The following is a 222,268-nucleotide window of genomic DNA, read 5'->3' as shown; positions in this document are numbered from 1 at the left end:
GAGGCTCAAACAATCTCATTCTCTCCACCTTTGCACAGCAGAATCCACTTCTGACTTTGAATTACGTATGTACAATGTTAGAGTTAATTGTTTTTTGTTTCATTCCACCCTGTGTACTGAGTAGAAAACTTGCCAAAATGGTTTGAGGCATATGTACATCCGTGTGTACATACTCGGATCTCATGTCATTGTGTGGAGATTCTCACATAATGTGTGATGCAGTCGACTGCTACATGCAAGAATCTTCCGTTTTAAGATGATTAAATATTAAAAGGTATTGACATGAAGGGCAGACATTAAATACCGGTAGTTGATTTCTTTACATAGTTGTTGCTGGCCACAAAGAATATCCCCAGTGCCTTTTTATGTTCTCAGAGCAGTGAATCATTTCTCCCCTATGTTTCAGGGTTCCTGGCCCATAATTTGAACCCCTGGGCATTAATCTTCTTTTCAAGCAATCATGCAATCTAGTTGTGCTTTGTAGCAATCACAGTAACTTCACAGTTTGTAATGTGACCCTGGAGAGGTCATTTCAGTACTGCTAACACACGGTTTGAGTTCATCCCTGGAGGTGCATTCCATTGTCTCTCAAGACAGACGGATGCCAACAGCATTCGTTGTCAGTTAGTAGTAGAATCATAGAACTGCAGAGATGGAAGGGACCACGAGGGTCATCTAAGTCCATCCCCTTGCAATGCAGGAATCTTTTGCCCAACAAGAGGGTCTAACCCACAACCCTGAGTTTACCTCTCCTAGTATTGTATGGGTTTAGCTTGGCAGTTAATTTTATTATTTACTTTTTATTATTTACTTATTTAAATCATTTATACCCTGGTCTTCAGTTAGAAAAGTTCCCACAGCAACTCACAAACCAATAAAAATAACATAGTCCCTATCTTCAGGTTTACAATCAAAAGAACATGCAAGAAAATAAGAATGGTGAAGGAAAAGGAAAACAAGAAAACTTAGGCACAACATTCTAATTTATAAAGAATTTATAAGGACCACCTTGGATGGAAATGGGCTGATCACATTTCTTTAAAAAACACATCCACAAATAGGCCTTAGCAGCCTCTGAGAAAAAAATCATGGTGTCATAGCTCCTGGAACTGCTGTAATACAGCCAGTTATTGTTGCACTTACAGGGCATGTCTGAGACCTAGGCAGAATCTGCCACTTTGTTGTGGCAGGTAGGCTAATGTGGCCCAAATTGATACCATCAAACCCAAAGCAAATGGGGTTCTTCCTCACAAGGCAGTTGGTAATAATTGTCTCCAGAAGAGGGGCCTATCCCAAATGTTGAAAGTAGCCGTGAGGGGAGATAGCAGTTCCTCACTGCCTGCTTCCTTAATACGTCTTTCTTGTTACACAGATAGTTACGCAAGGAAGATTTTGTAAGCAATAGTTACTGTTTCTGGATGTAAATTGTAAGCAGTTACTGACTGGCATACTGCATTATTAGTTGAATGCCAGGGAATAGGATGAAATCATGTATTATATATGTATATAAACTTGAAAAGATCTGGATTGAAGCCCACTTTTGGAACGATACAGTCTCAGTTTAGCTGGCTTGGTTCAGGGATAAATACAATGACTGCCCTGGGCCTTGGAAGTACACAAGGGCAGGATGCAAAAACAGTAGCTAACAAGTTTTGCATTAACTCGGATAGTTTGGGGAGCCTGGCAAATACACAGTAACGTGTTTGCTTTGTGAATGGAGTCTGGTCTAGCACAATTACAGATTAATTAATTTGCCACTTTTCTAATGAGTCAAACTGCAGAACTGAGAAGCAGATGGAAATTTAATTAGTAGGCCTCACAATGGTTCTGATCAAAAGATTCATGCAATTGTCCCTAATTTACATGTTCTTTGCAGGGAATCAGTTACCACCTGATTTGCTCAAGGTCACACAGGACAGCCAGTAGACTATAATTCCATTCCAGATAAACATTTAAAAAAACAAACCTTGGCAGTAAAGCTAGAAAAAGCAATCAAACTAGTACCCAAGCCAAATAATTTGCCTTGAAAGCTGCCAACATTAAGCTGCGTCCATCACACTTGCAGGGACAAAAATATCCCCAGGCCAGAGTGTTAAGAATGCTTTCCTGCTATCCCTGAAGGGTTATTTTCCTAAGTTTTTGGGTGTATCTGCACACCAACTTCTCCATGCCTCTGGTGCTAAAGCATATCTAAAAGAAGAGTTGCCCCAAGCAGGTGCAGAACTTAAGAACCTTGCATCCATTTCTGCAAGCACTACACCATCAGGGCATTCTTAGCAGCAGAGCCCATTGCACCTTACTTCCTAAACAACTGAGTTACTGGCCTAATCTCTGCTATGCTGTAGTGCAACCCACATAATGACCCGAAGGTACAGCTGTGCTGCAGCCCAGCTGCACCAGAAGACCTGAGTAGCTGCTTGGCAGACCCTATATAAATGTTACTTCAGGCTTGCTTGGTGTATAAGTCTGAGCAACTTAATGCTAAGGCTCCTTGTGACTTGCTTCATATTGTTGTTTTCTCTGGAACTCAACCTTCAGCCTAGCTCTTTACTGTGGCTCCTGGAACCCTGATCCCCTTGCTCAGTCCGAGCCACCAAAAGCCAAGAGGAGAACTCTGCGGGAGCATACGAACATCAAACGCATTGTTGCTGTTTAGTCGTTTAGTCGTGTCTGACTCTTCGTGACCCCATGGACCAGAGCACGCCAGGCACTCCTGTCTTCCACTGCCTCCCGCAGTTTGGTCAGACTCATGCTGGTAGCCTTGAGAACACCATCCAACCATCTCATCCTCTGCCGTCCCCTTCTCCTTGTGCCCTCCATCTTTCCCAACACCAGAGTCTTTTCCAGGGAGTCTTCTCTTCTCATGAGGTGGCCAAAGTATTGGAGCCTCAGCTTCAGGATCTGTCCTTCCAGTGAGCACTCAGGGCTGATTTCCTTAAGAATGGATAGGTTTTATCTTCTTGCAGTCCATGGGACTCTCAAGAGTCTCCTCCAGCACCGTAATTCAAAAGCATAAATTCTTCATCAAACACATAGTTGTGTCTATTCCATGTTTCCTCAGAAATACATACAAGCTGCAGGCATGCTACTGACTTTCAGTGAAAAAGAACAGTACAGCAGAGCACTTGCAGTTGCAGATATATTTTGGGAAATATGTGGGCACATGCTGAAAGTTCAGAAGCAGTCAGTTGTCGGCATCCGTTTGTCTCGAGAGACAATGGAGTGCGCCTCCAAGGGTGAAATCAAACCAGTATGTTAGCAGCACCAAAGTGACCTCCCCAGGCCTGGGCAGTGTGCATGGAGGTCCTGGGCTGCCCAGACAACAGCCATCCTCCCAGCCTTGTTGATGTGGTCCAAAAGAAAGCATAGCAATATGCGCGGCTGCAGGAGTTGCTGGAAGGAGGCATAAAAGGCACCATCCAACTGTCTTAGGCACTCCACTTGAGATTTGTGTAGGGTTTGCTCCCGAGCCTTTTCTTCTCCTGCAGATATCCTGCAAGGCAGCAGAGGTTTAGCATCAGTTTCCCTTCTCTAGATGGGCTACCTTCCCAGGTTGATGAGCCCCAGCTGCCCCTCACATCCCTCTACAGCTCATGCACAAACCACCTTCTTGACTCTTGGACCCACTATTGGTCTCGTCCACTCATTGTGGCTACCCTCACCTGGTTGATCTGGCCAGTTGAAGAGGGGTGGCTAACACCCCAGAGGACAGGATCACACTTCAAAACGACCTTGACAGATTAGAGAACTGGGCCAAAACAAACAAGATGAATTTTAACAGGGAGAAATGTAAAGTATTGCACTTGGGCAAAAAAAATGAGAGGCACAAATACAAGATGGGTGACACCTGGCTTGAGAGCAGTACATGTGAAAAGGATCTAGGAGTCTTGGTTGACCACAAACTTGACATGAGCCAACAGTGTGACGCGGCAGCTAAAAAAGCCAATGCAATTCTGGGCTGCATCAATAGGAGTATAGCATCTAGATCAAGGGAAGTTATAGTGCCACTGTATTCTGCTCTGGTCAGACCTCACCTGGAGTACTGTGTCCAGTTCTGGGCACCACAGTTCAAGAAGGACACTGACAAACTGGAACGTGTCCAGAGGAGGGCAACCAAAATGGTCAAAGGCCTGGAAACGATGCCTTATGAGGAACGGCTAAGGGAGCTGGGCATGTTTAGCCTGGAGAAGAGGAGGTTAAGGGGGGATATGATAGCCATGTTCAAATATATAAAAGGATGTCACATAGAGGAGGGAGAAAGGTTGTTTTCTGCTGCTCCAGAGAAGCGGACACGGAGCAATGGATCCAAACTACAAGAAAGAAGATTCCACCTAAACATTAGGAAGAACTTCCTGACAGTAAGAGCTGTTTGACAGTGGAATTTGCTGCCAAGGAGTGTGGTGGAGTCTCCTTCTTTGGAGGTCTTTAAGCAGAGGCTTGACAACCATATGTCAGGAGTGCTCTGATGGTGTTTCCTGCTTGTCAGGGGGTTGGACTCGATGACCCTTGTGGTCTCTTCCAACTCTATGATTCTATGATTCTATGATTCCCAGGGTGTGGCCGCTGCCTCATGCTGACAGATTCTAGGAGCCAAAGATGAGAGCCAAGTGCTGGGTAGGGACCAAAGGTGGACAAACTACCCCAAAGAAGAACAATGTTAAACTATATATACAGAAAGTATACAGTGGTACCTCGGGTTACAAATGATTTGGGTTACAAACTCTGCTAACCCGGAAGTAGTACCTTGCGTTACAAGGTTTGTTTTTCAAATGTTTATCTGGAATGGAATTATAGTCTACTGGCTGTCCTGTGTGACCTTGAGCAAATCAGGTGGTAACTTATTCCCTGCAAAGAACATGTAAATTAGGGACAATTGCATGGATCTTTTGATCAGAACCATTGTTTGCCCCAGGATGAGAACAGAAATTGTGTGCTGCCAACATGGTGGCAGCGAGAGGCCCCATGAACGAAAGCACGCTTCAGGTTAAGAACGGTTTTGGGTTAAGAATGGACCTCCAGAACGAATTAAGTTCATAACCTGAACAATGAGGTATGGGGCTGCAGTAGGAGGGAGATCACAAAACGTAAGAACACCCCTGCAGAATCAGACTTATACAGTCCAGCGTTGTGTTTCGCACCAGGGCAGGAAGCCTGCAAGCAGAACCTGAACACAATAACCTTCTCTTGTTTCCCAGGGGCATACTGTGTCAGATTCTGGAAGTAGTATGCAGTCTTCATGGCCAGTAGACATTAAGAGCCTTATCCTCCATGATCTTGATACCCCTTTTTAAAACCACCCAAGTTGGTGGACATCACTACATTCGGTGGTTGCAAATTCCATACTTTTTTTAAAATAAGATTTTTATTAAAGCTTTTTCATAAGGCAATAAGATAAAGTAATCTAAGTAGAAACACAGAAGAGAAAAGAAAGTGCGGCAAGCTCTCTCAAAAGGCGCTGTTAACCCTTGTCTCACCCAGAAAGTGATGGATCCCCCCATCTCTCACATGGGAACTTTTCTTTCTTCTCCCAGTCTCTCACCCTGGGAGGCCTTCCCTGCCTCTCAAGGTGAAATAAATACTTTAGTGTCTCCTGAAACGCCCCCCCCCCGCCTCCATCAACAGAATGACTGCAGGTCCTAGGGTTATGAGAGAGAGCCTTCTTTCTTCACAACATTGATGACTTTAGACACCTCTTTCACGCACACCCTCTTACCTGCCTGTTTTGTAAAGTAAAAAGTGCCATATATTCCATAACCTTTCCTCATAGCACTGCTTTTTAGCCCCTGGTCATTTGGGTGGCATCTTTTCCAGCTCTAGAATATCCCTTTTGAGGTGCAGCAAACAGAACAAGAGATACAGTCTTCCAAGCACCAAAGATTTGTGTAAAGGGATTATTACAATGTCGGCATTTTTATTTTAAATCCCTTTCCTGGTTATCGCTGGCATGAAATTTGCCTTATACACAGCCACACACTGCGTTGTTGATGTTTTCATGGAGCTATCCACCACGACGCCAAGATTTATTTATTTACAGCATTTTTACCCAGTTCTTTAGCCAAAAAACTTGCATAGCAGCTTGCAAAAGGTCACTAATAGGACAGTTGCTGTCCTCAGCCTTTTTCCTGAATAATTACTGCCAGCGCAGATCCCATCAGCATATCTATATGTGGTAGGATTTATTGCCCCCCTCTCATTTTACACTTAATAGCATTAGGCATGTTCATACCCATTGACTTGGTTTGGAGAAATACTTTAGGGGCGCCTCACAATCCCATTTTGTTTTTCATACCCCTGCATAATGTAGGCTTATCTGTAGCTTTGGCTTACCCATCTCTCCAGGCCATTTGTGAACAAGTTAAAAAGCACAGGCCCGGTACCTTCCCCCAGAATAGATACCTGCTGCTTACATCCCTCCATTGTGAGAGCTGTCTCTGTATTCCACCCTTCAGCTTCCTGTTTTTTAACCAGTTGCCAATCCATACGAATACCTCTTCTCTTATCACATGATTGCTAAATTTACATGGGAGCCTTGGGTGAGGAATTTTGTCAAAAGCTTTTTGAAAGGCCAAGTACACAATGTGCTGGATCACCCTTATCCACTTGCTTGTCGATTATATATATATATATATATATATATATATATATATATACACACAGTGGTACCTCAGGTTACATACGCTTCAGGTTACACACTCCTCTAACCCAGAAATAGTGCTTCAGGTTAAGAACTTTGCTTCAGGATAAGAACAGAAATCGTGTGGCGGCGGTGCGGCGGTAGCAGGAGGCCTCATTAGCTAAAGTGGTGCTTCAGGTTAAGAACAGTTTCAGGTTAAGAACAGTTTCAGGTTAAGAACGGACCTCCAGAACAAATTAAGTACTTAACCTGAGGTACCACTGTGTGTGTGTGTGTGTGTGTGTGTGTGTGTATATATGGATTCTACTATGCTCTCTCTCTTTGTGTGTGTGTGTGTGTGTGTGTGCTTGGCTGAAAACTGCACTGTTAATTTTTCAGATGAATACAAAAATCCCATCTTAGCTCACATCACTCCAGCTTGATTTATACTTTTGAGAGAATCAACTACTCATTTCTGCTGTAGAGACAGCAGAGGGAACAAAACAAAAAGCAAAACACATACTTTCAGCCGAGCTATAGGCAAGCAGTTTCTGTTGTCATTTGTTGATTTTCCAAGCAACTACATTTCCAGAAAGTTTGATATATTTAGAATTTAGAGAACATTTGGACATCTCTGTGTTGCCTTCCAGCTGCATTCTTACAATCTGAGACACCATAGCTGAAATCTTAAACCAAAACTGTGTTGTAAAAATGTAACCTACAAACAGGAGGTTGAATTTTAGGCACTTAAATCTTTCATTCACACCAAATGACCCTTTTGAAGGCTTAAACTTTTTATTGTCTCCTTCACTGCCCCCAGCTATTACAAACAGAGGAAATGGTAGTTATATAGCTGCCCAGTCTCAGTAGCATTTTCTTGAACATGCACTTGAATTGCAGTCCACACATCATCAGCCTGCCAAATGTTCAGAGGACTGCTGCTAAAATTTATTCACTGTGGTTGTCCTTAGCTAAAACAAAATCTCTTTCCTTGGAGAGGATATTCACATATAATATACAGTGCAACGAAAACTTTAGCATAAATATTATACAACCTAAGAATTGCAGTACAAAATTGTTGTTGTTTAGTCGTTTAGTCGTGTCCGACTCTTCGTGACCCCATGGACCAGAGCACGCCAGGCACTTCTGTCTTCCACTGCCTCCCGCAGTTTGGTCAGTACAAAATACAGAGGCCCAAAATACAGTACAGTATCTTGCTTGCATTATAGATTTGTGTGAAATTAATTTTTAAAGTGTGGCTTAGATATAGAACTAAGCAGTTTCATTGAGCAAATGAAGAGAGAAAGGAAGGGAGAAAGTTATATGCATCTTAATTTAGTCCTAGTCCAAGCACACAGCTCATTGCATCATAAACTTATTATTGGAATGTACCAATTCAGACTACAGACTACAGATACAGGACAAGGGAACTTCTCTACAGTGAGAAAGTAGCCTGTTAGGGAGACGATTTCCAGCCTATCATTCGCCTTACTGATTGTCTAGTTTTCTATGCACAACAAGTTTTTAAATGGTCAGGGCAGCCATTCATGAGATTCCCCCACCTGCTGTCTGAATTGGTATTGCCCAGACACAGTTTATGACAAACTATCTAAGCATGACATTGGTCATCGTGACTGACAAATCCCTCACATTTCAGTGGGACTTAGGCACATCCCATCTTTGTGCCCAGGGTATTTAGCAATTATTGTTCTGCGGATCCGAGTACTTGTGACAAAAAACTCACAGAAAACATGTGACAGAGATGCTCAATATGCAAAGAAATTCATAATATCTCAATTCTCATGATAAAGGACAATCTAGAAAAATACACACCAACACTGGTTTGGTTGCAGTTTGCTCTGTAAATAAAGATTAAAGATGCTTCCATTCACCTTTTTTTGGGACGGGGCGTTGCTGCTGTTGTCTAGTTCTTTTACCCCAAATGTTAGGTCGAGGTGGTTCTACCCAGTTATTTTAGATGACTGTGACTTCAAATATAAACAATGTCTGATCTGCATGAGTAATGGAGTCCCAGAGCTCTTTGGAACTAAAGCCGTAGCAAATGCTTGTTGATATATTTCTCCTTGTCATTCAAGTCAGCTGATGTTGTGGAAGGGCTGAATCAGTGCCTGGGTTTGGTAATAGACCTGAAGGGGGTCAACAAACTGAGGCTTTATCCTGATAGATCAGAGGCCCAGTGTCATGTATGGAGCGGCAAGTGGAGCATGGAGTGTCTTTCACCGGTTTTGAGTGGTACATTAGCAGCATCCATTGTCCAGCCATGGTTATCCATGCTCTTTTGGACTACTGCAACACATTATGCATGGGGTTGTCTTTCAGAATTGTTCAGAAGCTTCAGCTTGTGTGAAGTGTGGCAGGTAGACTTTGGGTTAGTGCTCCCGTTTCAAATTATCTCACTTGTTTAGAGAGACTTTATGGGCTGACTATTTGTTTCTGGGCTCAGTTCAAAGTTCTGGCGTTTACCTTTAAATCCCTAAATGGCTTGGCACTGCGGTGAAGGAAGAAGGGTATTCCTATTTAAAAAAAAAACCCCAAAACTTCCCCTCCAGTGGTTCTTCAAACCATACTGCTGCCACCATTTAAAATCACTTATACCCATTGCACCCTTATCTTACAATTAACCCTAGAGTAACTGTGGAATATAGGCATGGTACAAAGCTCGTAAGATATAATTACTATAGTCAACAAATATATCAGTGCTTATTTATTACAAGATTAGGTAGGGCACAAGCTTATGTGGTTACTTTAATATAGCACTGTCTCTTTAAATGGGTCAACTTGCTACTGTCACTTTAAACACCAAAGCTTTATTTTACACCACTACTAAAACAAGACCGTTTTGAGGAACCTTATTAAAGCACCTTTCCAATTTGCACTTGCATTTCCTCCACCCCACTTTAGCCTCACCAACACTATATAATTACTAGGATATTTTGTCGAAGCCTCTGTTTCAACCACTACCATCAACCTACTGAAGCGCAGATCTGTTTTTGCTGTCCCATCATGGAATCTACAGTACCTCTAGCTTTCCTACCAGAGCCTAGATTTGCAGACTGACTCGCTCACTACTTCTCCCCTCTCAGCTCTGTAAACAAAATGGACCCCTCTGTAAATATGTTTTGCCCTCTTCAGCTAGCCTTTGGCCACCAGCAAGCCTTGGGGCACCAAACTCCTCAGCCTTCCTTTCAAGTCTCTTCTCCCTTGATCCTCTTATTATTCTTCTAGGTGTCACCAAACACTAGTCAAGCCTGACTGATCATGGCTGACTAGCACCCAGCCATATTCACTTCTTCTGGCTCCCCTAGTTTAGCGCCAGTCGATTGCTTAAAATTCTAAACCTGCAGCAGTCAACAAGAATGTGCGTATTCTTCTGTTCTTCTGCATACTTCAGCCTCTGCTTAGCTGTTAATTAAGGTCCCCCAGTGACAGTTAAACCAACGTTCACATCCCTAGGGCTGCATATGGGAAGATGGTTGAGATCACCAATACCAGGGGCACGGAATGAGCTTCACCCTTATGCAAAGCACAGCTTTTTTACTGTCTCCGGTAGAAGTTGTACCCGTTTTGCCTTTTAAAATAGGAAGTAATAACCACTTGACTACACAGATTTATCAGTGTGTCATCAAAATAATCCGTTCCGGCTGAAAACAAACATTTGGCTATCTCGACACCACAGAAGCACTGCCGGAATCATCATAATGCATAGAAAGGGAGAGTCTGATTTCTCTCAAAAGCACAAGACTGCCACCTGGAGTAAGAAAGCAGTTTGTTACATGACAACTGTGATTTTGTACAATGATTTATATAGCAGAGTCAGTCAATGAGCCACATTGGCTGCCAAGGCAAGTTTTGCACTCTTCAGAAAGACATGGCCACAACAGCCTCGAGTTTCTCACAGGGCGACATTCCAGGATTTGGGAGTAACTGCAGTAAAGGCCCTTTCAACTTTGAAGTTCTACAGTTCTACAATTCTACCGCTGTGAAGTAACAGGGCCTGGGCTGCTGACTGAAACTGCTGTAAGGACTAAACTAGAAAGCTGTGTCTCTTAAAGTGTGTGAGTATCAGACCAGGAATGGATTTAAAAGGTAAGTACCAGTACAGTGGTACCTCAGGTTACAGGCGCTTCAGGTTACAGACTCCGCTAACCCAGAAATAGTACCTCGGGTTAAGAACTTTGCTTCAGGATGAGAACAGAAATTGCGTGGCGGCATGGGAGGCCCCATTAGCTAAAGTGGTACCTCAGGTTAAGAACAGTTTCAGGTTAAGAACGGACCTCCAGAACGAATTAAGTTCTTAACCCGAGGTACGACTGTACCTTGAATTCAACCCAATATAATATGCAATTATGAAAGGTGAAGTCTCCAGAACAACAGCAGTAGATGAGAGACTAATATTTATGTCCAAACTTCCTCAGGAAATACAGTAAGAAATCCTCACTTTAAACACACAAGATATTACAGCACCATATTTTCCATACATTTCCTAGGTGGAAGCCCTTCTAGCTTCTGATGAAATTCCGACCAAATACATGCATATATGTCTTATGTTGTATGTCTCTAGTGAGCTTCTCCTTAGGCTGTTTTACTCGAGTCGCTCCACAAACATGATATAAAACACAATGTTGTGGGATCTAGAGAGTCTTATAATCTCAACGATATGCAGAAGTTTGGCTTCTGTTCCTCCATCGTTTTTCATTTCGAAGGCTTATCACTCATAACAATTGGTAATGTACAATTAAAATGTTTTATGTTGTACTGTGAAGGTTTATTGTATACTTTAAATTGGCTGACTGAATTCAGCCAGGAAGCAAACTAGCAACTAATACATTTCTTCAAAAACAGACTGCAATATATAACTGAGCACCCAAAATTGGCCAGGAGGTGAGAGCAGCCCCACGTACAGCACATTCCAGCAGCAAATTGGGTACAAGGTATGGATAAGCATGACAAGGTTTCTGTTCTGGAGCCTCCACAAGAACTGCTTTTGGCAAGGACCCCTGGCTACTGCCACCACCTGCTTAGGCTTGCATAGATTCGGTTTCTGGTTGTTTAACTGGCATCACATATGGTGGATCAACGAAACACCTAACACAGTTTCTCTTCTTCAGCCACAATTTAACTTCAAGCCGTATGAACTGTAATAGGAACAGGGTGGAGGGATGGAACGGAGAAATTTAAGCTACCAAAACCTCTATTGCAAGCAGAACCAAGGCCCTGTGGGATGTCATGATAGCGAAATCTGGGAACGACTAGAGGAGGTGCCAAGGTAATTTCTCTTAGATCTTCTTGTCCCTTGTTCTCAAATGAACTCCTGAGTGCTAAGTCCAGGATTCTCCCAAACGGAAACACAGGCTGCGGAAGTCCTGTTCTGCATACAACCAACCTATGAAAATGCAGCCCCAGGAAACTTGATTGCTCCAGTTTGTCTGCATAGGAGAGCTGAGTAAGGAGGGAGAATTTGAACCATTACTTCTGAAGAAGAAGAAGGAGGAGGAGGAGGAGGAGTTTGGATTTGATATCCTGCTTTATCACTACCCAAAGGAGTCTCAAAGCGGCTAACATTCTTCTTTCCCTTCCTCCCCCACAACAAACACTCTATCATGGCATAGTCCATAATCTGTACTTCTATTAACCTTATTTATGGAAGGAATTACTGGGCTACAACCCAGAGAATTTTTATTACTAGTAATGAAACTATAAGGTAGTGCAGTCCATGTGTTCTTTGGCCCTGCTTGTTGTCTTTTCTTGGAACTAGAACGATCAGGACCAATGCCACCAGCAGTGACAATGGAGCCACCTCAGAATCTAACAGAGCCGAAGCTAGCTCAGCCTTGCCTCCCATTTTCGCACGTCTGCTGATGGCAGGCACTTCCACTCGCCCACACATTTGACGGACTGATGGGAGAGCGCCACGTCAGTGAATGGATATGCCTCCACGCAACCCAAACCCTCTTTTCCAGCCCAGGGCAAACTGGGATTAGTCTGCTCAGTTACCCAATTTGTAGTACTCCTACATTTCTGAAATTTGAGACAAGATAAAATATGTTAATTATGCACCAAGTTAGAAAAACAAAACACTGTTGTAAAGCAATTATATTTTGATACTGCATGCAAAAGGAGAAACCGCAATCCCATGTACACTTAACTCCCTTGAATGCAGTGAATCTTGCTTCCAAGTAGCTAGACCAGTGACTGGGAATGGCCACCAGGACCATAGAACATCGGTCCTAAAGTATCTTCACTGGCTCCCAGTGCTGACCTTTAAAGTCCTAAACGGCTCCAGCCCAATATACCTGAAGAAGGGTCTCCACCCCCATCGCTCAGCCTGGACACTGAGGTCCACCTCCAAGGGTCTTCTGGTGGTTCCCTCACTGCGAGAAGTGAAGTTACAGGGAATCAGGCAGAGGGCCTTCTTGGCAGTGGTGCCCTCCCTGTGGAACGCCCTCCCTTCAGATGTCAAGGAGATAAAGAATGCCACAACATTCAGAAGACATCAGAACGCAGCCCTGTGTTGGGAGGTTTTTAATGCTTGATGTTTTTATTATGTTTTTAGATATGCTGTAAGCCACCCAGAGTTGCTAGGGAAACCCAGCCAGAAAGGCGGGGTACAAATAACATTATTATTATTATTATTATTAGTAGTAGTAGTAGTAGTAAACATGTATAAGACTTTGCTTCATTTATGAAAAGAAACATCCCTGTTGTAATGTATGTTTTAGTTTAGGAGAGGGCAGATTTCAAGTGTATAGGATCCATGTTATTTTTCCTAGAAACTCAAGATCCATGAGCTGCTGCCAAGTGCAGAATAGTGGTGGATGCTTTGAATTTGGGAATGAAGATGGTGCTTTCAAGTAAAACCATTCCAGGTCTCTCCTTTTCCCCTCCCCATTTCCTTCATTTCTGCAGCCTAATTAGGCAGGGCTGGGGGAAGAGTCACCCAAAACTCATCTGATAGACCTCAATCTACCTTCTGACTGCTCCTGCAATTTATAGTTCACAAGCTATAAATTCATACATGAAAGGTTTGAAACAACTGTAAATCAATGGAGCTTCAAAGTCAAACAAAAACGACAAATACTTTGTATGTGTAGTATTTATCAGTTAGTGTTTATTTGAATTTTACTGTACAGAGGCAGCCCAAATTTCCACTGATAACCATTTAAACATGATATACATATATACACATGGACCAAGCAATTTCAGCTTCTTGAGGACTTCAAGCCAGTTTCATACAGAGTTCAAGGCATATCACATGAACAACATCCATGAAATGAAAATAAAAATCACCTTGTTTTCTGTAGTCTTGTTCTTGTGTGAAACATTTCCTTTCCCAAATCTTTACAGTGGAATAATGGTTTAACAATTCCACTGGGCAATAGTGCAGCTTCAGAACTAAAGTGCATTTCTTCAAAAATGGTCCCTTACTGAGCATGTTTTGTTCCAGGGTCAGTCAGTTCTGAAGAGCTAATATTTTTTTTATTAAGCAGTTAATTACAACTTCGTGTTCATTGCCACTTCCATGTATGAAGATGAAAAAGAGGCCCTTTAATGACACATTAAATAGTTTAGGGTGGCTATAATATGCGGCACACAAGACCTGTATAAAAGGACAACCCTAATCCACGTTTTCAGATTTTTAATTTAAGGCTTTTTTTTTAGCATGACAGCACAGTATAACTTCGTCATTTAGTTGTGAACACATTATTCCAGAGCAAAACCAGCATGAAAAGGGGAAGGCAAGATGTGACTTTACCCTCAACTTCTGTGCCAAAGGAAAGGTTAGGGGGGAAATATTAGCTCAAGGTAGAGAGTCCGCAAATCCAGTGCCTGCTCTTGTTCTCTTAACTGTAGTTGGGACAGAAATTTGTGGTGCCTGCACTGTCCCTCCATGAAGCACATCCAGGGAAGTCCATGAAGTGGAAGTTCAGTAATCAAAGGCCTCAGTAGTCTAGCAGTTCTTCGTATCTCTGATATTGCTCACTGTAGAGGTGGACACAAAAGGCAAGCCATTTGAAGAAAAGGAATATACTGGAATAGCAAACCACATTCAGGTAATCTGCCGAACATATTTAGGTATGGGGATAAAATCCCAAAACAACTTGTGCTTTAAATCACATTGAAACCACTGTCTGCCCACTGAGGTTTTTACCTAGTCCATACTGAGCTTCTATTTTATTCCCAGATGTTGAACTGCCACCTACTCTAAACTCTTTAATCAGTTTATTAATTATATTGAAATAATTAAAATAAAAATTAAGATACCTTATCACACATCTGAGATTAAGTGTATCTGTAGATTAGCAGACAACATGCATTTATGCCGATACAGGTTTTAACCACGTTTCCAAGGAGCAGGAAACTTGTAATTGCATGTCATTTTTATAAGCATCCATACCATTACCATCTTTACCTCCATAATCATCCACTGCCTGTCTACTTTCACACGAAATGTTAACCATATTTTTCAAAACATCAGCATTTGGATCGTCCAATGGCACTTCACATAAATAAACATCAATGGGTCCCTTTGTGCTTTTGATGCGTACTTCTATGCAGTCCTGCAAGACAACAACATTGGCTGAGAGCAGGGTTGGACCCATGCTGTAGTAAACATTCCCATAAAAGGTAAAGGTAAAGGAACCCCTGACCACTAGGTCTAGTCGTAGCTGACTCTGGGGTTGCGGCGCTCATCTCGGTTTATTGGCCGAGGCAGCTGGCGTACAGCTTCCGGGTCATGTGGCCAGCATGACTAAGCCGCTTCTGGCAAACCAGAGCAGCGCATGGAAATGCCGTTTACCTTCCAGCCGGAGCGGTACCTATTTGTCTACTTGCACTTTGATGTGCTTTCAAACTGCTAGGTTGACAGGAGCAGGGACCGAGCAACGGGAGCTCACCCCGTCGCGGGGATTCGAACCGCCGACCTTGATTGGCAAGTCCTAGGCTCTGTGGTTTAACCCACAGCACCACCCGCGCCCCTCCCATAAAAGGTAGAGGTAGAGATGTTGTAAAACTCAAGGCCTTGACATATTTGGGGGGGGGGGGGAAGAATTAAGGTCCTGGGCAGTAAATTGTTTTTTCACACAGAAAGTTTGAGAAGGGTCCCCAATCCTATTTGATATAGATGCTGCTCATCTATAACCTTACTTTACTTCTGAGGCTGACAGGTTGGTGGGCAGCTGGGTGGGGTGGGAGAGGAACATGATACCACTCAGGGAGGAGATCTGGTTCAAGTGCCTGCCCCCTACCTTAAGTTTGACCTTAAAACATGTGTAGCTAGGTCTGTTAAACTGCCATCCAACCCCACCCAGGTGATTTAAAACATGCCAGGATGCACTTACTTGTTTAGGAGCTGGTACCTCCATTTTGGTTTCTTCTGGAGCCTTGATTGCAATAACAATCTGTTCTTGAAAAGTCTGAATGCTACGGATATCTTGGTAAGTTACATAAGCTAGTGTATGTGATTGTCAAGGAATTTCAATAGCAGTAGAATGTATGTTTTCATATGAAGCACTAGCACTATTTTAATCGCAGTTACTCAACGCCAGCAAGTCAAAATTCTTACAAATGCTTCAGAAAAAGGATATCTTGCCTTTTCTTTGTCATCTATTAAATCATACAATTGATGAGCACTGTCCTTGATTAATTCATCTAATGCTTCTTCCATTTCTGTTAAGTCATAAAGTTCATCTCTTAACTTTTGATGTTCTGGTGTCCTGATAGTAATATGCTTAATATCTGATCCACTAAAATAGAATATGAAATTTTTTATACTTTCACACACCCTCTAAAGAAAGAAGCAGCATTGCATTACATACCAATATCTAGAGGAGCTTTTGGTAAGAACATGGTCAACTCCTGGAAGCCCTAGAGAATACTTACTAATAGCCTAGTTCTCTGCGGAGTTTGCCACACCTAAGCTCATGAACATCTGCAAAGGATCAGGCTATGTATTTGTGTGTTATATGTTATATTTGTGTATTATATACTGAAGCTACCTTTGTTTAATAATATGAGTTGCATAACTTAGTGCAATTATGGCTACAATCAAATACCCATGTACAAACAAGTGTCATTTTCCTCAGTTAAGATTATTTATATAATTTCTGAATTGCTTCTCATAAAACCCTCCCCGAAGTGATTCAACTATAAAAACAGAAACAATGAAACATGTATAAAAACAAACAATTTGAAGTCCAGTACATAATCAGACTGGGATAAAAATCTTTACTTGGGCTTATTGGGAAAGGAAGGTCTTTGATAGGCACCAAAAAGATAATAGTGATGCCACTTGTCTGATATGCAACAGGAGGGAGTTCAGAAGGGTAGGCACTGCTCTAGTATGTGTCCAATCCATAAAAAGTACAGACAGAGTAATGCTGCGCTTAATTAACACAAGATCTCAGTTCTTGTTTTAAAGCCATAAAGGAAAATCAACTTACACCCACTGGATAAGGTTCTTGGACCTTTTCTGAATAAGATGTATTCCATCCAGCACATTTGTGATATCATACACTCTTCGTTTCCGCACTCCTAGTGTCCGAGAAACCTCATTTAAATCAAGAACACCTTCTGGTGAGACTTTGACAAGGTCCATGAATCTCCTGGTCAAATGAACCAATGATCCATCATAGCGGGGCTTTCTGCTGTTTATAGACTCTGTACAGGGTTAAAGAGTGGTTTGTTAGCCTATGGCGAAAGAATTCTCACATGTATCATCAAGTGCTGATCAACATGGTGATGAATCAAACCATCCTGCCTGAGATCAGTCACTTCAACAATGAAGCAAGTTGGAATTTGGTTGCCTTCAGATTGCCAGATCTTTACAGGAGGGGCCTAATTGTTATAAAAAAGAAAATTAAATGGATACTGTATTTCATTTCATTCATTCATTCAATAAAATTTCTATACCACTTGTTTGTAAAAAAAAACCCTCAATGCAGTTATAAACGTTCACAATTATCAGCCAATATACATTTGGCTTTTATGCACAGCCATAAATTTGCTCAGGCCCTTTTCGCTGTGCCAATTCATATATAATGGGGAACCATTCTTCCCTGTCACATGAATGAGCCTGCATGAGCCCTGGGTTAAATTGCTCCCCATATCCTGCGTGGTTACAAAGATAACACGTCTACTGTTAAACGAACAACATTTCCCTGTGGTGCCAAACCTGAGGAATGGTGGATTGTTAAACAAAACCCAGTAATAACCTGGTTTGTATGCAATTATAATCAATGGATTGCTTTTGCCCGGCATGGCCCATGATTGGTGGGCACTGGTGGTGGTGTTCCATTCTGTGTTCTTCAGAGTAGTGGGTTTTCCTTTTCCCATTCAGTGATGACAGAGTATGGTCATCACGGGGTATGGTGGTTGCCTTTACGCCAGTCCCTTACCCCACAGTATAGCTCATTCAGTTAAAAATGAATAGGCAAATTTTTACAACAATACCTAACTGTGCCATTTGTATAAACTTATCATTACTTTCACATGGACTAAACTTTAGAATAGAAAGTTGCAGGGCAGCAGCTTCCTATTCAAGATTCTCCGAATTTTAATCATGAACATACTTTGATGTAGATTGAAGTATATCAAATGAGTTTCTGTTGTAAGAAATTCCATCAGGTGTTAATAGGAAAAACAAAATAACTTACTTTTAACTTTCACAAAGGGTGCTTCTTTGCGATTAAAAGACACGAAGTGTACATCATCTTCATTTTCAACTGTAATGTGTGCCTATAAGAAACATGTAGGTAATTAAATATTATTTCTTCTTAGGGAAACACATGACCAGTTCACATAATAAACGAACTTTCATCATAGGTATTTGGTGTCAGCTATACAACCAAGTTATATGCTGCTGACAATACAGTCTCCAAAGTGTACTGAAAGAAGCTTCAAGGTTTCTCAGTATCTTACTAGTAATGATGGTCCATAGGTCCTTAAACGCACTTACTTGTTCAACCATTACCCATCTTCTTTGTAATTCACAGGTGAAGGTGAATGTTGCTGTATTGTTTTTATTTGTCACTATGTTATGCATTTATGAGTTTTTATATTGTAAGCTCTTTTTTGGTTTTTTTTAATTGGGTTGTTGGTTTTTTTTTGATTTTATGTATTTGATATTTCATATGAACCACACTGAGACCTTCTGGTATAGGGCGGTATAGAAAGAAAGAAAGATAGATCGCCCTGTTATCCTTGGATGAACAGCAGAACAGAAATTCAATAAATATTATTATTATTATTAATTTATTCATTAAATATAAAAAAACACAATTTGCATAGGGCCATGACTTAGTGGGATATGAGAAATGGAGCAATGGGCAAATGCTTCATTCAGCGCTATCTCACGAAATACTATTTTTATATATTTTACATATTTATTAAATTTGCGTACCACTCTTCATCCGAGGACCACAGGGAGGTTCGAAATACAAAAACGCGTAGACACGAATGACCTGCAAAACAAGCAACCGAACCAAAAAACGTGCACGCCTCACTTCCGGGTTGGCACTTCTGGCAATGGCGGATTTCCTCTGATCGGGAGGAATCTGCTCCTTGGAAACTAGGGTCTGACCGCCACGGCGAGGCGGAGACCCGTTAGAAACCACGGGCGGAAGAAGCCCATGGACTTGGGATTCGGCTGGTACCTTTTGCGCCTCCCCTACTCGCGGGGAGACCCGGTTTTGGGGCTCCGGAGCGACGTGGGGTGAGCGGCGCGGTACATCGAATCAACCGCTACTTTCAAGGAGTGAAGCCGCATTGCTGTTGCCAGAAAGCGCCGACTTTTCCTGTGGACATTTGGACTCTAAGTAATTACTTGTAAGTAAAATGGAAAATTGGATTTTTTAAACATCGTAATTTGGCATTAAAACGGGAAGGTCTAAACAGGAAGTCCACCTTCCGTTTTGTAAATAGATCAAAGCAAAGACGTCACAAGCTAAAGCCTGGGAAAAGTATTTTGTAAAACATTAAACTTTCATCATTTAAGACACCGAACCCCCTCGGAAGCAGGAGAAGAGGGGGAAATTCTTTGTGGACTGTTTAAACCTGCAGGAGAGTGAGTGAGATGAGATAATTTACCACTGTTTCTTCGAGCCTGGGATCGGGCTGTCAAAAAGTTTGACGATCTGAGAAAATTAATAACCGGGAATGAACGCCTCAACACAGAAGACTGCGTGAGACACCCAACATTCTCTTGAAAAATCACAAAAGAAGAAAAAAAAGAGGACCAAACCCTTTAAAGGTTCGGCTTAGTAATGGTACGGCTGGGGTTCAGGATGCAGCCACAGACCAAGTAGTAAACGCGGCAGAATGGTTTTAACTTGAGCGAAGAAGACACGTGCGTGCGTGTGTTTGTGTGAATGTGAGCGAGGGAGACACGTCCACCATTCTACTAATGGTCCTAAACCTATTCCTTTTTTCTTTCTTTCTCTCGAACTTGTTCTTTCACACAATCCCATCCCGTCCCCACCCCACAAAAACAGCGACCCCAGGCCCCATCGCAGCACAGGCCAACCCGCCCGCCCCCCGACCTGGAGTCCCAACGTCTGCTCGCGCTCGCTGCCCCGAGCTGAGGTGAGGGGAAGACGACGAGGATTACCCGCCGGGGCTCCTCAGGACCCCCATCTCTCGCCTTCCCGCCTTCCGCAGCCCGAGAGAGAGCCCCGTTTCGCGAGCTGGCAAGCAGCCGCCGGAGCCGGGCCTGGAGAAAGCGGCGCACGAAGCCGCCCCCTTCGCCTTCACTTACTTGCAGCAGGTCCATGGAGAGCTGCGGGAGTAGAACCGACGGCTGCTCGGGGCTGTGCCCCACAGCGGGAGCGGCCATCTTGGGCGCCCTCTCTCCCCAGAGGCGGAGTCTCCGGCGGGGCGGAGTGAGAAACCGCCGGGCGGCCTTGCGGTGAGGAAAGCGGAAGGGCCGGCCTTATCCCGGCGCCTCTGCCGAACAGGCCCGCCCTCACAGCCGCCGCGCCTCCCGACCGCTTCACGGGGGCCGCTCCCTGGGAAAGGCGACCCCCCCAACCCCCCCCCCAAAAGAGCCGCCCTTGTGGGGTTGCGCCGCCGCATTAAAGCCCACAATGGCCTTTTCCTTTCACTGGTGCCTCACGCACTGTTATCCTTATATCCACCCCCCACCCCCGGTCGTAAGAGATTGAAAGGGATGGCAAGAATTGGCCCACTTAATAGGACAAGGTGAGTACCAAAGAAGAGGTTCGCCGCCAAAATGCAGGGAGCGGCGCTTTTTTGTCCGCCCCCCCCCCCGGAGGTGCAGGACTCGAACCCATGGCTTCAAGTGACGAGAAAGGAGGTTTCCGAATAAACGTTCAGGGGGAAGTTTCTGAGGTGGAATCTACACACACACACACACAGAGTCCTTTTTAAAAAAGCATTTTAAAAATAATAATAATACTGTACATTGAATTTCCCATAAGGCTCACCATCCCCATCTAGTGTCACATGGTATATTGCACTTAAAACACACACTTAAAACGGCTGTATAGCTGACAGTTAAGAGCTGTTCAACATCGGAACTGGGTGGTGGACTCTCCTTCCTTGGAAGTTTTAAAAAGCAGAGGTTGGATGGTCATCTTTCAGGGATGTTTCAGCCGCCGAGATTCCTGCATTACAAGGGGGTTGGCCTAGATGACCCTTGGGGGTCCCTTCCAACTCTACAGTTTCTACGATTTGATATACCACTTGATTGTGAAAACAAACAAACAAACAAACCCTCCAAGCACTTCCCCCCCCCCACATATCATCATGTACCACATATACCTCATGGCATATTTTAGAAACACCGCTTATAACCACCAATGGCACAGGAATGTTGATTTTCCAACTGTGGATTATTTTCCATGTCGTTCGCCCTCTTCACCCAAGTGCTACTTTTGACATTAAAGCAGTATAACAGCCTCTGTATGGTATTGGTGCCAGCAGAGGGGGATGGGGCCACCTCCCCAACAAATTCTGTTTCTATAAATTAGAATTCTCTGATACCCACCTGCCCATCTAGACAGCAGTATGAAGCCTTTGTCACTTCAGGCAAATAAAGTAGTTCTTTACACAGCACACAATTGCTAAGGAATATGTACCCACAAGATGTAATGGCAGCTAGCTAGAGTGGCTTGAAAAAAGGATCAGGAAAATTCATGACAGGACTTCCAATGACTACTAGTGTCAGAAGTATTCTTCTGAATAGCCGGTTCTGGAAATCAAAAGCGGGAAGTGAACCTGAGAGCAGGATGCTGAGATAGCTGTTCCTTTAGTCTGATTCAGTATGACTCATCTTAAAAGACAGGAGACTATTCCTAGCAATGGGCCTGGAACCAGCAAATAGCATGCTTGGGTATTAATAAATTATTAAAGTTATTAAATTTGTATACTGACCTATATCCCTAGATTGCAGAGCGGTCCACAGCACAAAACTACAATATAAAAAATACAAAATACATAATGGAGCAGGTCATCCTGCATCGAAGGATGGGTCACGTCACTTTAGTTCAAATAATTTGCTTCCTTTTCCACCAGAGGGCGGTAATTTCACTCCTGAAAAATACTGTGCATTTTATTCTTTGGCTACCCCAGTCGTGAACCCCATTCCCAGTACAATCTTTGTGTGTTTACGCAGATGTAACTCTGAACTTGATGGTTCTTGCTCTAAGTAAGCCTGTATACAACTGCAGCTTTAGTACACTTCCAAACACAAATGTATCCCTATGCTATGTATATTTATTCAGAAGTATATCTCATTTAGTTCAGTGGGACTGTGTGCACAGGAGGTTTTCAACCTTTTTGGGTCCACGGCTCCCTTGACCAGCTACATTATTTCTGTGGTACCCCCGTGGGGCTCAGGAGCCCAGTTATGTCACCCCTTGCCTGCAGAACTGGCAACCCCTCACCCCTTTTCGAACACACTCACTTGTGAAGTGTTCCCTCAGCCCCCTCTCTTCTCCCCTCTCCTTTGGAGGCCTTTGGGCAGCTGCAGCTACTGTCCCTGGTCTGAGCTGCCCCTCCCCCGCCTCAAAGAGAGGTGCCTCCTCACACTGCCCCATAGGGGCCTGGGAAGCACCCTCGGGCCAGCCCCAGAGGCACCATTCGCCTGGGGAGCTTGTAGCCGGAGCTGTTGCAACAAACAGCTGTGTAAGCCTTTGGGAGGCAGAGACACAAGAGAGCATCATAGGAGGGAGTGAAGGAAAGAGGGGCAGAGGCCAGGGTTGCCCTCCACACCCCTGACTATTATTCAAGGCACCCCAGGGTGCCACGGCACACTGGTTGAAAACCATTGGCATAGGGTCTTGCTGGAACGTGTGCTTTCGCATCCTATGTTTAGGAAAAACACATGTTATTTAGAAGGTGTGTGTGGGTGTGTGTGTGAGAGGTGTTAACTCAAGGCAGTTAACAAAGAGTTTAAGAAAAAGAAATAATTAAAATACCATACTCCCTGTAAAAATAATAATTTGCCATTAGTGAATTTATTAAAAACTCAATTTGCTAAAATAAAAATCCTAATATGTAATAGCTACTATTTCTGTTTCAAGAATTTTTCTTCACATTGCATGAGTTTATTTCACCTTTAAAGCTGAACTCTTCCCGATGCTAGTTTTCTATGTGTAGTCATATTTTTGGTTTGGGACGCATTCATAGATGCATTTCCAGGAAGAAGCATATGCCCCCCCACCCCTTTATTTTGAAGTGGGATCATCCATTAGAAGCTTTGCCCCCTCCTCAATTTTGCTCAACCAAAACTTACAACCAGTGCTATTTTTCTAGAAAAAGAGGTGCCAGAATGAACACCTCCCTTGTTTTCTTAGAATGGCAGTGATGCACACTGAGCAATGGTCCTTGTGATTTCCCCCTGAAAAAAGGCCTGCTTATGATGTTCCTTTTATCCCTTGACAGGATTACATAAGAAAAGGGCTTATAGCATACTGACATGCATTCGTTTTCAAGACTGGGTGCATAGCTGGCAACTTGATCCTTCCCAGTTGCTTAAAGGTTACTTTTCCTAAGCACTTAACTATAATCACTCTCTATTACTTGTTATACAGCTTTCTGCAATGCTTCATTGCATCTGAGCAACCATTTGTGATTTTTTAAATGTTTCACTCTAACCCTGTGTGTTTCTGGCATTGGATGGGAAAGTGGAATATAAAGATGATAAACAAACAAGCCATACATTCTGCAGAAACACATGATTGCATTTCTTCTGCCATGTTAAAACGACACACAATTTGCTTTCTGAATTATTGCAAACTGTTAGATATTTGTGGCAATTATCTATGAATTGGAAAGCACACAAAAGGCTTCAGGGCCGACTGCTTACCATCAATAATGCAAAATAAATATTGATTTAGGAATGGTTAAAGAATACAGTATTTCTTATTGCACCATGTCAGATAATAAAGGAACTGAGCAAAATACTCACCCCATCCCCGAAATAGAAAACCATAGCAGTTTGAAAGCAGATGTTACATAGACTGAACTGTGATTCAGAAAGTTCCTGATGATTAAAATGTTGCGCTTGCTACAGATTTGCTGAGAGACCATCAGCAAGCTGCTGGCACTCAGCCCTGCCTGCCTGTAAGATGGAGAAATAGTCCTGGCTGACCTTACACGGTTCTTGGAAGTAATTTCTGAGAGACTGTATGTAAAGCCCAGGGAGCCCAGGCGAATACTAGAGAATCCATGGCAATTTCTAAGTTTCAGGATTTGCCGATTAAAAGCCATACAAATACACACACAAGTTCCTTTTTTAATCACTCTAGATCGGGGTAGGCAACCTAAGGCCCGGGGGCTGGATGCGGCCCAATCGCCTTCTTAATCTGGCCTGCGGACGGTCTGTGAATCAGCGTGATTTTACATGAGTAGAATGTGTCCTTTTATTTAAAACACATCTCTGGGTTACTTGTGGGGCCTGCCTGGTATTTTTACATGAGTTGAATGTATGCTTTTATTTAAAACACATCTCTGGGTTATTTGTGGGGCATAGGAATTCGTTTATTTATTTTCAAAATATAGACCGGCCCACCACATGGTCTGAGGGACGGTGGACCAGCCCACAGCTGAAAAAGGTTGCTGACGCCTGCTTTAGATGTACATTCATGTACACACGCACTGATTGGAATGAGAGCCGCCTTAAGGACAGTTGCACTCCAGTGATAAAAAAGAAAAGCTCATTAACAGATGTGTGCATCTGATTTCACTATCTTAATTTCCAAACTCTTGTCATGCTTGTGGAGAAATTCATATAATTCATCTCCCTGCACAATGTTTCTGAGGAGAGTAACCACGTGCTGCAACCTGGTGGGGGGCTGGTGGAATCCTTTTAAACAGAGTTGTCAGGATGTAAAACAGCTCTTCATTTAGAAAGGCATCTGGCATGGAAGCTTGGTAGGTGAAAAATAACTTCTCACACGAGCAATTTCTTTCTTTCTTTAAGTCTATCTGTTATCCTTCCTTTTGATGCCATTTACAACAAGACGTATTGATCCTCAGAATTCTCTTCCCCTTAAGATTCATCCAATCCTGAGTTTGTGTATCTTGAGTAGTTTGTTAAAGGTGCTGAGAATTATAACCCTGCAAGGGTTAAACCACACTTCCCAGGATTCTTTGGCTTTGGAGGTGCTTTAAATATGTGTTGTAGACATGACCACAGAGGCATGTCTGGCATCTGCATCAGACAGCTTTCAGTGAATGCAGAAGAAGATACACCTCTTTACCCTGGTTTTTGACACCTGAGATGTATAATTTTTAGGCCCCACCTAATTTGTTTGAGGCGGGAGGCGGGTGGCGCTGTGGGTAAAAGCCTCAGCGCCTAGGGCTTGCCGATCGAAAGGTCGACAGTTCGAATCCCCGCGGCGGGGTGCGTTCCTATTGTTCGGTCCCAGCGCCTGCCAACCTAGCAGTTCAAAAGCACTCCCGGGTGCAAGTAGATAAATAGGGACAGCTTACTAGCAGGAAGGTAAGCGGCGTTTCCGTGTGCGGCTCTGGCTCGCCAGAGCAGCGATGTCACGCTGGCCACGTGACCCGGAAGTGTCTTCGGACAGCGCTGGCCCCCGGCCTCTTTGAGTGAGATGGGCGCACAACCCTAGAGTCTGTCAAGACTGGCCCGTACGGGCAGGGGTGCCTTTACATTTACCTTTAATTTGTTTGAAGGGACGCGGGTGGCGCTGTGGGTTAAACCACAGAGCCTAGGACTTGTGGATCAGAAGGTTGGCGGTTTGAATCCCCGTGATGGGGTGAGCTCCTGTTGCTCGGTCCCTGCTCCTGCCCACCTAGCAGTTCAAAAGCACGTCAAAGTGCAAGTAGATAAATAGGTACCGCTCCGGCAGGAAGGTAAACGGTGTTTCCGTGCACTGCTCTCATTCGCCAGAAGCGGCTTAGTCATGCTGGCCACATGACCCGGAAGCTGTATGCCGGCTCCCTCGGCCAGTAAAGTGAGATGAGTGCCGCAACCCCAGAGTCGGCCACGACTGGACCTAATGGTCAGGGGTCCCTTTACCTTCACTAATTTGTTTGAAACTCTTCAGAACAATGTGTTTTAGTGGTTGTAACTTGCCCTGGGACCTTAGGGCAGGAAATTACTACTACTACTAGCTTTAAATATATGATGCGACCCCTATTGCAAGGATAGCAAATGGGGTGCACTCTATATATTGCTGGACTGCAACTCCCATCCAGTAGCAGATGGAGTGGTGGCACTCAACTGACCTTCTGCCTGGTGCTTACTAGGAGATAGAGGAGGCACGGCAGCAGTCACTGCATAGCAAATGTCCTTTCAAATAGCCATTCCAGAGCTCCCACTGGTAAACTTTCACTACCCCAACCTCACCACCACCTCACCCTTCCCCCTCTAAGTTAGTAGCAGTGATGCAACTGACTGGAGGTCAGGTGAGACCACTACCCCACCCTAACCATCCACTGTGGCTCCCATCACCCCTCACTACTAGCCATGTTGGCTAGGGGTAGTAGGAGTGGTGTATTTTCCTCCTAGGGAACTAAAGGTTGACCCCCATCTTTGCCTAGTTTTGGACAGGCTGCAAAAGCTGTTTTGTTCGGCTTTGTGAAATTGTGAATTCCACTCTCTTGCTCCGCTGTAATGATCTTTTCCCTTTGTGTATTTGTGTGTTGTTTTTAATTATTGCATATTACTATACATAACATTGCAGGCAAAGGCAAATCATTAGTATTTTAAATAAACAGTAAATTATAATAACTGCGCCACCCATTGACATTGAAAGGGTCTTAGCAGGAAGTCCCTGGTCCAATCCCTTGCATCTCCATTTAGGACTGAGAATGTCTCCAGTCTCAAACCCTGAAGGGCTGTTGGAAGTCAGTTTGTACGATATTGACCCTGATGGTCTGACTCTGTATAAGGCAGCCTTCTATACTCCTAAGGCCAAGAAATATCTCTTCTTCAACTGTTGGGAGCACTGCTGCCATTTGGTATAGACAGCATTTATGCTAGGTTGACCAATCTGCAATGTAAGGCAGGTTCATATGTTCATATACTCCATAAGGTGCAGATAGTTCCAAGTTACAACACAGTATTGAAGCAGGCTAAATTCATTAACATAATACTGAAGCGGTGTTGCGCAACAAATTTGTGGATGAACTATTTATGAACTAAAATGTTCATTTGGATGAATGTGAACTGGACTACTTTATTTTGTAAGATGACAAACTGGAACTGGAGCTAGATCCTTTTTGGAGAGGGTGTCTTGAACTAGAATTAGTTCAGTTTTAAAATGAACTTCCCAAGCACTGCACGGGGATTGTGAAATAAAAATCCAAGAAACTGAACTAGCTAACAGCAATACTGCAGCAGATAGAATAACATATTTAAAAATATAGTGTTAAAACAACACTGCAGTATGTAAGAGTCCAGCACATTAAAACCAACTACGATTTCAGCTGAAGGCAAATGTCAAGATCAGCAGCAGTCCAACTCATAACCTGGATTAAATTGCCTGGGTAAACAAGCAAGTGTCTTTACTTAGTGCCAGAAATTCAGCAATGTAGTTACTGGATGTGCTGAAGCCAGGAGGGCATTCCAGGGACAAGAAAGCCACTGCAGAACAGATCCATTCCTCCCATGTCAGCAGGTGGGGGCCCCATAAACAGAGCTTGAAGCCCATGCAGGTTTCTATTGAGTTAGGTGTTCCTTGAGGTATACTGGTCCCCAACTATATAGGATTTTTGTAGCTCAAGGGCACCTGAAATGGTACTTGGAAACAGATGGGAAGCCAGTGGAACTATTTCAACATCAGTGAGATATCATCCATATAACCCAAGTTTTCCAAAAGCCACTTGATATTTCTAAGACGTCTTCCAGGGTAGTGCCTCTGTTATGTTACTAGGGCATTCATTTCTATTCAGGAGGGGTTGCAGTTGGTGTACCAGCCTAAGCTAATGAGAAGTGGTTTATACCACCGATACTATTTGCATGGCCCAAAGTGAGTACCATACTACAAACCTGATCCTTAAGGAAGTCTGGGGGCAGGGAATGCAACCCCATCCAGAACAGAACTCTTATCTTCTCAGCCCAATCCCCTGTTGGTCCACAAATAGGAACCCCATTTTGTCTGGATGAAATCTCAGTTGATTCAGCCACACAAACTAGTTTGTGCCATGCTGCTGTCAGGCAAGGAATGTCCAGTCAAAAGTGCAATTGCAAGTTAGGGAAAGGCACGTCCATCAGTCCTGCGTCTCTCAGCTACTGCTAGGTGCGCATCCGATGAGACAGGTGCCTCGACAGAGAAGGTTTATCCCCACCCTTAGCTTATGTATCTCCCCCACCTGAGCAGGCAAAGACTGCATCTGTGTGTAGCTTGCTTCAGCTCCTCCCCTTCAATCCTCCTTTGGTCCTGGGAGAGAGTGGAGCAGGAGAGGTAGGAGCAGGAGGAGGTGTTGAAGCCCTTGACTCTACGCCAGTCTGACTTACCTCTCCGTCCTCCTGTACCTGTTCTTCATTCTCCAATCCTTTGGCTCCTCCTGCCTCTGGCACTCATCTCCTACCTCTTACAGGCTCCCCCAGACCACAGATCCCTTCAAGTCCGTCTCCATCCCTCTCCTCTTTTCCCAGTGCCCACTCATCAGAATCTAACCCCCACTCCCCAGTGTCCAGCCAGTTAAGTCGGAGCTATAGCCAGAAAACAAGACGTGAACTTACTGGGGAATGGAATAGATTCACAGAACCAAGCTGTTCATCTGTTTCAAGCCAAGCTGACTTTATCCATATGGATTGTATAGGCAAATGGAGTGAGATCCAGCTGGTGTCCGCTGAATGAACGGAATGAGTTTCATCTCATGGCGCATGTATCTGGTGGTGAATGCCCATGGCTGCATTGGAACAGGAGCAGTCAGTTTGCACAAGGTGAGTGGTGGGTTAGAAAAGAATCCATCAGTCAATAAAGGATTGCACACACTGGTGTAAGATCTAAAAGTGGTTATGTGAATAAATAACCCAGGACAGGCATGCTTAGATTGTGGTGTGCGTTGCCCTTCCAGTGGTGGTGCCCAAGAGGCGTGGGCAGGCTTTAGGCTTGTTGGATCTACTTTGTTATTTTTTATTAAAACTACTTCGTTATTTTACTAGGTTCGCCAACCAGAGCCAGGTGCAAGATAGCAGCGCGGCTGGGGAGATAATACGCTAAGAATGAAAGAACAGGGTGCCTCCAAGCGCATGCTGCACCTAGGAATTTCTGATCGGTATCGGAAACAGGTATCACAAGGGCTTCCGCACACAAAATCCACTTCTGTCCCCCTCCTCTTGCTCTATTTCCCAGTAGCCTAATTATTGAAAGTAAGAAACTGTGCCTGTCTACTGCGTCTCTCCCAGAAATCTCCCAGTAGCTGCAGATCTGCCTCTTGTCCTGTGCTGTATAATATCGGGAGACAGAAAGTGAGCGAGCTAGGAGCTGCAACTTCAACAGGCAAGAGAGGAGACTTTGATGCAGGAGGTCAATGGTGAAAAGTGACTTGAAGCGGGAGGTCAACGAGAGCTGTCTTTCAGGCTATGGATGGGAGGGAGCATGAGAGGAGGAGGAGGAGGAGGAGGAGGGTGGGACAGGGAGAAGAGGGAGGAGACACAGAGCAGCATCCCTATCCTTTTCTTTAGAGCACGCTGCTAGCAGTAAAAGGAGGTGAATGCTTCCCTAATTGTCATTCCTGCCTGCTTCCAAGCAACAAAGGGAGCCTCAGAGGTAAGATTTCTTTTTCTCCCCTCCCACCTTCTCCCCTTTCAGAATTCTTTTCCACTTTGCAAATCGTAAGGAAGGAAAGGAAAAGCAAGAGTCACTAAGTGGAAGGTAGGAACCACTCAGAATACCCAGGAAGGAGAGAAGGTTGAATTCCAGTCCCTTGAACAGAACTGGGGGGTGGGTGGGCAGGGGGGAGGGAGATAGAGACATGAGCAGAAGCCATGTAAGAAGGGAGGGGGGGGGGCGTCCAGGTCAGAAACCAGCATCAAAAGAGGGTAGGGTTAGTATCTGAAGCACTGCTCCGGAGAGAGAAAGAAAAGGCTATTGCTATCCAGTGCTTTCGGACCCACAGAAGGAAAATGAGTATCTTAGCTGTATGGTAGAACCTTGACTTTTACAATGGGTTTTGTTTGCTCATGTTGTGTTGCTATATATTTAGTGTAAGCTCTTTGGGGCAGAGAGCCAGTGTTTCTGGATGCCTGTGCACATTCTTTGTGTGTGTGTGTGTGTAGATCTTATACTTTGCAACCTAGAAAGAATAAGGGGTGAGGGGAGAGATTGTAAAATGAACTAGACGAACCTTTCTTGTCTTACAAAGTGGTCCTTGCAGTTTTATTGATGGAATTGAAGTGCGTAACCTGGGGCATAGGGAACCTGGAACGTAAATCTATGTTCCCTTTTGTAATGTTTTTCTTTTTCTTTGAATGAACTGAGTTCTCCTCTCTCAGCCCAGATTCCAACCTGCCCCCATCCCCCTCCTGAAACAAAACTTGAAGGAAATGGTGGGGAAATCAAACCTTCCAAGGTAATTGAGCGCAGTAAAGTGGTAAACGGCTGCTGAGTTTTAGGGAGCAGATTGCTGGAGACCCTGCGCTGAGTAGCTTTGGGTGTAGATAAAGGGGCTGATTCTTTCCACTCCACCCCCCACTTTTGTGTTTTTTTTGTTATAAAGGAGAAGGAAATCCACAGCAACTGCTGTTAATGCGTGTGTGTAATTAGTGTCAGATTGGATGTTGGTCTATTTCACTGTCACTCCTTTCCATTCATCTGTGAACATTCCTAGAATAGGGAAACCACTTAATTTGTGACAAGTCCACGCTCACACACCCAGACTTTTACATTTCTTGATTGCATTAATATTAACTGCAGTGTATAACTGCACTACCCATTTGGACTTTTGCGCCCCCCCCCTCATTTCGATGAAACCAATGGGAGTTTTGAATGCATGTGGGGCAAGAGCAAATCCTCTATCTTACAACTAAGGCAAGGCACTCTTACTCTTTGTTTACTCAGAGTTAATAGAGGTGTGTGTGTGTGTGTGTGGGAGTTTCTCTGACACCCTCCCCTGGCTTGAGCTCTGTAATCAGTGCAAGAAATTCAAGGGCATTCTCAGAATCCTGATTTATTTTCCTGACTCCCATTCTAACTTGCTTTACTTAGAATCATGCATATTGTTTTAATAATAAAACAGAGTGAGAAACAGAGAATGGAATAATTTAAGATATCCTTCAACAGTTAACAATGCGGTTTTCTGTTACTTTTCTGCTTTCATACAGAGTGTTCCATGAACACAGACACAGAAAAAGCTCACATTGAGAGTAACCTGGTTTGTACAGTCGTTCAGTTGTAGTACTGCCTTGCAGTCAGGTCAGGATAAAGGGAGCTCCATTAATGAAGGCTGAATCCTCAGTCTTATTGCCATTGTCCTATTGTTTCAAGGTGCCTGCTTGTAATTATTTATTACACGTGATGGTATAAGCCTTATTTTATAAGGAAAGTTGGGCTAAGAGATGCTGACAGATTGAAGCTGAGTATTATGACTAAACAGAGATTTAGATTTAGATATGTCCGGCCCAAAACTGATAGTAAACTACTTTGGCTCACATTGGAAGTGCATTTAGATTGGACATTTTATCATTATTGTTTAAATCCAAACACTCCAACTTAAGGCAGTATTCACATTTGAGTCTAGCACTGTACTGAGTCTGTACTGTTTTATTGTTGTTAGCCGCCCTGAGCCCGGCTTCGGCTGGGGAGGGCAGGATATAAATAAATTTTTATTATTATTTTTATTATTATTATTATTATAGCCTTCTTGCATCAGATGGGCACAATTCACTGTTGTTGGTTTCCTACAAGCTCTTATTTTTGTTTTATTATGTGATTCTGTATTTAGACCTACAGGCTTAAAAATAAAGTATCTGCAGTCCACTTGATACTTTAAAATACTTTTTATCATTTTATTTTTTACAATAAGGACCATTTCTACTTTATTAGTGTTTGTGATACTACATGTTCTTTGCCTTTATTCAATTATGCACTAAGTGGCATTCAAACAGCAGTACCTTGTTCTAAAATGAAGACAGATGCACTTTAAGAAAAAATACCATCTAAAATTATAAAAGCAAACAGAAGAATAGAACCTGACTGAGCCACTTTTTAGTAATTAAAAACTCTCTGAAGGGAAAATCTATTCTTCTGATGGAAATAAGAGCTAACAGAGAAACATTTCCCTAGTCATGGTTTCTGTAATGTAGGTGTAGCAGCAGAAAATGTCCTACTTAGTATCTAGGGATGGGGTGAAATTTGATTCATTTCACAATTAAAGGTGAGTCTACCTAATTTGCACTTTCTGAAGTAATACTTGTGGAACATAGCCATCCTTTGAAATTTGCAAATCTCTGAATTTTGCAATGCAGTTCTCTAGCTAAGTAAGGTGTACAAAAAAGTGCATGCCAGGGTAAAATGTGCATAAATTGGCAAAAACTAGTGAAAATAGCGTACAAAGATGTGTTATATTGGAGGGAAATGCTTTGCAAAAATGTGTATATTAGTCAAACATGCAGATATTAGGAGAAATTCACAGCAAAATACTGATGAATTTTCATGAGGACCTTAAAAGAAGTTGCAAATTGATGTAGAAATGTGGAGAACTGAATCTAAGATTAGAAAATGAGAAACTGAGAAAAACAAAATGGACAGGTCCACCCATCCGTATCTGTGCTGCCCCCCACTAATCTAATTTACATAAATAAAAAGGGGTGCATAGAGCAAGGTTGTATTCACAGATCTTAAGACCTTTCTATGTTATGTAGGGGCTTAGGGCCGGCTCACTTATGAGGCAAGGTGAGGCTACTGCCTCAGGCGGCAGGATGCACGGGGCAGCAGATCCTGATGTAGATCTTTATTCCTCTCTTGTTCCTGGTGTAGGTCTTCACTCACACCTACCTCCCTGGCTGGAGAGGGGACGCCATTTTGTGGTTCATCTCAGGTGCCAAAATGTTATGGGCCAGCCTTGCAGGGACTATACTGCAATTCTGTGCACGCTTATCTGCAGGTGTGTCCTTTTAAGTCAGTGGAACTTAGTAGCAGATGACTACAGCATAAAAGATATTAACCGGCACCTTGAATTAGGCTCACAGGCTAATAGCTAGAAAGTACAGAAGGCTCAGATGTGGAATGATATGGCCCATGTCGCCCATTTTAAACTGATTTCTCAAACCACTTGACATATTGAGAGAACTTGGAAATTCTGATGGTTTTCATTAGTCCTCAACTAAGAAACCACTTGCTGCCATGCTATTATCCAGTCAATGGCTTCAAGAGGCAAGTAAAATTAATGTTCAGTATTGTTACATTTCAAAAGTTGTGCTTCTAAAACAGACAAAATACCTTTGAATCCGGGAGCCCAATTCACCAGGACATTTCTCTGTGCAATCCCCATAGTGTGAATGAGACTTACACAAGGTGTTATTCTTCAGTTCATTTCAGTAGGGCTTACATAAGAGAAACTCTGAGTGGATCTTTCCTTTCATTTTTGATCAGCTGTTCAGTTTTCTCCTTAGCATATGATTGGCTATACCAGCTTTTCATTAAGGAACATTATTCTGAAAACATGCTTTTTGAATGGTAGTGTAGAATTAATCGTATGCCCTTTCCCACTAGTGTGTTCCCAGTTTCTTCCTTGAGATTACAGGCCGCTTCAGACATCCTTTCTATTGGGCATTCATGATTATTTGTGCTCATGGTTTTATGATCTCCTTTGTGCCTCCAAAATTTTTGGAGTGGACTTATAGTATTTTTAAAATTTTCTAAGTTTGGTTCCTCTGTTTCATTTTTTGTTGGATTGGTTTTGGTTAAATGTTCATTTGGGGTTGGAGGTTACTTTAATTTGGGCACAACTGTAAACTATTATTATTATTGTTGTTGTTATTGTTATTGGTTTTTATTGATTTATTGGTTTATTTGTTGCTTGTATAAGATACCTTGTTTCTTAATGTTTGATGTTTGTTGTGTTTTATATGTTGTAAGCCACCCAGAGTGGATGGGAAAACTCAGCCAGATGGGCAGGATATAAATGTAAAAAAAAAAAAATATTATTTAGTACATGCCCTGTAACTTCCTACTGAAATCCTATAACCTTTTATACCACAAATGTTCTGGGTTTGTTTTTTGGTCCTTCTTTTACTGCACTGTGGTGCAGGAGTGCCCCTCTAGATGGCAATAATGAGGTAACTTTGTGGAAGCTTTGCCGAACAACTAATAAAGCGAAATGACTTGTAATTTCACCAGTGCTCCTCCACCACTGGAGTGAGCCTGCTATAGTCTGTTAGTTGATACTCAGCTTCCACTATCAGTGCGGTGTAAAAGAAAGCAAAATACTCAAACACAACACGATAAACAGTCAAAGTGCAATCAGAGCAAAATGAAAGCTTTTTAACAGTGTGTTGCTATGATGTAAAGCAGGGGTCAGCAGCCTTTTTAAGCCGTGGGCCGGTACACCGTCCCTCAGACCATGTGGTGAGCTGGACTATATTTGGGGGTGGGGGAATGAGCGAAGTCCTGTGCCCTACAAATAACCCAGAGATGCATTTTAAATAAAAGCACACATTCTACTCATGTAAAAACATGCTGATTCACGGACCGTCTGTGGGCCGGATTGAGAAGGCGATTGGGCTGCATCTGGCCCATGGGCCTTAGGTTGCCTACCCCTGACGTAAAGCCTACTGGTTTCAGTGGGGCTTCCTTCCAGGTCATTGTGTTTAGAATTTCATCCCCTGGTCCTTATCTTACACAAGGTTCCTTTTTTAAAAAAATGTGGTGGTGTTACAACCCAACAAATCAGGAGACTTGTGACACTTTAAAGACTAGCATATTTATTGTAGCAAGCCTTTTTTTTAGCGAAAGGGCCTGTTGCATTGGTTGAACTGGGCTATGAGGTCATAAAAGCTTATGCCACAGTAATTTTTTTTGTTCTGAAGGTGCCACAAGATTCTTTGCTTCTTTCGTTCTGCAACAGTGGAACCCCTCTGGTGACTTGTTTCTTCATATGCACGTTTGTCTTCAAGATGCCACAAGCCTTTATTTGTTGGGTTTGCTGGAGCGGATTAAAGTGGTTGCTCTTCAAGAATTTAGTGTGCCCAAAGTATAGAAATACTTCCAGACCAGCGGTGTTGGTGAGATGAGCAAAAACAGTGATTGGGGCTACAACGAAGGGGTTAAAAGAGCTGTCTTCATAGCCTGGGAAGGAAACAGGCAGGAACCCAGGGCTCAGTAATATGTGCTTAATCCTTGGGGCTTAAGTGTGCATAACTTTGCAATGGATTGAAGCCATTGTCTTCAAGAAACTCTAAATCTTTGTCAACCCAAAGATGTGAAGTGATTTAGTCCAAAGGCTTCTAAACCACAGAGAAGCTCTAAAATATGCCCCTTTTCCTTTTGACCTGGAAGAACATTCTTTCAAACACAAGACTGTGGTTGGCCAGTATTATTTGTACAGGCTGGCATTCAGTAAATAGTCAGCTTAAAGTAATGCCAGATCATTGGAGAAATACACAGGAATGAAGTAACCGTCTGCACAGAGTGGCTATCTATTCTCAATGCCAGCATATGGCTGAATGGCGGCAGTACCTTATGACCATTGCTGATTGCGTATTCTAACTTTATGTATGTGTACGCAAACTCAAAATTGCCCACTTGCTAAGACAAAAGGTGATTTAAGTTAAACTCATGGGAAGCAATGCAGCCAATTTAAAACTGACTAGGGGGAAATATAGTCTGCATGGGTCCAAGATCTGGGAATCTGGAGAAAAGTTCACAGATTGTAGCACTGCTTTGAACGAAAATGAAGTCCTGGATTTGCAGACGTAGTGTAATGGCTTGTCCACACAGCCCTACAAAGAGCTCCCCCAACTGCAGTTTTGTTTTGTTTGCACAATCCTCTATAAGCTCTGGAGTGTTATAACCACTGCCTGCAGGGCAGGAGATCAGGATGGGATTGCTACTTCGCACTGTCATTTTCACTTCCACATTTCACAGGCATATAAATAAACAACGGGAGAGGGAGTTTAGATGGTGAGAGACCAGAAGCTTCTTGGAACTGGATATAGGGAGGCAGTTCCTTGTGGGTAAAATACTTAACGTTTTAAAAACAGTTTTGATAAACATAACTTAGCTGGTATTAAAGACCTCAGGGATTAAGTCATATACAGTATATCCAAAAGTAGAAGACACATGCTGGGAGTGCAGAGGTGCAAGAGCAGATATTTGAGAGGGTTTGTGTGAATATTGAAGCCTATTAGGATGGCAGGATATAGCTGGACAGTAGGATTTAGTTGGATATAGTTTGACAGTAGGGATGTGGGTGGTGCTGTGGTCTAAAACCACTGAGTCTCTTGGGCTTGCCGATCAGTAGGTTGGCGGTTCAAATCCACGCAACGGTGGTGAGCTCATGTTGCTCTGTCCCAGCTCCTATCAACCTAACAGTTCAAAAGCATACCAGCGCAAGTAGATCAATAGGTACCATTGCGGCGGGAAGGTAAATGGCGTTTCCATGTGCTCTGGCACTCGTCACAGTGTCCCGTTGCACCAGATTTAGTCATGCTGACCACATGACCTGGAAAGCTGTCTGTGGACAAACACTGGCTCCCTTGGCCTGAAAAGCAAGATGAGCACCGCATCCCATAGTCACCTTTGACTGGATCTTTACCTTACTTTTACCTTAGTTGGACAGTATAGTTATTTTATTTGGCAATATCTAGACCAGAGTGTTTGAAGAGAGAGTGGGGAATAATTTTCCACCTGCTAAAAGTGGCCAGAATGGTGGTTAACCCAAAATGGAAATAAAAGGGTCCTATATCATTGAGGGATTTGATGATAAAGATTTGAGATGCAGCTGTAGCATACATGCTAAAACTCACAAATATTATTAGAATCAGAGAAGGAGAACAAAAGCTTTATTGAAAAGTGTTCAGTCATCATTTTGTATTGGAACAACAAGATACTGGATGAAATCAGCAATATAAATTGTTGGGAGTTCAGTATTATTGAAATGTAAACTGAAATAAGAACCCAATATCAAAATAGCATATACTTTTTTTGTTTTGTCTGTTTAACAAAGTTTCTGTGTTTCTGTTGATTTTGGGCTGTATTCAACGAACTCATTGTACTAGGGGGAGGCAGCACAAAAATTTCCACTAGCGCCCACCTCAGATCTGTGCCAGTGGGTCAGGATAACCCCCAGAACAGCACACAGGCAGAGAGAGGAGATCGTTTTGTTGGGCAAACACAAATGCTTGTGCTGATGGAACAATCTCATAAGCACATTGTTGAATGCAACCCTTTGTATTTTAGGGGTCTTGGTGGTGGTAATAATAATAATAATAATAATAATATCTAAAGGACACAACTTGGGTGTTCCCCAGGGCTGCCAGAAAGGCATCCGGTGGAGCACCAAGTTGTGGGGAGGTGGTTAGAGAGGGTCTGATCCATGCGCTGCAGATTGCAGATTCTGCAGCAGAGGTCCAATTTTTAATATTTTATAAAAATCGGATACTTGGGTGAGAAAAAAGCCCAGAGTGAGAGGTATTGCTGAGCCCAGCAGACTTCAGGTGGCCCAGTGAGAAATTATAGGAATGACTCAATGGTAGGTTATATGCTTTCCATGCATCCAAGAAGAGTTTGGATTTGATATCCCGCTTTATCACTACCTGAAGGAGTCTCGAAGCAGCTAGCATTCTCCTTTCCCTTCCTCCCCCACAACAAACACTCTGTGAGGTGAGTGGGGCTGAGAGACTTCAGAGAAGTGTGACTAGCCCAAGGTCACCCAGCAGCTGCATGTGGAGGAGCGGAGACCCGAACCCGGTTCACTAGATTACGAGTCTACTGCTCTTAACCACACTGGCCAACCCACTCTCTCCAGTTAAATAATTTCAAGTAGTAGAGCTTAGAGAGACTTCTGCTTGAACCACTGGAGAGCTGCTATAAACTCATGACCTTGACTTGTTTTCCGGGCTCTTTAATCTCTATGGAAAATGTTTCAGAATTGCTATATTACCCACAACTCCTTTAATCCAGTTCTAGGAATGGAAATGGACCAGCCTGTTGTAATTTAGCAAAACCATTCTGCTTCTTACAGTTACCTCATGTCCTTTGCTAAAATAAGCAGAACATCTCCCAGTATTTTCGAACTCCAAACTTGTTTTTGTTTGTTATTATGTCATATATTTTTCTGCACTGTTTATATTGTAAGCCACCCGTAGACCTTCAGATGAAGGGCGGTATAGAAGTTTAATTAATAATAATAATAATAATAAATCTCAGATGTTACCACATGGGGGTGCATTTGATTAAATTATCACTGAACCAGGAGAAGAGATTCAATTGTGATGACTTTACGCTGAAATCTAAAGAGTGTGTGTGTGTGTGTGTGTGATTTATTTATTTATTAAAAATGCTACAGTATAATACAAAAATCTCCACACAGTTTACATAAAAAACCCCCCAAATATAACAAATTAACAGCCAAACAATTGTGTATCACAAACAAAACTCACCAGTATACAAAACCAAAAGAAATGTAAAATTAAGAATCCAAGAAAACTTGGGCAAATATATGTATTTCTAAGAGGCTTTTAGAGGTCATTACTGTCTCTGCCTTACACATTACCCTAGGAAGGGAGGGCATTCCAGGAGGTGGGTGTTATCACTGAAAAAGGCCTCTTCCCTTTTGTAACTAAGCTACAAGTCACTGGTTGATAAACTACCAGCAGGGCTTCCTTGGAATTTATTGAAACTCATCTTAGTCTGCACGGGAGAAGGCAGTTTGCTACAAGTTGCTGGTAATTAACACTTAAAAAAAATGAAGAACTTTGGAGATGCAAACTTTATGAACTGCAGAGTTAAAGCATAAAGCCATAAAATGGAATAAATGAGGAACTGAGTAACTCTTGTCCTTATTGTCCCCCAAAACCATATTAGACCAATGAACAGGATCTCTCATGTTTTTGTTTTTTGAAAAAAATATGTATACCAACTACGAGATCGGGATTCAGATCAGGACTATTTTATTGGCTAATCATTTCCATATGTGCTATTTTCCTTCCTGAGCATCTCTCCCTAAACCGCAGCTGCTGTTTTCTTGAATCTCAGTCTCTCCAGATTCTGGTAACTTGGGTGGAAGGGATGGCAGACTCTTTTTTGGTTTTTTTTATAGCAGGGCCAGGGAATCTGCAGCCTTCTGGATGTTGCTGGACTCCAACTCCCATCATCCCCAGCCAGCATTGTCAGGAATGATGAGAGCTGTAGTCTAGCAACATCCCTGATTTCGACAAGGAGCTCAAAGCAGCTTGCATGAGCTGATACCTTTTTAACTATGCAACAACCATGTGAAATAGCTCAGGCTGCATTTTAGGGCCTAGTCCAAGGTCAGCAGAGGAGCCAAGGGGAGATTTGAACTCAGGTCTCTCTGCTCCAAGTTCAAACACACGCCCCAGCATACCACACTGCCTCTCAGAGTCAAGTTTAATTGGATCTTCCTCTCCTTTTGTCTCCCCAAGACATCCTTCAGGGAGAGTCCTGAAGAGCCATAGTCCAGTTCCTCGTCACCTAAGTCTCTTCTCAAGACTAGCTGTGGCCCCCGCCCCAACCTCAGATTTATAAGTAGGAGTGGTCCGTTGTCACAGATGGGAAACCGCAACAATGTTTTCGGGGCAAAATGACTGGAACTCCTTTCAGCCCCCACCTCATGGGTCAGCATGCCTTCCTCCCCAAGGCTATCGCTCTGGTAATTTATCCTCTGAGGATTACACGACAGCTGCAGATATTATTCTCATCTTTGAGGACCGCCCCCCCCCCCCCACGGATGAATTAAAGCAGCTGTATGAAGCAATTGAGAAATGCATCCCAGGAAGTTAGAATGCATAATGTGAGTATGGCGATGGTGGTCTCTCGCAGAGAAGAAAGACATAATGAATGCATGTGTCAGTGAGAAAGAAATCCTGCATAAATTAGAAACTCTTAAACCAAGCATCCATCAATGGTTTACTATGTGTCCAAAACAGGTTCTCTCCCTTGTAGGAAGGAAGGTGCATTTTGAGTCTTGAGGAGTACATTAAAAGAGAATGGCATGATGGGAAAAGTAAAGAAACCATTTGCTGAATAGCTGAATTTGGAAAGAATTTTTGACACGGCTGACAACTCTTCCAATGAGATCTTTGTGAGGGAGAGCAAAGGTCAGGCTATGGGTCCCTTTGGGATATCAAAAGGTGCTGAGAAGAATAGCTGGGAGTTGCAGCAGCCCAGAGAGTCCTCTTTTGTTTTCATTGGTCAGTCGCTGAGGATGATGCCTGTGGACATCAAAGCAACAGCGAAACACTGTTATCTAACTCCATCCTTTGCCCGCCCCCCCTGCCATGTAATTGGCCAGGGTGGGGGTGGGGGGAGAAGAAACAATGGTGGGGGAAGCTGTGAAAGTATTGTGTGCTCGATAAAGAACAGATAAAGAACATTTGTATCAGCCAGCAAAACTACCTCTGCATTTGTGAAAATAGAAGCTGGGGGAACAGTGTATAGCTTTTGTGGCATTCAGTGACCAGAGTTTTCAGAAAAAGCAAAGGTTCTCCATTTGTAAATGGTTTAGCAGAGGTCTGCACCACTCCAGTGAAGGTGGCATGCTGCGAAGGCACCGCACAGCTATATCCCACACCACCCCACACTTTGCATTTCAACTATGTATTTATTTTAAACTAGTCAGGAATTTTGGGACTGATCTGAAGGTAGTTTGGCTCTCGCTCAAGAGCTAACAGCTATTGCAAGCTGCATTTCCTCATACTCTACTCCCTTCCCTGAGGCCAAAAATGCCTCTTTCAGGTCACAGATAGAGATGGTGCTGCTCTGACCCAGTGATATTAAAGTTGGGTTTGGCCTGGGAATCCTTTGATAGATCTTTCAAATTGTTGCCTCAAGCACAGTTACTTTTGGCAATGTGATTATCATGAGTTCCACTGTTTGCTGGCAGCATGGCACTGCAAAAATGCAATGTTATGCTAGTGTTGTCAGTAGTGTAAAAATGATGGGGGGGGGGTTCACCATCTTCTGTCCAAGAGATGGCTCATCTCTCAGCTTTGTGAGGTATTGCCCCACGGGTTGCCAAACTTTGGGGGGCCCGTGGGCACATTCAGGAACTTGAAAGAAAGCCATGAGCACCACCCCAGCTTCCCTCGCCTGGGACACCCTGACCTCATCCACACTCTGCAAGGCAGATAGAAAGATTCACAGCATGTGCACACATGCCAGCACACACACAAACACCTGCATGCTCTTCTTTTCTGTGGGAAGTGAGTAAAAGTCAGATCCAGCAAAATTAATTCATCCTATTGATTTTGCTATTGGGTCTCCCCAAAGCACCATCTAAGTCAAGCTTACATTGGTAGACTGCACAGTGGATCTGGTACTTGCCAGCACCATGAAAGCATTAACCCAAGGTACAGATCCTCATAGATCCTCATGGTTTTTGGTTTTTTTTTTACATAGGATAACAACAAAAGCCTTAACAAATTGTGGAACATATCTGTGGATAGATGATTTTGTGGTGGATTTGATGGAGTCCCTTGTAAAAATAAGGAGGATCTATAAGGAACTGTGCCTCAATTCCATGTTCAGGTATGAAAAGTTGCTAACTTTGGTATTCTGATGATGATTTCATCTTTGTTGCCTTTCATTATATGTGATGGATTTGAAATATTGTACTTGGCACAAAAAACCTGCAGTGTAAAACTGCAGTTCATTCACCATGAATGAATAAGTTAATCATTAAAGATAAACGTAAGGCACTTAATCTTTAACGCGGCCTCAAACCAGGCTCAAACTATAGCAGGTCGGCACTCATTCATGGAATGATTTTCTTTTGGCGCCTGCTCTGTAATCACCCCCTTCAGACTGTATTTTCTTGCTGTGTTCGGTACTAGAACTCTCTGGCCAGTTCTGCTGCTAATGGACAACACAAGGTGCTGAGCTGTGGTCTGTGAGGCAACAAGTTGTGCTGTACATGCCGTCTCTCCAGAATGCTGTTTCGTTCTTTCCTCTGTTTATGTAATTTTTGTCCTCTCTATTTCATTCTCTCTCTCCCCCCTCCCCCCCGTTTAAAGCTCCTTTCTTATACCCATGAGGCTGTTCTTCCCTAACATGTCTCTCGGTTGCTAAAAAGGCTTCCCTAGAAAGCAGCAGTGAATTTGGAGGACTTATTGTGGATTTTTTGCTTAATTAATGAAGAGAGGCTCTGGCCTTGGGGCCTCTGGTTATTTTCAGAACCCAAGAACTAAGGTTACATTTAACACCATGCATTTTAATCACTATGGCACCACTTTCAAAAGTCACAGCTTCCCCAGAACATTCTGGAAACCCCTATCCCCTCCTAGAACTACAATTCTCAGAGTGATTTAGCAATCCCTTATCACAGGGAACTTTGGGAATGGCAGCTCTATGAGGGGAATGGAGGGGGGACTCGTAACAACTCTCAACACCCATAGTGGCCGCCCTGGATCAAGAAATTTTTAAGGTCAGATGTTTTACAATTTTTTATATATGCTGTAAGCCACCCAGAGTAGCTGCGGAAACCCAGCCAGATGGGTAGGGCATAAATAATAAAAGTATTATTATTATTATTATTATCATCACTATTATTACTACTGCTACTACTACTACAGCTCCCATAATTCTTTGGGGAGAAAGTCATGACCCTTTAAAGTAGTATCAGTGCTTTAAATGCATGGTGTGGATGTTATCTCCTGCTCTCGAGAATAAGACTTGAACCATTGGCTTCACGTTACGAGAAAGGAGATTCTGACTAAATATCAGGAAAAACTTTCTGACAGTAAGAGCTGTTTGACAGTGGAACAGTCTGCCTCAGGAGGTTGTGGACTCTCCTTCCTTGCAGGTTTTAAAGCAGAGGTTGGATGGCCATCTGTCATGGATGCTTTAGCTGAGATTCCTGCATTGCAGGGGGTTGGACTAGATGTTCCTTGGGGTCCCTTCCAACTCTACAGTTCTATGACTATATGTGGCCTAAGACAATAGGCACTTTTGGTAGGCAGAACATAAAGAAAAAGCAACCTCCAGCATGTTGCTTAGGGCTCAGGGAACACAATGGCTGCTTACCGTCCTTCCTGGTGAGTGGCAGTCTGGCAGTCTGTTCCCCATCCCCCTCGGTCACTGTGGAGGCTCGCAAGTACCCGCCAAACCCATCCATTCAAATTGGTCAATCCGTGGCGGCCGGGGGGAGTGGGAGGCATGACGAGCAGACCTGAGGGAGGCAGGCCGCCCCTACATCTTTTTAGCCTGGCCGGCTCCTGAGCCCAGCATCCAGTCGGCTGGGAGCGTACAATTCAAGTAGTTAGTCCCAGTCCCTTGCCAGACTGCACGTAATTCATTCAACACGCTGTGCTGTTTACACATTTTCACCCATGGCTGTCACACTATACAAAAGCTGGCTAACCTCTTAGTGGTACATGTGAAACGTTAAGCCATCACAATCACCTTAAACCTTTAAAGCAGGGCTGTCACCCAGCTGAAGTACTTCTGGTTCACTGGTGGCTGGCGAGAGAACTATGCACTCCAACTCCCATCAGCCTCATCCAGCAAGGATGGTTGTCAGGGACAATGGAAATTACAGTCCTGCAACATCTGCAGTGGTTTCCCACCACTGTCTCAATTCATTAACCATATGGATCTAATTAAATTAGCCAATTGTGTTTGTGAGTGAAAACAATAGCTCAGAAGAAAACAGCATGCTTTCTTTTGCTTTCACAACACGAGCAAGCCATCCTTTCTTTTTAAAAAGATAAATGCTAAGGCTACAATCCTCTATGCAAACCTAGGAGTAAGATCCACTGAATGCAGTGGGGCTTACTTCTGAGTAAGCACACATACAATTGTGCTGTAAAATTTCCATCTCTGTTTTGTGTAGAAGAGATGCCTCACATAAATTAAAATGGACATGTTGGCGCTTCGATTAATTAAAATTAGCATGTTGCTGCCTGCTGCTGCAGCTTCAAAACCTTAATATGTAATGTTATTGAATGTAATTGCTAGGAGTGCCTGTTGGAGTGGGGGGTGGTTTTGTCCAGTGGAGAGATATAGGAGACTTGGATGCAGGAGAATTGGTATCAAATCTCAGTCTTGGGCTCCTTTCTGGCTTTGGGCAAATCGCAGATTCTCTTTCAGCCTTAGTTAAGAAACTGCATATCCTATTACAGGGGTTCCCAAACAGTTGTCCATTGACCACCAGTAGTTTGTAAGCTTCATTCAGGTGATCCACAACATGTCTGTGGATTTGACGCTGAAGGTGAGAGATGGGACACTGGTCACATTAAATATTGTACCTATTATTAATTCTATTCTTGTTGCTTCTTTTATTTCTTATGTTGTGTTCTGCCATTTGGATTCTGTGGAATTATAATTGCTGCAACAGGCAGGAAAGTCATTAAGGGGGTCCATCAAGACCCTCTGTCAATTAGCTTCCGGACCCAATTCAAAGTGCTGGTTTTGACATATAAAGCCTTAAACAGCTCAGGACCACAATACTTGCCTTCGCCGGTGTAAACCATCCCATACTCTGCATTCATCATAGAAGCATAGAGTTGCAAGGGACCCTGAGGATCATCGACACTCTGCAATGCAGGAATATGCAGCTGTCCCATATGGGGATTGAACTTGCAACCTTGGTGTTCTCAGCAACATGATCTAACCAACTGAGCTGTTCAGTGCTCTAATCATCTGAGGCCCTTCTTCGTATGTCCCCTCCTTGTGAAGTCCAGAGGCTGCCAACACGTGCGCGAGCCTTTTCTGTGGTGGCCCCCCGTTTGTGCAATGCCCCAGGGAAGTTCTCCTGGTGCCTTCATTATATATTTTTAGGCACCAGGCAAAAACATTCCTTTTCAACCAGGCCTCTGGCTTATTAATATTCCACAGCCTTTTAAATGTGTCTGTGGGAAGGGGGTGGGTCTTGTTTTGCTATTTTGTTTTACTTAAAAATTAATCTATTGGTTTAAAATCAAAAATTACACAACAAAAGCTTGAAAAAAGAAAAAAAACAAAAGAAAAAAACAAAAGAAGCACAATACATCTCTTACAAACAAAAAAACCCAATAGAACAATACATCACAAATTTACAAAAATGTTCCATCAACTTCCGACTTCCTTGACATGGGTTCTTTGTTTTCTTAATTACTTGCCTCTATTTTTCAATAAACTTTATCCTTATTAAATCTTGTTTGACTTCATTATACCTTAATCAGTTCCGAGAGTTATTCGAAGCATTCTAAAGTTTTTATATGGGGACACTGTTCTTTTAAATATTTTCTATAGATTTCCCATTCCCTTTTGAACTTTTGGGTTGAAGGATCTCTGATCTTTTCCTTGCCATTCCTCTTTTGATGGAGTTTTATCTCCTTTCCATCCCTTGGCAATCAGCATCCTCGCTGCCGTTGCATACAAAAAGATCCTTCTTTTCTGCCTTGGGATGTTTGATGCCATTATGCCTATTAGGAAGGCTTCAAGTTTTTTTTATTAAACTTTATTTTGAACAGTTTTTTTTTTAAATTCATTGTGTATAAGTTCCCAAAAGCTCTTCATTCTTTTGCAACCCCACCCACCTGTATTTTAGTCTGTGAACTGCCCAGAGATCTCACAATGAAGGTTGGCATATAAATCTAATAAATAAAATAAATTATTTTCAAGTGGTCCTTGTGGAGGTGGGGGGAGTTTGGGAACTTTGGTTCCAAGTACAGGGGTAGAATAATATGCAGTACGGTCTGCCATGATCATGCATAAAATAAGGGCTGTGGTCTTACTTTTAGATTTTTTGGCACATGCTGGTGAGAGAGTCCAGCCCTTCCTAAACTACCCTCTTAACCTCTCCCCTCAAGTTATTCTCTGCAGCCAATCTTACTTCTGAGGAGAAAAGGGACTCACTGAGAGCAGACTGCAAGTAGGGTAGCCACAGGCAGGGGAAGATTTAGTGAACCCCATCTGTGTGCCCTTTTGGCTCTAAAATTAAGTTATACCCAGTGCTATTTTTCTATAAAAAGAGATGTTTGGCTCTCACCATGAACACCTCCCTTGTTCTCTTATAATGGCAATGGTGCCCACCTAAGAGGTGCCAGAACATTCTGGTGAGTTCCGGCTGGAAAAAACCCACCCTGCTTTATATGTGATTTGGGCAGATCAGCTGCTGTCATGTCTAAATTTGCCCTTAGCTCAGTCTCACACTTGGTGGGTGGCCTTAGGCTAGCCAGTAACCTGCAGCTTCCCGCTCAGCCTAACTATCACACAATTTACCCTTGCGGTGAGAGTCAAGCTAATTTTCCAGGGTCATTATAAAGATTGCTATCTAGGTGAAACACAGCATTGATATAGAGCTTTTTTGTCCCACCCCAGAGTATTATTTAGGGATGAGGCATTTTGTGGGTTAAGGTTTTTTTTTTTGCCTTGGATGATTTTTGTGTGTGCATTCATCAGAAGTTTTAATAAATAGGTTGGCAACCTCAGGCATACCTCAAAACCCACAGCCAGTTTTCTAAGCCATTACAGGTCAAGAAGTCCTTTCCACAAACAGAACGGTATGTCCTTTACCATTTTTACAAAAATATATTTATCCTGTGGGGTTGTTGGTTGGTGTTTTCTCCCCTCCCCACCCCAGTTTAAATCTTATTTCTTTCTGTTCTTTTTTTGCGGGGGAGGGGGATGATTCAGGGTGGAGAATGAATCACGAGGCCTCTCAACCACTGGGGCTTTATGTAGTATCCTGGGGCACTAGGCTCTACAGCTCTAGCTGTTTATGCCCTACCTCCCTAGAAGATGGTCTCTCCCCCTGTATCCTGTTGTGGCATGACCAAGAATGCCACGCAAGTGCTAACTTTCTACCACAAAGCCACACACACACGCATCCCAACACAGAGAGGGAGAGAATCTCAGTGACCTCTCATGACTACGGAAGGGTGTTGTTCTGGAGAAATGAGGAGGAGGAGGAGTTTGGATTTGATATCCCGCTTTATCACTACCCAAAGGAGTCTCAAAGCGGCTAACAATCTCCTTTCCCTTCCTCCCCCACAACAAACACTCTGTGAGGTGAGTGAGGCTGAGAGACTTCAGAGAAGTGTGAGTAGCCCAAGGTCACCCAGCAGCTGCATGTGGAAGAGCGGAGACGCGAACCCGGTTCACCAGATTACGAGTCCACCGCTCTTAACCACTACACCACGCTGGCTCTCGAACTTCTAGTCCCATCTTGTTCCACAGTTGGGGTCCAGGGCCACTAGCTACAACAGATACCAAACTTGCTTGTACGTTATGTGCATCAGAGAAGCCGGCATTTAAGCTGATGCACTATGTGTCTCGCTTGGAAAGCAAAATGACTGAGCGTTGGGCCTGCTTGCTTGGTGGTTCTTCTTATAAGAAAATTAATCAGATTCACGAAGGATATGGACAGCGGTTGTGTTCTTCCTACACAGTTGGGAATTGTCGGTGCTATTGGACTCATGTCCCGCATGTGGGCTTCCCATGGCCAACTGGCTAAAGTTGTGAGATAAAATTCAACTTCCTCACTGCCCACTGTGAGAATGCCGGATTGACCCAGCAGACTTTTACCTTCTTATGGTATTATGTTGATTTGAAATTATGACACTAAAGGCTTAACTTTTAGTGATTTTTTTTTTTAAAGCAATGGGGAAAATGCATTTTAAAGTGTGGGGTAATTCTTGCTTCAGTGCAGTGTCATCTAACCTCCCCTCATACATTGACAAAGAAAAAGAAATGTGTGTGTTGCAGGGGGTGGGGAAGCAGGGAAAAACTAGGGAAGGAACATAAGTAACTAAGGCCCAGACTGGATCAGTCACCAATGGGGGTTTCCCTTGAAATGCAAACAGCAGCTTCACAGGTTTGGAAGGGGAATACAGTGGTACCTCGGATTACATACGCTTCAGGTTACATATGATTCAGGTTACAGACTCCGCTAACCCAGAAATAGTACCTCGGGTTAAGAACTTTGCTTCAGGATGAGAACAGAAATCGTGCTTCGGTGGCGCAGCGGCAGCAGGAGGCCCCATTAGCTAAAGTGGTGCTTCAGGTTAAGAACGGACCTCTGGAATGAATTAAGTACTTAACCCGAGGTACCACTGTATGGTAAGGAGAGCACAAATTCCCCAGCCAGTCCTCTAGATGCTCAGGCTTCCCTGAGGGTAAACCACACACAGACATTAATTACAGTCATGCAATTAACGTCATGTTTCCTTTGGCCCCGAGGGCAATTTTTTAGTCATTGTAAACAGGGAAGGGCATAGCTCTGTGGTAGAGAAAAATTGCATTTTATTTTTTTTGCACCCTTTTGCGCAGGTGTTGGATATGGAAAAAAGGAATGTGTCAGATAATTGGAATGTATGTCCACTGAAATATGTTAGACTATTGATTGATGGGTAATGTGAGCTACATCCCACCTTTTTGCAAATTTACAGGCTTATTCAGATGTATATTGGGATCCATTGTCAGATATTAATTCATCACAAATGCTATGCCTTGACAGTACTATCTTTGGGTGGGTTATTATAGCTCCGGATGAGGTGTTTTTCAATTCTGTTACTTCAAATTGACTTTAAGTTCGTTACGTTTTCCTTCCAGTTCAAATAAATCTGTAACCAGTTGCTGCCAGGCTCTGCTGGGTACCTCCCTAGTTATCATGTGTTCTTTTTTGTGTTTTTGATGATTTGCACAAGTGTTACAGGTTCCGACCATCTCCTCTCTTTGTACATTAGGTCAGTAGAAGGTGTGCCTTGGCCTTCATTTTCACAATATCATCTCAAGGTCTTCTTCATGTTCCAGTATCTCTGGACACATTGCCTTTGAGGTCACAATCCTTTCCCCTTTCAGAATCAGACCATTTTCTACTGTTAGCTCTATTTTATCATTCCAGACCACCCCACACTTATGGTTTCTTTAAGGCAGACAATATCCTGCCTCTCTCTGTTTTGTGCCTAGTTTCTTCCGGTTTGTTTGTGATTGCGTTGAGGTCTTTCAATAGCATGTACACCTGCTGTTCTAAGTCTTTTTTATCTTTGGCATTTCTGTGGGTGGCATTTCTCTTAAAGGGGCCACATGCCAGATATTTAATTGATAATGCATATGTTAAACGTAAAGGGACCCCTGACCATTAGGTCCAGTCGTGACTGACTCTGGGGTTGCGGCGCTCATCTCGCTTTATTGGCCGAGGGAGAAGGCGTACAGCTTCCAGGTCATGTGGCCAGCATGACTAAGCCGCTTCTGGCGAACCAGAGCAGCACATGGAAACGCCGTTTACCTTCCCACCGGAACAGTACCTATTTATCTACTTGCACTTTGACGTGCTTTCGAACTGCTAGGTTGGCAGGAGCAGGGACCGAGAAACGGGAGCTCACCCTGTCACGGGGATTCGAACCGCCGACCTTCTAATCAGCAAGTCCTAGGCTCTGTGGTTTAACCCGCAGTACAAATAGTATATTTCTGGAACATTTGTGCTCCTCTGACATGGAACCCTCAGGACTGCAAACTCATACATTTAAAGCACCCTGCTCCCAAGAATCCTGGGAACTGTGCTTTACCCCCCATGGAGCTACAATTTCCCATACTCTTAGAAAACTACAGTTCCCAGGATTCTATGGGAGCAGGGAATATGCTTTAAATGTAAGGCGTTTATGCAGTATTTCCAGAGTTGAACCTGACAAAAAGTCAGCAGGGCACTGCATCATATGTTTCCTTCTTTGTTGCCTGAAAATTGTCCAAGGGAAATTGGAGTTCTTGTACAAGTGTTCCAGAGTTGTTTTTGTCGCTGTTTCTGATTGCATCCCACCCAGCCCCATAAAACAGTGCACTTGGCACATTCGAACAATAAACAAACATTCAATTGCCCGGAAGACCTTTGGTTTGAAACAACAGACCGGAGAAAAATAAAGTGGCTTGTTATATTTGATATTTGATAACATGCTGATAACATGCTGTAGCTTAACATTATGTGCCTGATCAAAATTTATTATGACCTGACCCTAGACATTCATTTGGAACTAATTTCTGTTGGCTTCCCATAAATGCAGCCTTAATATATTAATACAGCAGATCACAGTGCCAGCAACCATGGAAAAGCTTGTCAGTACAAGGTCCACAGCTTCATGACTACATAGTTATGATTCAGTGTTTGCTTGAATTGCAAATAAAAGTAGTTTTGAATATACTTCTTTTCCCACTGGAACCTTTGGGGTTAGGGTTGTGATTTCGCACAGAATTCTGTGCTGTATGTATGAACCAATCAGCCAAATTTTGTTGAATTATCCAAGCTATATAATTTATTCATTATCACTTATTTGAATGTGGGGAGGGGCAAGCATACATTCAAGGGACCTTGAAGCTGCCTATCTATTGTTAAGTACATGGGCAGCAAACTGAGCAGGAAGACATGGCCCCTGATCACAATCTTCCCCCATTAGAGTGCATTGTATTTCTATTTAAATTATGGCACTGTTTTGTCCACATATGTAGAAATCAGCAGATGCATTTTTATGCAAATCTACGTCACATTGGGTCTTCATATTTTCTGGAGAAGCATAAAGAACCATCTTAACCAAAAGCTGCTTTGAGGATATTTTTCTTTCTTTCTTCCTCTCCCACCCTAGCTATTAAATCTTTTTATCTTGTGATATCAGAGGCAAGTCCTGGGACCTGAAGCAGGTCCTCTAATACTGATGCTGATTATTCTTCTCCTAACTGTGGGGCTAGAAAAGGTAGAAGCTTCAAAACCTGCACTGATCCCAAAACAGCATTAAGGCAGTTCGCCATCCCAGGAGAAAACCAAAAGCTAGAAAAATCCTGGCCGTCCTGAAGTTGCCAGAACCCACCTGTCAGCTCCATGTCCACCTCCAGAAGTGATGCTGGACTCAGGTTCTAGGCAGCTTCCAGCAGTTGCTAGCACATGCTCCTATGTTCTCCCAAGGAGAGGGTTTGGAACTGGGTAGAAAGGGTGAAATGAATCTGAAATCTTTCTCAGCAGAGCTAATCCAGGCTGTAATCATATTATGGCCTGTGCTAATTAATTGGGCAATTTTTCATTGCTCAGAAAGGCTTTGTGGTACAGGCGACTTGGTGAAAGGTGGTCATCCTAATGCTAGTGATGATTTGAAATTACTTGTGTATTAGACAGCGTTATTGATGCTCTTTGGAAAGTTTCCAGTCCCAAATCAGTTGATGTGGTTTGTACAATGAATGCATGGGGCAACCCAGCCAAATGGGTGGGGTATTATTATTATTATTATTATTATTATTATTATTACTATCCTGCCCACTAGCCTCACTCCCAACTTCCTGTGGTCATTAGAACTTCTGAGCAGAGCATGCAAATGGTATGGGTATAGGCTTTTCCTGCTATACTCTAGTTCACCAGATGCCAATCATATGTCTCAATATGAAAACAAGCTCTACTTTCTTGGCAAAGGCTGCATCATTTGTAAAATAATCTGTCTGTTTAATAATGCATTCTATTGAAAAGGAATGGGAGGATTTGCTTAGGCATGATTCATCACCGTCTGTTACAATAATTATAAGGGTTTTTTTTCTTGCTTCCCCGGTCAAAACGACCTTATTTTTATAGGTTTTTTTCAGTGCTTGTATGCTTTGCTTTAGGGTTTTGAAAATAAGTTTAGCAACAGAGACACACCTAATTCATTTGCAAGAGGCACTAATAGCCTGTCTTGTTTTCTTCCACATTTCTGTTTGCCATGGTGCCAGAACAGAAACTTTTGTACAACTAAGTTTGATAGGTGACGCAATTGCAAGTCCAACTCACATTTTGATTGCTCAGTGAAATTTCCCATCATTTATGAGTGGGGTGCAAAGTGGGGGCTGTGATTCATGGTAATAATTATTAGCATTTATGCCACTCTTACATGGGACATGGGTGGTGCTGTGGGTTAAACCACAGAGCCTAGGGCTTGCCGATCAGAAAGTCGGCGGTTCAAATCCTTGCGATGGGGTGAGCTCCCGTTGCTCAGTCCCTGCTCCTGCCAACCTAGCAGTTCGAAAGCATGTCAAAGTGCAAGTAGATAAATAGGTACCGCTCCAGCGGGAAGGTAAATGCCGTTTCCATGCGCTGCTCTGGCTCACGAGAAGGGGCTTAGTCATGCTGGTCACATGACCTGGAAGCTGTACTCCTTCTCCCTCGGCCAATAAAGCGAGATGAGCGCCGCAACCCCAGAGTCGTCCGTGACTGGACCTAATGGTCAGGGGTCCCTTTACTTTTACCTGTGTCACTCTTAGAGCAGGAGGCAGGAACCTGTGGCCCCGCAGATGTTCCTGGATTCCAACTCCCACCAACTCCAGTGAAATCCTCTACATGTTCTATTAAGAAACAAACACCTGGGACTTACTCCCAGGTAAATGTGTACAGTATGGCAACCTTAAGTAACCCATTATTTCTCATTCCCGTCCCACTCCCCAGTCCTCTATCTTCAATAGTGGGATGATATAGGTCTACCTCCTTGGCTCCCAACTGCAACATTTTCAAAAGTATGTGTTCCATGGTTTGGCTATTGAAAAACGGGGTTCGCAGTAGCTAATTGGGAACTACTGGCTTACTTTACAGGGTTGTTGTAAAATTTGCCTAGTTAATGTATGCATTTTAATCCCTAACCATTGGACAAGCTTATGACTTGCAATGAATGGATGCCAATTGCATATACAATATTAGGGAAACCTGACAGTCTCAAAGTTGAAATTTGTTTTTTATCTTTTGATTTTTGTGTTGTGAACTGCCCTGAGATCTACGGATGGAGGGATGGAGGGTGGTATACAAATTTAAATAACAACAACAGCAGCAACAACAATAACAACATCATATTTAATTTTCTACAAGTAGCCCAGTAAAAATGTCTAAATAACACAACATTTCATTCCTGTTAAGGCTGCAAAGTACTGTAATTTGCATAAGAATATTTATGGAAAACCTACATAACTAGAAACAGCACGAAGAAACTGGCATATATATATTTTAGACAATAGACTACCCCAAGCCAAATTCCAATGTATGTCAGAGTAGTAAAATATCCCAAAGCAAATTCATGCATGTGATGTCAGAAGGACTCTAAAACTGTCTCTTTGGATTAGTTTTGTTTGAAAAACTCCATCAGAATTTTTTTCTACCTCAATACTTTCCACTGGTTGTGACAAAAAGGCATTTCAGTAGCAAAAATATTGGGATATTTTGTGTCTAAGCAGTTTCACTTATATGATAGAAAGAAAACGATAAATAAAAAGTGACTGAAATTGGAGGACATTGTTTATTATTGCACAGGTGGCAATGTCCCAGAAGGACTATGTTAATAGGTCAACTTGTGTGTAAATTCTGCAATGAAAGGCGCAGCTGGAGTTGAATTCTGTCCCAAATTACCAGCCACCTCCATTACAGGGGGTTACACTATTTTTTAAAAACAATTTCTTACTACTACTACCATTATGAAAACTGCCTATAATTACCAATCAAAATTCCATATCAGTAACTAAGATTATTTTATTTATTTAAGCAACATATTGATATACAGCCTTCATAACTGCTTATCCCAGGTGGCTTACAAAAGCAACAAAGAATGCAAATAATAATTAAAACAATAAAATTGGTATCAAAAATAAAATTTATTGGAACAGCAGAGCGACAAAGTCCCTTCGTAGTGTTTAAAATATGCTTTTCCTTACATTGCTTAATATCCAGTTCATTAAAATCCCTGTAATTACGAACAGAAGGTGTAGCCGCCTCTAGGAACATTCTCGTGTGTGGGTTGGCCGCTTCACTCAGACTATGAGCTCAGCTTAGTTCAGGAAGAGAGCAGTTACAGAAAGCATTTGTGGTATGAAAAGTTATGACATTTTCTGTAGGAAGTAACGGTTTCCTTGGTAACCTCTAGGTTAGATTACTGCAAAATGTTATATGTGGGGCTGCCTCTGAAGACGCTTTGAAAACTTTAGCTGGTGCAGAATTCAGCAGCCTGCTTGTTCAATGGGACAAGATGTTTTGAGCATATAGCACCAAACCTGGCCCAGCTGCACTGGCTGCTAATTAATTTCCGGGCCCAATTCAAAGTCCTGGTTTTGATCTATAAAGCCATAAACGGCTCAAGAACCGCAATCCCTCAAGGAGCACCTCTCCCCATAAGAACTGACCTGGAGCCTGCTATCATCATGTGAGGCCCTTCTTTGTGTTTGCCCTTCCACAAGAGGCCGGGAGGGTGGCAACACAAGAACGAGCCTTTTCTGTGGTGGCTCCCTGTGTGTGGAATGCTCTCCCCAGGGAGGCTCGGCTGGTGCCTTCATTGCATACCTTTGGGTGCCAGGTAAAAACACCCCTCTTCTCCCAGGCCTTTGGCAAATCAAACTGGCCTTTAAAACTGGGGTGTGTCTCTGTTTGTGTTTTACTATTTTGTTTGCTTTGCACGCTGTGCATTTTTGTGCTTTTTATACTGGAAACTGCCCTATGATCCTCGGATGAAGGGTGGTACATAAATTTAATAAAGCAAATTAGGTTTTTCTTTTAGGTGAGTGTCAGGTCTGGTTCTTCCATGTGCACATCCCCAGGTAAGGCTGAGAAAACATAGAGGTCTGATTTGGTGTAAGATAGCTGCCTAGGTTCTCTCACACCAGATACTCACTATATATCAGATCCACACGTCAGCTGGCTCGAGAGCCCTTTCCTTCCATGTTATAAGAAGAGAGCACTTTAAACAAACACTCGCATCAATGAAGTTTGAGTTTTTTGAAACTGTACAGTGCAAAGTCCAGCCCTCTGCCTTCCAAAAGGGAATAGCGGCTGTGTTGGGGAGGGGGGTGGGGGGGGGAGAACTGTTGACGTTAATAGTACCTCAGACTGACAGACTGGTAAGTACTTGACTGGGAGCAACATGACCTAGCAAAACACTTCAGTGTTAATAAGACATTAGGGGGGGTGGATGCTTCCATTTATCATCCAGCCCATCGGACCCACAAGATTCTGGAACAGCTTGCTGGGTTATGGTGTAGCCCTTATTTTGTTTCCGTCGTGGCCACAGAACATAACAGAGATAGCTTTGAATCCTTCCTCTGTTCTGCTGTCACAGAAGAATGTTCGTGTCATGATGACCTGACCAAGTGTTCAGTTGCACACACACTGCACTGTTTCCAGAGGGTTACTCAGTCAGGCTGACAGGCTCTCTCTTCTGAATCAAAGGGAGGCAAACTCCAGCAGAGCTGGAGTTGGCAGCTATCAGCCACCTTTGCAAGTGCTCTGGCAGTGCTCAGTTCACGATGATTCAAATCACGAGGCTGACTTAGGGACATAGTTTTGGGAGCCTGAACACCTCAGCTGTGTAAGGTATAGTGTATGTTTTTTTTTTTTTTGTTATGTTGGGAACATTTGCTTATTTCTTCCTCTTGTGTCACTGAGATTCCCCCCCCCCCCAAGTGAGATTTATTGTGAAGAGCTACGTTATCTAGCCCTGGTGTGGGCTGACTCCCAATTTTCTGTGGCCTCTCTTTTTTCCTTTACTCGGATCCCTGTGGTCCAACAGTGTGTTCTAAAATCACAGAGTAAGAGAGTGCCTAATTGGTATTTCTCAGTGGTTGTACATAACTGCTTTATTTTAAGTGGTCCTGAATGGGCACTCTTGACTTGAGAATATAAGTGCTTGTCACTTAAACCAAGGACTATGTAGTTCTACATTATTTTCAGGAATCCCAGCTACCAGCAAGCTTTAGATAGTCTACTGAGGAAATGTCCTATAGTCTACCTGCGGATACCTCTGCCCATCCTTAACTGAATTACATGGGCTATTGAAGTTCATAATTCCATCATCTTTTTTTTTTTTCAGAATTACGATTATACTCACGCTTCTGCCTTGTTATAATGGCACATTGTTTCAAATATTCTTTCCTATAACATCTCTTTAACTGTTGCTCGCAGAAGAATTACTTGCTTTCTAGCTCTGCTTCATGTCATAGGAAAGAAACACAGGCTTTTCAAAGGACAGAATGCTTGAGGGGAATTTTCATTTCATGATACACATGTTCAGAAAGTAATTACTGGATTTTATTTACTTTTTTAAAGCTCCCTCCTTTTGCACCAACCATTTTCTGGAGTTAGATTTGTATGAAACGAGATGAAAGCTGACATAGAGGAAATTGTTTCTAAGCCCCAACGTTGTACTTGTACAATTTTGGTTTCAGGTTTCCAAGAGCAATTGGCTCTATAAAAGGAATGTTTTCCCAGTTTCGAAAACCTGGGTATTTTTTGCTACTTTAAAAACTTTATTTTTAGGGAAGGTGTGACCATCTACTTCTTGGTCCTGATGCTTTGAGAAGATGGCCCTGGTGGTCCCTCCCAATTCTACAATTCTGTGATTCTGTAATTCTATGATTCTATGTCTAAAGTGCAGAAGCAAACTACTTTAGTTGCTGTTTCCCATCCCTGCCAATGGGAGTCTTGTCAGGGGGTTGGGGACCTCTTAGCCTAGAAATCTCTACACCCTCTCAGTGAAACAGTTCCCAGGATTATTGGAGGTGTGTGTAGGGGTGGAGTTTGAAATGGCTAAATCAGTTTCAAATAGGAATCCTTACCTTGTGGATGCGGAAGGCACTTGTCGGAGGAACTAATACCTCAAGGTCACCTTTGCTTTGCTTAGGAGTAGGATTACTTGGATTTCAGTACACCGGCTGCCACTAAAATCATACGCAGTCATAAGGTAAGTGCTAGAAATTATGGGAGTGATGTGTTTAAATCGAGCTAGTATCAGCATGGTCCTCAGCTTGAATTTGTATGCAAGTTATTAATAGAAAACTAAGAACAGAAGGAAGTGAGAAAGGCAGACAATTCAGTGCTCCTTAAGGAAGATGTATTTGTTTTTAACAGGTGTAGATTATGCTCTGTGTCCCCCCCCCAATAAAGACCTGCCTGCCACAATGTTAATTTTCAGAGTCTCCCTCTCCTCCTGCCTCCAGACCTTTATTAAAAGTCTAGTCTACACTGCTAGAGGAAAGGTCTAAAGTTATTATTATGTGCCTATTAGCTTATAAACTAAAACACATGTTTAATATTTCAGGTCCCCCCAAAAAAACTCATGCATTCCCAGTTGCTACCTTGTAGTTGACTGAGAATGCAACCCTGTATAGCTTTCTACTCAGAAGTAAGCCCTGCTGAGTTCAATGGGACTTCCCAGCTCACTTTCCCACTGCCTCTTGAGCCTGTGTTTTATCTCAGTGTGGATCACATCTCTGTGGGGCTTCGTGCTCTGAGGCAGGTCATCGTTATTCCCTTGTCCTTTTTTAAAGGCGTCTAGACTGAGGGCGACTTTCCAGAAGCCACTGTTAAAGCCTAGATGAAATTTGACCTTATGTTTTAAGCCTGCATAAGCAAACACTCTGCACTGAAGTTGCTATACCAACTGCCCAGTGAAGAAGCGTAACACCCAGGAACCTGGGATGCTGTTTCCAGAGGCAGAGGAACTGTGCCTTTGTGTGGCTTGGAAAAATAACAGGCTCCTTGGATTGGTAACACTGGAGTTACAGATCCTCAGCATCACAATATCAAGATGTAGCGGGATCCAAAGTACATTTAATTAGTAGTAAGTCGTACCGTATTGAGTCCAGGCTTACTAGTCCATTTTAGCATTATATAGTCTTAAGGTCATGAAGAGGCACCGTGACATTGAAAGTTTAAAATAAAGAGCTAGTGGGCACCATTCGCCCAAAGCTAAGCACACTTAAATCCAGTTGGGTTCAATGCACGGTTAAAACCCGTGGGATGTGAAAATGTCACCCTGTCCACGGAGTGTGACCCATGTTTTCCAGTGCCAATGGGGCATTTTTGCAAGTGGTATAATAAAACCCACACCTTGCAGTCAAGCTTGATAGTGTGCAACTGGAGGTTATAAATAGGGGGGGGGGAGATATTAACCTGAGCACACATTCTCCAGCTAATGCTCATTTTACATTCACCTCGCAGATGCGGGGAATGCCAAAACCAATTTAGGAAAACTGCCTCGGATCCAAGCTCTGGGAAATTGGAGTCCCAAAGCTAGTATACACAGGAGATTACTGAGGAAGTGAGTCCTCCTCTCCTCCTCCTCGGGACTATAACTGCAGTGATTCCCTCCTTATTTTTATTTGCTAACACCGCCTCCTTCGCTTTCCCCTCCTGCGTAACAAACTCCACTTATTTAAAGTTTGCCATTCTCTCAAACGCAACTTGATTGTGGTCTGTTAACTCAGAGGCACTAAGTTCTTCCAAAATATGCAGACGAAGCAAGGGGCTGGGGGGTGGGGTGGCAGATACAAGCTCCAGGATGGCAGCCAAACTCTGGGATCTGAGCTAGGCATTAAAACTCTGGGATCTGAGCTAGGCATTAAAAGACACTGCCTGGAGAACTGCAAGCTAGAGACACTTAACAGAGTTATTTTATTTCCAAAGTAACACCTGCAGCGTTTATGAGATCCTGTTAAGAAGCAGAAGAAATCTGCATTAGAATACAGTGTTTCCTGTAGGAGAGGAAGAAAAAGACACTTACAGGATGCAGCTCGGTTGCCTAATGTATTTATTGCCATATCATATATTAGGCGTTAGCCTGCAGTGTTGTTTCTGTTCCAGACTTGCAGCCAATTGATTAGGGAGCTGTTCTCCACGACTCAAGGGACAAAATAAAGAGTAAACACAATGGCTGGGTGTCTGGGAACTGACAGTCCTCACTTCAAGGCAAAAGATGGCTCACTCGGCATTAGTAACGCTTCCACTTTGAAAATTCACAGTGTCTGATGCTGGGTGCTGTTGAAGCATTGCTGCTATTTTGGTGTGTGTTTGTGTGCATAAGAGGAGGTATTTTCTGTTATTTAGGCTTCCTGGTATAATTTGACAAAACATACTTTGTATTTCAAGAGACATTTATCAGACGTGTCCCCTAATTAAGGACATTACATCTGACCAGAATGTTCCTTCAGTCTGAGATTCTAATCTGTGAACTCTGGTTTTTAGCATTACGTATGTTACAACTGCACTGTAAGGCTGCAAATATGCCATACACTGAAAGGATGTGATTTCCACCAAAGAATCCAGGGAACTGTAGTTAATCCACCACAGACCTACAATTCACAGTGCCCTTAATAAACTACAGTTCCCAGAGTTATTCGGGGAAAGTCATTGCTTGAGGAGGCGGCCCAAAACAGCAATCCAATTTGCCTTTAAAAATGTGGATGAGGGGGTGACCAAACTTGATGATGAATGAACTTGAATTTGGCTTCCATGCCTGCTAGGAACAGCATAGAGACTTCCGTTCAAAATCTGATTTGAACTTCAGTTCAAAACCCCTTTCTTCGCCTTGCAAAATCTCGTTCTTCACTTATTCTGGCAGTTACTTTCATGCCTGCAAAATAATATTGTGTGATCTCTGGTGTATTATCCTAAACTGCTTTTTTGAAGGGTAGATTTATTCTTTCAGTTGCTGATGAGCTCCAGTGCAGTTTTCGTTTCCTATCCCCTTCACTAAGTCATAGAATTGTAGAACTGGAAGGGAACCCAAGGGTCATCTAGCCCAACCTCATGCAATGCAGGAATCAAATTAAATTGCTCTTCAAGCTCTCTCTTACTTCCCTTTGTAGAATTCTGTTTTAAAAAATGCAGCAAATAGCATCATGATAGGGTTCTGTCATCAGACGTTCGGTTGCAGAGCTGACCACCCTCCCTTCTCACTTCCTGTTAACATGGAGCCTCTTGAACAGAGCGTGCCAGTATTTATTATTATTATTTTATTTTTTATAAAGAATTTTTATTCAATTTTTCCAAATATAAAATTTATACAATTCATCCATCTTTTTTTATATCCATTCTCTTTTTTGACTTCCCTCAACTTGACTGATACTCCTTCCCTTCTTAATTTCTTACACATTTCTAAAACCTTACTTCTATTATTTTTATAAATTAAATCTTATTTTACTCATATTCTAACGTTTCTTGTTACAGAGCTTCATTAAAGCTTACAAGCGTTATTTGATTTTCACTTAGTTTATGCATATACTCTGTAAACTTTTCCCAATCTTCTATAAATCTCTGGTCTCGTCAATTTCGGATCCTTCCCGTCAGTCTATCAAGTTCTGCATAGTCCATCATCTTCATTCTCCATTCTTCTAATGTAGGTAGCTCCTCTTGCTTCCATTTCTGAGCCATCAGTATTCTTGCTGCAGTCACTGCATATAAAAATAGCTTCCTTTCTTTCTTGTTTATCTCATTCCCTGTAATACCAAGTAAAAACGCTTCTGGTTTCTTAACAAAGGTGTACTTAAACATTTTCTTCAATTCATTATATATCATTTCCCAAAAGCTTTTTACTTTCTTACACTCCCACCACATATGATAGAATGTACCCTCTTTTTCTTTACATTTCCAGCATTTGTTACATCCTTTATACATCCTTGCTAACTTCACTGGTGTTACATACCATCGATACATCATTTTCATCACATTTTCTTTTATTGTTGTACATGCAGTGAATCTTAAACCTTCTTTCCATAATTTCTCCCATTCCTCCATTTGTATATTATGTCCAAAATCTTTGGCCCAGTCAATCATAACCGATTTTACCTCTTCATCCTTTGTATGGCATTCTAATAATATCTTATACATTTTAGCCAAAACTTTAAAGTCACTATTTATTATTTCTTTCTGGAATTTCGACTCTTTATCCTCAAAACCTCTTAGTTTTAGATCTTTTTTTAAACATTTCATTGATTTGAAAATAATGCAGCCAATCATTAACATACTCCTTAACTACTTCAAACGACTTCAACCTCCATTTACCTTCTGTTTTTATTATTAAATTCTGATATGTTGCCCACCCCCCTTTCATATTGATTTTTTTTCACACACAGCGCCTCTAATGGTGACAACCAATACGGAGTTTTTACTTCCAACAAGTTTTTATACTTTTCCCAAACCTCTATCAAAGACCTTCTTATGGTGTGGTTTTCAAATCCTTTATGTACTCGCTTTTTGTCATACCATAGTGCCAGTATTTTTTCTGATCATTGTTTGGAATTTCACAGACATTTGAAACCTGTGCCACCCCCTTGTGTTTGTGAGCGACTGAAAGGCACCAGTCTGCGCAGCAGCAGATCTAGAAGAGTTCAATAGCACAAGAAAACGAGGCCCAGCACGTCAAGCTTCCTATTGCCCATTTTATTACTCACTTAGCACATTCAGGGTCACCAGCTTGTAGCTGTCACCCAGTACTGGTGACAAGAGATTTGCAAGGGCTTTCGAGACCTTAGCTTCCACAGTATAAATGCAAGCAACCATCTCGTATGGTTAGAAATAGGGATTTTTTTGTTTTTCATTTGCTCCGCTGTGCCAGTGCCCTGCTCATTTTTCCAAACAGCAAAATAATATGTCAGATAATCAGATGCTTGGGTGTACTATATTTTGTCGTTATTGTTAGGAACCCCCTAAGCCTGAAGAAAGTGCAACAGGAAATTAAAGCCAGCAGGCACTAATCTGTCTCAGGGTGCTCTGCACAAACATATGTGCACGCCAGCCAATTGCTCACCGCTCAATCATTCATCACCTGTGAACTCTGTGTATGAATGGGTGGGCCAGTTTCATTGGCAAGCCTTATGTTTTGAGCTGATGTGAGGCAGCATGACAAGTCTTGCCTGTGGGGTTCAATATTGGAATGGCTCCTTCAGAGATGTGAGTCATCCCTTGATATATGGCTGTCATCAGACGATGCCTTGAGAGAGGTGGGATATATAGCCCACAAAGAAACTGGACACAATTAAATGATGCCTCTGCACATGGGAACTCCGCTGAAGTCTGACTTTAAGCCAGTGTTTCCCCAACTTGGATCTCCAGCTGTTTCCAAACTGCAGCTCCCATCATCCCTGACCACTGGTCCTGCTAGCTAGGGATGATGTCGTCCAAAAGCAGCTGGAGACCCAAGTTTGGGAAACACAGCTTTAAGCAACGGGAGGTTAAATCTGGCATCTGGATTCACCCAGAATTAAATACCCGCTGAATTCAGTGGAACTGACTCCGACATCAGTCTGCATTTTTTTCTGAGATACTTCTACAGGTACACTCACCCTCTGAGATAAGGCAGGAGGTGATCAGAGAGAGGGCATTATTTGTGGTAGCCTCCTTTCTTTGGCATTGCTTTCCTAGGGAAGTTTACCTGGTCCGGTGCATGCGTTGATATTTTTTTGGCACCAGACAAAAGTCCTTTTACAAATATGTTTCAGTTTAAATGTTTTGATTGCTGCTGTTATGCCCTTTTGAGCCTGCCAGAGTAATTACATTTGCATCTTCCATTAGTATTTTTTTTAATGATGTTGTGCTTCTTATTTTTATGTAAGCTATAAGTTATGTAACTTCCTGTCATTTACCTGCAGGATCTGCTCAGTGAGTGCTGCCAACTGCCCATCATCTTTGCCCTATCAAGAACAATGTCAAACTCATGGAGAGATTCCTCTTTGGCATTCTAAATGGTTTCCTTAGTTTGTGAGGACAAAACTTGATTTTCCTCTCTTCTCTTTCTTGTTTCATGTGGAATAGTAAATAAATAAAACAAGCCCTCCTCAAACTGCAAAGAAGATGGGGAATTCTTATGCTGGGCAGGTCAAGACCACACGCTTTGAAGAAGTGCTGCATAATTCTATCGAGGCTTCTCTCCGGTCCAATAATATAGTTCCTAGGCCGGTTTTTTCACAGCTGTATTTAGAAGCCGAACAACACCTTTCCTCTCTAGAAGGTAAGAAACGTTGATTTGACATTTTTATTCAAGTAGAAATTGAGCCTGTTTTGTTTTTAATGATCGAGAGATCATCCTGAATATTCAGTCCACAATCAACACAAAGTTGGCAGAGCCGCCACTGGGTGCTGCCTGGTTGGTGTTGACCTGCAACAGAGCCTCGTTGGTGGTGGTTTCCCATTTATGGAATATCCTCCTTGGTTAGGGGCATCTTTCTCCCTCGTTATTAACACTGGAATTTTAAATAAAAAACATCCCTGTTCACCTAGGCATTTGATGGCTGGAAAATATCTGTTTCTGGCAACCTTGAAATGATATTTGATTGCTTTTAATTTTTTTAATTATTATTTGTTGCGGTGGTTGCTGTTTTATTGTTTGCTGTCCTTGGCTGCTTTGGGAGGAAGGGTGGAACAGAAAGTTGATTAAATGACGAATAAATAAGCGTTCAAGCATGATATTCCGATCCCCCAAGCAAAGTCACTGGAATCACTTCACCACCCACCAAGCCAACTTGTTTTACTGCTAAACTTCAGGAACCTCTGTGGATCTGACAGTATGCAGGCATCATTATTCTTCTGGTGCAACTATTTCCTCCTGTTAATTGCTGGTCTCTCTTTATTGGCTTGAAGGGCATTTCCTTTGTATCTTCTTTTCATGAGCACACTTCCTTTCAAAGCAGTCTAATTACGGCGTGGAAAGAATAATTATCAATGCAATATGGCGGGGTCTTTAGGCAATTGCATTGAAACATAATTGAAATATTATTCAAATAGTTTTGAACGATATAGCTACTCACCACCTATGGAAAAACCCTATTTAGGAACAAATCTGTGGCCATTGCACACATATTTCCCTCTCTCCTTCCTTTCTTCCATGCTGAACAAGGACTTTTTAATTTGCATGAAAAAAACCATCACCATTGTTTAAGTGTCCATCTGCTCCCCCTGCTTGCGCCCCACGTGGAAAACCTTAGATTTCATGAACCTTAGATTTCAACAAAGTCTGATGTCACAAAAGTGGGTTATGACATCAACTGGGAGAAGATGCCGCCAGAACATGGTCTTTGTTTTAAAACAAAAGAACTCTTTTCACACTTGTTAATGGATTTAACAAATCACTGGGTCCTAATCCTGGTGTTCTTTGTGTGTGTGTGTGTGTGTGTGTGTTTATATATATATATATGTAATTAGCAAGAACTAAGTGTGTTTATCCAGATTATTATTATTATTATTATTATTATTATTATTATTATTACTACTACTACTATTTTATTATTTTAAAAAGCATGCACGCCGGCAGGGCAGAAAAAATATTTAATTATTTCATTTAAAATGTGTATAAATTGCCCATTAGCTTTAATCCTGCCTAATTGCTATTGTGTGGCCTATTGAGGTGCAATGTGGGAATAGCCTTGCTTCCAAGGGGTAGGCTGTTTGCCATATCTTTTACAAAAATAACAAGGGGGTTGCAAAATGTGCCCTTCCATGAGAGGGGGGAAGGAAGTGTTCATATTTCACAGATAGTTTTTAAAATTATAAAATAAAATGTCCACAAAATGCCAGGGTACCGCTATGCGGAATAGCGTAGTGGACTTCCTAGTCCCACCTTATCATCTTCTCATTATTAAAGGGCCAGAAGACAGTTAACGCTTGTAGCTAGGAGTGCTCAACGTTGAGCAAAAATAATAATGAGAACAACCCAGCCATAAAAGTAATTTAGAAAACCATTGATTTCATTGGAAAAGATTTAAGCACATGTTTAATTCTTATTGAAATCAGTTGGACTTAAAATACTGCCAATTCTTGAAATGAAAACTTCTGGTAGATGGGCAGAGTCTAGGGACAATCACAGAAGAGTTTCAGGAACGGAGTTTGGGCGTATCCAACATTTTTAAAATGCAGATACCTGGGTGAGATAGCTCAGTTGGTTAGAGCATGGTGCCGATAACACCAAGGTTGCAGGTTCAGTCCCCATATGGAACAGCTCCATAGCCCAGGGGGTTGGTCTAGATGATCCTCAAGGTCCCTTCCAACTCTACTGTTGGATTCTAGTGCTTTTGAGAGGTCCACGGTGTAGCCAGGTGATTTTTGGTGTGCCTGTATACGCAGCCTAACACAAAAATCAATATCTGGACCGATTCTATTCTCATTAGCTAACCATTTATTTCATTGGCCAAGAGGAGATGTGTTCTTGCCCTCTTGAAAACAGACACAATAAATTAAAAATTTCATAGTTAACGGAGAGGCAGTATTTGTTTATATTCTCCCAACAATTTCCTCTGTAGTCTGCCTCTTTTATTTATATGATTGCAGGCTGAAAGTACAATAATAAAACAGACTAGTGCTTGTCATCGTTGTTTGCCATGAAGTCTGCTTCTGAGCCTTTTCAGACAAAACCGTCGGAACAAAAGGGCACTCCTAGACTTCAGACCGCAGGCAATGTCTTTCTTTTGCATTACGCTGCTCAGCAAAGCAACTGATGTTCAGAGTGGTTGTGATCTTTGCTTGGATGCTTTTGCTGGACAGCTGTGTTATTTTCATAGATTTCCCTGCCATTTTCCTTTCGGCATGTAGTCAAAATTTATGTGACTGCTTCGTACCAAGTTAACTAAATTCTCTGTGGCTTATATCGAACCTGTGCTTTATTCATGCTTAATGTATGCCTTATGTTTAATTCAAACACTTAACACATCAATAGCTGTAACCTAACTGAATATATTAAGCAAGGTTTTATTTGTCATCTGAATCTGGCCCAGTTTGCTCAGTGCTTCAAAGCATGTAGAACTTAATGCAGCTCCGGACAAAAATAATCATGCTTTTATAATGACTGCCCTTTAAAGGGTTGTGTACGTATATTTAAGTTTTGAAGAGCTGATCTACAAATATTGGTTTATGCTGGTACTATGAATACACCAAAGGCATCTCAAAATCATAGTTTGCATACATCTTGAGTATTTGGGGATATGAGGGCCTTGATCCAGTGCTGTGCAATTGTCCTCATCCCTCATATCCCCCAATGTGAGTGTAAGCAGTGCAAGCGTTCATTATAGTGAATGGGAACTTCACAATCGTTTAATGTTGCAGCACCTAGACTTTTGTAACTCCCTGCCTCTTGATATCAAGCAGGCACCTTCACGGCACTCTTTTCAGTGCCTGCTAAAAACATTTACATTTAGACAAGCCTAACTAGAATGCTTAAAGGGACGCAGGTGGTGCTGTGGGTTAAACCACAGGGCCTAGGACTTGCCGATCAGAAGGTCGGCGGTTCGAATCCCTGTGACGGGGTGAGCTCCCATTGCTCGGTCCCTTCTCCTGCCAACCTAGCAGTTCAAAAGCATATCAAGGTGCAAGTATATAAATAGGTACCGCTCCGGCGGGAAGGTAAATGGCATTTCCGTGTGCTGCTCTGGTTCACCAGAAGCGGCTTAGTCATGCTGGCCACATGACCCGGAAGCTGTACGCCAGCTCCCTCGGCCAATAAAGCAAGATGAGCGCCGCAACCCCAGAGTCGGTCACGACTGGACCTAATGGTCAGGGGTCCCTTTACCTTTACTTTAACTAGCATGCTTGGGAAGTTGAGATGTTTTTTAATCTGATTTAGCATTTCAACTTTTGCATGTTTTAAAGGACTGTTGTAAATTTTTCTTGAGTTTCTGGTTTTAGCTTTCCCCCTAAACCGCTAGAAGGTTTTCTTGTTTTCTTCCTTTAAAAAGAGAACAACAATCACACGGTGTGTCACTTTTATGAAATAAATAATAAAACAATACCCCCAGACAGTCCTCCTCTCTCAGTGCCATGGAATTATTGCACAAGCAACTTGCGTGGCGAATTGAGGACAGGGCTGGAAGCGGATATGAGAAACACACCAAAGATCTCCCATTCCTTTCGGCATCCCCTCATTCTGCCCGCGCATGTACCTATGATCTTGCACTGGTGTGGGGATGAGGGAAGCAGGGTTCTATTGGACTCTGTGTTCTTAGTCATGCTCCACTGGATCAGGTAAACCGTACAGGACAAGATATAGTGGACCAGTTCACAAGAACCTTAGGTGGGAAGTTGGTGGATTCGCACCCGCCCCCTTGGGATGCTTGTGAGTTCACACAGGCACGTTTGTCACTCCACAACTGCAGCTTGACTTGATTCCTTGCATCTGTGAGACAGTCACCATGGTTCAAAAGTCACAGGACACTTTCATGTCACCTGAACACGCTGTGTCTCTTGATGGAGGCAGTTCACATGTTATTTATTGTGAGTTGAGTGACTTATTATTCTGGAAAGTGCTTTCCTTCTCTTACACCAAACTCACACCTCTTCCCTTTATTTACCTGCTTTTCTGTAAAGTCGGAAGCTGCCCTAAGATTTGTTTCAAGCCACTGTTTAGCTCATTAACTCAGCGCAGTCCTCACTGCCGTATTTGAAGCTTGGTACCTGCGGCTGAAGTTGCGAAACAGCTCTCCCTGATAAAGGGGGAGAAACGTTATTTCCTCTCATCTGAATGCACCATTTTCCTGACCTCTGGTGACTGTGCTCACGATACCTTTTAGCAGGCAACAGAGTGGATAATGAGGAAGATGAGGAGGAAGAAGAGGAAGAGGAGGAAAGTTCAGAATCAAGCAGCCCCCCTATCACTTATCAGATGAAGCCGCCTCCTGAAGGTGGTTGCACTACTGACGGTAAGAAATTCATACAGCTGGATGGCACTTTTAGAGGTGCCCGCAGATGAAGCGGCTTCTTCACACCGATGACTGAGAGCACATGCGCCGAGTTGCACCCAGCATCGCGTGTGCACATGACGACTGTTGCATCAGGAGAGGCGGCCAGGTTGCACCAGGCTGCGCTGGTCGACCCGGTTCGACATCCCGCCAGGCCACACCGCATCTGGGTGACATTCCCTCAGGCCTTCTCTGCTCCCTCAAGATTGGGGATGCTGAGCCTTCTCCCAGTGGACATGGCGGAGGGCTGTAGAGGCTTCAGCCCCACAGAGTTGGCACGCCTGACTAAGAGTTGTTCCTTTCACACAGAATGAAACCCGAGAGTTCAATCCAGCAAGCCTTAGGCATGGCTACATTCAGTCGTGGACTTAAACTAATCAGGACTGCGTCATTTCTGCTGCTTTCACTGGGATCCGTGCTTAATTCTGAGGCCTAGTTGATGTTTAGGCTGTGCTATTTGGGACTGCAAGTGGAAGCCCCCATGATTGAATGTCTTGCTGTGCATTTATTTCTCCACATAGCAAAGTCAGAGAGAGTGGTTCTAGTCTAATCTTCTCCCCGAGATTATCACATTTGTCTTCTATTTACACCCTGATTTTCACTTAACAGAGTAGCACTTAAGAGTTTTATTTACGAAGGAACATTCAGTTATGTGAGCCCCCACCTGAAGTCTGAAATGGTACTGCTCAGAATTCCTCAGTGAAAAATAGGATGTCACAATGAACTTTTTGCAGATTGAATTTTGCATGAAAAATTACCTTTAGGATAATAAGATTTTGGGGGAAATGATAATAATTGTGGATTGCTTTTAATCTGTTTGGGTCAGCTTGTTTTAAAATGTTTGGTATTATTACGACTTCTAAAGAAAGTATTAATCCGAACAGAGATTTTTACAGTCTGAGAATGGAGATACTATTGTATAATTGTTAGCAAAACATGACTCAGAATGGCACATTCCAGAACATCTATGGAAGATGTACAGAGAAAGTTAGGGTATTTTGAATGGTAAGCTCAGATATTCGTTTTTAATGAGCATTTGCATACCAGAGTTGTTTTCTATAAAGTGAAAGAGTAGTCTTTATTTTCAATTAATTCAGTGTCCACCTTTTTGACTTGAAAATTACTTCGCTCCTTTTGGACGGGATGCCACATGTACACTGCAAAAAGTAGAAGCCCTGAGTTGCATATAAAATTGCACATGTTAATTTATACACACAGATGCAAATTTAGAAATAATTACTTTAAACAATTTAAATAGAAATACAATACATCTCACCACAGTGAAGAAGACTGAGCAGGTAACCTATGCGCCTGATTGGTTTGCTGCCCAGGGGCTCCCTTTTGATGGGCAATTCCTGGTTCTCTCTTCTTATGGTTCTTCATCTTTAAACTGGAATTAGACCTGACAGCTCTTCAGCTAAGAGGACTGTAAAATAGGATACATTGCCACCTTAGACTGAGTCCTGAGACTGGCTAGCCTACTGAAGTCCCGTGTTTATGTTGTCACTTGCACTTTGCTATTTATTGAGAAATCTAGTATCCATGTGTACTAATTTCTTTTCTTTCTTTTTTTTAAAAAAGGATGTGCTTCAGGGCATGTCTGTAGCAGCTCCTTTTTTGTGCAATCTGGCGCCGAAAAGAGCACATGCCGTTGGTTTGGCCTCTGCCTCATTCCAATGTCTCGCCAATTATTGTCTCTCGGTTGTTGCTCCATTTCCTGGTTTCTCTGTGTGAAATTTAGGACCTCATTAACTGGGTACTAACTTTCCTGTGATGGCCCTTGCATATGTTTGGACAAATGCCGCTCAGTGTGTCCCTCATCCTTGCCATTGTCCTTCCCATGTGCTTTCACCATTGCAACTTTTTACCCGCTTTGGAATGCTGAATTTGCTTATATTAACCTTATTACCACTTCCTGCTTACTGTTTTGCAAAAGGTGATGCACAAATCTTCAGACAATATGATCCAGAATTTCCCTTGTAGCGACTGTCCACCCGTCTCTCTGGGTGACCAGAGTCAATAATAATAATAATAATAATAATAATAATAATAATACCCCACCAATCTGGCTGGGTTTCTATTCCCACATCACACACACTTCATTATTGGAGCCATTTTCCTTTAAAAATGCATATGCAAATATTCCCCTCTCGTTTGTTAATTTATTCCGCTGTGTTACATTGTAAGGAAAGAATGGGATTGTTTCTGAACTTGTACAGCTTAGGCAGTTTTGCTGTCCGTACTTCTGCATCAATCCCTCTACCCCTTTACACATTTGAATCAAAATACAGTGGTACCTCTGGATGCGAACGGGATCCATTCCGGAGCCCCGTTCGCATCCTGAAGTGAATGTAAGATGCGACTGCGCGTGCGCGGGTCGTGTTTCGCTGCTTCCGCGCATGCGTGTGACGTCATTTTGAGCGTCTGCGCATGCGTGAGCGGCAAAACCCAGAAGTAATGCTCTCTGTTACTTCCGGGTTGCCACGGAGCGCAACCTGAAAATATTCATCCCGAAGCTACTTCAACCCGAGGTATGACTGTAATGGGAGATATGTATATGCAACCATGCATATTCAGTGGGGATGTATTAATTTTATCCTGGACCCACAGTTCCGAGAGGAATTTATTTCTTTAAAACACCTTGGCTATTGTCTTTTCTTTTCTTTTCTTTTCTTTTCTCTTTTCTTTTCAAAAGAGTATAATTTATTCCACCAGTTCATACATAACCTACGGTATATGATTTGATTAAAATAGTGCTGTTGTTTTTCCTCCTCCAGGTTTCTGCCAGGCTGGTAAAGATTTGAGATTAGCATCGGTTTCAAACGACCCAATTGAAGTGCCTTCAGGGTTTCTACTGGTTGGCGCCAAGTCACCAAGCTTACCGGATCACCTTTTAGTGTGTGCCGTAGATAAGAGATTTCTGCCTGATGAGCAGGGGCGCAATGCCTTGCTAGGTAAGTGGCAGCTGTGATCACAGCATCGCTGTAAGTCAAGGACCCTGTGGCCCTCTAAGATTTTGTGGGATTATTGACTGCCATCGTCCTTGACTACTGCCATGTTGACTGGAACTGATGGGAGTTGGAGATAAACCATTTCTGGAGGGCCAAGGTTTCCAGTTTCTGTTGTCAGGGAGAAATGACAAGATTAGCCCCATCTCATTTTGATTCCTGGTATTCGTCCTTGTTTTGGAACGATTTAACCTTCTGTGCAGGTGGCTGAGCTTAAGGAAAGGTACGGAGTGAACCTTTATTTTGCAGATGCTGCGTTACCTTTAATCCAGTCCAAGGTTACACTAATTGTCGGATCAGTTTGCATTTACAGTTGCTCAGGCGACACCTTGAATTACTAGGCCATTTATGGACATTTCCAATGCCAGCTGTCTTTGATCTCATCTTGTGTTGATATACAACCTGTTCCTCTTCTCTTTTGAGATGTGGTTTGTGATAGCAACCCATTAGTGAAGCTGGCTGCACAGAAACAGAGGCTCCCTAGGGTTGTCATATTTCTAAAAGTGAAAATCTGGACACAAATGGGTTTTTTTCTGACATGGGTTTCCATATGCCTAGGTTTCCCTGAACATTTTAACCAATCCTCGGAAATTCTGTCCGGACACTGTTTTTGATGGACAAATCCAGGATATGCCTGGGAAATTCTGGACATATAGCAACACTACTCCCTGCTGCTTTCTCAGTCTCATCACCTTCTTTATGAGATATATATATATAGGTAAAGGGGACCCCTGACCATTAGGTCCAGTCGTGGCCGACTCTGGGGTTGCGGCGCTCATCTCGCTTTATTGGCCAAGGGAGCCAGGGTACAGCTTCCGGGTCATGTGGCCAGCTTCTGGCGAACCAGAGCAGTGCACGGAAACGCCGTTTACCTTCCCGCCAGAGCAGTACCTATTTATCTACTTGCACTTTGACATGCTTTCGAACTGCTAGGTTGGCAGGAGGAGGGACTGAGCAACGGGAGCTCACCCCGTTCCGGGGATTCGAACCGCCAACCTTCTGATCGGCAAGTCCTAGGCTCTGTGGTTTATCTAAAACCCCTATCCGGTGGGTGGTAGTGGTTAGAGTATGGGTTAGGACCAGGGAAACTCAGGTTCAAATTCCCACTCACCCTCTCCCTGAGTAGTTCTACTGGGAGAGAGCCTTGAGCTGTGGCTCCCTGAGGTCCAGTCCTAGCTGCACCAACTATTCAACACTCATGCCCCATAACTGCAATTCTAATTATAGTACCTTGGAAATATGGCAGACCTGTTTAGGGCCTTTGTGGCGTAGATTGAATCTAGGGCTGTGTGCATGCCCTAAATTTAAAGCACATCCCCTCACAAGAGAAAGAGTTATGGGAACTGGTTTATTAAGTGTGCTGGAAATCGTAGCTCTCTGAGGCATAAGCTACAGTTTCCAGCCTTCTTTGGGGGCAGAATATATGCCTTAAAATGTGTGGTGTGTATGCAGCCTTGCTCTTGGACTTGAACTAGTTGTGAAGGGTGACTTTGGGTCAGCCCCTCACTCTCTTTTACCCAACGTACTTTACTGATCTGTGAGGAGAAGAGACAGTGTTAATCTTACATAGGCTGCTCTAAGCAACTGGAAGGAAAAGTGAGATACACATGTGATGGATGGAAAGATGATTGTCTACTGTGCTAGAATTAGTGTGAGTGGGTTAGGATCTTGGTACAAAACAAACTCTAGGGAGGAAAAAAAGTGTGATGAGCTATAAACAAGGCAATTAAATAACATTTTCCCAAGCTACTAGTTAGGCCTGGTGTTTAACTTTGAAGAAACTCTAATTACTTGGTGCTCTGTCACACACAGTTCTTGAGAGCTTCACATATGGTGTTCCGCACCATATTGAATTCTTATGTATTTGAGAGTAAATGCATTTGCTGTTAGGGTTGCTCCTAACAATATTGCCAGGCAACAAGGAGCTACAAAGCGATGCCAATAAAAATCAAAAGGATGCAATGTGAGCCCGGTATAAATAAATTTGGGATCTGAGTTTACAACCAGCTTTGTGAGGAGCGGTGGAGTATATAACTTCATCTGGCAATAATGTGTCTTGCCATGAGATCTTGCTGACTTTGATGGGTCACAGTACAATTGGCCTGCGACCGTAAAGGAATTAAAAGGGCTGTAAATTTGTGGTGCGTTGTCATTTTAAAGATACAAGCAGTAATGTTGAACCACTCAGCCCATTCATGGCTAGCGCTATTAACAGCCTAAGGTTCCTAAGGCTGTTAACACAGAGGAAGTAGTATATGTGTTAATTGCACGCTAAACCAGAAGAGGGGGGGAAAGTAGTAAGAAACATTTGGTAATAATAACGCTAAGCCTACAATCCTGTGCACACTCACTTGGGAGTAAGCTCCGTTGAACGCAGTGGTGTGTCTTCTAAGTCAACACACAAAAGGATCAGGTTTAGTAGTTATTTGCAATGCTTTTGTGTGCAGCTGACACGTTGGCTTATTGCCCTTCGAGTTATTTCTGTGTTCATTTCTAAACATTTAAAATTATGTTTCAGCACCAACTGAAGCAGAGGTTCCCTTGTGCTGGCAGAATTTTTGGTGGCAAGTTTGTTGTGCTTTGCTTTCTGCTTTTAAAATGCATGACTGTCTAGTAGCAAATCTTCAAAGTCAGCTCTGTATAAAACATCTGAAGCTGCATCTTTACATGTTTCCTTGATAATGCCTACCTTCTTCATCAAGGTGCATATATAATATTTGTGGCTAGGATATTTCAGTTGTCCTTAGGGGACCAAGCAATGATGTTATGATGATACGAGCATTTCCTTGTGGCAGTCTGACCGCACACAAGAGAACAATACCATATCAGATGCATAGCAGCAGGGATGGAACAGTCAGTCTATTTCCATCTGTGACATTTTCACATGTGCTCATCCATAACTCTGTTCCATCTTATTTCTGCATTAACATGCAATTAAAAGTAATCACAATGAAATTCGCATTTACACCTCCAATTCCTGTATGTCCCCCAGAAATATTTGATTTCTGGAAGAATTTTCATGTATTTGATCTAATAACCATATTGAAAAATTTAGGGAGAGCAAAAGCTGGCGGATGATGAAGTTTCAGCCCACATATCTTTCTGGGGAGTTTAGATCTCAGCAACTTGTGACTGAATTTTCAAAGCTCAACAACTTCAAGGATTCCTAATTTCTCTTGCTTCCTCTTGTTGCTGCAGACCACAGTGACATGCACTACACAAGGATGGTCACATGGGATATAATAATGCCTGCCTCGAGGGATGTATGCTTGTGTGTGTGAACTGACCCACATCTCAAATTGCTTGCACAACAAGAAATGTCCGTATTATTGAAACTGGTGATTCATAGCATGGTGTGCTTTGGTCTCTGTCACTCTCTGATTGTGTTGCTCTGGAATCTGGACAGTGGCGGACCTTGGCGTCTCAGATTTCAGTGGCGCCCTGTGTGATGCCATAATCCAGTGGTGAATTTTGCCTTCCGTTGGATGTCATGGTTTTGGCACCTTCTGCAGCGCCCCAGAAGCCCCACACCCAGTGCAACTGAATTGGTTGCACTCCCCTAGATCCGCCTTTGATCTGGATGGTAGGAATTCATTTCACGGTCCATCTAGCCTGCTAAAGCAGTGTGGAATAAGTGAAAGTGGATTAATAAACTGGGCCATGCTGCTTTAGAGTAGAGTAGAGTAGAGGAACAGAATCTGGTTGTTGAGTGGGATCCTTGTTTCCCTACTCTCATTCGGCCATTTTGACTGGTGGTCTGCCCACCTCTCAATCGCCTGACAACACTACGATGGCAGATGACCCGTTTCCCCTTTGTAGCACTGCAAGCTGCACTAAAAAGAAGAATCCAATCCCAGCCAAGTGGGGTTGGGATTGCGTGTGCTGTGGAGTACCCCAGGCGAAACTCCATAGCATAGCCAATCCCAGCTGGCTTGCCTCACTACCAGTTAGCTGATTGGCAGTGACAGCGAGCCTCCCTTGTCAATACATAGTCGAGAGTGCACTTCAAGGCTCCCTATTGTGCATTGGTAGCTGTGTCTTTACCTGTCTGCCACCTGATGTTACAGGTGGGGGGATCTGGCCTCGCGGGTCATATTGGGACTTATCCCAGGCCTGATTACGCCCTCAGACCAGAATTTTCCCAAACCTGGCCTATAGATTAGGGCAGACTATAATATGCTTCCAGATGGGTGCTTCATATTGAAAATAGTTTTTTTAGCTACTGCAAACAGATAGAGTTATTAACTTATTGATTTTTCCTTAGGGAGGTTAAATCTTGATTAAATCGGGGTGGGGATAGTGACATTTTAATGCCGAGGACATTGTGCAGACTCTGCAAAGAAACTTGCATGCAAGAGCAGCACTGATCCCACAATAAGCATCTATCTGGAAACACCCAGAGTACTGATAACAATAAAAAATGCTGCTGAATTTTGCATAGATGCACCTGTATTTGAGGCACTTGAAGGAAGATGGTAGGTGGCAAACTGTTGCATACATCCTTTGTTCTCACAGCCATGCCTTTGAGGAAGACCGCCATTATTTCCCCATTTTACATAATTGAGACCGAGAGACAATGAATTCTGCCCAATCCATGAATGATTTGGAATTGGAATGGAGATTTCAAAAATTCAAATTCTAAATGAAAAGCATTTTCTTGTGGAAGCCAAAACACCTGAAATTTCCCAGCCGTCGTTTTTGAAAGAAGGAAACAACAAGTATCAGACCTGATTTGAATGTCCAGTCATTCCACCCCTTCACTTTGGTGATAGTCATAGATAATAGAACCGAAGAGCTGGAAGGGACCCAAAAGGTCATCTAGTTGTGACCCCCTGGAATTCAGTGAAGTGGGAGATAAATGTAATCAAATCAATAAATGGGCGAGGAAATAAGTACTGTAGATATTCAGAGACGCTCTTAAAAAGCACACACAACCCTTTATACATCTCAGGGCAGAGTTCTTGCAGTGGAACAACTGAGCTCATTGACTCCTATATAGACCCTAACAGGTACTGCTGAGCCAACTCAGAAGTTATCTGGATTCTCTTTAAGACACCCTCCAGCTGGAATAGGCTTGGTAAGCTTGGCTTCAGATCAGGCCCTGCCTGCAAATAAGCTCAATATTTTTAAAGTGATGGAATCAAATTTTATTTATCTACTTTGGTATGGCTCTCTTGCTCTTTCTCTCTCTCTCTCTCTTCCCCTCTTTCCATCCATTTGTTTTCATAAAGCAGGGGACCCTGTTTCTTCCTTAATCTCATTTGATAACCTTGAAGGAATCTGTTCACAAAAGGGAAATGCACCCCATCCAAAAGTGTCTTAAATGGTTTCCTGAGCATTTCTGAGCTGGCTCCACCACTGTCTGTGGAGATGCCCACAGGGCATATATAGGCTCGGAAGGAAACATATCTGTGCATTTAGTAATTTCCTGAGTAGCCTCTTTGACTTCTGTTTCATATTCATGACAAGCTAGTGAAATGCCTGTGGGGCATAAATCAAGTCCGTTTATTGATTTTGTTTAGAAGGTTGCTTTGGTGGTTCCAGCTTGCTTGCCTCCATGACTTACTTGCGTTGGTCATATTGGAGGTTTCTTCTTCTTCTTTTAAAAAACGCCATTCTGTCTAGCCTTATGCAAAATATTGGCACCCTCTCCCTGCAAGGTGCAAGTATTCTAGCTATTAAGTGGTCTTTGTTCATCAGTGTGAGAGAACTTCCTCTCAGAAGCTTTTCACGGTACTTTTAGGAAACACACGTCCTATGTATCTCAAAATCGGTGCCATACATTAAGGCAGAAAATATTGCAGCTCTCTGCATGGGGCGCTGAGACCCCTTTCCTGTTTGTTTCGTTGCCTTTCACTCCTCCACCTAACAGCCTCCCAAGCTTTTTGCAACAATAACATTCATAAACTCCTAAATCTTGCAAACCTGTTAAATACAGTTCTTTAGAATGAAAGAAAGGCGAGGGCCAACCCGGGATAATATTTTTCAGTAATGGCCGACCAAAATTAGGAATTAAAACAGGGATGGGTAACCTGTGGCCCTCCATATGTTGTTGGATTCCACCTTCCACCATGCCCAACAAGCATGACCAATGGTCAGGGATGGTGGGGGTTGTAGTCCAACAACATCCCGGAGGGTCACGGGTTCACCACTCACTGTTAGAATAATGAAAAGTCTTGATGAAAACAGTGGTTTTTTAACCTAGTGGGTATATCCCTATCTTGCTGGATATTCTGTGGAGTCGGTTGCAGCGTCCTGTGGCACTTTAAAGATCATAGCTGCCACCTGAGGATTACATTTTATGTATCTGATGAAGAGAGCACCCATTTACAAAGGTTTATACTGCAGTAAACTTCTTAGTCTTTAAGGTGCCATAAGACTGCTTGTTGTTGTTTCTCCAGGGACGGCGCTCTATAAACCGGGCACTCTCCTCCTGCCATTGTTTCCCTGCCCTTCTCCCCCAGAAGGCCTCCTTATTTTTCCTTTTTTTTTTTTACTTCTACTCTCTTGAGGAAAGTCCTGACGTATAAGCAGCGCAGCTCTTGTCTCTTATCATCTTCCTCCCTTTTGCCAGAGAGCTGCGTTTGCACAGTTTATCTCCATGCTCACTTGTAGGAAGGCTTGGTAAAATTCTCCGGGGGGAAATGAAGAACCAGGGTGGGAAAATATCAAGGACTCATTCTCTTTTCCTGCTAGAAGAGCATTAGAGGCTTTTTGCCTGCCATGCAGAACCAAGCACTATCCTATTATTCCAAGGGCGCGCCAATATGCCATCTGAGGAGAAACAGGAATGTGCCTCCCCCCCTTCTGCCCTCTGCCACCTCACCACTTCTGCAGCTGCCAGAAGGACCCCCCTCTTGCTGAAACTTGGCGGCGCATGGTGTTGCTCTTCATCTTCCCCATCCCTAGGGAATATGGGATAGTATTTGGTTCTGCCCGGCAGGCTGAAAACTTATAACACTCTTTTGGCGGGGGAAAAAAGAGAATCCTCAATTTTCCTCATCCTGTTTCTTCATTGAAGTCAAGAGAGTGGGGGTGGCATTCTGCAAGGCTGTTCTGTTTGTCTTCTTTGCCCCAGGGGCTACAGATCAAATCCCCGTTAAAGGTACAGCAACTGGAATGACCATCCTATACCCTCCCAACATTTCTCCCATGAAAATAGGGACATCCTGGTCAATAATATCCTGCCAACCTAGCAGTTCGAAAGCATGTTAAAGTGCAAGTAGATAAATAGGTACCGCTCCGGCGGGAAGGTAAATGGCATTTCCGTGCGCTGCTCTGGTTCGTCAGAAGTGGCTTAGTCATGCTGGCCTCATGACCCGGAAGCTGTCTGCGGACAAACGCCGGCTCCCTTGGCCTATAGAGTGAGATGAGCGCACAACCCCAGAGTCGGTCACGACTGGATCTAATGGTCAGGGGTTCCTTTACCTTTACCTTTATTCAATAATAATAATTAATAATAATAATACCCTGTCCATCTGACTAGGTTGCCGCAGCTATTCTGAGCAGTTTCCAATATATATAAAAGCATAATAAAACATTAAACATTTTAAAACTTCCCTATACTGTACAAGGCTGCCTTCAAATGTCTTCTAAAAGTTGTAATTTACTTATCTCCTTGGCTTGGGGGTCCCATAACTCCATACTCACCCCCAGCACTTCTCTGATGAAAATAGGCACGTCATAAGGAAAAGCAGGGCATTCTAGGATCAAATCAGAAACCGGGAAGGCTTCTGTAAATCCGGGACTGCCCCTGGAAAATAGGGACACTTGGAGGGTCTGCCATGTTAAGATTCAATATCTAGAAAATGGCTAAAATCACACACATCTTTGTAATGTCCAGAAGTCAGGGTCAACTATGAAATGTGGTCCTTCCATTTTGAATGTGTATGGCCATTAAGAATATAAGAGGAACCCTGCTAGATCAAACCAAAGGCCTATAGAGTCCAGCGCCATTTTCCCCACAGTGACTGAAAATAGATGCTCCTAAAAATCCTATAAGTAGGAGATGAGGGCAACTGCCCTCTCCTGCTGTTATTTCCCAGCAACTAGTACATGCTCTGTCTGATCCTGGAGCCAACATATAGCCATTGTGACCGGTAGGCATTGATAGTCTTATCCGCCATGAATTTGTCTTGTTGTTGTGTAGGTTGGTGGCCATTCCCACATCCTGGCATTATATCTTCAGACGTTTGTAAAGCCTGAACAGGGAAATGGAACATTGGAAGCTGACACAGAGGGACTAGATGTAAAATAGAGGGCTCAGTTGTTCTCCCTCCCCGTAGTTCTCCCCGCCCCCCACCTGCCCTTGGCCTCCCTCCTCCAAATGTCACAGCACCCAAGAGGGATGCTAGTCTCTCAGATGAGGTCTGGTGGAGTCAGCCAAATGTAATTAACATAGACCACTGACCACTCATCAGATTGTAACAGCCTTCGGTCACTCTTGATGCTGGCTGGTTTTGAACTGATGACCTAGAGGTGAAAGGGCTTTATCTGTCAGACTACAAATATTGATCTCTAGCCATCTTGCAGGCTCAGCCCTGTGACATAGATAAATTGGAACGCATACTGGATAGCTCAGCTCTCCTGACCTTTGCCATATCTACAATGTATATGGAAAATCTGCTTTATTTAGCTTGCTTACAGAATGAGCAGCCGTCTCCTATTATGTGCTAGGTCCAGATGTTTGTGTATAACCGAGGCATTACGTAGAATGAGCATCCCATTTATTGAGTTGCTGGTAAGATTAGTGTTGTGTTTTGACCCCTGTGCTTGCTGTAATATCATAGTATAGCAAGGCTGCCCCAAACTCACCCATGAAAATATTTCAAGGTGAAAGGGTGTGTTCCACAACCCTCTGCTTTCACATACTGTTCACTGCTTGTTACCCCCTGATATACAGATTCAGTGCAAGTTTATTCGAAAACCAAAGGTTTCTACGTCAGACAATCCTATTATTATTATTATTATTATTATTATTAAACGTATACCACTCTTCATCCATAGATCTCAGGCTCACAACATAAAATTCGCAACATTAAATTGCTATCATGACTGATAGTCATTGATAGTCAGCAACACAATGACATAATGTAACACATTATGCCAAATCCGAGTGAGGAGAGAAAGCATGATGCTCACTCCAAATAGGTTTCCTGACTATACTATGTAGTCAATCAGATTTGGCTCTAGGGTGATGTCACAAAACCCAATCAAATTCTATGTTGTGTTTCCTGCTCTTACTTTGAATGCAGGCCTCCCCAAACTATTGCCAAACTAAGGAGGGTATGTGTGTTTCATTAGGGCGATGTTTTTCATGAAATGTGCTTTCCTACCTGACTTTGACTCAGTCCTGAATAAGATGCCTACAAAATAGAGGCAATGTTTGGAATTTGAAATATGGCTGCAGATGCCTGAAAAGCAATATTTACTGGTGTGTCCAAAGCCTAATCCTAGTGGAAGCACAGGACAAGCACCCTGAAAGTTGAAGCGGCTAGAAATCAACGTGAGAACAAATTTTCTCCGAGTTACTCACATGCTAAAAGGGTCCTGTGAATAGGTATTTAATTGGTCTGGTCACTACTGTTAAAAACTAAAATGTGTAACCAGGTTTTGTAGCCATCCCATGGCATCAATTTGTCATTCTTTCCCATTTCCACCACTCTATTGATTGGTCTGTCTGGCATTCTTAACAAAGAGAAATGGGATTTCCATCCCTCTCCAAGATGTCATTAAAACTACAAATTAAAGAGATGGGGGAGTTATTAAATGCAGGCATTTATTTAGAAACAGTTGACACCCTTGCAACATTTATGTGTCGTTTTGTGTGTGCGCGCCCGCGAGGAAAAAATAAATAAATTCCCAACAGCCACGCCAAACAACTTGGAAGTGCATTATCTGTACTATGTTGCTTATCTGTCTCCCATCTTTGTGTATGTTTATTTCATCAGGTTTCTCTGGCAATTGTATCGGCTGTGGCAAGAAAGGCTTCTGCTACTTTACTGAGTTTTCCATTCACATCAATCTTAAGCTGACCACTCAGCCCAAGAAACAGAAACACTTAAAGTATTATCTGGTGAGGAATGCACAGGGAACTCTTACCAAAGGATCTCCAATCTGCTGGAAGGGGTCAGGTGAGATAATGAACCTGTCTTGCTGGAGCTCTGGAATTCCTCCAGAGGTTTAGATATGTGACTCCTTAGAAATAAATCTGAAATCGAGGGAATCAGTGAAAATTCTTTAAAAGCCCAATAAAAATACTTAAAAGAAATGTACGCATTTACTCTGAACCAACTAGCCTGATAAACCTAACCAGCCCCTTGGTAGATGGGGCAGGGAGTAGAAGCAATTGTGCTTCCATATGCCTGCAGTGGAATGTGTCCATATGCACGGGTGACTTTTTCAATCTTCCTCCCTTTTATTTTTGAGAAGGAAGGATTGGGCAAATCAGACTGGCAAGTCCACTTACTTAGGCACTTAGGTAAATGCCTAAATCAGGCTACTGTGGTGCAATGGCTGCATGTTGGATTTTGATGTTGGCAGTGCAGGTTCCAGTGTTTGTGCTGCTGCAAATCTCATGTCCAATTTACACTTTTTTGGGGGAGCAAATCTGCTGTTTGTATATTTACTAGCTGCCTTGTGCTTGGCATTGCTCAGGAATTCTAAGAAACTGAAAATTCAGTCTAGTTTCAAAAGGTGCAGTCTCCTATCTTGATTCAAAATGGTGTTCAATTTTAGCCATGCATAAACGAAAAAGCCTGCTCCCTGACCTTAAGAACTATTGTGCAGCATTTGGTTAGAATATTAACAGATGTCCAAAGGCAGAGTGAACAAACATCTTCTCAAAATATGCTGTAGATTCATGCTTACAGTGGCAAACATTGCAGGGAATGAGACAGAGATGCATGTGTGGCAACCCATAGGGACATGTTGTACAAGCACATCAAGGGGCAGCTATTGCACTGTGGTACACACCTGCTGTCGATTTCCAGATGCGCATACTTATTTTATGCTTCATAGAGTTTACAACTGCAAGCAGTATCCAACAATTGTTCTACTCGGCGTTAGCCTATTAAAATTAACGGGCATGACAAAATTAGATCCATTTATTTTAGTGGGTTCATTCTGAGTAAAACCTTGTTAGATACAACCCAGACTTTTATAGGTAAGAAATATGAATTGATCTTTGTTGGCTAGTCTTAGGCAAAGCCTATCTTTCCTTCATCTAACCTACCTCACTGATTTGTCATGGAGCTAAAATTTTGCTTTGAACTCTTTGGGCAAAATCTGCCTTGCGCTAAAACAACAGAAGTTCAACTTTTGTAGAAGGTTTGAAGATTTAAAGTGAGCAGTTCTCCTTGAATAAGCAGCATCTTGTTTGTTTTTTGCTTTGATAGAGTTCAGAATCCGGCAGCCCTCATCCAGCACTTTTTCCAACCTGTTGTTCCAACCTCCAGAGAATACAGGCTCCTCAGCACCTGTCATGAATGAGCCACTTATAGCCGCACATCCCATAGTTCAAGCAGGGATGCAACAGATGGGTAACTGAAACTTCTCTAGCATGTCGCAGTCTCCCATTTTCTTTCCGTGCATGCAAGAACCATTTGGATTGGTCTGTCATACCTTGGTGCCCTCCAGATATTTTAGAAGGCTGAAGGGAGTTGTAGCCCAGAACATCTGGGGGGCACCAGTTTGGGGAAGACTGGCTTGGATAGCTGCTGCTGGAGATACAACAAGATGTCTTTGTGGATTGCAATCAGTTGCCATTCTATGTGTGAGCATGAGCAGCATGGTGGAGTTATCTGTGGCACATATGCAGCCCTTGAGAAAGCCTCTTTCTGTGTGGGCAAACCCGAAAATATACTCACTGTGAGATGATGCAGGATGGGCTGGTGGCAGCATGACTAAGCCGCTTCTGGCGAACCAGAGCAGCAAACGGAAACGCCGTTTACCTTCCCGCCAGAGCGGTACCTATTTATCTACTTGCATTTTGACGTGGTTTCGAACTGCTAGGTTGGCAGGAGCAGGGACCGAGCAATGGGAGCTCACCCCATCACGGGGATTTGAACTGCCGACCTTCTGATCGGCGAGTTCTAGGCTCTGTGGTTTAACCCACAGCGCCACCCGCGTCCCCTATGCATGATTACTTGGGAGCAAATCACTTGAATCCAACTGGATTTACTTCTGAGTAGACAAATGCAAGATTGCAGGATGTTTGTCAGTGTTCAGTCCTCGGCATTCTTTTCCAGCACAGAACTGTTAAGGCAAGTAAGGGCTTGCTCTGTTGGATTATTGAAAGCCATGCATTTTTACCCGGATGAAGAAAGCCCCTCTAAAATTACTCTTTCTCATTGACCTAGCGCCTGACCACCTGCCAACAACAGCAAGTCTCCCAGTTTACAATGGCAAAGACTCTCCCCAGCAACACTCGATGAAAAGCAATGTCTCTTCTATGACGAGACCATCAGTATTAGGTACCTTTGCTTATGCATTTAATATATTCCCATCCCACCCTTTAGGGCAAGCCCTCACAAGGCAGTTTAACAATAAACACGTTAAAAACAAAGTGGTTGAATAAATATAATAAAATGTGATATTTAAAACACATACAGGGCCCAACAATAAGATCAATTTAAAAACTTGGTGGTGTAAAACAAATCTGTGGGAACTACTTAAAGGCAAGGTGGTGTTTGTTCTCAAGGGAGAAACATGGCAACACTGCAACGGCCCTGTCCCTGGTACTGATTTGTCCATAGAATTGCTTCGTACCTTAACAGCAGGTAAAACACCTGCATGGCTTATGCCTATGGCGCTATGGGTGGCCTTTTATACGGCACATAAGAGCCTCAGCTGAGCTTGGTCTTGAGCCTCTTTGTAATATATGCAGGGATATAGTTTGTGGTTGGGCAGTGTTTACTTGGAGAACTGATTCCAGAAGGTGCTTCTTGAAGACTACTGCTCAGCCCCATGACATTTGTGGTGTGGCACATTCCTAAGGGCCAAATTTCTTTCTGGGCAATCTTCAGGGGCCATATTCTCTGGGAGGAACCAGAGACCAAAGCAATGGATATTCCCCTCTGTTGGAAAGCTGGCCTTTGAGAGGCTTGCTTAGTCCCTATTTTGATGCCTTTTCAACACCTTTCATTTGCAGCTATCATTTTATTGTTTGATGTATTTTGTACTTTTATTGCATATTTCCCTCTTTTATTGTTTGTTTTGTTGTAAAAGTCTTAGAAAGTGCACAAAGATAGACATTCTCGCACTATCAGTTGACTGGAGGACTAAATGTATACGAAACTTATTTTAAAAATAATGTACAATTTCTTCTACGCATCAGGAAAAGCAACTATGCCACTTGGCCACCAGATATTCCTAATTTCTTTATTACATAGCTGGTTAATAAACTTCATTTACCTTCTTCATATTGTTCTCTATTCTTTAACATTGCTGTTACATTCAGTTTTTCCTAAGTATTTCTAGCTTATTTGGTTGGTGGGTGTTCATTGAACCTCTAGCACAGGGTTTCCCAAACTCGGGTCTCCAGCTGTTTTTGGACTACAATTCCCATCATCCTTGATCACTTTTCGTGCTAGCTAGGGATTATGGGAGTTGTAGTCAAACAACAACAACAACAAAAAACCAGCTGGAGACCCAAGTTTGGGAAACCCCACCCTAGCAATATGAAAGTTTTGCTCTTTTATTGTGACATGCTCTGGTAATACTTCTACTGAAGGGCGGTGTATGAGTCCTTAAAAATAAAATGCAGTTCTTTGATTTCATGTTGTGAATTAATTCAGTGAGAAATATTACAGTGGGGATTTCAGTCACTGTCCCACTATTACATTTATATAATGCCACCTGAAATAATAGGTACATTTTGCAACCATTATTTGTACGGCAGCCCCATTGAAACCGATGTGACTTAATTTCTAAATAGATGGCTTTAAGGTCAGCTGAATCTTTCTGAAATGGATTGCCCTCCCTGCTCTGAGAATTATTTTAAATCAGTACATGTGCCAGTTCTGAACAAACCTAACAAGGACACAATTTAATGTTCTGGGCTGCCGGAATTAAATCTAGCACTTTCGGTGAAGAGCAACACTTCTTGTGCTGTAACTGTTCCACGAACATAGTACACAGTGCCAGGAATCAAAGTCTCCTATTCATAGAACAAGTACAGGACAATAAACATTAGTGCAATCTTTGCTAGACAGCTCTGGCAAGCTGCTTCATTTCTTCATCTGCTTAGCCAGGGGTTAACTTTGCTTTGTGGACAGAACCAATCGCTTGCTCATTTGGGTAATTGATTTCAGTCCTTTTAAAAAAGAAGATAGCTATCAAATTTGCTTACATACATCAACTAGAGACCCTGACAGGGGATTTACTGTACTCGTGTTTGATTGACCCTGGGGTTTTTCCCTGTGGGTTTGCTAGAGAAAGATAAATGAATGGCTGAAAGTGTTCGTGCTGCCATCATGTGGTAGAATTTTAATATAAATAAAAGAGCCCCCCCCCCCAATGTTTAGCATAAGGTTCTAAACCTGCATTCGTTAAAGGCCAAACTAGTCATGGAAGATTTTTTGGTTTTGCTGGAGTTTTAACAGCTGCATGTGACTTCTTTGAAGATTGGAGAACAGGAGTTTCACCACTTCTGCAATCTAAATACAGCGGTACCTCAGGTTACAGACGCTTCAGATTACAAACTCCATTAACCTAGAAATAGTACCTCGGGTTAAGAACTTTGCTTCAGGATGAGAACAGAAATCATGTGGCGGTGGCCTGGCAGCAGCAGGAGACCCCCATTAGCTAAAGTGGTACCTCAGGTTAAGAACAGTTTCAGGTTAAGAACGGACCTCCAGAACGAATTAAGTTCTTAATCCGAGGCACCACTGTAGTCCCCTGCCTTGAGGATAGTCCAGGGAGGACATAACAGTTACCTGCAATGCAATGGGAACAGGGAAACTCAATACCCAGTGATAGCACATTATGCTTTATTTGCAAAAAAGTGGCATCATGCTGTTGTGGCGGCTGAAGGAGGAGTTATTTCAGAAAGTATTCTGGTATATCGTAATTATTATGATATATTTATTTACATTTCACCTTTTTCTCTGAGGGGACTCAAGGCATCTTACAGATAAAAACAAGAACTGCTAAAACTTAGTAAGTCAATCATTAAAATGCAATTAAACATTTATACATATATATGCTTAATATATTCCAATAGAAATAGCGTAGAAACAGCACAGCGCCAGCCCTTTAATTAGAAGCAGCCAGTTCCCAAAGGCCTGTTGAAACAGGAAAGTCTTTGCCTGTCAGCGGAAGGACGACAAGGAGAGAGCCAGTTTAGCTTCTCCAGGGAGGGAGTTCCAGAGTCTGGGAGCAGCCACCGAGAAGGCCCTCTTCCATGTCCCCATCAAACGTGTGTGTGAGGATGGTGAGACAGAGAAAGGGGCCTCCTTCAAAGATCTCAAAACCCAGGCGGATTTGTATGAGGGAATATGGTCTTTCAGACAGCTTGGACCTAAGCCATGCTTTACTCAAATAGCCATCAAATAAGGTTGAATATTCACAATGTAAGCCATTCCCTTGCCCAAGAGGTCACATGAGTGTGCAGCAGACACCTGATCTTAAAATAATGGTGTTGCTATTTGGTGCAGCATTTGGTGTATTGTGTTTCTTTTTCAAATGCTACTGTCCTCAGTTTGAAGGCAGAAATGGACAGTAATTATAAATACTGGTCTGCCAGTAACCTCCAGGTAATGGTAGATCCAGGTCTTGTTCTCCTTCATATTGTCTACGATACTGTTTAATATCGTTGTGCATTCTTTGTAACCAGTAGCAGGCAGTGTGGAGGGGGGGGGGGAGAAAAGTGTTTACCTGACCTCCTGGCAGGGGAGTTGCTGCTGTTTTCCTGGGAAGAAGAGGAGTGAGGTGGCAGGGAGGGTGGTGTGGTGAAAATGCACTGGCAGGAGCAACAGATTGTCTTGGCTGATGAGTTTGCACCAAACGAACCACCCTGCCGCCGCCTTCCTCTCCTCCTCCCTCCCAATAAACAGCAGGGACTCACCTGTTGGGAGGTCAGGTAAGCATCTCCATCCTCTATTGTTTGTATCTTCTAGTACTTCTCCAGAAGTTGCTGTGGATCTATCCTCTTCTCTGCTGTTATTTGCTGGTGATGCAATGTGCCATTTCTTACTTTTGAAAATCTCCTTCATGGTTTGTTGAATGAACATAGACTGAGTACTATTGATATTGGCTGGGGTTTTATTTTTTGTATGTGTTTAGTTTTTGCATACTGCCTTGGGCCTGTGCAGAGCGATTTTAAAAATATATATAAAGAAACTATTTCTATGTTCAGGCATGTGCTTTTCCTGAAAGATGTGGGTCCTTTTAAAATAGTAGTTTCTGGATTGTTTATGTTATCTAGGCACTTTAGCAAACCCAGGGCCTCCTAAAAAACGCCACAAAGGATGGTCACCTGAGTCTCCATCATCTAATGAAGCCTGGAATTTGCAGCCCAATCCACCACTCACAAGTAGAAGCAAAAATGGTAAGTGAGGATGATGATGATTTAAATGCCTCCGGGCACATGCCTGTTTGTAAATTAGCAGACCTAAGAACTCTGACAGCTGATATAATAAGTTGTTGGGTTGGGAAGGACAGCATTGACAGGAGCAATCGGTGCTTAAGTTTTATTTTTGGCTGTGACCGGGTTTGAAAGTGGAAGTGGATTGTTGTCCTTCCCCCTTCACCCAGCACATTTTAACAAGTATCTATGCTGCAGTCGTTTCTTTCTGGTTAAACTCTCTAAATTGATTCATAGATGGAGGCGGAGGAGGCGGAGGGCTGTCCTGCTTACCCCACACTGCCGTGGCAGGACCAGTGTCTTCTCCAATGGTGGCCTCCGGAGAGCCAGTTTCAGTTCCTGATAATTTGCTTAAAATATTTAAAGCAAAGCCCGTCATATTTAAAGGTAACATAGTGTATACAATAAGCACTTCAAAACAAGTGTGGCCTACTTTTTCGTTTTAAAAAAACCCTAAACTATTAAGACATTCAGTTATCTTGCCTTGGATACCTGGCATCTAATAAGTTGTACTTTGTTTCACAGGGCATGGAAATTTTCCTTACCTTTGCGGGAACCTTAGTGATGTCGTAGTGAGTCCTCTCTTGTATACGTGTTACAAGAACGCGCAGTCTCTCTCTAGGGCTTATGAACAATATGGTGCCTCCACAATGCAGCCAATTTCAGAGGAGATGCAGCTCTTACTCACAGTCTATTACCTCGTTCAACTTGGTGAGTTTTCCTCCATCAAACGAGAGCAAATATTTTGATATGAATAGGCAGATCTACAAACGGTAATTGAAAAAGATATTGAGGGGGGCATTCAAAGTAGAGTCCTTTCAGCTTGCCAAATGGCACAATCCCCCTTTCCTCCCAAACATGTGCTTTTCTGGGGGTTCTCCTGAACCCCCCCCCCGAGCCAATTCCCAGGAGAGGGGATCACCCTGTTGCACAGGCAGAAGTCCTTGCACAAGGCTTCTGCCAACAGTGAATCCTGCCCACTACTTGAAATTCAATGTTGCACTAAGTTAAAGTCCCTTAGCGGATAGGCACTTGCATGCCAAGACCCCGCGATCACAGTTCCCTAGAGGGATGAATAACCACACATAGGACAACAGCATTTTTGGTTTTTGGCTTGAATACGGCCACAGCTTTATTGGTTACAGTAGAGATTGGTTTGGCGTAGGCATTGGGTAAGCAGTTCCTATTCCAGCCTATCTGCTGGGAGTGCGTCTAAGGGTAAACCAAAACCCGGGGGGGGGGGGGAGCCCTATGATTTACATCAATTAGGGGTACCCCCCGCAGGGTCCCCATTGGAGGAGTGGTATGCCCTAGCCTGGGCATCAGACAGAGCCACTCCTCATGGATCCTTTTAACAGGATACCCTTTCCCAAGGAGGGGCAGGCAGAGGTTCCAACCTCCCCTCCACCAAAGATCTAGGTTTACCCAGTGCCTTACCACCACCCAAGCCAGAGTTGAGTCACCTAATAGGCACTTCTTCAGGTATTTGTATCCCATGCCACTATAAGCATCAGCAACTTACATATGTCTTGGAAGTGAATAGGCAGCCAGTGCAAATTTAAAAATGAGGGCAATATGAACAAGTCTGATTGTATCTGTCAAAATTCCGGTAGTAACTGCATTGAAATTAGAAATAGTAATAGTGGAACCTCTAATGAGAAAGATGTAAACTTTCTCGAAGCAATAATAATAATAATAATAATTTCTAAATATATCTCCATATTTTACCAAGCATTATGATCTGATATTATCCATTGCCATGTGGACTAGAATTATCACTTACAATAAGATGCAAATTGAACACTGTGGAGTTCAATTTGAGTTACCTGGGGATTGCATATTTTGCCTACAAAGGACATAGAGAGCACAAGATCTGCGGGTGGTTTTCTCATGCTGCAGAATTTGTCTTGGCTGGTGCAAAAGCAACAGATCATTTCTGCTGTAGTTTAGGAAAGTCTGTGGCGTGACATGCGTAAACCCAAAACCACTAGTCCTTTAATTATGCTCCGAGCACGGCAAGGGGAGACCTAGTTTTGGTAGTAGATTTAAGTCCTAACATTTGCCTGCTTTTGATGCCATGTTGATGTTTCCATAGCTTCAGACCAGGTGCCTTTGATTGAGGACTTGGAACAGATCTTCATGCGTTCATGGCGGGAGTCTCATCTTTCTGAAATTCGTCAATACCAACAGGCCATCCCACAAGCTTTCCCTCAGGTTCCTGGCCCAATTGCCCCAGTGACATCAGCTCAGCTTCCCTGGCTGGCGGGACTGGCAGCCAGCTCATGTAATGACAGTGTCCACATCATTGAGTGCAACTATTCTTTAGCGGAGGGGCTCTCAGAAATGTTTAAGATGCTCGTTGAGGGAAAGCTAGTGAAGACCAACTATGTGGTGATCATATGCGCTTGTAGAAACAGAACTATTGACTCTTGCATTGCTGTAACAGGTGAGCTGCTAAAGCAATACGTGGACCTTTCTAGCATTCTTGTTATGGAGTGGCTTTTGCCCCAGCTGTTAGCAGGCTCATGGGCAAAAGGCTTTAACTGTTGGCATGTACAAAGTAGAACTTCATATACCTGGTGATGTACAAGAGCACATTTGCATACCTTCCAACATTTCTCTGATGAAAATAGGGGTGTCCTATTCAATCATCATCATCACCATCATATTCTTTTATTTATACCCCACACATATGACTGTGTTGTCCCAGCCATTCTGGGTGGCTTACAGAATACATAAAAATAATGAAACATTGGACATTAAAAAAAACCTTCCCTCTATAGGGCTGCCTTCAGATGCCTACCAAAGGTTGTACAGGTTACTTATCTCCTTGACTTGGGGGTCACTTAAATCCATATCCTTCAATTTTCAATGAAAATAGGAACATCCGAAGGAAAAGCGGGACATTCCAGGATCAAATCAGAAACCGGACAGCTTCTGTATATCTGGGACTGTCCTGGGAAGGCAGGCAGTTGGATCCAATGATTTTATATAGCATATTCTGTCTTTGCACTTCACACATATTTGGGTCTTTGGTCTTTTCTTTAGGTTTGCATCTGACAAAGGGCTCATCCAGGCTTCTTTTTGTGCCACGCATAGGTCTGCACTCTAAAACTACACGCCTGGGCACTTTTTTTATTGCCCTGCTGCTTTCCCTAGGAAAACCCACTCTTTATCACTGAATCGGAACAAAGGTCAATTCGGGTTTTGAAAGGATTGCTGTTTGCTCTGATTCAGTGGTAAAGGAAGTCTGGATGAGCCCTTACTTTTACATTTATATCCCACTTTTCCTCTGTGGGTGGTGTATATGGTTCTCCCTCTGCTGGTTTTATTCTCATAGCAACCCTGTTAAGCAGTAATACAGTAACTGGCCCATAGTCACTCAGTGAGCTTCATGACTGAGTGGGGGTTTGAACCCTGGTCTCCCAAGTCTAGTCCAGCTCTCTAACCGCTACACCACATGGGCTGCCTTTACTACCCCCCTTCATCCAACTTTAGCTTGGCTGGATGGCCACACTGTCCTGTGGCCAGAAATGGAGCCACTGTAGTGTCAAACTGTAGTGTTTGACCAGGTAAACTGCACCTCTAAAGAAGAAGCATTATATAGAATAAACCAACAGTGATACTACTTTCAAACAGGCTAAATGAGTTCTATCCCTAATTCTTTAGATTCTACTCAAGATTCAGGTTTCTGAATTATTTTCAGGAGGGAATTGGCTGTCAGGTGTCACTTAGAAACACTTGAAATGGCCAAAGAAGGTGAAGCGAAGTAGGGTAGAGTGACCCTATAAAGCAGGGGTAGCCAATGTAGTGCCCTCCTGATATTTTTTGGACTACAGCACCCACAATCCCTGATCATTGGCTATCCTAGCAGGGGTTGATGGGAGTTGGAGTCCTGCAACATCTGGGAGTCACCATGTTTTCTACCTCTGGTAAAAGCTGTAAGCACATTTGTGTGGGAAAACATAATGGTGTACCTAAATTAAATTGTGATCTTAAAGATTGTGTTTGCCCATTGTTTTCCTTACTTTTCTTTGAGTCTCTGACAAAATCTGTGGGGCCATAGTATATGATAGTGCAGATGTTAGTGGGAAAAGTTACCCCCCCACACACTTTCTTCCAAGGAACTTGGCAGCTGATGTAATCTCCCATCCAGAAACCAACCAGACCCAGATTGGCCTGGCTTCAGGAAGATACTACTACTACTACTACTACTACTACTACTACTTATTTATTATTTATACCCCGCCCATTTGGCTGGGCTTCCCCAGTCACTCTGGGCGGCTTCCAAAAAAATATTAAAATACTGTAGCACATCAAACACTAAAAGCTTCCCTAAACAGGGCTGCCTTCAGATGTCTTCTAAAAGTCTGGTAGTTGCTGTTCTCTTTGACATCTGGTGGGAGGGTTTTCATGCGCCTTTAGGTGTTTAGATCAGAGGTTTTCAACCTTTTTGAGGCCACGGCTCCCTTGGCCAACTACATTCTATCTGCGGTACCCCTGTGGGGCTCAGGAGCCCAGTTATGTCACACTTTGACTACAGAGCTGGCAGTTTCTCACACTCCTTTGAACACTTTCCCTTGTGGAGTGTTCCCTCAGCCTCCTCTCCTCTCCCCTCTCCTTGGGAGCCCTCCGGGCAGCTGCTGCTGCCATCCCTCGTCTCTGAGCTGCCCCCGCAGCCACCCCAAAGGCACCATTCACCTGCGGAGCTTATAGCCAGGGCTGCTGCAATAAACAGCCATGCAAGCCTTTGGGAGGCAGAGACATGAGAGAGCATCAGAGGAAGGGAGGGAAGGAAGGAGGGACAGAGGCCAATGTTGCCTGCAGCACCCCTGACCATCATTGAAGGCACCCTAGGGTGCCCCAGCACACTGATTGAAAACTCTGGTTTAGATGTATAATTGTCTCAGTTGCATGTGAACCCCTTCCCCCCTTTTTTATGTCTCTTAGGGAAGTACCAAGCAAGAATACTATCTGAAAGCATGCTCAGTCCAGCGGAATACCAGAAAGAAGTTAGTTATGAACTCGCTACGGGGAAAGTAGAGGCTCTGGGGGCCTTCTTCAGTACTCTCTGCCCAGGTACGTCATGGGACATCTATCAAGAGGCATTTGTCTGAAAGACTTTCTAAGAACTTAGACCATAGGTGTCTATGTATAGACAGCGTTTTAAAATCCAGTTGTTAAGCAGTTGCCGCTGCTTGCACAGACTCAGGATTCAGTTATCAAAAATGTGACCAAATGCCACGTTAGAATATTCACCCTGGATTTCACATCCTGCACTTGCAGGATTTCATGCCAGAGCCCATCCACAGTCTTTAAATATTTCTCTTTTTATGTAAGGAACAGGGGTCTAGCCTTTTTGTTGGGTGTCATGCTGCTTTGCACAGGTTACATGGCTTGGGAGATGCTAAGATTTAAATGGTTTCCATAACACAAAAAATGGTGGCAGTTTCTTTCCCCTTTCATTCCGCCAGATGGTGATGTTGATGTGTTGCTGGACAAATTTTATCAAGAAAACAGGTCCCACATTTCATCGTCGCTCTCTGGTTTAGTGAACAAACCAGCAGCAGGGGAAGCAGCTGGAACAGCTGTTTGCGCGAGTAAGTGGTTTGTGAATGTAACATATAAGGACATTTGCCTTTTCAGAATTGTGTCCCTCTCACTCCTTTCCTCCAAGGCATTTGGAGTGGAACATTCACCTCGCAAAGACCCTGTCTGTGTACACACTCGCATTTGCTCCCCGTCCAGGGTGCTCCCACCCTTTGTTTGGGAAGCAGTGGGTGGAGAAATTGGGGCCATTTCACCAAACCTCTTGGTGGTGGGGAGCAGGTCGCCAAGAGTTTCTTGGAAGAAGGGCTTGCCATTAGTAGTGGCGAGAGCACAGCTTTCCCCCATAAAAGATTTATTCAACTAATGGTGATGGAAGTGGCAGTGGCAACAACAACCATGTTTGCGCCCTGCCCTCTATTTCCCATCTTCCACAATGTCACAAATCTGGTGTTATTCTGGAGCTTTGGACAGGGAAAACAGGGGCCGCTACACACACACAAAATGGTAGGGAATATTCAGAGAGAATTCTGCAAACAGGCCTTCTTTAGAAAAAGGCAAGAATGAAGCAACTCTGACAAAAGGGCAGACTGCAAAATGCATGGGGAATAGAGGACCCATGCCTTCCCCTATGTAACTGAGCCTTTTATTTTTCTTGGACATACCTTACAGCTCTTTGAGAACCCCCTAGTTGCCTCCATGCGGCCCCAGCTCCTTGCTCCAATCCAAGATCCTCCATGCATATCTCCCCCTGTGGAGTCACGTGATCAGATCATGATGTTCTAGAGCAGAGAGCTGAAGCAAACTTAGATGTCCTGCTCCATATCTCACATGGCTGTCTATAACATTCATGCTATAAATAAAGTTAAGGTCTGACTCTCTTTCTCTTTCACCATCCTTTTCTCTCTCTCTCCCCCTCTAGGTTATAACCTTGAGCACCATCAGATCCGCCCCTTTCAGCTTGCAGTGGCTCAGAAATTGCTTTCCCATGTTTGCTCCATCGCAGACTCCAGCACTCAAAACCTTGACTTGGGTTCCTTTGAGAAAGTCGATTTTCTGATCTGCGTCCCTCCTTCGGAAGTGACTTATCAGCAGACGCTGTTCCACCTCTGGCATTCAGGTACCGGTTGCCGAAAAACACGTACAAAAATCACAGTTGGCAACGCTGGCTTTTTGACTGTCCGATAGTCATTCGTTGTCTTCCTTTAGGTGTCTTGTTGGAACTTGGTTTGGAGAAGGAGCACCTTACCAAGCAGAGGGTGGAGCAATATGTGGTCAAACTCGATGCAGAAGCCCAGACTAAGTTTAAAGCCTTCTTACAAAACTCGATGCAGAATCCACACACGCTCTTTGTGCTGATCCATGACCATGCTCACTGGGACCTTGTAAGGTAAGAAAGAGTTCACTTCCCAGATTATGATGTTAGCAATGAGACACCGGTTGCAATAGACAATTATATTGCATTGTACAATCCTTTCCAAAGACAAACCTGCTTCTTTTGACACTGGCTGTGTGATGCCACAGCTGCACTACAAATAATTTTCCTTAATACAACTTCAGTTCTTTATATTACAGTCATTGTCAAAAATGTATCCTCAGTGTCTGAGTAGTAAAGTGCTTTTTAAAATAATAATAATAATAATAATAATAATAATTTCATTAAAGGTGACCCAAAGATCACTCTTTTGATAGTTGTTGTTGTTGTTTTTAATTGATGCATATGTATCAGTTTTACCCTGTGTCAGGGATGGGGAACCTGTGGCCCTCCAGAGGTTGGATTCTGTCTCCCATCAGTTCCAGCCAGCATGGCCAATGGTCAGAGAAGGTTGGGTTTGCCATATACAGGGCTTTTTTCCCAGGGGGAACTCGCCAGAACTCAGTCCTGGCAACTCTCAGGTGGGTTCCATTGCCATACTAAGAGAAAGAGGGAGGCGTTCATGGTGAGTTCCAGCACCTCCTTTTCTAGAAAAAGAGTACTGACCATATAGTAAAATTGTGCACTCTCATTTGCTTGTTTTTGTTTTGTTTTTTACAGTGCAGTTCATAGCCTTTATCCTCAGTCCGATCCTGCCATGGGGCTCGTGGACAGGCTGCTCAACTGCAGAGAGGTGAAAGACGCTCCAAATATCGTGACGCTTCACGTGACCTCCTTCCCCTATGCCCTGCAGACGCAACACACCCGCATCAGCCCTTATAATGAAATCCACTGGCCGTCATTATACAACAATGTAAGAAGTTAACGCTTAGGCTCTATGGGAGCTTTTTTCTTTTTCCCCTTTAATGCCTGGTCTGGCTGTTAACGACCACAGCGTTACGTTCCAAAGCAAAGCTGTCGTGCAAAATGATGGGGCTCACATCCATGTTTGCTGATCTCCAGTCACTTCTCTTGGCTCTTCTGAATCCCTTTACCTTTTCCTTTACCCCCTGATTCTCTCCCCTCTACTTTTATTCCTACCTTATTGAAGGCGCGATTTGGGATCTGTTGATTACAAAAGAGCACATCATATTCTCTGTGCTCTAGTACATCTGCAGCACCACAAAAATGCTGGGGTATAAAGGATAACAGAATTGCAGAGTTAGAAGGGACCATGGGGGTCATTTAGTCCAACACCCTGCAATGCAATATCCCCCCCCCCATGTGGGACTCAAACCCACAACCCTGAGGTTAAGAGTTTCATGCTCTGATGACTGAGCTATCCCAGAACAGATTCTTTAGTGCAGAGCTTGCGTTGCAAGACGTTAGTGTGTCAGCTGCAGTGTGCAGGTGTGTTGCGTGAACGAACCCGCGCTCCTCCCAGGCCTGGAAAGGGGGGTCAGTTTAATCTCTGGTTTGCTAGTAAAACTGAATTACTGTGTTACAAAATGACAACATGTCTAAAAAGTGTGTTGCTGACGTGAAAAGTTTGGAAAGCTCTGCTCTAGAACGTGAGGATGCTGATTGCATTAGGAGCAAAAGGCAGAAAAACTTGGGTCAGGATTCAATTAAACAGTTTCTCTAGCGGGGAGCCAGCAGAGTGAGTCCTGCTTAGTGCACCTGGGTATTCCTTGCCCTGTTCTCCATCCCAGCCCCCCCCCCCGAATTGGCTGGTTGGGGGTCAGAACAACTTCCAGGTGGGAGGAGAGGGGAGATCGTTACACCTGGCAAACAGAAACACTTGCACTGATGGAACAATTGTAATAGTGCAGTGTTGAATTCCACCCCAATATCCACGCCGTGTCTAGCACACACTCTGTGCATTGTGCTGCCTAAACTGCTTGCATAGTTGATCCATCCCTGAGTGGATACTGGTGAGGATCATGGTGGAGGAGGGAAGTAGGATTGGCCACAGAGAAGGGACAAGGTCTTATTCATAGCCCTGTGTATATTTGCGATAACCGGATTGGTGAACTGTTAAATCATCATCGCAAACAACCCTGTTAATAGTCACTGTCATTTATTTCAAGGGTGTGGACTTGTACCATGAAAACAAGAAGTACTACGGATTGTCTGAGTTTATCGAATCCACTCTTTCCGGACACAGCCTTCCCTTGCTTCGTTATGACAGCTCTTTTGAAGCAATGGTCGTGGCTTTGGGGAAAAGGTACCGTGTTTGCCTTGCAGTGTGGTTAACATTTTTAAAAAGCAATGTAGGTTGGTAGGTAGACTGTAGGTTTGAACGGCTGACGGCATTCTTTATTCCTTTAGATCGCCCCCTGATATATAGTGATATATACATGCATTGCCATCTCAGTTCTGCTAAGTGGCTGGATTGTGTCAGGCAGATTATCAAAAAGTAATTTAGGGCCGATCCACACTTACCTTTCTTCCATGTTCTCCAGGCATGGCCTGCCCTTTAAAGCTCCTTGGCTGAGCGCTCTTGTTTTCTTGAGCATTCCCCCATATTTCTGCATACTGAGGGGGTCCCCCAAGTATATAGAAGCCACAGCCTTCTTTTTGGGTGGATCCATTTCACTTCCCAACCAATAAGCATTCAGTCAATTAAGTTTGCCACCAGAGGGAATAACGGTGTCCTATGCTCAGCCTTGGGCTTGCCGATCAAAAGGTCGGTGGTTCGAATCCCCGCGACGGGGTGAGCTCCCATTGCTCGGTCCCAGCTCCTGCCAACCTAGCAGTTCGAAAGCACTCCAAAAGTCCAAGTAGATTAATAGATACTGCTCTGGTGGGAAGGTAAACAACATTTCTGTGCGCTGCTCTGGTGCCAGTGTTCCGTTGTGCCAGAAGCGGCTTAGTCATGCTGGCCACATGACCCCGAAAAAATCTGCGGAGTGGACAAACGCCAGCTCCCTCAGCCTGTAAAGCGAGATGAGCGCTGCAACCCCAGAGTCGTTTGCGACTGGACTTAATTGTCAGGGGTCCCTCTACCTTTACCTTTATGCACACCACAATGTTGCTCAAGAGGGCCATCACTTTTTGCAAGCAAAGCATCTGCACAGGCTCTCACCGCTTTCTGTTTTGTTTCAGGTTTCCTAGGTTGCACAGCGCTGTGATAAGGACCTTTGTGCTTGTTCAGCACTACTCCGCAGCCATGATGGCGGTGTGTGGCTTGTCCCAGATGAAAAACTATACCACAGTGGAAACTCTAGAGATCGCTCAGAACCTCATCAATTCTTCGCGCCAGTGCCCCAACGGACACGGGTTGATGGTAGTTCTAAGGATTCCGTGCATACCTTTGGCGGCAGTCGCTTACGAGCGCCTCAACCACGTGAGGGAAAGGCTAGCCCTCGAAGACCATTTCGAAATCATCCTGGGCAATCCCAACTCTGGGATCACCATAGGGAAGCATTTCGTAGAGCAGCTGAAGGTAATACAGTGGTACCTCAGGTTACATACGCTTCAGGTTACAGACTCTGCTAACCCAGAAATAGTGCTTCAGGTTAAGAACTTTGCTTCAGGATGAGAACAGAAATCGTGCTCTGGCGGCACGGCAGCAGCAGGAGGCCCCATTAGCTAAAGTGGTTCTTCAGGTTAAGAACAGTTTCAGGTTAAGAACAGAGCTCCGGAACGAATTAAGTACTTAACAGGAGGTACCACTGTAAGCAGAACAGCTCTGCTCCAGCTGGAGTTCCAACCTCAGCTGTGCAGATTATACCCATGGTGGCTGGTGCCCATTGGGACTGGTGGAGTGGAAGGCAAGGAGACCAGCAGTAGGCGGAGCCAGAGCCAGTGCAGGCAGGGTCACATCCTGGACCAGTGGCAAGTAGAAGGCAGGTGGGTGTGGGCTGGCTGAGGGCAGACTAAGGCTGGTGTGTCCATGTTCCATTTTCTCTAATGTACTAGCCACCACTGCTGCTGTCACAGAAGCCTGCAGGTCAGTAATAACACAGCTCAAAGTTGGAGTTAACTCTTCATTAGCAAAAATATGATCTCCACAGACTTGGTTGAGTGACAGGCCTAATGAGCAAAGCGGCTCATTCCCAGTGGTCATGAAAACCAGTTGCCAAGACTGAAAGTTCCTGCCTCCTCAAAGCCATCTAAGTCCCCTTCTGTCCAGAGCTTTCCTCAAGCAATCAGGGACTGTGCCTGTGTACAGCCAAGTTCTCCTCTGCTCTTTTCATGCCTCTTCTAGTTCTGGGAGACAAGGGAGGAGGGGAACTTGTCACAGCAAGAGGGGGAGACATGCATGACTCTTCACCAGCCTGACTCATCTTTGCCTCTTGGCCTCCCTCCTTCCACTCATCTGCTTTAGCTTCTGCCTCTGATTCTGGACTTCTCTCTGCCACAGGTTCTCCCAGCTCACTAAGCCCTGTTACCTCTTCAGCTTCTGACACTTCCTCCTCCCAGTTTCCCCCCTCTTTTCCCTCTGATCACTCATTGTTGATCACCCCCTGGATTCTGACCTTCTTCCCTTGGTGGTTCTACCATTCCTCTGCGTCCAACCACTCCATGACAGCTGCTGGTTAGCAGTGTCCATTGACAAAATGTGTTCCGCACCAGAGAAAATAAAAGTCATTTGATGGGGCTTATTTCAGAGTAGACATGTGTAGGGTTGCCCAGTGCCTCTAATAGTAATAGTTGTAGTAGTAGTAGTAGTAGTAGTAGTAGTAGTAGTAGTAGTAATAATAATAATAATAATAATAATTTATATCCCACCCTCCCCAGCCAAACCGGGCTCAGGGCAGCTAACATCAAAATATATAATACATTAAAACATAAAATCCAGCAATCGACTGAAATACAGCTTAAAATCAGATTAATATCAGAATAAATCAGATGGCAACCCACAATTTCTGATACAAATTCTGATATAAGCACCCAAGAAGGGATGCACTCCAATGGCTGGCTTGTTGCCTCCTGACTCTCCATTATCTCTCCTGTTTACTTGGAAGTAAATTCCATAGGAGGAATTCAACATCGCTCTCTTCCGATTGTTCCAGCAGTACAAGCTTTTTCAGCACTATCTCCTCCTGCTGCATGCTCTTCCATGGGAATCTTGTTATTACTGTTGACTGTATATTTTTAAAATTTATCTGTGGATATGCATTTTAAACATGTAAGCCGCTTTGTGGAGGGCTTTGTCAAAAGATGGATTATAAGTACCGTCAATAAAGAGAAAAATAAATAAATGTTCCTCTCTTAACCGTACTCTTGAATGGGAGTAGAGAGTGAATGAAGGGCCACTCAGCATGTTCTTGGCTCAGCTGAGGTTTGAACCAGGGACTTGATGGTTCACAGATTTTAACCACGACTCCACATTATGACAGCTCGCATGTACAGCAACTCTTTCTCTAGAGTGAACTATAAAACAGTGTGTTTCAAATGTTTTGGCAGATTTGGCAGAAGATTGAAGATGCCGAATGGAGGCCTCAGACTTATTTGGAACTGGAGGGACTGCCTTGCATATTGATTTTTAGTGGAATGGATCCCCAAGGAGAGTCACTCCCAAGGTAATCACACACACACACACACACACACACACGTATGAATGAATTGGAAAATAGTTATATGAAATACACACATGTCCCTCAGGAAAGGGCTTTCTTGTTCCACGGCTATGCCTTGCAAAATTCCATCCTTGCCCGGTGATTTGAAGCTTGGTTAAGATTTCCAGATAAGATCAGATTCAGTGGAAAAGACTGGATTTTTGCAAGAAACAACCATGGAACAAGGAAATCTCTTGGATCCAGGGGAATTAAGCAGTACACATAAACTAGGGTTCAAAATAAAGTGTGGATGTGCCCTAAATTGCAACAGTCAAGGTGTTATTGAAATGCAACAGGATTTTGCCGCGCTGCTTTATCTAAACATCCCAGATGGACAGGAAATGACAACAGATAAGTGCTTTCAGTTATTATCGTAGTAATGTTGTGGAATTCACCTGGTCTTTCGGCCTGTCTCTCTTCCTGTCTGTCCCACCAAGGTCCTTGAGGTACTGTGACCTACGTCTGATAAATTCCTCCTGCTTGGTGAGAACAGCCCTGGAGCAAGAACTGGGCTTGGCAGCCTATTTTGTAAGTTCTGAAGTCCCCGTGGAAAAAGCAGTAGGCACAAATGATGTCCTGGAGAGTGACCCGGAGAAGCTAAGCAGTACTGATAACGAAGATGAAGAAACAGTAACAGAAGGTAAAGGGATATCCATAGGACCATTGACCTGAAAAGGGGGCGGGAGACATTTGTGAGCTTCCATCACCCCTGGCTGTTAGCCGTGCTGGCCAAGATTGATGGGAGTTGGGAGTCCAGCAACATCTGGAGGAGGATATAGGCTGTTCGCCCCTACTCTGCTTCTCTAGCCTTTTGCATTTTTAAGTTAGATGGATCATGTCCAGCAAATGTAAACACAACTTCCATTTCTTCACAATTGTGGAATAGGCTCCTCTTCGGAAAAGAGAAGCCCCATCAAAAGAGAAAGGTCTGGCTCACACGATTCTGCTGCTTCCTCTGTCTCTTCTAAAGCATCAAGTAAGACATCAGCATGACTCCTTTACAATATGTACATTGGGGACCGAAATCCCAATGATTTAACCCGTGTTGCTAATGCTGTGGTTGCTTGGCTTTGCCATCACTCCTACAAAAAAGGGGGCCAGACAGACAGACAGACATGATAAAGGCAACACTCACTTCTCCCTGAGAAATCTCCACTTCACTGCATTTGACATGGTTGTGTGAATTGCGCCTTAGCTTTTGTGTACTGAAGGAAGACTTACTGTGATGCAGTAAGGGAAAAGCCACTCTCTGGGCTCAAGTGGAGTGGTGCACTACACAATCTACCTTTCCACTTGTATTTATCACTGATAAATAATTATCTCTGGGATTATATATTGGGTCAGGGGGATATCGCAGCCTTCAGTTGCCACTAATGATTGAACAGAGCACTCTTATTAAGTTATGGATTTTGTCCATAGGCACAGCTTTCTGCAGTGAAACATCTCCTCCTTTGGTAACTGCAGGGGAGGTGGGAAAATCTCCCCATCCGGTACTCAGCAGCAGCACCGAAGAGAGCGTGAATAACTCCGAAAAGCAGAGGCCGAAAGCAGACAGAGACTCAAAGCTGGAAGCCAAAGCTGCTCAGGCCTCCATCACTTCGTCGCCTCCACCTCCTTTCTCATCTTCCTCCGCCTCTTCAGCACCTGCCCACAGCTCTTTCGTTCTGCAGGCCTCTCAGTGCTCCATGACCAAAGCATCCCAGCAGCCCCCCATCGTTTACTTGCCCAAACTGGTTCATGACATGGTTACTTCTGCAGACAGCACAGGGCTTCCCAAGTCATCGTCCCTCTTGCCTTACCATTCGGTCATGTGGGCCAGTTCTTTCCGCCCGCTCATGAGTAAGATGATGACCTGCACCGAGCAGTCTCTATATTATCGCCAGTGGACCGTCCCCAAACCGATCCATATGGACTATAACAACAGGAATGAAGGCAGGATGGATACCTTTCATCCAAGGAGGCTGCTACTGAGTGGACCACCACAGGTAGGTAACAAGAAAAGGGACACCATTTATTATTATTATTTTTATTATTATATCATTGTGCATTTTGCCTCTCCGTTTCATGTAGGAGGAATGTCATCATATCTGGGCTTTGAATCAAGCTGCATTGGTCACCTGACTTTTCAGACACCTGAAATGATACTTTAATGTACTTAGATTTCATAAGCTACTTCTATAAGTTTCTGATTTATATCTTTACAGATAGGAAAGACAGGTGCCTATCTGCAATTCCTCAGTATTTTATCTAGAATGCTGATTCGGTTGACGGAAGTAGACGTTTATGATGAAGAGGAGATCAATGCTGGTATGTCCTACATGTCAAACCTTGGATGAATAATTTGTAATTGTTAATGAGAAGTTGAGTGTTTTATTGCTGTGCTCTTAATCCCCCCCCCATGTTCATTTATTTCAGTCTTCAGTTAACGCAGCCATTACCAAAGGCTGGCAGTCAGGCAAAGACAATAAGAATTGTCCTTCCTTCCTTCTATATTGAATAGTTAATTATTTTTGAGTTTGCATTTTTGAATGATGAAAAGGGTATAACAGTGTGCATAGCATGAGTTTGTTTTCCTGTGATTGTAGATCTTAAAGAAGAATCAGAGCCGTACTATCACCAGTCAGGGGACGCGTGGCCCGATCTGGAAACAGTCAAGAAAATGCCTTTCGACTACACGATCCATGATCCAAAATATGAAGATGCAAGTCTCATCTGTTCAAGGGTCCAGAAAACAAGCAGCGAAGGTCAGGGATAGTTATTTATTCAGTTATTCTGACCAGACACCTGTTTGGTAATGATCTTTCATGCCATAAAACGGTCCAGTTAGAATGTATTGATCAGAATCTGGTTGTTGTTTTTTTGCATTCCATTGATGAGTAGTGTGGGGAATGGCACTCATTTGGGATTATGGGCATTCAGTACAATTCTGAATTAAGTACTTAAGGACTTCAGTGAGACCACTAATCTCTAGCTAGTTCTGCTTTCTAATCTGGCCTTGATTGCTGTAGTCCTAAAACTCATACGACAGCGATGGGGAACCTGAGTCCCTCCAGCCATTTTTTGGATTTCAACTCCCATCAGCCACAACCAGCATGACCCATGGCCAGCAAAGATTGGGAGCTGGAGGCTAATAATGCCGGGGTGTGTGTAAAGGGGTACACCCTGCTCACAGCCACCTTTTCCCAGTGTTTGCCTTTTGATTCCTCAAGTCCCCAGCATATGGCATAAATTGAAAAGAAGAAGGGAGCTGTAATGGTTCTAGGGGTTGCTCGTGCATAAGTTGCTGCCGCTCCTGGCTAGGTTACCTGGTTGAACCCTTTCTGTCTGGACAGCCTCAAGTTTTGTGGCTGCCTCAGTCGCGGGCAGAATCCGTCAGTGGGCGTTTCTTGAACCTTTTCCAGCATAAAAGCTGTTTGTCGCCCAGTCTTCTCCTACTCTCCCTGCGCGGAAGTCTTCTGTGCAGGGTGGGTGTGGGCAGCGGAGTACCCGTACTCTCTCTGCTGGTCTCCGGCGAGGAGTCCTGGAGCCACCTCTCCGATTCCCCCATCTGCCCCCCTTCTCCACTGGTGTTGATTTCCTTCCCCAGCGGATGGGCTGCCTCTCTCCCTACTGGGACCCTCTCCGGCATCCCTCTGGAGCCTTCTCTCCGCCTTCAGCTCCGATGGCAGTTCCCTGACAGGAGCAAAGGGAAGTCTCTTTCTTAAACTGTCACAAAGTATGGTTTGTGAACTGTTGAGACTGATGAGCTGTAATTTGGGCACTGGTGTTACCTTCAATGTAAAGCGCTCTATTAGAGTCATGGATTCTCCCAAAGGTTTCATGGGAAATGTAGTTTGTTAAGGGCCTCCTTACAACTTTCATCATCGCCCTATGTTTCCCAGGATTCTTTGTGGGGGGGGGAGCCATGTCTGTTACATTGGTATAAGAGCACTTAATGTGGTGTGTGGTGCGGGATGTGACCATAATCTTGCTAAAACTACAACAATGGTGTGACTTATTTTGTGTGTGTCTGTGTGTTTGTACACACACATGCATATATCATGCACATATTCTATTTATATGCATCCCTTCATCTGAAGTTCACAGGGTGGTTTATAACATAAACCCGTAAGAAGCACACTCTGAGGAGGACTTAGCAATGCCACTAGAGGGTGCTAGTGAAGAATAGAATTGGAAGGGAACTGAGAGTCATTTAGTTCAATTCCCTACAGCAGGCATAGGCAAACTCGGCCCTCCACATGTTTTGAGACTACAATTCCCATCATCCCTGACCACTGGTCCTGTTAGCTAGGCATCATGGGATTTGTAGTCCCAAAACATCTGGAGGGACGAATTTGCCTACAGGATAATTTGTGATTTCCAAATAATATATATATTTATAATATATATTTATAATATTTATGAGAATCTTATCACACATGTAGCACTGTAGAGCAATCAGAGCACATTACATTTACTGCCTCGTTTGTTAACTTTAAAGCTGAACTGAAATGGAAACAAATATGTCAGTTACAGTGACATATGGCAGTGGTTTATGTCAAACAGCCTGAGAAATGTTTTTCAAAGATGTTGGTGGGTACAGAAATTATTTACATATAGACAGACGAATAGATTGAGAACAATGTTTACAGTAAACATGTCAACACTCCCATGAGAATAGCAACTTTTTTCAGATTCCTTTTTGATTGCAACCAGTATAATTTTGCATTCAGAAGATACTCAAGGATGGGGCAATTCCTTTGCGCTGGCCAGTGCTCAATTAACTGACACTATTAAAATATATTTGTACAGATAGTACAGCAAGCAGAAAACAAGAGGACTTGTATGTGCGTCGTCAGACAACACGGATGAGATTATCCAAATACGCTGCTTACAACACTTACCATCACTGTGAACAGTGTCATCAGTATATGGGCTTTAACCCCAGGTACCAGGTAAGACTGATAGAGCCCTTTTAGTTTTGTTTTTGTGCATTATTCTCTGTCAGCTGTTCTCCCATTCATCTTGGTTTGTCTTCTGATTTTTCTAAGGGTCAGGCCAATTATTTGGATGATCTTGAATATTGGCTGCCCTGTTTTAGGGCTAGATTTAATTTCTGCTGTACTTGACGGATGCTTTTACGCTACTCCCTATAACGAATGGCTCTGCCATTGTGGGAATGGAGCAAGAGAAACATTAACTCTTTTTGAAATATAACTCTGTAAGATGATCAAAATACCTTATTTTACTCCCATCCTCTTAAGATATGCAGGAAGGACAATTGAATGGCATTTGGCTGACTGCTTATTGGCTAACCTGAACAAAATATTAATGGAAAGAGCTACTAGATTTTTCGTGTTTGCTGCAAAGACCCCTAAAAAGATTTTGCTAATTTAGTTGTATCTTTGTTTGTTCCTGCCCTTAGTTTATATAACTACTATATCTTTTAACCTGATATATGTTAGAAACTTTGACCAAACTGCGGGAGGCAGTGGAAGACAGGAGTGTCTGGTGTGCTCTGGTCCATGGGGTCATGAAGAGTCGGACACGACTAAACGACTAAACAACAGCAACAACATGTTAGAAACATAGATTGTCTTCCTCACCATGACAGACTAACCAAAGTCCAACCTTGGACCCTAGAGCTAGAGCATCTGTGTACATAAAGTGTATATAATCTAGTAATTTTTTAAAGGATGCAGTAGAACTGTGGCAGAATTAGTAAAACCCAAAAGTATCTAGTACACAAATGCCGGACGCTATTCCTTCAGAGTCTGCATTCCAAATACATCCTCATAAATGACCACTGATCTCTACATAAATGGCACTCCCTGACCCTGTTAAGATTTAATTTGCTCCTACATGTGCATTAGTGCCCTAGCTGGCGAGGTGAATTATGCTTCTGTCACTCTCCCTCCTCAGCTTTATGAATCCACCCTGCACGCTTTTGCCTTTTCCTATTCCATGCTTGGAGAGGAAATTCAGCTTCACTTCATCATCCCTAAGTCCAAGGAGCACCATTTTGTCTTTAGTCATCCGGGAAGACAGCTGGAGAGTATGAGATTGCCTCTTGTCACTGATAAGGTAGGTAAATATCAATGTGAGCCATGCACAGACCTTGTTTTGCATTCGTACGGGGCCATGATATAAATTTCCTTCCCTGGGTTGGCTCTGCTTCTGGATAATGATAAAAATACCCTGCTTTTCTTTATGTATAATATATCTGCTGCTCAGGAAGACAGCATGCAAACTGTACAGTACTGAAATAGGCCTTTAGCAGAGCTGCAGAGCTCTTTGGAGCATGTTTTAGGATCACCAAAGAGACAAAGCTCCGCATATCTTTTGAGATGTGCATCATCAAACTATGCATAGTTGTAAAATGTTACTGCCAGGAGAACTGCTTGCCAATGGTCTCAAGAAGAGAAACTCTTTCTTTATACTGACTTTAGCTGGATAGCTCAGTTGGTTACAGCATGGTGCTGACAACGCCAAGCTTGCAGGTTTGATCTCCGTATGGGACAGCTGCATATTCCTGCATTGCAGGGGTTTGGACTAGAATGACCCTCCAGGGTCCCTTCTATGAGATACCTACCTTGAAGGCAATGGTGTAGTAGAGGAGAGAAGGAGTGATGGGCAGGGACAAAGTGGCACTCCTTATTTCACAGCAGGGATGACGACTTCCTCTTCCTCGGGTACAGTTTGCCAGTCCTCTGCCTGCCAAATATATAGGCTTTTTATTGGAGAGACACCCATCCATAAGCTAAGCATATGGAATATTACATTAACATGCATGGCTAAGCATTGCACCGCCACTTCTTTTGGGGGGAAATTACGAAGACCCTTTATTATTGCCACCTGCAATGTCTGGATTGGTCAAAGTTCAGTTTTGTTGTATAATTCTAAAAGGGTTTAAGGGCTTCGTTATGAAGAGCACTTCAGAATTTATTACTTCGCTCTGCTCGGTGTCATGACATTGTTAACTGTACAGTCCCTATCCCTTGAAGGAGGATAGAGGATGGTGGAATCATTGCCACGCTCAGTTCTCCCAAGGCAAACCACCCCTGCTTCCTTCACACACCTCTCTGGCCTTTGGGTTGGCAGCTGGGCAACCAAATGCTCTTCAGAGGGCCCTGAGACCTCAGTTCATTTGTCTCAACCTAGGGTTGTATCAGATTGCGCCTCTTCGATCCAGCAGAGGCTTCCATGACACAAAAGTGGGGTGTTCAGTACAAAATTCCTGAAATACTCATCCAACAATGAATGCGATAAGTGAAGTGATCCAGACATTTACAGTCATACCTCGGGTTGAAGTAGCTTCGGATGAATATTTTCAGGTTGCGCTCCGCGGCACCCCGGAAGTAACGGAGTGCGGTACTTCTGGGTTTTGCCGCTTGCGCATGTGTGGAAGTGGCGAATGGCGGCCCGCACAGACGCAGGGTTGTGTTCGCTTCTGGATGCGAACGGGGCTCCGGAATGGATCCTGTTTGCATCCAGAGGTACCACTGTATTTCATTTCATTTGGTTTCTCATGAACGTATTTAAAATTTTAGCTAGCAGGTAAGCTTTTCAGCTTTGTGTAAATTGCTGGAAACCTGTTGATTACAATGAAACAATGCCAGTATATTTAGTTGTTGACCCTCCTCTCTCTCTAGCTTTTTTGTTGTTGCTGCTTATATTAACCCACCATAATAACACAGATTCCTAACTTTATAGAGCCCAGATTATATAAAGAGCCCTACTTTTACTCCCACAACTGGACGTCACGAACATGGACTTTTTAACCTTTACCATGCAATGGATGGGGCCAGCCATTTGCACGTCCTAGTCGTCAAAGAGTACGAAATGGCAATATATAAAAAATACTGGCCCAATCACATCATGCTTGTTCTGCCAAGTATTTTCAACAGTGCTGGAGTGGGTATGTATATGGTGAAATTCTCGGCTGTGTGAATGCAGTGAGGTCTAAATCGCAGGAATTTTTTGCATAATTAAATAAAGCCTTGGTTGGTTATAGGAGTGGCTTGCGTGGTGGGATGGAACCAAAACAATAGCCTCCTGGCACCTTTTTGGAGGGGAACGTAAGAACGAATTAAGAGCTTGGCTGCTGGATCAGACCAGTGGCTCACCTAGTTCAGTATTCTGTTCTCACAGTGGCTAACTAGCTGCCTATGTGAAATTTTCAAACAGGGTATCAAAGCGGATTGTGAAATATCAAAACAAGCATGGATAAAACAATAATCCACCATTGAAACACAATCACCAGGCTAAAACAGCATCAAAGTGCAGGAACGCAAAGAGTCAAAAGCAACACTCAATAGATTAAAATCAGCAACAACAGAATCAAAAGCTTATTTAAATAAAAATGTATTCAGATGCCAGCAAAGCACAAAACAGAGAGGAAGATAATCTTGCCTCGCCCTTCAATATGTCAAAACGACATACACATATTCAAATTTAATCAAGTAATGAATCAACTAAAAGGCAGGTGCTTAATCACTAAGCAATGCCATCATTTACATGGCTACTCAGAAGTAAGCCCATTGCATGTAGTAGGACTTACTTCCAGGTTTTAGTCTAAAAATACTTGAATTTGCTGTCAGCCTTAGAATAAAGCAAAGTTGAGTGTGTGGGTGTGAGATAGTGATACAGCAAAAGATTTCTAGATAAAATGTTGATTTCAGTTCTCCCGTTACAGTGTGTGGCTTGCTTCTCTCTTTTTAGGCGCTGCTCACTTCCTAATAAAAGAACTGTCCTACCACAATCTGGAGCTTGAGCGAAATCGGCAGGAGGAGCTGGGCATTAAGCCTCAAGACATCTGGCCTTTCATCATCATCTCTGACGACTCCTGTGTCATGTGGAATGCTGTAGAAATGGATTGCTCAGGTGACAGAAAAAGGTAAAGGGCGGTTTCTTTGGGATGGCATATTCACTGGGCTTCCTCGAGCAATCAGATTTTGAACTGTTTCTCTGGCCCCTTGCAGCGAATACACATGGACTGAAAGGAACATTTCCTTGAAGCAAATTCTTCAGCACATTGAATCAACTCCGGATGTCACCCACTATTCCTTGATTGGGATGAGGAAGTGGTCAAGTAAAACCAAGAGCAGAGAGATCAAGGAGCCGTTCTCTTGCTGCCATGTTCACGATTTTATCATGCTGAACGTGGACCTAACGCAGAACGTTCAGTATAACCAGAACAGGTGAGGCAAGGCTGATGAAGTAGATTTTTGTCTCTGATAGCATAAGCCACACTATATTTGATAGTCCCTAAGAAGCTATAGGGACGCGGGTGGTGCTGTGGGTTAAACCACAGAGCCTAGGACTTGCCGATCAGAAGGTTGGCGGTTTGAATCCCCGTGACGGAGTGAGCTCCCGATGCTCGGTTCCTGTTCCTGCCAACCTAGCAGTTCGAAAGCGTGTCAAAGTGCAAGTAGATACTCGCTTTTAGTCTGTATTCAGTTGACAGTGAACAGTTTTAACTGGTGTGTGGGGGGTGTCTTTTAGTTTTTATATGATTGTGTTGGTGTCAATATTCATTTATTTCTGTTGCTTCGCTTGATTAATATCGTAAGTTTATATTTTGACATATTGCTAATTCTTCTTCTGATGTGCCGTCAATTCTTCCTTTGTACATCGCCTACAGGCTTGTTGCATGAGGCAACGGAGAAAAATAACTAATAAAAGGAAATAAACAGGGCCAAACTAGATGTGATGATTAATGTGTCTTTGCATTTAACTTGCATGTTAAAACAAATGCAAATGGCAGTTCTTAAGGGAGGTGACAATTATCAGAATCTTGGCAGGTGGCGAGGAGGAAGTTTTTACTTTTCCTCTCCTGCTGTGGTCCTGATGAAAATAGCTTCTTTGAATCCCTCACTGGCATCATGTGTAAAAGTTTTCAATATCACACCTGGCTTATTTAATTTAGAAAAAAATATATAAACAGCGTATCTATGTGGGGCTTGGTCCTTAATCTCACAGCGGCACTGCCTGCCAGAGCACTGATACCCCTTTTCTGTCAAATGTCACGCTTGAACCAGTTTCCTTGATGTCTTGGTTTACACTCTTCCTTTTAAAACCGTATCCACTATTGCGATTTCCGTGCAATTTGAAACACTTCAGCTAATGAAGGCCTATTGCTTCTTGCATTCTGTGTCCCCTCCGCCTGACAGGTTTGTGTGTGACGATGTGGACTTCAACCTGCGTGCCCACAGCGCCGGCCTCCTGATCTGTCGCTTCAACCGATTCAGCGTCATGAAGAAGCAAATTGCCGTTGGCGGGCAAAGGTCCTTTCATATTAAGTCAAAGGTCAGAATTCAGAAATTTCTGCGAAATCTCCCACTTTTGGTTTCGTTCTTATAATACAGTGGGGGGAAAGAAAGGAAAGACGTTGGTGCAACGGGCAAAGTCACTCATTTGTGCATGTCAGCTTGTTTTCAGTTTTCATTGGGAATATGTGAAACAGATAGATCCTGTTCAGCCTTTCCAAACCTCCCATGATGAGGGAGGATGCAAACTCTTATCTGCCCTGTTTCATCCTCCTCACCTGCCATGCTGCCCTCTATGTTTTAGAGCAGCCTTTCTCAACCTGTGGGTCCCCAGATGTTGTTGAACTACAACTCCCATCACCCCTAGCTAGCAAGGCCAGAGCTCAGGGATGATGGGAGTTGTAGTCCCACAACATGTGGGGACCCACGGGTTGAGAACCGCTGTTTTAGAGGATGATAGTCTGCTATGGGGAGAGCCTTTGTATTTATTTAGAATCCAGATTATGCAGGTCACAGCAAAGAAGAAGAACGATAATCATTATTTTATTGTTGTTTTTCTTTGTTGCATGCTCTGTAGCAATTGATAAGAAGCTTATTATTTGAGAAGTTGTTGTTTTTGTAAGTGTATACAGTGGTACCTCAGGTTAAGTACTTAATTCATTCTGGAGGTCCATTCTTAACCTGAAACTGTTCTTAACCTGAAGCACCACTTTAGCTAATGGGGCCTCCTGCTGCTGCCGTGCTGCTGGAGCATGATTTCTGTTCTCATCCTGAAGCAAAGTTCTTAACCTGAAGCACTATTTCTGGGTTAGCAGAGTCTGTAACCTGAAGCGTATGTAACCCGAGGTACCACTGTACCATTCCAGGAAGAGGCTGGTCCCCACCCCCAAAGCCTGAGTGATTCTTAGAGGGGAGGCCGGTAGCTTCATGCTAGCGCACCAGCACTGCTTGCAGAAGCTGCCAGGTTCAGTCACCAGCACCTCCAGGTAGGCCCAGTCTGAAATCCCGTAGAGGTCCAGCCTGTGAGTGTGGACAATACTGAGCTGGACAGATGCATGGTCTGACTCAGAACAAGTCCGCTTCCTGTGTCTCCCTATGAATGGTTCTTAAGTGGTAGCGACACAAGTAAGGGCCTGTGTTGCTGAAGTCAAAACTCTCATCGGTAGGACATTCTCCTGCTGACACATGCTTAATTAGAAGGGCACATGCATCCAAATGATGTGAAGCCAGATCGTACAAGGTTCTTAGTCACGTGGGGAAAGCTGTGCCTGAGTGGAGGCTCCCCACTGCATAGCTTCGCCACACCCCACACCCTTAATACATGGAGAGCATTGTGGCAAGGTGGCAGGGAAATGGTGGAGGGCATGGATGATTTAGCTGGAGGTTGGACTAGATGACCCATGGGGTCCCTTCCAGCTCTGCAGTTCTATGATTCTATAGGCCAGCTAGTCATGTCTTCTTCACTCTCCCCTCTTTGCTATACTAATCGAGAGAGGTCTTGAGCCAGTGTGGTGTAGTGGTTAAGAGCGGTAGACTCATAATCTGGTGAACTGGGTTCGCATCCCCACTCCTCCACATGCAGCTGCTGGGTGACCTTGGGCTAGTCACACTTCTCTGAAGTCTCTCAGCCCCACTCACCTCACAGAGTGTTTGTTGTGGGGGAGGAAGGGAAAGGAGAATGTTAGCTGCTTTGAGACTCCTTTGGGTAGTGATAAAGTGGGATATCAAATCCAAACTTCTTCTTCTTCTTCTTCTTCTTGAAGACCTGAACAGGACCATATATTTGGTTGTTTTTTATTAGAAGAATTTCATTTATAAAAAAGATATAGAGTGAGAAAAGAAAGAAAGAATGAGAATGAAGGGGGGGATACTCTTACGTTATCATACATTAATATACAGGTGTGTATATTATCATTATCCTTATACACATATAATTGTCAGTAACCTAATACATTCTGTGTAAATTCACTCCAAATATCATTGTAGTTATCCAAAGGAAGTCCGTGGTCTATAAGCTGTCCACCCATATGTGGCCAGTGTTGTCACTGGTGTTAATTGTATTAACCTTTAGGGGGCTTTCCCTTGCGTTTTTAATCTAAATGTCACACTCCCCCTGTATGGCGCGTCCCTTTTAGGCATCGGATAACCCCGTTTCGATTGCCCCGGCTCAGTACATATGCGCTCCCGACAGCAAACACACCTTCTTGGCTGCTCCTGCTCAGCTGCTGCTCGAAAAATACCTCCAGTATCACAGCCATCGCTTCTTTCCTCTCTCGCTGAAGAACTACAGCCATCCAGTGCTATCCGTGGATTGCTACCTTAATTTGGGACCCCAGGTAATGCATTTTGTTTGTTTGTTGAGCATGATAGACAGCTTCCTTTGTCTCCCCATGCATGATTATTAAGTGGTCCAAGTGAAAGCATGTGCTTCAGCAATTAATATGCCAACGCATATTTAAGTGGAAAAGCACATGTGTCAAAGTGGATCAGGTTCCAGTGCAGGTGCAAGGAGGATGAGCTGTTCCTTCATGCTCCTCTGAGGAACCTCATGCGCATGCTATGAGCTGCAGCTTCAGTGCCATGTGGCATTGGGAAAGGCCATCACTTACAGTTGTGATGGGGCAAAACAGATTTTATTTTATTCTGCCGTACTCCCTTCCTCTTCCCCCCACCAGCAGACATTCAGAACCCTCTCAACGAAAAAGAAAAACCCAGAAGAAACCAAAGTTGGGAACAACCCAATACCCCTTCGGCTCCAAGGTTTACTTAGAATGCCATGGAGAGATGGACTGGGAAGTCCTAGGAAAAGGGATAATATATGGATATTGGATGATGATAATGATGATGATGATGATTTATTACTTATACCCCACCTGTCTGGCTGGGTTTCCCCAGTGTATATGTCATAAAAATGCATAAATGATTTTTTGAAAAATAAAACAAATTTTATTTTATTCACCACAATAACCCCCAAATGGCATACATTTGCTACGAAAGAGTCACACAGCGTTTCAAAATGTTCATATTATGAATGGTTGCAGATGTTTCTTTGGGCGCAGTAGTTTGATCATGCTAAAATTAGCTGTGCTTTAGACTGAGGGGACTATAATACCTGCCTTTGTTCCCCTTGCAATCAGATTGCAGTTTGCTATGTCAGCTCCCGACCTCATTCTCTGAATGTGACTTGCTCTGATATGATATTCAGTGGACTACTGCTGTACCTCTGTGATTCCTTTGTGGTAGCAAGCTTCTTGAAGAAATTCCACTTTCTGAAAGGTAAGAACCAAGTATTGCTGACACACCAAGCTATGACTTGTTTCTGACATCTTTGCTGTGAGAAAGAGGGCGGAGGGGACATTCTGATCCATGCCTAACTAACATTTGTAGATATATTGATGCCAGTTTTGTTTTTGTTTTAGTTATTTAAAATATTTTGATGTCATAAAATGAACAGGTCGGAATTTTGTGCCACCATCACTCCCATTCACAACCTTGCTGTGGTTGGGAAGACTTGTATGTGTGATCCATAAAAAAGCTGTCTTCTACCAGGTCAAACTATCTAGCCCAAGGTTCCCCAATCTTTGGGTCAAAGGATTATGGTTTCCTAAACTTGGGTCTCCAGCTGTTTTTGGACTACAACTCCCATCATCCGTGACCACTGCTCCTGCTAGCTAGGAATGATGGGAGCTGTAATCCAAAAACAGCTGGAGACCCAAGTTTAGGAAACCATAATCCAGCCCAATTCCTGTTCTGGCAGATGCTCTCCGAGGTCTGAAGCCAAAGTCTTTCCCATCACCTACCTCCCCACCTTTTTTTTTTTTTTACCTCCCCACCTTTTGAAGTGGAAATACCAGTGACTGAACATAAACAAACATTTTTCTGGCATTCAAAATCCAGCAAACATTAAGAATTGAGATTTGCATCCTTGGTGCCAAACATAATGCTTATGAGAAAGAGGAGCTCCTGGGAAAAGGGGCTGTTCAGTGCTGGGACAGATATTGCCTGGGGAGAAGGAAAATGTTTAGCAGGAGCCAGGGCATGGCACAAGGCCAAGTATTCACTCCAGTTGTCAGCAAGAGCTCTGAGTGCTCCAAAGATAATTTCATAATGCCTTACTCAACAAAGGGAGGAAGATTTAATAGGAGTAATTACTTTGCAAATGGGGGAAAGTGTGATTCCAATCCTATGGCAGATGTGGGCAGAAGGAGGGGCACATTAGCCAGTTTCCAGTGGAACCCCTGGAAGTTGTGAGCAAAAAACCCTGGGTGGTCTATCCCCTTTAAGACTGCTTTCCCCCTTTGAATGGCGCTTGTTGTTTTAAATTGTTATTTAATTGAGAGGTTAGATTTTAGGCCTATGTTGCTATCTATACTGACCTTATTGTTGCATGGAAGCATAGAATTGTAGAGTTGGAAAGGACCCTGAGGATCATCTAGTCCAGCCCCCTGCAATGCAGGAAAATGCAGCTGTCCCATAAGGGGATTTGAACCTGCAACCTTGGTGTTATCAGCACCACGCTCTCACCAACTTAGCTATCCTGGCTGCAACTCAATTTTATTTGCAGTTATGCACTCTATGATTGTAAGCCACTTGGGGCCTCTCCAAATGTCCTTTTCATCACCCACTTATGATTACCATATTTTTTGCTCTATAAGACGCACCCAACCATAAAATGCACCTAGTTTTTAGAGGAGGAAAACAAGAAAGCAACGCAAAGCCTCTTGAGCAAAGAGGCAGGAGCGCTCCCTCTGCACTCAAGAGGCTTTGCGTTGCTTTCACTGAAGCCAGAAGAGCAAGAGGGGTTGGTGCGCACCGATCCCTCTTGCTCTTCTGGCTTCTGGGATAGCTGTGCAGCCTCTTCAGGGCAGCGGGATGAAGGCTCCCCACTGCCCTGAAGAGGCTGCGCGCGGCTAAGCCAGAAGCTAGAACAGCGAGAGGGAGTGCTGCGCAGCGATCCCTCTCGCTGTTCTGGCTTCTGGCTTAGCCGCGCAGCCTGCATTCGCTCCATAAGACGCACACACATTTCCCCTTACTTTTTAGGAGGGAAAAAGCGCGTCTTCTAGAGCGAAAAATACAGTATTTGTGCCCATGATGCTATCAGGGAGGCCAAAAACAAGATCCCACTTTCATTACTATTTGTGCCTGAAAACGTTTGGGGGTGGTTATACTGCTTCATTTCCAGTTAGTGCATATCCTGTGTGCAGTGCATATCCATGCCGTTCACCGTGTTCTGGGTTTTTCTTTTGTCTCACTTTGGTTGGAATAATGTGGTAGTATTGGGGAAGCATCACAGGACTAATAAAGCAGAATAAATCCACTGTTGATGCGCTATTAACTGTTGCAGAATATACCTGCAATAAAACACCATTCCGGGAGGCCTTTGCAGACAGGTTTTTTTTGGAGCAGGAAATATAGAAAGTGATGCACACATGACAAAAACAACAGCAACCAACAACCTATAATAATGATCATTTCCACAGGTGCCACTTTATGTGTCATATGCCAAGACAGGAACTCACTGCGCCAAACAGTCGTCCGACTGGAACTGGAAGACGAATGGCAATTCCGACTGAGAGACGAATTCCAAACAGCCAACGCCAAAGAAGACAAGCCCCTCTTCTTTCTGACGGGACGGCACATTTGATGGGAAATGATCACGCGGCATAAGAAGCTGTCTTTTCTCTGACCAAATAAAATGAGTTGCATGAAAGAAAAGAGGGAGGGGGAAGGAGAACTGAGCTGTTTACACGATGTTTGCAAAAGAAGCTGCTTCGTAGGAACAAAAGTTAGGCAATTTTGAAATATTTGTATTAAAGTTATATTTTATTTGACCAATTTATGTTTATAATTCCAAACTTTTGTTCGTACCCTTTTTGTAATTTAATGAACTTGAGAAAGCAACTCCCGTTATATTGAGGATGGAGCTCCTGCGTAATATTTCTGTTGTTTCCCCCTTTTTTGTTTTTGCTGTATATATTATACAAACTGTTTCGGAACCAGACACTTGTGGCACAGCTTCAAAATTATGAGATGTAGATGTAGATTCTCTCCTCCGTGTTTTTGTAAACCTAGGGTGCCAGTGTAGTAAAAAGAAGAGGAAGTTTCATTCTTAGGAAATTGCTACTGATGAGCAAATATAGCATTGCTGATCTGCTCTATGTAGAGTGCTAAAGGCAAAATTAACTGGGATGTTCCCCAGTGCAGACCCCATGGAAATGAGTGGAATGTGCTCAAGAGCATTCATTTCGTGACAGGTATACATAGGAGAACATCCCAGTGGAGGGTGCCTTATATACGTATTATAATGAAAGCTTGCTTTTCATCCTAACCTCAGGACTGCTGGCTGCTTTGCATAATTTTTAAGAGGCAGACTTTTTGTAATATGTAGAAATGTATTATAGTGACCTTTTCTGATTTATTGAGAATATTGAAAGCGGACGGTTGGAGTTGTCTGAATGTTTTAGTAGGTAGGAAAGCGTCTGAATGAACTGGTGATTAGTTAAAGGAAGTGTTAATATCAAATTGTTTTTTAAAAACAGATGGTTTGTTGCACTGCCCATCCTAAGACATCTCAGGTTTGCTGTGCAAATAAAAACAACACCTAGGGTGCATTTAATAGTTCTCTGATATTTAACAGCGCCCCTCATTAAGTGGTTTCTTGTTTGGGGTTTGAAGTTTCTTTTGTGGGAATACATAGAAATCAGTCCATCAGTAAAACTTTTCAAAAATAATGGTGAGGTAATACATTAATTTTGAGTATAACCAACTAAAGCATCACAAAATATTTGTCAAGCTTTCAAGTATCTCAGAGCTTTTTTCAGCTGGATGTTAATCAAAACAAGTGTCCCCTTTTCGTCTTCCCCAAAATTGGGAGGAGGGATTGGGGAGGGGAGCCTAAGGGTTAAATACCATCTCCCCACTCACTTGACTCCTGGTCATGATTCCCTCGCCAACTTTAGAAAAGAAATGGATAAGAAGAAATGCTATTGGAAACGGAATGATGAAAGTTGATTCTGCAAGAGGAAAGAAGGGCCATAGAGAAGGAAATGGCTGGAGCAATCTATACCAGCCCCAAACCTACTGCACCTGCTGTCTTTTCACTATACTAAAAAAAAGGGGGGAGTTTCTGAGCTTGGGGGAAGGGGAAGGAAACAGGGGAAAGGTGTTTTGATCATGATACCATGCAGATTCCCCATAAAAAGAAAAGCAGCCTTGATTTGATTAGATTGGTGCTGGATGCGAAACGGGTTGCAGATTGAACCAAGAGGTACTGAGACAAAGAGGCAATGGCTGTCCCATCCCTGAAACTGTAGAAGTTAGCAGTGGTTCAGATCTGCCTCTTTCACTAGGTGGAACACATAGAGGCAGTAGGGGCCCATGCAGTGGGGCAGAGCTGCAGAACCACCTTCTTAACACTGGTACTGCCACTGCTTACCTGGTTGGGGACTGGGGTTGGAAGGTGGCAAGGTTGGGGGCGTGTGAGTGCAGCGGTAGGAGCATTCCTGAACATGCCCCCCTCCCCACCTTAGATAAGCAGCAGCAATGCCAGTATTGGGAGAGCAGTTCCACTCTACCACATGTGCCGTAATTGTGCAGATCCTTTGTAAGGCAAAGAGCACGAGAGGGAAATTAAAGGTAAAGGGACCCCTGACCATTAGGTCCAGCCGTGGCCGACTCTGGGGTTGCGGCGCTCATCTCGCTTTATTGGCCGAGGGAGCCGGCATACAGCTTCCGGGTCATGTGGCCAGCATGACTAAGCCGCTTCTGGCAAACCAGAGCAGCGCACGGAAACGCCGTTTACCTTCCCGCCGAAGCAGTACCTATTTATCTACTTGCACTTCGTGCTTTCGAACTGCTAGGTTGGCAGGAGCAGGGACCGAGCAACGGGAGTTCACCCCATCGCGGGGATTCGAACCGCCGACCTTCTGATCGGCAAGTCCTAGGCTCTGTGGTTTAACCCACAGCGCCACCCGCGTCCCTTAAGAGGGAAATTAGCTGGAAACTAATTTTGAGCTGGCCTTAAAGCACACAAATGACAATTGTGAAATTGTAAGTAGGATCCTCCGTAGGTCGAAAGACATGCACCTGCTGCTTAATCTCTGTATTGAAACTCCTGTACTGTTTATGGCGCTCCAACTTTGTCCAACATTGTCCAAATATCCGTTCCACTTGTAGAGGGCTTTCCATCATTGCAGTGACCTGGATCCCCAATTTTTGCATCCTCCTTTGGTTCCTGAGAGGAGGGAGAGGGCTGAGGCAACATGCCTTGATTTTACATAAACCTGTAGATATTTTTAAAATGCTCTTTCACTTATCAAAGTTTGACTGTGTGTCTCTTCGCCACCCTGGCAGCTACTGTTGTTATAGAATATAGCCAAAGTTTGGGTTTTTCCTACATGGTCAAATCTTTTCTGTAGGAACTTTTTTTCTCAAAAGGAATAATGTAATTCCCCTCCTCAGATCCCATGTTTCAGATCTGCTCTTACTGAGCCAGAGGGAAGACAATGGCATGGTTCCTCATCTAGGATATTGGCGTAACAATAAAGAAAGGAAATCCCTGTTCCTTCCTAATGTATTTATTAAGGGTGCTGGGGGTGGTTAGGACCATCTAGACAAGTACCATTGATCCTATTGTCACATATGAAAGAGCCTTCACAGTCATTGCATGGTTCTGACACCTTTTTCATGTTGTAAATTCTCAGAGCTGGTGCAATAGGCTTGGTCCAACAAAATTGGAGTTTCTTACTTGGCAGCATCTAGCCCAAGGGGAAAAATGAAGGGTCTACCCCAAAGCTCACTATAAGTCAATGAACATTGACAGCTTTAGGTTTTGCCTGCTCGGATTAAATGTTATGGGTGGTGACTCTTCCACCTTATAAAAATGGTCATGTGGAAGTCTATTGGCTTGCTTTCGTTTGAGGATTAGACTTGGAACAATGAGCCTGCCACCGTGCTGCAGATGGAAGTAGGAATACCCTGGGGTAACAGGCCATACCTCACAATGCACCAACTCATGGGAGGGAGGACCAAAACTATGTCCATGTGGTAGCTACTCTATCCAGCAAGCTGCTTTTGATCCCATCCTGATCAGCTTATGTAATGTGATTTGTCTTTTGTCTGGTTTGGTTACTCAGTTAATAAACATTTTCAGTTTTGGCTTTTGAAGTTGAATGCTTCTTTAACCTTGACTCCCAAATAGTGATGGGAAGCCTTTCGAAAGAAACCAGAAAAATTGGGGGGAAAACCCAGGTTCCCCCCCATTTTTTCCCAAAGGCTTTGGGGAAAAAAGGAAAAAAACCTGGTGCCCCCCATTTCCCCCCCCCAGGCCTTCCCATCTCTACTCCCAAATCATGATTACTCATGAATTCGAAGGCAATAATGTTAAGTCTTTGTGCACACTAAAATTGGTACTTCTGAATATTTCTCCCACTCACCCCTAACCAATTTGATTGCACCACTAGTGGAGTAATTGCCAAATTAGGATAATATGGTTTGTTTGTTTTTAAGCAAAATCAACCTGAACTTGTTTGCGAATTGTGGTCAAATATTGAACACCACAAAGTGTATACAGTCACCATTATTTATTCAGCACTGACTCTGGGAATCGGCTTGTAACAGCTCACTATAAATAGTAACAGTAGTTATATAACCTGGTGGAAAGATTTCACATCCTTTACACATGGAACAACAGATGTATCAATAAAGATTAGTGCGCCAGTCTGCATTTCGTTTCCATGAGTTAGAATTATGGAGCTGACTTGATTGACTTAAGAGATGCATCAGGACAGAACGGACTGGGACATTTAACCAGAATTGGTGCAAAACAGAATCACAATGTGGGCATTTCATCAGCGAGAGCTTTGACCCAGCGAGAAATCATTGCCGTTTTTAAGAATGCAAAGCATACTTCCAAAGGCACATCTCAAATCAATTGTGACATTATTCACTCTGTTAGTGAAGTATTCTGCACATGCTAGGCTCTTCTTGAAAAGATTGAGAGGTTGCAACGAGCTCCTGCCTTCTTCTCCCAAACCAAGAGAGGCCAATGTCTGCATACATGCTGCCCTTGAGCTCCAAGGGAACTCTAGTAGCAGATAGTATCTCACAGGGTCAGCCTTTGGCTTCCTGAAATTAGTAGCTAAGCTGAAGGACCCGTTGCTTCTTATCAGCTTGGATTCTAAAGTGTGTGTGTGTTTCATGATAGATTTCACCGCTTTTATTTTTCTACATTATCTGCTTTCTTCATTTGGAAATAGGCATGGTCTGTATTGCTCCTATGTTTTGTAACTTTGATTATGGGGTTGCTGTTTTTCTTGCTCATTTTTATTTTTAATTTTGTATTAATGAAGAATAATAATTTTTAAAATATGAGGGAAGCTTCCACCTTACAACTTAGAGCACTGGAGACTTGACTATGGAGGGTGTGCATCCTCTCAGTTCAGTTAACATGTCCAGGAACTGAGCAGCAAAATGGCGTCTGGGCTGATTTTCGCTGAATCGGCAAAATGTCTGGGGGAAACCCAGACAAGTAGGACTGTTATTATTATTTTTTTGCTGAGGCGAGGGGAGAGATGTTCCCCAACAAAAGCTCAACAACTTGGTCCGGATTTCCACTTTTGGGAATATGGCAACCCTAGCTAACAGCACACATTAATATTATGAGTGGTACTGCCCCCCCCCACAGTTTACAGGATTGTGCCTGGAGAATTGGCATTTATAAACTTTGCCACAGGCATTTAGACAACTATTTATGGTGTTTAGTTATCTCTACAATTACTGTAGTTGTGGTGGTGCTTTTTATACAGGCCTGTGGGAGGAATTAGAGCAAATGGGATTTTGAGGGATTTATGCACCTGTGAACAAGCCCCTCAGAGACCGAAGGCCCTTTGCCTCAGGTTCATCTACCACACTGGTGCCGGGTGTGTGCACCATCATTATCTCTTTTTTTTTTTGAGGGGGACTACTTATTTTTTTCCGTGTTGTTCCTGGTAAGAAGGGAGACACGCGGGCAGATCAGCTTCAGAACATGATGGGATGTTGCTTCATGTTTTTGGGCACCATTGTGTGTGTTGGGAAGGGAGTTGTGAGGGGAAAGTTGTTCCGAAACAGGTTCAACAGAAAACTGGGTCCCTGTGAATCCTTTTGCTAATCCTGCTTACATCATTTCAGCAAAAATGGAAGGGGAAAGCTCAACAGAAAGGGATAAAAGTAGGGTTAGGGCTGCTTCACAGTGTACACCAATGAAACCAGGAGGCCTGAGAAGTGCTTAACTTACAAGATCATGCTGATTATGCCTAAAAATATCCAGATGTGCTTAGGAAAAATATCTCTCGCAGGAACTTGGCTGCCTGGACAGAAATGTGATTCTTCCAGCACATGAAAATGATCTGGATACAACTGCCCTACCACCTGAGAATTATGGAGACCCAAATTATCCATTTCTTCCCAGTAGCAAATAATAATAATAATTTCTTCACTATCCCTAATGTTCCTGTCAAAAGGAATTATGAAAATCATGGGCCCCAAATCAGCCTGCTGAGAAGCAAAAAAGGGGGAATGAGATGGCTGCCAAAATACTGTATTATGAAAATCATGGGCTCTGTTCAGAGCTCTGTTAGCCTGCTTGATCATCTGGCCCTGGCTAAAATGGTCTAGACTAATAATAATAATAATAATAATAATAATAATAAGGGTAAATCTTTCTACAGACCACCTGAATGGACCTCATGGCCCATTGGTATGAGAATCTAGGCTAACCGAAAGCATTTCTGTTTATGAAAGGAGGTCAGCCGATTTTTTTATTTTATTTTTTGCTGACCCTACTCAGTGCAGCCCCTGAAAAGCTTCTCCTGAGTATGGAGACTCCAGGACAGTTTGGGACACGGTGCTGAAGCATGCAGTGTGGGCAGCGGGATCTGGGTTTTTGTGTGTGGGAACCCAGATGCATTGCCTGATGCTAGCAGAAGTGTTTTCTGCCACTGCACAGAAGCCACCAACTGGATGATGTAAGCTTGCACCCCTAGTTGAAGTGTCACTATCTGAACGGTCTAACCGAGGTGCCTCTTACTGGAAGCTCTTTCCCCTGCATGTAGAAAGAAGAAGAAGATAAACACCTCCGTTTTTCAGGGAGGCTTATGACTTAACGAGGCTACTTGAGGCGTCAGTTGCGGAGTGAGTGTGCACCGGCTTACGGAGCTCATGTTTCTTGTTCTGGCTGAGGTTCCAAGAACTTGAGCAGGCTAAATTCGCAAGCAAACATGATCACAGGGAAATTACTTTCTCTGCATCTTTGTTGTCAACAACGCATTACTTAAAGGCAGCATTTTTTAATTCCAACAGAAGCTTTAACAGCCCCTGGGCAGAATATTTCTCTGGTAATGGAAGAAAGAGACCATCTCAAGATGCCGTCTGAAGACACTGAGTCACCTTGGTCTTGGGTAAGGTCTTTAATCTAGAGTTTCAGGAATAGCATGCTGAAGTGGGAGAAAGTTCGATTCCCCTCAGCCAGTTTTTTTTTTAAAAAAATCTGATTGTTTACTTGGTTGTCTCCCCCCCCCCCCCCGAGTAAAGATAGGCTAACATAGTCTGGTATAGTTGTTTTGTTTGTGATGTCATTCTTCGGGGCAAGCCCAGCTGTTGAAATGACCCTTCCCCAAATTTTATGTGGGGTAGATTGTAGCAGGACATCACTGTAAGAGACATGCTGCATTGATTAGGCTTTAGACCGAATCACAGATTTAAAGGTTAGCAAGGCCTTTCCTCGTGATATTTGTACTCTTAATTTGGGAAGTTAACATTGCAGCTCTCTTTGCTCATAGAAGATGTGTACCATTCACACAGAAGAACTCTTCGGAGGGTGGTTGGTTGTGCATTGAAAGTTTTTTAACGTTTGATGTTTTACTGTGGTTTTATAATTTGTTGGAAGCCACCCAGAGTGGCTGGGGCAACCCAACCTGATGGGCGGCATATAAAAGATGATGATGAAGAAGAAAGGACTGCTCCTGGTAATCATATGTGTTGACCTTCTCCATCTCAGAGAAGTGTGATCCTCTCTATCTATGTACCATTTATAAAACAGTCAAAGGAATGTATACAGTCCTGCAGCCAGCCTTCTTTCTTAGGTGGGAGAGCCACATTTCATTTCGGAGAGGGAGGCGCATAGCACCAAACCAGACTCCCTGCCACTCACAGGTGGAGGGGATACATAAAGGTCAGGCCAGGGGAAGGAGAAGGGGAAGGCAGCAACGTCCCTGCTCATTCCTCCTCTGTGCAGACAGTGTGTCAGCTTACATAACGGGCTACTTAAGGGTCAAGTTAACAGAAAAATTAGTGTTTAGGATTTGGGAATGAATTAAGTTCAATCTGTTGAATTGTCTCACCTTTTTTGAGAGATCCCCAGAAATACCAGACTCAGAAGTTTGACTTTGCCCAGAGCTATAGTCCTCTTTCACCTGTGGTTGGACTCCCTGTGTTCTGATTCTTTAGGAACTTAACTACTTTGGTAATGAGCTCCTGAGCTCAGCTTTGATACTGAATTACATATTGCAGTTTTACACCACTTAAAAAACAAAACAAAACAAAACACCACCTGTCCAAACTTGTCAAAGTTTAGGGAAAGAAGGAGATTTTAAAATGACAATTTTTTATATTGTTTGGATTTGTAGTGCGCCTGGGGGAGAAGAACTGCTTGATATGTGATAGTATTTACCGGTAAACAAATAATCAATTCCCTGTTAGAGATACATAAATAGAACGATCTACACATCAGAAACTTGAATAGCAGGTTGCGTATGACCACTCTTTGACTGTTCTGTCATATTTAGCAACACACCAACAACAGGAGTGGATTTTCACCCATATGACAAAGTGACATGCCCAGCTTTTAAAGCACAGCTGTGACGTCCAATTGTACAGATGCTTATTCTGCAACTGATATGAATAGCAGTGGAGTCAGAAGCTTGCGCGTTAGGCTTACTCATCTCACTTCTATGGGGCTTTTCTTTGGAATGACCGGTGCACAATAACATAGCTCAGTTTAAGCACCTGTGCCTCTCACTTGGTTTCTTCATTTCCATTCTGGCTCAGGAAAACAGCAAAGGCATTTGGGTTGGTCATATAATATCAAGGTTCAGTTAAAGGGCACCGTGGACTTGGGCTGATTCATGTTCTAGGTTTAACATGTCTTTAGACCCTAAAACATGCCCTCCCTCTCCCTCCCTCCCTCCCTCCCCCTCCCTCCCTCCCTCTCCTCCCCCCAACAGAATTCACACAGAAAGACCCACTCCTCTGTTCCTCTGTATCAGTCCTTGCCAGCCCTGCACCCTCCAGTTGTTGTTGGATTATCCCCCCCCCCCGACTGTTGGTTGTGCTGGCTGGGGCAAATGGGAGTTGGAGTCTGAGCAACATCTGGAGGGCACCAGCTTGGGGAAGGCTGCTCTGCATAACACAGAAATACCAAATCCCTATCAGAGGTGACCCATTTTAGTAAACGTGGTGGCAGTGGGGTGAAGGGTGTGTGTGCGATAAAATCCAACTGACATTTCCACTATTTCTAAAAATATAACAACAACAACAGAACACAAGCTTTTAAACCAAGGCCCTGTCTAGACTTTGCATTTAAGCACTATTGTACCACTTTAAACAGGGATGCGGGTGGTGCTGTGGGTTAAACCACAGAGCCTAGGATTTGCTGATCAGAAGATCGGCGGTTCGAATCCCTGTGATGGGGTGAGCTCCCGTTGCTCGGTCTCTGCTCCTGCCAACCTAGCAGTTTGAAAGCACGCCAAAGTGCAAGTAGATAAATAGGTACCGCTCCGGCGGGAAGGTAAACGGCGTTTCCGTGCGCTGCTCTGGTTTGCCAGAAGCGACTTAGTCATGCTGGCCACATGACCCGGAAGCTGTACGCCGGCTCCCTCGGCCAATAAAGCGAGATGAGCGCTGCAACCCCAGAGTTGGTCACGACTGGACCTAATGGTCAGGGATCCCTTTACCTTTACCACTTTAAACATTCATGGCTTCCCCCCAAAGTATCCTGGGGGCCACAGTTTGTTAAGGGTGCTGAGTATTGTTAGGCAACCACTGCTCCCCTCACAGAGCTACAGTTCCCAGCATAGTTTCATGAGGGGAACAAGGGTCTCCTAACAATGCTCAGCACCCTTAACAGTTGCCAGGATTCTTTGTGGGAAGCTATGGCTGTTACGGAAGTCGTATGATACTGCTTTAGATGTAACAGAGCAGATGGGAACCAAGTCAGACCACTGGTCTATCTAGCTCATCATTGCCCATACTGACTCCAGGGTTTGGGGCTGAGGACATTCCCAGCTCTACCTTGAGATGCATGGAAATGAACCTGGGACTTTCAGATTGCAGAGCAGATGCTCTATGATTGAGCTTTGGTGCTTCCACCAAACAAGCACTTGCTGCCCTTTAATTGTAACCCGTGACCAGTGATGAACCTTGGGGACTGAAATTTCAGTGGCATCCTGCGCGACACCAAAATTTGGTGCCTCGCTGCCTCTCCCACTCCATTCTAAATAATAGTGTCCTCTGAGGTGCCCCTGAGGCTTTGCCCCCAGTGCAGCTGAACCATTGTTGCTCCCCTAACTCTGCCTCTGCCATGGAACAGACTTCCCTACATTGGAGCTACAGGAGGGTTGACACATTCTGGAATTTTCCTGACATGGTGGGGATTAGGCTGTCGGAAACAGTGTCCAGGCAGAAATCGCTGAAAGTCCGGGAAAATCCGGACGTATGGCAACCCAAGTCAGAAGTGTAGATTTTGGCAAATTTCCTTAAAAGTAGCTCAAAAACTTCATTATTTTTTTTGGAGATTTTGCAAAAAACAAAAACAAAAAACCACCCAACATTTTTTTTGTCCGGATTTTCACTTTTTGAAATATGGCAACCCTAAACTATGGCAAAGAGTTCTTCATTCCAAAAGATAGCCTTTGCATCTCTTGGGAATAGGACAGCTGAGAGCTGAAAGGTTATTTATAATAGTTCCGTTGTGCTGATCCAACCCACACAGTAGGAAGTATGGGCTTCTGTTCACTGTTTGTTGTAAATGACTGCCCCCACACTTAGGAGTAGTGATCACTGTGACACCTGTCGGCCTCAGCCTTATTTCAGTGTGAATTTCTGCATGGCTGACACATTCTCAAATCATCGTCGTTTGATTTTCCATGGCTTAGATCTCTAGACCATGCTTCCTCCAACAGAAGTTGGGGTGGGGGTGCTGGACAGGTGATATTTATGGATTCCTTTTCCCCCTTCTGAAAATCTGCTCTGGAAAATAGAGGAAACCTCCAGAACAGGGCAGGGAGGGGGCTACAGTGTTAGGGAGATCCAGTGAAAATAACCTCTTCCCCTTTTTGACAGTGGTATCGCTCCACTGGATCAAAAGCCTTCTGTGGTCAGAAGGAGCTCTTCAGCTCACAGCTAAGTTTGGATCTAATCCCACATTTTTGAAAAAGGATTACATAAAAGAAAACAACATTTGCAGTTTACGGATAAGGGTAAAAAGTGCTTCTATAAGAAGCGATTGGGGAAGTTGGCACTGAAGAGTACAGTAAACCAACCCAGCTAAAATCTCATGTTTCTGTCTTCTGGAAGAGATATGTTCTTCTTCTGTTAACATGATGACATGCTTTGGAAATTTAACTTGCTCCTCCAGGAACCAAGCAATTGCTCGAGAGTCCTCAGCATAGGTCCCTTCAGTTGACTCCATAACAGGTGATGCAGTATTGAGTTCCTGTTGCTTCAACTGTGACGAACGTAACCATTCTGATGGCTCAGTAAATCCTCTACTAGGAATTTGTGGGAGCAGGCTCTCTTATTTACAAACAGCATTGTAAATCAGAGGGGGGACGGGACATAAAGGCAGAGCAGTCATGGTATATAAGTGGAAGAGAAAACCCATTTCTCTGAGCTGAAAATACCACACACACACACACACACACACACACACGTTCTAGATCTGGTATAAGGCAGATTGGGAATCCATCTCTGAATGATTTGGATTTGATCAGTGAGAATTCTCCAAATTGTTCAACAATTGCAATTACAAGAAGGCTCCCACACACCTTAAATTAGTTTGGTGAGATGAAGGAAGCTTGGGGAGAAAACCCAGCATGGATTTGTGATGTGATGAGACTTGGAACTCAGTTCTGGTACTGCAAACAAATTCCTGGGCTGAACATGTAACTTGGAGGCACCAGGTTCCTTAACTGCAGTAGTAATGTTGTATTCCCTCATCGCTCCATCCTCCATTTTGCATCTGGCTCTGGTTGACAGTCCTTAGGGTTCAAGTGAAAAGCAAAACTAAGTAGGCCCTGTGGGTGCCTGAAATCCGTCCATGCCATCCTAGACTGAGCAAAATTGTACACAAAGGGTGCTATTTCAGATATCAGGAAGCTGAAATGAAGATATTTTGGAGACATGGATTTACAACAGTGTTAAAGAGCACATTCTTGGATATCTTAAAGTTAACTGTGGGGAGGGAGAGGGGAAGAGATTGATCTAATACCATTTATGTGATTGAGCAATAATAATAGCAAGAATGCTTGTGCCAATGTTGTCAGCTTACTGAATTAGTTATGACAATAACCATTCAGTGAATGGACCTATCAGATTTCTTCCAGAATAATTATATGTGGCCTGAAACACAGACCGCTCTCCTCTGCACATGGCTCTCCCTAAAGCATGCTGGTTAGGATAGAATTCCCTCCGCTCCTAGATTTGCTTTGCTACCTACGGCAACTGTAGAAAAAAAACGTGAGAAGTTGAATATGATCCTAAGAATATAAATACCAAATGGAAGAAGAGGAAAAGCAGGAGGGCGTACAGCTGTCCTTCCCGATTTATTTTTCCCGTCATGATTTATCACTACCTACAGAGAATTTGTATTTTTAGAGACTGACATTAGGTGAGCAAAAGGCTTTGAGATTGCTAGAGGTTAGGTTTAGGAAGCCACTTCCCACATACCTTGCTTGTTGATGCATTGTCTTCTGTGTTGCATTTTTCTTACCAAGTACTTGTTGGCATGGTCAAAAAGCTGCAGGCTTCTTGTCCTACGGACACAGTTCTCACTCAGGGTGCAAGAGAGCCTGACTTCCGAACCTGAACAATCTCTTCTTGCATGCCAGCGTTAGGGGAGAAGAGGCTGGTACTATTTTGGGGAGTTTTCAGAGGAGGTGACGTAGCTCACTTTGCCATATTCTCCAATCTGACTCAAGTGAATCTGTAGTTGCGTTTCATTCTGTATTCGGCTGTGCAGAATCCACTGTTTCTGTGGACATACTAGTTTTACACAGGGTGTTACGTAGCAGAAATGCTTCTTCACGAACTCAGCCTCTTGTCTGTGTCTGCCTTGATTTGTTTGCCAGAATGTTAGCAGATATGCTACAATGGAGAACTGTTGTCCACATCTAGAAACTGCAGGCAATGGCTGGGACTGCAAAGCCTAAGCAGGGCCTGGCGCTGACGCTGCCCATGGGTTTATCTGGTAGGAGCAGTGGGGTCTGGGATGCCACCTATTGTTTTAAATTTCCCACAGTGCCGTAGAGCACACGTCATAGCAGTATGCAATGGTATTGTGAAGCATTTATAAATCAACTTCCCTGATTAGCCCTTTCCAAAACAATAAGAGAACTGAATCCTTTGAAATTTGCACTTCTCCGAATTTTGCAATGCAGTTCCCCAGTCAGGGAATTTGTACAAAAATGCATAAGCTTGGCTCGATTGTGCATATAAATGCATAAATCGCTGAAAAAGACATGGAAAAACGCTTTATATTAGGGAAACCCGCTTTGCAAAACGGTGTATGTTAGGGGAAATTGCATGCAAAAACGTGTGTATTAGGAGAAATTTGCACTGAAGTCCTGATGGATTTTCTTGAAGACATTTTTTTGGGAAGGCATGCACACGAAAGGAATCACAAACTGATGTGGACATGTAGAGAAATGAACCTAACATTTGGAAAATAAAAAAACTGAGAGAAACCAAAATGCATGAATTTCCTCACCCCTATTTGGCATGAACATGACATCAAAGTGAGCACAGACAAATCTCCCTAGGGAGAGCACTCCATAGCTGAGGTGCCATAGCTGCAAAAGCCAACACTTTAGCCACCCTCCCCCACCCCAAATGCTAGGGATACCTGGAGAAGAACCTTGGGTGTTAATCTCAGCATACTGGGAGATTAATATTGGAGGAGACAGCCCAAGAGGTCCCACACTAACAAGCACTTAGACTCTAAAGCCTTTGAAAGTCTTGCAGACACAAACATGGCGAAAGCATTTGTGGTGGGACTGTGAGGTAAGCAGTTGAGTGAACAAGGTGTGTTTGTGTATGTTCCTTAGAATCTCAGTTACAAACTTCAACGCATCCTGAAGTAGGCTGAGAAGATCATGACATCCTCCTATGAATGGTCCACGCTGCCTTTGCCACACTTGACCAGGCTATGTGGTATCACAACAACGGCAGATGATTACAACACACACACACAGGAGTCTGAATGTTTACAGCTGTCAAAACTATCTAGTAATGTTTTATGATCTAGTAATGTTTATGCATGTTGAATTGGATGTAGGGTTGGAAAGACCCCGAGGGTTGTCTAGTCCAACCACCTGCAATGCAGGAATCTCAACAAGATCATGCATGACAGATGGCCAGCCAACCTCTGCTTTCAAAACTCCAAGGAAATGAGAGTGTACCATCTCCTGAGGGAGCCGGTTCCACTGTCAAACAGCTCTTCCTGATGTTTAGTTGGAATCTCCTTTCTTGTCATTTGAATCCATTCATTGCCTCTTTTGTTGTGCCAAAAGTGCCTAACATGAACAGAAATGGTAGAGGTCCAAAGGCCAATACAGACACAAACTCTGGTCCACAGAACAGAACAAAACACTGCAAGCAAAAATAAGTGAGTGAAAGGGCACTGGATGAGAGAGAGGAGGGTTAACTAGTTTTGAAAGCTCTCATCCTTTCCCTCATAAGGCTTCCAGGGATTCTCAGCTTGTGTTGTGGCTGAAGTCCAGCTTTGATGTTACAAAGCCTGAAGATATGCTTTTTATGCCATGTCTGCAGCAGCCCACATTTCATGCGAGCCACGTGGTGTCCTGTTTGTTTGCAAGTGTAATTGCCCTGGAGTTCATTTTGGGTTTGAAGCTGTGATTGGAAGCTTCGGTGAGACAATGGGCATTGGAATAATCTGGGCTAAGGTTTTGAAGGGGGACATCTCAGCCACCTTAAGATGGAGCTTTAGTTTGGTTTGTTCTGCCTAGAAGGCACCTAACCATCTTAGAAGAGAACAGCCTGATCTCTTCAGACTCTGAGATGGCACCAAGAGGCATTCTCCAGTGATCTCTGTTTCTCAAAAAATGCCGGTAAGCTGGCTTGTTGTGACCTGATTTAGATTCAAATCATAAATTATTTCTCTCTCAGAATATTGCTGTGCTGAGTGTGGGTGGAATGCTAAGCCATTTATTGAGATTGCAGATACTTGGCCCAAGGCTTCAGCAAATTGTTGTGCTCTCTATAGAGATGCAGGAAAATAAGGATGGTTGGGTTGGATCAACACTTGATATTTTTATAAAAAAACAAAGGGGTGCCAGAACTCACCGTGAACTCCTCCCTTGTTCTCTTAGAATGGCAATGACGCCTACCTGAGAGGTTCTGGAACTGAGTTCCGGCTGGTGGGGGAGGGGGAGCCCTGCTTGCACCTATCCTTTAGGAAAGGGTGAAAAACTGCCACCACACTGATGCATTGAAGCAAACTTGTGCAGCTTGAGTGAGAAGGAGTGTATCAGAATAATTACAGTGAAGAGTGCCATTTGGACACCCAACCCAGCCCTCCAACCTGTATGGTGAGAAGCACCATCAAAGCTTGCAAGATTTTTTTTTTTTAAAAAATAGATGGTACTTCTCACCATGCACAATGGAGGGATGTTAATGCTTGCTATATACTTAAGGCAATGCACCACTGAAAAGCAACCTCACAGCTGCATGGATACTGGGGCCCTCTGCATATATGCAAAGCCACAGACTGAGACTCATGTTGTCCTAAGTTCCATTGATCCTCATAGTATGCATTTCAAAGTAGGTGCGAATAAGGCCAGAACCTGAACCAGGGGCCATCCATAACACCATACATTTCATAAATCACCAGGTATATCATTGTGATCAATTCCCTGAAATTCCACCAAGTATCAAAGGAGGCATGAGGAGGGCTTGAATGGCTGTGGCGTTGCCCCGTGGAAGAGGCAAAAAAGCTGTTTATTAATAGATGTTTGGCAGACATGCTGTACCAATATTTCATGAGGCTGCAGAAGCGATGCGGGATCAAGTTTCTCGTTCAATTCCAATGATGCATGCTCAATGGGTAATAGGTCAGAAGGGGTGGGGGGTGGGGTGAACTATTTATCTTAGATATTTCACATCACTCAACAATTCCAAGCAAAATAATAGTCTTGCAGTCCTGTTCTACGCATGTTTACTCAGAAGTAATTCTCACTGAGTTCAGTGAGCCTTCATTCCAAGAAAATCGGGAGATCGACAAGAAATCAGTAATAGGTGGAAATGAGTGAGCTCATCAGGAAAAATCTAAGGTGGAGGCACATAGGTAAGAGTGTTAAGTAATAGAACGTATCACATGAGGTTTAATCCCCCTTGATTGTGCACCCCTGGGTAAAGGTGCACAAAACTATAACATTAAAGTGCAATCCTATGCATGTCTATTCAGAAGTAAGTCCCATGGAGTCCAGTGGAACTCATTTCCAAGTAAAGGTGCACATGATCATTCTCTTAATGTTTTGTGTAGAATATACAAAATGGTGGCACCAAAGTCAAAGCCCTAAGAAGTATGAAGGCCTCTGTGGATTCATGTGGGTCCACAGGCATGGTGTTGGGAATCTATGGCTCAAAATATATGGTTGGCCTAGGTGAAAATGTATTTTGCTGCTCTCTTCATACTTTGTACAGGGTTGTGACTGTACTGTGTCCCCTCACTAAATGTGTTGCAGTCAGGACAGCTTTAGTGAAGGAATATAGTATACTCACAAACCCAAATATGCAAAGACATGCTAAATATGCACCTCACTAAAGATGTTCTTGACTGCAGCCTTTGCTTTGTAAGTGTCTAGATCATGGGAAGGTGGCTCTAGTTGGGAATTGTGTGTGTGTATGTATATGTGTGTAGACAATCTTTCCCCTTTTGTCCCAAGATTCTGGAGCAGTGCGTGGGCACACCCTCCGTTCATCAGGGGCTCTTAAATTCTGACGCCTCAGACAACCACCAGTGCTGCCTATTAGGCTGGGCTGGCCCTGTTTCTTCTGATAAATGTTGAGGCATCAGTGGGTCATTTTGTCTCCCTGAAGAGATTTTGTCTATTTTTAACTACTGAGCAAAAACAATTGTAAATGCTTGATAACACCCGAGTGCTTTTTTTTAAAAAGGATTTGACCTTAGGAAAGAAAAAAGGATTAGTTCACTCTCCTTGTAACCAGACCTACCCGATTCCAGTATGTCACCTGACTGATTCTCTGACTCATTGCATGGGGACTAACTGTACATTTAAGGCATTATCGCTCAGGATCAAGTGGACTTCTCAGTGTAATTGCTTTACGACTCTCAGGTGTCACGTTACATGCATGGATGACTCCCCAACCCTTCCTGCCTTAGAGAGCTCTGCAGTTGGCTAGTGAAACTGCTGATTAAGATTTCCCAATCTCAAAGCGGCTCTCTTAGTGGCAGATTCCCCCTTGGCCTTGTGGAAAACAATGCCAATACGCATATTTCACATCCAGCAACCAACGCACCCCTTTGGTTCCAGATAGTACATGGGTAGACGAGTCTAAAAAGCCTGGGACAAAAATGATCACGAACATCTAGAGCAGCATTTCCCAACCTTGGGCCTCCAGCTGTTTTTGGACTACAACTCCCATAATCCTCAGCTAGCAAGACCAGTGGTCAGGGATGATGGGAATTGTAGTTCGAAAACAGCTGGAGGCCCAAGGTTGGGAAACACAATTGCCTTCTACATCCGGCCCGCGGATGGTCCGGGAATCAGCATGTTTTTACATGAGTAGAATGTGTCCTTTTATTTAAAATGCATCTCTGGGTTATTTGTGGGGCATAGGAATTCGTTCATTCCCCCCCCTTCAAAATATAGTCCGGCCCCCCACAAGGTCTGACGGACAGTGGACTGGCCCCCTGCTGAAAGAGTTGGCTGACCCCTGATCTAGAGACTATGACAGGCTCATCTACCAGAAGTAATGTATTTTGCATTAACTCAATAAATGTGTATTCACTTCTGTCCAAACTAAGCCTTCTGATGTAGACCTTGCAGTTATCTCTAATCTGAAGGATGAATTGAGTGCAGCCAGGAAGCTCACTCCTGACGAGATATCCCGTTCGCTAAAACCTTTGCTACTTTTGTTGACACTTGCTACTTTTGTTGTTAGTTGTCACGTGATGGCAGATGACCATCCCCTCCCTGTCCCTCTGGATCTCATTGAGTAAGAATAGGTGCGGGTTGATGGCAATTCAGAATGAGTTGAGGTTGACAATATGTGTTGACTTGGCAATTTAGAAGGGGGTTGAGACTGACAATATGTGTCGACTCTTTCCTAGGCTAAACATAGCCAGCTCCTTTTACTTATTTCTGAATTCAAAATTCAAATTCATTCCCCCTCCCTCTCCCCCCAAACTGGGATGTTGTAGGAGTACAGCTTCCAATTGCTCTGATCATGGACAATGCTGGCTGGGGCAGATGAGAGTTGGAATTCAACATTTTGAGGGTCGCAGGTTCCCCACTCCTGGCTTAGGATGTCAGCTATAGTCTTAGGAGGGGTGGTGGTCCAGTATTTGTTATTGGTCTTTCTCACTTCAGAAGGCCAATGCTTCCATTTGTAAACCCCACATTCTGTCACTAGGTGCTGCTCTTTCAGTATTTTGTCTGGAGTGTTCGGTAATGCTCTGTTCAAGTTCTGACTGAAATTCTCAATCTCTCTCTCTCTCACACACACACACACCTCCACACACAAAAAAGTCCATGTGCCCCGAGATACACGTTTCAAAACCAAACTATAAAAACAGTATCAAACCCAGACAATTAAAAGCAGGAAGAGAACCATGCATGTCATGTAAATTCGCAGGTGCTTGAGTGGGGCCCCTGTTAATGACATGATACCAGGACTACATCGCCCGATAAGAAATGTGAACATATTAGCTATGGAGCAATTATAGATGACTGAGTGGTTTGCCAGGGAAATTCTGGGCCATCTTTATGGAAAAGAGGAGACTGAGAGGAAATACGATAGTCATCTTCAAATATCTAAAGGGCTGACACGTAGCAGTGCTGGATTTAGAGTGGAGTGGGTTGTTCCCCTGCACAGGGCACTGAGTCTAGGGGGTGTAAAATTGAGGAGATCCATAATTTAGAAGACTCATTTGGGGGGCACGATATTACAAAAGATGACTGAAGTCCGCCTTGTACATGGAAGATGAAGCAAGCTTGTTTTCTCCTCCTCTGAAGCCCAAACCAATGTTTTCTCCTTCTCTGAACTCCGAACCAATGGCTTCAGATTACCAGAAAGGAGATTTCAACTTAACGTGAGGAAGAACTTTCTGATGGTAAGGTTTGACAGTGGAATGGGCTGCCTCGTAAGGTGGTGGACTCTCCTTTCTTGGAGATTTTAAAGCAGAGGTTGGACAACCCTCTGCCATGGATGCTTTAGTTGCGATTCCTGCATTGCAGGGGGCTGGACTAGATGACCCTCAAGGCCCCTTCGAACTCAACAATTCTATTTTTCTATTCTGTGTGCTGACCAGGAGAAAAAGGCCTGCCAAGTTCAGTGGAACCCACTGAGTTCAATGGAACTGAGTTCAACATGGTGCACAGCCTGAAAAGTTCCTTTATCTTGCCTTCTGATGTTTGCTTTCCTTAACACAGTTTGCCTCTCTGCTTAGATTGTTATGTATTAACTTTCTCCTGGCCTGAAGTGGTTTTGAAAACCTATTTACGCCAGGGAGGCAAGGCAGCCAGTCAGCATATCTGTGTAAGGGGACATGGAAGAATGAAGTACTGTATGTAAGTGCAGTTGGCAGAGGCCACTCAGTGGGATGTGTTATTTTGTTTTAAACAAGCCAGCAAAGTTGTGGTGTGCTTTGATTGGCCCGGAGGAGCCACCTCCCACTTCTCAGAAGCCGTTCGGAACAGACTGTAGATACGTGGAAAGAAATGCAGGATGTTCTTGGTCATAAACTTGGAATTCTCTTTCTGCTTGAGGAATCAATAGCTAAAGGACAAAGTGCCTAAGATTCCTTTCACATCTTCAAACCTGGCAAACACACACACAAACACTTGTGTGATACAACTACAAAGCCCTTTTCTTCGACTGCAGCACTGCTTCTTTTAATTCCATGAGTTGTTTTGTGTCAACTTCCGCAGTAGGATTGCACCCGCTGTAGTTTCAAACGCTATTAAATAAACCCTTTTCTTTTCTGTTCATCACCGCTGCAGCTCATTTTCATGGTGTCTCTTTTAATCCAGGCCTTGGGGGATGTGCAAAGCTTGTTTACTTTCTGCATACGGATTTATAAGTTGGTTGCTATTTTAACCGTTTACTGTCTATTCTGTCTTATTGCTTCTTGACGCGTTGCAACTCACACCGCGCTGGGCCTTTGGTGAAGTGTGGATAATAACTATGCTAAACGAATGCAATAAATGAATGCCCCCCCCCGCCCGGGATGTTGATTAACAGCTGCAAGCTAATTGCACAGAGGTTTGAGGAGGAAGTAAAGCTAAGGGTGATTTCAGGTGATGCTGATAGTGTGCCCAGCCGCAGAGTCCCACCCTGCTCCTGGCGTGTCTAACTGCTGAGTGGTAAAAATGAATGGACACAACAACTGTCTGGGATTTAAATAGCCACAGCTTTCAGATGTAGGAAGCTTTGGCATAGGCATTGGTTGGGTATTCCTCTCAGGCACCCTGCAGGAGGACTGAAGCATGACAGGGTCTATTTGGTGGTGGATCCATGCAAAACGCAGGTTTACGCGGTTTGCCCCCAAATGCTGAGGGAAGCTTTATGCACTTGGCTCTTTGGAGACTTCCCTCCAGATCCCTCTGACAGGGTACCCTGTTAACAGGGATGAAAAACTATAGGGTTCTGCCCAAGGCCTAAGTCGTCAAAGTTGTGACTAGTGCTATGGGGAAGACAAAACCTGCAGAGTGGGGGAAATCCCTTCCCAGCTCCGAATACGGCAACCGTCAGCAGACCACAGCAAAGCCCGGCTAGCTGAAAAGAAACGGTTAGGGCAGTAATCAATGAAAGGAGGGGAAGGGTGGGTGATGCTCTCGGCCGACTGGATGCTGTGCAGAGTGGTTGGCCGGGCTAAGTAAATGGCCATGCGCCCACCAGGGCTGCCACGGCTTGGCTCGTTTGGTCAGTTCAATGCAATCCTCATCTATGGATTCCTTCTATGGAATTGAGAGTTGTTTTGTGAAAAGCACCAATGGATCAACATGTTTTCCAGGAACAGCTGCAGAGGAAATGCAAAACCGCTCGAACCCGTTCTTTTTAGGCATGGGACAAGGGGAAGTGTGGACGAGCCCTTAGATGCAAAAAGGGCAGCAAGGGAGACCAATTGCAGATATTTACCAATACACCATTGACTCTTTCTTCCTACTCCTCTTCCTGTTCTTCCAGTTTCAGAAAGCTGCCTTATATCACTAGCCCATCATGCTCACGATTGTGTATTCTGTGTTATCTGGAAGCAGCTCTCCAGGGTTTCCTTGCCCTGAAGTCATATTTCTGTCACAATGAATCTACTGCAAATCAAGGATCAATATGAGGCATCTAAGAAAGGGCTGGCAAAAGGGCTGAGTCATTCAACAATTTTTCCACCTGGGCTTTATTGCACTGGCAGTTCTGTAGCGCTGCTGCAGGCCACAGACACCATCTTTCAAATGACTCATAAATCCAAGGTCTTCATTACTTGAGATGCATCAAAAATTGTGACATTTGGCTCCTTGGGCAGCTTCTCAGCTGAGTAACTATATTTGTCCCTTCTTTCAGGTTCTCCCGACTGCTTCCTTAGACATAAAGGATTTTGCAATACGCTAGGCAATACTGTAGGTTACATTTCCTATGTGTAATATAGGTGCGTGCAAGTCTGTCTCTGCCAGAGACTCTGATGAAAGTAAAGCCAGACTTAGGTCATCGAGTTTGAGGCTTGATGATGCTCTTGTGGGAACAAGATTGTCAGAGTTCCTTGGAAGGTCTATGAGAGAAGTGATGGGCTTGAGTGGTCCAAAAGGGAGCATAAGAGGCTTGGATGACTTTTGTGCATAATTGGGCAGATATATGGCAATCCAATGCACTGCGTTCTAGCTGGGGGAAGAAATTCAAAGTTGTGTTTAATCCCCATGGTACCTGAATAGGAGATTTCACTGTAAACCTGCCTTTCCAAATGATCCTCTTAGCACGTTACATAGATCGAGAGAGAGACTGTGTGTGTATGAGAGAGCGAGAGAGATTTGGTTTTAATTTATTTAAATGTGTGAATTGAATTGGTGTTGAAATGATAATAAATATCTTAATATGAAATAAACAGAACACGAAGTGATCGTTGGTATTTTTTCCAGAGGACCCCAATGTCTTCCCTTGCGATAAAGCTTCAGTTTTGTGGATATCACATTTCTCAGCACTTAGCTTCCACATTACAGTGGTAGCTCAGGTTACATACGCTTCAGGTTACAGGCTCCGCTAACCCAGAAATAGTCCTTCAAGTTAAGAACTTTGCTTCAGGATGAGAACAGAAATCGTGCTCTGGCGGCACGGCAGCTAAAGTGGTGCTTCAGGTTAAGAACAGTTTCAGGTTAAGTACAGACCTCCGGAACGAATTAAGTACTTAACCTGAGGTACCACTGTATTGTTTCTAATAGAGAAAATGATTAGAAGAATATGACTGAAAAAAAAGAGAGAGACTGGTTTAGACACAGAAGAAGGTGAGATGGGCCTTAGTGGAAAAGCACTTTCCATCTTTGGTTCTGGCTCTTTATTCTGAGATTTAACTCATTTCCTCAAATACCCAGAAAAGGCGGCTAAAACTTCAAAACAATTTCAGAGGATAGCACTCCAACATGAAAGTAACTCTGTACAGGAACTATAGGCTGAACTAATATTGCATCTATGATGATGAAATGCTGGGTGCAAGAGAGAAAAAATATGTCAAAGGCATCATGGGCCAGTCAAGAGAGTCATCCACAGATTATAAGAAAACAACATTTAATCTCTATTGGTGGGAGTGGTAGGGTCAAAGTTTGCTAGCAAGTTATGCAAGCTGCTGAAAGTGGTGACCAGACTCAAAAAACTGGTTTAGGCTGGTAAGGGGAACTCCAAATTCACACAATGTGATCTCAGCTTCAAAATACTAAAACTGTAATTTGCAGTTTTATCCCTTCAGGGTAAGTGTGGTGAACCTTCTCTGTGCTCCTCCCAATAGTTCCTCAAGCCCCAGTAAGTGTGGAGCATATTTGGAGGGGCCAGTAGTTCCCCACACCTGGGAACTGAGGCTAGGTTCCCTTTGTCTCTGGTGCTTCAGTCCTCCCTCAGCTGCTGTAGATCCGATGGCTGAAACCAACTCATCATCCACAGGGGACTCTAGCACTGCTCTTGTGGTCCTTTACTGGACCTTTGAGAGTCACTGTCAAGTAACTTAAGGCTAAGTTGTGCTCAGACAATTTGCCTAGAGGATGGCCATCTCCATCTGTCCAGAGCTCAAGCAATGGGTGGGGCAATGCTCTTACTTCTGTGATGTTTACAAATGTTTTAATAGGGGCTGAGAGGCATTGAATGAAAATACTGTTAGGGTCTGAAGACTTGTTCAGGTTTTCAGCCTCAGATCCATCTTCCTCTCCCACCCTGCTTTTCTTCCTTGCCAGTTTATTTCCATGATGCATTCTTTGCCTGACACAACCACAAAGAAACGTTTACAAGAAAACTGGGAAGATCTAGACCAGTGGTGTCCAAACTTTTTTCAAAGAGGGCCAGATCTGATGAAGTGAAGGGCCCTGAGGGCCAACCAACGGGCCAACCTAAGTTAATGAGCTTTTTTTAGGACTGAAGTTGTTGAGGTTTATTTAGGATCTTACCCCAGTAAATATACTGCCACAGGGGCAGATTAAACCATCCGGTGGGCCGGATTAGGCCCCAGAGGCAGACTTTGGACATGCCTGATCTAGACAAACATCTCTCCCAGCCATAAGCTTCCGCAAGGCTTTCGTGCTCTGCTCATGGCCATATTTACTATCAAGTGCACATGGGCAGAAACAAACGGCTCACTGTGCTTGTTCCAAGAACAGTACAAGCTGAGTATTGACATTTGAGTGATGAATGCTTTTTGTTTCGCGTTCTCCTTGGTGCGTGTTGCCCTGAGATCCGGTGCCTGTGTTTTCACATCTCAAACCCATTCTTCAGAGCTTGTAAACATGAGCATTGACCTGAGGTGAGCTCAGCTGTCAGGCTTGTCTGGCCACAATGTATGTGCCAAAGTCGGATGATACATGTTCCTCTTAGTGTGGAATCTTAAAAAGAGATAGGAACAGGTTTAGCCTGAGTAAAAGCATGTGGAACAGGAAGAAAGATCCTGCAGTCCATCTATATAAAAGCATAGGTGAGGGGTTGGGAACCTCAGGCCCACAAGCTGAATGTGGTCCTCTAGGCCACACCCCTTACCCAGGCCACACCCCTCTCTGGTCCTGTTTTGCATTCCAAGGGTTTTTGCCTGGCTGGAATGTGTCCTTGAACCCTGATCATGCTTCTTGCTTGCATGAATGGACGATAAAGAGTAGTGTGGGAGGAATGTGTAGGATGTAGAAAAAACTAGACTACTATACAAAAGTGGAGTTTACAACCCCTTTTGCTATTGGTCCTGACCACCACCGGCTTGTGTATTGGGGTGGATGCTGCCAGGTTCCCATTCCAAAACACAACAAGGACTCTCACTTGAAAGCAAGGAAGAGATTTCCATTCAGGCTGATAGTGATGAAAATTCCACAGCGAGCACAAGTTCCAGAAGATTCCAAGGAACATGACCTAAGCAAGAGGTTCATAACGTAACAGAAGATACGAAGCTGTCCCAACATTTCACACTGCCCTCCTGCCAAGCTGTTAAAGATGAGGCAGGGTGAGCTGACCCAAGAGTTTGCTGTGTGCACACATGCACGCTCCATTTGAGCTGATGTGTCTGATACCACTTATGAAGGCAGTGCCTTGTTCTCCATGACAAGACCGTCTGCTTGCAGCTCTGCTGCCATCTTCTCTTGTTCTGCCCTTCCCTCTGGCTGGTCTCAGTCCACTCCTCTCCCTGGTGAGGCTGTGTGCCCCACTGTATACATTTTCTTGTGGGGTAGCCATGTTAGTCTGTTGCAGCCAAAGAAACCAAGACTATACATTTTGTATATTCGCAGGCTCTGGGCAGAGAATACACTAAAGGCAGGACATTTGAGGATGTTGCCACTGCTTCCCCACCCTTCCCACATGTGTGTTCTCTGTATGTCGTTTGAACATCTGGATAAGACTAGACTCATTGATTCTAGAAACCATGAACCCATGTTTGTTTATTTTAACCACATCAAGAAACAAAATAGTCTGGCATTCTGAGGTTTTCACTGTTTAGTGCACTTATAGATATTAAAGGTAAAGGGGACCCCTGACCATTAGGTCCAGTCGTGACCGACTCTGGGGTTGTGGCGCTCATCTTGCTTTATTGGCTGAGGGAGCCGGCGTACAGCTTCTGGGTCATGTGGCCAGCATGATTAAGCCACTTCTGGTGAACCAGATCAGCGCATGGAAACGCCATTTACCTTCCCGCCGGAGCGGTACCTATTTATCTACTTGCACTTTGATGTGCTTTCGAACTGCTAGGTTGGCAGGAGCAGGGGCCAAGCGACAGGAGCTCACCCTGTCGCGGTGATTTGAACCGCCAACCTTCTGATTGCAAGTCCTAGGCTCTGTGGTGTAACCCACAGCGCCACCTGCGTCCCTAATAGATATTACTACCTGATAATTAAATGAGTCTTCATCATCTTTTAATTTCAATAACAGCACCCCAAAGGATCCATAACTTCTATTTAATGGAGCTATATATTGTATTAGAGAAGCAATTTTCTGTTTAATTTATTGCTCATCCTAAAAGCTTTATGGATCTTAACTCTGTACTTCAGTACATCATTCAACCCTGTTTTTTTCTGGGTTTTAAAAAGGACTATTAATCCATGCCTACTTTGTTGGATCAGCCCCCCCCCCCATTATCCACATGTTTCAAAAATATATTGCTAACAAAATTCACAACAATACTGTATAAGTAAATTATTGTCAGCCTGATAATCAGATCAGTTACCTCACTCACTCTGGGACATTTCTGAAACTCTAGGAATGTTTTACTTTTGTTCCTCTCAGAATGAAACATTAACACTAATAGCCAGGATCATTAATATAATTCATATCATTCTGCATCTAAACTGATTCAGCTGGAGTTTCATTAATTGTTTTCTGATAAACTAATAAAATGTTAGATAACTACTATGCCAATATTTATTCACTTACTGGCCTACGCAAGGAGAGGATATTCAATGAAACATCTTCAGAGGAATATTTAACTTTATAGCTGGCAAGGTTTGACAGTAGAATTTGGCAAATGAATGTTTTTAATAAACTGGGAGAGATCAGTTTCCTCATAATGCAGCCGCTGTAACAAAACAAGTGGATTTCTCAATGGCTATATGACATCATGTGGTCCCTACCTCATGCTCAAATAAAACAGCTGCATCAGAAATCAATAATTCAAAGAATTATTATGCCATCAAGTCTCTGTGCTTTGGCCCTCTGCCTGTGTGTTGTGATTATCGTCATGGATGTCAGGGGTGGGGTGGGGCCCTGGGATGTGATGTCAGGAGTGGGGCCAGCAGTGCAGTCCTACTCCCATTGCTGCGTCATCCCACGAGTGCGAATACACACAAGCAACATGTGACTACTGTCCAGGAGACAAGCTGCTGTTCAGTTTACAAAGCAGGTTGGGCCACATCCGCATACGGATCTGTCGTGTAGCAACAAGATGCCAAGCTCTGCCCTTGTACCCAGGTCTCTCTTGGAGACACAAGGCTCCCTTCGCAGTTTCTGATTCCCATTCTCTTTCAGTTCTTTCCTAGTCAAACTTTTGATTGCTTGGGTTACTTTGTGCTGCCCATTGCTGCAGACAGGTGTTCCATGTTGCATACCCTCCAACATTTCTCTGATGAAAATAGGGGCATTCTATTCCATCATCATCATTTTATTTATACCTCACCCATCTGACTGGGTCACCCCGGACACTCTGGGAGGCTTGCAGCATATATAAAAACATAATAAAACTATACAGGGCTGCCTTAGAATGTCTTCTAATGGTTGTATAGTTACTTATCTCCTTGGCTCGAGAGTCGTATAACTCCATACCCTCCAACATTTCTCCAATGAAAATAGGGACGTCCTAATGGAAAACCGGACATTCCAGGATCAAATATAAAACCAGAACAGCTTCTGTAAATCCGGGACTGTCCCTGGTAAAACAGGGACACTTGGAGGGTCTGATGTTGCCTTTGAATCTATTTTCTTAGATCCTGTAATTATATCTACTGAACACGGATGTGTTTGCACAGGTGTTTGTGAGACATAAAACAACTTTTTTTTTTAATAAATGAGAATTGGTACTTGGTCACAACCTGAAATCCTGTGTTCTCTGCAACATTCCAGATTCAAATGCGACTGTGTGGGTCCGTATCTGAGTGTTGTGCTATCTGGATGTTATTTATAACTCTGCATTGCAGAGGAGTGTCAAATGGCGTTCAACAGTGCCTTTGGCAAGGTGCCCAGCTTGTCACGGGCTGGTTATATCACTACATGAAGAAAGTTGTTTTTGAGACTGAGCATACAGTGTTGTTTTCAAAGAATTGCCATCGTCAGCCTGCTTCCAAAGGCTGCGCGATTGCGTCACGTATTGTGACACGCTGCTCGACTGCCAGACCCAAACAGACTGTGCTGCTCCTAGGCCCAGCGCCTGAGCTTTAGAAGTACATTTGAATGGATGTGCACAGGCCCAGCACATTGATGGAAGAGCAATGTGGTTCACCTCCCCTTTCAACGCAAACTGACCTTATTCACAGTTCCTGAAAAAGTACGCCAACTGGACTGGAGCTTACCTCTGAATATTCAGCAGTCATTTCCATGTATATTGCAAACTAATTCCCTCCCTCCCTGGAAGCAAATAACATGGAAAAAAGCACTAAACTTATATTCCAATATATTTCTAGGAGTCCATTTTATATTGTGTGAAAGTTCAAATATTAGGTCCAGTCGTGGCCGACTCTGGGGTTGCGGCGCTCATCTTGCCTTATTGGCCGAGGAAGCTGGTGTACAGCTTCTGGGTCATGAGGCCAGAATGACTAAGCCGCTTCTGGTGAACCAGAGCAGCGCACGGAAACGCCATTCACCTTCCCGCTGAAGCGGTACCTGTTTATCTACTTGCACTTTGACGTGCTTTTGAACTGCTAGGTTGGCAGGAGCAGGGACCGAGCAACGGGAGCTCACCCCGTGGCGGAGATTCGAACTGCCAACCTTCTGATCAGCAAGTCCTAGGCTCTGTGTTTTAACCCACAGCGCCACCCGTGTCCCTTTAACGGGCGTTATCCCACCCCAAAATTAGGCACTTTTAAGCCCCGCTGAACTAATCAGGAGAGATTTATGCACAAGCATTTAACCTCTCCTCTTGAAATCAATGGGACTGGAAAGCTCTCAGTTTGCCTGGATTTTACTCAGACCATCTATTGACCCATTGGCATTTCAGCCTCCGCAAGTTGTTAGCAAAGCAACCTAATGATAACTTGAAATTATTTCATCAGAGTCAGTATTAGTACTTCCGCCCGGTGGTTCCCCTGCTACCTCAAGGCAGTATGATGACTTTGTATAAACACATGATGAAAGCAGAGGGCTGTTAATTGGAAGGCGCTCGGGCCTAATTATTTTCTTTACAATATTGAGCAAGCTATTTAATATCATAGTTTCCTCAGTCTCCTTATTTGCAATACAAGGTCAATGGCCACCTCTGGCCAAGTGTTGTAAAGCTCATTACACTGATTTTTTTTATTTATTTAAAGAACAGCATCTGCATTTGTACACCTCTGCAGAAATTTGTGTTGTGATTGGCTGATGGCAAATGATCCTTTACTAGGCTTCAGTGACCCATCAAAAGGCTACCTGGCAGGTTGAGACACAAGAGCAGAAAGAGGTAACCTAGGTATAACCCTCCAGGTGTCCCGGCTCTTCTGATTTGATTCTAGAATGTCCCTATTTCCCCTGCTAGTGCTGCCACCATGAAGCTCAGGGTGGAAGATGAGCTGGCACTTTTCTCGAGCAGTGGTGGCAACGAGGGAGCCTCCTGTTGCCTGTCCATGGCCGACGGCCTCCTCATTCCTTGGGCAGCTCTTTGTGGCTGCTGGAGAGGCTGCCGCCATCAAAGCTCAACCCTGTGTGATGTGTCAACTCTGAGGGGGCAGGTGGAGGGCAGGGAAGAAAGTGGGAGCAGAGTGGATTGCAAGGAATCTTTTGGTGTTTTTTTAATGCTTTGTGTGCCCACGTTTAATCTTGCCTCTTTCTAAAAAAAAAATTATTGGTATGTGTTCTCCTTTTTGTAGATCTACCAAAGAATCAAATCAAGTCAAACTGGGATTAATGGGTTTCCTCAGGACGATGGAGGGCGTGTGTGCTCTGTCCCATTGGTGGAGTAGCGGCAGCACTTGCCCATCCTCTGACAGGATATGCTTTGTTGGGAGGTGACCCAAAAATGGGGGGTTTGAAGAGGGTCAGTTGAGGAGAGTGAAAAAAAGTCTCTATTTTCCTCCCAACTCCCATCAGCCCTGGCAAGCATGGCGAATGGCTGGGATGATGGGAGGTGGAGTTCCCCGACATCTGTAAGGCTGCAGGTTCTCCGTCCTTGCCCCGGAACACCTAATAGGTTGGTTCTAGATTAAATCAAAGTATTTGCTCCAAGTATGACTGCATCTGGATGCAGCAACCCACGTTCTCCGCAGTTAATGTCAGAACCTGCCTAATTGCCCTACTTATCTCCCTTAGCTATGTGGCCTCCACAAAGCCCTGCTTTTTGTTACCCACAATCTAATTTCAGTGTGATTGTTCCAGTATTTGCTTGCTGATGCACTCTGAAATTAGATTGCAATCGAAGGCTGTGCCTGAAAAGTATTTAGCACATTGCCGAGTGCTCTTGAAAGAAACAAAACAGGATTAGACATCTTTGTTCATTAACTGAGAACCAGATGTGAGACAGACAAGCCCTGGTTGTAAACTTCTGAGAGGCAATCGGCTGCTGCTCTTTGAAACAGACCGACCTTTACAGTCCAATTCACCTGGGAAGTTACAGTGGTACCTCTGGTTAAGAACTTAATTCATTCCGGTGGTCCGTTCTTAACCTGAAACTGTTCTTAACCTGAGGTACCACTTTAGCTAATGGGGCCTTCCGCTGCCACACGATTTCTGTTCTCATCATTAGGTAAAGTTCTTAACCTGAGGTACTACTTCCGGGTTAGAGGAGTCTGTAACCTGAAGCGTTTGTAACCCAAAGCGTTTGTAACTCGAGGTACCGCTGTATTATGTTCTCAACAGTCATATATAGACAATGGAGAGGCCCTTTGCAGACACTGACTTGGATCCTAAGTGGACTTAACATTTATGCAAGGAAAATTCCCTTGTCTCCAACTCCCCTGAAGCAACTTCAATAAAGCCTATATTGAGGTCAAAGGACCTGCCTGAACAATATGGTATAGGGTGTGAGGTAAAGGAGGAGATGCCCCTGTGATGTGTGTGAGTGACATCTGCACGCCACAGGGCGTGCCAATGTGAAGCACATGCGCACTTGCCGACGTGACACGCGCATGCCCTCGACACCCACTGTCATGGGGCAAGGTGGCATGCCTATTTCTGCCCATTCCCTGCAACAACTGCCACTTTTTGTGCCATATTCCATACTGTTCTGGAGGGTTCCTCAATCTTCAGGTGCAGCTGGGAGGGGGGCAGCTTGGGGGAGGGGTCCACAGTGCAGAACTACCTTCTGCTAACCCAAGACCACCCCTGCACACAAGGAACCCAGTGTTTTCAAACATATGTGGCTAACAGGGCTTTTACAGCTGCAGTGAACACCTGAGCAACCACTTTGCAGCAAAGATTTACAACAAATGTCGTAGAAAAAGTACTTCTGAGTAAGAAGAGCCAGAAATCACTACAAGGAGTTTGCAGATGGGTGTACTAACAATGGATTACACTTAGCTGAATGACTTTTTCTTTTTTGGTTTCAGATTCCTCTGATGAAAGATCCTGGCTGGATCCGAAATGTCTGGACTTGCAACCTGAATGTGAGTTATTTTTATTCTATTTGCATTGATTTCATTAGCTGATCTAAGATTTGTAAGCGTTGGGTTCTGTGGTTAAGCAGGTGAGTTGTACCATGCTCAGCAGATCAAGAATTATTAGATTCCACATAAAACATTATGGGGTTTTCCCCTCAGTGGCAATCAACTCACATTCACAAACAACAGAGATTAGAATCTGCAAAACAGGCATGAGAAAGCCGCAAGCTAAACTTATTGCAACCCTCCATACTTAAGTTGTTTTCAAAATGAGTCATCTGTGCCACCTCATATGGTTCTTTGTATGGGCTGATTAGCTTATAGCCAACCACAGCCACTGCGTCACATGCCAGGAGGGAAGCCTATCAGAGAAGAAACAGTAGAAACAGATGTTCTCAGGTTATAAAGCACAGCTGAAAAAAAGCCACATACACTGGGAGGGGAAAAGCTGCTACTACATATCAGCAAATATGGACCTGCTTCGAAGGTTGATTATAAGTCAGTTTCAGTTTCTTTCAGTTTCCTGTTTCTCTTTTTCTTTTAAATAAGTTTTATTAGGGTTTATAGAGAAAAATAGGAAGCTTAATATCAAATATCTTTCCCCCTTTTTATTTGAGCCAAGACTTTGATCTAAATACAGTGGACCCTCTAGTTACATACTGCTCTGGATACGTAACTTTTGGGTTGTGAACGCGGCAAACCTGGAAGTGTATACTTCTGGGTTTCGCCGTGCATGCATGCGCAGAAGCGCTCTGCGCGTGTGCACAGAAGCAGCGCCTCTGCCTACGGACTTTTTGGGTTGCAGGCGGACCCCTGGAATGAATTTAATTCGTATCCAGAGGGTCCACTGTATAATAAAAACATAAAGAAATAAAGATGCGAGAAATGAGTAGAAAAAGAGAGAAATAAAGAACCACCCTTTTGGCTCCCCCCTCCCCCACTACTCCATTGTTTTTGTCCCTCTACTTTCCCCAGGAAAACTCGCTCTTTAACACTGGCTCAGAACAAATGGCAATTTGGGTTTCCTGTGGATAACCATTGGCTCTGATTCAGCAGTAAAGAACGGGGTTTTGGAGGGAAATCACCAGAGCAAAAAGAAAGTGATTGGACACAGCATTTTAAAGCAAAGACCTGGGCCTGGAAATGTGGCCCAAAAGGAAGCCTGGGTGAGACCTGTGTTAGGGCTTATCCACAATTACCTTTCCTGCACTCTTTCTGAGCACAGTCCACAATTTAAAGCTCTGTCTGATCCCCCTTGTGTGTTTTGTTCCAGAGCTCTCCCCATGAAAACCTGCTCTTTAAAGCTCAATCAGAGCAAATGTCAATCTGCAGGGGGAAACCCAAATTGACGTTGGCTCCGATTCAGCTTTAAAGAGTGGATTTTCACAAGAAAAGCTTGGGGTGAAAAAACAACAACCTGACACCGAGCGTTAAAGCATGGATCTCTGCCTGGACAGAACAGAGCAAAATATAAGTGTGGATAAGCCCTTAGTCTGTTGCAACAAAGGGTTCTGTGGGACTTTCAAAACACACACATTTATTATGGTGTAAGCTTTTGTGGACTGCAGTCTACTTCATCAGATGCAGGAAAATATTATATTTGGCACACACAGCCACTCTCATGGTCCAAGTCCATGTGGAAAAGGGTGGTATTCTTAGCTTGTGGGATAGTGCAAGTTTTGGCTTGGAATCCTAGGCACCCTTTATTTGGGAGTCAGCCATGCAAGAGACCGTGGAAAACATCTGAGTAAACAGGCCCTGTATATTTCTTTTGTGGTTGTTCTATGGTACTCTGATATCTAAGTAATAGCTTTGGTGCTCTTAAGCAGGATTAGCAGCATCAGGAAATATTTTCTTATCCTTGCCATGGGAAAATATTCCCTGGGAAAACAAAGGCTTTGCTTTAAAATGTCTTTGCCTGGCATGTACTCAAGGTCTCATAGTTTCTTCACCTCCTCTTTGATGTTGTCAGAAAGTATTTTATTTAAAACAAAAAGTTCAGGCTTGGGAGTACAGTGCAAATAATAGACTGATGGCACTTGTCTGAAGTGGAAGGAAGCCACCCTAATCCCTCAATCCCTCAGTGTTATAGCTTTCAACAGTACTTCTGTTTTATGCACAGTTCTGAAACACGGGTCAGCATTTCAGCTCCCACATACATGTTGAGTATTGTTACTTTTCCAGGTTTTGGGTGGGTGTAACTAGGGTAAGGTCACTGGAGGTGGGATATCTAGCCAACAGAGGCACCAGCTTCTCCAGAGGATCAGGGATTTTTAAAACCATCATCACCACTTAAATAGAGATAGCGCCTGCCTGATATGTAATGAGACGGAGCTCCAAAGCGTAGCTACTGCCACACTAAAAATCCCAATTTGCGCTCTGTGCAGAACAGACCTGCTGATGAGATGGTATCTGCAGAAGACTCTCTCTTGCAGAACCCAGTAAGCAGTTGGTGAGGCAATCTTTTTGGTATCCTGGTCCCATTTTGTTTTAGACATCCTGGTCCCCTTAGCCAACCCTCCTAGTTTTTTTGTTTTTAACGGGAGACCTGGAACATGAAGTTCCAATGGCTCCTCACTTTGGTCATGGCATGTGTCATAAGCACACAGATATCCCTTAGTCTTATTCCAGCAAACATTACTTATTCGCCCATCTCCACTCCGTGCAGGTGGGATTTCTTGTAATCCTCATTATCACAGCTGCCAAAGATGGCAGCCAATCAGGGCAGAGTTCCAACAGGAAAAGGAAGTGCTGAGCTGTTGCATAGCAACGCTGGCGCTAGTGTTGACGTGCTTTCTTACTGCTGGATGTCAGTGGTTCTTTTTTTCAGTTTTCTAGACAGAAAGGCACATGCGTTCTCAACCTTAAGAAGTCGTGGTGGCAAGCTGTAGTGGAGTTGCGAGTCAGGGAATGATCTTCTTGGTGTATATGTGCGAGGTATCTGAAGGGTGTCAACTGCAACTACTGCCTGTACCATAGATGTGGGGCCTATGGTACCCCAGATGTGGTTTGACTACTACTCGCATCAGACCGAATCACTGTCTATGCTGGCTGAAGCTGATGGAAGTTCAGCATTTTCTGGAGTGCCACAGGTCCTCCATTTCTGGCTCACCACCCTCTTTTATCAGACAAGGGCTGCAAACCTATATCCACTTACCTGGGAGTGAGCCCCACTTTCTTTTGAGTGGACATGCTGCAGTATAAATTACCGTATTCCAACAGGTCTAAGGAGTGTGCCAATGTTTGCCGGTTTGGAATCTTACCCCTGCCTTTGGGCTAAAGGGAAAGGCAGAGAAGCACTGTGGGCTGGAACCAGTTTTGCAGTTTGAATTTGGGAGAGGTGGAGAGACTGAAGAGTTTTAGGTGGAGCCAGCTAAAACCGGGATGCAGCAGCAGCCTGAGGCGTGCTGGGCTGTGACAGACAGGTTTTCGGTCTCCAGCTTCTATATTTGTTGATAAAGCGAATGCTAAATGTCACTATTAAGTCTTCAGTGAGGTCTTGTTCAAAAGAAAACTAACATAATACATCGAAGTCGGTATATAAATATTGTATATAAATGTCTGTTAGGAAAAATAAACTGGGAGTGCGTTGTATAAAAGGAAAGTAACATAATACAAAGGAGAACATAATTCATAATCTTATTCTGCTACCACAGCTAATGCTAATTTAGAAGGATGTACTTGTAATCCACGGGTGGCGCTGTGGGTTAAACCACAGAGCCTAGGATTTGCCGATCAGAAGGTCGGTGGTTCGAATCCCTGCGACGGAGTGAGCTCCCGTTGCTCGGTCCCTGCTCCTGCCCACCTAGCAGTTTGAAAGCACGTCAAAGAGAAGAAGAAGAAGAAGAGTTTGGATTTGATATCCCGCCTTTCACTCCCTTTAAGGAGTCTCAAAGCGGCTAACATTCTCCTTTCCCTTCCTCCCCCACAACAAACACTCTGTGAGGTGAGTGGGGCTGAGAGACTTCAGAGAAGTGTGACTGGCCCAAGGTCACCCAGCAGCTGCAGGTGGAGGAGCGGAGACGCGAACCCGGTTACCCAGATTACGTGACTACCGCTCTTAACCACTACACCACACTGGCTCTCTAGTGGGAAGGTAAACGGTGTTTCTGTGTGCTGCTCTGGCTTAGTCATGCTGGCCACACGATCCGGAAGCTGTACGCCGGCTCCCTCGGCCAATAAAGCGAGATGAGCGCCGCAACCCCAGAGTCGACCACGACTGGACCTAATGGTCAGGGGTCCCTTTACCTTTACTTGTAATCCTTAACTAGACCAGGAGTTAAAATCCCATTGATTCTCTCATTTTCCTTCCATATCTTCCCTTCCTCTCCTCACTCTCATTGAAAGTACTTCTGAAAACATCATTGTCTTTCTGTGGATGATGCCACAATGAAAGCTTTTAACAATAGAGGTTTTCCTAAGACAGGGGCAACTTGGGAGGGGTGGAGGCCAGGCTTGAAGGATTTAAGGGGAAAAGGGGGCGTGGTGGAAGGATGGAGAAAGAATAAGAGCCTGGGAAAGAAAAGATGGCCACCACACAAATTGGGAAGCCTACACTAGGCTAATTCAAATGGAGAGCCCCAAAGAACTTAAGACACCCCCCAGTTCTCCACCCTCAAGAATCCAGGTACAGACAAGCCCATCCAGCATGTCAAGTCTCCCAGTCATTATCAATTACAAGCAGATCTGATGAACTAGACCAAGGTGAGAATGCTGTTTGAAATGGTATAAAATGAGATACGTATATGTCTTTTGTTGCTTTTAAGACAGTCAGGTTTGCCAGTTTCTTTTGGGGTGGGTGGGGGAACCAGCCCTCGTTCTTGGTAATCTGAAACAAAAGTGAAGTGTACAAACTTGGACAATAGACACATTCTGAAAGGGCACAGAACTAAATATAGTTCTGCTCTGGTGTTGCTTGCATTTGAGAATTTCTGCTAGAAAAATGCCCCCCCCCTCCCAATGAAGGGTTTCTCCCTGAAAATGTGTTAGGTGTGGAATAAAGCCCATTTCTAGTACCTGGAGTTCTTCCCCTCTTTTTCTGCATGTATTTAGATATGTCCAGAGCAGAACAACCTTTCTTAGATATGTGTTATATATGTGAAGGTTGGAAAAAAACCTATAAATGCAATCTGTTCTTTTGCATGCCATAGATAACTGGAATTGCTAACAGGTTCCTAAAAGCAAATGCTTGAGAACCTCAAGGTCTCCTTGTGACACTAATATTTGTTTCTGATTACCTTCCTTCTTCCCACTTGTTTACCGCTTCTGTCCATCTGTCCAGATTTCTGGCAGTATGTGTCTGTGCCTCTCACCTGTTTCCTGTACCGAGGTTGTCTTTGAGCAACCAGACTAACCAGTTCAAGAAATCATATTGTAACCTCCATGGCTGACCTAGCACAACAGCAGAAATGCAGAAAGTGTGGTTGAGGGCAAATGCAGAATTTATTTGATCTGTCTGCTTATGCTTATCTATGCATCTGGGCCAGCGCTGCTGGGTTATGTTAGCTGAGAAGTAAACATCACTTGGTTGGAGCGAAATTCTAACGTATGGCAGTCAATTTTTCAGAAGGCCTACTGCACGTATGTGGAAAACTTAGCACATTTTAGGTGGGTTGGGCATGGAGCTAATTGTAAGCTCCCAGCTCCACCTGCTTCCATATGTTCAGAATGATGCCTAAATTTGTGCTTGCCATGTGTGCATTCCGATGCATGGCAAAATTTACACACCATTTAGACGTTATGGTGAGTATGTCAATGTTGGTGAATTCTGTGTACAGGGCCTCTTAGAGGCAACTCTTAAGTTATGGAGCTGATTAGTGAATGAAAGGGAAAGTATGGGAAAAGTACATGTACAGAAAGCAGAAGTTCAAAGTCGCACTCCCCAACATCTCCAGTTAAAAGATATCTCGGCAGAACTGAGAAACAGCCTTGGAGACTTGGCCACCAGTCAAAACAGACATCAGTGGGGTAGACAGAGGAAATCGTGTGACTTTGTAAAAGCAGTGTTATATGAAAATACTGGGTCATTGTGGAAATGGCAGGGTTTTTAGAACACAGAACGCCAGCAGTTATTGATCAGAGATTCAGCTAGTGAAAACTTGTCTGTCAAAAAGAGGCTTTTGGCTTGTGAGGTTGAACCTATTGCCAGAAATGTCTGATGAATACAAACCTTTGCCTTCCCTCTGTAAATGAATATCCTTGTGTATGAATGATTGCTAGGAAAATGATAAAGAGTCAGCAAAAAGAATCTTGAAGCATTGCTCTGTGGGGATACAGACACAATTCCTGGGATTCTAGCTGTCCCAGAAAGCATCATTCCATACAGTCTGAGAGTTTTATTTGATAACAGAGGAATTTTGCTCCATCAGTATCTTTATATTTGGGGAGGGGGGAGCAGGACAGTGGGGGCAGTGACCCTTCCTGAATTTCAGATCATAAAAACCATAATGTAAGAATATAACAAATGCTTTGCTGGATCAGACCAAGGTTCCATCTTCATTCAGCATCTCATCAATCTAATTTTCCCACTTTATTGTTCCAAAGCTATTGTTATTACGGGGCTTAAGGTTTCTAGCTAGATATACTCCTAACCTTTTTGGCTCACCACAGTTGTTATGAACAAATCCAGGCTGCCCTGCGTTGATAATATTGCCGTAGTAGTCAGCTAAAGTAAGATATGAAGAGAAAATTATTGCAACAAATGCTCTTAAAGCACATTAATTTTCAATTTACTGGGCCATAAAACCTTCCTGTGTGCATTCTTCTTCCCATCCATCCATCCATCCATCTGAAATGGCAGCTCTACATCCACCCCTAAAAAGACGTCCTAAAAAAAGATTACTTGCTGAATTACTGGATCACATTTTGTTCCCTTACAAATCTTACCAGAACCGAATTCAGCAATTCACCTGCTTTATGGAAGCTAATTTAAAAATAATGCCACAATGTCACTTTGTTTCTTTTTAAAGAAACAAGCCAGCAATTTTGCTCCTGTCAAAGTTAATAGCAAATCTCCCGTTCATTTGAGTGGTGCAGGATTGCAACCAATTATCATGAATAACACAGGCATTACCTACCCTGGAAGATGCGGGTATAAAAACAGGCTGGTTCTTGGTACATAATCTGGTTTCTGCTGGTTCATTAAAGCTTTTCCTGTTGTGAAGTGTTGCAATACCTTTTACCTGAACGTGCCTGAGCGCATTGCAAAGGACATCTCTATAAAATAGGCAAACTAAAACAAAACAAAAAAGAATTAGGAGTACAGGAAGCTGTCTATTTAGCTCAGTTTTGTCTACTACTCTGGCCGGCAGCAGTTATCCAGGGTCTCAGGCAGAGAATCTTGCCTGTCTGGTCTATTTTTGACCGCTGATGCCAGACCTTGATACTAGGTAGACTCTACTGCTTGCCAAACATAATGCTGTACCATTGAGCTTTGTGGCCCTTTCCTGAACCATAAATGTGATTTATTAAAGTTGATTATTTACCTAGGGACAAAATTTTTGGAAGCTTGCTTGCCTCCTTCTTGACAAAAGTTGTCTTAAACTTCTGCCCAAGGAAGTCGGCACGGAAAAGTTGCATTGCTGATTACTGCACGGGTATTGTTGTTTTAAAAAACACCGTGCTGTCCCGTCCTTGTTTTGTTATTTTTATTTTTTCGATGCGTGCATGCAGCTCCTCCCTGCCTTTTGTTCCTCTGCTTTAAACAAGCGCCCCTGCCCACACACATTCCTGTGAGCTTGGATGAGAGGACATCCCTCCTCGCCTTTCGTTCCAAGATTGGCTGCGGTAGCTAGGAACGTGCGTCGTCTCTCACACCGCCCGGGCCTTGTTTTTGCTTCCTTTTTACACCAGGCAAGGGAGAAGCGATTGCTCAAACGCGAAGCCAGCACGTGAAAGGGAGACACTCACAGCAACGGAAGCGGCAGGCAAATGTGTTAAAGGGTCGGCTGTCAAGCTTCCTGAACTCTCATTTATTATAATGAATTTGCCATTGATCGCGACTCCTCGTCTCTCCGCCTTTTCTTTTAACCCAGACACGTGAAAGCACGATCGTAGGTATACCTACGATCCTGTTGGAAGAGGCGCCGGTTGCAGAAACGCAAACAGGATCGTATACCCACGACCGTGCTTTCACGTGTCAAGGTGAACAACGGACTTCTGAGCACTTTGAAGAGATGTCAGTTGCAGAAACGCAAAGTGCTCAGAAGTCTCTCCCCCCCCCCCGCACTGGTTTTTTTTTTTTGGGGGGGGGGAAGGTTAAGGGATATGAACGTGAGAAAGCCACCATCTTCCTTATAAGCCAAAACCCCATTCAAAACACATCCTTTTGAAATAAATATCCCTGTTTTGGGTATGTACCCTGCGAACTATTCCGTTTCCAGATCATGTAGCGAAGGGGAGAGGCGCCCCCCCCCCCCAATAACTATAAACCCATAAAAATACATAGCAATCTGAGGTTCTGCTCCCCTAACAAAAGACCTCCCCCACCCCCAAAGAAAAATCCTGGCTACGTCCACGCTTCAGATTGGTTAAATTCCCCTTTCGAATTTAATACCAGCCTGGGAACAATGGTGTTTACGCGACACGTGCCTCGGAAACTCATGCAAACAACATTCCGGGGCCCCGCCCCCTTGCGTTCTGCCAGCAGCGCGCGGACCCGCCCCCCCCATCCGCGTTCGGCTGAGGACACGCCGCTCCCCGATTGGCCGCGGGGATCGCCTCAGATCCCCTCCTCCCCGCGCTGAGTCACAGCACAGCAGCCAAGCAAAAAGGCGCTCAAGGTTCTACGGGAAGGGCCCTGCCAAGGGGAGATCCCGACGGCCAACTGCAGTCAGACAGACGTCCAGCAACCATTCGTCATATTTCGCCTTGATAGGCTGAAGGAGCGCGGTAGTGAGCAGTCCGACGATAAGCTCGCCACGGCTAGCCCAAGCACAAATCCATAGCACCCCTTTTTTTACTTGGTCCTTTTTGTTAGGGCTGTGTCTCCTTAGAACAGTTGTTTGGGACTATAACTCCCATCATCCCTAGCTAGCAGGACCTGTGGTCAGGGATGATGGGAATTGTAGTCCTAAAAAAAAACAGCTGGAAACCCAAGTTTGGGAAACTGCTAGAACTTCGATCTGAGCATGTGCAGAGTACGTCTTCTTCACTTCTTCGAGTAGCAGTTGCAAGACTGTACACACCCGGAGTATGGGTTGTGTGAGACTGTGCAAAGGAGGGTAGGGTTTTGACTGATGTGCATAGGAGAGGATTTTGGCAGGTGTAGCTTATCAGGAAGGTTTTAGACGTGAAACGGCTCCAGAAATTTGCAGTTCTCTGTGGCTTCTGGGATGTGCAGGTGATTCCAGGAAAGCGACTCCATTTTGAAATTAAAATATTTTACTGTACTGTAAATGCTCTTGGGGGGAAAAATATGTTATCTTTAGGTAGAAGAAAAACAACCCAGTAAATAGGATTAATGTATAGCTTTACTCCCAGTGGGGTGATATTCTGAAATCAGGAATATATATATATATATGGCAATGCTTTGATATTCTGGATTACGGAGAACCTTTTTTTTTTTAATGCCAAGCACCATCTGTTTAAACAAGTCAAAAAATGCTGTCACCTTGGTCATAAAACCCTTTTCATAAATGATGCAGTTTTATTGCTTATAACCCGGAAGTCATCACAATATAAAACACGGGAGATTGACATATAACAAACGACAAGAGAAATACAATTAAGTAAGTATAAACCAAAGTGAAGGAGCAGCACTATTTAAACTGGATTGCATCCCTTGTGATATGCAATCTATGCGCAAATGGTGCTTACTTTTAATTGCATCTATGCTGTCCTTGCATCTGTAATTTGAATATATGAATGGCAATAACTAATAATGTACATTTGATTTCAAAATATCTCATCTTAGAATTATTCATAGAATAGAATAATTGAATAATTCTAATAATGTACATTTGATTTCAAAATATCTCATCTCATCAACCACAGTCATTAATCACACATTCTATATCAAGGCTACTTAATATAGAGCCCACCAGTGTTTTGGACGACAACTCCCGTCATCTCCAGCCAGAAAGAGCAATGGTTATGCATGATGGGAGTTGTAGTCAACAACATCTGGAGGACACCATGGTGGCTACCTCTATTCTGGACTAAAACATATTGTTATTTAGGGCTGGCACCAGACTAGAGAAGGCTCTGGGGAAATTAGTGGGTAGTGAGTCATGCAATATTACTTGGCTGTGATGGCAGTGTGGGCGGCTGAGTTTATATATTATTATTATTATTATTATTATTATTAGTGTATACCGCCCTTCATCCGAGAATCACAGGGTGCTTTACAATATAAAACCACAAAAATACATGCTATACTAAACAAAACAATAACAGTAACCCTCCCTCCCTCCAAAATTTAAAAGGCTGTAGATTAGCCAAAGGCCTGGGAAAAGATTTAAATTTTGCACAATGTCCCCGAGTGACACAAGTTTGGGGCCATTGTGGGAAATTACGAACGACTAGATTTAGCCAGTCTGATGCTGTTCAGAGTCCAATATAAGAGAAAAAAAGAGGTGGTTGGGAAGGTAAATTTAGCACTTCAGTTGATACCCCAATAGCTACCTAAAGATGCAAGACGCTGTTATTTGTGTCACTTGTAAATGCTACATTGGTTTATTGTTGCATTAAGCAACAGTCTGCTTAATCATGAGGTGACTGAAGTGAACTGAAAACATGACAAGTATATATTATATATGTTCAGGTGTGTTGACATATTATTCTCAATGATCAACCAAATAAAGAAGATCTAAAACAAAACAAAACACCCCCTCCCCTTGTGATAGCTAGAGTGTTTTACTTAAAGAGATACGTACTTGCACATCAAACTTTTAAGCTACTCTGGGTTCTGGACACCCACATTTCCAGCAGTGTCTATCATGAGGACTATTTGCACGTAGGCCCAGGCTCTTAAACAAATTAGAGCATGGTTTCAGTGTTTTCATATGCTAAGAACCTGATCAATCCAGTCATCCGCCATATATTCTCTGATGATCATCCCAAACATGTTATTACTGGCTGCAACAGATTAGTTTCTGGCACGAAGGACTTTTAAATTCTTTCATCTTATGTACATTCTCTCACACCAGCCATCTGATGTTATTCCCATTTTACAGGTCAAGGAAATGTGACCAAGAAATTGCTGTTTGCCAGACAGGTCTGTAGGGATGCCCTCCATACTCCTAGGCCTATCAAAAACTGATACCCTCCCTCGCTCACTTCTGATGCTTTAGAAACAGTTTCCTGGTTATTATGGAGTTTCAAGGCTGCCCGCAAGTCATCAGATACCCAAGTCATAATAATAGATTCCAGCCCAAGCCACCAATGTAAAATATGTGTGGTGAACATGTGGTTCTCTATGATCCTGCTGGACTCAGACTCCAACTCCCATCAGCATGGCTAATGGTGAAGGATGATGGCTGGCACGTTGGTGGGGGGCAACATAGCTAGTAAAAAAATGGCTGCCGTTGTCAAAACACTCACAGTATTTACGACCACAACAAGAGGTCAAAACAGTAATGTCTGCCTTAGTAAAAGGCAGTAAAAAAGCCACTTTGTCTGAACCCACAGTGCTCTGTTCTAACCCACTTCACAGAAGGCAAGCCAATCAATTTCTCAAAATCACATCTCAATAAAACTTTGTACTACATACATCCTTTTTCTGCCCGGGCCCATCTTTCCAAGGCCCTGAATTCTCACCCCCCAACCCCTGAATCCTCCATTTTTTTGAATGGTGGCATTCAATTAGAATGGCCTTCTTTTCTTTTCTATACTGGTGGCATCTAATTAGGACTGTAGACTAGAGAGACAACATGGAAGAGTTCTAATTGGACCGTCTGCTGGTAATTTCCCATAAGAATTGCTCTTCACCTTCTCTCCAGTCTGCTGACCAAATGTGCTTTTTAAAAAAGTGCTCAAGCATTTTAAAGAGTTGAAGATGACATGCCCCTTAACACTTGTGCACGCTGAACTATATTTTGTGAATCTCTGACACATGGCAAACTGCAAGTGTCAAACCATTCACAAGAGCGCTTCCGGCAATTTAAGCCAGAAGATTTAACCGTGAGAAAGGCAACTTGAGACATAGTGATCCTTATGTGGATGAGACCCATCTCTCTCTCTCTCTCTCTCTCTCGGCTCTATTTCAATTTGTACGAATTGAAAAAAATAAAACAAAACCCGCAAACGGCCGCTCTTACAGGATCCAAAACCGCCGTGACAGACTGCAAGACACTCACAATTTTGTTTAATGACTAAAACCCTGCTTGTTCGTTTCAGTTTGCAACCCAGAACCTCTGATTTTAACTCTTGCAAAGCTCTCTGCGTCCATTTCATTAGGGTAACCACTCACCCGCATTTTGGTGCAATTTCGCAAGCGACAGACGGTTTTGCCACTGTTTTCAATGCTTGCCTGTCAAAAATCCCCATGAATTTACCATGCTAGTTTGGGCCTGTCTGTTGTGGTCTATGGCATGCAGCAAACTCCTATCTACACCTGCAAGATATAGCTGGAGTGGTGTCAGAAGTGGGGCAAATATAGGAAGATGCTTCCGGTAGATCTAGCCTTGGGTAACCATAACCACAGCTGTTGCGATGGATGTCCTGATTTCTCCTTGATCCCCCTTCCTGCCTCCCTTCTCGAGGTCCCTCCTACAGGGCGGTTACCAGGCTGCCTATGTGGGATGAATTGACATTGCTGCAGCAGCCTGTTTGCATACAAAGCAAGGCTCTGGCCGGTGCCTGACCTGCCACTTCCTAGCTAGCCTCATCCGAAGCCCTTCATTGCTGCGGAGGAGAAGAGCAGTGGCAAGGCAGCTGTCTCTCTGCCTCCCTTGGGGAAAGTTGCTGATGTTTCTCACGGTTGACAGACGGTGCAAGGACAGGTATAAAGCTGACGAAGGATTTGGGGGGCAGGCGGGGGGAAGTTAAGGAGATGGGTTAAGTATTGGGGGAAATAGTACTATTGTGGCAATTCTGTAGGCCGCTGGATTTTTACCTGCACAATGTTTTGCTTAAGATAGTTGCAATTTTTCAGCTTGGGGACAAGCGGCCCTTTGTCTCATACTGTCTTGTTTTTTGCCTAAACGGAGTCCTTCTGGAAAAGTACACGTTTGTCCGCCAGGACCAAATCTCTCTGCCACATATGTTTTGGATATTAATCTGCATTTTAGCAAGAGCTCGCATCCTAAAATAGCCGCAGTGGGTGAAGTGGCCTTTCCCCTGATTCTTTGGGTTGATGACTTAAAATGACTTATCGAGGGGTATGTGGCGGCAAAGGCTCTGATGCAAGGCTGGGGTGGGGGGTGGGAAGAAAGATGCGAGTACCCTTTTGAGCATGCCTATGGTGGCAAGTGGCAAAAAAATTTGCAGGCCTGGCATAGATTTTAGGCCTCTCTGGAGCCTCGTTGGCCAGAAGAAAAGGGTTAATTGTGAATTCAGACACTCTGTCTCTTGTCTTCCTGTTTGCTAAACTGCTGTCTTGTGTAAAAAGACAGGCTCTTTTGGCCTCGGGAATGGAGAGTTGTGTGACCATTTTGAAGTTTAAAATCAGGTTTTGTAGCAGTTGTTGTTGATCTGTGAAACCCGGCTAAAATAATGTGTTGTACTGCCACTTTTTCTTTTTTTTCTTTTTGGTCTCCTCTTTCTAGTGCATATTCTGTTTTATTGCACAATTGTCTGATATAGATGTGCTTAGACAGTGTTGCTAAACTCAATGTTATTTGTGGGTTTTGAACCTCCGAGCTATATATTCACTCCCATTTACTTTTAAACTGTGCTTTTTGTCCTGGGGTCTGCATACCCAGAAACATTTTGTGACTCTAAGTTTGGCCTCATTGAGGGGCAATATTTCAATATGAGCAGGAAAATGAGAGTACCCCTAAACATTTTTTTAGAAAAAAAAGCACTGCTTTTAAATACCTTTTCTTTGGCTTCAAACATCTGTAGAGAGACTTCATGTTTCACGCACATACACATACATGCACACCCTTGTTTATCAGTATTACAGAAAGGGATGTAATCAAAGCCTCTTTAGTCCTTAGGTGAGGGATTGTTGCCAACAGTTCTAGTATAAAGTCAACTAAAATATTTCAGCATGATCCCCCTAAAGTTGTCCCATTGACTTCATTTGGAACACACTTAATTTAACTGTGGGACTTTTTTTTTAAGTGCTTACCTTTGATTGGAAATCCCCTTTTTTTCTTTTGGGAAAATTCATGTAGAACTTGGAGATAATTTAATTTGAAAAACATTACCGTTTCCTAAATAAATCATTTGCTCGTCACTGAGGAAAATAGGGATAAGATACCCTTTTCAGATTCTATGTTTGAATTCAACTGTTTATATTGAAATAAATTAAACCACATTAATTGGATAGTACATATATAATAAATTATCATAATTAGCCTGGCCCCCTTTTTCATAATGAAAATCGAAATAGGGATGCTTTTTTCTGTATTTTAGAGACAAGTTCCACTGGAACCAATGGGGCAAGTTAATGGCAACTGTCATATCCTGTTGAGAGTCTGTGGTTAGACTGGGGGAGATAAGGTTCAAAGTTTACTGGGTTGTTAGTTACAGTACTATCCTGTCCTGCAAACTGACACAGCTGAGAGAGTTGTTGACATCAGAAGAATGGTATTGGTCAATCTGGAATGCCATGAACTCTGTTTTTTGAATCTCATGCTTTGATTTTTACTGTAAATAGAGTTTCTCATTGGAGATTCAGCAGGGCAGAATTCAGAAAGAATCACCACTACAAAAGTCCTTTAAAGAAAAGAATTGGGGAACTGTCCTTGATGGACTGTGCTCCTGTTTTCCATTCCAAATGTATTTATTTAAGCATTTTTTTGTGGGTTTGGAGTGGCCTTCTTTGTGCACTCAAATATGACTAAACAACGCACAAAGAGCTCTTTTGGAAGCACTTGGGACCGTTAGGGGATTTTGAAAATGTTAGTAATTTCAACCATGCCCATACATGCTTTAAAGGTTGTTTTATCACATTGGTAAACAAAGGCAAATATTTGAACAACGGCATTCTTGTTTGATACATGTTTTGGCGTTAGAAATGGAACTGTGCAGAAGTCATCTGGGATCTTTACAAAGTTATTTCAGGTGCATAACTGGTCTTCCTTTATCAGCAGTGTTAAGGCTTGTGGCACATCATCATACACAGGGCAAAGGCATGCTTAGAAATAAGATAGAAATTAATTTCAGGCGTGAATAATTTGTGATTGCGGGTGCTGAGCTTTCCTCCTGGGGAACATCCTTTGCTGGAAAAGTATATTTTCCCTTTGGCATTGACTTTTGTCTCTCTCTTCTTAAGCCATCAGAATGAAACACTCCCTCCCACAGTTAAGAAAGTGGATTCCATTTGTGAGGATGAATTGGGCAGGAAAATGGGACCAGGCTATGAGGGGTGGGATCCTGCGTACTGGTGGGTCCTATGAATTATGCAAGTTCTCCACTTGTTTAGGTATGCTCTTTCTATTCTGTTTTGTTCTATGGAAAGGGCGAATGAAAGCAAAGTGCTTTTTATCTGTCACATTATCTATGATTGTATTTCTAAATTCCAGACACACCCCTTATTTAACCGCTGGAAAATAAACAGACTAATAACGTCTCAATGAAAAAAAACCAATCTTTCTTTTAAGACTCGCTATTGTTCCCCCATGGAGCTGCCAGCTCTCTCTGAAAACTGAAACTGTTCATTCCAAGTGAGGAGACAGTGGCAATTTCAAGATTCCTTACCCTTTCTTGTAAATTGAGGAGCATCCAGTTTGCTTTAGGAAACAAAAGCAGGAAAACGATTCCCAGATCTTCTGCTTTTCTGCCTGTCCTCAGCATTTCTGCATGTCGGAATAGTAAAAGCACTTCCGTGCTATGCTTCAATTAGCTGCTTCCTCTTTGACACAAATTGCGTTTATTCTGACATCTGAATCTGGCTTGTAAGTTCACTAGCCAAGCCAGGGCTGCAAACCATGGTTTCCTGGATCATATGCAATGGCAAACTATGGTTTGTACCAAATAGGAATAATTTAAATTAGAATGTGTGAGAAGAGTGGCTGCGGCTTATTGACAAACCACGGTTCAGCTCTCCGCCTGAACTGAACCCATGTAATAAAATCAGGTTTCCTGCCATGTAATGGTGTGGAAAGATGCTTTACACAGCACTGTCATGTTGTGTGTGTATTTAGGGGCAGGCATGTATCTCAGTCACAGAGCACATGCTTCGGATGCAGAAAGGTTTTATTCCTGCCATCTCCAGTTAAAAGGATCAGGTTAGCAAATAGTGGGAAAGACCTCTGCCTGAGGCTCTGGAGAGCCAGTTCCAGTCAGAAAACATGGACAAAAAGCCTGACCAGACGTAATGCAGTTCCCCATGTCCCATGTAACCAGCCAACATAGTAGAGAAGATCATTGGATGACGTCTTCGAAGGACTGCCTTCTCATGACATGAGCTTGCCCGCCCACTGCACTATTCCTCAAAAGCTTTGATCTGTTTTCCACTGCCATCAGAGGCTCAGCTGGATGATAATGCATGACAGAATCTTTTTGGTTGTGGCACCCAGATTACAGAACTCCTTTACCCAGGAAGCCTGGTTGGCCCCCTCCTTTTTGGCTTTTCGGCGTCTGGTAAATATTTTCCTGTTTTGGATTCTCTAAAGCTTTTCTGGTCCCTTTTGTGGAACTGTATTTTAGGTGGCTCTGGGTATTTTTTTTTAGTTCATTGTTCATCTTGTAGCTTTAATTATTATGTTTTAGGCTGATGATTTAAGCTGTTTTGGGGAGGCTAAAAGGCAGACCCCGAATGATCTTGTAAATAAAACAATGTCAGTTCATTTTTGTAGGTCGGTCTTGTTATCTGTTATCTGGTGATTTTTATCCTAAAGCCTGAGTGAAGAGGGCAGAACAAACCATTGAGAAGATCTCAAAAGCCATATTGTGTCACTTTTATAAATCACAAAAAGAGGAAGAGTATGGTTCTTTCAGTGGGGTCCCATTTTTTCATTGGAGACCACTGCTCTAAAATGTATCAAGCTACGTGCATCAAGCTTGTTCATCACTTTTGATAACAATGCTCACAAATTTACATTGTTGTATTTCGGGTCTAAACCTTTTCTAAACATACTTTGTGAACTCTCTGAGTTTGAACGAAGCAGCTATTATGGTGGATACTGTCAAGGCATGCAGCATTTAATCCTCATTTTGAAAATACTCACCCAGGGAATGTTCAGAATGAAACATTTCCTTCCCTTCTGCATGGCTTTCTGAATTGTGGATAGATTTATGCTTAATCAGCTTTATTGGCAAAGAAAAGCATATAGGATAAACACAATTCAGAAGACTTGTAGAGGAGTTTGTGTTTAATAATGCATGCAACATTGATTTTGTGGAAAGAAAACCCAAGAAGGAGAGAGTGGTGGTCACGGACTAGCACACAGTTAAGGATATTATTATCTTGCTCTTTCATTCTGACTGGGTTTTGCTATGTATGTTGGGGCAGCTGTAACCATTGATGTGACTGCCCTTACATTTAGGAGAATTCTGTGTGCCTCAGCCACACAGTAAAAGGGAGAATGTTAAGGGAGCGAGGGTTGTAGGCATGCCGTCAAAAGTACCAAGCAAAAGTGGGTTGCCAGGTCCTTTGAGAGGAGGTCTGCACAACTTGTGATCTATATGTTAATGACTGGAGAACTCTTTCCTTCCTGATTAGTTTTTGTCCCATGTTGTATCTGTTTTTTAAACATCTTATTTTGACTTACTGCCCTTCTCCCTCATGTCTGCTCCTGTTTACTGTTCTTATTAACAAAAAACTAACATTCCTCTCCCCCCAAAAGTTCTGTTGTGATCTACCAAGCAATATACGGTAGGCCACCACAAGTTTTTATAGGCTCCATACTTTACCAAACTGTGGCTGCGAAATCAGGGTTTTCCAGCTGCTCACTGGTTGCAATACATGGTTTGTGGGTCGCATTTGATTCTATAAACATGCTCAAATAAACTTATTCTACAGAATTTCTGAGTATCCATTTTTATGTTGAAGGTGCACGGACCTATTGCTGGCCTTCTGTAACACATTAGAACTTTCACATTTTATCTGCTAAAGTGTGAAGCTGTTTTTATAACTAAATCAGGCCAGTGGTCTGTCTTGTTCTTGCTCCTGGGGATGGTGCCCAGCGCTTCAATCTGCATAGAAAGAAAGCATGTGATGTTCTATTGTGCCACGACGCCTTTTCAGTGCAAGAGATAAGGACAGGCTAATCTACCGTATTTTTCCATGTATAAGACGATGCCTTTTGCTAAAAAAAAAGAAAAGAAAAAAAGAAAGGCAAAAATTGGGTGTCGTCTTATACACAGATAGTGAATGCAGAGGGGGGACATGCAATTAATGGCAGCAGCAAGCAGGAGATTGGCTGCGGTGATTGGGTGGGTGATTGGTGGCTGCAACAAGGCCTGCTGGCGATTGGCTGCGGCTGCGGCAATTGGGCAGACAATTGGGGGCTGCGGCAAGGTGTGTGATCGGCAGTGGCTGTGGCAAGCGATCGGCAGTGGCGGGCAGGCGGGTGAGCGATTGGCGGAAGTGACCTCCCCCCCAAAGCTAAACAACTCAATTTCTTAATTTTGGGTGAAAAAAAATTGGGGGCATCCTGTACATGTGAAAATACGGTATGTCACTTCCAGACCGTTGCTATTTTGTGGGTGAGAATTCAGCAACATACCAGCAAATTCAGGTTGCGCAACTGAAGCAGAGTTGGCATCCTTTCACAACAAACCTGCTTCCCCTCCACCCCATTTCTGTAGTAAGGAAAGTGACCAGAAAATGAGCTGGAAACCAATTTCTTGGTGCAACAATACCTACAACTTCCCTGCAAACAAACCAGAGAATGAATGCTCAATAAACAACCAAGGAGGTATAATCTCCCCAGGCACTTTGTTCAAAAACATCAGGATATATGTTCACAGGTGTGTGGAAGGGATCCTAGGAATGTATTACTGGCCACTGGCTCATTGGAATACAGGGAGAAGATGCTACTGTTAAGGACTGATTCTGATCCCCTCTCCCCAAGTATTGAAAATATGAAATATGAGAAAAAAAATGTGAATGAGAAACAGGGACCAACTTGTTTTTGCAAACATTCATTTAGGAGCCTGAACTGCTTGTGGCTTCTTGTTGAGCGCTGTTTTCGTGGCAAACGACCACGTGAGAGGAAAGCCCTCAAGTTGCAAGAAGCTTTTCCATCCACAGCTTCTTTCAGGTGATTGCCGAAACATCCCTCCCTGATTTTACAGAGCAAATTCCGTAGCTTATGCATTGTGTGAAGAAGTACTTTCTTTCAATTGGAAATTTAAAGGGAAACCCTAGATAGAAATGTAGGTTGCAGGCCGACAGAATGCAAGTAGCACTATATTTTACTGAGTTGGTTTGGTTTATTATTAGCACTCCTGCTCTTGAGATACCAGCAGGCAGTCTTTCTAGGATCAATCAGAACAAAATGTGTTATGCAGACAACATACAGTCTCCTTAGGAATTGGGGAACATTCCTGGGGACGTGAATATTTCACTGGGGGCTAATGCATACTTCAGCAAGTTGCAAATGCAGTTTTAGCACTCACATTCCCTGTTCCCAGCACCCCGACACTTGATTGGCATTTACCATGGATTGAGCCTTTAGTGTGGCCACCTTTGTGTGCTCTGTGGAACTCCTTGCCAGTAGAGGTTTGGCAGGAACTGCTCCTCCCTTCTTTGAGGCAACTTTTGAAAACTTAGGTTGTTTCAACAGGCCTTCGCTTTATGAACATTCTCTCTTTAACCAATCAGTATTTCACTGGTGTTTTATTGATGTTTCTCCTGAAGTTTTCATGGATACTTTTGTTGATTTTATTCATATTTGTTGTATGCCACTCTGGTATATGAAACAAAGATACAGAATTAAGCTTTGGCTGGGATTCTCGTGGATCTATTATAACCACTGGGAGAAAACTAATTTTGTAAATGACTCTTGTCAGTCTTTTTTTAAGCTAAACATTTCTGCTATCCCAACCTGCTGTGTCGTGTGTATTGGCGGAGCTGTGTTTTTGTGTGTTTGTGTGGTGGGGGTAGGGTTCCCAGCCAGATTTTGATAATTATCATGACTGCTGTTTCCTTTGTTTTTCCATGTGCTCCCTTCTATTCTGTTTTATGATGACGTTTGTTGGTTTCAATTTATATTGTGTTCTATCCTACCCTGGTATCGCATTGCGATGAAGCGTGGGTTAGAAATATTTTTAGTTAATAACAAAATCATCTCAACCTAACAGGTGGGCCACTACAGTGACCCTCACTCTGCAGATGGGGAGGCAAAAGGCTGAAGGGTCCTTTCTTCCAAAAAGGAGCCCTGTACACTGGACGGTATTCATATTTGTTTCCCTCACAACATCACTGTGAGGTAGATTATTTTAGGACTTAAAGACCGCTCAGAGATCTTGCAGCGAACTTTGTAACTGAGCAGAAATTTGGATCCAAGTCTCTCGAGACTTGCGCTCTAATCTCATGGATTTACTTAGAGCTACCTAAATGTTTCAACCAGAGACCTAAGTGAGTTAATGGTTGTGGTGAGATGTGAATCTGGGACTAACTGGCTCATGTTCCTCTGCTTGAAGCTTCATGCTATGCTGGGGCATTGCTGGGCAGCTCTTGAGGAATGTGGATGTTGTCTTTTTAACTTTCCATTGCTCATTACGTTGCCAAATATCTTAACATGCTGAAATGTCAAGGCCGTTCAGTAGAGTTGGATTGATTTTAAGAGCAGTGCTATCAACTGTGAGCACGTCTTAAGCTGAAATCCTGTACACACTTCCCTAGGAGTAAGTTACATTGTAGACTACAACCCAAGGGCCACATTATTTTCTGGTCAACTTTCTAGGGGCCACCTGACCACCTGAGCAGGTAAGGCTACCGGCGAAAGCGAACAGAGCAAGTACTGAATCTTACCTTTTTGTAGGCTAGTTCCACCCAACACTCTCTAGCCTGCAAACAAGAAGCATGACTGGAGTTTCAGGACACATTTGAGGCATGCGAAAACACTTAAGGAGGGTGTGAAGTCTAGGGTGGCGAGGGGTGTGGCTCAGGAAAACAGGAGGAAATCTGATTGCCACAGAAGTCAGTGCTTTCAACCAGCGCAGAGACAAGAGAGGAGTGCCAAAGAAGTGTCATCTGTGGCAATTGGGTTTTCTTTCTCTGTCCATTGGGGCAGATTTGGGGGTGAGAGATGAAACCGTAAGCCGTTGCCTCTGATGCCATTCTCCAAGAGATCTCACCAGAAAACTTTGGGCAGGGAAACTCCACACTCCTGTGGGAAGCCAGTAAGCTAACCAGTACTCCTCATGTGTGTGTGTGTGTAGGATTTGGCCCAAGAGCCTTCCAGAGTGACCATAGGTTGTTTTATAGAATATTTTTGGTCTCTTATTTTCTGGAGTTGCCAAATCATCTTAATGTGTCCTTCCTGATTCTGATGCTTCCCTCTGTCCTGTTTTCCTCTCCAGGCACAAACCATGAATTACGTTGGGCAGTTAGCAGGCCAAGTCTTTGTGACTGTGAAGGAGCTCTATAAAGGATTAAATCCCGCCACGCTGTCTGGGTGCATAGATGTCATCGTTGTCCGCCAGCCTGATGGGAACCTCCACTGTTCGCCTTTCCACGTGCGCTTCGGAAAGATGGGAGTTCTGCGTTCGAAGGAAAAAGTGGTAGGGGGACAGAAGATGTATTGACATGTTTTTGTTTTGTCCCTCTTCACACAATATATTGTGCTGGGGGCAGGAATGTTTTCATCCTATGCGCTCTCAGGACCACACTTGATGATACATTGCATGCGCAGTGATGTGTGTTAGTGGTTACTAGAACCACTTCAGCTCAGGCCCCATGACAGCTCCCAGTGGGCCTTGCTGGCTGAGCTCTGGAAGAAGTTGTCTCAGTAAAGGCCCAGAGTCATTTGAAAGCTTAAGAAGGGCAGTCAAGGTCTTCTTTTCCAGTTGCTTCCCCTAGCCCACCAGGAGGGTTGGCTGAAGCCCTTCAAGGGCACATATAACATACTCCTGCAGGATTGTGGATCAGGAGAAGCTGTAGGAGAGTCGCCACCAGAGTCGAGGCATGATGGAAGAGCCATGCCCTTAGGCTGGGGTAATGGAGAAGGTGGTGCTCAGCACTCCCCTCCTCATAGTATGGGGACTTGTGAGTCATCTGAGTTTGAGTCCTTCTCATGGAGACACTAAGATGTAGATGCAGAGACAGGGCAGTGCATATATCTGTAGCTGTGGGGTCCCTGATCCAGATTGGAATATCAGCTTCCTTGCTGGGCAAATGGTCGCTTTGACCGGGGTGGGGGGCATTTTCATCAGGAAGTGTTAGATCCTCCTCCCCAATCTTCCTCACACCGCAATCCCAGTCTCAAATTTCCACCCCCAGCTGCCATGGTAAAAAGGAAAGCACAGGCAAATGTCATTGTGCAAGTTAATGTATCATCTGCTTTGGCCCTCTGGGCAGATCTGTGATGCATGTGCTGGACTCCCCACAAAAGAACCATGGGAACTAGAATTTTGTGTCCTCAGCACTTTCACCAAACAACAAAACCCACAGAGGTGGTAATTATTGTGTGTCAGATGTGTTATTTGCTCACAGATTCAGGGTTTTTTTTGTTTTGGATAAGGCCTTTTATCACTGGGAAAAGGTAAAGTAAAGGTACCCCTGCCCGTACGGGCCAGTCTTGCCAGACTCTAGGGTTGTGCGCTCATCTCACTCTAGAGGCCGGGAGCCAGCGCTGTCCGCAGACACTTCGGGTCACGTGGCCAGCGTGACAAGCTGCATCTGGCGAGCCAGCGCAGCACACGGAACGCCGTTTACCTTCCCGCTGGTAAGCGGTCCCTATTTATCTACTTGCACCCGGAGGTGCTTTCGAACTGCTAGGTTGGCAGGCGCTGGGACCAAGCAACGGGAGCGCACCCCGCCGCGGGGATTCGAACCACCGACCTTTCGATCGGCAAGCCCTAGGCGCTGAGGCTTTTACCCACAGCGCCACCCGCGTCCCACATCACTGGGAAGGCCACTGTTTATTTACAATACTGAGCCTATCAATGGACAACGTATGACCTTAAGCACTTTTATGGATTCAATAAGGATTCAGTGGGCTTAAGCTTATCTCTTTCGCTGTTGAAAATGTCACTTGAAATTGCTTATTTGGAGCTCAGAGGCACCTAGGGCCAGGAAGCTGGTTGATGCCTAACTTTCATTAGATCAGGCAATTGTACCCTAGCTATGAACTTGCTAGATAGATGTCCTTTGACAAACCTCTGTTTTCTCCCTCTCTGCACCTGCCCCTCCCCCAAACCATGAAATATGGGGATAATAGCACTGATGTCCCTTACAGGGCTGCTGTAAAGGATTGCGAGATAATGTGAAGTACTTTCACCACTTGAAAAACCTTACATAAATGTTAACTAGGATGATGTGAATTAGCCCTTTTCACAGGTATAAGAGAATGTTCATTCGCGCGCTAACTCTTTCCCAGTGCTCTGCAGTGAAATTATACGTTTGTTCAAAAGTCTTTTGCCCTCCCCAGGTTGACATAGAAATCAATGGAGAATCTGTGGATTTGCATATGAAATTAGGGGACAACGGAGAAGCATTTTTTGTAGAGGAAACTGGTGATGACCAGGTAAGAGGAAGCTCCACTTCCCAAACATCTTTCATTTCTAATAAATTATGGTTACAGCGCAACATCTGTAGTGGATCGTCAAACCCCAAGACTGCTACGCCTTTAAGAGATCCATTATAGGGAGAAGGCTGCTAGATCTGATTTCATTTACAGTTCTCCATTTCTTGCACCATTTACACGACTTGATTTACACACAGTGACAGATGGAGGAAGAGGGTGGATGGCAAAACCTAAAGGCCAGTTCACATGACCCCATTATTTCTGTAGTGATTCCGTTTGTTGCTGTTTGCATGTAGCTGCCATTAAATGGAACGTTTTCTCATCTGATTGTCTCTTCCTCACTTGCTGGCAGTATTCATTGGTAGAGGAAAACTTGCATATTGTGAGACGGCTGGCTGTATAATTGATTGTTACCTGATTGTGTGAACTGGCTATTTTTGGTAGCAAGGCATTCGTTGGCTTGGCTGGTTTGCCTAAAGCCAAGGTGGTTGGATTTCCATTACTTTCCTGATATGTGCCTCTGAGCATGCTTTCCCCTGCTTTTAATTAAGCAGGGCTTCCACATTCCTGCTGCAGAACTAGTCAGTGCAAGAGTATATAGCTTAGTTCCTCTGCACAGAGGAAGGAGCCAGTTCCAGGAAGGCGAGCCCATTCTGGCAGTTCCATAGCATGTATCTTGCATTGATTCCATGATTGAAGCTGCTATCTTATATATACTTATTTAGTCCAAAGGGAAGCACTTCCATAAAAGCATGGTGAGAAAGGATTCAGCTACATTAGAAAAAACAAACAAAAAACCAGTGATTTGAATGTGTTACAAAAATGCAACACCTGATGGCGCCCGAGAGCACAAAACTTTTCAATAGTGTTTTTACATGCACAGTGTTTTTACGACAATTTAATTTCTGACTTATTTATAGCGTTTGCCACCCCCTGCATGTAGATCCACCCAAATAGCCTAAATGGAGCCTTATGCTTTGCAAAATTTGAAAGAGCTGCAAGGTGGAGTATTTACAAAAGCTTATGTGGAGCTTGAGGTACATTTTGGGGCATATGTGTGTGTGTGAGATGAAGGACAGATTAATCTTCACAAATGTCAAAGGAAATGAAATAAGGAATATCAAGGGAAATAAGACGTTGTTTTGTCTCCTCCCTCTTTTTTCTAGGAAGCAATTCCGTACCACTTGGCTACATCTCCCATTCTTACGGAGGGAACAGCTCTCATGGAGTTACAGCTGAAGAGAAACTCTGTGGACAGGATAAGAAACATGGACAGTGGAAACAGTTCACAGCTACCAACCTCTGTTTCTTCATCCGCTGTTGAGCCCACTTCTTCTAGTTGTTCTGTGAAGAAAAGGAGGAAACGTAGAAGGAGATCTGCCCACAAAATAGACACTTCAAAAAGAGATGAAAATGACGATACCACCGAAGATGAAAACATGTTCCCTATAGAAATCAGTTCCGACGAAGAAAACGAGCTTTTAGACAATACAAGGTATTGATTCTGCTTAAACTCGGAGAAGCGATTTATTCAGAGCCATTAATGTTCTTTAAGCAGATACCTACGAAAAGATGTGTGGATTTCTTACAGCATGAGAATGATTGGATACATATGGATTTTGTTCTGGACAAAGTTTTCTCATATTGCACAAAGTTCCTATTTTCATACTTGCTCCAAAGAGTCAGTGGATGCAAAAGAGAACTGAATTCGCTTTAGGAAGTATAAAAAGTTTTCATCATGAGTTCCTAGCCCAGGGGGTTAAGGAAATTTAAGCAACCGCTAATTTCTGACCGCTAGAGTTGTGTTTTTTGTTTTGTTTTCCAACTTGCGCTTCTTCTTATCAGAAGCATCTGGATTTCCAGTCATCTTGAGATGACGTTTGAGCCTAACAGTTCTTAGAGAAGGGAAGTAGTTTTCTCCTTGCCAGTGTTGCAGTGCTATTCTAGTTCTGAACGAGAGGTTGTTGATTTTTTTAAACACACACACACACACAAAACTAAACTTCTTTTCCTCTCTTTGTTTGTTTATACTCAGAACATCTGCCTCTGATCTGTGTAGAGATGAAGTGCTTGAGATAAATACATCTTCAATCAGTGTGCTCCCTCACCACCATTCGGATGGAGAATGGTCCCCTTCACCAAGGTACGGTATGTGTTAACTGGAGTACCTCAGGTAGTCTTCTGTGCTAAGTGCCTTCATCCAGCAAGTCCAGACACTGTGCAGCAGTGCAGCTCCTCCCACACTTGTAACATTCATGAAATGATTGTATATTTCTGGGCTCGGCATATGCACACCCATAATTAGGATAATCAAGCATTCCAAGTTTCATCCAGATGTTGAGCTGGTTTGTGCCCGTAACACTAAGCCAAACCATGGCTTAGCATGAAAGTGAGGGTTCCTGGAGAGAACACTGTCCTCCTTTCCTGGTCCTCCTGCTGCCGTAACTTCATTCATCCATGGTTTGGCTTGGTATGTCGTCTTGAACTGCCTTCAGCCAGAGTTCAGCTTGGTGTTATGTGCAAGCCAACTCATTGAGTGCTCAGCTACCTGTTACACGTCAGTGTGTGTAAACCACTTCTTCATTTCAAAGCACAGGAAGAGGAGTAGATTTGCAGTAGAGTTTCAGGGTATGTGATGTTTAGTGTGAGGCTGAACCTTCGGAAAACTTGTTGATTTTAATTATGCATTATTAGTTGCGACTGAACATTCTGTGGCACTTGGATGAAAACCCCTTCGGTAGGCTGTAGCAGTCCTGATAGGATCATGTTGATGGGAAGAGAATTATTTTAACTCCAACATACTGGTTTTACAATTGAATGAGGCAGCTACATGAATGCAAGTGGAACATCTCCGTTGCTGGTAATGGAAGAGTAAAGAACCTCACATGATTACAGAGGTCTGCTTTCCATAAGCACCGGGTACATGTGAGACTTCTGATTTTTGATTGCATTATATGTGGAAGGGTCCTTAGTCATAATATAGGATCCTTTTACTGTGATCGTTAGGTGGTGTTTCTTGCAGACCACTCTGATTTGTGGGCAAAATCATACAGATGAAGGCTTTTTTTTAAAAAAAAAAACATGCAAAGGTATTATACTTTCTTTGTCAATTTCAAAACAATGTTCTTATAACTAAAAACACGTTTTAGTGATCTCATGCTTAATCCAGTTGCTAGAGAAAGGTTAAACGGCAGTGGAGCATGTCTGTGCAACACACATATTTCAGATAACATTTCTGCCTGTTTCCTCTGATGAGATCAGTTTGTACTCTTCACCCTCAAATTCGCACTTGTTGCACCAGAAGAGGCCAGGGTGGATCACTGTTTTGCATATGTTATTGTAAAGGTGGCTGTCCTATTTGCAAATGATTGCAACCTTTTGTGTGCTGGAGTTTGGTGTCTCTCTGAACGGTGCACTGACTTACTGTACATTTGCTTATAGCGATTCCGGATCTTGTCGCTTAGAAACTCAGTTCTCTTTAAGCCGAGTTCCTTGTTTTCAAGCGGGTGGGGATCTCACTGTGTGTCCCAGCAGCATGTGTTGATTGCAGCGTATTGTGGAATAACGATGCCTGTTTTTCCCCTTCCTTTTACTACACCTCACACTGTCCAGTAAGCCCAGAACTTGCCCAGGGAAGTCCTCTCATCTTACTGTTCCAGCAGATGGAGGCTTATCTAGTTCTTGCCCTCAGCAGTCTTCTCACTATCCTGCTACAGACAGGTAGAACAGCAAGTCTCCGCAAAGTTCTCCTTTGGTTTGTTGGAATGCTGATTAACCCTTTTAACACTTTTTAACAGTTTTGCAGCCTTCCTCAGACTTACCAAACTACTCCTTATTATTAACACAGTTGCTTGGCAGGAAACTGGGGTTAGCCTTTAGGGTTTTTGTTTCACTTTATGTTGCCACTGTATTAATGACGCAGAAACTGTAGACCTCTGGCCAAAAATTGGGCTGGTTATCATCTGCAGTTCAGTCCTTTGTTATTTCTCCAGCTCCTGTACATTTCTCCTCCTCTTCCACTTCCTTTTCCCTTATTTTTGTTGAGCTGCCTGCATTTCCTCAGGGTCCTTCACTGCCAAGCCCTTAGGCTACTGTCTTATCCAACACTAGGTCCCCTTTGGTCAACCCAGCTCGAAGGCAGGTAGTTTCCTCATGGTACAACACAGGTGTGCATTGCCAATGCTCTTTTGTAGGCACAGGGGCTCTGATGCACCTTTGGAGCTCCCTTGACCACAAGAGCTTCCTCATTACTTCAGTGAGAGGGGGAAACTCCACACATGCAGGTGATATGAGCACATAACCATCCATTGCCGACTAAGCGCATGTTGTCCTCTCGATCAGGGCAAGAAAGTTGCAAGAACCAGAATCTGAGGTAGACGTTTTTAGGTAAAGGTAAAGGGACCCCTGACCATTAGGTCCAGTCGTGGCCGACTCTGGGGTAGCGGCGCTCATCTCGCTTTATTGGCCGAGGGAGCCGGCGTACAGCTTCCGGGTCATGAATAAGCCGCTTCTGGCGAGCCAGAGCAGCGCACAGAAACGCCGTTTACCTTCCCGCCGGAGTGGTACCTATTTATCTACTTGCACTTTGACGTGCTTTTGAACTGCTAGGTTGGCAGGAGCTGGGACCGAGCAACGGGAGCTCACCCCATCACAGGGATTCGAACCGCCGACCTTCTGATCGGCAAGTCGTAGGCTCTTTGGTTTAACCCACAGCGCCTCCCACGTCCCTACGTTTTTAGGGACACCTAATTTCAAATCTTTTTAAGACGTTTTTAGGGAAACCTAATTTCAAATCTCTCTTAAACAGCAGGGAGTTTGGGCATTTTAAAATAGCCTGATGGTTTGCTTGTTTGTTTAAAAAATCCACGTTCGTACTTCCTGTCGGAAGTTAATATGTTGAAATATATATATTTGTTCCCACAGACAAATTGTGGTGAATAAATATATCGTTTGCTGAAAAAAGAGAGAACAGCTCTTGAGTTATAGAACAACCGTGCTTTCTTTTCAAAGCAAGTTGTGTTTAAAAGCGGTTCGTGTTTGTGCTGGGGAAGACTGAAGCAAAATCCCCAAAGGATGCACTGCGATACAAAACATTGTCATAGTTTAAAACAAACAGACAAGGGGAGAATTATGTTGGTGGAAGACACAGTGATGATGGCAACCCGCTGGTCGTTCTTCCTTTCACAGTGCTAGTGGAGGAAGCGCTTACATATGTATTTTTACCATGCTTTCATGTACTGAGGGAAAATCAGCAGCATTTAGCATCTTCTAGTACTTTCTAAGTAAAGGAGAAGAAGATCATGTGTATGACTGGGTGCAGGAGCCATGTTTCTATATATGCTAGGAATCAGCAACTAGGACAGGAGTGAGGGAACATGCGGCCCTCAAGATATTAAAGGATTAGACCTCCCGTTATCCTTGGTGTCTGGGACTGATGGGAGCCGAATTTCAACAACATCCGGGGGCACACAGCTTCCCCAGCCCCCTCCCCTGAACTAGAGGCTCTTGAGTAATACCCCGTTTCCTCAGTAATCTTTTGAAGCAAGAGATGTATGCAGAGGGTGTGGTTGCAACAGGCAACAGGACTTGCTGGCAACCAGCTGACGTGGGTTTTCTGGAAGGTTTTGAATTAGGGTGAGTTGCACAGGGTGATTTGCATTGACAAATGTTCTGATCCCCTAGTGAGTTGATCTAATTTTGCATGTTTATTTGACTCGCATTCAGTAAACAAAGCTTGCCATGCCCTCCCACCAGATGTCAAAGAGAAAAATAACTACCAAACTTTTAGAAGACATCCGAAGGCAGCCCTGTTTAGGGAAGCTTTTAATATTTAATAGGTTATTGTATTTTAGTGTTTTGTTGGAAGCCGCCCAGAGTGGCTGGGGAAACCCAGCCAGATGGGCGGGGTATAAATAAAAATTTATTATTATTATTATTATTCATGGCACAGCGTTTTCAGCTGGCATCCATGTTTGTCGTTCCTGATGAACGTCTGTAATAAGATTTTTGTGTATATGGACAAATGAAGCAGCAGAAAATGCTTCTCCCCACTTCCTTGCCGGCAGTCTACTTTGGTGGGGGGCCGGCGGGGCGGGGGAGCAAGGCTTGCCCCTCCATATTTCATTCCCTCTTGAAGGTTGTCCTCCCATATTGCTGGCAGCTGACCTATATGCTTTTTGAACTGAGGGAAATCTGTAGGCAGCTCTGAATGAAGTTCCATTAATTCTTGGGCTTCCCCTTTGACTTGGTGGGTCCTGTAGCATTTATAGGTTCATAATGTCCTATCTGGACAGTATGTTTTGCTCATTTTTCCTTTTTCACTGTCTCTTGTTTAGAAGATAACACTCTATTTCCTGTTTTTGTGATGTTGCAGAATTGCCAGGCATAGCCCAAGGTCCTTTAAATTTGCCAGAAAGTCTGCAGAAAATAGAGCCACCCTTTTAGAGAAGGTGACATTTAAGCAGTGCCTGTTGGCAAGGCATACATTCTGGATATAAATTTTCCCTATCTCTATCTATCTATCTATCTATCTATCTATCTATCTATCATCTGTCTATCATCTACCATCGTCTAAAAAGGTAAAGGTACCCCTGCCCGTACGGGCCAGTCTTGGCAGACTCTAGGGTTGTGCGCCCATCTCACTCAAGAGGCCGGGGGCCAGCGCTGTCTGGAGACACTTCCGGGTCACGTGGCCAGCGTGACATCGCTGCTCTGGCGAGCCAGAGCCGCACACGGAAACGCTGTTTACCTTCCCGCTAGTAAGCGGTCCCTATTTATCTACTTGCACCCAGGAGTGCTTTCGAACTGCTAGGTTGGCAGGCGCTGGGACTGAACGACGGGAGCGCACCCCGCCGCGGGGATTCGAACCGCCGACCTTTCGATCGGCAAGCCCTAGGCGCTGAGGCTTTAACCCACAGCGCCACCCGCGTCCCACACCATCGTCTAAAGATGTATTTATTTAACAATATGTACATACATGTTGCTTGCTTGTAATTGCAACCTCTACAAGCAAAACAGAGACATTAAAATTGTCAGTGAAATATTTTTTTATAAAAAAATAATAAAATCTATAATAAGCTAAAAAGAGATTAAAACACACAATGGCTGCTACATTCCTGGATAACCTTGCCTGAACTTAGCAGGAACCAAGAAGAGCACAGTGAAAGTTCCTGTGTGAAGTTGAGTGGGTATATTTGGGGTAAATCGATCCCTCAAATAAACAGGTTCCAGGCTATTAGGAGCTTTATATTAATAGTGATACTTTGAACTTGGCGCAGTAGTAAATGCATAACCGGTGCAGGTTTCTGAGCAGACATATTATATGCTGACAGGGTTTCACTCCTGTCAGCATCCGCGAAGCAGCATTCAGCACTAACTGTAGTTTCCATATCAAGAGCAAGGGAAGCTCCACATGGAGTGCATTGCAACAACCCAGTCTTGAAGTCACCAAGGCCTGAACTACTACTCCTGTGCATTTCACACACATTTACTTGGGAATACCAGAGTCATTGTGAATTGAATCCTGAAGCTGGAATGGGTGTGACGAGCCGGGAGGTGCATTGTCAAGGTGTGTCAAGGAGCTTAGTTTGAGGAACAGTTCCAGCCTTTAAGGCTTATTTTGGGTCTGCTCAGCTGGATGCCAAAATACATTAGGAGAAGAGCAGACTGCTAACATCCAGTTTGCTGGCTCATAAACCCTCCACACCCCGATGCTTCCAGATTTCTGCAGTTCCAATGAAAACGTAATCTAAGATCACACAGAACTAGTGGAAGTCCTGGTGCTGTCCTTCTCCACACAGTCTAAATGTGTTTGGTTTTTTCCCGCCCGGGGAACCTGCTTTCTCTCAAACTCAAATTGTAAACTCTTCGAGGCAACGGGGCTGCGTTATTCGTTGCAGGACAACTTTCAAGAAAGGTATGATGTTCTTCTAGGGGATTGCTAATACAGTACAGCACAAATGCGTTTTGACCTGGCATAATGGATTTTCTTTTTCACGCTGTCCATAATGTAGAAGTGTATTAGTACTGAGAGTTAAATGCTCAGTTAAACGCTTAAGGCTATTAATTATTTTTTTAAAAATTGTTCCTGTTCTAGTAATGCAGAGATGCCATTTCTCTTTTAAAACGATAACAGTTCATCTGGGCTTGGGCTTTAGAAAGGGATTGGCAATGTAGTCCAGACCCACCTGCAGTAGGCTTTCCAGATGCCCACGGAAACCTCTCCCCCCCACTATTTCCCGAAATTAGGCTGGAAGGAGCATTCTGCTGCAATGAACAGAATAGGTTGTGGCATTTGTATCTCTGTGTGTGGTGCCCACCGGTTGCTCCAGATTGCAAATGTGTCCACAAGACCAAAAAGGGTTGCAGTTTCCTAGCTTAAAAAGGCAGTTTTGTAGAACCTCTCCTTAATAGTCCCAGAACCGAATTATTCATGTCTTCTTGATGACTTATGACGCACGTCTTACGTTTAGTGTGTTGGTGGTGTGAACTCAAGTTTAGTTTGCTCAATATTAGGTGGGTGCATTAAGTCAGAATTGGACAACATCAGAATGCTTTTGGGTACCAGGGGGACCAAGAACTTGGGATTTTTTCAGCCTCATGTATCATTTTTATATATGTACTTGGTTGGACAAACTAGTTTGTTGTATCCTAAAGTTCTTAACTAGCTGAGCTATTGTATCCCCCCCCCCCCATTAAGTAAGAAAACAGATCGTTCCTCTTGTTTTGTGTAAGCACATCCATAGATTCAAGTTTCAAATATTTACATCCTGATCCTCTGGGATCAGCACATTATTTTTCTGGATCAGGACATGTTTGCACAGAAATGTTTGTGCAGGGAGGTGGGGCCATGGGTCAAAGGCTGCCTGTGTAATTTGACACTGCATACCTGGTGTGTGTGTGTGTGTGTGTGTGTGTGTGTGTGTGTATGTGTGTATGTATGTATGTGTGCTTGAGGGAGAACTGAATTAATGCACCAGTTCCTTCCGCCTTCCTTCCTTCCCATCAGTTCATAAGTGCTGCCACTATGCATTAAAACGTTACTTGCATAAATGGATTTTTATTGCATCCTTTGTTTTCCAAGGCAACCGTTTTGTCCACAATCAGATTAGGGGTTCATGTGACCTGTCCATTTAGGACTGATTCAGGCTTTTCCATGTCGCAGGGCTATTCTGTGTCTCCCTATGGAAGAGAATGCACTGAGTGAATTCATGCTATAGGGGTCTAACTCATTCTGTCCCAGGATATCCTTGTGATAAGGAACCTTGGGTACCCTTTTACTTTGGACACCTGAGGTCTAGAATTCTAGGAATCACCTATAATGTTTTTGGCATTATAAGTTGCTCTAAACTCTTTTTAATATTGTGTTTTAATGTTGTGTATCCCACCCTGGGGACCTTAGGGTCAAGGGTGGGTTGTCAACCATTGTCATCATCTTCATCATCACCACCACCAACATCTCCTGTTGCCTTTTTTTCATGGTATCGGAACCCTTGTGTATGGCCAGCCACATTTGCACATTACCTGTTCACAAAACGTGGCTTTCCTGGGGTTTCAGAATACTAACATAGATTAGCATTTATTGACTTTTCTCTGCAAAATAAAGCTATGGGAGTCTATTTGTGTGCTGGCAAACTACTGATTTATGTTACTAAGCTTTAAACCCTAAATAAACTTTCTTGGAAGTATACTTCCCATTGGAAGCTAGTGGGATTCAACCCCTACCCCCTGCAATAAATGTGCTTAGGGTTGCTTGAATATTTATATTGCATTCATAGACCCACTAAGTACTTTGCAAGCAGCTTTTATATTGCTAGGGTTTTGAGTCTCACAAATTACTTTGCATGTAACTTTAAAACCTCGTGCTTTCGGCTGCCTATTGAACTGGGCTCATACTGCATTTTAAGTCTGAAATGCATTCAGCATGTTTCAGTTCAGATTGCCACTAACAATATAGCTATAAAGCATCTCAAATTGCCCTGAGGTTGTACTTACGCTTATTGTTGTTTAATGCCTGTCTTCTCCCATTTCCTCCCCACTTCTTTCTGCAGTCCTTCAGGTTCACGGCCTCCAACGCCTAAAAGTGATTCTGAGTTAGTCAATAAATCTTTGGAAAGGGGTGTCCAGAAGAATAATCCACAAATGCATTGGGACTGGGGCGAACTACCTCAAGCCACAAAGGTATGAGGGGAAACCTCCTCCGGAATATTTTCAAATGCCTATGATAAAATAGCTTCAATCTTTCTTCTGTTTTTAGAGCTGACTGTCTTAAGGTAACAGAGAACTAACAAATATATTTTAAAGGAGGGTGAAGTCATAACACCAAAACAAAACTTATTGCTATGTGCACAGTCATTGCGATAGGGTGATTTCCTGTTCTCCTCTGGTGTGGCTTCAAAAAGTTTTAAACTAACTGTAGTTTGTCATTGCATTCAATTTATATTTTATTTATTTGCAAATTTAAAAAAAAAATGTACCGCGGTTCATTAAAAAAAAACCCTAGACATCAGAGCGGTTCACAGCAATAATATATAAAACCACACATTAAAAACCATATCGAAATTTAAAATTGGAGATCATCTAACTTTTACAGAAGGATAATCTCTTAATGGCCAGCAGGTGCCTGTTGGGATAGGTTAGTTTTAACATTTAAACAGGTGTTTAAATGTTAAAACAGAAGCTCATTCCATGGGCTTGGTTTCTTGTGAGAAGAGTCTCGCCAACTTGAGGGACAACCAATCAACCAACCAAGGTGTTCTATGGTATATGTGTGTGTGTGTGGGGGGGGAATTCCCAGGTGGTCTTCCATCCAGGCACTGCCCAGGCTCATGCCGTCGTAGCTTCAGCAAGATGGCTGCATCATGTGCCCTCCGACTGTATGGAATAGCTCAGTCCGTAGACTATGAGATCCTTCATCTCAGGGTTCATGGGTTCGAACCTCACACAGGGCAAAAAAAGACTCCTGCATTGCAGAGGGTTGGCCTAGATGACCCTCGCGGTCCTTTCTAACTCTACAGTTCTGTAACTGTGCCCTGGGAAAGTGGTTTCCATAGACACAACTATCAGACTGTTACCCTGATCGGAAAGTAAAGATTGGCTGCTTTTCCTTTTTTTTGAGCATGTGCTTGGCTGCAAACCAGGGTTGCCGCTGCTATTTATTATTACATGGCAGTGTTAGGACAATTACTTAGGTTTTGGTGTGAAAGCAGTGCTTGCTTTTCACAGCATCTTGTTTCTTCTTAATCAGGGAAGCGTTGTTAAACAGGTGTGTATTCTCTTTCCAGTCTGCTATTCCACTCAGGCTAAAAGAATCCAGCTCTGCGGTGCATGTGAATCCTTCTGAAAGCACTCACTTTCGAGTCATTCAAGACGACGTTCTGGAGGATCTTCAGAGTAGTACTCCCTTACCTGTCGCTGAACAGGCGGATGCTGTGCTGACTCTGGAAGAACCTGAGCTTCAAGAAGGAATACCTGAGATAAATGAGCCAAATGTAGAAATGTTAGGGGCAGCTGCACCTCCACTCCCTGCAAATGAAGATGTCAAGCAGGCTATGGCTTGTTTGGCACAGCCAACAAGCAGCAAGACCGATTCTCCCTCCAGGAAAAAAGGTAAAAGCTGCTTGTACGATTGCTTCTGGTTTTGAACCCAGGCCCTGGAAAAGTTTAAGCAATTTCTTAAGAGAAAAACTAATTGTGCCTGGTTTTTATTTAAAAAATGAGATAGTGGGGATGAAAGGAAGAAAGAAGTTTGTCTTTTGTATAAGCAGCAGTGGAACTTAATTTGCAAAGAGGTTTTTGACTGAGAGATGGAGGAAGAAAGGGAAATGTCTTCCTTAGATGGATCCAAATTTGCAAGCCTAGAGGGGATAGGGAGCAAGGAGAGGGGAGGGGTGGAAGGGAGGAAAACTTCTTTCTGAATTCCTCCCAGCGCCCCGAAACACACTGGCTGAATTGGCTGTTGCAGCGAAAGGTGCACAAAATGTCCCGAGAAACTGTCATATTCCCTTGAGCTTCTTTGGAGATTTTGTCAAAGGTTTTGTCACAGGTTCCAGAGTAGTTGTTCACTACGTGCAGTCAGTCAGAAGCAAGCCTTGTTAAATTTACCAGGGTTTGCTCCCAGGCAAGCAGAGTTGGAGGCCAGTTTGAAGGTGGTCCTGGGGTCATCACCTCCTCTCTACCTTGCTTCCCTCTTGGTTTCACTTTGGGCGAAATTCAGCAGAAGTTCCAAAAATGGAAGAAGGGCAAGCTTTGGTTGTGGGAATGTTCCAGTAAGTTTCCATCACTTAAGTATCTGGTGCTAGAGGAGGAGTCCGTTGGAAAGTCAGGCTCTGTACCTCAAAAGGGGGAAGTGAAGAGACTCGGCGGAAGAAATCTTGGCAGAAGAAATGCTTGGAGATCCCTTGTTTACCTTGTTGTGGGAACTCGAAGCATTTCACCTTCCAGACAACTTTCTCAGGCTCTTGCGTAGTCATGTGCTTGTGTAGCTGTGTCTTGCGTAAGTTCATTTGTTTACAGCTGACTGTGAAAACGAAAGATCTCTCATTCTCACAGGCATGCAACCGGATACAGAGAAGTTTCCTCTTTTTAAGCATTTGGGTTTTTTGGTTTTTTTGCTTTGCTCGCAAGCGGGATAGCTAGAATCCCAGCCTCCTTGGAAATCAATGGGAGGTTTCCTATTCTCTCTAGGTTTCTCCTCTATCTTCAAGCAGAAATAATCATGATTGCTTGCTCTCTAATGTTCTGGGTGGCCCCCTCCCCAATACTGGAAGCTATTTAGCTTTTATGTCAATGGGGCACACTTCCTCACTCCATAGCTGCAGCCCCCCCCCCGCCCCCCGCTTCAAGAACATAATAAAGAGCCCTTCTGGATCAGACCAAAGGCCCATATAGTCTGGCATCCTGTTCTCCAGTGGCCAAACATAGGTGCTTATGGGATGGCCTCACATGGGACCAGAGAACAACAGCCCTCACGTTAATTCTAAGAACATTCTGAACCAGTTTGCATGTCAATCCAAGCCAAACTGTGACTGTGCAAATGACCAAATGGGTGCGGATGCAAAGCAAAGGCTGGGGTTTAGTGCTCTTTGTTTGAAATTACAAATTTTGCACCTGCTTTTGTTGTCTTACCCTGCAGCATTGCCCTCTCATTCTATATTATGTTCTATCAGGAAGGGATAACTCATATGTTCCTTCCTAAACCAAGACAAAGTCCTATGGCCAAGGCAGCTTTGATGGAGATGAGGGTCGTTAGTTGCTACCATGAGAATTAGATATTTTGCCAGTGGACATCCTCAAACAAACAAACAAACAAACACCAGGCAAGCAGAATCCGTGGCTTCCTCTGGAGGAGAGAAATGAGTGTTCAAATCGAGTGCTTTCTATTAATACCGTGGTTTTTTTTGCCTTTCACAGATAAGCGCAGCCGACATCTTGGTGCTGACGGTGTTTATTTAGATGACATCACAGATATGGAGCCAGAGGTTGCTGCACTCTATTTTCCTAAAAAGTACGCATGGTATTAATTAGCACTTATAATGCATCCGTCTGATTCAACAGACCACAATGGTGTGCATGGATCAAGAAGCAGTTTCCTAATGGTTGCAACAATGTTAGTGGGACTTATATTCCCCAGTAATGGTGAATGGTTCATTCACTTTCCCCATAGTATTCTTCAGAGGTTGTTTAGGAAAACAGATTCTGCCGGATAATTTGTGCCCACCGGAAGTATTGGACTGTGACTTCCATTGTCCCTGGACATTCGCCATTCTTGCTGAAGCAGATGGAAATTGTAATACTAAATGTATGGAGGGCACTAGGTTGAGAAAGAGCATACTAAACCCTACCTTGGGCTCACATACTCTCCCCTCCTTCTCTGATGTGGAGGAATTCAGAAGCTTTTGCTTTCATTTTAGATTGAGCATAGCTTATTATGATGGCCCAAGCTAGACAAAATGTGGTTAACTATAGTTTGTTGAAGCAAGCCACCTTCAAAGCATGGTTTATGAAGCTGGTTTGCTTTAAACTAACCATACCTAAGATTCCCCACAGTTTAGGGTTCAGATGACACAATTAGGACAGACCTGAACATGCCTTCTCACCTTCATGAGGAAGGAGTGAGAACTTTGGGCATGGTCAAAGGGTGGTGGTGGCAAAAGGTGGAGTGAGGATTCTGCCATGCATTTTAAAAAAATGAGGCCTTGGTGCTCCGTAAAATGATGGAATGTGATGATGCACCTTTATTCCCATGAACATTTTACAGGCAAAAAGATACATCGTTCAATTTGAGCAATCTTTGTGTTTGCTTTGTTTTGAATTTTGGTAGTCTTGAGGGGTGGAAAAAATTTACACATGCCACTGAGTCCCTACTCTGACCACTGCAAATCCTTCTAAAGCCCTCAGCCTTTTGAGATTTCACCAAGCAATTATCCACACACCTTTAAGCCTAACCGGTTCCTTCCGCCGCCAACACACTTAAAATGAAAGCTGAGGTTTTCAGGATATCCGCATGCAAAATTCCACGCTTGAGCAGAGCTTTCACAGGGTTTGGTATGCTTGGTACCAACTTTGCTTAAAATCCTAAACCCTCTTATCTGGGAGAGAAAGCTCCGTTTATCTCAATGGGACTTACTTCTGAGTAGATACATATATATATATATCCAGCTGCCCCATGTTTCTGTTTTTAATTGTTAATACCTTTTAAAAACAGCAAACAGAAGTAACTGAAATATAAATAGAAGTTGTAATCATGAAGGCAACTGTCTGTGCATAAAGAAACATGCTTATCACACCTTCAAATTAACCTCTCCAGCCATCAAGGCTAGAAATATAGTTGGTTTTTTTTAATTCAAAAAAGAGTTCTGATAGCTGATGGTTCACACTAAGAGTCTCAGGGGTGCAGCAGACAGCTCGTGTCTGAGTCCTGATAAATGGGAACAAGCCTGGAAGCAATGTAAAAAAACCCCCACAATTCTGTCAGTCAAGTACATTTTTATGAAGTTCCTGTGCTCGGAAGCTTTAAGCATCCGGCGAGTTTGGGGAGCCTGTTGGGCTCCAGCTCCCCTTACCCCTGACCATTAGGCCATGCTGCCTGTGGCTTAGGGAAGCTGCAGACCAACAAATGTCTTCAGGCCACAGGTGTCCCATCCCGGCTTTGAGAGTTAACTTTGTGCACAGGCCGATGCAGTGCCGGCACCAAGGGAGTACGATTCAAGTTTGGGCATGTAAGAGCTTGTATGGGTGTTGGAGACAGCTAAGCCAGTCTTCTCTTCTCAGTGATGAACATGCCGCCCAGTCGAAGGTTGCAAGTGAAAATGCGCCCCGCTCAGCAAACCAGTCCCCTCAGACAGTCGGAAGCTCAGGTATCGATAGCGGCATTGAGAGCACCTCAGATGGAATAAGGGACCTGCCGTCCATTGCTATCTCACTTTGTGGCGGACTTAGTGAGAACAAAGAAATATCTAAAGGTATGCAGAGAGCATCTGTGCTTCTATTTTTTATACTACCTCTTCGTTTTAGTACTCGGCTCCTCTTCTGGAAAACTAAACAGTGACCTCTTGTGGGTGTCGTACAGCAAGGCATGATGGAACTTTTGGCTGCGAACCCACTGAACTTCAAATCAACACAGATCCCCCCCCCCCCTTTCAAAGAATTCTGGGCATTGTTGTTTGACCCTCACACTGTTGCCAGAAACCCCTAGCAAACTACAATGCCCAGAAATCTTTGAGGGAAAAGATACTCTTTGAAGGCGTACACAGCCACCACATCACAATGAATATTTGTTCCGCAGTTAGGAACACAGGATCTTGCCTTGCGCTGAGTCAGGCCATTGTCTACACCAGCGTTTTCCAAACTTGGGTCTCTAGCTGTTTTTGGACTACAAATCCCATCATCCCTAGCTAGTATGACCAGTGGTCATGGATGATGGGAACTGTAGTCCAAAAAAGCGGCTGGAGACCCAAGTTTGGGAAAAGCTGGTCTACCCTAAAGGGATGCGGGTGGTGCAGGGACGCGGGTGGCGCTGTAGGTTAAACCACCGAGCCTAGGACTTGCCGATCAGAAGGTCGGCGGTTCGAATCCCCATGTCTGCAACCCTCTGCTTCAAAGCTACTCTTGGCCCCAGGGATGGAATAACAACAACAACAACAATTTATTATTTGTACCCCACCCATCTGGCTGGGTTTCCCCAGCCACTCTGGGTGGCTTCCAAGAAAGATTAAAAATACGTTAAAATGTCACATATTAAAAACTTCCCTGAACAGGGCTGCCTTCAGACGTCTTCTAAATGTCTGGTAGTTGTTGTTCTCTTTGACATCTGATGGGAGGGCGTTCCACAGGGCGGGCGCCACTACTGAGAAGGCCCTCTGCCTGGTTCCCTGTAGCTCTGCTTCTCACAGTGAGGGAACCACCAGAAGGCCCTCGGCGCTGGATGTTGCTGGTTGGGTGGAGCTGTCTTAAGGGGTGCAGTTATCCTTCTTTGGTCCCCTTATTGCCTGCTATTCAAGCAGTAGTGAGAGGGCCAGCTCTGCCATATATCTCATCACTACCTGCGTCTCATGAATTCTTTCCTCCCCCTCCCTCCTCTCCTGACAGAAAAGTTCTTAGAACAAGAAGTAAGTTATCAGCAGTTTGTGGACAATCCTGCTATTATCGACGACCCTAACCTTGTGGTGAAGATTGGAAGCAAGTAAGTATAACTCAGCAGAGTTATAGAAATAACGAATTAAAACAACAGATGAGAGTATTTGAAGCTATTTCCATAGCTCATAAAATCGTAGAGTTTTGGAAGGGATCCCAAGGATCATCCGATCCAGCCCCCTGTGTTGCAGCTGTCCCATAGGGGGATTGAACCTGCAACCTTGGCGTTATCAGTGTCATGCTCTAACCAACTGAGCTGTGGCCATACAGGAGCTTCTCCAGAGAAGTGAATCAGTACATTATCCATCTTGCTCTCAGTCTTACAGATCAGTCCCAGTGCAGATGTAACTCAGTGCCACTGCACTAACCTGATGGCATGATGATGATGATGATGTTTGTACCCTACTTATCTGACTAGGTTTCCCCAGCCACTCTGTGTGGCTTTTAACATATATAATAACACAATAAAACATTCAACATTATAAAAAAGACTTCCCTGTAAAGGGCTGCCTTCAGACGTATTCTAAAAGCTGTATAGTTACTTAACTCCTTGACATCTGAGAAGTTGTGCCTTGAGGCATGTTGTTATGTACTGAGTTGAATAGGATCCAGAAGGCAGCAGTCTGATTGGTCCTAGAACAATAGGATTCAGAATGCAGCAGTCTGATTGGTCCTAGAACAATAGGGTCCAGAATGCAGCAGTCTGATTGGTCCACAGGAGCCACCCAATCCAGCTCCAGGTGGAAGGGAATCCGCAACCTGATTGGCCTACAGGTGAATCCCGGAATAAGCCAATCACGTGGGGCCAATTGTGTAAATAATGTATATAAAGCAGATATTCTGGGGGAACTTCCATTCCTCCTCACTACTATGAGCTGAATAAAGAGCATGAAATCTATTCTCGACTCTGAGTATATTTCACATGGGTTGATATTTGGCAGATAGTTTCAATAATGGTGCATCAAATTGTTTTTGACCTAGGTACTACAACTGGACTACAGCAGCTCCTCTTCTGCTGGCGATGCAAGCATTCCAGAAACCTTTGCCAAAGGTGAGATTGACCCTGGAAGCCTTTTGGGGGAAAGAAATACAGGCCACCATGCCCAATGATATAGCAAAAAATCAGAGGGAGGAGCCCATAGGCACTTGGACAGTGCTGGCTACCATCCATGAATCATGCTTTTACTTGTCTGTGCTTCCCAAGCCTCAACACACTTTGGGGCAATATGGTCCAGTTTCTTTCTTTTTCTCCTAGTCTTCCTATTCCTGGGACTGGGATGGGAGAAGAGTTTCTGTCCTAAGCTGTGTATGTTCTGATTGAGAAACTTTAAGAATGCTTGCAAGAGAGTTGTAATTTCAGTTATGTGTGCCAACTCCCCCCTGCTCATGTGGTCAGCTTCATGCATATCATTGGTTATATTGCCTTGGTCACTGTTGGGGCTACGAACCAACATTTTCTAGACTTTGGCTGAGGATGCGCCTGTGACTTCATGAATCTGACTTGTATTCAAACAGCAAACCTTTAGGAACGAACAGTTCATCTCGACAATTGAACTTCTTTTTGCAGGCAGGCAAGCTTGATTAATGCTCATTTGTTGTATTGATTTCAGTGGCTCTTGAGAACTGTGTGCTAAGGCTGAACTTTAAGTTAGGCTGTAAGCCTTCCTTTGATCCCAGTGTCCTCTGCTGGAGGACAGAAAGATTAGAGTATAGCATCTCTCGTGCAAAATAGCTATTAAAGTGTAACTCCAACTTGAAAGTCCAATGCTGGATACATTTATATTTAGCTACGGACCTCTCTGCTTGTTGACAGCCGAACCAGAGCTGTTGTAGTTTGATATTAACCTGCAGCTAGGCTGAAACAACTCTTGATCTGTTTAGCATTTGATGAACTGATGGGACTCAGTGGCACACATCTCTCTTGCCTCTTGAGGGATGACAGAGACACACTTTTAAGAAATATCCACAGATAGATCAATAAAATTCAGATCTATCAATTCTAGCAAAGGGTTCAGGGTGCCACAGTGCTGTAGCCAAAACAGGTCTTAAAGAAATCAGAGACCATTGGCTGGAACTATATGTAGCTACCTGCTGTCGCCAGTGCTGATTTAGGATTATTTGGAACCATGTCTGAATCATATTTTGCAGCATTCTTTTTGCCACATTCTCTCCTGCGCCATTGCTCACACAGGTCCAGTTCACACATGCATGTAAATAACTCTGAGGCATTTTTGTTGTTGTAAGCTTTGGCATCAGAATATGAAAATACTCTCTTGGAAGGCATTAGCATTTGAGGCAATGTAAGGGGATGCGGGTGGTGCTGTGGGTTAAATCACAGAGCCTAGGACTTGCCGATCAGAAGGTTGGCAGTTTGAATCCCTGCGATGGGGTGAGCTCCTGTTGCTCAGTCCCTGCTCCTGCCAACCTAGCAGTTTGAAAGCATGTCAGAGTGCAAGGAGATAAATAGGTACTGCTCCAGCGGGAAGGTAACAGCATTTCCGTGCGCTGCTCTGGTTCACCAGAAGTGGCTTAGTCATGCTGGCCACATGACACGGAAGCTGTATGCCGGCTCCCTCGGCCCATAGAGCGAGATGAGTGCCGCAACCCCAGAGTCGGTCATGACTGGACCTAATGGTCAGGGGTCCCTTTACCTTTACCTTTACCTTTAAGGGGACCTGAAAGTTCTCTCCCCCCCCCCCCGCCCAGTTGCTTTATCTGTAATGGCCCATTTGTGCATGCATATAATTGCTTTATGGTTGCAGTCACCAAGTAGCAAATCCTCCTGTGTGGATCAGCACAGATATTCTTTTTTTCAGAATTTATCCAAGTGAATTTGAATAGGTTGGGCTTGCTTTAATTGCTGTCAATCCTGACATAAGGCCACATGGAGAGAATATGCACTGAACTTGCATATTTGTTTGTAGGATAAAACAAATTAGGATTTTTTTTGCTGTCCAACATGTTAAAGAAATAAACTTCCTCACCTTCATCAAGAAGCAACTAACGGCTATTTTGGTGCTGAATGTTTCATTACATTATACCTCTTAGCCTGTACTCTCCTGATTAGCTTTCAAGAGACACTAAACCAACCATCCTGCTTAGTTTCATTATTATTTACTTTGGACAGCGAACCATCTTGCCTATCCGTGTTTCTTACCAGCAGAAACCCTTTATGATTTTTACTAAACAGCTGTGAAGTAGAGACTTCTTTCTCCCCTCTCTCCTAAACATTATACTAATGGCTTATTATGCTTTTGTTTCGTTTTGTTTCGTTCCCATTTTCTCTTCTTTTTTTTTTAAATTTTGTAAGTGTTCTTGTTTAAGTTACTTCCGTACAGTTCTGGATACCATTAGGTTTTGCTTTGACAAGATTTGTGGTCCACAGATAGTATGTTTCCTTTTACTCTCTTTGCTTGAGTTTTAAATTGCGTGTGGTTTGTTGTTTTTTTCTATATAAAATATATATTTTCGTTTGCATGAGTTAGATTACTTTTTGTTCCGTTCCATTATTTATGTTACCATCCATTTATCACAGGCCACTGTGGATTCTATAATGAGGGATAAGATGCCAAAAAAAGGTGGAAGATGGTGGTTTTCATGGCGAGGGAGGAATAGCTCTATCAAAGAGGTAAGTTTGGAAACTAGATGGACCGAATTTCCCCCCAGGTTAGAAAACCATATATATGGGGCTGTGTGTAGTGCCTGATAACCAAAAGTTTGTATTTTTGACTTTGTTCCTAAGCAACCCAAATTTAGCAGAAAGAAGAGTTGAATTCTGTAACCTGCAAACTTTGTGAAGAATTTGTGGGGCATTTTCGATAAAATTATCTTACCCTTTTTGACATTTTGCTTAATTTATTTTGCTGCTCATATGAGGAGGGGTTAAGTAACGATGCAGAGCACTGAGACCTTGAACATTGAAACCTTCAGACATAGCTGAGGGCATTTCATCCTATGTTGCCTGCAGATGTTTAATTACATTCTCGCAACAATAAGGGCTAGAAACTTGTTTTAAAAACAAAAGTGGAGGTTTTCAGGATGCAGAATTCTGCGCCCGATATTGCACTTGGTGGTCCCCCCCCCCCGCATCAGCACAGCATGTGCACAACCCTGCGTATATATGCGCTCAAGTAGTGTTCTCAAGCCACTATCTAAGAACCTAAAGATTGCCCTGCTGTTTGGGGGGAAAGGCCCATGGAGCTGAGCATTATGTCTCTGAGAGTGTTCAGCCTGATTCTGTCAGGAAGCTTTCAGGCAAGCCATGGTGGTGATGGGCACCCGCTCTTCGTACCTACCCTATATGACAGATTGAACACGATTGCTACTTGAACATTTGGCTGCATTATCTGACAACCATGGGTGGACCTATCCTCCATCAAGCATCTAAGAGCTGTGGTCTGCCAGTAGCTATTAACCATAACAACTGGTGCTTCCTCTAGGAGCAGGAGCAGCCAGTTGCTGGAAGGCACTGCTGCCCTCCCAACGGTGGTGTTGTTGCCACTTACCAGGGCAGTAAACACCCAAGACGTAACCGACTGTACGTTTGAAAAAACAATATATACTATTCATTGTATTGAATTGTAGATTTCAACAGAAGCAGCTCATAAAGTTCAACGAAAAAAGTAGAAGACCCAGTGGATCAGTTCATTCTCTAATCAGTTTATGCATAAGGTCCATATATGTGAAAGTGTCTATTCCACCTGCCTGTTCATAGAGTCCAACAATCCACACGAAAGTTTGTTACAGTTCCACAAGAATCCTTTTACAGAGTCTAAGACAGCAGCTACTACTATGCTATAAGATCCACTGTCCTGTGATATCATATATGAGTTTGCACTACTGATGAAGCCCAGGACCGCGAAACAAGGCTAATATTCTGGAAATCCTTGTCTTAGACTCTGTGAAAGGATTCTTGTGGAACTGTAACAACCTTTCGTGTGGATTGTTGGACTCCATGAACAGACAGGTGGAATAGACACTTTCACATATATGGACCTTATGCATAAACTGATTAGAGAATGACCTGATCCACTGGGTCTTCTACCTTTTTTGTTGAACTTTATGAGCTACTTCTGTTGAAATCTGCAATTCAATACAGTGGTACCTCGGGTTAAGTACTTAATTTGTTCCGGAGGTCCATTCTTAACCTGAAACTGTTCTTAACCTGAAGCATTACTTTAGCTAATGGGGCCTCCTGCTCCTGCCGTGCCACAAGAGCACGATTTCTGTTCGCATCCTGAAGCAAAGTATTTAACCGAAGGTGCTATTTCTGGGTTAGCAGAGTATGTAACCTGAAGCATATGTAAACTGAAGCATATGTAACCTGAGGTACCACTGCACAATGAATAGTATATATTATTTTTTCAAACGTACAGCCGGTTACGTCTTGTGTGTTTATTGAATATGTTTCATGTAGCCAGAGGTTTGTTGTTGTTTTGCGCACTTACCAGGGCAGGGCAGAGTGATGCTGAGGTTGGGACTGCACAGCCAAACTCTTGTGGCGCTGGATTGGCCCTGCTGGTGTGCCTCTGCACCTCCAACCTTGTTCCTGCCTCATGTTGGTAAGCAGTGGTGATGCTGCTGCTGTCAGGGAGCAATGCCACGACCCGACCTGCCATGCTGTCTGCTCCTGCGTTTTGAGTACTGCAAACATGCCGTTCACTGAGATCAGGGGGACAGAACAGAGCAGACACAGCGATAAGAGTAGGCCTTGCTGTTGGTTCATCCTAGGTGTTCCTCCTGTCCTCTTGGAGGCCAGGGAGGCGGTCAGCTGGAGTTTCCCCTCTTCCATGCACCAGGTGGTTCTACAGTAAACTGCGTGTGTAATTTTCAGAGCCGGCTCTGTTCTTCACCTTCTTAACGTTTCGCCTACAGGAAACGAAGCCCGTGCCAGGTCTGAGTGGAAAAGAAGAGTCAAACATTCAAGACAGGTATTAAATCGTTTCTGTCCTGCTTTTCAGCTTATGTAGTGCTTTAGAAGTTTTGCTTCATTTGCCTTCTCATTAATAGCAGCAACTTACTACATTTATATGGCCTATATGCATTTGCTCAGGATAATATTTTATATATATATATAGAGAGAGAGAGAGGCAGCGTACTGTGAAGTAGTTTAGGCCCCATGTATTTCGAAGCTGAGTTGGGATGTGGGTCTAGTTCTCCCATGTTTGTGTGTGTCTGGAATGACCAGTAAGAGCTGATGTGCAGATTCTGAATAATAATAATAATAAACACGATAACTTACTTCTGTTTTAACTGTACCACTTCAGATTGCAGGTGTGAATGTGAAGGGAAATTGCACCAGGAAGAGGGGTCAGGGCTAGAATTTCTGACCCCAGTGTGCCTTCTTTCTTTCTTTCTTTCTTTCTTTCTTTCTTTCTTTCTTTTTTTCTTTGGAGTTTTTCTTCATGGGAGAGACATTAACTTCCAACATATCACACTGTTATACTGAATGTATAGGTACAACTGTGTGTGTGTTTATTTGTGTGCACGATTGGCAGGATGTGTGACAATTCTTTTATTTAAAGTACCCTCCTCAAGTCAATATTATGAATATGATGGCGAGCCACTGGGGTAGGGTGACTGGAGAGACCTGGTTTTAAATCCCTGCCCAACACTGGGGGGCGGGGGGGGCGGTGGCTCAGGCCTCTCTCTCTCTCTCTCTCTCTCTCTCTCTCTCTCTCTCTCTCTCTCTCTCTCCTTTCTCATTCTCTGTCTCTCTCTGTCTCTCTCTCTCTGTCTGCCTAATCTACCCACAGGGTTGTTGTGAAGATAAAACAGAGAGGAGGAGAATAATAACCCTGAATGTTGCTCTAAACTCTTTGGAGGGAGGATGGTATACAATCGTAATAAAATAAAAAGTAATAAATGTTATAAAAATGCATTTATAAACCTGAGAGGCCTTGCAGCTCATGCATTTACTGTTTTATTGTATTTCAGTAGATGCCTATATGCATTTGCTCAGGATATATATATAATGTGCCTGTGTATGATGTTTCAGAATCAAAGATGAGTCTTCTTCAAGTGATGAAGACCCTAGAGCTTCAAGTCAACCCTTTGCATCATCAGCAAACCCTGGTCATCTTCCATTATTGTCTGGAGTGGGTTACAAAAAGACCCTTCGACTCAGTTCAGAACAGCTTGTAAGTTACGTTCACATCAACATTTCACCCCACCCATAGAAATTAAGACACTGGGTGAAGGACAATGATTCTATTTTTGAGTGTTGTTAAAGAAAATTTGCTTAATGAAGTGGTTGATATAAGAAAACAAGGGGCACCAAAAAAGCCCAGGAAGGTGTAACCCAACCAGTACATTGACTGACATTTAAAATCAATAAGAAGATTGGGGTTTTTTATTTTTTAAAAAACAAAATTTTCATACTGCTTAATTGTGAAAACCTCTAAGTGGTTTACATAGCAGATTGCTGTTGCTGAGCCTCGTATTTTATTTTCTTGTTTTACCTGCTTTGCACATTCCAGGCCATTGGCTATACAGCAGAATTCCTTATTACCTTGACTGTAATTCTGCTTCCTTGTTCAGTAATGCAAGAGAAGGGACTTAAATGTGTGTGACTAAAGCGATTTACTGCCAGACCTTTAAGAACTGTGCTTTAATAATATTCCGAGCCATCTGGTTTGTCAGCGCGCATAACTTGAAATCCGGGTTTTGGTTTTGTTTGTGCTTTTTTCGACAGAAAAGCCTGAATCTTAAGAATGGCCCCAACGATGTGATTTTCAGTGTTACAACACAGTACCAAGGGACATGCCGCTGTGAAGGCACCATCTACTTGTGGAACTGGGATGACAAGGTCATTATTTCTGACATTGATGGCACAATTACGAGGTGAGCGCTTTGCAAGGCACACAGTATGCCAAGTTCCCCTTCAGGGAAAACAGTTTTGCCTGCTTCATCAGAAAGTTCGAAATAGCAGTGTGGAAAATAATGGGAGACACTTGCAATGCTCTCTATGCACTGGGGCTATTTTTTAAAACTGTTGAATTCAAGTTGCCCGGAAGGAGAGTTCAGCTAAACAGGAGGAAGAACTTTCTGGCAATAAGAGCTGCTCGACAGTGAAACTAACTCCCCTGGAGAGCAGCAGACCCTCTTTGGTTGGAGGTTTTTAAGCAGACGTTGGATGGCCATCTATCATGGATGCTTTAGCTGAGATTCCTGCATTGCTTAGGGTTGGACTAAGCAATGACTCTCAGGGTCCCTTCCAATTCCAGGACTCTTGCCCAGTCTTGGTGGCCCAGTCCAAGCTGATGTGCCAAGCCAAACTGATGACTGGACCAATCTCCCATCTGCTTCCATCACATGACGCAACAGCACCACTCAAAAGTCATAATGCCAATCCGATAGAGAGGCATAAACCTTTATGCTTTCTTGTGTTTCTGGTTGGCGTTTGTGAACCATGGGAGATAGGGAGACTTGTATAGACTGCACATTGCAGTGAGCCCTAGGTAGCAGTTTCCTTTGTTGCTTATTGCTTCTCCATTCTCTCATTTTGCTTTGCTTGTTTTTAACTGTTTAACATTCATTTAAGAATGTTCTGCTTTTGTTTTCTTATCAAGTTAATCTTATGTCCATCTCATCTGATTTTAAGACACACAGATTTCTGTAGCCAAGAATCAGTAATAATGCTGGTGATTCAGCAAGCTGATCCATAGGAGAGCCATTTCAGTATAGTGGTTAGTGTGTTGTATTAGTTGGACCTGGGAGACGAGGTTGCAAATCCCCATTCATCCATGAAACTCACTGGGTGATCTTGGGCTAGCGACTGTTTCTGAGCCTAATCTGTCTCACAAGATTGTTGTGACAATAAAATGGGGAGGGGAAGATGTATGTATCCTACATGGAGCTCCTTGGAGCAAACATGGAGCAGAAATGAAATAATGATGATGATAATAATAATAATTAATAAAGTGTTTGTATTGATTCCAATGCTACTCTAAAGTCAAAGAGGGATGAAATGGTTTTCTCTTTTAAGAGTTCTTTGAAAAAGTTCACAGAAGAATTTACGCCAAAGGCAAGGCTGAAACAGTGTTAATAAGTAACAGATAATAATTTCTTCTAGTCTATTCAATCAATCAATCAATCCTCTCTTTTTCCAGGTCAGATACTTTAGGTCATATTTTGCCCACTCTTGGCAAAGATTGGACACATCAAGGGATTGCCAAATTGTACCATAAAGTCAGCCAGTGAGTATTATTGGGTTGTACAGTCATACCTTGCTTCACATTGCGGTTTTTTAAATCTAGAATTTATATAAACAGCATCATCAAAAAGCTGCCCAAAGCGGAGTATGAATAGAAAACACTGCTAAAAACCATAAATGAAATGAAAATAGCCGTCCATAAAGCCATCATAATTAAAACCGAATATAACATCTATAAAACTTTAAATAACAAATATAGGTGACTGAATCATGTGTCTGGAAAGGCTTGCTGAAACATAAAGGTTTTCAGTAGGTGTCTAAAATGAAACAGTGTGAGTGTGTATGCGAGGGGCGGGGGTGTTCATCTGCCCCTTACAGAATCCCTCCCTTTTGTGTTCTTGTATTCAGGGAGCTGATTTTCACTCTGCTTATCAGATCAGTCAGTTCCCCACTTGACTTTCAGTCAGTTCCCTCTTCGGGGTTGGTTCGTAGGTCTAGTCTGCGGCAACATCCTGTCCTCCTTTGACTTTCAGAGTCATTTGCTCCCTCAGACACATGACATGCCTTGAGCCTTGCTTTGGCTTCCCGCGCCCTATCCTTCCCCTGTATCTGCACCTCCTCACAAAGCTAAATCCTTGGCAATTTGCTGCCAATGAACGGACCCCTAAAACCTGCTGCTTGAGGCAGTTGTTCACCTGGCCCAATGACAGAGCCATCTCTGTCCCCTTGTTCCATGCAGAGCTTTTATGGAAATCAGTTGTACTAAACACCCTCATATTGGAACATGGGACTGCAGCCTTAGTGGCTCTGAATGCTTAAATCTTTTGGCTGGACTGGTGTAATGGAAGGAAATGCTATATTCCATAATACAATTTATCCAATACATGGGAGATATTAAAAGGCAATATCAACTCACATGTTTAAAGGTGATTCTGGATAGCGTGTTTCTGATGACAATGGCAACTGTTTTCTCTTTTTGAAACAGAAATGGGTATAAGTTCCTATACTGTTCTGCACGTGCGATAGGGATGGCGGATATGACCCGAGGATACTTGCACTGGGTTAACGAGCGAGGAACGGTGCTCCCTCAAGGGCCTGTATTACTGAGTCCCAGCAGCTTGTTCTCAGCTTTCCACAGGTAAGAGAACACGGAAACTTGCCATTCTAGAAATTTCACTGGGTTGAGGGTTGCCTGGCTTGCTAGTGGTTGGGGTTGCTTATTTGTCCGAAATATTTTCTGAGCTTCAGCTGTAAGGATCCCACATCTTTATTACAAGATGAGACTTGAGTGGGCCAAGCCATAGAAAGGTAAAGGTAAAGGGACCCCTGACCATTAGGTCCAGTCGTGGCCGACTCTGGGGTTGTGGAGCTCATCTCGCTTTATTGGCCGAGGGAGCCGGCGTACAGTTTCCGGGTCATGTGGCCAGCATGACTAAGCCACTTCTGGCGAACCAGAGCAGCGCATGGAAACGCCGTTTACCTTCCTGCCAAAGTAGTACCTATTTATCTACTTGCACTTTGACGTGCTTTCGAACTGCTAGGTTGGCAGGAGCTGGGACTGAGCAACGGGAGCTCACCCCATTGCGGGGATTTGAACCACCGACCTTCTGATCTGCAAGTCCTAGGCTCTGTGATTTAACCCACAGCGCCACCCGCGTCCCTGGGCCAAACCATATCTGCTAGTTATTTATGAGGGTGTGCTCAAAATGGATTTTGTGGTTGCGTCAATGATGCTATTTCCTTAGAATGCAGAGGCTTGCATAAAATGCACAAAAATGGTTTACACATGTGACATAAGGTTATTTTCGGTCCTTGGACACAGTCCAACAGAGTACAATAAATCCCTTAATGTGAGTGGGTAAATTAGGCACATGCTTAACTCTTTTTAAGTTAAATCAATCAGACTAAAGAGGTGAACATTGGCCATTTTATTTGCGCCTCATCTTTAACCATGTCACTTAGGTTTGGAAGCTTCCATTTTTTAAAACAAGGAACCATGAGTATCTTTACAATTCTTTTTGGGGGAATCTGAAGTTCAGTCAGTTAAAATGTTGTGTTTAGCCTAAGAAAAATGACTGTGTTGCATTGATAAAGCACTTCTAAAGCACTTCTATTTTTGCGTGTGATGTTTATTTCAGGGAAGTGATAGAGAAGAAGCCAGAGAAGTTTAAAGTTCAGTGCCTAACGGACATCAAAAACTTGTTTCATCCCAACACAGAACCGTTTTACGCTGCTTTTGGCAATAGGCCTGCTGTGAGTACCTTTGTGATATTATTATTTTATGAGGACTCATCCAGAGAGGAGCTTCTGTAGATAATGTTTGGGGTTCATGCTGTAGTTTCATGCTACTTGCAATAACATGTTACAGTGGTACCTCGCAAGACGAATGCCTCGGAAGACGAAAAACTCGCAAGACGAAAGAGTTTTTCGTTTTCTGAGTTGCTTCGCAAGACGGATTTCCCTATGGGCTTGCTTTGCAAGACGCAACGTCTTGCGCTTTTTTTTTTTAAACCGCCAATGCATTCCTATGGGAAACCGTCAATACACAGCGGTGCTTCGCAAGACGAAAAAACTCGCATAACGAAAAAACTCGCATAACGAATTAATTTCGTCTTGCGAGGCACCACTGTACTTCTATGTGGTTTTGTGAAACATTTCTTCAATCCATAACAATTGGTCAAGTGGAGAGGAACGTGGAGACCTGCACAAATGTCTTATGGGATTGGCAGAAATGTCTTGTGGTTTGTGGGTCTTGACTTTGCTGGTTATCCTCAGTCATCAAACTGATCACGTGAACCCTTTCTTCCAGAATACTCCCACCAATCTGCATCACATTCATGCACATGGGGATTTAGCAAGCACATGACTTGACCCTTCTTTGTTTTACCCTGTGAAGTAAAACACATATTATAAGCATTTTAGAAAGGTAAACTGTTTTCGATTTATACTGAGGGGGAACCTACCTTTTGTGTTTGTTGTTTCCCCCCCAGGATGTATATTCATACAAGCAAGTGGGAGTTTCACTAAACAGAATATTCACTGTTAATCCTAAAGGAGAGCTAATTCAAGAGCATGCAAAGACCAACATCTCATCGTGAGTATCAGTCCACTTGCTCCTAATGTGGGGTGGAGTTCTCCTTTGATTCTGGGTTTTACAGTAGAAATTAACTGGACCGCCTTGAAATCACAGAATGGCAGAGTTAAGAGGGACCACGAGGGTCATCTAGTTCAGATTGTGATATTATCAAGATTTACTTCAGTTACGTGCTAGGTAATCACTCTGTGATTCAGTAGTTAAAAATGAGAAAGTCCCAGTTTTCTTTATTTGAACAAAAAAGCTTGTTTTTCAGCACATTTGCAGCTGTGCCGTTGCATTTAAGCTCCAAGGCAATCCTGCGTTGGCTCAGCAACGATTCAGCAAATCGTACTGTCACACATCAGATTCAGAAACAGGATATTTGACTCTGTGGGTCTCTTGTAATTTCCTTAATTATTCTGTCTTAAAATGTGGGTAAAATAGCTGTATTAATGCAGCCCGTGATATCAGCATATCCAATTTATTAGGCAGTGGTAATAATAAACTTTTTCTTTTTCTGTTTGTCCAGGTATGTGAGGCTCTGCGAAGTGGTAGATCACGTATTTCCCCTGTTGAAAAGAAGCCATTCTTCAGACTTCCCCTGTTCTGACACCTACAGTCAGTTCACATATTGGAGAGATCCGCTGCCACCTTTTGAAAACCAGGAGATGCATCCTCAGGTGCCATAATAATCGGCTTCTGAACCTTCTCGGCAGCAGTTTGAACACTCTTCGGTGATGCAGCTGGATTTTGCCATTTGCAGTTCACCCGGAGTTTGGGATGTAGTGAACATTTTGTTTAAATGTGCAGTTCAGAAATTTCTTTTTTTCTTTTTGTCCTGTAAAGTAACATTTCTGAATGTCACGCTCCCAGATCTCCTGCTGCTGCAGCAGGCTCAAGATACATGCCATATAGTCTTATTACAGAAGGGCATTTCTGAGTGCCTTGATGATGATGATGATGGGATTTCTAGAAAGCAATGGGTCTTCATTTTTCCCATGCCTGCTTTTTTGTGGGATGTGGTTCCAGTCTGAGGCATCACTGGGGGTCTTCCGGCCCCAAGTTTTCAGGTAGAGAAGGAAGACAGAATTCGAAACCTCTGAGCGGAAATGCCTGCTTTTACTAGCACCGCCACCCTTTGATCCACAAAGTATGATACGATTTATTGAACTAAAGTCAATTGGTCTACACACTCTACAGCTAGTCTATGTAGCACACAGCTATCGTCACTATTGCTGTACTAGCTTGAACTGGCCGAGTGTGTGGCTCCCAGTTCTATAATGCCAAACTGGATTTTAAACTTGAGGGTTGTTGCTTTTTGTTTTTAAAAAAGCTCTTGTGTGTTTGCATAAGAAACACTGCGGTGCAGCTCCCTTAAAATGAACAAAAGAAGGGGGTTAAGCAGCATTGAGTGCTGCCTGACATGTGTGCATGTTGGCTAATCTGGATCAAGGCTATAATTTACAGTAAGAAAAGGATTGGGACTGGAGCTGCTGTTCTTATTTCACATCAAATTGTGCCTGAATTAAGGAGTGATTGGACATGCTGGTTGTTTTGCATTACAATACCCTTCAGGCCATTTCATACGATACAATTTGCTCAGATACCTTATGCACCCTTGAGCCAGCTGGGCATGACATACGTACCTGTAAAACCGAGAGTAGACCCATTGAAGTCAATGGTCTTAGAGGTTAGTCATGACTTTGTTGTTTGCCAATCAGTGTGTTTCCCAGCAAAATATATGGAGGTCTTTCCAGGTTGCTGCTTCTGTGTGTGTTCGCCACGAAAACGGGTTCCATTGAAATGCATATGTACCCTTCTCGGCAGGTACACGGTACATTGGTTTCCGTCCATAACTGCGAAAAAAGCATTTTCAGAAGTGGCCTTTATTTGCTTGATAAACTTCAAGGGAGCTGTGTTGCTGGGCCAACACTTTTTTTTTTTCATTTGCACTATCTGTAGCTGTGATTGATGTGCACTCCTTTGTTGAATGGGGAAGGAGACGAATTTCTCTTGCTATGGTTCTCTCCCCACAACTTTAATATAATTTGAGTGCCATATAATATTACCAGCTGTCACTGGGAGTTTTCTTTTTATGTTTCAATCTTAGGTTTTTTTCTTCTCTGCATGATTGCAATAGGTCCTGATCCCTTTTTTTTTGGGTAGCTGATGGCATTTGACTGCCTTGAGATTTAATGGCATGCATTACAAGTGAATGTTCCAGGCAATTTTTATTTTAGTTTTCAGAGAAGCTGCTTTTTATAAGTTGCCAGCCTTCGTTAAAAATGCAGGCTTCCACTTGCCGTATGCCAAATAATACTAAAGCAAAACAACAAAAAAGAATGTTTTTTTAAAAAAAGTTGCATTGTTTTAAATGATATTTATTTAATCAGGTCATTGGCCAGATTCAGCAGGCTCTTCTTGTATCCTTAGGGGGTATTATCTGATGATAGGCCAGGTGTGATGGTGCCAGATCTGTGGGTTGCTCTCAGATCTCTTTAAATTCAGGATTTGCGGGGTGATTTAACATGAAGTTGCAGGCAAAAGAGCATTGCTGAATTCTTCCCCCGATTGTGCTTCCCCTCTGAAGGTGGCTTCCCCCCGCCATTTTTCTCCTCCTGTTCTTGGAGAGCAGAAGTACTGTAACATGTTGCTGCCCCCAGGAGAAAAGCAACTGGGAAGGAGCCATTTTGGAAGCCACCTTCAGATACACCCCACCCGCAGTTTCTTTTTAATTCAGCAGGTTCTCAGTTCATTCGGACAGGTTGTACGGCCATATTATGTACAAAGAGCCTGAAATTATCGTCTCTGTATTCTGCCTTAAAAAAAAAAAAAATGTATTTCATGATTACAGTTTTAATAGGTCAACAGTAAAGAAAATGGTTTCAGTTGAGTCACAATGATTAAGTCACATTATTTTCTTCCTTTAGCACGTGCCCTTTTTTACATGTACTGCGTTGTAGGGGGGTATGGTACCAGTAGTACCACTGGTGAGTGAGTTAGGGGCTTCCCCTGCATGTGAAGACAGGCTCTGGCACACTGAGCGGACAAGACCAATTGTGGGTCCAGTGGTCAAAACTGTGGTTTCTGCCTCTACTTCAGAGGGAAGTGAGGGGCGGATGGGTCTCATTAACCTGGGAAGGTAGCTCATCTAGGAGAAGGAAAAAACTGATCCTAAACCTCCGTTGCCCTTGTGGGATAACTTTGGGAGAGTAAAAGTCTAAAGAGTACACCCTACACAGATCTGGAGTGTAGTCCCTAAGATTGCTCTGCTTTCCTTTGGACCACATCAGTGAGGTAGAAAGGGGGGTCCTGGCAGCCCAGGACTTTCTTACTCACTGTCCAGGCTTGGAAGTCAATTTGGTGCTGCTAATGTAACAATTTGACCACCCCTGGAGAGGCACACCATGGTCTCTCTCGAGGCAGTCGAATGCCAACTTTCAATGGAACTTAAAGTTCACCAGGATGGGTAACCTGTTCCGCTGGATACAGTGACTTAGGCTGCAGTTCTGTACCCTCTACCCTGGGAATAGGTCCCCTTGAAGCCAGTGGGGCTTACTTCTGAGTAGATATGTATACGGTTGTGCTGTTTGTTCCAGCTAAGTTTAGCTGGAATTGGCTCCAAATACTGCAATCCAGCACACAGTTAAATATATATAAATACTGTGGATGCTCGAGTTGCAAACGTAATCCGTGCGGGATGCACGTTCTCAACCTGCAGCATCTGCAACCCGCAGCGGCGCAACTGCACGGGTTGTGATTCGGCATTTCTGCGCATGCGCAAAGCGCAATTTAGTGCTTCTGCACATGCACGACTGCTGAAACCCGGAAGTAACCCGTTCCGGTACTTCTGTGTTTCGGCGGTCCGTAACCTGAAAAAACGCAACCTGAAGCACCTGTAACCTGAGGTATGACTGTATATATAAATAAATATGCCTCACTCTGTACTGGATTGCGGCCCTAGTCTCTCTTCTTCCTATCAGTGGTACTTTTGCTATTGATAGTGAAAACGAAATTGGCACCAGAGAGAAATTAGCACTGTGAAACTGCTCTTTTACAGTTCCCACTAGAAACTCAGTGGAGTGACTTCACTTTGGCTTCCTGGGTCCTGCCAAACAATTATCCTTCTAGGTTTACAGCACAACCTTATGCATATTTACTTGGACGTAAGTCCCACTGTGTTCAATGAGGCTTACTTCCAGGTGTTTATATCAGATTGCAGGCTGCGGTGCAGTTCTATACATGTCTTATCCGAAGTAAGCTCCAGCACCCCCCCCCCGCAAAGTAAATGTAGAGGGTTGTAGCCTTAATTCTGTAAGACATGTAGCCCACATCTAGTTTTAGAATAGCCCCATGATTAAGGTGTGTGCAGTTGTATGTATATATACAGATGGTGACCATTTTGCATGAAAGTTCTGTTCCGGGCCCCTGTCTGTGTTGGCGAAGCACCCGTAAGTCCGCCTTGCCCCTGTTCTCCCCTCTTCTGGGTCCGAAAGGACCCATGCGCTGGAGGTCCTGTGTCAGTTGGACAAATGCAAAATGGTATCCACCTGTATTTACAGAGTCTGGTCTCTGCTTACAAGACTGGACTTGAAGTAGACACAGAGTCTTCCTTTGCTGGGGCAGGATGCTAAGTGCTTCCGAAGGAGTGTGCTTGCCTTTATTAAGTTTACTGGTCCTCCATGAGCCAAAGGGGCGCAACACTCTGAGCTAAAACAGCCACAAAATCCCACTGATCGGCCGTTTGACTGGGAACGAGAAGTGGGGCTGGCTAGGACACCTTTCCAAACCAGCAGAACTGTAGCATGAGAAAATAAAATACTCTTGTCACTGAAGTCCAAGCTGAAGAGGGCTTGTGCATACACAGGCCTTGTTTGCGCATGGGGTCCCCTCCCTTTAATGGTGAGGTACATGCATGCAAGCCTGCTACTTTGTGCATCTTGCCCCGAGCTGTGGGAACTGGCTCAAGCGTTTTCTCCCTCATTCGTGAAAATGCACCGATTCCCACAGAAGTGAATTTGGAGACTAATTGGGTGCATGTGCACGGCGACAAAAGCTCGGCAGTGCTGCATAGAGAAGTCCAGGCATTGATCTGATAAATAGTGGAAATTTAGACTGTCAGATTTACCAATTAAGCAACACGGTATACAATTTTTAGCTTCCAAATCTCTGGCAATGTTTCATAAGCAGAAAACCTCAGCTTGGGAACCAAAAAAGCCATAGATAGACATCTGCAAGGATAAGAGGTATCAGCTTTAGAGAGACATTTCTCCTGTTGCAGATGGACTCATTACATACTGAACTGTAAAAATTCACTTGCCAATATTTGTTTTCCCAGTGGTTTAGAACATACTGGGTGTGTAACCCAACCAGAGTTGAGCAATTCTGTACCACATTGCCTTTAACGGGCGAGTTTCGTGACTATCACAGATGAGTTCAGCTCAGCAGCACTTAACGTGGACACTGTGTGTATGTATATCCTAGCTATTTAAGGAGGAGATTTTGAGTTTGTAGTCACTTAACCGTTGACCTTATTTATAGGCACTCTCACATGCCACAAAATGTTCATTTTTGAGGACCCCAGTTGCCTTCCAGCTGACCTGGAACTGCTTGGGTCTGCCATGGTTGTAAGTGATAATAAATTATCTCCTCTAACAGCATTGGGGTTGTTACCTAATTGAAGCTGTGGATTTTCTTCAGGTTCATGTGAAACTATTTGCAGAGAATAAAGCTGTTACTAAGCCCTGTTACACATTTTGTTTCAAGTTACTTTTTAAAGCATATTTGAAGATCACTCTGCATATACCCTGTTGAATGCAATTGCATAGGGTATCTGCAAGGACATTTTCCTATTTTTGATGGTCATTGGGAATAATAGATGTAAGACTTTTTTAAAAGCTTTGTTCTAATTTAAAGACAAAAACAGGTACACAGTTTCTAAATAGTTTCACTTTGGCTGAGCTGTTCTTATGCACGCATTTCAAACTGTGTTGTTCAATTCCCAAAGAACAAAATAAACCTGGAATAGCTGAATTACTTCATATTCTTTCTGTGAAAGAAAAAGAAAACTGTTCACTTTGCTTTCAGTGTACTGGTGGTTTTCTGTTACAGAAAAACGTACCTTTTCTAATGCACTCTAAATGCAAAAATGCAAATCCAGTATATGCTCTGTTTGTATGTTTCCCCATCTTCTAAACTAGAATATGCCAGAAGTGTATCCTTGTTTATTTTCATACATTTAATGGCCATTTAGCTCCACAAGTGCTACACGAAATGAGGAATATCAGTGTGTTGAAAATTACAATGCTTGATGTAATTCGAGGGTCAGAGGAATGATTTTTTATTTTATTTTTTAAAAATATATATTTTAGGACTGTTAATGTTTCTGGAAACTATTTCCTCTGTATATGTATGCATCAGTGCAATAAATTATAGAAAATAAGGTAACATCTCATTTTGGTGATGAACTGAATGCAAAGTATATATATATTGTAATAAATGCAATCCAATTAAAATGTTTTGAAAATCCAGCTGCTGGGTGCAAGTTGCTTTTTTTTTTAATGCATACCAGACAGGATTCAGCCCAAGTTAATCACTTCACAGTCTTGAGTTCAGCAGGGAAGATTTTAGGCAGATACTTAAACCCCTTGAAATTGTCAGAAAGTAAACTCTGTGGTCCTAAGCATCTTTCCTCAGGCCCGGGGTGTGTGTTAAATGCAACCTTCTGCCTGACCTTTGAGACTCCCCTACATTGGCCACATCTCACCAGCCATGCTTTGCACCCTCCTTGAATATTTGTGTGTGATTGGAATGTGTCATTGAGCTCAGATAATGATTCCTCCCCCAACCCTGCTTTTTAAAGCTGAAGTGCCACAACAGCCATTCGGGTTTTCCATGGATTGTTGTTTGTTCCAATTCAGCTTTAAAGAGCAGGTTTTTGCAGGGAAACCTCTGGAGCCAAAGAAAAAGGAGGGGAGAGAGAGAGAAAGTGGTCAGGCACAGATCTTTAAAGCTGCTGCCCGTGCCTGGAAAGTGTGGAGGAAAGGTAAGGTGGATAAGCTCCGAGTGTGTGTAGAAATTAGTCTGCTGCACAGAGGTAAATGTCACATTTGGTGCTTCTCCCATTTTTGCCTCTGGTGCAACCCACTGCTCCCTGGTGGCCCCAGTGAGAAGCCCACAGCCTGAAAAATGTTCCCCACTCTTGGGCTTAGGAGTAAACCCCATCAAACCGAGTAAGGCTTACTCCTTAATAGCTGCATTTAGGATTACATTCTAAGTGTTTGTATGGTGTGCTGTGCTTGGGCGACAATTTTTGACCCCTGTTCTGCTGTTTTCAACGTGTGTGTCTGTGCATGTCTCTCTCTGTGTGTATTCCTGTTCTGTCGGGAGTAAGAAATGACTCAAACGTGGTGCTGGCCTTTGCTGTAACATTGGCTCGAATTTCCAGCATAGGAAACCCGACGCGACCTGCGTTTCTTTGGCTTCTGCCTTCCTTCCATTTCCCCCACGATAGGGAAGCTGCTTCCTTCAGCTTTTCTATTCACTGAAACATTTCAGATGTTTAATGAGATGCTCCAGGCCTCTCCCCCCCTCCACCCCGGGGGAAGCACAGACACCAAACGGACCTTTAGCTTAGGCTGCTTTTAGTAGGAATGATTGACAAGTTAGCACAGCCAACATGCAAACAACCCCCTGCCCTCCCCAATCCCTCTAAATTCATTGGAAGCTCTTATCGTACATAACTGAGGGAAATGGAAGAGTTGGGTTGCTATCTAGAGTGGCTCACTCCGAGAGCTGTTTTGACTTCCCTAAAGCCTGATTTCCGAGGGTTTTTAAAAGCCTCTTGCAATGTCAGGTGTTCTCTGAGCTGACAGGCGTCTGTTTATTGATTCAGGAAATCCATCTTGCCTGGCTTTTAACAAGGTCTGCGAGCAAGTCGGCCCCTTCCGGATTCTAATTCATTGCTTTTTCTGAATGGGAGACTGCTGTGGAGGTGTCCGGTTTCACGAGCGGAGAACATACCCTGTGATGCCTCTTTCTTCCTTTTCATTTCTTTTTGTTTTCTGCAACCTTCACAAGGAGGCTATATTCTCTGGCAGATGATAATAATAATAATAATAATAATAATAATAATAATAATAATAATAATAATGATGCAAGCGGACTAGAACAACTGTTCAAGTTTCTTTAGCAAACTACGCAAACAGCCTTTCCCAAGAAAGTTAAAAAAGAAACCTACGCTTTTTACTTTAATAATTGTTTTCATGAATCTGTCTTGAGCCAAAATATTTTATTGCTATTTATGACAGTTGAGTTTAGACTGCATCACAGGGAGAGGTTCTGCATATTTTGCTAACAGGCCACCCCTTGAGATGGCATTAATTGGAAAATGCAAGAATGCAATTCTGTGTGCCTGTTATATATGCTAGGAAGTGCCCCTCGTTGAACGGAATGTCTTTCTGAGGAAACATGCAAAGGATCGCCCTGCATTCCAATGAAATGCTCTTGCATCAGGGCTGCTGCCTCAGAAGAACGGCCAACTGGTCTTGAAATAGCATGTGGGTCAATGACATACCAGGCATGAGATATCCTGTTCTCACAGTGGCCAAGCATGCAAATAAAGAGTTGCCGTTTTGCTTCAATGGCCCAGCTCTGTAGTCATGCCCAGCCTAATGATCAACACTTTTAAGTCCCATTGACTGCAGTGGGAGAGATGTAAGCCCCTGTTTAAATCTCTTGTTGCAACCAACAGGAGATAAAAAGACGTTTTGAGGTTGACTAGTTCATCTCCGGGTAGGCTAGGTAGCAAAGGGTAATTTCAGGAGATGTGGCTGTGAATTGTGTAACGAGCTAAACCAGCTGATATTCCTCATTGCTACAAACTATAGTCGTACCTCAGCTTCCGAACGCCTTGGGAGTAGAACGTTTCAGCTCCCAAATGATCGAAAACCGGAAGTGAGTGTTCCGGTTTTCGAACGTTCTTTTGGAAGCCAAACGTCCAGCGGGGCTTCTGATTGGCTGCAGGAGCTTCCTGCAGCCAATCAGAAGCTGTGCTTTGGTTTCTGAATGTTTTGGAAGTCGAATGGACTTCCGGAACAGATTCTGTTCGACTTTGGAGCTACATCTGTATTGAAGGTGCATGAGCCCTGTCCTCTTGCACCCCAGGGGGTGTGCTTCCTTAAGAACTACACATCCCAGAATTCCTTTGTTCTGGCATTTCCTATATGCATGTGCAGGAGAATCCAGCAGCACGTGATAACCAGCTGACAGAAAGAGAGTGAGACCCATCAAACATACAGAGGAACAGCATAATAACCAGGGACAATTAGAGACAGTGGCATTCAATTCTGCCAATAGGATTTAAGTCAGCCTTTCTCAACCTGTGGGTCCCCAGATGTTGTTGAACTACAACTCCCATCACCCCTAGCTAGCAAGGCCAGAGCTTAGGGATGATGGGAGTTGTAGTCCAACAACAGCTGGGGACCCACAGGTTGAGAACAGCTGATTGAAATGACCCAGGACAAATGGAAGTAAATGAGTTTGGCATCTGGTCTCCAGAGTGCAGAGAAGAGCTGGTTTCAGATCTCAGAGACAGGGCACAGCATGTAAAAAGCATGTGTGCCTTACATCACCAACCGAACCGTATCTACTAAGAAGTAAGTCCGATTGAATTCAATGGGGTTTACTGCTGGGTAAAGTGGGGCCAGGACTGCTGCTTTAGGGCGCAGCCACACTTCTGCTTGTCCTGTCTGAGAGGTTTTCTGTTTACCTTGCCGCTTCCCCCTGGAAAACCCACTCTTTACTGCTGAATCGGAGCAAATGTCAATCCATGGAAAGGTTTGCCCGCTTAAGTCCCTGCTAAAGTCCCCTTAGAAAACTTTGGACCACTTCAGCCAACTGAACCAAATTAGCCCATTTAAGTCCCCTTCGCTAACTTAAGTTGCCTTCGTCAACTTAGCCAACTTAAATCTCCTTAGCCAACATAGCCCACTTAAGTCCCCACTTTAGTCCCCTTCAGCCCCCACTTGCATTCCCACTAAAAGCCGCACCTTAGCCCACTTACGTCCCCACTAAACTAGCATAAAACTATGGCATCACTTTTTTGGGGGGGGGGACCCAGAATTTTGGAGTCACCTGATAATGAAGCTGTGAAAGTGGCAGGGAAAACGGGGGTCTGGACGAGCCCTCAGTGTACAGTTAATATGTAAACGGTAAAAAAAAGGGAAACGATTAATACATATACCACGCTGCAGTTAGGCAGCCAGAAAAGAGATCCTCAGTTATTTTCTAACACAGACAAGTGATCAGAGGGAGGTTGTGTGTGAGAGCCAGTGTGGTGTAGTGGTTGAGAGCGGTAGTCTCGTAATCTGGGGAACCGGGTTCGCGTCTCCGCTCCTCCACATGCAGCTGCTGGGTGACCTTGGGCTAGTCACACTTCTTTGAAGTCTCTCAGCGCCCCTCACCTCACAGAGTGTTTGTTGTGGGGGAGGAAGGGAAAGGAGAATGTTAGCCGCTTTGAGGCTCCTTAGGGTAGTGATAAAGCGGGATATCAAATCCAAACTCTTCTTCTTCTTCTTCTTCTGTGTGTGTGTGTGTGTGTGTGTGTGTGCAGAGTCTGTCTTGGGCTCAGAGAAATGGTCCTTAGGCACTGTTAATAACCTGAGTGCCATTCGTTTGCCAGGAAATAAGAGCAACAGAGCCAAATAAGTCAGATCCAAAGGAACAGCTTGCCTTTGACTAATATGTGTTTGAGCTTCAGCTTGACTTCGCCCTAAGCCAAGATTTTGAATTGCTGAATTAAGTGCAAACGTGACGGGAGATTTGAATCAAAACAACTTTGTACTTGCTTGGCCAAGGTGTTATTTGCGAAAAGATGCTCTTGCCAGCTGTCCCTGCGACCTGGCTCTGAAGATTTCAAGAATCCCAAGCATGCCATTCTGAAACAGTTAGCACTCTTTTTGTGTGTGTAAATAAATTTTATTGGTTTTACAATTTCAGATAGTAAGTACTATTAATTCTGCCTCATGGCAGAGATAGGCAAATCATAGAAACGTAGTGCTGGAAGGGATCCTGTGGATCACCTAGTCCAACCCCCGGCAATGCAGGAATATGCAGCTGCCCCATATGGGGCTCGAACCTGCAACCTTGGCATTATCAGCACTGCACACTAGCCAACTGAGCTATGCAGTGGTATAAAATCTGACAATTCAGTTTCTCATTTTTGTCAGTCTTCAGTTCTCCACATTTCAACATCAGGGTGTGGTGGTTTTATTAAAAAAGGTCCTCATCAGCATTTACCAGTGTTTTAGTGCGAACTTCTTCTAATGTGCAACTTTTTGCAAAGCAGTTTGGAGAAGCGTGGCTTGCAAACGACGGCAGTGTGTCCGCTCCCCTATAAGGTAGGTTTGATTTCAATGTGAGATCAGGTGAGATCGAAGCCCTTTAAGGCCTTTTAAAAGGTAAAGGGGCCCCTGACCATTAGGTCCAGTCTCTGACCGACACTGGGGTTGCGGCACTCATCTCGCTTTATTGGCCGAGGGAGCCGGCATACAGCTTCCGGGTCATGTGGCCAGCATGAGTAAGCCGCTTCTGGTGAACCAGAGCAGTGTACGGAAATGCCGTTTACCTTCCCGCTGGAGCAGTACCTATTTATCTACTTGCACTTTGACGTGCTTTTGAACTGCTAGGTTGGCAGGAGCTGGGACCGAGCAACGGGAGTTCACCCCGTTGCAGGGATTCGAACCGCCGACCTTCTGATCAGCAAGCCCTGGGCTCAGTGGTTTAACCCACAGCACCACCCGCGTCCGCAGTATGCATATCTCTCCAGAAATAAGTCCTGTCGAGCTACTGTGGAAGCGGCTCTAGGTCAGCAGCTATAGGATTTCAGCCATCCCTGTTCGGGGCTGCCGTGTTGGCTTCCGAGGCTGAAGGGGAAAGCGAAAGAGGGAAGGTCATTTTTGCACAGCGACAACATCTGCATCCCAAGCCCGAGATGGTTACTGTGCTAGACAAAAGAGCGAGACCATCAGTCATGTGAGCCTGGAGTTAAAGCCATCTGGCTTGTCTGAAACAACACCAGGTGTTAGCAGCAAAGGCAGATTTCCTGTGTTGCAATATTGGCTCAGAGGGATAAGCAGGCGGCCTGCCTCTACTGCAGCAATGCAGGGAGCGATAGATCATTGGTGTGTAAAAGTAATAAAAAAAAAGGTGAGGAGCCAGGCTTTAGCTATGAGGAGGCTTTAGGATAGTTTCCCTTTCAACCACAGGGCTTTCAGAGACACAAGGAAAGGGGAAACTAATGCCAGTTGAGTGTGACTTACTCCCAGGTAAGGGTGGAGTCCAATTAATCCATTTGCACTCACTGAGGGGCTTTTGAGGTACAGTAGACCTGTGTCTATACATACTTGAACAACCCTCTCTACCCTCCATTTACACAAGCAAGAAGCATTAGCAGAGGTCGGTAGCTTAGCGTGGGTTGCTAGCACCCGGGGCAATGCGGGGAGGTGGGAGGGAGGAAAACCAAAGGAGTACACATGCACATTCAATTGCCCAACAGCATCCATGTCACCCAGGAGATCGCAGCCACATAGATAAGAAAAGGAGAGTGACTCTGTTGTCCGGAGAGGTTCACAGGGAGAAGACATTTTCAACGGAGCTCAGCGATGGAAGCACACTGAGGCACATTGAGGCAGCACCGGGTTTTGAAATTTTGCGCCAGGGGCTACTGTTATTGTGTCCCCCCCTCCCATGCTATGGCACTGGAAGAGCTTAAGGATAAATTCCCACTAGGCAAAAACCCTCATGCAGGGTGCAGAGCAGGAATCAGGGGAGGGTATCTGTGGTTGGGGAGGGGTGCGTGGTCTAGGGAGAAACCTCAGAAGCCAGCTTTAGGTTTCCTATCCCTGCATTTGGAGGAGAGGGGAATTTTGCTGGTTCCTCCAGCGTTTTCCCAACAACAACACCTTCCACTCTCTTCTGCAGGGACCCCCACAACTCCCTGGAGCAGATTTTGAGGGTGTGATGAGGGCTGCAGGGCAGAGTGAGAATTGGCCAAATTTCATTCCTTCCTCTTCTGTTAGAGGACCTCTCACGCTATTCCATGAGAGCAAGGGCACCAATTTGGATCCCACACTAAACGTGCAAAGGATTGTCGCCTCACAGTGCCTGCCTACACGTGTTTCCTCAAATGTAAGAGCTGAGAGGGGCCTGCTCCCTGGTTAGGTGGTATGTAAATGCAAGAAACACATAAGCCAATAGGAGTTACACGGCTCGGGGAAACGATGTGGTTATGCCTACAATGAAAAGGAAAAGGAACGCAGCGCCACCACATGGCAACCACTTCAAAATAACTCCCGTTCCATAATGGCAAAGGTTTGAAGAAGTGGGCTACAGAAACACGACATTAGCATCTGTGTCAACTGAAATAACAGCTTAAAAAAAGAAAAAGAAAAAGCTAAGCCCCCTGACCTTGGCTGTTTTTGAACCACTTTTGCTTCAAGGTCTGATATCAACTCCTTATAATCAGAGCCATTGTTTTCTGCATTGCCTGCAGTTTGTACATTTGACCACGAGGTGCCACTCTGTAACTCGTTCTGAAACCAGAGGTATTTGTGTTCTCTATTCTGCCCACCCCTTCTGAGGGACCAAATCGGAGGGACTGGGCTGTTTTACCATGCCCAGTGCCACCAGAGTAGCCTATTTTTGAAAGGTCTTTGCTGATTGCATGTTAATTCACCAATCATGCTAATGCCATTGTCTTAGTCTACTCTAGTGATGGCTTCACATGATTGCTCTCCCCGCTACTGTAGATAAGGTGGCATTTTTCAGTCCACGAAAGCTCCATACCAGGGTCCAGTCAGAAGTAGGGAAAATGGGGTGCTCCAAAGTTGTCCAGGGCAAACAATTATATCTAGGAAGTGTACCCCAAATGTGAATTTATTGTCCCCTAAAAGCATTGGCATAAAGATAGATAGTGTTCATATTTTGTCAAGTCTTCTTGAATTTCCTAACCACTCCATTGTTTATATGTATTCCATTCCATTACTTACATCATTTGGGGGAAACCTGGTGTCCCACCAGCATCTGAAGTCTGATTGGTGGGAATGCAAGACACACCCACCTCTGTTGCCATGGTTATGGTCAGACCCTTGGAGATGCATTTTGCTACCTACCTGCTATCCTTCCTCTCCAAGTTGGAGACTTTTTGCTCCTGCAGGATTTTGACTGGCTGGTTGTTTGGTATTAAGTTTATTTTTGCTGTTTCCTGCTTCCTGCTATTGCAAGTCCCCCCCCCCAAAAAAAATTGTTGATGTAAGGTGGCTTGGGCACTGCTTTTAAGCTGGGAAATCAATACATCAGTGTTTGAAATAAAGAAATCAGACAAAACTCATGTGTAGCTAGAGATGGATAAATTTGCCAATGTCAGTTTATCATTTTTTTGATTTTCAGTTCAGTTCACTCCTTTTTGTGATTTTTTTTGTTTACGTCTGCACGGAAATTTGTACACAGTTCTGTGTATATTCCTTCTAATATACAGGTTTGTATGGCAATTTGTTTGCAATATAATGATTTCCCCCCTATGTTCCTTTCACTTTTTGGTGCATACTTTCCATGAATACACACATTTTTTTCCTACTTTTTTTTGGGCTGGGGAATTGCCTCACAACAATCTCCCCAGTCTGCAGATACCAGGATGGTCCACTTTATGCATGACAGCTTCCACATTGTAGGAAGGCCCACGTTCAGACTTGTGTACGACACCATGTCTGAAAACCATCAAGTGTCTAATCTGCCATTGTTAGACATGGTTGGAGACAACACCCATAATACTCTTGTCACCTCTTCCAGAGACATATTTCTTTTTGTTTGTTTGTTTGTTTGTTTGCTCTGGAGGGTAGGACTCGAACCAATGGCTTCAAGTTACAGTAAAGGAGATTCCGACTAAACATTTGGAAAAACTTTCTGATAGCAAGAGCAACTTGACGGTGGAATGACCTCCCTCGGGAACTTGTGGATTCTCCTTCCGTGGAGGTTTCTTTCTTTCTTTCTTTCTTTCTTTCTTTCTTTCTTTCTTATAATTTTCATTGATTTTCTTTTCTCAAAACAAGTACAGTGGTGCCTCGCAAGACGAAATTAATTCGTTCTGCGAGTTTTTTCGTTCTACGAGTTTTTCCGTCTTGCGAAGCACCAATGTGTATTGACGGTTTCCTATAGGAATGCATTGGCAGTTTTTTTTTAAAAAGGCGCAAGACGTTTCGTCTTGCGAAGCAAGCCCATAGGGAAATCCGTCTTGCGAAGCAACTCAGAAAATGAAAAACTCTTTCGTCTTGCGAGTTTTTCGTCTTCCGAGGCATTCGTCTTGCGAGGTACCACTGTATTCACTATCATTACTGAACATACATTTTCCAATTTCCCCCCTTCCCTGTTGACTTCCCTCAACTACCATTTCTAGTTTATTACATCAGACGATACATTCTGCTGTTTATTTGCAATATTATGGTATCACATCGTTTTACTTCTTGTTCTCTGTAAATAAAATGGTAAATGTTTATTTAAATCCTGCCAGCGAGACCATTTATTTCTGTTGTTTCTGCAAATATATCGTAAAGAGTTCCCATTCTTTTTCAAAGTCACTATTGTCCTTTGCACACAGTTTGTCCATTAACTTTGCTAACTTTGGAGGTTTCTAAGCCATCTGCCATGGATGCTTTGGCTGAGATTCCTGCATTGCAGGGGGTTGGACTAGATGACCCTTGGGGTCTCTTCCAACTCTACGGTTCTATGATTCTAAGGGAGAGCCTGGGGCCTTGGCAGTTATTCCCTGAGCAGGCACACCTGGTAACAGCCTTGCCCACCGGCCGTGAGATGGATTGCATTTCTATTTAAATCACAGCCATTATTCCTTGCGTACGTGCAAAGCAGCAAATGCAAATTTAATGCAAATCCACGCACTCCCTCATCCTCTTTCTTTTTCCTTTTCCTTCTCAAGAGGGGATGCATTTTCTTCCTTTCCCTTTTTTTCTTTTCAGGGAATCCGTGAGTGGCTACCCTCGCCCTGAGCCGTTCTTTGCAGCTTCCAGAAGATGGTGCCCTGCTGTCAGGAAACAGACATGAAACACCCCCCCCCCCCACCAGCAGTCATTCCAGTCCATTGGCAGAATGTCATGCCGAATGCTTTGTGTCTGTCAGCACATTCCTGGAAGGTCACAGCAAATGAAGAAGACTCCTGTGTGTAGGAGCTGGAGAGAGAGGAATATATATGTACACACACACACACACACACACACACACACACAGTTGCATCACATGGCGGCCTTTTGGCTTCAGCCACTCGATTCCTGCAGTTATAAACCTTTCCCAATTGTTATTCGGCTGCTTCCTCCGCAGGCCAAGGCAGGATATTCATGACTGACTGGGCCCTGGAAGCTGGAAAGACTCCAGTTACTTTCCATAGCACGGTTTCTGCTCACTTCCCTCCCGTCACAACCCGCCCCCCCCTTCCAGGACTGAAATATCCTGTGGTTCTGGTTAGCGCTCCCTCCGGATACGCAGCCACCAGAAGCATATGCCCCCCCCCGTCCTCCATATGATACAGCCGAGGCTCGTTCAGCATAGCTAATTCCGACGGGGGCTTTATTTAGACGGAGACATTGAGCAGCCTTGCTGTGGACTCCGGTCGTTTGACTCGACTGCGTGTCTGGATCCCGAACGGAAAGAGGAGGCTTCCTCCGGCAGTTCCTGCCACTTACGTTGCCACCGGGCTTTGCATATGTTTTGCAAAATATTTAAATCTAATGAGCTGCAGCTTTGGCTGGCTGAGTTGCCTGGCTGTTTCGCCTGGCTTGCTCTCTGTCTTTTGCAGTCGCAACCCAGAACGGTGGGTCGAGAGCACCGATTCTCATTTTTCTAATCTTAAATTCAGCACTCCAGGTTTCTGCAGCAATGTGTGTGTGTGTGTATTTAATTCTTCAGGGTGCATTTCTCCGAATAAGCAGGATTTGCCTGCAGTTTGGGCTCTGGTACACATTTTGGCAAGCGGTTTTCTCCTCATATATTGCATGTTTGTGTGTTGTTTTCATCAGTATGCTCATTTTTATATACACTTCCCTCTAACATATGCCTATTTGTGGAGATCGGTTAGTTGGAGAACTGCATTGCAAAATTCAGATAAATGCAAATTTCAAAGTATCATAGAGTTGGAAGGGACCCTGAGAACCATCTATTCCAACCCCCTGCAATGAAGGAATATGCAGCTGTCCCATATGGGGACCGAGGCTGCAACGACTGTGTTACAGGTCTCATATTGTTACACAAAGTGTGAATTTGATAAACTCAGCTTTAAATGTGAACTGGATGGCATTTCTCCCTCACCCCTAGAGGTTGTCCCACTTCTTTTCAGGATGACATAATTGAATCTGACCTAAACACTCCAAGTCTCCCCCGCCAGTTCAAAACCTCCCTCTTCCTGCATCCATAACACTGTGTCGCAGGCTCAGTCTTGTGGGTCAGTCTACGCTTTGACCATTGCTTCCCCAACCTTTCTTGATCCACACCTAAACCACAAGATGGACCTGATCGTCATTTCTTAAATACGATACATAGCAGCCGCTGTAGATGTGAGTGCTTCTCCTACCCAGGGATGTAGTGCAGGGTCTCACCATGACCGTATGTATGGCCATACCTCCAAGAAGAGTCCATAGTCACACCCTCAAGGAGAGTTTGAAAATGCAAACAGTTGTGTCGGTCCATTATATTTCTACAGAGAGAGTGGGGTGGGGAAGATGGAGACGCACACACACAAACAGCTGCAGTATATAACACAATGACCAATTGGTTTGGGTCACCTCTCTGTCTCCATTGAACTTGGAGGTGCTTCCCAACACGATCAGATATAATGAAGGCTGGAGGGGAAGTCCTCTGTTGTAATTCTACAAGGGAGAATTTTGTCAAGTGTTTCTGGTCATGAACGAGCGATGTGGAGTTGCACTTACAGCAGTTCCCTCTCCTTCATTTCCTTCCTTCCTTCCTTCCTTCCTTCCTTCCTTCCTTCCTTCCTTCCTTCCTTTCATGTTTAGCATCCTACTTTTCTTCCAACATGGAACCCGGGGGGGGGGCAGCAGGCATGTGGTTCCTAGGCATGCACCAATCCAGGCACTGACCAGGCCCAGACCTGTTTAGCTTTAGCAAGGTGGTGGCCTCCTTACCGCACACAACCATGGAGGAGTTTGTTGCTCTGTTGGAACTCCTATCCAACAGGTGACCCTCTGACCCACCCTGTTTTCTCTCCTCCTCTTCTCTACAAAACAATCAGTTTCTGTTGAGGGGGGACAGTGTCACTGCTGCAACCATCTTAGGACTTGTGGTTCCCATCCTACCTTGAAGTCCAACAGCATCTGGAAATATTGGGAATGTCTGTGCTGAGAGAGTTTGAGATGAAGCTCATCCACCTTCCAAAAGCCACCAACACGTTTTATGGGTTGTGAGTTTCATGCTGTTATGATGGTCTAGAACTGCATGAGCCACCTCTCCCCCAGTTGATTGCCAGTACAATTGGTCCAAAGTAGGTCAAAGATGGGGAGCAATTTATATACATTTGGCCAACATCAGACCTGTTGTTCTTTTCTGTTGTCTGCTTGCTTATGAGAACAATATGCTGAACTAAATCAGCCCCTGGGGTTGCTCCATGCAAGGCTGATCATTGAAAACACTCCGAATTACTTGATTGTTGCAATATGAAGAGAGGAAGCGCTGCGTGAAGCCGATGAGGTGGCATCAGATAATGTGTGACGGCTGTTTAAATGGAACTTGTGCAGAGTGGAAGATGGTAGGGGGAAGATTTTCTCTCCCCTGGGTGACTTCTTCCGGTACATCATTACCATCAACAGCACCAACATGGTAAGCTGTTCGTGGTAGCTGACCTGCTCACCACCCACTTTTTTCAGATTCTCACTACTCCTTCAGTACCAAGGAGGGGTTGCACCGACATGCTTAAAATCCAGTTTGAACACACTGAGGAAGGGGGAACTGCAGACAAAGCGCCACCCCCCCGGGCTTGCCTTGCAAATGGCCGACCACGTCAATGGTTGCACATCATAAAATTGTAGAGTTAGAAAGGACCATGAGGGTAATCTAATCCAACCCTTGCCAATCCAGGAATCTTTTGCCCAATGTAGGGCTTGAACCCTCCGTCCTCAGATTAATAGTCTCATGCTCTACCAACTAAGCTGTAGCATGAACGGGATCTACATGGTAAGTGCCAGGACATTCCTAAAGCAAACCTCTTTGGAAGAAAAAGAGAAGTGTACGTGCTCTTTCTTTGCCCCTTGTGAAAATAAATAAATCAGGGTGTTTCTTTGTTTCTGCAGCTCGGTCTGTTCTTGGCATGCGGGCCGTTTACTCATATTATTGCAGTGAAGTACAGTAAGCTGTCCACAGTGTGCCTCAACGTCAGCTTTCCTGGGTCCATTCAAGGCACTGGAAAATAATGAAAAGCATATTGTGTAACTCAGGAATGTGTCTCTTTCATCAGCCATCTTTCAGAATTACCGCTTTGTTTGCGTTCCTGACAACTTGTAAATTACTTAATGCCGCTGGCAGATTGAGCAGATTCCCTTTGCTCATTCAGACCACATTTTCTACTGCTGTAGAAACGAATAATATAGAACCAAAAAAGAAATGAGCGGGGCGGGGGGCAAAGAAAAGAAAAGTCAGCATGGTCAGACATCCTCAAACCAATTGTTAGCATCTCTGGAAGGGCTTCAATTTCGCTAACTCGGAGCCTGCACCTAAAATACACAGTTGACAGGCTGCAAGACTTTGCCTCGCCAAATATAACTTGTCCAAGGCCTAAGTAAAAACACATGACATATATCCTGTTTACACTTCCACAATTATAATAATTTCAAACTCTGCCGAAGAATTATGAAACAGCCTTTCCATTTTAAGACTTCAAACCCTTATCCACACAGCTCTTTGTCATTTACTGAGACACTACTGTGGGCAAATGGTGCACTGCTTTTCTTCGATACGGTCAGGAGGTTGACCAATGGCACGTTGGAAGGCCAGGAACCAGAAACCTACATCGAATGGGTTTTGTGCTGATGAGATAACTCAGGGGTAGAGTGTGTAATTTCAACGTCTCTGACATCTCCAGGCTATGGGTCTGAAGTCGGAGGGTCAGGAAAGACATCTGTGTGCGCCCCCAAGAGCTGATGCCAATCTCCGTTGATCAGCTGTGCCATTGGTCTCAGTCAATATAAAGGAAAGACACAGGGGGTGGGATCGGATTTTCATGCCGGTTGCAGAAAGGAGAGTTCAGCACTCCTTGAAATGTTTGCCAAATGAACCCATGCCACTCTCAGTTTTGCAGCATATTGCTCTACTATATTTGATGGTCATCTCAACAGTTGCTTCTTTCATTTTTATGAGGGTTCTTCTTCTTGCAATCTATTAGGCCCATCCAGTTGGATATCATGTATAGCCAGCTTGATGACACTGTGGTGTCACCTACTCAACGACATCATGAATGGGAAAACATTTTCTCCCCGTGGCTTAGGCCTACTGAGCTATTATTGCCCAAAATGGCAGGGGGAATGAAACACCATTCCGACTCAGCCTTATTGAGAAATAGAACCACAGAACTTGATCATTGCTGCTAGTGTGTGGCTTAAATTGTCGCCCCAAAGTTATATAGACTCAGCAAGCAGACCACAATGTCTGCTCAGATACTGTACACAGGATGCCTTCAGAATCCAGACGAATGGGTGGAGTATAAATTATAAAATATTACTATTACTGCAATCAGTGATTGGTTTGCATAGGCTCTTGCATGCAGCACTCAATTGTCAGCGTTCACACAACTATTTCCTCAGTGAAAGCCCATCAAAGCCCATCAATAGGCCACTGAGGGCATGAGACAGACATCAGGCCCTCCAAGTGTCCCTATGTCCCAGGGACAGTCCTGGATATACAGAAGTCGTGCCAGGTTTCTGATTTGATTCTGGAATGTCCCATTTTTCCTTAGGACGTCCCTATTTTCAGTGGGTAAATGTTGGAAGGTATGGAATTATGCAACCTCTGAGCCAAGGAGATAAGTAACTAGACAACCTTTAGAAGACATCTGAAGGCAGCCCTGTATAGGGAAGCTTTTTAATGTTTAGTGTTTTATTATTATTTTTATATATGTTGGAAGCCGCCCAGAGTGGCTGGGGCAACAGTCAGGTGAGCATAATATAAAAAATATAAATATAAATATAAATATAAATATAAATATAAATATAAATACAGTGGTACCTCTGGTTACGTACTTAATTCGTTCCCGGAGGTCCGTTCTTAACCTGAAACTGTTCTTAACCTGAAGCACCACTTTAGTTAATGGGGCCTCCTGCTGCTGCCGTGCTGCCACTGTGCGATTTCTGTTCTCATCCTGAAGCAAAGTTCTTAACCCGAGGTACTATTTCTGGGTTAGCTGAGTCTGTAACCTGAAGCATACGTAACCCGAGGTATCACTGTATAAATATAAATATAAATATAAATAATATAAATATAAATATAAATATAAATATAAATATAAATATAAATAATATAAATATAAATGTTGTTCCTATTTTCATCAGAGAAATGTTGGAGGATATGAGACATGTAGAGGCTTATGTAAACCAACAATAGAAACTGAGTTTATTTCTAAGTCTCTCTGACTCAGGCTGGATCTAGACGCATCAAATAAGCGTTTCAGTTAAATGTGTTGCGAGCTTTGTATGAGAAACCGGTTTGGCAAAAACGGACCTCCACAGTGCCACCTGTGTCACAGTATTAGAATGCACAAACAACGCATATATAAAGTGCTTTCTCTTTGCCAATGTAGCTGGGTCCTCAGTTTCCCATGTATAAAAAAACCAAATCAATAGCACAGTGATGTACTAGAGGAGGCTTCTTTTCGGGGCCTGTGCAGGACAGACTGTAAAGTGCTTTGTGAATCTAAAGTGCTATATAAAAAATAAACAGTAGTCTATTGTATGCAAAGCTATAAAACGAATATTGCCGTTTCGACAGATGATGTTGCTCTTTGGGCTAATAATACATCTGCTCATTTCGTAAGCAGGAATGGGTTTTTGGAAAGTCTCATTCAGATAACTACAGAAATACAGCAGGAGGGAAACTCCCTGAATATGTTAATTGTTTGTGGCTCAAGTAACTCAAGTAGGTTTACAGGCTTATGTGGCTTTCTAGCCTCTAAAGGGGAGTCTTGTGGGACTATGCAAATGAAGGCATGGGAGAGTGGCTTGCAGTGTGTATTTTGAGACAGCAGAACCAGGTTGAAGCGGGGGTCACAGGTTCTGGAGGGCCCTTGGGCAGCCTCTCCTTCCACAGACTCCCTTCACTCAATCCTTCTTTCCACCATTTCCACCAGTTGCTTCTCCATACCCTCCAACATCTCTCCAATGAAAATAGGGACGTCCCATTCCATCTGAAACAGCTGAAACAGGAGCTCCCATCCATGCAGGCTATGATCAGTTCCAGACCTGCTTCGTTTAGCTTCTACAGCGTCATGGCCTCAGGTGCCTTCAGGCCTAGACCCTGAGAGGTCGCGCTGAGAAAAGCTTATAGATGTGGCACGCAGAAGAATTTTGGCTAATGGCGCCCCAGGAGATGACATCATTGATCCGGCTGTGAAATAAGTGGCTGTGTGTTGTCCCTGCTCCGTTACACGATGGTTTGGTGGTCAGCAGACTGGGTGGTCGGGGTGGGGATGACTCACAGGGACAGGGCACTATATCCCTGCCACTGCAACATAGTCAGGACACACACACACACACACACACACACACACACACACACTTCTTCTAGAGTTTAGAAGCAGGCAATTAAAGAAGCCAAAGGGCATTATTCAAGGCAGTGAGTCACTTTTCTGGAGACACTCTGCATCTTCCAGTGTACATAAATAGCAGGCACCTATCCTGAAGTCATATCATGTCAGGGCTGCAAATCACGGCGCTATCTTAAGAATCAGACGATAACGTGTACGGTGCTCTGTCTGCAGCGAGATCAGACTTACTTTGCCAAACATGTCATATTACCAGCTGTTCTGCGTTTCAGAGAACAAGCTGCATTTCCTGTGTTTGGTCAATTTTTCCCCTCACTTGTTCCTTAAGCTTTTGCATGTTAGATTACCATACCTTTCATAATAAAAGCTGGCTTTAAAAAGACAAGAAGGCACCAGGCTGAACGTAGCGAAATGACCCATTGTGTGCTGTTAAGAGTAACCA

General features: G+C 43.7%; 3 protein-coding genes and 1 long non-coding RNA gene across 13 annotated transcripts; 3 read left to right on the top strand and 1 right to left on the bottom strand.

Annotated features, from left to right (window-relative positions):
- Positions 1-13,722: 13,722 nt before the first annotated feature.
- On the bottom strand, positions 13,723-20,934 carry E2F6 (E2F transcription factor 6). 2 transcript variants are annotated; one of them, XM_083431808.1, is made up of 7 exons: positions 20,836-20,934; positions 18,286-18,367; positions 17,074-17,290; positions 16,219-16,377; positions 15,973-16,087; positions 15,045-15,192; positions 13,723-14,614 (listed from the first exon to the last, which is right to left on the bottom strand). In XM_083431808.1, the coding sequence occupies exons 1-7, from the start codon at positions 20,917-20,919 to the stop codon at positions 14,583-14,585; spliced, it is 837 nt and encodes a 278-aa protein (XP_083287934.1). In that variant the 5' UTR covers positions 20,920-20,934; the 3' UTR covers positions 13,723-14,582. The 2 variants fall into 2 exon arrangements, with proteins under 2 accessions (XP_083287934.1, XP_083287935.1); XM_083431809.1 differs by lacking the exon at positions 20,836-20,934 and adding an exon at positions 20,385-20,497.
- On the top strand, positions 15,170-15,665 carry LOC310673454. The gene is made up of 2 exons (XR_014509029.1): positions 15,170-15,259; positions 15,628-15,665. It is a non-coding gene; the product is annotated as an uncharacterized lncRNA (long non-coding RNA).
- On the top strand, positions 20,693-119,111 carry GREB1 (growth regulating estrogen receptor binding 1). Of its 2 annotated transcripts, XM_083431343.1 has the most exons (37): positions 20,693-20,827; positions 28,886-29,009; positions 29,232-29,357; positions 29,881-29,943; positions 40,192-41,775; positions 62,732-62,927; positions 67,471-67,599; positions 70,416-70,592; positions 80,597-80,779; positions 82,043-82,186; positions 83,006-83,119; positions 87,073-87,195; positions 87,469-87,618; positions 87,757-87,942; positions 89,327-89,677; positions 92,182-92,310; positions 92,706-92,831; positions 93,701-93,898; positions 93,988-94,168; positions 94,814-95,006; positions 96,223-96,359; positions 97,241-97,580; positions 99,548-99,663; positions 100,137-100,339; positions 100,586-100,675; positions 101,119-101,684; positions 101,904-102,006; positions 102,285-102,443; positions 104,491-104,633; positions 105,601-105,762; positions 107,392-107,596; positions 108,400-108,574; positions 108,660-108,878; positions 109,851-109,986; positions 112,082-112,282; positions 113,084-113,222; positions 115,427-119,111. In XM_083431343.1, exons 6-37 carry the CDS (start codon positions 62,771-62,773, stop codon positions 115,588-115,590), a joined length of 5,799 nt encoding a protein of 1,932 aa, XP_083287469.1. In that variant the 5' UTR covers positions 20,693-20,827; positions 28,886-29,009; positions 29,232-29,357; positions 29,881-29,943; positions 40,192-41,775; positions 62,732-62,770; the 3' UTR covers positions 115,591-119,111. The 2 variants fall into 2 exon arrangements, with proteins under 2 accessions (XP_083287469.1, XP_083287470.1); XM_083431344.1 differs by lacking the exons at positions 20,693-20,827; positions 28,886-29,009; positions 29,232-29,357; ... (1 more) ...; positions 40,192-41,775; positions 67,471-67,599 and adding an exon at positions 55,308-55,516.
- A 2,920-nt stretch (positions 119,112-122,031) lies between these two features.
- Positions 122,032-205,534, top strand: LPIN1 (lipin 1). 8 transcript variants are annotated; one of them, XR_014508952.1, is made up of 23 exons: positions 122,032-122,383; positions 146,345-146,401; positions 167,978-168,178; positions 170,047-170,142; positions 171,309-171,637; positions 172,178-172,285; positions 173,755-173,862; positions 180,192-180,321; positions 181,425-181,749; positions 183,553-183,646; positions 185,413-185,603; positions 186,730-186,823; positions 187,756-187,825; positions 190,310-190,402; positions 192,649-192,704; positions 193,772-193,913; positions 194,468-194,616; positions 195,885-195,971; positions 196,914-197,066; positions 198,067-198,181; positions 198,919-199,022; positions 199,534-202,231; positions 203,272-205,534. XR_014508952.1 is itself a non-coding variant. In XM_083431584.1 (22 exons), the coding sequence occupies exons 1-22, from the start codon at positions 122,324-122,326 to the stop codon at positions 199,691-199,693; spliced, it is 2,922 nt and encodes a 973-aa protein (XP_083287710.1). In that variant the 5' UTR covers positions 122,032-122,323; the 3' UTR covers positions 199,694-205,534. The 8 variants fall into 8 exon arrangements, 6 of the variants coding, with proteins under 6 accessions (XP_083287710.1, XP_083287711.1, XP_083287712.1 ...); XM_083431584.1 differs by having other exon boundaries at positions 199,534-205,534; XM_083431585.1 differs by lacking the exon at positions 173,755-173,862 and having other exon boundaries at positions 122,104-122,383; positions 199,534-205,534.
- The last annotated feature ends 16,734 nt before the right edge of the window (positions 205,535-222,268 follow it).

Source organism: Podarcis tiliguerta (assembly GCF_965153285.1).
Source record: "Podarcis tiliguerta genome assembly, chromosome: 3".
Lineage (NCBI taxonomy): Eukaryota > Metazoa > Chordata > Lepidosauria > Squamata > Lacertidae > Podarcis > Podarcis tiliguerta.
This window is presented reverse-complemented; position numbering and strand designations above follow the sequence as displayed.

Excerpts from the sequence above, each read along its gene's own strand:
- E2F6 (XM_083431808.1), bottom strand. The coding sequence starts at position 20,919 with ATGGGTTCGAGTCCTGCACCTCCGGGGGGGGGGGCGGACAAAAAAGCG. Across the intron at positions 15,193-15,972 it reads AGGTACCAGCTCCTAAACAA|GACTGCATAGAAGTACGCAT; the intron begins GTAAGTGCATCC and ends GTTGTCTTGCAG. Across the intron at positions 14,615-15,044 it reads GGCAGTGGATGATTATGGAG|TGAGCAATATCAGAGATACG; the intron begins GTAAAGATGGTA and ends CCACCTCTACAG.
- GREB1 (XM_083431343.1), top strand. The coding sequence starts at position 62,771 with ATGGGGAATTCTTATGCTGGGCAGGTCAAGACCACACGCTTTGAAGAA. Across the intron at positions 82,187-83,005 it reads AGCAGGGATGCAACAGATGG|CGCCTGACCACCTGCCAACA; the intron begins GTAACTGAAACT and ends TCATTGACCTAG. Across the intron at positions 101,685-101,903 it reads TACTGAGTGGACCACCACAG|ATAGGAAAGACAGGTGCCTA; the intron begins GTAGGTAACAAG and ends ATATCTTTACAG.
- LPIN1 (XM_083431584.1), top strand. The coding sequence starts at position 122,324 with ATGGAAGAAAGAGACCATCTCAAGATGCCGTCTGAAGACACTGAGTCA. Across the intron at positions 181,750-183,552 it reads TTCTCCCTCCAGGAAAAAAG|ATAAGCGCAGCCGACATCTT; the intron begins GTAAAAGCTGCT and ends TGCCTTTCACAG. Across the intron at positions 185,604-186,729 it reads GAACAAAGAAATATCTAAAG|AAAAGTTCTTAGAACAAGAA; the intron begins GTATGCAGAGAG and ends CTCTCCTGACAG.